At 36.7% G+C, this 288,358-nt stretch overlaps 1 protein-coding gene across 4 annotated transcripts; it reads right to left on the reverse strand.

Annotated features, from left to right (window-relative positions):
- Nucleotides 1–41,034: 41,034 nt before the first annotated feature.
- CDH8 (cadherin 8) lies at nucleotides 41,035–171,924 on the reverse strand. 4 transcript variants are annotated; one of them, XM_065641274.1, is made up of 12 exons: nucleotides 171,662–171,913; nucleotides 133,174–133,468; nucleotides 116,104–116,223; nucleotides 102,968–103,135; nucleotides 98,910–99,097; nucleotides 95,826–96,079; nucleotides 88,909–89,045; nucleotides 77,322–77,366; nucleotides 72,328–72,449; nucleotides 66,686–66,803; nucleotides 42,677–42,928; nucleotides 41,035–41,528 (listed from the first exon to the last, which is right to left on the reverse strand). In XM_065641274.1, exons 1-12 carry the CDS (start codon nucleotides 171,911–171,913, stop codon nucleotides 41,035–41,037), a joined length of 2,445 nt encoding a protein of 814 aa, XP_065497346.1. The 4 variants fall into 4 exon arrangements, with proteins under 4 accessions (XP_065497346.1, XP_065497345.1, XP_065497347.1 ...); XM_065641273.1 differs by lacking the exon at nucleotides 77,322–77,366 and having other exon boundaries at nucleotides 171,662–171,924; XM_065641275.1 differs by lacking the exon at nucleotides 77,322–77,366 and having other exon boundaries at nucleotides 41,035–41,549.
- Between the last annotated feature and the right edge of the window lie 116,434 nt (nucleotides 171,925–288,358).

Consider the following 288,358-nt stretch of genomic DNA (forward strand, 5'->3'; position numbering starts at 1 on the left):
GTGTACCCATATTCACAACAGGGCTGCAAATGTTTTAGATGTCAAGGTTTCCCCCCACTCCCAGCCTTTTTTTGGGGTTTGTTTGTAGAAGTGTTCTTGGAGTCTAAAAAGTATGCTAGGAAACAGCTGAACTGGTATTGAAAAAATGCTACAAACATATTCAGAATTCAAACTATTTCTACACTACATATAATAAATACTGTAGAAGCTTTAAGTTGCTCTTGTTTCAGTTAACTTTTTTTGCTGCTTTCAGTAAAAAGCCTGATGCAAATCACGGAGGATGACTGGAGATTCTGAAAGGAATGTTGCTATGAGATACTCAGCCAAACTCTCCCATCATCAGAGAAGCGGATTTTTCGGATAAACACAAAGAAACTGATGTTATAATTTGAAGTTTCAAATATTAAAAAAGGCAAGTTGTCTCATTATGTTTTCTGTCAGTGTACTACAGTGGAACATAGCACACAAGGATATGATGACCCTCATATTTAAAACATTTTCAAATAAAAATTGAACCCTAGATCCAAGGTGATAATTGCCATATTCTAGTTTCGTTTCCTACTATCAGTTACTCAATTTATATCTTATACTCTCCCAAGATGCTTGCTATAGCCGACATTGTTTCATACACTGTTTTCAAAAACTAGCAGGTTTTCTTTTTTTCTAGTGCTTGCTTAGAAAAATCCCAAGAAAGCAGATCGAGGCAATTTGCAAAGCAAGATAGTCCAGGTTTTTTTGTTTGTTTTTTTGTTTTTAAATCTTAGATAGCATTGACAATCAATTTTTTACCCTTCAGGAAAAAGACTGTTGCCTTAGTAACAGAAAGCAAATGACAAACTAACCAACAAATATGTTTTGGTGAACTATTTATTTTAAAACAAAAGTTTGGGGTTTTTTTGATCTATATTTCTGTTACTGCAGAATATAAAACCACTAAATGCATGCTGAATGGTTATGCATATAGCAGGAAGAATCTTTCCTAGGCAGAAACTGCTGAACTGTGAACTCTAATCTTAAGTTTCATGGACGTCTAAGGTAGTACGACTGAAAAGTTTCTCTTGTGTACAAGTGTAGATCTGAATACACCATGATTTTAAGATTTCTGTCCTTGTCTGTAACCTCAACTTGCAGTCTTAAATTACAATAAGAATCGTATTACCAGGAAGTTATCCATATTTTACAAAGCATCCAAACTTCAGAAATGCATGGTATTTGTTACATATAGCTTTAAATATTGCTATGCATCCCTACAAAAATAGACATAGTAACATGAAATTCACCCAGACATCCAAATATCACAGAAGAACCCATGAAATAGACTCCTTTACAACATTTGAATTGTGGTACCGCAGTTTTCCATGGCTTCCTACACCACTAAGATCTTTTAAGGGACTAATGTTAACAAAGCTGTGAAGACTCCAAGGAAAAAGTACACATTTTATAAATTCAGGTGGATTTTTGTTCATTTTCTACTTCAACAGGGTTTTCTTTTTCCTGTCAATGGAGACAATGGCATAATACTTTTAGAAATGCCCAGGAAAAAATCATTAGTTATTTAATATTACATAAGAAACTTATCAGCTTTGTTTTACCCCTACATGAAAATGTGTGGAAGGATCATGGAGGGATTCAGAGAGATTAAGATAAAGGTAGAAATGTGATTCTTATATTAAATTGAAAAAAAATATTACAACAAACTAGTAAGCTAAGAAAAAACTATGTCAAAAAAAAGTCAATGAAGGAAGCATGGACCATACAGAAGGTTCCTCCTCACACCCATTACAACTCTCTTTCCTTCCACAATAACATCGTAAAGTATCTAAAACTGAGAAAAGTCTGTTTTTCTGTAACAGTTTATATTACATAGAGCTGCAAAAAGAGGAGTAACTTGATTAGAAGTAAGAATCTAGCATATAGGATAGTTAAACACAAACCATTTCAAATACATAAATGTGGGCAATACTTTTGTCCTGCAGATGCGTTACATGAGATTGCTGTGCAAAGGGAAGAATTCTCAAGACATCTTCTGATGTGGGCAAACACCAAACAGGGAGCAAGGATACACAGAAGAGGTTCTCCAGGACTTTTCATGGAAGAAAAATAATGCTCGGCTGTATTGGGGCTTTTGTGTCATTTCTAGGTTTGGGTTTTGCTCAGAAGCCAGATAACTCCCAAGAATCTCAACTTCCTTTCCTTTACATGCTTCTGTGCATAAACCCCTTTACTACAGTGCTCACTTCTGATGACTGCATCCCGCCAATAATCCATACCTACTAATAAAACATCAGGCACAGTATAAGAAGAACTATAAGTTGTTTTGGTAGGGCACTTCTTTCTCTACCAGCACACATTTTTCAATGTACGAAACAAAATAGAGTACAACATACTTGACTGCCAGTATTTTTGTCCAGACTACATATTTATAACTTTCAAAATTACTGTACTATTCATTGGATGCTTGACTGTGCCAAACTACAGTAAAAGCGATCTTAACTAAGCAGCAGCATTACTAATGTATAACATTTAAACTTCTTTTTTTTTTTTTTTTTAAATCAGGTTGATGTACAGTACCTTCTAACTGTTCAGTAAATTATTACCTGAATAATTTATTTATGGGCAACAAAAATTTGTGTCTGCCTGTCTGAGAGCTGTTTGTAAGGCTGTAGAGCTTTCTTCATCTTTCAGTGTAGCAAATATGTAGCTAATTAGAGTGAGAACATCACATATTTAGGGGAAGATATTTTAGCCTAGTCTAGTACAGAAAGAAGGCTTAAAACAAAATAACGAATAAAACAAAACTCCCCCCCACACCCCACACCTCACTCCCCTCTTCCTCTCAATCACTTCTTAATTTATAGGCTGCTGTTTTTTCGTGTTTTGGTTTGGTTGGTCGGGTTTTGGTTTTGAGATGGTAGGCTCAAATAAACGATAGTCATGAGGTTTCGCAGAAAATAGGATAGGCTGACAGATTATTAAAGCCCTTTTTAAGGGACAAAAGGATACAAGAAAACTTACATAACAGAGCCCACAAGAAAAGCTTCTATACAAGGGTGTTTATAATAACCTATCTGGCAATTCTGCTAGACAAACCCTTACAGCTCTTCTAGTATTAGAGTCTGCAGGATCATTTGCAAGTATTCTTACCTTCATTACAAGAATTCAGTAACGTAAGTGCTGAGTATATTAAAAGAAATGGATAGATGTGTTTTGATATGCAGCTTGACTTAGGGTTATAAAAATATAAATTTAGTGGTAAGTATAGCCTGGGAAAAGGACTGATGTTTACACTGGTAATACTCCAGGAGTAAGTTTGAGGCTTAGAATTTAGATTTCAATAAAATTCTCTTTTTATTGCCCTCCTCTGGGAAATTAAATATGCTTTCATGCTTTAGAAGCTTCAGTAACAATTGGCTAAAGCAAACACTGAGAGCTGCGTCAACTGACTTTACCATTGAAGCTCCGTAGTCTACCTACAACCGGTTACATCTTCACTGTCAGCCTTGGACAGACACTAAGTAGGCATGAATTTGTGCTAAGGTCAGGCAGTTTGTCTGCCACCACAGGGACTGTGACTACCCAAATTACCTTACCTCCTGTGCCATTCATCAGCTCACCAAGCTAAAACTAGATGTGGCAATAAAATTGCCCAGTGACCATGGTTACCATTAATTTATGACAATTTTGTTTTGCAAACATAAACCTTATACAGGTGGTAGATACCCAGTGCATCAACCATGTCTCACACATCAGACCTGAATGATAGCTCTACTTGGAATACTTTTCCTCTGAATAAAAACAATAGAGGGGAAAAAAAACACAACCCCAAACAAAAAACCAACAACAAATCTCAAAGTGAAACAAAAGAGTTGTTCCACTCCAACCCCTCAAAAATCCAATGATGCCTTTGCAGAAAGCTCTCTAATCGTGGTACTGAAATTAATCATCTCTAAGACTACACTTGCCAGAAATCCATTGAACAAGTTGAAAGTGAGAACCTGCCTCCATAATCCAAGTTGCATTAGGTCCGTGCTGAGTCCCAAAGGGGATAATTAGGTTTGCAAGTCTAATCATCCACTCTAATAGAACAGCCTTTGTTCTCACCAAGCAGGCCTTGTTTCAGTTCACCATCTGAGAAACGGGAACATCTGATGTCAATAATCAATTGACCTAAAGAAAACATTTTGCATTTCAAGAACTTCAGAAGTTTTGAAAACAAGTTCTCCTCCCTTCCCCCTGCACCAAATACAGATATTTGTGAAGAATATTTAGAGACTGGCTTTTTGAATCCTAATAATTCAAATGCATCACACAACCAATTACGGATAGAAAGTGTAGACCACAGTCTGATTTTACATAATATGTAAATAGAATTGAACATGGCTAGATCTGCTGTAAAATTTAATTTAAACTGTGTATAAATTCTAGTCTACAGTTCTCAGGTGTCAAAAACGAAAGTGTATAAATGCTTATGCTACCACCCTTGATATCTCACAGTCTGATCAGATGTAGTTGGAATGCCAGTAAAAAACAGAAAAACCTTTTAATCAAACACAAGATTTCTCTCTTGGCACAGACTCCCATACTTCTGCAGCAGAACATCTGCTGGACAGGAACACGTGCATATGCACTTTGCTTGATGCGGATATTTGATACACAAGTTATCTGTACATAAACATTAAGTCCAACATGTCCCATGCATGTTGTTTCACAGCGTGCACAATAGATCTCGTGAATTCAGGAAGTATAGAGTTCTTATGCTCAGTCCAAAGATGACAACTGGGTTCCTGAATGTCTATCAGTTCAGCTATAAATACTCTCTATACAAATACCTGAAAACTGTAGATACTCCTTAAACAACAGATCTGTAAGGAAAACATCTGCTGCTTGTGGAATTCATTCACAGTATCAATGGGGACAAGAATTTTTTAAAATACTACATGATGTGGGCATTTTTTTAATCTTTAAATTACTCAAATCTTAACAGTCATGAATACTGTTCCCTAAATGAACCAAATTATTTTCTAATGAATCTGGTCCACAAAATCTATAGCAAAAAGCCCAAGCTGGAAGTAGCTGTTGCTCAAAGTTGTTTTACTTAAATTGTTTCCCTATTTCTTCAAGAACGTTGTTCACCGATGTAAGAAACATACTGTATATTGATTTTACAGGAATTCTTTGAAGCCAATGCATTCTTAAAAGTACTAAGAATATATCTGCCACAAAAATATTTCTCTCACAAAATGAAAATTTAAAAACAAATTAAAAAGAATGTTTGTAATGCATTATGCGACTCCTAAATTTCTGCTCTTGGACTACAACAATGGATTTTATACTATATCCCCAAAAAGAGGGGAACCCACACATGATGTGCAGAAGAGGCCTTCAATGAAGAGCAGGAAAGCTATGCCCTTAAGTTTTAGGAGGGTCATCTTCTGAATTCTTAACAGTACCTTTTCTCCCAAAAGACCAGTGTCAACACAGCTACTACTCATCAATGTGACACAGTTATCATGCTATCAACAGTCACTAGTATATATTATTAGTCAGTTCAGGTTTCGCACGGTAAAAGAAATTTCTTCAACTTGTATTGTGGTGATGAACATTATTATAGAAAAGACCCATTTTAATTTTAAGACACCAGAGAATTGGTGCTTTTTAATTTACAGAACAACAAAAGTCAGCACTCTCCCTACCAGTAAAAAAAAAAAAATACATCAAGACAGATCTGCCTCCATGTTTGAAGTCTCTGCATTCTAGACCTTTTTCCTGAGAAACATGATGTTTAACCAGACGGATTTTCTTGCAACAAAGGGTGTAATTCACAAAGAGAAATCCAGAGCTAAATCTAAAAGCATCAAAATAGATGAATTTGGAAACAGACCATAGTTCACACTGCAAATTCTAGATCTGATACTCAAATCTGCATCATTCAGGCATCTGGCTCTGCTACTTTTTTTTAATTGCATCATCTTGAAAATTGGGCAGAAGTTTTGATTTTCTTACCAATTCAGAAGATTTTTTTATCCCAATGAACGGAAGACATTTCCATTGAATAGAAAGGTAAAGTGAGAGGCACGTCCTAGGGCCCATCACTAGCAATTATACAAGCTGCTATCTGGTTTTCCACTAAGATGTCTTTTGCCTACTTATGCTATTTTAGACTGTTAATAACATTGAAAGTTGATTGTAGCAAATAACTGCTACATCATCAAACCAAACCCAAAATAATCCATGAAAATATTTAGAAATTCCCTGCTTTTCCTGAACAACTTGACATACTCTAAGTCATTACTTCTCAGCCTGAGGAAAAAAACCCCACATACCCAGTAGATCCTAATCCTACCTTCAGCTACCTGTCCTTGTTTTGTTAAAAAAAAAAAAAAAAAAAAAATCAGTTTCTCTTTTAGTGAATTTTCCTCTCAGCTAAGTTCTTCTAAGTGCCTTCTAAGTAACTGCATATTTTTCTCAGACATCGTGCTCGGTGCTGATGAGATGACCAACAGAATGCTGAAGAAGCTCATGTTTAGATTTATTGCTGTAACAACTAAGAACTGATAAGATTCCGCCACAAGAGGGGTGTGTTTGAGGAGGGGCGGACAGAACAGGTGACTAAAACTGACCAACTGAGCATTCCATCCCATAATTGTCATACACCCGATATAAGAAGGAGATCACGAGGGTCTTGCTCTCCTCTTCAACCGTGGCCGGCATCTAGAGAGGACCATGGCTGTCTGCCTGCGATCTATATGCCTCAGGTCCTGCGTCCCTGAAATCCAGTTTCAGGTTTGCTGTGAAGTTCTGCCCGTGACATCCGGGTGCTGGCCCTGCAGCTGCGGGAGCCACGCCAGCTGCCGGCTCCACCGCTGGAGTGACACCAACTCCATATTGGGCATTCAAGATTGGTTTTGTATATTTTGTATATTTTCTCTGTTTATTAGCAGCATTAGTAAAGCCTTTTAAAACTTTTTCAACTTTCTAACTTAAAGATTCTCTTCCTTATCTTTCTATCACCTTTTATGGTGGGAGGGATTAACAGAGAGCATTTGCCATGGTTTGTTGTCACCTTGCTTTAAACCCTGACACTACCTTTAACCCACAAGTCCAACAGTACTTCCCAGTTCTTCAGTGAATGTGCATGTCTGGCTGACTTTATGTGCCAGCGTATTTTCTTTATAACCTGGTGTCCCTGAGGTAGGAGATGGCACATACAGACCAGAATAAGTCATGACACGTCCATAAATTAGACAAGAAGGGAATGAAAAAAAAAAAATAGTGAACATTACACAACACACCTTCCCTATACTTTAAATAAGATAGCACTGCAGTGAAGTGCAGTCTCAAGAGAGCACTAAAAAAAAGGAATCATAAATCATAATTGAAATGATATGTAAATTGTGTAGTTACTAAATCAGATTCCTTTACCAAAACGTATCACCTCATCACTGTCGTTTCACTTTCCCAAACTATGTCAGTCACAAAGTTACTATGCAAAATTAAAGTAAACTTACAACTTAGACACTAAGATCAGATTGCTAAACTGAAGAATTCTGAAAAGTAGCCATACTGCAGACAAGAAACCAAACCTTTGTTTCTCAGATTAGGATGTTTCCAAAACAACATGAAGGTAATCAACATTTTCTTATAAATCAGTTTCAACAGCTGGATAGCCATCAACTTCTTCCATTGACTTTCTCAACAGCAAAAGTAGGCACGAAATACACAAACACGTTACATGACTTTCAAACCAAGCTTGCACATCAGCTTGCATATCTTCTGTTTTTTCATTGCTAGGAACGTGAACTCTGCAATGCGTTCATGCAACATGGAATTTAGTTTTAGGTACTAAAATCCATTTTGAAACTGGGATTAGGTCAAACTAGGCAGCATCTCCTAGCCAATACCAGACTCCCTTACAAATTATACATATCAGTACATCTACCACAGTATTTCAGAAACAATGAAAACACTTCTCAAAAACTCCAATGAAAACAATAAAGTTTTCAAATTCCACTGCATTTACTCAGAATCACTCCTACCTCAACCTAAAAAGGATTACTTCTGCCAACAAGGATATTCCTCTCAATCAGAAAACATTTTTTTAAAAGCCAGAATTTTTCAGCACAGCATTTGTTACACCACCACTCTCTAAAATTCAAATGCCAGCTCCTCCCCATTTTACTAAACTCTTAATCAAAAGCAAGCTTTTTGTCAGAGCGTACGAGAGAGCCTACACTGTAGAAATGTAAAACATGCTAACACAGCTACCATTAAAATAATTGGCACATGAAAAATAAATATTTTTGGATCCTTCATTCTAAGAGCTGAATATACTTAATTTGGCCTACCAAATGCCTTCAGGTGAAGATAAACAACTACTACACTGTGCAGTTCATTGTTTGGGGTGGGGGGAAGGGATGAATCATACTTGCCAGTGGACTTACCAGAAAAAGTCACTTGACTCTGGAGTCTCAGATAGCTTTCCAAGATGAGCCTAGAAACTAAAATTGGTAATTTGGATACCAAAACCATTGACTCAACAGAAAGGACAGTGAAGCTTCCAGACCAGCTTCATAAAATTGTGAAGTGAATGTGACTGTAACCTATTTTAGCTAGTAAATTAATATTATTTATTTTTCCTTACCTACTGCATCCTTCCAGGTAGGTGCCCACTTCCTGGGTTCGCGATGCTGATTCAGTGACTTCCTCAACTGCAGCGAGCTTTGTCCATCACCCTCTGGCTCCACAGGAGGTTCCTCTTGAACTGTCTTTGGCCCAGCCGGCCAGCTCTGTGTCTGCACCCCAAGCTCCAAGGGCGCCGCTTCCACACTGCCCTGCAGCCTCTCTAGGCTTCCATTTCTTGAGAGTACCTGTTCTGCAGCTCCCTCAGCAGACAAACTCTCTTTTCCTTCAGGAGGTTCTTGTAAGCAGTCACTTCAAAAGGACGTAGTCTAACACAGAGCAAAAGAAAAATTAAACAAAACCCAAATATTTCTGTCACAATCTTTCACTTTTTTTAAGCACTTTTTCTTAGGGCTTTAAAAAAGCAAAATTGTTCCATTGCTTCCAACACCTTACAAAAATTTTGTTGGGAAGAACACAAGAGAAATAGGAAAACACATGAAAAATATGTTCAAATAATATTTTTTCAGAACATATAAAAACATTTTTCATCCAGTTCAAACATTTAAGATTACTGAAGTGGTAAGGCTTCACAGCATACCACTTGGATTCCTTCTCAGATTCCTAGAGGCTGGGAACATTACTGAACAGATGAAAGAATCCCATGTTCGAGCTCACTCCGGCCACTCTCTGTCTGATAGAAGGGGGGAAGCTATTAAATGAAAGTTTGTTTTGTTTTGTTTTCTTTTCTTTTCTCAATGCACACATTCTGCATTATCTGTTTGACCTCACATCTATCTCTTCCCTTTAGGAAAAGAGAAAAAAATGCAGTGTAGGACATAGAAGGTCATACTTTAGAATACAGTCATTCACTTCAGCAGGTCCTGAAATGAAATTTGCATTTTTCCACAGACAAAGCAGTGCACAAGTTAACAATGTCTTTAGATTCACTCTTCATGGAAAATGTAGCAAGACTGATGAAAATTAAACCTCCGAGGCCATCCTGAACACTGCTTATCAGTAAAACTTGCAAATTTCGAGCAGTTTGGGTAGCCTGAGGACACTACTGAAATGCATGCCTTGATGTAACCCCAGGTTATTTCCAAGCCACATACACACCCCTGCAAGTGATCCCTAGTAATAATATAAACTAGAACTATCATTGATTGTCTGTTCCATTTGCTGTTCTTTCTAAATGTCATGAAAATCTAATCTTACTTGAAAAGCATTACTATAGTTAGTTCAATATTCCATGTTCTTGACCCTTCATGAAAAAGAACCTTGTTTTGGCACTTGCATTTAACATAGCATTTCATTTATTTATCTTCTAATACATAATAATGCCCCCTACCACCCCCCCCCCAAAAAAAAAAAAAAAAAAAGTAATGAAGCATTGCCTTCCTTCCACAAAATAAATGCTAGGGCTGACCCACTATATAAGTTTCACCTGTTAAACATGAAGGCGGCACATACACAGCAGGTAACATCTGGGACATGTATCTTGGGGAGGAAAAAAATAAAGCAGAATTTTATGAGAAGTTAGAAATAAACAAAATTTCACAGCTGATTCCCTAGAAAGGGATAGGCCTCACTTCCCTAGCATAAAAAATAAACATACTGGGAGTTGCACAGCATTGAAATATTTAATGCTGTTGAACTGAAATGAGAAAGATACTGCTTTCAAGTATTTAATCTTCTATAATAACTTTCCTTTTTCTATATTTTAAAAAGAAAGAGCTTCTTCAATGTTTTAATAAGCAGAAAATATTAATAGAAAACAAAGACTCTATGTTTCAATACCTTTTTAAAAAAGAGGTTAAAAAGTAGCAATTCTCTTTTAAGGATTAATTTAAAAAAAAAGTTTCCAAGGCTAAGAAAGAAAAATATAGCCACCTCTACCCTTTCCACCTAAACAAATGTATTTTAGACAGTTGAAACTGTTTCAAAATAAAAACAAGTCACAATGTGTATTAATGCAATTACTCTGTAAATGTTCACTAACAAGAAGCTAAATTCCAAACACCTTGGTCCTACCACTCAGTAGTTACTTAAATTAACATCCCCAGTGAAGCGGATGGGCCACTTTCATCAACTGCCATCAACCGTTTTTCTCTATTAGTGAATGACCTGAACTCCAAGGTAGTCAGTTTTGGCCAAACTCTACACTCCTTGAATTGCCAGCTGTAACACTGAAATAAGAAACAACCTGTTACCTTTAGAAAAAAAGGAAGCAGCAGAAAATATTAGAAAACAGATGCTGGGCGGAGTTAAGGAAATCTATTTGAATATTGAAGCTATTGATTTACTTTTTGCTGTGACACCTCCATCTATGGTTTTATCAGTTTACCCTGCTTCAAATTAAACTGACAGCACGGTGCTGAAAATGAGTCATTGAAAGTGGTAAAACTTGGACATCATAAATCTCAAATGAGGACGACAGGCTGCATGCTTGGTAGAATCAACTGTGTAAATTTTGGTATGAGCGGGCTTTTAATTACAAAATTACTGTCTAGACAGAGCATCTCAATGTGCAAAAGCCTGCTTAAACTTCAAGGAATTTATCACAATGGTGGCCAATCCACATGTTCTGGTGGCTGAAGACAGAGCCCAGCGCACAATGAGGAGCACAGATGCCTTTAAGTCATTCAGAAAGTTGTAATTCATCCTACATTAAATCCATCCATAAACATGAAACCAGTGGAGGCAGGCTGGAAGTCCAGTAGAGAGCTGCCAAACAGCCCTCTATCTAAAATGCTGTGCAATAGGGATTGCACCCACTGAACCCCCTGAACACGGCTTATAGTCTTGTACAAACCCGGACACTTGGCGTATCTTTGAGCTTATACAAAGAGCTTGTTTAAATATTCTTAAAACTGGAAAGTCAAGCACCAGTTAGAACACAGAAATTAAGCTGGTCTCACACACGTTCATTTTGTGAACCTACATGAATAGAGATGAATAGCGCCTGCATTTATATGTTCGAATTGTATTTCCTTCAGTCTGCCAAAATGTAACAATCCCTTTGAGAAAACATTCCTCTCATGCACTCAATCACGTTGTTAGAGTCAAGGAGGACAAACAATTAAACCTCATTTCTTCAGGAAACCAAGGTACAATTAGTTGGTGACCACGCAATTAGGCGCTTGGGAGTTAAACACTAACACTCTTCACTGTTAAGCACTTTGTTTTGTAATCTTAAAAAGGAATTAGTAAACTTTGTATCTTTTCCCCTTAGAAAGAGATGAACCCCATCAGTTTCTTGCCAGTTTCGCTACTATGTGATACACACAGGGATCAGCAACCAAGCTGGGCAGGTAGAGCCCCAGTGCAGCACCCACCCTGCACCCGCCAACGCCAGCTGAGGGTCCCACCGGCCGGCAACCAGCATTGGAAAAGGAGTTAACGAACACACCACCAGAGCACGGCCACACCAAGGAAACTAAAACTGTGGCAACTGCAGTTCTCACCTTTTTGCAGGTAAACTTCACAGGAGCCATCTCCCCACAGCAGCAGTTACGCAAGGGGGCCAAGGCGCCTTGAGAAGCCAGAGCATCCACTGCCCGCACAGCACGAACGACCGCTGGCTGCGTCCTCTCCAGACCTTCCAGAACACTCTAGGTTGCTAGGCTGACTGACGTCACAAATACTCGCAGCCCCCACAGCGTTCAGCCAATCCCGTTCGGGTTAGGGGCAGTGGTTTTTTTTGATTGGTGCATTCCTGCACCATTGGTGTTCCCGCCCAAGGGGGTGACACAAAGGGCTGTCCCTGCTCCACATCCTTCGAGATGAGACAGAGGAAGGGACAGAGGAAGGGGCTGCAGGCGTGTGCGAGATGGAGGGGTGTAAGCCCCCTGCAGTGCTGCTCTACAGGAGAAGCCGAGTGTGGAGCAGGGACAGCCCTTTGTGTCACCCCATTGTGCGGGAACACAGTGCTGCAGAAGCGTGCACCCAACCAGCTGCCATGAAGCACTTCTGTTTTTTCCTCCCTGGCTTTTCTTTGTGGTATTTTTGGGGCAAAGAATTTTTAATTTAGGAAAATTCACACAAATGTTAAGATTCCAATTTTATCTCCAAGACAAGAAAGGAGAAAATATCCAGTCCATGTGTAAGAAAGTTAGAACTTTCAAAGGAGAAGATTGCTTTTTGTCCCTCAACACGGGCAAAAGCAGGAGCCCACTTCAGGAGCTGCTTGATAAACCTTTTGTCCTGTCTTGTCTCCAACTTTTCTCTGGTTCCCAAAATCAGATAGAAACATCCAAGCTGGAAACCTTTTAACTTAGGTAATTGAAACTTGCAAAAGTCAAAACCAAATATAAGTAGAGAACAGTGTCAGAAAGCTTTAATGAGAGGTGACTGTGTCTTTCCCTGAGTAGATTTCATCCTGCTGAAAGACCTAGGAGCAATAACAAGTGACCAATTCCCTTAAAGGTGTAAAACTATTACTTGAATCCTTGAGGAAAAAAAGTTGAGAGAAGAATAGAGAAGCCAGAGAAAAATCAGCAGTTGTTAGGGTTAAAGTACATATCACTTGAGGGGATTGTAACTACTTGACCTCTAAGTGAAACTTAAAGGAATTTCCAGGGGATTGGTCCCAGTTTTGTATTTGCCACTAGACGTCAGCTCGATAGACTGTGAAGAAAGGAAGCAGAGAGACTGCCCACCTGCTTTTTCTATCAGAACATGAGTGCTGATAAAAAAAAAATCAGTGCAGCTTTGTGTGGAAACATAGAATTTATGAAACCAGAGGAATTTCACACCTTAAGTGAAGTGAATAATTTTGTCAAATATGCCAGTGCAGAAGATATTAAAAGGTAGGGCTTGATCAGGCAATGTGCCGCTCAAGGATGAGGACATGGCCAGGCCACTTCGTGGCTGCTGCTCAGTATTCAAGAGGACCAGAAAGCAGACAGCTACTGCCAGTTAAGTCAGCCTTCAGACAAACATGAAGTCTGATTTCCATCATTCTACAGCTCGAGGGGTTCACTCTGGCCTGTCCTTTTATATTTATATCTCTATCGTTGAATAGTTTAGAGCCATAGAAAAGAGCTCGGTGTAGAGCCATAAGAACAGGCTCAGTTTCACAGGTAGACTTTTCCTGGAAATTAACAGGGCTTAAGCAATACTAATAGATAGGTAATTGTGTAGTTACAATGGAATCAGCTAATTAAAGTGATGCCAAATGGGAAATATCCACTATTCTGTTTTGGCAGGCAACACAGAAAAAATTACCCACTGCTTGTATGCATCCCTGAGCCATTTATATCTCTAATTCCAGACCTTTTCTCTGTCAGAGTTAAGGATTAAAATCTCTTATGAAAACAGTGTTAACAGGAGAAAAGCAAACAGACAAGCTTATTTTTGAGATGGTAGTTACATTCTGAAATTACACTCTGGCAAGTGGTATCCTCCCATCCTGACCAAATTCGATCTCTACAGTTCTTCAGCACATACTTGTTTATGGCAAAGCCAAAGTTTCTTTTCACCAGTGAAAGCAGAAACCAAATCAGAATAAATTAATATAGAATAGGTTTTATGGTGTTAGCCTTCTAAAACAAGAATGAAGGAGCAAATGGGATTCTGTCCCATTTTCAGACTCAGTATCAAACATTTACTGAATCAGAGCTGCACAGTCTGTTGAAGATTACTGAAGATGCAAAAAAAGAAAAAAATATAAATGTATCTTGTCCTTTTGTTACTTAGGGAATATTTGTGACAAGCATGGTGCCATCCAACTTTCATAGAAAACAAGAAATGGTTTGGCTGGATAACAGCTCCATCTCTGAGCTGTCTATCCTGCTCACCTCCACTGGTGTGAAAGATGAAGCAAAGATAGAAAGACAGATGAGAAAGTAAAAAAGTAAAGAAATTTATTCAGTAAGTTCACAGAATCATAGAACCATAGAATGTCCTGAGTTGGAAGGGACCCACAAGGATCATTCAGTTCTACTCCTGTCCCTGCATATGACAACCCCACAGATCACACCATGTGTCCGAGAGTGTTGTCCAATTGCTTCTTGAAAACTGTCAGGCTTGGGGCCGTGACACCTCCCTGGGAAGGTAGTCTCAGGGAGGCAGAGTTCATTCATTTTTATGAAATGCTGTAGGTTTTACGAAAGTATGTGGTGTTATGCATTTTTGTTTTGCAACAAATACGAAGTATAATTTTTTCTTCACTCATATGAAGGGGAAAGGGAGTGATCACTATCTGTTTTAACCTGTAGAGAGAGCCTTTAGCAGCAAGAACGGTCTCTAGAAATAATGGGTTGAAATAATAATAATTTTAAAAGATATTTTAGTGGAAGCAGAAGGTATAGGGATAATGTTGAAGAAATACTGGAAATCCATTTTCTCAAACTTTTTAAAGGTAGCCAGACAAGCCATTAGTAAAACTAATGTTAGGCATAATTCTACAATAGCAAAAATGACTTAATGCATCTTTTCCATTTTTCTGTCTCCCACAATTCTTTTGATAATCTTATTGTGTAACCATCACAAGCAGCATCACCAGAAGTAATGGTTAGCTATTCTCAGACCACTTTTAAATTATTCACAGCAGCTATGTTTCCATTTCTGTGACTCATTCTTTTAGAAATAACAGGAAGTAGAAAACATAGAAATGGAAGAGTTATGACATTACATTTTTAGAAAAACAGAAAGCTAAAAATTATCCAGTCTATTATTTCTTTTCTCAGCAATGCAAGAAACATTGTCATCTTACTGAACATTTACTGAACAATGACCCACTGAAGCACTAAAAAAAACCCACCAGAACTTCCTCAATGCTGGGCAGATCCAAAGGTTCTTTTCTGCTACTCTTACAGGAAAAAGGACACAAAGATGAAACTTTGGTAGGACAGGAACTTTTTTTTTTTTTTTTTTAAAATTTTAATGTTAATGAACCTCTATGGTAAGAGTAGCCCCAAAAGGACAATCTTGGCAGGCACCTTTCAGTGCATCTTTCACAGAAGGAATGCTTTAAAATGTCACAACCCTCCCACCCAACCCAAATACTTCAGTACTACTCTCTGTTTTTTTTTAAAATAAAAAAGTTATCAAAAAAAAGAAGAATAATTTCAACCATCTAACATCTAGAAACTGGGCAGGTTTAAAAAGAGAACAAGTTCTCTACAATGCATTTACTTGTCCTCATTGTCCTCAGTTTAAATTCTTTTTGATAATATTATAAAACAAGACTATAAAAAGTAAGTAAGCTGGTATTTCTAGCAGGTGTAAGAGAGGGAGAAGACAACAAACATGGAAAGAGGTTAGTCTCTGTCTACAAACATGGAAAAGGGTTGAGTATTCCCCTCTGTTGGAAGAACTCCTCTAAAGATCTTCTAAGCTGGCTTCAGGGCTGCTCTCCCTTACAGAAATATAGAAAAATACAGAGGAAAAAAGCTTATAAAAGGATGACCTGGCTCAAGGTCTGTATAGTAATAAACTATTGGACAGAATGTCTTACACAATCTTCCAAAAGCAATTCAAAATGACTTGGAAACAAGCCAGCTGGACTGGGAGTGGGCTGAAGAACTGCAAACAAATGGTGATGTTACACAGTAATGTATTATATCAAGTTGTCTGCTCAGACACCAGAAAGAGCAGTGTTCTGTCAGGTCTTATTTAAAGCATTGCTCTGCTCTGGAAAGCGACAAGATAAAATGGCACCTTCTTTCTCAACAAATCTGATCTATATATGTATCCAGTCATATCTAATTAGTAACAAAAGTTTACTCCTATTACTTCTGCAGAGCCAAAATAGTTTAGAGTTAACTGAAGGGTATTGCTGCCAGTACATCATTGAAATAGTTTGGGAGGTTTGCGTCAGTTATAGCTGTACAACAGGGGTTACAGAGCTGCCACTGTGGGCTTAATTCAGCAAATGTACACTTTATTACCTGTAGTAATGCTTGAAATGGGGAAAAAAAAAAAATACCCAAACACTTGTCTGACTCTTTGACCACAGCCAGAGTTTTCCAGGCTGGCAGCCAGATCCCTCTTCTTGAGCGAGAAGTACATTCAGTAAAGACTCATCAGTGCAGGACAACCACGGATCCCTGTAATACTACATTTACCAATAAACTTTTTACAGTGAACTGACATAGGGTGAGTGCCATGAGGATGGAGCCAGGCTCTTCTCGGTGACAACCGATTACAAGACAAGGGGCAATGGGTGCAAACTGGAACATAGGTGGTTCCACTTAAATATGAGAAGAAACTTCTTCACAGGGAGGGATAGAGAACACTGGAACAGGCTGCCCGGGGAAGTTGTGGAGTCTCCTTCTCTGGAGACATTCAAAACCCACCTGGACTCATTCCTGTGTAACCTCATCTGGGTGTTCCAGCTCTGGCAGGGGGATTGGACTGGATGATCTTTCGAGGTCCCTTCCAATCCCTGACATTCTCTGGTTCTGTCATAGTGAGCTTGTTTGTGATTTAAAAGTGGCAAGCCGTGGGAGGTCATCCCCTGTGCTAATGAAAAAATGCAAAATGATGACCAAAAAAGGAAAGTTAAAAAACCTTGATACGTTTAATGTATAGCAGATAAATTGGCCTTCAAGTATCATTTCAGAATTTCAGTAATTCTACCCTTGAATCCTCTTAAAGTGCTTTTAATCTTCAATTTCTTAAAGTGTACATAAGCTGCTTTAACTGGAATTAAGTGATAAAAAAAAATACACATTGTGATTGGGCACTCACTTTCTTAGCCACAATGCTAGTGAATGTTTTGGAAACAGTAGGTGGTATCGATCTATCTTAAAATAAACTAAGTTAAATAATAAAAGAGTCTAAGCCAAACACATACAATATACTACAACATTAAAGTCTGTCGTATACCACATGGAATGGATTTCTTGTGGTTCGTGAGTAAGCGTCAACTATTGATTGCACATAATAGACTCTAGCACAAATTAGAGGTGGACTGGAGTCTCATCAGACTCCAAATTTCCAAAAAGTAAACCAGAAACTTCCTTACAAAAGAATGAAATAAAAAGAAGTGAGAAATGAAGAAGTTAGACTGCTTTCTGGTAGATTTTGATATAATGACTAGTACATCCTCATTAATCAGCAGAAGACTGAACCACCCCATTCTGGAAGGTATCTTCCCACTTCATATAAGAATACTGTTTCTAGCAAATACCCAGGAAACATGAATGCAGCCTAGATTATTTTTCCCTCATGCTGCCACACACACTACTGCAGAGTCACATGGAATCCTTTGCAAAATATGCCTGATATAAGGAAATGCTTAATGTTTGCACCTTGAGATGCACATTTACCAGGAGAAGGCCTTACGGATGGTTTCTGTCCTATGGCCAACATGAAGAGAACTTGCCATTTACCCTTTTTTTGTCCTTACACTCCCCAAATGTGAAACAAACTGTTTCTACAGCAGCCAAAGACTAGAACACAAAACCAAAAAAACCACTCAAAACCAAACCCAAACATCCCCTCCTTATCCATATGAAAACTTAACAATACAACCAAGTTGTTTCCCATGCTGCAGGATGTTTTAGTAAAAAAAAAAAGTACTATCACTGTTCATCGCACCAAAGAAACTCTGAATGCAAACTTCATTGTTTCTTGCAGAAAAGAACTGCTGTTAAATTTCAGCATTTTTTTGTACATTTTGCCATGTTCATACTACTACAAACTTTGGAATTAATTCCATTTTTCATTGTGATCTGCAAAATGAGACTGAGTCCTAAAGGCTACTACCATGCTGGATTATAAGAGGCTCAATAGCAACATCAGCAATTCAAGTAAAGATATTATTTCTTCCAGCAGATTTTGATTCTCTCACATTCTAGCACCATGTGGCTGAAATTTGCATTTTAAGTACAGTGACATGCTTGCTTCTATTACTTCAAAATTAGTCCCAAAATCAAGATCTCCTTTCAGGAAATCAAAAGACACTGTCAACTTACTCTAAAGAACACTAATTTTCTTGATTATAGCTGAAGCCCTGTAAACTTCACCTTATTCTCTCACTTTGTTGTTTGTCAGTGCCCATGGCAAGAACAGCACGGTATAAAAACAACTTGTTGTCACTGAAAATCAGTAAATGTGACTAAACAAACAGATAAAATAGGTAAAGAAACTGCAATTTTTATAACTACCTGTCAAGTGAAATCACACTTTGGAACACCTCATAGTGAGGTTTTAAATATCTCTACAAATACGTACTTCCATTGCCTAATTTTTCTCATTGTTAAGGATTTTTTCCACTAATGTCTGATTTAAATGTTTTCTTTTATGCAGTAATTTCATGCTATTGCTCCTTATTATGCCATTTTCAGCCACTATCAATAACACAACAGGGATTCTTGCTGCTCAATTATTTGTAGACATTTACGTCCCTATCATAGTCCCCCTTTGACTCCTTTTCTCCTGGTTGTGCATATCAAAGTGTGGTTCTGTCTGCAAAGTGTAAAGTGTATATAATGGGTTATGGTATTTATCATCCATCATTTGCCTTTGTACCAAAATGATACAAAATTTGCATGTCAAAAGCCTTTCTCCCACTTCTCCAACTGCTGGAGCAGCAAACTCAGTCTGGGATCTGAAAGTCAAGCTGTGTTCCTTCTGCTTCATACATCATATTTCTAATAAAAGTTCTACAGTGAGACCCAGCTGCAATTCTGCTGATGACGCATGCAACAAAATGCATACCAGCTTGTAGCATCATTGGCTCAACAGACAGAACAGAAGACTAGATGCCACTCAAGTGATTGTCAGTGACTTGAATTAATCACCTGGAACAGAGTGATGTCAGTAGCTTATGTCTATTATCTAGTAGAAGTCTTTCATTTAGATGTAATTTCTGGAGCTTAGTTTTGTGTACAAAATATTATCATTCTAGAATGGGAAGTACCAAATCTTAAAATATTTTCGCAGATTTAAAGTAGTCATTCATATTTTGCTATTTTCTAGTGAGTTGTTTTCCCAATGTCCTAAACTGTCATTAAATGTAGTTCCTTCTTTAACGTGAATTCTCACTGCAGGATTTAGACAATGTTCTTCTGACATGTGAGAGGGGGAGAAAGAAAATGAAAAGCTAATCATGAGTTTTAACTGAATAACAGCTTGTTTAATCTAATCCATTTGGGAGCTATCCAGAATTAAAGCCTACAGTATAGAACATGTCTTTGCATGATCTTTCTGCCAGGGTGAAAGTTGCCAGCAGCCATCCACAGCTACAGTTCAGCCCATGGCAAAATGGTGTTTCTGTTCTGTAGGTCTTAGGGCCCTATGTTACCTCCCAAATTTTCCCTTGCATATTAGCGTATTAAAGAACTAGACCCTCTATCCATTCCATGAGAAACTGTCCTGGACACGATTGGGAACATGGCAATTTTTGCAATTGTCTAGTCCATGCTAAATATATCAGAAGGCAGGTAGAGAATATACCCTTCTTGCAGTGAAAACCGCATGTTCTCCTTGCCTTCTTGCCAGTTTGAACTTAGATTCACCTTTTCATGGAAGGCCAGAAAAAAAGTCATAACCTTTGTAGAGCCACTACCCTGACAAAAGCTCTGTCTGCAGATAAGTTGGCCTACATCCATGCTGTGCAATGAATTAGAATTGTTTTATGTAACATTGTATGTCCTGCAGGGCATGTTTTGTATGTTTACCGTGAGCTTAAGCATAAGGTCAGCATGTAGGCCTGATGTTGGTAGTGTTAGTAGTTACAGAGTCAGACTTCTCAAAAATCATTGGTTTTGATTAGATTTGTGGCGTTAACCTGATATTGATAAAGGTCATGAAGGAAGTAAGTTACCTAAGGTTTGCTGACTTGATTGGACTATCACACAGATAGTTAAATGCCAATTTCACAAATTACATGTAATTCTTATGCAAAGTGAGCATTGTTTCGCTTGAACTTAGAGTACCAGGGTTGACTCTCTCTAACTCACAACTGTCTAGCAATATAGACTAAATATTAAAGTGTGAAAAAGTTTGTGGGGTTTTGTGTTTGTTTTGTTTTTAAGTAAGAACCTGACTGTGAATTCTCTTTTTTTCTTTCCCAGAAACAGATGACTACGAGAGTTCAGAAATCCTGGAAGCAGCTTTCTCTTTCTCTGCCTATCCATATGCAGTGTAAACAAAAGGCAGAACAAAGCACAGTGAGTAACAGAAAAAGTTTTTCTTTGGAGTTGTTTTAATACAAATGTTTCTCAGGCAAGAATGAGTTATTCAAACAAGGGAAAATGCTAAACTGGGAGTGGACTATGTTTCTTTCATAAAGGATGATATTGAAAAGGAATTCACAAAAGTGAGGTAAGCTGAAACACACAATGAAGCAATGACTTAGACTTCTGAAAGCAGTAAGCAATTTGAGTCAAAATAGAACAGTTAATAGACTTTGTATGAGAAGACTAATACTTAAGACTGAACTATTTGAAAATATTAAAGCAGAAACGGCAAAACATATAAAATGAAGAGTCCCTGTGATAATAACTAAAGTGCTTGTATACATAAGTTAGTGCAAAACAGCATCTCCAGGCATGTTAGGAATCTGTTCTACCTGCTCTTTCAGAACATTGGACATACGATGTCACAGTGTATTTCTTTATTACATCACATCATGCTCAGGCTGACAGGTTATTTGAAACCATACTACCATTTTCAAAATGCAGACATGGAAACCTTTCCTAAAGCTATCTTCTTGGAATATTGCTTTTAAAATATATTTAATAAAAATGGTTAGTTAGTGGAGAATGTAAATGCACTACTGAGCTACTCTCTATTTGTGGTATTTTAAATTTGATTGAAAACAATTAGCAGATGAGAGAGATGCCTGTGAGCATTCATTAAAATGAGGCTTGTGGATTGTGACTGCTGAATTTCACTGTGCATCTGGAGCTGTTTACACTGATGGCACAGTTTTCCGTCATAATAAAAAAGGGACTGTTCCCTATAAAGGTTATGCTGGCAAAAAAGAAAGTGTATTAAATTTTTCCAAAACTTCCCATTGAAAAAGCAGCAGCTTGTTAACCAAGGGGAATTTCTATATTGGATGACGATGGCTCATGGACAATTTAATTTGTTGTTTAGTTTAACAGCTTGTAAATCCCTCTCCTATAAATAACGTGCAGTTGTAAAAGCTGACTGCTAATGAGATGATTGACCCTAAAGGTCATACTGGCAGAATCCCCCATTGTTTGCTTAAGGATATCATTTTCATTTCATCTCACTGAAATCTGACATTCAAGCATAATGCAACGAGAAATTAAACAAAAATATTGCATTACTGAAAGAAATATGCTATTGTTTTATCTTCGAGAAAAAAATTGTTAGCTTGGGCTGAAATGCTACTAATTTTGTTTTTCATTAAAACCAAGTTCAAATCCAAAATTCATTTCAAAGCAAGGTGAGTGAAGTAAAGAGGTGGTTTTATTAAGGTTTTGCTTGTTTTATATTAGAAATTTTTGTTGCTGCCTGCATTTTTAAAATTGAATGGATAGAAGAATCTTATGCAACATTGAAACTTAATGCACAAGAGGACAAATAATATGGACAAGGGTCCTAACTTAAAAATGGATAATATAGTAAAAATCTGTAGACTTGCTTTACTGATTCTGTGTACCCAGCAGTCTGACAAAAGCACAAGATTAAGTACAAGGCTGCCGTGTTACCTTATACTTTCTCAGTATCTACCATAGGAGATGTACTTACATTTCATTCTTCTGCACTCAGAGTGAAATTCATGCAAAAGAACTCCAGCCGTGCAGCATCTCCAACATTGCTTGTTTGATTTCAACTACACAAAACTAAACAGCTGGAGTTGTGAAGAATCAAATAAGAATACTAACAAAGTTAGCTCTTGAGGCAAGATCGAGATCCCTCTTTGACTTAGATTAGCCGTACAAAACTACTTAGAGAAGTCTGGAATGTAACTTATTTGCTCAGACTCATCGTAAGTTCTCATACAGTTTAATTACCATTACATATAGGGAACATTTTGGGCTTTTGTGTCAATGTGCATCTTGAATCATGAATGATTTGGTTAATATCTAAGAGTACACCTAAAAGTAAAATATTTAACAAATACAGCAAAGAACATGCATTACTCATCTGAGTTAATCCAGTAAGACTAAATAATGTAAATGAAGTGTGAAATACATTATAATTTTCAGCATATTAATTTTGGATAATTGTTGTGATTACATAAGCAGCTATCTGATCAAGACACACATGAAGAGATCTTTAATAATACCTCAGATACATCAAATATATTGCCAGATATCTCAGTACTTTTGTAAACTTCTGATATCTACTAGGGAAAGCATCTCCACGAGAAATAGCATTCATGTATTGTTCTTATCAAAACAGTTATATCAAAAGCTCAAAATAATAGACCACTTGGCAAAAGTGTACTCATTTTACACAAGGTAACTTTGTGCATTACTCCAGCTAATGGGCGCACATTTGAAAATTCAAGGTACTTTAAAAAGGGCAATCTCTGCCATTTAGTTCATAGCAACTGTAACGTATATCAAGAAAAAGACTAAAATTAGCACTAATACTCACAAATCAGTCTGAAGAAAATTATAGGCTATATGTAGGTAGGTGATACCTCAGTTTTGTGTTTATGCATATTCAAAACTTAATAAGAGCTGTGTGCACTGCATGTACCATTTACATCTCTAAAGGTTCAACAATAGGGTATTCAAGAATTCCAAGGTCTCCATGGCAATGATGTGGGTTGAGCATCTGTTCCCTCCGAACAAAAAGTGATGACCATATTTTTATTCTACTTGGCTTTGGTTATCTCTGAGTATAGTCACAGCTCAGCTCTTTATAACATCTTCAGATTTCATAATATTTTTCCCATGCTTAGAGAAGAAGTTGAGAGGTCATATGAAATGATAGGAAGAAAAAGCAAAGTTTGCTTGCTGGATGGAAGAGTGAAGATTTCAACAGTCTTTGGAAAAAAAATCTGGTTATACTCTTGAGTTTCTAGTTAAAAATTAAATATTCAAATATCAGTTTCTTTTGAATTTGGAATCATACCATGACAGACGAGCAGTCTCAGCAAGAACGAGTCATCTTCTGCTTAATGTCCCATTCTTAAACTATTATATATTTTCAAAAGAAGTGCCAGTTTTGCTACTCCGAAGATATCAACCTAATATTCAATAATTTAGTTTTCAGTGTGTATCAGGGCATTTACTATAGCATCACCTGGTTGTACTCTCCTGTAAGATCCATGTTCTTTTTAGCCTACAGCACAGACTTGTACCAACATAGATTCAAATAACACAATTTTCTAGTGTAGGAAAGCTGTGAAGAAATAATGAGATAAACATCATTTATCCACTGTAGACCCTACTCTTTTTCAGTTTAATGAAATGGAGATTTTTTTTCAAATAAATCAAAGGTAAGTTTTGTGATTTAAAAAAAAAAAATCCCCAAAGAAGAAGTTAAATCCTAAGCATCAAACACCCAGCCCTAGAAAAAGCGATAAAGCACTTCAATGGGAGTTCCAGTCACAAATGCTTCAGGATTTTCCAGATTCCTGTATACAAATATAGTGATTAGAGATTACCCATCTAGAATCCCTCCATTTTTTTGTCTATTGATCAGCAGCAGGTCTGCTTATTTCCTCTAGTATGTTTGCCATATTGGCATTTTGTTTAGAAAGTCTGTAGAGACACCTTGAATAGTCATAAGGCTGTTATATGAAATGTAATTCCCAGACGCTATTAACAGTTTGTTTCTAAGCTTCCTGATGTCATGCACAGCCAAAATCACTCATTGTTGTCCTTCTGTTAGGGTGTTACAGTTCCCTCTCTGATGACTGCTGCTTATAATTAGCTAGCTAGCGCTGGAACATCCATTGGTGTTTACTACTAAAAAGGCTAAATTTTTATTCCCTATCTCAATCACCAAAAGAAGCCACAATCCAAAAGCTGTATCTTGGTCTTTGCATGGACAAAGGCTTCACTGCAATGTTTTCAACAGCCAGCTTCAGTACCAGAAAGATGTCATGCTGTCCACAAACCAAAGCTGAAGCTAAATGATAGGCCCCATCACCCAAGCAACACTTCACATTACCACTTGATACATCCAGCCTTTATATACTATTACTTTGATGGAACAAGAGGTTAAATATTGTCCTTCCATCCTCTTTTTCTTTCTCCTTAATAAATTAAAAGCTTTCTTGTTCAACCATTAAAAAAAAAAAAAAAAAAAAAAAGGATGACAAGGAGTTGAGGAGGTTAAGTGGCATGAAACTTGTATTTTGCAGCATAAAACTGCTGAAAAAAGGCATTAAATATTTTTTATTTCCTTAGAATTTGTCACAGTTAACACTGCAGAAACATGGCAACAAAGTTTTGTCGACTTTTGTTTTGGGGAGAAGAATTAAAGAGCAGCAGGTGAAAGTGTCGGAGGCAAACATAGAGGTCTTCACAAAAGGGTAAAATCTGTCCCTTCTTCCTCACTGCATTTGACTTCCAAAATGCTTTGTGCTTTCTATCAAAAAGCTAAAAGACTTCAACTTTGATGAAGTTTATGAGTTTTAATGAAACACTGATAGTAGTTTCCATCACTCTACTATTGTGAATATACTGTATATGTGCCATTTTTCATTCGTTAACCACTTAATTACCTGCATCTGTGTTTGTAGTGATGAACATAGATAATTGCGTTTATGCTGTTACAGGAAACCATACATACTACGGGTTTTTACACAATCTAGGAAACCACAAACTTCTGTGCATTATGTTTACAGCAGAGACTTATGATTCAATGAAGTCCCTGCAAACGATACTTAAATATCTTAAATAAAGAGCAATTGAAATCTTTACATGACAAGAATTAATTGTTTAATGTTACTGGAGAGCCCAGAAGAATTAGCAGCTCATTGTGTAGAACTAATTGTTTAATAGATAGGAGAGATGGCAAGGTTCAATAAGAAAGAATTGAACACTGGATTAGTATGACATATTGCCCTTATGATTCCTTGCAGTAGCAAAAATTTAAATGAAATTCCAAGGCACCAGAGTTTCCCTTTATGCTCCAAAATGGAAAGTAACTCACCTTAAAGTTCTCTGTCCAATATGTATCCCAAGTTGCTCCCATGTCCTAATCATACCAGCTTCTTCCCAGCAAATATTGCACCTCAGCAGTTTCGTATGGCAGTACTTGTAGATATGAGTATATGAAAAGAAGTACAATAGAAATTTCACTGCATCGCAACCATACAAATACGATTTGCTTGTGTAAGTGCAAGTCAGGTCAAGGTGGAGGTCATATGCCAGTTTTGTAGGCACATTGACAGGAGGTAGAAGATTCATTTAGTCACTCAGTTCCTACCAGTTGAAGACACCGCTTTGGCTTATAAGAACTCAGCAGAAGGGGCAATTTTAGACACTGATATGCAACATAGTTGTGGAAACACTGGGAACTGTGCACAGAGCTGTTCTTCTGAAGGAAAAGTGTCAGTTAAATCATACCAGCTGTGGTCATTTGGGAGCAAAAGCTGCCCGGCTGTTAGCACTTTTTAGAGTACAAACTGTTAACTGCTTGTTCCCTGTTGGGGAATACATGATCATTCTCAGGTCAGAGCTTGGATTTCTAGATCAGAATTGAATACTGAGAAACCTGGAAGAACACAATAAAGGCAGTTAAGGCTCGAGTATTGTGTATCAACGAGAAAATATGAGCCTGTGGCTAGAATAATTTTGCTTTATTCATAGGCTGGCAACCCATGGTAATAGTCTGTCTGAAAGAATTGCACAAAGGATTTTATTGGACTAATCAGAGCCCCTGGTGAACATACCTAATTACTAAACTGCCATGGAAACATCAGCACAGTTCTAGGTGATTGATAACTTTTGTTATTTCCAAAGCAAAGACAAAAGAGAGAAGGAAATATTTAGATAACAAATAATGCATAAATGTGAGGGGAAATGTCATACCTTTAAAGTATGTTGCTCTTTTATGGAACTACTGTTATCTCATCCTTTTATCTATAATCATCATAAAAAGAAAAACAGATGTCATTTGCAGGTATTCTCTTCAGGCCTACTGTTTTTCCTTAAAACATTGAAGGAAAAAATGCCTAGGACCTCTTATCATATAGGACAAATAAAATAGCAAACAAGATGAAAGCAAAATTGCTAACAGGCATTGTTACACAGATCTTACCAGGGATCAATGTCCATACGCAGAGATCATTACTCTAGTAGAAATCGAGCAGCAGGATATTAGGCAAACCCAGTGATGTCAGTTGGTTCTGGATTACAACTTCATTTCACTGAAATTACTGCAGATTCACATTGGTGTAAGAAATTATTAGTGATCTGGATGGTTTACGGAATGCCATTACCTAAAGCCTTCTGGATTTTAACTGTTACCAAAAAAAGCTCATCTGTCTAGAAAGCCACTCTGTTTATTTATTTGACAGCCCGACACATTATGTTGTAATAAAAAGGAAGAGTGATGGGGTTGTCAAGCATATTGCATTTCAAGAATTTGAATGAGAAATCTGCAAACTTTCTTCCAGTTATTTCCTTACACAAGATGCACCCTTCCATTTTTCCCCAAGATAAGGACCCCTGTATTTCTTCCTTGCAGCCCAGCTGAGAACAGACAATAATGGCCATTTCTCCATGGTTGCTCATTCAGAAGAGCAGCGCCTTGCTGCTACTCAAGGATACACCACACTCACAGAGTGTGCAGTGAAGGGCTAAGTTAAACTTCACTGATGTTTAGAATCCTCTCCTCTTGTCCCAGCTCCCTCAGGAACATGAACGACTAACCCATCATAAGCACATTTATTCCCTAGCTTGCGGACAGCACATTCCGGATTCAGGGCATGCTCAAATCACTACTTATCTCTGTCTGCTTAGATCTAGAAATACAAACATATCATTGAAATGTAAAATTTCTGAGCATGGGAACAGCAGCCCATGCCATATGATCTCCACTGAGATTGCTGTAGAGTGAATAAAAGCCAAATTCAAACTAATGTCAGAAAGAAATAATTTTAAACAGAGCAACCTTCATCTTCATTTCATCTCACTGATGTGATACAGAAAAGGTCTTTTATGAGGGAGGGATGATTCTAAAATTTTTGAAGGTTCATTTCAAAAGCTTTTTGAATGATTATCCAAAGCATCCCTTTGGTATAAAAAGCAGGCAGGAGTAATTTTTTCATCTCTTGACACTGCCATCCCCATTTGGACTACTCAGAAATGTCTTTCCCACATAGTAGTTCCATTCCATTCATAGGTACCTCACAGCAGCACGGAGACATACAAATTAATTTACAGACCGAAAAATATCAGGATTTTGAACTGACTAAGAAATTACTGATTGGTTCATTTAAACTTACTAAGGAATGAGGCAGCTCACTCATCTGCATGTTGAGAAACCATTAATTAATCAGTTGGTCACACTGACATTAGACTCAACGGAAGGTTCTTGATCACTTCAAGAAGCTGAACAACTTCATGGCTATGTTGAAAGAAGAGACTGTAATCAAACAATAGAAACATGAAATTTTGTCTTTTCTATTACACTTTCTTCAGCTATAGTGTATTCTGTTAACTTGTTCAAGCTGCTGTGTAGTCTGCTTTAATACCAAGATGAAAGGAGGCTATTTTGGTCTTACAAGTCATGTATGGGGTTTAGGTTAAGGTTCCTGGTTTTTTACATTTTCTGTGTGGCCCTACAGAAGTCCTTTACTTTAGTCCTTTAGTGTCTCGGTTTCAGTTCATTTATTTGTGCAAGGTGGTTAATACCACGTTGTTACAACATAGAGGTATTGTGCAGGTAACTGTTAAAAAAGCAAGGCATTCAGCTACTACAGTAATGGAAACTAATAATGTATATTAAAGAGACAGAAGTATAGACTTCCCCTTCAATTCTCTTAGGCTTTTGATGGAATCAATCTCTCAAGAGAAATTCTTACAGTATCTTGAAATCCTAAAGTCTCTGAAGTCTGGCTATTAATTAAACTGTTAATGTGTTCTTTCTCTGCTTCACTATGGAGACAAATAACTGGGCTAATGCTTTAGGAAACTCCTGTGAATAACAGCAATTTTTTTTTAATCTCCATTATAACTTTTTCTCTCACCAATCCAGTATCATTTGCTCTGTTTTTCCTTCTTTTCTACCTTTCCACTACGCTTAAGGCAATATAAGGGCAAATTGTTCATGTTCTTTATTTACTGAAGAGGTAGCCTTCAGAAATCCTCTAACTTGAATGTCACATTTTTATTTTTTTCAGAGATTGTATCATTTAAAACAAGTTTGTCTTCCGTTCTTTTCACACAGGTATGCATAAACACACTACCAGTTCCTGAAACGGCACTATTTTGGCACATAACACATCCTTCTAAATGAACTAAGTTATGGTTAAAAATCACTGCTTACCCAGAACTCAAATATATTTCAAAGCATATGATGAACATACAATTTATCTGCACTATACTAAAGCGGTTATAACTAAATAATTTTTTTAAAAGTGACTAAATGGTATTCATCTTGGTAAAATACATCTACCTTCTTGTCAGAAAACACAGTAGAGGTGGGAGGAGAGGAGAGGAGAGGACAGGACTGGCAGGAGGGTTGATTTTTTTGTTTCTGGCTACCCTACATTAAATAAAAAGTTTGGCCTGCGACACATTCCACAGGAACATCATCAGCAAAGCACACAGACATAAGCCAGGAATATTTTTTAAGAGAACTGCACATAAAATAAGACAGGCACAGAGTAAAGAGTAATGAGAAATTGACCATTGTTCTGAAATATCTGCTTGGGAACTATATAAATCCTCTTTATTGATCCATGTATTACAATGACAATTCCTACTCAAAAATTCTAGTTATTTATAGTATCATATAACTTCTTTAAGCTTATTGCATATTTTTACAAAACAAAGGCCTTATTTCTTAACTCTCAAGTGCAATTAATCTTGTAGGCAGCTAAATATTTTATTTCTAATCTTTGCCTTTTGTGGTTTTGATTCTAATGCCTTTCTTTATTCACACTTAGTAATATGATCAGTATTAGTGTGAGAGAGCAAAAAAGTCATACTCTGGTGCCCTGATGAGACAGAGTAACACTTTCTGATAAACCTAAACTCATTTAGGCTACATCTAAATACATAGTCCTAGGAATGCATCCAAGGCTCAGCATCCTACCTCCATGTACCGTCCTTCCTCAGACACTGGTTCTCATGGAAAGATATTCCAGACTCACAGGGAGAAGGAAGCCACTACAAATTTCGAACTTGAACCAGCAGGGGAGCAGATCTCTAGATACTTCTCAGAATCTTTCATTACCTCTCCCCACATTTATTTACGATGCAGTCTTAGACTTCTCAATGAATTGATTCTTGCTTTGTTTTTTAATTACCTGAATAATAACAGACATAGCCTACTGATCCAGAAACATTTTGGTTTTTTTGTTGGAGGTTGTTTGGTTGTTGTTGTGGGTTTTGTTGTTTGTTTGCTTGTTTTGGTTATTTTTGTTTGTTTGTGGGTGGGTTTTTTTTTTTGTTTATTTTTGTGGGGTTTTAACCCAGGTTAAAGAAAAGAATATGCTAAATGCTGAAATAATCCTGTGGTTTAAATCATTGAAACTTTCATGGACTTCATCTTAGTATATTGGTTTATGCCAGCATCCACCTCAGAGTCTTAACCACTTCTGTTGTCAAGATTCTTTCCTTCTGTCCGCCCAGAATTGCCTTTGTTGCAAGTTGTGGTCATTGACTATCTTTTTTTACTATCGCCCTTTAGGTATTTGAAGACTGCCACTAGGTTCCCCATTACCCTTCTCTTTTCTAGCCTAAAACAGTCCTTTTCATTCTCCAGCATGGTGTTTAGGCTTGTGACTTTTCACAGACAAGCATAATAATTTTTCAGTTATATGTAACTCAAAAGTATGTGTAGAGGGTTAGGTGTGTAGAGGGTTAGGTGTGCAGAGAGGGTAGGGAATTTCCATCCTTAGATACTTTCAAAATTTAATTTATGAAGACCTGAGCAACACTGTATAATTTTGAAGTTAGGGCTTTGAGAAGAAGGTTGGACTAGAGGCCTCAAGAAGGCTCTCTGTTTTTCTACACAAATAGGAGAATGCTCTCTGGCATCATGCTGCTGTGATGTTCACTGCCTGCTAGACAGATGTGGAGTGTGTATCACACTGAAGGATTCATTTGCAATTGAATTCAGGCTTAAACCTGTGACATCAAGAAAAACTTCGAGTTATCCTGTTCTTTTTTCTAGCATCAATATTAAACATCATCAGGATCATTGTAGTTCTCTCCCCAATACATGTACAAATTAGTGGTGGTGGGGAAGTCCATCTGCTCTGGAAAACAGCCTTTCAATTAAAAAAAAAAATCACTGTGTTCCTCTGTTGCTGTGAAATTCTACTGAATTGGAAGAAGAAAATTTCTTTACCCAATACTGTTTCTCTGGAAGTGACTAGTAAGGATGGTTCTTTTTTCTTTGAAAAAAGATGACCTCATGTATCTTTCCTTCAGTTTGCAACAGGCGAAGGAGCTGTATAAATATCATCAAATCAAATAGATGAAATACTGCAACATCAGAAATAAATACTGTAAGATATCTGATTGTCTTTCACCTTTGGGTGAACGGCAATCTGAAATATGAAGTTCTATTTAAGGCATAGTGAGATGATCAGACATATATTGCTCAGATCATGTGACTCTGATCATGATTTCTTTTATAACAAGAAAAAATAAAGTTGCTTGTGCTGCAGATAAGAGCAGTGAAGAAAATAACCTGAGTAGATGTATAAGTTTTCTAATAGTTATCTCACTAGAATTGAAACACTTGAGAACTGTATAAAATGGGCTAACAATCCTTTTTTATAAAGACTCAATGTCAGGGTGTTAAATGTCCATATTTGCAGAATCTTTTTCAAAATTTTGTTAATTTCTTTGTCGTTTTCTCTCATACTCCACACAGATACTTTGTCTCATATTTACAATGTATTTGGGAGAAAGAAATTCCAGTTTTTTCTTCTCATTTATATAGCTTTCTGCTCTGCTAGTCATCCCAGAAATCACTACATTCCCAATCTGATTTGGGGTTTACTGCGTACACACTAAAAACAATTACACTCAGACTCAGATTGCAACACAGTGATTTGATTATAAGTGACACCTTATGTTTTAGCTGCTCATTCACTTTCAACTCCTGTACATTATTTGAATTCTTACCAGCTGACTGGTACAATTTTGAACATTTTCAGCTTACACTGCACTACAGAATAGTAAAGCCATTGGGTACAGGCATGAAAGTTACAATGATGTATGAGACTGCCAACATAATGGCAATAGCCGGCAAGTTTGAGGCTTATTCTCTACGTTTGTGTCCTCAGAGAAAATCACTGCAGTGCTGAGGGCCATATTTTGTGGGTTTAAGTGTTAATTAAGTGGTGCATAGGTCTCACTCTGGTTCCCTGCACAGGGGAAGCTCATAGCCTTTGAGCTAGGTGAACTATTCACAGCAATAGTTTTTTTTCTTTTCTTTTTCTTCAGCTATACCCCTTCTTCATCATTAGCCCTTCACAAATTCTAGTAACTTCTTTGAATGCTTTACGTAAAGAGCTATAAATACAAACAACATTCTAGAAGCACTTGCAAGTATTCCTATTTCATATTTCAGCTTTCAAATAAAAACGTTTGGCTTCCTAAGACAAATATAAAAAGTATTGCTACACACTTAGCTGATCAGGGATTAGGTTAGATCGGGTTGTCTTGTATTACATCTGACTTAATGCCTCTGTTTCTGCTGATATTTTGTGCTTCACCTTCCACCTAAAAGCAATCAGAAAGAAACGCCAGCACAGGAGTAGGCAATTAGCCCTTCTCAGTCTGCAGCTTCTCACCTGGTGCAGCAGGCACTTGCTAGGACTGAGCAGTTTGTTACCCTTTACTCAGCAGTGCATTCCTTACTTGTCAAAATCTCTGTGATAACATATGATGCTGCATGGAGCCCTACACACCTCCTCCTCTACCTGAGGCTATTATACGCCCAAAGGGTTGCTTGCTTCCACCCAAAGTTTGTATGACTATATCCATGCCCTAAAATGCTTATTCAGCCTATAGTTTTCTAGTCACATATGAAAGAAGAATCAGGATGAGGAAGCATTTAACAGCAGAACACTGGAGCACAAGCTGTGTCTTCCCAACAATGTTTCTTACGCTGCGTAAACCTTCTGTTCACTCTGAAGTTCTCACATTTTTTTACCTGTCATGACTTCCAACAATTGAATGTATCCAAGCTCTCCATGAGAAACACAGCTTCCATAATTTCTTGTTGAAGACTAAAGTTTCATGATCCACATGAAAGGACCACTTGCAGCAATAATATGTGTTCTTTTAAAAGAAATAATTTTCCTATGACTGTCAGTGTATATATTTGTTTCCACAAAGCACACTGAAAATATTACTGAAACAAAATGCTGTAGCCACTGCTCAGTTTTTCATAAGGAGAAACAGTAGATTTCAGTCTGCAAAAGAGTTGTGTGTATATTGGTACTTACAATCAGGCTTGGGTGATGTAGGAGGAGCCCAAGAGTGCTCAGCAGTGGAGACACGGTTTTCAATGTAAAATGTAACTTGCTATTCAAAAAGACTTACCCAGACTCTCATTGTATCATCTCCCGAGTGGAGAATAAGGATTTTATCTGTTTGCTCTGTTCCACAATGTAAACATGTGGTGTAGCATTTCTTGGGGCTAAATCCCCCCCAGCTTTGTCATGCAAAGCTAGCTAGCAGACATTGATTTCAGTGAAAGTGCCTTTTGGGATTACTAGAATCCATATATGGGAAAAGAAAATTTAAAATTAACTGAATCATTCTGAAAATTTAGGAAAAGATAGTTTTTTTAATAAAAATATTTTAAATGTATTTATTTTTCTTTCTATTCTCAACTAGAAGTTGGATTGTGATAAGAGAATTCTTCACATCATTATGTGCTCATTTGACTATTCTCATAACATAAGGGGAAATAAACTATCAAAATTAACAGATTGTTTGTGTCACTTTAGGGTTGCAGAAAATCCCACTCACCTGGTTCTTTTGTGCATCTTTATGTGATAAAATATATTCATAAGCTGTGGAAAAACTTGAAAAACAGTTATTAAGGCAATCACATGTTCATAAGATAATACTTTTCTTCCCTATCTGATAGTAGCACAGTGCCTGGAAGCAAAGGGTTCTTACTAGAATCTGAGTCAAAAAGCTCTCTAACAGGCTGCCATGTGGACACCGCCAGACACCATACTAAATGTAATTAATTAATTAATTTAAAAAGCCAAAACCATTCATGAGGATGGGACAGAAAGATGAGAGTAAAGTAGTCTTCTGAACTGGTTAGATATTAGGCTGAAAATTCCCTGTTTATTTTGTAAATTGTAGAATAGAAGCAGCAGACATTATGGAATTCTAAATAAAACCCCTTTATCATCAAATGTTACTTTTATTTAAGGAAGAAATGTTGTATACAATAAAATAAATGGCCACTGTTTCATGTGAAATAAGAGGGTTGGAAAATATCCATTAAAAACCTACAGCGTTTGATGATTCATACTTGACCTTTTTCTGCAAGGATTAATTGTATCTCCTGCTCTATATTGCAATGACATTTTACCTAACAATCCCCTGCCTTTATTTGGTATAACAGGTTATACCAGGTTACTGCAGCTTGGAACAGTTAAGACCTGAAACTGCAGAAACTGCAAGGAAGCTAATGCTGACTGGAAGGCTGTAAAAGCTGTCAGTGCAAAGACTATAAAGCCGTATCTACCCCTCTGTAGAAGACAGGCTCTTGGCCACCTCCACCACTTTGCCATGGAACTTACCTGGCAGGAAACTGAGATAATCCCCTGCCTCACAGAACCTACAAAATAACCATGTCCTTGATGGTTGCAACAAGACCCCTTAGTCGAGTGAGGGAGGGAGGGCATGTGTATTGTATAAATAATCTGTCCCTTCAATCAGCTCTTCACTTGCCTGTCTTTCACAGCTGAGACACTGCATCAGAACTATGAAGCCACTCTGGATTCTACTTTTGCATGTGGTTTTGAGTATAAAAACCTATTATTTCCTTGTCCATAGGGTTAAGTCAAGACATACTTTTTTTTTTTTTTTTTTGGTAAAATGTAGGAAACTTATTCTTCAACAATGTCTAAAGAGACTGAGGTATTCCCTTGCATAGGAAACTCATACCAACTGCATGTGAATACAGGTATACCAGTGTATTTGAAAATTAGTCCAAAAGTGATCACATCTGTGGCTGGAACTGTGGGACTGTTGGAGTTTAAAGGTGATTCAACTGTTTTTGCATTGCTTACAATTACATAAATCACATTTCAGTTAAATAATGCAGAGCTTTTATTTTCAAATTAATTGTTAAAAACTGCCAGCTTGTGAAATTTGGCAACGTGAACTGTGTCAATGTTGCCATGACTGAAAGTTCCATTAACAAAAACAGAAATGACAAAATACTCTGCCTCCCCAGCACCCAAACATAAGACCTGTTTTGTAATTCAAAAAGCAAGCTGTTACGTCGAGCAGGGAAACGACTTTTTTTTTTGCTATTAAAAAAATATTTCGAAGGTAAAAAAAAAAAGGCTAGACTTAGACAACGAAAACACCCAAGTGAAATATAAAATGACGACCCGTTCCAGAATCAGCCATGTTTTACTGTCAGTTATCTGTGCTACCTGCCTTCTGCCAGTAGGCTGTGTATTCCGAACGTGACAAATCAGAAGCTTTCTACATCAGTAAAGAAACAAATCTACGTGTTCATAAGCACCAGGGAGTTTGTATATAGGTATCTACCACAAAACAGCTGGCCTGTGTTCGTTTCAAGAATAGCAATTTGAGGTGCCAGTATTGGACTTCTGAGTAGTTTGTTGGTAGTACATAGAAAAATAACAGTTCTATTCTTTATACATGGGGGAGGATCTTTCCCTGGGTATATGTGGCGTGATGAGAACTCCTTAGACAAACATCTGCAAGATTTTTATTTTGACAGAACTTTGAGGAGAGGGTACTATTGCCCTCATACCATAAATGCTTTCTCCATTCATTTAATGAAACAGGTAACCTCTACTCATCCTTCTATCTGCCTGTCATCATCACACAGACTTCACTCAAGCAAGCATCTGAAATAGTGGAAGGAGAAGAAAGGGAATTTTGTAAATTATTACATAGCCCCTCTGAATAGAATGCTGAAATTTTAATTTTGTTCATTTCACTGGTTTAATTTTTGCACTGGGGGGTGGGCAGGAAGTAGGGAAGAAAAAAAGAAGAAATAGTTGTGTTGCAATGCTAATGAGCACATTGACAAGGCTCTGCCAGAAATTCTGTGCTTCAGCTTGCTTTTATTAGCCATTTTGGAAGATGTCTTAGTTGCAGTTGCACATAAAAACATTGTCAGGGCTTTTATATTTTCTCATTTAGAATACTACGACATTATTTGGAGAGGAACTAGTTCTGCAGCACATAAGCCAGTATCAGTATTGTATAATACAGCAGCTAGACTCATTTCACAGTGTGATTACAAACCCCATCACAGTGAATTATACAGCAAGTTAAATTGGTTTCTACCTTTTGCAAAGCCAGAATATTATCTCACACAAATATTGTACAAATGTAGAAATAATACGAGTCCAACTTATCTGAACGATAGACTACAGAAAGTTTCCATTGCTCATTCCATCAATACAGTCTGCTGATAATGACACCTGCTACGTTCTGAAAGCAAACTCTAATAGTGGTGAATACTCCTATTTTTTTTTTCTTTCTTTCTTTTACGAAGCATTAATTTACTAGGACATCCTGCCACTGCTAAAAACTTTCCAAATCTGAAAAATATTTTTTTGAGTAACCTCTGTTCACTTTTCTTGATCAGAAATACTTGTGAATGTGTTGCTACTGAACATTTTTCTATTAATAAAAAGCACCATCATTGTCTTTAGATTTTTAGCACAGTCAAAAATACAGAGGCAGTCTTTTGGTATAAGGAATCCAGACTCTTCACTGTAAGTCTTCCTATGGTAGGTTTTTCTGTTGCTTCTAGTCATGGTTTTTATTTTTTTTTATGCAGCACTTGAACTCGTTGAAGTAACAATACAGTCTGCTGACTACCTTGGAAAAGTAATCCACTTGCATACAGTTGTTGTGGTTTGTTTTCTTTTTAAACATAAATAGGATAATAAGAGAGAAGGAAGAAAGCTTGGTGAACTTAACTATCTTGGCCAAACTGTTTGTTTCCAGTTGCTGAACACACCAGCTGAAACCAGCTGAAGAAGAGCTATGTGGTCTTGATGAACTTACTCCCTAATATTATATTCACAGTATTACAGCTCAGGATGGGGGAACTGGTGGAGAGAGGGGCAGGGAAAAGGAGAGAAACAGTCAAATAGCTCAATTAAGGCTGAAATTCTATCCCAAGAAAATCCAACACGAAACTAGCCTACCTGCCAGGGTTTCCTCCAGCTGGACAGACCTTGGAGAAGCTTTCTAAGCTCGTTTATCCACTTCTAGAATTCAATGACCATGCAGCCTGTTGACAAAATTTCCACACACATACGTAGGTACATGCAACTGCAAGGATATAACATAGTTGATTTATTTTTCTCCATATATCAATATCAGCAGATCCATCTCTAGCAGAGCAGTACAAATAAAGTTATTATTTTGCAGACATTCTGTCTCTTCTCCAGGTTGAGAATTGTTACTGCTGGACTGCGACATAGTTGATGGTATTTGGAGTTGCCATAGTGTTAAATGTTTCTCCTGTGATCAGCAACGGCTGATTTAAATGAAAATCTTCAGCCATTTTCTCTCCTGTATATTTCACAGTCATTTCAAATTCATCATAGACAAAAAGGTATAAATGATACTAGGTGAAAAATGTATTGTGTCTAAATGAGCTTTCCATGATCTGATTTCGAGGTCACAGCAGACAAATATTATAGCATATGCTTTCAGCTACCATAAAGAACAGGACATGGTGAAGACCTTCAGTCACGTGAGTTTTCCTTAGTAGACACGTACACACATTCAGTTCACAGTACTTGCATGTTGAAACGCCTGAGCTGAATTTTGTGTCTGGACAGTGTCAAGGCCAAAAACTTAGAACTCCAACTTTTACATGTGGGATGATTTACTTCAGCAGTTCTGACAAATGAGACACAGCTAGGTGAAGGCAAGCCAGAATCAATGGGACTTGAAGGCACTCGGCACTTGTAAAAGATTTTGAGAATTTAATTATCAAATTTATCAGTATTAATAATTCTAATTTAATGCATTTTCCTAGTCAGTTACAATGAGCCAATTGCTAATTAAATGTTGTTGAGAAAGATGAATTACCATTTTACATGCTTAAAAAGAATGTCACCAATATGTCTAAATCTAGATGTGAAATGTAGAATGATTTGATTCTAATCCCCTTAAATACTGTTCTTATCCAAAATGGTTTTATACTGAATTAATTTCATTTCTCAAAAAACAAGTACTGGAAAACTGAATGATCAACATTTAACCCTCTAACATATGTTGGTATAAATTTTATATTCAAATTACACAGAACTAGTTTGCAGAATGAATCATTTCCCTTTGGTGGGGTAGCAATGACTTCAAGAAATAGCACATTGTTACTGACAGATCACAAATTCATTATCTTTTCTCTCCCCTTTCCATTGTAGATATTCACATTTAAAACCTGTATAAACACACAATTTACTGCTATGCCCACCAGTAGTAGCTACCATCTCTGTTTGACCGACAGTGATGAGATTTCTGTCATGCTTTGCCTCTCCTACAGTGCCCGTGATGGAGTTTTTTCATGAAAATCTTATTACTGAATGTGCTGTTGTGGTCTCCGATGGAGCTTTCAATCAGAAAGGCAATCAGAAGGTTATCCATTTGTAAGTTTTCCTACAAAAGAGCTTTGCAAAACTCTACAGTATATACTGTAACTCACAGTCAGAGCTACCTGCCCTAAACGCTTATGTGGCTACAGAAAATAACGTGATCTGTATCTTACAGCACCTTCCTTTGCTCCCAGGGGTGGGATGTAGACTAGAAATTGGCTCAGCCTAACTTTTGAATCAGACTTTAGCATTTACACTACTATTAGATTTGGCCTGGCAATTGAGAACATCCTGGCACTTGGTGCAAGTGATTAGTAAGAATATTTGGCTGTTATTCCGGTCTGTTACATAAATACGTTTGATTTCATTGAAATCTTCATGACTGCTTCTTTTCCATCTTTAGATGACTTCACTGTTTAGTTTATAGTATTACCAAAACGGCTAGATAAAGTTATTCAGAGGCACTTTTTCAATATAGTGTAACTTAAATGGATACTAATTTCAATAAAATCTTTATAATACATATAAATGTGGTGTTAGCATATTAGTTGTCTACAAACTACAGTCATTAAAACCAGCTACACCACAGCTAAAGCAAAGTAAATGTTTCCATTTTGAAACACAGGCAAAATAGGGGAGGTTATGCACTAAGACATTTTTTTTGCGTAACAAACATTAATGAGGAGCTTAAAGAGAAGGGATTGTTTTTACTAGCCATACTTAAACAAAAAATGTATGAGGCTATTTTTCAGCATGGTGCAGTGAATTAGACACACATAACTCCCGTGGTCACAGGCTGCTGCATATCTAATTCAGCAAACGCTGTCAGAAATTGCTTCAAATATTATCCTTTTGTATTTTGACTGTATTCAACTAACAAATGATTTTGAAGGAGCTACATTCCTCAGCAAACTCTGAAGTCAGTCAGGCAGACTCCTTTCTGCAGTGTACAGGTAAAACTGAAAGAAAAGCAATAACAAGAAAAGTATTTATAAAAATATATTTCACAAAGTAGGAAACAATACAGGAGTTTCTCTGAATACAATACATGGAGTAAATCAACAATAATATAGCTTCAAAACAAAGTAGAAAATTAAAATGATTTGCATGTAATACGTAGTTTTATTATACAATTGCTACTTCTAAATGGCAAGTTTGCATTACAAATTGAGTATGCTTGCAGCTTCTAGTGTTGTTCTTTCTCTGTGTGCAAGAGCCCTGGTGCATCACTATGAATATTATAGAAAAGAAATGCTAATAACATAAGCAGTAAAATTATGTACACACTGGTTCCTGCTCTAATACAGTGGAGAACTATAAGCATGTTTTTTACTGTACTGTGTTATGTGTGGATTTCTAAAAGTCTATAGTTTAAATATTCACATGAACCAGTTTACTTCCAGCTGTTTGTGCTTGTATTAAAAACACCACATACTAGATTTATGAAGAAGATATAAAACTGTCAAAAATTTTCTCTGGGAAAGTTTTATTCCTGACAGCATTCTCTTAAAATTCAGCTGCAAATGGATTAGGTTACTCCTTTAACCTGCAACAATATGTCATTCTTCTTCTTTTTTAAAATGTATATGTATTAAACATTCATTATATATAGAAAAAAAATCTAACTGAGATAATTTCATTTTCTTCATAATCTTACCCTATAGATTATCAGTCTTAATAAATAAAATCAGTAATGGACATCAATAAAATATTTATTTTAAAGATTAAACAAATAAATTCGATCTTTACCAATAAAATCAGCAATTCTTTCATATATGTTAAGTCCATCCCTTTTCACAGTTTTTTCTTTCCTTTCAAAAGACGAAGCACAGGATTGATCCTTCTATAAAAAAGATCCTTTTGTAAAGCAAGGTTTTGTAGCCCTGCCTCTGAATCTCTGCACATTAGTAGAATTTATTACCCATCACTGGAATGGATTAAGAACATGTGAATATTTTAAGGCTTGACACAATATTTAAAGATGATATTCAGTCTGTGGTTACGTGGCCAACAATTACTGTATGTACAATGTATGGTCACTGCACAGTAGAAGCCAGTAGGAATTTACAATGCTATTTCTATCCAGCATTGCTAAGAAGACCAAGATATTGCTTTTAACATTTCTGTGCCAGGATCTTTGTTGGCAATGCAGAAACAAACCATTAGCTTTACGCATACTGGCAGAGGCTACTGTTCAATAGCAAAGTCCCTGCAAGTCCGTTTTCTAAGAAAGCACCAATTTCTTTTAATTCGCTGAAGATAATCAAAGATCCAAATCTCCATCTTCAGAGTGGCCAAGTGAATATCAAATATCCAAAGACTTCTAGACACTCCACATACTTTACTTCACACTCCACAAGACTTAACCTCCTAACATATACTTTTTTTTTTGGTTCAACATTACAATGTAGTTGATTTTATAGATGACTGGCGCTAAACTTGCCTCTAAAACAAAAAGCCACATTAGTTTTAACTAACAGCAGTGGCCCTAGAATATTACATGATCATTAAGTCAACAATGAAAAGTTTGTAATCCACTGTCAAGTTTCTTTGTCACTTTCTCCAACGGAATAAAGTTCTCCAAGTCTTTTAAAGCGGGGACCCCATTCACTGAGGTAGTCAAAATTCTGATCTGAGTCTGATGTAGAGGACTCCAATGAGCTCAGGGAACCAGCCGCTGACCCTCTTCCTTCATAGCCATAAATCTGGATAGAGTCATATGGTGGAGCTGTGGGATCATTATCAGCTTCATGAAGCCTTACATTAATAAATTCGTCAACATCAACACCATTAGGAACAGGTGCAAGACCCTGCCTGGGCATAAACTGAAGATCAGGCTTAATATCCTTACGAGGCAAAAATCCATTAATTCCATCTGGATTTTGCAAAGTTGCAATATCAAAAGCTTCTGTATCTTCTTCTCCACCTCCTTCATCATCATAGCGAATAATATTTTCCCTCACATCTTCATCATCTTTGATGATTAGAGGCTCATTCTTGTGTCTTCTTAGTGTTACAAACAGCACCACAATGACTGCAAAGAAAGCATCACAGGCTGATAAGTTTAAAGTTTTCCAATCAAAGCACTACATGTTACGCACAGTTGTGAAAGGTGATAGGTTGCTTTTTGTGAAAATAAGAATAATATGGGTGGTGAAAAACTGAGAGACCCATAACTTCAACTTCATTCAAGTAATGAAAATTTGATTGGAAGCTCTGGTTAGTCCTTCAGTTTTCTATTGTCAGCTCATACTTAGATCTGAAGCTAAATTTTATGTAAGGCATAAGATTTTGCATACTTCAATTTTTGAGCCTTGAATTTAGAAAACAACTTTTCCCCTTGGAAAAGTCACAAGCTTGGGTGAAGTCAGGCCATCACTATTCACTGAACACAGTCTGTAATGATCTACATAATGGATGGAGTCTTCCATAATTAGAGGGTGTTTTTTTGAAAACATAGCCCTGATTATAGAAGAAAATTGGTGTATTCTTTTTACGTGTTGCAACAGACTCACACTATATAACTGAAAAGAGAATGAGACAGTGAGGGAGAAAGAAACAGCTTAGATACATCAGTTTCAGAATCTTGGAGAGCTGCATTTAAAGCTCTAAATCGGTTACACTTGTTTTTGCAGCTTAATGCTGAAATCTCAGTTACTGATGTAAATCTCGGTTACAAAATGAAGCTGCAAACAGCAGAAATAGGTCTCTTCCTTCACTGTTCTCTCCCTCACTTGCTTGATGTCATATACAAATTTTGTATGTTTTATTAAAATACACAGTGCTTCTTATCTTGTAGAACTGATGCCATTGTCTCTTGTCTCTGATGCCATTATAATCCGGAGTAAACTCATACAAGTCTTAGAAGATACAACAAATTCATTTTCCCTCATGTGCAGCATATACTGTGTTCACCTTGCTACTTAACGTACCTGATTTGATTTTTGGTTTCTTATTCCATACCTGTTCATTATGTAACTTGTGTGTAAGACTGGGACTTTGCTCTGTATGCTTTTGTTCAGTTCTTAGTACAGCAGGGCTGCAGTCCTGAGACGTCTCTCAGTTCTGCCGCGCATTACATTGTATTAGATTGTGCGTCCTTCTCTGTGACTTCTGTGCTTACTTACAGCCACCCAGGAACCAGAACAGTTTTGAACACCAGGCTGTGAAATGAATACCTACCTAGCAGCAGAACGATGCATGCCAGGATGGCAATTAGGGCTCCCATACTGAGCCCAATGGGCAGTACGTATGCTTCAGCATTACAGGACTGGACGATCCCGTCACTGCTGCAACCACAGACCCGGATGGTGAGAGTGCTAGTGCTGCTCATGGGAGGATTCCCACTATCGCTTATTATGATTGGCAGTAGATATACCTCTTGCTTCTGCCGGCTGAATCCGCTATGCTTTGCCAATATGCTGAGAGTATTATCTGAAAATGGGAAAATTTGCATTGTTTCATCACATAGAGTAACTGCTAAAACCACAGCTTTTTCTTAATGCATTCAGAAAACCTCTACACAAACACATGTGCACTGTATTATACTCGTTATACCAGCAGCATGTGACACAGAAATCCTTCCCCTTTCTGTCTGGCTGTTCATGCCTCAAACGAATGAGTGCAATATATGCATTTTCTTGTGTCATATGGTATAATCATAATGGCAGCCCCTCAATTTCTTCTCTGCATACATCCCTATAGATATCTTCCCATCACGACATCGCTACTTCTCAAGTCACACAGTCATGAAAATTCAGCCAGTACAACAAAGAGAGAAATGAAATGTTAAAGTAAGTCAGACTTAATAATGCACATTCATCAATTAAAATTAATGTTCCATGCATTTTTAGCACATATTGCACAATATTTAGCCCTGCTATGAAAGATTCTTCTCTTTCTCTCTCTTTTTTTTTTTTTTTATTAGTTAATGAGCAATATAAAGACAAACAAAGGGAAAGGTAAATGTATTAAAAGTTTTAGGCCTAATTTTAGGCAGTCTAAACATTGATTTGGCCTGAATGATGAAAACAGAACAAACCAAACCAGAATGTATCTTCTATGAAGGCAGCCAGAAGAGATGAGGCTAGGACATTCTTACCTCTGCACACATATGCAGATACCTAGTTTTAGAAACACAGAGGTGTCTGTCTGCCTAGCATCCTATTCAGACATAAAGTTACACAGTTAAATCCCTCATAGTCACTCTGTTCTCAGTTCATCATCAAAACAATTACAAGCTGATTTTACTTAGGGTAATCCTATAGATTCTATTCTGTACAGTTGTAAGAATTATAGATTCTAGCCATTTAACAACATGCTACTATCAAATATCAATTATCTTGTATGTGCCAGAATGGTCAGGCATAAACCATGATTAGTGAGCATGTCAAAGATGCAAAACACTTAGATTTATTTACATACTTATATATTCAGTGTAGCTTTTAACTGCTTTGTTCTGTGGAATTAAAAAAAAAAAAATTCATCATTATGAGTTATGTACTACCAGAGTACACGTTGACTTGTACTACTTTGTTTTGTGTGTTCTTTCATCAAAAATAACACCACAAATTAATAAAAAGATTCCGACGCATGCAGAATATGAATACATGTGTGTGTTACTGAGGAATGCAATGACAATTTTAAAATAAAGCAGCACATAATATTTGGGAGAAGGAGCTTGTTGCTCCTTTCATTAACCTCTCTTCCCCTGTGCTACCAAAGTTAATTTTCCTGAAGTATCATGAACAGAAGTAAGCCCCCTGATACTTTATGCTATACAATGGGCACATATAATCACTAAATGCCATTTAATGGAAGGAAAGCAATCACTGAGAGCTATGTGACAGGCATAAGTAAGCAAAGACTTAGAAGACAGACAGTGTTCACATGACAGATAAAATAAAGACCTGATTCTTGAGTTCCAACCAAAAAAGTACCTGAAGAGCATGACAAAACGTGTATGGATATACATGTAGAGACTGTAAGAGAGCTTTGTATCTACTTTGATCTTGGCACTGGTCAGGTACTCACTTGAAAACACGCAGTAATTTAGAAATGTTTAATTTGTACCGACTGTGATCACCAGGAATGTTTCTGACAGCCCATGGTATTTGGGCAGCAGGTATCACTGCCCCAACATAAAACACACACGTATGCTTGAAATAGCCGGCAGTCAATGAAGTACCAAAGCCAGAGAAGGAAGAAGGGAAAACATTCACAAAGCAAATACTGTAAAGACATTTTTCACATCCAAAAAAATAAATTCAAAAGTCAGTATTCTTGAAACCCTTCTTAGCAAGGAGTCATATTAATATGGAATAAAGGTAGTTACAGAACATAATAATTACAGAATGAGACATTACTAAACTTTATCACGTCCTGAAACTATATCAAGATATCAATCAGTAGATAACGTTTATAGTTAATTCATTAGGGCCATAAAACAAAAGATGAAGAAAGATGATTCGATATCTAAGCACATGACGTAATTGTCTCATACAAGAGAAGAAAGCAGACTTGTTTTCCCTTTCAGTGACTAAGAAGCTGAACTTCAAGTAGGCCCCTTCTGCAGTTCAGAGTCTTTGATTTTGCAGTCTTACTGTATCACTTCCAGGGTGGAACCACCTACCAATCACACTCTTGCAGCCTAGAGATGTTCTTACTATAATTTATGTTGCAGGTTATGTAATCATTTCAGCATTTGTCACAGCATTTAGAGTACACAACACAGAAAGATCAACCCAAAATTAACTAATTTGCAAAGCAGTGTTAAGTGTGGTCACTTTATAATACCTTTGCAGAACAAAAAGGGTTCCTAATGATTTTTCTTTCCAGGAATCCTGAGTTTTTATCTATTCAAGCTGGAAACAGTCACATCAAAACTGATGGCACCCTGGAGCTAGATAAATAGTCTAGTCTTTCCTTGTGCCCTTTTTAAAATTAAAGGAAGCATATGTGTTCACTGAAGATAAATTTCAGAAATAAGCTCTTAAGAATTCTGACAACTCAAATAGGACCAAACTCCTTGATGATATGCAGTGTTATATATGCCACTACGATGCAGTGGAAAAGTCAAGTATGTTTTAAGTCAACAATTAACACCCATTTAGAATTAAGTGAAAAACTGGACAACTCCTCCTTGGCTGAATGTGTCAGCACGTGTGCAAGTCACACCACTTCCAGTGTCATACTTGCTCTCTAGCTGAACTGCAAGGAACAAAGGGAAATTGTATGTTAGTAAAATAATACCGTAGCTAAGTTTTCCTGAATATTAGTATGTATAGCTTTACCAAAGTAAGAATGACTACCACACCTATTTTGATGTCTTCAAGTACATTTTTTTTTTTTTATTGGACAGCATTCTTTTCCTCCTCCCACCCCTTTTAAATACTGAAAAATAAATTTATCTGTCCATTTGACTTTCTCTTGAAAAATTAAAAATATCTCGGCATAAGTTGCACCCCTAATCCTTTTGTTTTAACCTTTCAAAGGAGAAAAACTATGTGGGGCTCAATTTCCAGCTCTTTCTGTCTTTAAGACAAATCCCACTCAGAAGTATCACATTTGTAGTCATTTATTCAGAACTCCAGAGACTTCAGTTACATTACACATGGATTTCTTCTACTCTAGAAATCTGTACTGATACAGCCTGTTCCTTCCTCTAAGCCTGGCACAGGCCTCCTCAGTCCAGGCTGGAGGAAAGGCCTGAGACGCTGAGCCCTCGCAGCCCTGCCCTTCACAGGTACGCAAAAGAAGTGAGGCACCTGCTTGAGGAAGAAATGAAAAAAAGAAACTGCTTTTGTTGGTGGCAGCTTCAGATCCCTTCCATCTTTCTGACACACTGCTACACCACCTGGTTCAGAAAATTCTAGTAAGTCAGAATCAGAGGTTAAAACAAAGTAAAAAAAGGAAGAATATTATAAAGAGACAGATTGAAGAGGGCAGGAAAAATGAGAGGAAGGAGGAGAGGTGGAGAAAATAAAGTGTCTATTTCTGCATTCTGTGAAGCTATGCTGAGTATAAGGAACTACCTAGTACCAGTAATGGTTATCAGTTCGAGTTGAAAAGAGATCAGATAAAGTGAAAGATAGGCGAGTTATTTGGGACATTTAGCTGAACTATTTAAGTGTAAAAGAAGTTGTAATGGCTGAATAGTTAGCAGTATGTAAGAAGAGGTGCAAGGCAAGGAGAGGATAGAATAACCTTTCTTATTTTACAGAGATACGGGTTGGTTTTTTTTTGGTTGTTAAAAACTGCTATGTTAGACTGAAGTTGAATTTGTTGTGCCCAGAAAGAAACTGGCAAACAGAAGTAGTCAACAGGAAAAACAAAATGAAATGACTGAGATGTTTTGCCAATGGATGGCAAGTACTCAATTTTGCCTTGGGAATTTTGTTTAACAACAAATTCCTTCCCCTTCTTTGCTCTGTCCTGAAATACATATACCTTGGTGTTGCTGGAGATGTGACTCTTGAGTGAAGAACAATGACTCTCTAATTGACATTTTAGTTGGTTCCTAGAACTTGAAAATAATTCCTAGCAGCTGATTAGCAATAAACTCAATTTATCTGATTTGCTTTCTCCTCTCTGTGGACATTCTGCTTACCCGTAGCTGACAAAACAGCAGGAATCTCCTCCAGGAACAACCTCCAGCACGGCTGCATGAATTAACTTGGCAGCAGGTGCTCAGCAGGAGAGGGGACAATCACCTTCCACTCATCTTTCCAATTAACCCACTGATCCTTCATTATAGCACTGCTTAGGTTATTTATTTATCCATGTTACTTTTAGCAAAACAAGGAAAATTACATGCAGAAAAAAAAAAAAATCTCTCTGTTTATAAAGTTCTGAGGGAACCTGCCACAGGCGAAGAGACACACTAAGTCTGTACCTTCAGTCAGTGAGGGATATTCAGGAGCTCCTTTGACATTCTCAGTCAAAGCAAGCCTCCCTGAATTCTGTACCCATCTATATCGGGAAGGGATTGAAGAAGTTCATTGAAATGCCAGAGTCCTATTAAATGCCATTTCACTGATGACGTACCGACTACACAGGATGGACTAGGAGCTATATTCTGTCCTGCAGGCTTGAGGAATGCTGTAAGATAAGTGATGTGAATGATTTTCTTAGCTCATCAAAATTTTTTGCATCACTGTGAGGTCAGAGCAACACAGCTCCAGGAATATAGAACTACAATTTAGATCTGGAGCTCATATTTACGCTTTTTTTAAACATAAAACCAAATCAGTCATCTAGATCACCAGATGACTCCCAGTTTCTGGAGTTCACAAGCAGATTTGCAAAACAACCATGAAACAGACTGGTATTGCAATATCTCCCTCACAGCTGGAACAAAGAATGACAATGCAGAAGGTCTTAACAAGATGTCCAATGTGATTTCTAGACAAAATTTCTAGACTAGTTTGAATAACCACAACCGAGGACTTGCCTACCACTGGGCCAAGTGCCTGCACCAGATTCCCGACTGTTCTCAAGGACGTCTGATCTCTTTTGAGGTTCTTGGATGAAAGATTTTGAGAAAAAGCATATGTAATAATTTTAATACAAAACTACTTTTGTGTTTTCTGGTCATGAGTGTCTTCAATGGCATTGACATCAACCTGGACGTGAAATCAGAAGGCAGGAGTCAACTTCTTCATCTTCCACTTTGTACAAGGGCGCATGTTGCAATTTTAAGTCAGACAATAAAATGACACAACCGAAGTAAAGACCCGAAGCAGTCAGTTTACATCCAAGTGTCATTTTCTCTGCACACATTACTGCAGTTCTTTAATTCCCCCCGGTCTCTTTAATATTTTGAGATCAGTGGACTTCCCTGCTGTGTAACCTTACACCTACATAGCTCTTTTTCCATCTTTTTCTATCCCTTTTATTATGTTCTCAGAAAGATCAAATCATTAATGGTATTAAGGACTTCATGGTAGAAATTGCTATCTATACTGAATATGTTACTTATGTGAAGAAAGACTAAATTGGAAATGTTACAGCTGGAAACACTACAACAGAAATATATTTCTTCGTGTTTATTAGAGCTATCTTTTTGTGTACATTTTTTTTAGTCTAAAACAGACCCTCTATAATACAGAGTCCTTTGACACAAGTAGAAGAGTAGCAAGAATAACCTTATTGTGATACTCCTGCTTTTCTTGATAATGAAAAGACAAGGGTAGTGCCTTTATTTTCCTTCTCAGTTCATAAATGGCAGCTATTCTCACATAAAGACTTTCAAAAACTGGGTAATTAAGTTATTATCATAAAGGTTTCAATGAAACTACTGAAGTACAGGCAGAAAAAACCAAAATATACAACTTTCTAAGAAATGTTAGGTACATAATATTTAGCAGTCATCTGCAAATGCACCAGAACATTCAAGAGGATGCCATCAGTGCCATCAGTAATACCTACTACTCAGTACTGCAGACCTTACAAGATTAAACACAGATTTTCAAAAGATCTGTAGTAATACTGGTATTTTTAGTTTTCTTCAAAATTCAAACGTAACAACAGAGAAATAGGGAAATATCGGGAAGATTCCAAACCCCATTTTAGAGACTGGGAACTAATAAAGTTGTCCAAAGATGCAGAGGTCTCTCAAAAAGTCTATCTATACACTCCATGAGCTATAAGCCACACCTGAATCATTATTCTTTTAGGAATTTTATCAACAGTACATACCTTTCTATGAAAGGATTTACAAATAAAACATACTTAGATTAGTAGCATCACACTGCAGAAACAAGACGGATGAATGCAGAACCAACAATTCACTATTCATAGCCCCACATGTGATATCTCTCTGTCAACTCAACTATTTTGAAATCTTTTTTTATTCTCATAATTATAAAAGCAGCAGAAAAGAATACTCAGGACCTGCTTTCTGATCTAGCACAAAAGCCAGAAGAGGCAACTCAGAGCATCCTCTCAGCAGCATTCACCTTGTAAAAGAAAACTCTTCATAGGTGGGCCCTGAGCTGTAAAACCGAGTTGTTTGTTTCAGAATACACTTAAGTACAAGTTAGAAGCATCACTTCTTGCTTCCAAAAGAATTAAATTAAAATGCTCTGAGAGATAAACCCGCGTCTATGTGAGATTTTTTTGCTTGTTCGTTTCTGCCTTAGTCTGCAACACTTTTTAAAGGAATACCTGATTAAAAGGGGACAATTTTGAGTTTGCATGTTATAAATTTGACAATCATTAGTAGATGAAAAACCAATTTATTTGTTGAATAGTACAATCATTTTGTTTCATGATTAAACTTAGTATTTATCATGGATGTATTTATATGCACTAAACACATTTATTTAAGAACTCACATATATATCTCTTAATATATATACACGACTGTGTTGTGTAATATTTTACATATGTACTGGAAGATCTTCCTTGATGACTGTCTCTAACAAAATCCTGTTGAACAGCAGTTAACAAGGAAGATGACCCTTTGCCTAATCTGCATGGTAAAGGCATAAATGTTCTATTCAAGTAGAAGCCTTATAAAATAATCTGCAAATAAAAAGATGCCATTTTTATAGTACATTTTGTCTGATTTATGATAGCCAAAACATATGGGCACTGAAACATTCTCAGGTATTTCAAACTGACTTGCTTTTCATGAATGTCAAAATTTTGTGATGTCTTCAAAAAAGCAGATTGATGACTGCTATCAAATTTGATAGCAGACATCAGGTTCAAAAGAAAAAAAGATTTTGTGCTATAAAAATCCAGCTGACTGATCAAACAGTGTCCCCTGCACCATAGTAAGTCACAGGCCATAGTGACACATATAATGGCAATTCGCGAAACATTCCCATGACACATTGGCAAACATCTGAATGAATTTCTTTTTCTAGAGACCTGGACTTTCCGGAATCCCATAAAACAATAAGAACACAGGAAGAAAAAAAAAAAAAAGTATTTCATGGCACGATATATACTGATGAGGAAAAGAATTGGAAAATGTCACTTTTTTTGTATCTTTGATTATTTTTATTCTTACCAATTGGCCTAAATAACAATAGCTTATGCCAGAATTGAACTGCTGAAACAAACAATGAATAAAAAACCTAAACACATTTCCATGTGTTTCCATGACAAAGGTCATGTATTCCTTTGCAGAAACAAAAAGTGCTGTTAGGCATTTTCAATCATGAGCAAAGTAATATTTCACCATGTATAAGAATACATCACTCTCATATGTTAAAATTTCTTGGAAATGGGAATAATCATGTTAATACTACTGTGATGCAGAACTTGCAGGAAATAAATTCTTGACAGAACAATAATAAAAAACCCCAGACAAATTAACAGCAAAGTGATGGAATAAGCATTTCCTCCTACCTTTTTCCTTTGAAAAATGTGAACTTTAGATAATAGTCTGTATAATTTCTAGTTCTATTCCTTTGGAAAAGTCTGAACTTTAGATAATTGTCTCTTAAGTATTCTAAAACTTTCCTTTGACCTTTAGTCCAGCAGAGCTATAATCAAACATATCTATATGGTCACTTGCAGTTTAGCAGCAACTCATATTTTGTGCCTTGGGTTTTTAACCCATTGAAGGAAGGACAGAAAATCCCTGCTGATGAAATAATGATGTAGAAGCATGTCTTGAGCCTGAAGCAATAAGAGTTTTATTGTTAATGGAGTAGAGAAATAATCAGGACATAGTACATCTCTTTTCAGTTTACAGATACTTATGGCAAGTCAAACCAGGAAACTCTGGACTCTGGGTCTGTTTAAGCTACACAGCTAACACAGCTGTCTGAACTGTATCCAACACACCTGATTTCAGTCTCACCCACTCTGATGTTATGCCCATTTATCTCTTCTGAATCCCCTGGTGCAAGTTATGATTGACACACCCATTATCTGAAGCAAATTCAGGCCAGTGAAGATGTAAGATATGCTAGAACAGCACTGGCTTTTGCCTCTTGTTTTTTTCTGTACTCAACAAGCCAGCCACTAACTTGTTTACTAATAATCACATTGCTTTGACATGCTTTACTTTATTCGTATCACATCACTACATGGCATGTGCATTGAATGTTACATCTGTAAAGTGTAAGAATTAATGCAGGTTGCCAAGCTCTACTTTAGAAAGAGAGATGAAATGGCTGTCAAATGTGCTTAGCATTAAAAATACATTATTAACACAGCAATTTGCATAGACTGATGGATCATTTTTGAAATCTACATATTCTAGTTAATTCTATTATCTTGTTATTTTAACCAAAAAGTTTCAGAAAGTAATACTATGTTTTATAATGCTTTGATACAATAATGGCTATATTTTGCATTTGAACCAAGAATTTCCATTACCATATTATCAAATTGCAACAAAATGCTGCAAAGATAAATCAAAAAGCCAAAACATCCCAAGGCTTTGCCATGTGTATTTCTCTTTGGGGATAACGGATTCTTATTCTTTCTACGAATGTTTACTTACAAGTGCGGTCTAGGAGGTGAAACTACTGACAGACAGGTATCTGAGCCCCTTAGGTCACTGTGAGATTTACAGTTTCACATGTTATGTTGATTTGGGGTCCTCTTATGTGTAAGGCTGAATCTCAAGCATATTCAATGAAATTCATAGTACTTTTGGTAGGTGATGGAAGAGTTCCAAGCATTGTATCCTATGTTCTTCACCTTTCTCACTTGACAAACATCCTTCAATTCTTACTTCAGTGACTTATTTCTAGGCTCTGGAAAAGTTGAGCCTTTATGAAGACAATCACAGGCGTCTGAAGTGAATTTTTCTTTCTAGAACATAAACTACGAATATTGTACTGAGAAAAATAAATCTTAAGCAGGAAAATCTTGTTTTTTAAATGTGTTGTGTTCTTGGCATTTGAGTTTCACACTAAGCAACTTAACATCCATGTCTCCATGCCGTGATGATTGTCTTTTCTGTTCCAATACCATATGAAGCATATACATGCACACAGTAAGAATTTTTTAAAAATTATCAGTAGTTTGTAAAACAGTCCTTTAAAACTGAATCTGGAATCGGACGTATTAACAATATTGAAGTTTTGTTACAACAGTCAGAGAGCCAAATTCAAGCCATACCACTGTATTTCTATTATGCTATTACTTTTTTTATAATGTTTACTTTGAAATACAGTGGCAGAAAGCAACTACCAGACTATAAAAAGAACGACCAGCGTTATTGAATTGCCGCCTATTTGTACTGGTGTAATACAGGTCTTTTCAGCACTTCCATTACAAAACGCCAGTTTTCAGGGGTTTATAACTCTGACATAACAACTTACTATGAGAAGAAATTTAGAATGTGTACTCTCTGCCAAAGAGCTTTGAAAGTTAAATACAACTTACACTGGCTGAGGCATTTTAAGTCAGAAAAGAAATTTTAAAAAAATTTTTTGACTTAACATTTTCTTGAGCTGGTGTCACTTAAAAAAAATGTGGCTTTGATTTTAAGAAGTGGCAGATTCTGCAGTTCTTATATACACAGAACTCTCTCTAACTTCACTGAGAATAATTTCTGTGAGAGAAATGAAAGGAGTGCCATTATACATTTTTGTAAATGTCATCAAGAGTTGTATTAGCTTTTTGCAATTTGAAAAACTGAAATGCTACGGTATAAGATTGCCCCTGGGCACACAGGCAGCATGATAATGACTTTTTGAAGATATTCTCATATGCAGATTACATATAACAATAACAATTTGTTATCATGAGACCATTAATGGCAGTAATTTATACCAGAAGTTCCAAACTAGCATACACAGGTTGCTGAGAATCAAAGCAGGTCAACAAGAACACATATGCATATGCATTTAAATTTCAAGAGTAGGACATACTGCAAGACCCTACCTTTGCTATGTATGTTGTGTGACACGACACATAACATGGAAAAAAGGAGGAGCCAGGGAAAGATGTCGGCATTTGAATTCTGCCTCACCACTGTAGAGATATTACAAAGTCATTGCTCAGACTGGTAAATATCTCCAAGCTATAACATCAGATGTTCTAGAGCAGGTGTCCCATGGCATAAGGTGTTCTACAGTTTTCATAGAATCCCAGAATTGTTGAGGTTGGAAGGGCCCTCTGGAAGTCACCTGGTCTACCCTCCTGCTCAAGCACAGCTACCTACAGCCATGGACCATGTCCAGGCAGCTTTGGAATATCTCCGAGGATGGACATTCCGTATATAGTAAAACATTTGTTAGTCACCATTAAAATACGTGTGCAACAAAACAGAAGACATGTTGTTCATTCATTCTCTTCATATCAAGCTGAGAAGCTAGAAGGTACGTCTCTATGGTAAGAGGACAGCTTGCATATCACAGTTAAATTGTTCCCTGTTGTCTTCTAATTAATGATGAAGAGTCTGCAAAGTACAGATGGAGCATATAGGCAGAAGCTGCAATAAAAATATGAAGTAGGATCAAGTAAAAGTATTACAAGAGACTAGGCAATTATCCTGGCAAAGGAGGTCTTAATATGCAAAAAAACCCCTCCATGATCATGAATGAAAGCTTAAAGACTCATAAAGGAGAGCAGAAAAAACCCAACAGATACTCGAGAAAGAAACATGTTTCCTTTCTGAGAAAAAGAAAGAAAAAATATTAAGAAAAACATTTTTAATATAGAAAAAGCTAAGTTATTTATAAAAAGTTTTAAAGCAAGTGGTTCAGCTAGACAGAGTGCATTAGAACTCTAAAGTTTTTAGCAAATACATCTTTTGGTCTTGCACGTTAGCAGAAGACAAACACAAAATAAGAGAAAGTTGATTTGTTACAAAAAATTATTTCTCTCATTTAAAAATAGAAAACAGTAGTACAAAGACAGAAGTTGCAATGTTGTGGCATAGATTAAGATGTTATAGAAAGAGACATATGGTGTAGAATTGAGTCTAAACTACCTTTCTCTGTATGCAGTATTGCAGCTAAGCTTTAGCTACAGCTGTCATTAGACTGGGTTCCATCATTTCCTTCCCTGAACTTCAGAATAACTTGTACGTGTTTTCTGACTGGGAGTTTCAGAAGAACCAAAGAGACACCATAATGCACTCTTGAAAATCTCAGTCTTTACCAATCCATAGGGAGCTGATAATAGCTGCCATCAATGTCATATATGAGTATCAGATGAATGTTTTAAAAGAACGTCTGCAGTGCGTGCATGGCACAATGACAGGCACAGCGATTAAATTACTTGTCCAAAATTACACAGGAAACCTGTAACCAAGCTATACAAAACAATTCTGACCTCCAGAATGGTTCCTTAACTAAAAAACCATCACCCCTATAGAGTGCTCTTAGATCACAACGGTCTAATCTTTATTGGGATGAACATTGTATAATTTACAGAAGGGTCATACATAATGGATGACAATGTTATAGAAAGTGACATGACAGATTTAAGCAAGGTTAGAGAGTGACAGGTTCAAAAAGGCTACATGAGATATTTTTATCTTATTCCTTATTATTTCCTATAACTTAGATTTTAGCTTTAATTTTAGGTTAGACTGAATGAAAGTTTCCCAACAAAACAAAAGCAAAACCAAAGAGTTCTATGTGTTTATATTAATGTGAAACTGTTAAGTCATTTATTACATTCTAAACATTAAAGAGAAGAAAAAAAGTCAGTGTTCACATTCAGGACAGTCCAACATTCTACAGAATACAGCAGAGTACTTTCATCAAAATTCAGTTATTATTATTGATGCTCCTTTTAAGCTTTACAACTGCAATAGCTAACTCCAGTCAAAACTCCATAGGTACGACTTTATTCCTGACTTATCTCTCATTATAGAATCAGATGTATGAAAAAAAATGTTACTATAGTGTTACAGTTACTGCTCAAGAACATACATAGCCCTTAGCCTATAGCAAAAGTGAGGTTTACTTACTTGAACCCACAGTTAGTTTAGGCCAAACGTGGGTGATCTGCCTTTGCTATCTTAATATGGGCAGAGAGCGACCGCTGCCTGGCTGACAAACTGTGACCTGGCTGTGCATCCGTCCGTGTCACCATGGAAGGGCTCCACTAGCTCTCCCTCTTCAACACCATCAAGCAGACATCTGCTCCTTTTCTTCAAGTTCTTTTATTCATCTCTCCCTAACAAGCTGGCTTATTATCTCACTTCAAACAGGGGCCCATCTTCACTCCCTCTATAATCAGCACTGATTACCAAGTATGCACATCCTATCATTTTAGGATATGCAAACTCTCTTGCCAGACTAGACAGGTCAACTTACGCATCACATTTACTTTCTGCATTTGTCTCAGTATGGAAGATCTTTGCATTCAGTAAAATCATGTACTCTACCTCTTTTCTGGCCTCTGAATGGATTGCCTTCTAGGCATATTTATTACATAAATATTAAATGCTAATAATTACATAAATATATCACTAATTACTGGATGCTTGCCAAACAGAACACATCCTAATTAGACAGAATTAAATGAAGACCAACAAAGTGACTCATTTTACAGCAAGGCCACCCATACAAATTACAAAATTAGAAGTTGATGGGAAAATATCGTAAGTGGTACAAAAACCCCCCAAGCAACAGAATAAAGCATTTTCTCTCTTATTCTTTAAAGCTTGATATAAGAAGTTCTGGTCAAAATGATTTTAAAAAATCAGATTTCCTACATTTTGTCACTGCTGTATTTGCTTTTGCCAGAGAAATACAGTCCTCCTTAAGAGGAGTAAGACAGAAATTAAAGGGCATGGAATAAATGTGACCACATCAGGCAGATTCAGGAGAATGTATAGACATAGAGTTCACATAATAATCAATGTAATGGTCACCTTGTAGGAAGAATGACTGTGATTCCAATAATAATGACTTCCTTCCTATACACCACTTGTGTAACGGGTTCAAAACAAGACGCAAATTGGAACATGGTCTTTGTCTCTTTAATTCACATTATAATGTTAGTTGTGCAATAGTTTTTCAGACAAGCCTTGAGGCTAAATGTGAAAAATTAATACCTTCTATTTTAATGGAAGATCCATGTGCAAATAGCCTGTATATATCTGTTGTAATGACACAAGGAGATTTTTACTAATCAAAGGAAAATTTAACAGCTAAACAGTGATGATTCCTGCCTATCGTTTTCATTTTTAGCCTGTTTAGATTCTTCCTCTAGCACAAGAGTATTGGGGTTCTTCTAAACTTTACTACAACTGAAACTTTAAAATGGGACTCCTATCTACTTTCTCATTAATTGACAAAAGTACAATTAGAGCAACTACTAAATTAATTGTTATTCCTCCTTGACCGGCTGTATTTAGAACATGATAAAACAAAGAAACATTCCATAATGAGAGCAACCAATACATTTACAAGGTGCAGAAGAAGGAAGAAAAAAGGTCTTGTGCCATATTTACCAATTAGGTACTTAGAATGAAAATCCAAATATTCAAAATGAAACCTCTCAATGAGGTGAAAACAAAGGGGGAGTTCTGAAGATGCCCTGTGTGCCTGTCAGCCAATATACTGAGGTGGTGAAGGGGTAGAGGCCTTACCAGAACCTTCAGCTCTAGGACATCATTCATTCTACTCAATAAATTAAACCCATTTACAAGAAATTAAACGTAGTCAGTGCATTGTCTGTGAACACTACCACTACAGGAACAGTTTCTTTCAGAAAACCTGGAAGAATTAGATCCACCCATGAAACCAGAAGTGGTAATTTGGCAGAAATCTCGCAACATATTTTCAGAAGATAGCTGATTAACAATCTTGAAAGTTATCTCCAAATATTCTGTATTCAGTTATAAATACAACTATGAAATACATTTGAAGTCTTAGAATGCTGTTAGCTTTCATGGAGTTAATGTTTTTAAAACACTTAGGGAACCTTTGAAAATTAAAGAGCTATTGGAGCAATGTTTCATTGGAAAACAAATTCCAGAGATTTGATCCTGCGGATTCTACTGTTGTCCTGATAACACTTAGTTGAGTCATTAAGAACAACGCCTTTCTGTCTGCTAAGCAGTTCAGCTTTGAGGCCCTGATTTAATGTTTTTTTTCCCCATTATGTGTCTGAAATTAAGTCACACTGAAGATGCAATTTGTTCTTATCTTTGTTGTTTCTTTCATCCGTGTTCCATATTGTTAGTAAAATAGATTTATTTTCATGCTAATTTGCTGACCAAGTTCTTTTCTAATTTTTTTCATGACGTTTTATCCCTTGCTTAGTCTTTTAAAGTCATGGCAGTGTTGCTCACTTTTCTTGAGTTTTATTATGAAATTAAAGAAATAAACTGGAAAAAGTTAAGTATGTTACACTATCTGAGCATGATGAAAGTCCTACAGGAAAAAAATTCACAGCTGTCCAATGCATCTCCTCATCATGAACAAGCACTGTCGTACATATGGTGCACAACGCCGACCTCAGATCTTTTTCACTCAGATTGCATCTGGTTCTTAATTAGTTTGATTTATAAAATGAAACATAATTGACGCCTTGGCAACATTATGTTGCTAGCAGCACAAATAATAAATCAAGAACAAGTGAAATAAAAGTCTCTTTGGTCATGTATGCATAATGTCATGCTGCATATGTACAGCATTATCCTGTATTTCATCACACACATTTTATACTGTTTTGGGCTGGGTCATGTTTACATAAACGTCCTGAAATAGCTATGTAATTGTGATTGATTCATATGATAAAAAGGTCCTCTCTGCAAGGATGTGATGCAGTGGAAATTAGTCTTATTTTCCAATGTGCATATACAACTCTTCTGTCTGAAAGTTTCTATACGTGAGGCTTCGAAAGACATTGTCATCACAGAGCTAAGCTAAAACAGGATTGAAAGATTAAACAGCATTTGGAACAGAAGTGCTCCCAGAGAAACACTTTGCCAGCTACAAAACTATAAAAAGTACAGACGTGCTGTGTGACACAGCAGACCTGACGAAGAGCCTAAAGATGCCTAAAAGAGGACAATCGGCTTACCAGATGGCCCCCTCCTTGTTGGTTCATTCATCAGGTTGGCCTGTCCAGTTGAATGAAGACTTGAAGGATCACATCTGGCTTAGGGCGGAGGAGAGAGGGAATCTGTCTGGAGCCCTGCATCCTGAATACAGGAGAGGAGTGAATAAGGTTTCAGATGGACAGAATAGACAGTGGTCAATGTGTGGAGAAGCTTAGTAGCTGAGTTAGCTTTTGAAGAGTTGATTCTATTTTTCTGACATTCAGTTTCAGCTAGAGCAGCTACGTGCACCAAGAAGGATTCATCTCTTTAGCCTATTGAAGTGGTGAAAAGCATATAACCATTGTAAGAAGGTGTAAATCATCCAGATAGGGCTAAAAAGTATGTTTGCAGAGGAACTGTACTTAGTCTTCACTTGTTCAGTGGTTCTAATTAGAAAGAAATCCAGGAAGAGCAGTGATCTGCATGCAAGAAAGATGGAAAGACAGCAGAAGCAGGTGTCAGTGAAGGAAGTGGCACAGAAAGGATTGGAGTGGAAAAATGCTGGTTTCCCGTCTACATTAATGTAATCTTCACTTCCGAAAATAATATCACAACCTTCTACGCCAGGGAAGTTGTTTCAAATCACATTCAATTGATATTCAACATCAAGGAAAAACAGAACATCAGGGAGTAACAGAACATAGTCAATAGTGATGATAATAAAGAAAGAAGGGGGAAAGGAAGCAGAAAGCTATCAGGTATGAAAGATACATACTGAGAAGATTTTCACCAGCATTCTCAGACTAGATGGGACTAACACTACTTTACCATGGAAAAGTATAACCTTACTAGGACCACAAAATGGTGTAGTAGAAGGAGTTGAATATATTCAACTGCTATGTGAAATCATACAATGGAAATGGAAATGCATTCAGTGCCTGGCAAGCAGAATTTCTGAGTACTACTGGAATGTATTGGAGTCCCTCAGTAATATTAACATTAACTTGAAATTCTACCAGTCTTCTAGAATTTGAGAGTAGTCTAAAGATCTGTAGTATCTCTTTCCACTTCATGTTGCTTATCACTTTTTCACTAGCAAAAAGGGCTCATCTTTTTGAGCCTTTAGACACAGTCTGTTACTTCACAGGATAACATTACATCTTAGAATTCTGTCAGATATGTAAATATGAAAATCGATTACTATTCCAACAAAGAACAATCTAACATAGTTTCTGATCCAAAACAGTTTCAATCAGGTCAATTGTCTAAGGACTAAGGATGACAGAACCTGAGTACAATAAATGAGTAACTGTATTTCCCCTGTTATAAAAAAATATATATTTCAGGGACTCAACACTTGCCACCTAATGCACAAAAACTCACTACAGGAAAAGTATTTGCACTGGCTGAATACCTTTCTTTTTGCATATTAATAGCGTGGAAGCTGGAATCTGTCCTTGCCTTTTTCAGGCCGTGATATCCCTGTCTGCCTGCTCCAATAGTGACAGAGGTGCAGTAGCACAATGTTCTCTTATCACCGCACAGCCGGATCATAATTCTTTTGCACTTTCCAGCACACAGACCAAAACACACTTGAGATGTCATTCTTGGAAATGGACTTGGACCCATCTGTGTAGTATAACTTGCAGATCATGCATAGAATGTGGTAGCTTAGGTCTGTAAACCACGTTTTGTTTTTAACTAAGAAAGGTAAGTATGCATCCGAAATATAATTAAGAGTTTTCGAAAATATGATTTCATGTCAGAATAGTCTAAATCCACAGAACTAAAATGTTTCATGGATCTTAGCTCCCTTAACTATCACATGATTCGCTTTGATAAAATGTAGACCTTTTACTCAGCAAAATACTAACATCTTCATACTTTCCTGTTTTAACTTCTATAACTTACAATTCATAACATTAGCAAAAAATAACTTATTGGAGAAAATCTTTCAACCACAGTAAAAAGGAAATATTTCAACAACTTTATATTAACAATTTCATTATTAACTACATCATTCCTAGAAAAATCAATAATCTGAGGTTGTTCTGGAATCCTCAGTTTATAAAAATGTTGAACTTTGCTATTTAAACAGCTCCAGTTTTAATGCCATGCTGGAAAAAGATTGATAGTATGATATTTATAATAATTTTTTTCACACTATGAACACTCCTTGAGAAACACGACATGTGCCTGTGGATGGCAGATCCTAGCACCAAAGTGCCAGATGATAGGTTAGTTTGTGTTCATTGGTTTTAATACATTGGAATAACGTATTTTTAACTCCAGTACTTTCATACTTGCTATGCAAGTATTCCTTGTGATTTCTGGTGATAAAACTATGCCTATTAAGAGAGATACTGATCAATGCTGTTTCCTAGATTATACGGCATATTCTTTTACAACTTTTGATGCAGTCTTCTATATGTTATTGCATACCACTAATATCGACATACACAATAGAAATAGGATGCAAGACACGTCTCTGTATTACTTTTCAAGAAAATCACTAACAAGGATGTGATTTGGTATGTTTTAGAATTGTACTTTGAAAGTCTAATTATTGACATATAAAGGAAATGAGGATGTTAATTAAGCACATTAGAAGTATATAAGCATGTGCTTTCCCTTGAGAATTGCCGTTGTGAAACACCCTCTGGCATAGATGGCAGCTGGGCCATGTTTCCCAAGGCTCTTGAAAAATTGCATTGAAACTGCAAAAATATATGAGGTTTTACTGCTCATATCCAAGAGACCATACGGGTGCTGTTATTCTAGATGTTCATTGTACATCCATCAAGAAATGATGGGTTTAATGATGTCCTTGCTAAGGCAATTTGTATCTGAGGTCAATGGGTTAACTTTGAAGTCGGGCAAAGTGGAAGGAGGGCAATGAAATAGCCGTGCCACCTCTTAGGCCTCTGAGGTATATATTTGGAAAGAAAAGTCAATCAAAAACACAGGAGGAGCTTTAGCTGGCAGCTGAGACAATGGCAGAGACACTTAGTGGGAAATGCAAAAGGAAACTGATTCATGGAAAGAAACTCATCTTAACACATGAGTTACTCTTGGGGGAACAAAAGACTCACCCTCCAGGTATGCGTTTGACAGATGCTGCTAAAAATATTTTCAGGAAAAAAGATGTGGCAGAAATCTAGGTTTTATTACATTAAAAACACAGTGACACAGGAGTACTTTCAAAAATGAAGTACCGCTGATCATTTGTTTTTATTATTTGGGATATCTAAAAGAGAGGTTGTCTGTAATTGTCTTCTCTAGCTATTTCTAAAGAGTTTAGAAATCATTTTTTACTAATGATAAAGAGGTGATAAGAAATAGCAAGTATTTTAAAATAAGATGTGCAATAGTATACAAAGGCATGCAAGTCAGTTAGTAATTGAAGTGATTATACCAGGCTATTTCCTTTTAAATACATGACACATTGCACATATTTTCGAGGCAGCACAATGAGAACAGAAGTGACAGATTAAACTCGCTAGATTGAAAGAACAATAGAAATGGACATTTAAACATGAACATTCTTGGAGCTATTTAGGTATCATAGGTATAATAGACTAAGCATGGCTGAGAAAAAAATTTAAGTTTGTTATAGAGAACCAACAGAACAGTTCATTACTGAAGGATATATAATGCTTCAATTTAAAATGAAAAAAACCCCTCTTCACTATGCACTCACTAAAATGAGTTTGGCCCAAATTCAGAGCTCAAAATCGCCAGACGGACACTGCATATTTTGGGGAGAAGGGAGGCTGATTACTTATAAAGCTATTTGGCTTCTGCAGGAATACGAGCGCATGCAATGAAGATGGTTCTCTTTGGCCAAAGAGAAGGCCTGCCCATGTTCCAAGCAACCCCGTGATAGTTTCTACTACATCAGCCCTAGCAGAGGCATGTAATATCACTGGTATACAATGGAGATGCAACATTTCTTCTGTAACAGGAGTTAACTGCATCCAAAGGCACTCTAGAACATTTGATTTGGGGTTTATTCCATTAGGAAACAGAATTTGGCACACAAAAAATAGAATAGCAATGGAAACAGCTTTTGGGAAAAAAAACCTACATCTCTTTACCTTATAACAGAGATGTATTTGCTAGTTTTTGAAAGTAAAAATTGCATTGGCAGCATATAAAAATGCTTACATCTGTGAAAACGCTTTTATCACAAAATTCTGTTCTCACTTGAACAACCTGAAGAAACCATAAGAACATTAGGAATTCAGTGCTGAAAACAGGTATTGCTGTGAGATCATTGTTTGGGATGCAGGAGACGATCCATATACTACCATTAGATTTTAGGTGACACTTTGTGAAGACCACTCACCTGAAAAAAGACTGTCAACAAATGCTAATTCCAGTTCCAGAGGTCTCATTTCAATTTACTGATGCCATGACAGTACAAAATCCTTATCAGTTGTCTAAATTCCTGACAGTTTTTGCCATTTATTGTGATCTTACAGCTTTTTTTGGAAGAGTTAATTCCATTTAGCTAAGGAATCTACAACATATTGCTAGTGCGTTTCAACACCTGCCTTAACATAAAATCTTCTCATTTGAAGGTTTAGGTATTGTTCTGGCTTGAAGTTTGTCAGAAACGCTACATGAAACATTGGTTTTCATTTTTCCCATTTCTGCTCCTATGCAGAAATCCTGCCCAGAAACGTGAAAAGTCAGTGACCAGTCAATCAGTTTGAGTTTATGCAGTCAAGGATTTGTAATGTCATGGAGTCACTTTTAGTCACCAGGACTAACACAGAAAACAATACATGATTTTCATGTTTCATTAACTTCTTATATTTTTATTACATCATTTTACTATTTCTCTTATGAATGGATAAAGGTTTCTGGATGTGGCATTCTAAATGGTCAGTGTTTCTTGTGTTATGAGAGAGTAGAAGTGCTTTACTTCAAATTATCACTACGTGCCTGTTTAGCCAAGGTACAAAGCCTAAGAAAAACTGCTTGGTAACAGACATTTGAGCTCAGAAAAGAACAGAAAGAACAGGTCAGAAGATATGAAAAATAAAGATTGCTAAGAGATGATCTACAGCCATTCAGTGAAATGCATGATGACATTCTAAATGTACATTTTTACACTACTTACGTCAGAAAGGCACTATGGCCCATACAGTTTTGGGCATCGTGTCTAAAGAAGGGGTTGTAAATATGCAAATTTAACAGACAAAACAAATAAAGGATACCAGTTTATTATTTCGAGGAACAGATTCTGCTATGATCACAGGATAATTTCTATAAAGTATAATATAATCTTAGGAGAAGTGGGGTTTTTTGTGGATTCTGATGAACATACAGTGTTGTGTCACTCAGTTAAACGTTTAGCAATAACAACGTAACCAATCATAATATTTGTAGCATATTTGGGCAGCACAGTTAATTACAGAAGTATCATGTGATCTTGCCTTAGGGCAATCTGTAAAGTTTAAACAATAGAATTAGCTTGTAGGCAACAAACTACATTAATTAATGGTTATGTTGATGTTCCATATAGCAAGAGAAAATTCCAAAATGCATGCATATTATATATTTGTTAGTATGAGGGACAGAAACAGAACACCACAGCTTTCTTCCCATGGCAGATGCCAAACTGCATTGATTTGCATACTAGTGCCACCAGATCAGAGAATGACATTACTTCGTGAAGTAGAGAAGTAATTGCCAAATGCCACAATGTTATCTAAAGAAAAAGAAAAGAATCCAAAAGCGTAATATCATTTCACATCGCTCTTGAGGAGGGGCACTTTTGTTTATCTCTGCACTTGAGAGAATTTTGGAGAAAGGCAAGATATGAAAAAGAATTTAAAGAAAGGAAAAAAAAAAGCAGTTCTAGCAAATAGAAGAGTGGGCTTCTATATTAGGTTTCCTGAGAAAAGGAAATCCATTTATAATATCCGTAAGAGGACAGCATTTCTTCAGTAGCCATTAAGTCAGTCTCTGATGCCTTGAAGAATTTGGCAGGGCCAAGAATGCGGGAGGAAGTTGAGGCCAAGGTCGTAGTCAGGAAGATGTCAAGGCTTTTGCGCACTAGTGTGAGGAAATATTTTTCTGTTCCAGGCCTCAGTAGGTTGTGCACTGATCTGATCCTCAGAAACACAATTCTCCAGAAATTAGAGTCAGCTTTATTATAGGTGTTTTCTTACACTGCTTCTAACAAACGATACCAAACTGGCTTTTGGACAGCCCAAACTCTACGGAGAAATTGTTGTGAGGGTTCAGGTTTTTTAGGAATACTGGAGTTTTTTCAACAGGAATAATCACTCATGCTTATCTAGCAGATATGTGCAAGACCAAGTCATGGCCAAGTTCATTGTTTAAGTGGCACAACTAAATAAAGACTTAAAGATTTATGATGTTTAAATGACATGAAATCTCACCTCAACTAAATTATACCCTGACTTTGCTTTTACAGGAATATTTGCTTCCTATGGGAGATCATGTTCTAGCATCAACCATGGACTGCATCCCTGGCTCAGCAATCTTGATAGAGAAGGTTGGCATGCAGGGCTGGAATTTTATTCTTGGATGCTGAAAGATTAAATCAGAAAAGTCTCCTCAAGTGGATTTTTAATTTCAAAATATTTCAATTCGTTATTTTAAGAGGATTTACACATTTAACTGATGCAAATGCATTAAAAAACTGTGTAAGACTGAGTGGTAATGTTGTAACAAAGCTGGACTTATTTTTTCTGAGCCATGTTAAACTGAAAGGTTCCTACTCCCACTCAGATCAGGAGTCATTTTGCCATTGGCTGTCACTAGGAGCAAAAGTGGGTCTTAAATGGGTAACAGATTGGAAGAACATGGGTAATTAGTGATGTGAGCTAAGTATTTAAACACAAAGAGAAATGCGAAACACTAAGACCTTTTTTACTTTGTCACGCTGTGCAAAGCAAACCACCTCACATTTAGGATGCTTAATTCAATTTGTGTTGTACTACTGATGATTATGAAATGCATTTTGAAGATGTTTGTTTTATCTTCTCCTCTAAGTGCAGACAACATACAGAGACTTATTTCCTAGATGAAAGTACAAATATAAGTAGAGAGACACTTCGTGAATACTATACGAAAAAAAACTTATCTAATGAAAATTAAAATTCAGGATGTAGTTAAGCAGATTTAAGAATTTAGGTCTTTCTAGTATAATTTAACAAAAGGGAGGCATCATTCTTCTTAGTTGGAGCAGGTAGAATAAAAAATAAAAATGGCATTCTCTCTTTATTTGAAATTTCATGTATTTTACACTCACGCACATATACCTCACACATATGTCTTCGTATTAGTAGATGACTAAATAGGGATTTCCGTCATCATTATTTCAAATAAGAGAAAGAAGAGACTGAATTTGACTAAAACTCCTGACAGGGCAGTGTTTTATTAAAAAACAAAACAAAACAAAACCAACAGAAAAAAGCCAAAATGGAAAAACTTTGCTGAATATTCAAGTAAGTACAAATACATAAAGCACTATTCATAGCATTCTTGTGATCATTCCTAGCTCTTTCTCACAATGACCTTCAAATATATCTCTTTGCCAAAGAAAAGGATCAGTGTAAATTTATTGCTCAGCAATATTAAATGGGTCTTTTTTTCTATCATGCATGAAATTCCACTTCTATAGTACTACAAAATGACATTGTGCCCTTCCAGAAGGGCTCTAAAGCACAGTGATGCAAAGTGCCCTTCTGGGTTTTGCTGACCTAGAAGATTTATCTTTCTACTAAAAGTGCCTAACTGAAATACTCTGGAACATCTATATGCACAGCAAACAGGCTTAAAAGGTGTTTCCTTTGGGGGATTTAGTAGATACTAAATTTTATGCTCCCATCTACATCCAGTTGATGTAGGATCGACATTTATTTATCAACATAGTTTCAGATTTTCATCTTACTGCATATCTCTGGATATGCCAAATTCATTTAAAAAAAAAACCACACCACACCCCCCCCCCAAACAAAAAAAACAAAGAGAAAAAACCCCCAACCAGTAAATCTTTAATTTTATTTAAGCCAGTGAACTGTCCTCTGGATCTAAATTTAGTATTCATTTTACTTTCTTATCTACTGTAAAGATATTGGAAATAGCTTAAGAGATATAATGAAGGTACAGTTAAACAGATTATCTACATTGTAATTACCCAAGAGACAAACTGGTAAAGTAACTAGAAGTCAACAAAGCAATTCAAAACAAAGTTGTTCAGATACACATTACATATATTTTATATTTACCTTCATTTTTCTTGATGGTGAAATTTGGATTGTTGACCATTTCAGGAAGAAGACTGTACAGGAAATAATGCCCATTTTTAGGATCATCTTTGTCAATGGCACTGACAATCTGAATTACCTACAAGAGAAAACACTCTCATTAAATATTCACGCTCCTGATAAACATACAGTATTGAAAATACCATTCCATTCTATCAGACATGTCCTCATTTGTCTACATGCCAGATTAAAAATGCTGATTTATAATCTTGCAAGGCTTTTACAGACTTTTACCACTAGAGAAAGGACTATCAACCTGTATATGTTACAAATATAATAGTCAATATCCTATTCCTTCTTCTATGTTCTTCAAGAGTCAAAGAAAGAATAAAATCTTACTAAATAACCACAAAGGGCAACATCAAAACATAAATATTTGAAATTATATATGTAAAAATATGTTTGAGCAGGTATTGATATAGGCACACATAATTTGTAAGACACCCTAGGAAGGAATTTGAGACAATTAATTCCTTGCCAAATCATATTCTGGATAGGTCAGATTTATTATAAAAGATCTACTGGAAAAAGTTTAAATTGTTTAAATACCACATAAATCAATTTTTTTTTTGGATAATTGCAACTGCCAAGGTGGAAACTTTGGTATGATTTCAAACACATTAGAAGAGATGGCCAAAAAAAGGCCTAACATAGCTTTAGTTTAAAGAAGTAGGTCTCCAATTTAACAGCGGCATAATGGATCCTAGAGAGTTAAGCAGTGTGAAAAATATAAACACCTGAAAAATATATAAGCAGATGCTGTCTGTCCCACTGCAGAGAGGGACCCATTTACAGAGGTGGGACATTCTGAACTTTCTCTTTGCAGAGCTGTAAGGCACTAAACTATCCACATGCGTCAGGTGCAGGGCTGGACTAGGTACCAGTAATTCTGCGCAACAGGTAAGTGTAATTCAGAATGGAGTCCCAAACAATCTTTAGACAGATATATTTTATGATTGTTCCATTTTTCAAACACTGCTATTATGGAAAAGCAACGGGAAAAAGGATAATGGTACAGTGAAGTCTGGAAGATCAAATGCACATAATAGGCGCAGTTTATCAGACGGTTATGCAATTTTATCTCTACTGGCTACGTAACTATTAATTCTTTCCAGCATTATGTAAGACACCTGACTGTAAAAAATCACTTCATTGTCTCCAGTGTTTCAATTAATATACCTGAAAGCCAGCAGCCAAGAGCACTAGTAGTATGGGTTTTCAGCTCATGGAAATTTTATGAAATAAGCTTAGAATATCATCTAGATTGGAAAATTTAAAGACAAAAACTAGGCATATTCATGGCTGTTGGTTTTTTTTTTTTCTTTCCAGGAACTATAGATACCTCTTTATATCTTATAGAATCCTCTCTTATATTTCATTTCTTTCCATCCATTCCCTTCATTGTTTACCAAATAATTCTTTCTCTGAAAATGCAGCAAAAATTACATGCAAAAGAGAGGGTTAGTGGAATACTACATTTGTTGTGTTACATGCACACATCAAGGAATTAAGAGTTAGTGTTCCCATAGCAACCTTATTTCTTTGTGCGTTTGCATTAAAATAAGCTCTTAAAAAAAAAAAAAGGCATATATACAGTGATACAAAGCTGCTGTATCTTTTACTTCGTAGGGGTGAGAAACATCCAGTAATTCTCATTACTACATTTTTATTAGTATGCTGATGAGCATACTCTATTTCTCGGTGTTATGTGATCGTGTAATGAAACACTACTCAAGTAATTCTCCAACTCTTAATTCCTGGTTCATAACATGGTAGAGAATCTTCCAGGACTGAGCTGCCTTACCTATCACTAACGATGTTTTTTCTTTCCCAGCAATAACATGCATCACAAAGGTGTTGCATATAACCAACTTGGTCAATATTAATAATAAAGAAATCAAGAACTGCTTTGTTTCACTATGTATCCATCAGCACTAGAATGAAAGTTAATAACCCGTCGGCTGTTCAGTCTTGAAAATTCTGAAATTCTTCCATCTAAAATTTCAACTTTGATACTGTATTAAAAAATCATGCATATATTTGATTCTGTACATACATTTAGTAGAAACACAGCAAAACAGCATACGTTGCTTAACAGGCAGCTCTGGTTTGAAATAAGTAGTTAAATGAACCCCTAGGACAGGTCAATATTATAGTCTGCAGGTTTGTATTGCATTTCTACAAGGCCACATATGTCTGAAATAATATTTATAAAATATTACCAGTATAATCATAATGAATGATGGAGAAGGATAAATGGAAAAACAAAGTTCTTATCAAAGTATCATATCTATCTATGTGTGAGTTTAACGTATGATACTGTTTGAAAGTCTTTACCTGCAATCCAACTGAATCTGACTTAGAATGGCTCCTTGTCATTAGTAAACTGTTCCCCACTTTTATTAAAACTGTTCTTCCAACTCTGAAAAAACTTCTGTGGTTACCTTGGTGTTCATGGTTATTTCTGAATTACCTTGCAGACTCATAGTACCATCAGCCGGAGACCCATCACAGCACAATTTTAACTTTGCCTTTTCAGCTAGAGCCAGCCCTTTACTGCTAGAAACTGCATTTTGCCATTTGAAGGAGCTTTGACTCTTCAGAGATACAAAGATCTACTGAAGATTCTTTCCATTAGAAAAAGACAATTTTATTAAGAGAACTGAATAAAATAGAGTCAAACTGCAAGAGACTGATGAAACATTGTACTCAGTTTTATATTGCTCTAGTTTACATACTGGCTTGAGCACTGATACATCATCGCCTGCACTACTTAAATTTTGAAAATTTTGTAGCTTTGTTTTGAGCAAACAGCACTTCACTGGATGTCATCCAGTCTGGGTGTGGACTGGGGAACAGTGGGTGAGGCACTTTTCTTACTCAACAACACAGATGTTCTGTTCTAGCAGTATAGGACAATAATGTATAATAGCAGGGCTGCAGAAGAATCAACTGTACAGCCAGAGCCAGCAAAACCATGAATGCTCTGGCTTTAGTAAGTGGAATTACACAAAAAGAGGAATAATAGCAAAAGGCATGAGACGGTTTTTGTTTTTCCTACAGCTACTGTAACAGTACATTCAAATCTTCCTGCTCTCCCTCCCCCCAAAAAACCCAACCAAACAAAAAAAACCCCATAAAAAACCCAACAAACTGATGAAAAAAATATTCCTGGTAACTTTCTGCTGTGTGTAAAAATGTGGAAGGAGCACATAAATATGTGTACGGACAAATACAGTTCCTCCTCCTCTCTTTCCTCTCCTACTAGCTGTAGTATTTCTGTTGTTAGAGGTAGGTTAAAGCAAAGAAAATGCATCTGGCAATGTTATACATCAACAGTTTTTAATACATTCTGTCACATCACCAGCAGCTGCACTTGCCACTTGCAATTATATCAGAACCCAAAATAGAACACTTAGAAACTGAACTGGCATAGATGGTTCAATATATTTAGAGGCTGCAAATAAGTTTTCATAAAAGGTTCAAATGTAATCTCCCTTACGGTAATTCAAATTTGATTTAAACTTAGATTTAAGTTGAGCTGCAACTGTAAATAGATTAGAATACCATAACACGATTGTGCCTTTCCTGCACATGTAACATTCCAGTTTAAACTTTGGAGAACTATCCCAATTAGGCTTTTGCTGCTATGTAAGAGAGTAGTGTCTTTCTCATCTTAGCTATTTCATAGCTAAGGTGTTTAATATTTCGAATTCTGCATCTTGACTGATGAATATGATTTCTTTCAAAATTTGAATGTAGAATAATCAGCATGAGGGAAAAAAACCAGGTGCTGTAGATACTAAAATCTGTACAGGAGCTGATAATTTTTGAATGACGACTTAAATTTAGAAACTAACCTTGGTGATTATTTAGGATTGGTTACTGTTCCAATAATATTATTTGTTTAAAACACAGAATAAATTGCAGGATCAGTGCCACCTCATCCATGCTGGCAGCCAAATATTTAATAACCATCTGTAAAGTTCACAAAAGGATTCATGCTCAAGAGTGACATCTGCCATCAGATCAAGAGTGTAGATGGTAAGTTGAAAAATATCATGGTTTAATGAAAGTTTTCTGTAAGTGCTTAAACAAAAGCCTCTTTTACCAGCTGACTCTTAATCATCTCATTTATTGTTTTATTCCAAAATGAAACGCGAACATTTTTCACCATCTCTTAAACCACTTGAGATTTGATAGGAATACCTAAATATATTCAGAAAACACTGTGCAACACAGCCTTCTGATGTCAGGGAAGCTTACTGAGCCCTGGATCAAGGTATGCTCATTAGAATTTAATATATCCTAGAAAACATAACTACTCAGAATCTGAAATCCACCATGAGCTAAACAGAAATCCACTCTGAGCTAGAAGAACTTAAATACCAACAGTAACATAACTGTCTGCCCATAAGGGTACATTTCAATAATCTGCTTTTCAGTGGTTAGAGAGATTTCTCATTTCTTAAATTACACATTTTGACACCTTTCTAATAAACAAAAAGAGGTGCTAGAAGTCAAATCATCCTCTGTAACAATCCAGTCTTGGCAGAGGTAGGTTGTCATATACTACTACATAGGTTGTCATTTAATACTACTAAAAGAAAATAATTTCTAACTCTACTGTCAGGTAACCTTCTTTGGAGAATAGTGAATTTAATGCCTAACACCCACATGAGACACAGGAATAGTTGGATTAACAAGACTAGTGTCATGCTATCAGCTGCTGTTTATTTAAACAAAATGTCACAATCTAGAAATAAATTAGTTTAAAAACAGTGAATTGTTGTAACATACAGTGTTTCTCAAGCTGGACAAAAGATAAATCTCATTTGCATCGCTCTACTTTCTAAAAGTCTGTACATTTTCTTGAATCTTCACCTTCTCATTTATGTGGCATTTGAGATTTTTTTTCCCTATTTCTGTACATTTGTCCTTCAAAATAGATGCCTTTTAAGAAATCAGTTTCCTTTTCTTCGAAAAGGGCTATACAGGTTAAATCTTGCTTCTGATATCTTGCTGTGTTTATTTCATCTCATGTTGCGTAAATTGCCAACCCTTTTATTTCATTAAATCAAGAAGGAAATACCCCCACTTCCTCAACACCATATCCCTCTTTAGATACTTTAAACACAGTTACGATTTTCTTGACTTTCCATCAAGTTCTGTTTTGCTTTCTTGTTTTTTCCTGATTGTCATAGAAAAGTGACCTGGGACCAGTTGCAATATTCCAATAACTGAACGGGAATTCAGGTTGGATTATACTTTTACCTGTTAACAAACATGAACCTAGGAAGTGATGAGCTCCCTCAGACAGAGTGGAAACAGTGGGAACGTAAAGACATTCAGCATTTTTTCTGGATATTGTGCAAAGATACCTACCTTTAATTTAAAACCTAAACTTTAAAAAATACCATGGATGTCCATATATAGGGATGTACCACAGAATACAATTATAGGTTTATCTTAAATGAATGTTAAGAGGTGTTATCGTGAACACACAGGCACAGACTTTGGGAACAAAGATAAGATCACAGGAAGAAACTGCACCCCATTCCCACACATCCCAGTACATAACATGAAAACATGGAGATACTTACTTGTCCAGGCTTCCCATTTTCACATAAAAAGGCTTCATGCTCTGATGCAAACTCAGGGGCATTGTCATTTACATCAAGAACTTTGATAGCAACAGGCACTCGGGACACTTGACTGTGGTTCCCTAAGAAAAGAAATCAAAGAATAAAAGGTAAACATATTTAATTTGGGACTAAAATATAAATGCTTACATAGTAACCATAATCTTCCTATCTTCTGTTCTTGCTTAATTGCATTGTCTTATCTGTAATGGATCATGGGAGTTGGAGCATGAGATAAAGAAGGATGGTCAGTATTTTATGGTTGAAAAGAATAAACAAATCCCTATTGCAAACAGCATTTGTCAGAGATTAGCTCAATGAAGACCTTTCTTGGACTAAATTGGTAAGATTTTTCTTTGATGAAGTTTGTATTGTTTTATTGATAAAGTCCATTACACATGGAAAAGGGAAGGCTGTAAACAACATAGATTTATTTCCTTGTTTATCTTTCACAGAGCAAAGAGCATTTTACTCTATTAGTTGTTCTGACTGCACATCTATTATTTCTTCATTATAAATACAATTAATGTGAAGACCCACAAGATAGATGGTAGATAGATGGTAGATTTACACAGGCAAAACTAGATAGTACTTAGGACTATTAAAGCACTTTGATTCATCTGCCACTGACCAGAAACATGACCCATGGACTTCTTTCTTCACCTCATTATTTATAATATAGATCTATTTTGCATAAAAGTGTCCATCACTATAAGAAGTAGAATAACCTTGTTAAGCTGTAAGGAAAGCAAAGCTAAACCAACAGTTCACATTCTACTTCGAACAGATTTCACTGTCAGTTTCTGGTGTCCTTCCTTCAACTCAGTATAGCTAATTTATTTTAATAGACTATTTCTAAATATTCTAGATTGTTTTTCCCCAAAGAGCAAAAACACGAGTTCACTTTAAACTGACAAGAGCAGCTGATCTGAAGATTTTGAATCACTGTCCTATAGCACATTTAGACGCTACAAGTAGCTCAGTACTAGTTTCAAGAACTCTTAGTATTATTTTACAACCACAGTATTTTAGCTTGTTTATATCATCAACAATTTGAAAAACTGCACACTGTATGAATTAAACTCTGGGTCTGACTTGTCTTGAACTGCATGGTTTTGCCTAAATTATTACTGCAGGCAAAAAGCTGCTACCATAAGTCAGGGTATCAACCTACAGTTGTTGTGAGAACTTACAAGACATCAGATTTAAAAGCTTCCCATTTGAAGGAGTCAGAAGTTTTAGTTCAGAAAGAAACATGTTACAGAAGAAAAAGAAATCCCCACCAAAACATTGTAAGAGTAATATTTATGTCCATTTTGCATCCTATGATCTTATTTACTATCAGATGAAGTGAACACTTATGCCATGAAACAATAATGTATTTGAAATCAAATAAAATTTAATATGCAAATAATGAATCCCCAACATTTTAAACACATTTTTTTACCTTAACTTGATAAGAATATAGACAATGAATCTTGAGCTTATCAGAATTCTCAGCACTAGTGTCATATTTAAACACTAAAGATTTACTTTTATCTAAATTAATGAAATGGTGGCAGTTCAAATTTTAAAGACATTACAGAGAAATGTAATTAATTAGATAAGCTTCTAAAGAAATTATTCATGTCCCTTGTGACTGCCCCCCAAATGTTTGTCTTTCATCAGCAATACAAATATTAAATTTAAATATATTATAATTAGAAACTTGATGAGAATTAATTTTAAAAAATTAATTTACTAAACATAAGTGAGACTCAGCTGGTTTGGAAACCTCCAAAGAAGGGGATATCCACCTCCTATTTAGGGTTCTTGTGACCATGATGAAATTTATTGTTGAGAAAGTGAGACGAGAGATGGAGAGGGAATTTTATCTACTGCTTGTACTGACCAGCACACTGAATACATTGCATTATTTTGTCATTGCAAACCTTTCAATGAGATTTCACTTTATGCTCAGTGTTTTCCCTGTAAAGAAGAATCACCCTAAGCACGCCTATTCAAACAAATTAATGAATTCTTACTAAGCAAATCCCGATTTCACTCATGGATGGAAACACTGTCAAGAGGAAATAATTTCATCTGCCCATTTTCATACTTCCAATGTCTGCAGACTTCTGGTAAGACATGTACGCAGAGGATGCCCCTCTCAAGTCCAGGGCTGTTAGCAATGCCCAATGTCCTTGAACTAAAAGTAGAAAATGATTGAAGCAGATCCACTCTGATCCACAGTGCGCAAACCGGTACATTTGCGTGGGTGACTCCCCTTCGTACAGTTGGCCTTCACACTGATCAGTATGCACTGTTCAGAACTTTTCTGCAGTTGTATGAATGGTCAGTCAGTTTGTTCTAAACTACTGACAAAACTGAGTTTTGATTACTGGATTTCACACGCGCACTCCCAAAATGAACCACCCAATCAATAGAACTAAGGGAGACGGAGTCTTCCTGCATGTAGCAGGTAGATACAGTAAGACTGATTAAGTTCCAACCATTATTTTATGCAAAAACATAAAAGAGTGTAAAGTTAGAGACACTCTCTCTAAGGAACTAACTGAATTTGTAGAAGCTTCATCGCCTGTAATTATTGTGATGCATGGTTTAGGACTATCACTTTAGAAGCAAAGGCTTGGTTTGAAAACTTAGCGTGTTGAGGTGCAAGATTAAAAAAAAAAAGAGAATATTTAGTCTAGTTTACCAAAACTCTTTGCGCAGTAAGGCTGCACAGCACTTAGTGTTTAATTTCAAACACATTCAATTGGTCATCTGCAGACACCACTGCCGCAGCACAGCATGTAGCTGTAAGAAACTCCTATGCAAATTGTGTACATAATTTCCTAGAAGTGCAGCTCTTTTATGTCTCTGCTGAAATCTCAATTACTGCCCACAGTTGTAAGATCCAGTAATCTGCAGCAGATGAGCACAACACACACACAAAGAAAGGAACATCTAGACAGATATAAGGAAAAGATGACTCAAAGTAAAAATAACTAGTGCAATTTACTAGCGGCAATAAATAAATTTTCCAAAATAATAACAAGTCCAGCTGAGTTTAGAAGTACATATAGAAAGGTTTACAGAAATGATAAGCACCTAGACAGTGCTTATGTTTTGTCCTCAGTTCTCAAGATTCTATTGGAACATTAAATACGTGAAATACACACCTTGCTGTTACCCATCTATGATTAACATATCTGTTTAAACTTACTCAGGATTAAAAAAAAAGGCTACAGAATTTGATACAAAAATGAAGAGGCAGAAGAGATAATAATAATAATAATAAAATCCCATTATGAAGCCAATTAGTGTCTCCAAACCTGAACTTTCAGAGGCTACAGACGGTATTTCATATTGCAATCAACACAATTCTCCTTTCCTGCAAAAACCCTTCCCATCCAAGATGTGTGTGTATCATTGGAAATTTGTAATGTGAAGCATGACGTGTTGTTAACATTGTTAATGCATGCAGCAAGTAATACTAGGGGTAACTGGAGCTCGTCAATGAAATTTTTGGTCTTGTGCCATAACTAACAGAACATAATGCAGCCATTCAACTCCCCAAACCACTTAAACACTTCATAAACATGCTTAAAACAATTCTCCACTGTCTTTCCTTGACACATAAATGTACAAGTGGTCTCAAAGAGCAGTTGTCTTTAAGGGAGAGAATTACTGGTTGCACAGAACAAAGTTGTTCATTTGTTTAACCCAAAGAAATACAGTTTAATCTGGTTTTCCTTTATTTAACTAAATCATCCAAAAATCACTTCAAGTTCCTCTGTCTTGCATTTTAACTAAAATTAATTCACCTGAATTTAAAATAGACTTCTAGAAATTAACACAACTTTTATTATAATTGTCATCACCACATGGCTTGGAAATGGCTATTTCATGCTTCTCTCATTCAGTGAAATTTCTACTATAATAATATTTTAAATTAGAAGTAGAGGAAGTCTTAGTTCTAACAAGGAAACCAAAATAAAAACTGAATCACTGACCTAATAAAATCAACAGCACTTGTTTTACATCCCTTACATTTAAAACTTATTAGGTTGTTCCATATAAAACTGACAAACCTAACATCAAGAATCCTGAGAAAAGGAGATGCTATCGTGAAACTGAAATTTTATTTATGTTGAAGTTTAGCTAGTGAATACTGTGTTCATTTGTCTGTTATGTAATGATCTGATTCAAGAGAAAATGAGCACCTGAAACTCACTTGGAATTTGTCAAGAAAAGACATAAGTAATTGGCAATATTTCTGTTAAAAATAACAGAACATATGCTACTTCTGAATTAGGATAAAATTCAAGCAACCAAATAAAAAAAAAAACCCAACTAAACAGGAATGGTCATCATGAAGGTTTGGATCCTCCCTGAACCCCTTGTATTTTTAAAGCATGAGAAAATACTAAGAGTTGTGGAATATGACAGAAACATATCAGTGCACAGCAGAAATGCTTCTGTACAAGTTGCTAAGACAAGAAACAAACACTGCTTCAAAATTAATGTTCCATTTATATTTACTTCGGCACACTGGAACATATTACAGGAGTACAGATTGTGGTGAGCCTCTGCATGTGCATGTGTGTGGGAGGGAGGCAGAAAGAAAAAGATGTGAAACATATTTCTTGGGTTTGTTCCTTAAGTTATTCTCTGGGAGAAAAATAATAATGGAGTTGAAAAGTTTTGTCTCCTTTCAGTATATCACTCGGTTTATTTTATTATGGTCTCCAGAAGAAAGATGAACAAGTCAAGAACAAAACTGTGTTACATTCTATTTTTACTTCCTCACTGATAGACTGTCACACGTTTAACCAAGGACTTGCTCAATATCTTCCACCTCCTTAATTTTTGTCCATTTTTCTACATCTCATTGCCATGAAAAAGATGTCAGAGTCTTGCAAAACACATGTTTCCACGGGCATGGACAAACGCAGAGGAACCATACATACCTGCTGACCAGCTGGAGCGTGAGGACTGTATTTCAACTGCGTATCCTGGAAAGGACAAGAAGGGGAGCCTGAGGACAGACTACATTTTCTAGTCCTTCACTTCAAAGCTGAATTTGTAGTTGAGGTTTCCAAAGTTCACCAACTCCATCTGTAAATAAGTGACTAAGAGAGGCCACACACCTACCTTCAATCAATATATAAGGGCAGACTATACTTTCAGGTTGCTGATAATAGCAAAGGAAAAAAGGAGTAAAATTTCTGTGACAGATGCACAAGCCATGCCAGAAAATGTTAATTAAATAAAGCCATATTCTTCAGGCCCTGTTGAGACAAATTTTCACTCACTTTCATTTTCTGGTTTTGTTTTGTTCTGTTTTTTTTCACATTAGCGCATGCAAGAAATATAAATCAATTAATATAGCCCAGAACTGATATAAATTTTGAATCTATCACATACAAATTTGTAGAAGAATGAAACATGCCTGCAAAAAGCCCAAATGGATCATTTTTTTCTTAATCGGAGAATCATTTAGGTTGGAAAAGACCCCTCAGATCATTGAGTCCAACTGAATCAGTGACATTCCACCTAATCCTGCACGGAGTTCTTTGCTTACCATTGTAGTAGCAAAGTCATGTAAACAGACTGTATTGGTATGAAGTTTTCCCTTTCACTTCAAGGCTTGATTCAGCTGTTGCTGGAGTTAGTCAAATTTCTTCTATTCCAGAAGTTTAATCGAGTCCTTGTACTTAAATATTACATTATCTGTTTTCTCTATTTAAAATAATTTAAGATTTTAAATTTAAATATAATTTAAATTAAAACAGGAACTTAGACTGGGTGTTTTGTTAACTTCGAAGTATCAATATTCATTTATAAAACTTGATAATCAAACTATATATTTTAAAAGTTAGTGTATTCTTTTCCTACAGATACAACACATTTCAATGGAATCAGTTCCCATTTTGCTTATCTGAGGGCAGGCTATAATTTGACATTCAAATGCGACCTCTTTGTTATTTTTCATACCATTCAGCTGCACAGTTATTCAGCAGCCTAACAAATAGTTACTCTGTAATTACCTCTGATCCTCTGAGAGTTGAAAGATCCATTTGCAAAACGGGGAAATGTTTGTATTTTTTTTCAGAATTATCATATTTTGTTTGGTGTATGAGCATGATATCATCTTGTCTGAATGCACAGATAGATCAAAAGGACCTGGAAAGGCAAAACTACACTGGTAAAGCAAAACATCCCCTCAGAGGTAGTTTAAAGCTGTGAAGACGGTCTCTTCTACCATAACCCTCAGTTATAAGGGAAAATCAAAATACACTGTTCTGTTTAAGTTTAGCCATGCACGATAAGAGTGGAAAAGTATCCGCTGCTGCGATGTGAAAAAAAACCAAGGGCCACAGTAAGCAAGCTGTAGTTTTGTCCTTGAGAGAGCAAAGGACGCTGAAAGTAATTCATATTCATGTTAGAGCTGGAGGGGAATGGGGAGCAGCGCCGGCAGCCCCCGTTCCTCACGCCACCCTCCCAAAAACCCAACCACCCAGAAACTCAGGGGTTTCTGGTTAGTATAAATCTCTCTGAATGTCAGTCTCCCTTCAATCATGATGTTTGTGTTTTGGAAAATCCACCTTAGTTTCGCCACTTCCTATTCATTTTCATGGACTCCAAAAAGGAAATCCTAAAAGATACAGTAGATGCTACATGCACTAGGTCACACCTGAGTGTTCATTATATGTAAGCTACATGTCATGTAAGAGTGGTAAGACAGCATGGGATACGTGCTGGGAGAGAGAAAGGGGGATATTAAACTAGGGGAACGAAGGGATGGGATGAGACTTGAAAAGAGTTAGAAAGGACATCCTAATCAGAAACTGTAGCACCTTTCCTATATTTGAGTGGCAATTACGGGTACTTGTCTCTTGTCAGAAGCTCTGGATGCAAACAGCGTGTCCTTAGAGACTGTTCTGCATATCTAATTTTGACAATGAGCTTTGTATTCATAGTGACACATAATCAAGATATATGTGACACATCAATATGAGTAAACAAATGCATAATTCAAAATAAATTATTACCATAGCCGCTTAAGTGACTTGTACTGGAAGGTGCTATAGTCATGTCAGGTTTATGACAATGAAAACAATTCTGTTTTATTCACAGATCCTCAGTAAATCCTTAAGGGAAAAAATAATAAAAATAATTAAAAAAAAATGTACACTGCCAACATCCTTCCACCCACACATCTATCCAGAGACCCAACTGAAACAAATGCTGGCAGAAAACAACCTGTATTTCTGATACAGTAAGGTGTTATTGAGTCTTATGTGTCTCCAACAAGGACCCAAGTCAGGACATAGTTTGCAGTTCTGCCGCTTTCAGTAAGTGAACCATGCTACGTATTGCAGTGGTGAATTGTTATTAGTGCAAAAATGAAAAATGTGGTTTATGTTTTAGCAACTATTAGCAGTGGACTTATAAACTATAAAGGCAAGTTAGAAATGTTTGAAGTTATACAGTTACTTTTTTTTTTTTTTTCAAAAATCAATGCTAAATAGAATTAAAAAAAAGATTATACCTAACTACAAGAAGAAGCAATAGTAAAATAGCATTTCTAATGTCTGGAAGCACCTGCAACTATTCTACAGATGCATCATTTTAACAAAAGTTCGAGTCTACTAAAAGCTTTTGAAAAGAGTTTTTTCCATTTCCTTGTGGCAGCTACCAATAAGAAGGAAAAAAAGTGTCAGGGAACAGGGAACCACAGAAAAGCAATAATAGCAGTGTGATGAAATGCTACTGGACTTTTACTTCTTCTGGATCACAACACCACAAGCCTAATTATGATTCTAGATTTTCTGAAGCGGTTCAATGCCTTAACTGCTGTGAGGAAGTAACAGCTTTTAATTTCTACGTATAACAATTAGACAGCATTTCCAGAAAATAATCTGGTGCCGTTAAGTGACATAAAAGGTTTTGCCTTAAAAAAATAAATCAGTGAACAGGCAGGAAGAAAACTGATTGAAGAAAAGTGTTAAGACACAACAAATGGACCAGGGCGTGAGTTGCTGCTGTGTTGTTCAGTTCTAGCTTAATCGAGGGAGCTGCGCTAATGTGAAACAGGCAGGAATCTGGCCCACACTTTAGAGCAATTATATTATTAATATGCTAATACATCATGCATATTAAAATGTTATAAAATATTGACTTAGATATGAAAGGTCTTATTGTCAGTTATAGTTAGCTATGAAATTTTATAATGACTAGCAGCAATAATAATAACAATAAGCAGACTGATTGAGGACAAGTTTTCCGGAATATTTTGACTATTTAAAATGGTATGGTTGAAGCAAAACAATTAATACCTCAAATCAAATCTCTCCCTTACTGATAGACAAAATATCAAAATATCAAAATAATAAAAAAAATTAAACAATAATTTATTATAGAAATATTTAAAGTCCTTATTTTTAGAGCTCATCTTCCTTTCTGGGACGGATTTTTTTAACAGTGCATTTTAATTACTCTTATGTTTCCTCCACTGATAAAATACTGCTAGAAATGCTGGATTTGACTCAGGTTCTAGTAGTTTAGCAGAAACCGCTCTTACTTGCATACCTTCAGCAATAACCAAAAAGATCTCCCCAGCACATCAGCATGTACCTTTAAAAAATCCTCTCCTCTGTTTCTCAGCCAGAAAATACTGTCATTCCTTGCTATCCAGAAACTTTAGCAGAAGCTCAAAGCATGCTACTCTCAGTGGAGTCTTTATTCTAGAAAGAAATGTGTATAAAGATGATGATATTCAGTTACAAAACTGTAGAGCCTGACCTACTATCATGCTTCAGCCTTAGAGAAAAAACTGTGGAGATTTTAGATAGTCACATTCTGCTTAGAAGTAGATGAATTCAGCTCATCAAGCTAGATGAATACTACACACTATTTTTAAGATTAATCATAATTTCTTCAGAAATTCTAATTCAAATGTTCAAAGTGCAGATAGCCAATTGTTAGTTGTTCAGTTTAACAATGTACTGATTTTGCTAATATAATATGTATATTGTCAGTTTAACCGTGCCTCCAGTTTTCTCAAAGTAATTAATAAACATACTTCACATGAATTAGTCAAGTACGTTTTCACTAATGACTCCCGTATTCCTTACTTGAATCCTTATCTGTTTTGTGCCCCAGAAAGCCTTATTCCCTTCTAAAACACCACCTAGTATCCTAACCTTTTGTGTTTTAAGCTTTGAAGAGTGTTGTCAATTCCAGTATGTTTCTGAAATCAGCATTTGCAAATCTAGGTTTAAGATGTCTAGCCTGGCTTTATAATGCCCTGAAATGAGAAATTAAAAAAAACATTAAGACTGTTCATGCAACTCTCTCTCCTTTTCCTTGCCATAATTATGCTTATTACCTCCTCTGATTTTTTTTATTTTTTTTTGTACTGAATTACTCAGGTGCTTTCTTCACAGCTGCTTTACATGATTTCATCCAAAATCAAAGGTTGCTAACTTCTATTCAGCATCCCATACCTGAATTCTAGTGCTTGCTCCTGAACTGAGACTATCTTAGTTAGAGATGGTTTCATAAGTATACTCTATTCCCATTCATATTTTCTCATAATATGGCCACTCAAATGCTATTGTCCATGAGGATCACCTCTCCTGCTATTCTCGAGCTGTGAAAAACCCTAATGGGAAAGTTTGTGATATGTCTGAATGCACTTTTGTAGCTGAGAACTGCAAACCAGCTTTAGGTGACACACCAGCCCTCCACTGACCAATGGCAAATGTTCCACAACCCATTCGAATCTATGGAGTTCTGTGTAACCCTGTATTTATGTGCAAATGAATAAAAACTACCTTACTAAGTTCTGTCTTTCTGTGCAAAAATGATGGATTATCTAGTTTGAGTTCCACTAAGCCAGAGAAAAAAGGGTCAAGCGAAAAAGGTTAATATTCTTCAGCTTCTCGTGTTTAAACCTCCATAAAGCCTTATTTCCTTCTCTTTCTGAAATGTACTGAAATTTACTCAGCCCTAAATTAGAGGTAATTATATGATGCACCAAAGCAACTTCCTAAAGTGTTAGAATTATTGCTAATAATGCTTATAGTCATTTTTACAATAAAAGGCTAAATAAAATTAAATAAATGAAAGCATGAGGAAAGGTATTCATGGCATTAAAAAGCACATTGTAGCTGAAGGCTTATTCTGAGGAGTAATTATGTCTCTCTTCCTTTTTAATTAGTGTCCTTGTATTTTTTAAGGGAATATACAATATAGATAACTTTAGTAGAGCATGTGCCAGGTGATGATTCAATTATTGTATTTATGTTCTTGGTAAACCATAAAGAGTCTTTCTGGCTTTATGCCCTTTCCCATTAGGTGATAAAATTGCCTCATACTTCTTCATTTCTAAAGAACGCAGTTGGTATGGGTAATTACCTTTGTCAGATAGAGCCCACAGCTTTGTCCTTGAGATTCCTGTGCTCTATGCCTGGAAAATATATCTTGTGGTCAAATCACCATTTCCATTTCAAGTTCTTGTCTGTATTTTCATCTATTGCTTTGACTACCAATGCATGAGAATTTCTACTAGTTGTGGCAGTTCTGGTACTTTGCCAAGTACTTGGGCAGGGGGCTCAGCTAACCACTGGTATGCTTTTTGTTTGGCAAGTGAAGCTGAATACTAAGACTCATTTGATAAAGCAGTCAATTGAAATCAAAATAATAGCTCCATGACTGCAGTGCCTGGAGAATAAGGAAAACAGAAATTCCATTAAAACCCTTCATTCGGAGATTTATACCTTGGCTAAAAGCACTGCTGTAGGCTAAAAGAAATCTCCTCTCCCAGGCAGTTCTGCACTGGCATTGGAATTCCCCAGCGGACTGGGTTTTTTGCATGTCTGTGCATGTGATGCTGCACAGAATGTGAGAAGAGGGGGAGATTTTAGGGGAGACTTTTTGTAACCTAACTCAAGAGAGCAAACGGATGCGCACTTCATTGCTGTATTTCCAGTATGTCTGAAAATGCTTGAGTCTACAGTAATTATAAAAGAACCTATGTTTGAATGTGCTCAGGGTAATACCTCACAATGGGAACTGAGATTTAACCTGAACACAGTCGGAGGAATCCAGTGTCTGCACGTGGTCATGGGAAGGGTAGGAAGAAAATATAAACCTTGAGCAGCCACTTAGTGTTATGTCAGGTGAAAGAAAGCTTGGGACTTTTAAGAGATCATAATTTAGTTGAAAGCTTATGAGCCATGGTTTCTGTTACTTGTTGGTGTGTTTTTCACAAATCTCAGAGGCTGCCAATTGGAAGATGTTCAGAAGATTTTTCTTGTTGAAATCTATAGTATCATGCAATGAATTTCTGCTACGTAATACACGTTCTTGAGAAAAGGATTACCTCACTTTTAAAAATAAGATAATTCCAGATAAGCATTGCTAATAGTGAATGCATTATTGTATACTTTTTGTTTTCAAAGAATTTGCTAGAATCTTGTATCTCAAGCAGATCTCAGCTACAGTTTAGAAGGGATGAGTATGCAAGTATCAGGATATTCATATTTAAATTGGAGAAATATTGTACAGTTAAATTATGCTACTAATGCACTTCTTTCTTGCCTAAGTTAAAGCAGCTTCTCTGAGGTAATTCTTTGCTTTGGTTTCAAACTACGTTAGTTCTCCATTTATCACTGCTTTTGTTATATCGATCAATCAGCAATGACTGAAGTATATGGCATTTCCTTAGTATGTGTGGGACACACAGTGAGGATGCCAGGGAAAAATCTGCAACGTGGCTGTTCCAGCCATTAGAAGATAGAAACAGAAATCCATGGAGCTGGAGGCAGAAAGAAGACAGAGTTTAATTATTCTATGCCTTATACATGTACAATAATCTGATAGCTTGAATGACCAGTGATTCTGAACTCCATTCAGAATCTGTGCAAACTGTTGCAAAAATGTACTAATAAATAAATCACAGCTATTTGATTTTCTTTCAGTAGCTGAGTAGCACTGACAACGCATAACTCAGTACGCACTGCAAAACCTGTTCAAGAAACTGAGAGAATACTGAGGAGGTTAGCCCAGCCTGAACTCTGCTCTGCTTCACTGCCCAGCAAAATTACTAACCAGTTAACGCAAGCAACCCAAGCATTTCAATGTGAACAGTAGTTATAGCTGTAATTGCAACTTATACAAACTAAAAAATGTATTTCTGTGTTTAGATGAATGCCACCACGTATGACTATTAGGATCCTGACTTTGCTAGATTTTACTGAGTGACATAAAATTCCATTTCAAGGAAATACCAAAGAACCCAAGATGTGATGAGCCTTTGTACATACAAAAAAGATACAGCAGAAGAAATCTTAATAATTTGTTCTTACTGCACTGCAATTCAGGCTCTCAGAGAATATGTGCATAGGCCCCCAGATTCCTTTCCTATTCAGGGCATAGCTCCAGAGAGCCCAAACATACCAGCAGCACAATCAGCCTCAACTTACCAAGCAAGGCTATATCCATCCCTGTTCTCTCCAGCATCTAGCTAAACTAAACCTCCCAATCTCAGCATACAACTTTAAGCTCACATAACTCTCAACTGCACAACAAAACAGTGGGAAATCTCCTTAGTCCACTATTTGAGTCCAGAGTCAGTGACAGAAAACAAAGTTCACCTTTTATATCCACACACCAAAAGATACGTTCTCAGGGAAAGGTCATTTTGCTGCTGAGCCTGCGTGCTCTATCTTGTAATCACCTGCTCCTGACTCATTCAGCAGAGTAAACTTGGCAACGTATGGCAATGTAGAAAGAAAATTTAAGAATCAATTCACAGACACAATAACTTCCAGTATCTTTTTGCCATGAGTGTTAATACATATATTTCCTTTGTGAATCCCAAGCCTGTATTTCAGAATGATCTTTCGAAGAGGTCAAAGTTCTTTATAATATTATCTTCTCTTGAAATTCCACATGACAAATCATCAACACAGAGGAGCCACCACATGACCAGAGAGGAAAAGTTGAACAACAAAGAAGCAAAAATTAATTTGACAATACAAGAAAGTAGTATAAGAAATCGTACAATAGAAACAAACGTGCAAAAGGAATGGAACATACAAGAGCAGACAGATTTGAGCGTAGTAGGTGAGAGGATCAAAGTTGCAGAAGGAATTTATCTACCAGTTTTTCAGTAAATTAATAGAAATTGTATAAACAAATCTGAAATCCTGAAACTGTCACATAAATACCACCTGTACCACTCTTTTTCACTGATGAATCTTTGCCTTGTTTCATCTTAAGTAACCGAAAAAAGATTCAGATGGATGAGATATTTGAAGAATTATCTCTAGGAGCCATACAACCAGTACGCAGCATAGTTACAGTGGTTTAAACAGGAGGCATAAAACTATGAGTAACTTGTCTCCATATTTTGAGAACCAGATTGTAAAGGCAATACAAAAGCTTGGGCAGCTGTCTGAGGGAGAGCCACTCAAGGCTACTGTTCCTTAGTCTGTCTGGCTCGTTTAACCACCCAAAAAGAAGGGCTGCAGGCAGCTAGAAACCCTCACAGAGGCTGGAAGGAGTCTGCTAGCAATGGGCAAGAGAAAGGAGCGAAATATCACCCTCCAAAATGTCTCACTTTGCACAGGTCTCAGAATATGATAATACTGTTTGTCACCAATAGGATGAATTTGTTCTGAATTAGAACTAGCTAGACACTTGCCTATGAATAGGAACATAAAATGTTGTTCTAAACAAAACCAAACTGGTCTTTTGCCTGTTAAGGACTTACAGAAAAGTGTCACAGTCCCCACTGGCTCATGCTTTTGTGTTTCTACTCCTAGTTTTGCTACACATGAAAGGGTTAAGTTCACATTTTGAGGCACTCAGATTAAAAAGAAGTAGCATGCTTAAAATCGTCCACACACTTTCTAAATCTGATTGCTTTCAAAGAGACCAGCCGTTCTGAATCTAAAAATCTTCATCCTCAAGCCAGGTGAAAACACAGAGGTAGTTCTGCTCAATTCAGCCAGACCAGCCTTGTCTTGGGAGGTTCCTACCTGAGACACTGGCTGAGGGATGATACCAAAGAGTAAAAAAACTGCCAAAATTTACCTGTGCTTAAAGCACAAATTCAGCTGCAGGTAACTTAACATCACGGAGTTCTGAAATAGTGATTTATGTTCTGGCAAAACTTGGTGTTTAGCTATGAAAGTGTTGATAAATCAGGGTATATTTAGGATCTACCATGCTAAGAATCAAGAAGAGAAAACAATACCATGGCTTATGATTAGCAAGCAAGTGTAATGGCAATGAAATAGCCTGATGATCGCCCCACAGGGAGAGAGGTGAGCCCTGAACAACCTGGAAAGCAGCGAGCCTGGGAAGAGAAAATCCTCCTGTACAAATGATGCCAACGTATTTATTTTTATGGAAAAGATCAGCGGTCCATTAATATTACTGTCAGTGAAAGCATCAGAGTGACACACTTTGTATTTTTATTTGCTGCTTCTGTCTGCCTTCAACAGATTTCTGTTATTTTATAACACAGATTTTGCTCATTATTGTGTTGGAAAAAAAAAATCTTAAAATGCCCACTTTACCCTGCTTGACAGGTCTATGAACAATTTCATTTTCTGCATGAGTTTAAAAATAATTTCTCTTAAATAAGCAAAGATAGTAGTCTATGAAATTAAGCTCTTGTTTTATGTAGATGTCAAATAATTATATTAGAAATGCGAAAATAAGCCATCAGCAGGAACAAAAATGCTTAGAACAAGATTGGTATTATTATTTTCATAGCCAGTCTGATAACAGGCAATTTTACAACAGTGGTAGATGCTGATGCTCCCAGGAAGTCTAATGACAAGCCCGATTTCTTACAAAATTCTTGAATATAATTATGTTTTAAAAATCTGAAGATGCCGCAGGGAGACAAGATTCCGATGTGGCTTACTCAAGTACACTTCTGTTAGCTTTGCTCTGACACACATGTATAAGTGAGATCAAAAAATGAATTGGGGGAATTTGTTGATTTTTTTTGTTTATTTTGTTCTTTTTTGACTTTTTTGGAGGAAATAAAAGGTAAAACTACTTAACATCTTAGTCTTCCAATGTCTGAAAACTTTGGATCATAAACTAATAATTCACCTTTCCATGCCATTGGTAAATCTCAGGATCTGACATTCCTCATGTCTTGAGAAAATTGATACGGAAATTTTATCTTTCTCCTTTAAAAACATGACAATTATTAACTGGTTTGATATTAACCTGGGCAAAATATGCCCTATGAAACCACAGCTTGCTTGCTTTCATCATGTAGTTTGATTCCCTGTGTTGGCTTGGCTTTCTTGCAAGCAGAAAGTATTCTTGCTATAATAATTTATCAAAGTAGTGTTTGCCTGCAAGATTTAACAGTAATTAACAGGACACCATTGGCACTACTGGCAATGAAATACACAAATTATTATGGTAGGTTATAGGAATAAGGTTTACAGAGGTTGTAAGTTGGGAGCTTAGTTTATACTCAGACCTGTCTCTCATTTATGTATGCCATTTCAGCCACCTGTCACAGATTCCTAACATGCTTGTTTTTGAAACCAAGTACCACAGAAAAATATTAGATAACAAAAATGGGCCAAATAATTATATTTGATCCTCCCAGTCATTATGGTCATAGCTACAGTATCGTGAAACTGAGCATTAAAAGTTCTGTGTCATAATATTATACTCTTTAAAAAAGATACTCTGGGGAGAAAAGCAAGCACTAACATCACCCTATTTTCTACATGCAAGAATTAGCAGCACTGATCATCAGGCTCTGAAGACAAATATTCTTACAACATGTCAAGTGTGTCTGCACATATGGGAATTATGCATATATGTTGCAGAATAGATGCGTCAGCAGAAACATTTTCATAGTTTGTGTTTCAGTTAAGATGACATGGGATGACAAACCTACGTTCTGAATCACTTCTTTTGCTGCAGTATGTTTATTTCAAATGTATAGTGTAAAATACAGGGCTACTATGAATAATAAATTATAGTAATGCATGACCCTGTCAGCAGCGCTTACAATTCCAAATTAATCAAGAATTCTTCTTTATTAAAATCTAGAACCCACATTCTCAGGTACTCCTGGCACCCACTGACTTAAGTGTACAGATCAGTCACAATAGTTTTGCGGATCTGAACAATCCATGTTCTTGTCTATAGCTGTATATGAGCAAATTTATTCATATGGATCAAATAGGACTACTTTCACGCAACATTACCCATGTGCTTAATCATTTATAGTACTGAAACATAGTATCACTCAGCATTAAGAACTTCTGTGTTGAGTCTGCAATTGACTTCTACAATAGCAAAACTTTATTTTTTCTGTCTTAGTATAACTAAAATAAATGGAACTTCAGCAGAAATTAAGTTTTCTTTCAAAAATTCTGTAATTTAAAAATTCAATGTGCTTTACTTTTTACTTAATTATATCGTTTCCACTGTACACACTGTTAAAATTAGTTACGAAACCAACAGAACTAAAAGTTAGTATACACAAATACTTACTAGTTTCAGTAGCTACAATAGTTATGTTGTGCCACATATTTGTTTCTCTGTCCAGTGGTGTTGCCAAAGTTATTTTCCCATCTTCTGCGTTAATGTTGAACTGTCTCTCAAGGTCAGTATGCCGATCAATGGAAAACCTACAAAACAGACATCCCTGTAATCTACTTAATGAAGTTGGTGTAATCCATACAATCACGAGACAATTTAGGGAGCCCTCTGAGAGCTGCAGTTTTATAGCCAAATGGATTGAGACGCTCAATAGTATAATAATTTATCAGACAAAATGACAAACTGAGACTGAAAAAAACCTTAATAATTATTGCCCAAGGAGTAATTAGCTGTATACCCAGTGTGAAGGTTATAAAATGTCCTCAGGTTCACTGGGTAACATCCTTGAAAAACGGTGCTGATCAAGAGTTAATTACACAATTCATCACATTTATTAGACAGTTTCTATGGTATTTCACAGTAACTGATGATAATTTCCACAGTAATGTATTAAGCGCACAAAAATGGCGGGCTTCATGGTTATTTTAAAAAGGGTTGAATAACATTATTTTACCAATACATTTCAGTTTAATGAAGCATGAACTTTTCACCAAGCATATTATTTGGTTATGGTTCAAGCAGCTCCATGGGCGGAATGCAGTTAGTGAATCACCGTTTTCCTACAAAACACTTCAAACACTGAAGGACTCATTGGTTTATGGACTGACATCACTGATTTTTAACACAACAAGATTCATCTGACAGGTAGTCAGAGTTTGCAGCTGTGAATGTCCAGGTAAATGATGGGGCCTAACCAGAGCCAGCCCGACAGCAGAGAGAGCTGCAGCGGATCGCTCCAACGGTGCATTAAGCAGGATGATGTTCTAAAGCTCAGAACAGGATCGCAGGAAAGCTTTTATGTTTGTACATTTTCACAGAGTTATTTTATTAATGTATTATTCGCAAAAAGAAACTAAATCGCAAAATGAAGCCTTCCTGGTTTTTGACAGAAAAGGTATGAAATGACAGAGTTTAGTGATAAACTATTGATACAGTTCAACAAAAATTGCCTTCAAGGGGTTTTACTGATCCTAATTGTGGATTTATATAAAAGCCTTTTAAGCCTTTGTATCACAGAACCTAACAGCATGCACTGACAATTTTTACATCTGTTCTGCATTATATCTAGGCATAAAAGGGTGAGTTAGGATACAGTATCAGACTGGATTACATTACATAGTGGTCAGAAAAGTGACTCCGACCGTCAGTTTCTCATCACATTTCTACTTTTTGCCAATATCCTGTTAAACTCACTGATAAAAGAACAAGAGTATATTTCGCTACAGTGATAATGGCGCAGTTATCTGAAAATCAGTTATTCCATTCTGGTTTATGCTTTATCATAACCAATTTCAAAAAACATTCTGATTCGGAAGTTCCCTCGTATGCTACAATAAACATATTTAGATGAACTTAAATTCATTCCAGTGTAACACAATTGATATTGATGGACATAGTGTTAGGATCTGATTTCAAAGCTTAGGATTAATGCAACCATCTTTTTCAATTTCAGTGTCAGATATTGTCATATTTAGAATGAAAGATACATTGCAATTAGATTACATTCAGTAAGATAGAATTCGCTTTCAAAAAATTAGTTCTAAATTATGAAAACGTACCGAAATCTGGAAGTCTAGATATTTAAAGACTGTATTACTAAAAATCAAGCCTAGCCTGATCAGACCGGTAAGGTACTTAACAACTAATGGACCTAAGAATGAAAACCCCCATTTAACTAGGAAATGGCATTTTTTAGACAGTTAAGTTTTCTGTTCTTAAACACTGAGAAGAAATAGTTTTCTCATTTAAAAACTACTAGTTTGGCTAAGAAGAGTACCATAAAAAATATGAAGTAAAAGGCACATGCATCTATATTTGGACATTTAAGTAAACTGCTTTTCTAGTGAGCTCCATATACTCAGTTCTCAATGGTTTAATGGTAATTGTAGAATACCATCCTCAGCATTTCTGAAAATCAGGTCACTTGTGTGGAAGAATAAAGCTGTAGGTGCCTAACTTCAGGCAATCATTTTTGAAAATGTATCTTAACCTTATTTTGATGTCTCCGTAGTTCCAATTAAAGCGTTAGAAGTAAAATTCTAGCACTAGTGAAGGTAGTAAAAAGTACTTTACAGGTTTTCACAGGTTCAAGATTTCACTCAAGAAAATATAAGAAGGACAGCCACAAGGATAACTTTTTAAAGATGTCATCACTTAAAGCTATCTTTCAATTCTTGATGTTCCTGTGATGATGCAGAAAGAACTCTTCTGATAGTAAACATTTACAAAATTTTTACAGGCCACAAATGAAATAAAATACGAAATGTTTATATGCTATTTTATGTTCAGTTGACCTGGGCTTGACATTAATTCCATGGAGATAAGACACATTTTTTTTCTAAGGATCAATCCTTTTCTAAACTTCCATTCACAGTCTTCCTGCAGTACATTTTTTGAAGTTATAAAACTGGGAGCATAACATCTGTGAGTTTATTATATTGCATTTCATCTCATCCCAACAGTATTTATTCACAATGCAAAACCAGCAATCAAAATGAAACATTTTTAACATAAGTTACATGTCTTTGCCAGACTACAAAGAAGTAATACCTTCTCCTGATTTTAATTCAACAAATATTTGGTACAAAAGAAAAAATAAAATCTGCAGTGTCATAAACCTGAGAAAACTAATAGTACATTTGCAGTTTTGTTTTCATGATAATGATATTGTAACTCTTTTTAATGGGAATGCATTGTCAGATCCATAAGCTATACATAAAACATACATTTCTCTAAAAATGAGAAATTAATATATTGGGAAAAAACACCTTTTGAAATTGCCATAAAGCCAGCCCAGGTTATTGGGAAGTTTTGGTTAGTTTATGGGTCTGCTATGGCAATTATAAGAACAACCCCATAGTGGTTTAAGAGAAGACTTGAAATGATTCGCAGTCCTGCTCCTGCACTATCGATATTGCTGTTATGACTTAGTTTGATCTATTCTTTATTTGCACCAATGTAAACAAGAGCAGAAATCCTTTTTTTGCTGCACCTGCTGAGATTTGAATCATAGTACTGATACCTCATCAGTGGTAAATCACCATTGTTTATTAATGCCAGGCGGATTGGACATGCTACTTAGGGACAGATAAACAGCTGTACCATTAGGGAGGCAGAAATATATTGTATCTAGGTTTTTAAGGCCTGCTGTGAATTAAGAACATGATCCACTGCTGCCAAAGATGAAATCTCTGTTGATATGAACAGGGAAAACCTGCCATAGTGAAGCTTATCTCTCCACAGAGAAAGACACTGAAGGGCACTGATTTATGGGAGGGCAGTATAGGAAGAAAGATTGTTACTCATGCTTTTTTCTGCGCACCTGGATCATGTTTTTTGCAAGATAATTTTCTGCAGATAAATAGACCATAGTTGTAAAATAACAACAGAAACATGAAATAAGTACCACTGGAACCAATAGATCTATGTGCTAACAGATAATGATCTTTCAAGCCTAATTATACTATAAGACAGAATGTACCACCCTTACGAAAGAAACTGCGGTAAAGCTTTACAAGTAGCTCAGCTGAACTCACTGGGCCCCTTTCCCAAGAGAGATGCAGACGGTCTGTGTGTGGCGAGCCGTGAACTCCCGCTGCATGCTTCCCAAATGACTAGGCTACAGTCAGGCAGACTTCCGACCGTGCTTGCAATTATAAACCAAATTTGTAAATCCTTTTCACCATCAGGCTTAGAAGTGAACCAAGCACTTAAGCAACATGCACAGCAGAATAGCAAAGAGAAGAGAAATTTTGCTGTTTATTTTAACAATATTTGGTTATGAAAGATACACTATAGTCAGACTAACCTAACAACCAGTATGAAGAGAGAGTTCATATTCATTGGTGAAACAGATAATGAAAGCATAATTCAGCTGAATATCGCATCATCACTTAGCTGTTCAAAGATGCATTTGCTGATCCACAATTAGCGCTCAACATCAACAATAAGAAAAGGCCCATAGAACATATGCATCCTTTAGTCCCATCTATCTAAAGGTGTCTAAATTTTCTTGGCTGGTACAGAGATGTCAGACTAATAACCACTGCCGAAACTCTGCATTTGCCACGAGACATTGCTAAATAACCCTCCTCAGGTGTTTCCATAAGGTGAGCACATCATTCAGAACCAGACTGACAACCCGTTTATGCACCTGGTTGTAAATCCGTGATAGGCTTCATGCCTTTTAGATCAAGTGATGGAAAGCTCAGAGAATATATTTCATCTCTTCTAAGCAAGCATAAAAACAAAGTACTCTTGTATTGGGTAGAAACGAGGATGAACTTTTTTTAAAACAAACAACCAAACAAAACACCCCCAAAGACACAAACAAAACACCATAGGAGAAGCTTCTTTCCAGGCTGTTTTCTATAATAATTTTTCTAAATTCTTTAATGTTTTGTCTCGTGATTCAATTATCAGACTATTTCCATGTTCAGAGATATCTATGTTATGCAATACTCTAAGTATGCAGCAGATGTGATAATGTTAGGACAGAAGGTGATTCATATTTCTATTCGTGTTGCTAGGGTTTTTATAACAAATGTACACAAAAAGCTCTGTCTAACCAAAATATTGGTAGAACAGTTATCTATTGAAAAAAAAGCATTTCTGCTCCCTTCTTTTCTCTGATGAATATTTTTGCTCCAATAGGAGAACTGCTAACTTGAAATCTCTTTTTCTTCTGCCTTAAAATATTTTTTCATGGAAGAAAAAAAAAAAGCAAATAAAAAAGGAATTTGGACTTTCCAGAGCTCTCCAAAATAAAGTTAAATTAATCAGGTGAGGAAACAAATAAAAAACCCAACCAAACAAAAAAACCCACACACCACAAAAAAGAACAAAAAAACCCCAACAACCCCCCAAAAAACAAAGAAAAACCAACCAAAAAAGCAAAAAAATCATTGCATAGAAAACTGAGTTTTGTATATTCCTTTATTAACTATCAAGCTAGTACCATAGATAAATTAAGTCTTATAAAGTAGTACATATAATATTTTTAAAGAAGATAGAAGTCACACAAATTAATTACCTTTTAGTTCAAATGTAATGAATTTTGGCCAACTCTATTTCATGTATACCAATTATTTCCATATGATTTGATAATAACTTTCTAATTCAGTTTGCACATGTAAAATATTTTTGCTTTTAAAAAAGTTTGAAAATATCTCGATCTATAAAATGAAGAAAAAATGGAAATGAAGCAAATGTTTTACTCAGTTCATTTTTTCAGGCTTGGACAGAGCAGAAGCTCAATTTTAGGACAGAAGTAGGCTTGTAGCTGCTCTTACTTATTAGGAGTTTGAGGCAAGACTAGAAAAGAATTCCAGGAAACAGAGCAAGACTGGAAAAAAAAGCCAAGGTTAAACTGGAGGAGAGTTGAAGCCAGGCTGAGATGAGTAACAAAGGAGAATAAACTAAGAGCTGGAATACACGAAAGAAAACCATGGCTGGTTTCACACGCCTTTCAGAAGACCCTGTCCTTGTAGCAGCAGTGCAAGCCCTTTTTTTACAGATGCCAGTAGACGACAATAATAAAATTATGGGGGGAGCCACTGCTTAAATTGTGCTAGGTCAAACTCTGTGAATTCTATATTACTGTTTTTTCTTTTACATAACTTTTTCCTAACCTGGCTAACTATTTCCTATTTCTATGATCAGATTACCACCTTTGATCATCCCAAGAGCTTCTCTGGTAAGAAAATAAATTTGTTGCCTACTAATGCTGTCTAGATTGTGTGCTGTAGTAGAAAACATGTTAATTAATTAGTACAGAAATTGGTGGTAGTTGATGCTATGTTTAGCTAGTTTTGAAAGGATTATTTAGAAATGAGAGATTGCAACGTACTCTTCAACATCTTCATATGCAAGTTCTAATACATCTCAACATGTGGGAAACACTGCATTCCTAATTCTGAAAATACAAAAATATGATATGCATCATGTAGGCCCCCTAAATAAAGGTTTAAAGTTTGGCTCTGCAAGAAACCTGATGTAAATGATGATGATTAGAAAATGGTCTTAAGTGATAGATTATGACAATTAGCATCATCCTCAGAATGCTGAAGACTGCTTATGTAGCAGCAGTCCCTAAGACAGTAATGTACAGTGATTTTTATTATGAAATAGACTCTCTCCAAATATACCTTTACTATGAATTTGAGATTTTGGTGTTTATTTTCATAACGCTTTTAGCATGCAGTACTACACATAGGAAATGTGCTTTGGGAACACTTGCATCATACCATACTAACCCTTACAATGTGGGGAGAGGTGATGTGTGCTCAACAAAACGAGACAGAAAACACTGATATGATGAAACCGGAATAACAGTTTTTGTTCAAGTTAGATCAAAAAGGGAAAATATTATAAATTGAAGATGCAAAAGTCATATGGGCATAATAATCTCTGACTATCTTTAAACCAGGAATGGGTTTAACCAAAGGAATACAAAATATTTTTTTACTACCTTACAACTACATGGAAGAAACCCAGTATTTAGCGCAGATGCTAATGGATTATTTTAAAAAACTGCAGAGGTACACACGGATGATTCAACCCCATCTGATCTCATACATCCCATTTCTTATTTTCCTTGTATTCTTACTGCTTCGTAAGACTACTCATGTGGCAAGGAACAATTTTGTGATTTTGAAAATGATCTGCAGTGATAAATCTAATATCATTAAACAGATCCTATAGAAGTATTTTCATAGAAATAAAGCAGAATGAGAACAGTGTCATACAATGTATGGGAAATTAGTATTCTGCCAGCAGTTTTTTCAAAGAGAACTTGAGAGCAGCACTACCTGATAGGGCTGGAAGACACATCGGGGTCATGGGCAGTCACCTGGCCAATCACAGAGTTAATAGCAGCATTTTCATGCACTTCTAGTAGGTAAGTAGGTGATGAAAAGACTGGTGGCTCATCAGCATCCTCTACTACAATTTTTACTGTTGCTGTATCCTTGAATGGTCCTCCACTGATGAAGCGAGGATCAATATGGACATTGGCTGCTTCTACCTTCAGAGTATAGGATTTTTTGGTCTCAAAGTCCAGTGGCTGTAAGAATGACAAAGATAAATGTTTTTTACTAATGGCCACAGAGAAAGAACAAGTGAATACAATCCTGATGGAAGAAAATTATGTGCATTTAAGCACATTCAGTGACTTTTAATGCAATCACTTACCACTCCCAGAAATCCAACCTGCAAGTTTTCTAGCCATACATTGATATCTGTTTATTAACCAGCCTCAGAAAAATCACGACTCTCTCGTTTTCTTGCTTTTCACAAGAAATTTGTGAAAATATTCTTGGTCATGTATTATACCATTACAATTACATATCAGATAAACACTACAAATTTGTTGGTGCTGACATGACTTGCATTCTAATCCCACATTTAATCAGTGGTTTGTTAGTTGCAGATAAGAAAAAAATTACACTAGTTCCACAAAGAATAAATATTTTATTACTTCCAGAACAATGTGAAAAGTGCAAAGAACTAGCAAATATTATTTGCTGGACAGGAGAGGCATTATCTGGAAAAACATAGAGCTAATCATATAAGAAAGTGTTTCAATATTATTGCGCTTCAGCTAACTCTGCATTTCTCTTTACAGGAGTAAATGAGGTAGACATCTCTCAGGAATTTCTTAAAACTGTAGCAATTCCTCTTTCTGTATCTTTTATTTTTTCAGAGAGAGAAACACGAAACCGATTACTTTATTCTATCAATATCCCTGCCATGTTACCATTGTTCCTACTATTTTAGAGTTCCATATTAAAACATAAAAGATGAAAACACAGTGGATTGAAAGGAATGAAATAACAAATAAAACCCAAATCTGTGACACTTTCGAATATTAGAATTTTTCATTATAGGAGATTCAAGTTTGCGTCTTGAAGCACATCAGTATATTCACTATATAATTCTCTTGTGTCTCACCATGATTCAAATTTCAAAGATGCAAATTGCAAAGCACTGGAAAGATATTAAGATTTGCATTAAAATGTCCCAGAGATAAAAAGAAAAGGACATAGAAACTCTGAATCTGCAATGCAAATACCAGCAAGAGCACAAATAGGAACCTTCAAGAAGCATGTCAAAGCCTTCAATACGGATACTTTCAAATTTTGTTGATTTTTTTTCAGGTGTGAATCAAGCTCTAGTGGGATTTGCTTTTTCTCACAAATTCTAGTAAACATGAGAAAACCTTGCTTCTTTAACAACTCTTAAATTAGTAAGCTTTTGTAATTATGAATGGTGGTTTATAAATCAGCATATTCACAATTTGCCAATCATAGCTCCTGTATAATTTTTTTCAATTGCTTTTCATATGCTTTACAGAAATGACAGCACCCCAATACATCTAGTCGTGCTTAACCAGAATATTATATTGAAAATTTACTCTGCATTGTCTAACACCCATGAACTCATGCTGGAGAAAATCTATTGGCAAAGAGTACCTACCCTCCATACATCATCTAGTGTAGTAGAACGAAAATGATTATTGCTGTCAAAATGAATATATGAAACTACATTATGTTAAAGACTCAGTTATGAAATAAAGCCAAGGGAACTGGGGCAAAAGGCTAATTGCCTTAGTTTACAAAAGAGGCCATAGCATACAATAAATAACAGTAAGGAAGATCAGGCATGTATATCATAATTTTCTCTTTAGGAAAACAGTTCTAAATTTAGATAAATATACATCGTTTTGTTATACGTCTACAGTGCTGACCTACTCACTGAGAAACAGAAAACATAAACTTTCAACAGCTACTCTGCCTGACCTCTTTAATTACAGGTACAAGTTGAATATTAATTACCTATACTCATTGGATTATTTTTCACAATATCATAGGTGTGTGATTTTGGTGTGGTTTTTTTCTTTTTTTTTAAGCCCAAAGATTCATTTAGAGTGCTCTGTGCTACATATTTAAAGCCCTCTAAGGCAGCGTCATAACTTATATTCATATCCCTTTTCAGAACACAGCATGAGAATCAGCTCTCCTCTCCTTCCCCAGAAAATAATGAAAATCAAATCTGCAATTAACGTTTCATTGACTTTACTAGCCAAGTTTTGTTCTAGACATGCTGTTTCTCCCCATATTTCTGTATATAATTAGGTGGTCTTTCTGTTGTGTACATGCAAATACCTCATCTTGCATACATCAAGACTGTAAAAGCACAGAAAAGGTGACAGAATTGTAGCCTTCTTTAGGGCCCACAACTTGGCATTTCTCATGTGAAACAGGACAGATCTCCTTGATAAGGTTCACTGAAATCACTATTCATTAAGCAAAGAGAGTTAAACATGAGGAAAGGTAGAAGATTAAGCCTCTCTTACATCATGTAATTTAAATAATATGCTTTTTTTTTTTTCTTTTTACTTGGAACAGTATTTGACCAGCTTTATAGCAAATCAAATAATGGAGAAAAGGTATTTGATGAATACTCAGCCAAGATTTTATGGAAGTTTATACCACCACCAAAGCAAATTCTAATCTATTCTTCTCCTTTGGAACCAAGGAAGTAAAACTTGTATGATTTAGAATCATAGAATAGTTTGGGTTGGAAGGGACCTTCGAAGGTCATCTAGTCCAACCCCCCTGCAATGAGTAATTTGACCACATGGAAGCCAAGATAAGATTAACACATGCCCAACACGGAAAATAGTCCTATGGATGCCTCCCCAGTTGTCACTTAAATGGCAATTTTGGGGGACATGGCTAATACATCTCTTTTTTATCACTTCACTGGCTTGACACTGCATACATAGATAAAAGAATGCTTGGACATCCAGCGTCTTCTCACAGAGTACAGCCTAGCTGGGTAGTTGTAAGTACAATAAACATTTTTTTTTTTTTAACAGAGATATCATTTACCTTTCTCACTCTAATAATGCCGTCCTGAGTTTGGGCATCTGTAGTAATTTCGAATATATCCATTCCATCTCCTTCAATAATATCATAGGATGATTTAGCATTTTCTCCAATATCCAGGTCATTTGCTTTCACCCTTCCTATTGGTTCACCAAGAGCAACATCCTCCATTACTGAGAAGTGATACAGACCTTACAAATAAAAGGAAAAGACTAAACATTACACCTGATTCCAGTATGCCGTGTGCTCATTTGTTTCTACTTCCCCAGTGCAAACTCTTGAGATGTACAACTGATACAAACTACATTTACACAAGTTATTTACTGAAAGCAGCAAAACATGTTCCTTATATAGGAATATTCAGTTTACTGTATGTGAATGTTCTGTTTATTATAGTAGTTTCCTATTTCTTCTTTACAGGAATGCTTGGTGTTGGCAAACATAAGTATTAAGCTACTTTAAACATTGTAAGTATGCAACATTCTCTATTGCAGACACTGTTGAACTTACCATGTTATTTACAGACATGTAGTTATATTTTTTATAGAATTCAACTATGAAACTTTGACTTTTACTCTGTAGAAAACTAGTCTAATATTTTAAAGATACCTTACACAAGTTCAGATCTTTACTACTTTGATACTTTTAAGTTGATTTGTTCATATTTTTTTAGCCACCTCCATCTCCCTTTTCTGTTAAGAAGTGAATTAAGAAACATTCAAGGAACCTCCCAAAATTTACGTTTTAAAGGAAACAATAACTTTTCATAGTGATCATTAATTTATTTACTGTTTCCTTGTAGGGTTAGACTAAAATCCACTAGAAAGTGCTATTCAAATTGTCAGCATTTTTATTTTTTGTAATACTTGCATCGAACCTTCTGACCCAAGTGTCAAAAATCTATTTAGATCTTGTAACATTTTTTTTACGTAAGCATTTATTAAAAGAAAAATCAAAATAACCATTTTACTATTATATCTCCCTGTTCTTAACAATTCTCTGAAAAAATCAGAAGAAACATGCATCCTTTAGATCAAAAATTCTTTATGGAGTTACTGTTTTTTTACCTTTTGGTAATTTTTACTTATCAAAGGTATGGTTAATACATAATGTAAACAACTGCAGTGCTACTTGGTAATCAAAACAGTCAAAAAGGAATTCAAGGTTAGCAGATGAGATCATTAAAATTGTTTTTAACAAAAGGTTCTGGACTTGTTCTTTTCTGTCCTCACAGTTGTCCTAAGATGTGCAATTTTTACTGTTATGTTCAGATAGTAGTTTTCTAAAAACAAAATGTTCTGGAGTTCTTGCTATACTTGCAGGCTAATTGCAGCAGCAACAGTTGAAAGCAGGAAGGAAACTGTTAGGAATTCACAAATACGTATATTAGCTATACAAATAGTCTGTCTCAAAGTTCTTTAATGCTTCTAGGCTAAATTATTAGAGATAATTTGGAGGTCATCAAGATTCCTCAAGAATATTCAGAATGGCTCACAAACAATGAGCAGCCAAAGCAATCAAGTGCCTCAGGAGACTGAGTTATGTGTTCATAATTCATACTGCTGTCCACACTTTGTGGTTTGAATCTCCAGACACAGTTGATTGCATTTTTAAGTTGGCATTTTTCTCTCAGATTTATTAAGATAGTTTACACAATATTGTAAAAGAATAATTATTATGATGCAGCTGACTCTTTTACACAAATTGCTCTCGAGAATTACGAATTGTCCTGTCAATATGTGATAGGGCAGAGCTGACCAAAAATCCACATTCTGCATCTTTGGAAACGGTTGGTTTTCACAGCAGCACACAGTTCTCAGTACAATCCTATGGTAAATTGCCAGGTTAAAAGCTTCTGTGACTTATAAAATGCCTCTAAAATTATTTCGAAGAGATCATAAAAGTAGTGAAAGTTCATCTTTTTCATTTCTAAAACCCAGGAGGCTAACACTCTTTGAAATCAAACCATAAATATACATTTCTGTCCTGCCTGGAAACAATAAAGTGATAAAACACACTGCTTTCTGAGTTCATTACAATTTATTGTGAAAGCAGCATGTATTACAACTTAGGGATTTCTATTTCATTCTGGTTAGGTTCTATTATAAGTTTGATCCTTTCTTATTTTCCTTTCCAGCCAGATATGAATTGTGCTTCAATGGTGTAAAAAAACGTTGAAGACTTGATCAGCTCTTGTATAAGGCCAGAGCCATGACTAACCTGTAATGCTAGGCAGCATGCTGTGAATACTTAGTTTTAAAAGGCAGAATTTGTAATAGCATCCAGGGACAAAAATTGCTATTGCTCATCGTCATTAAATGTAATAGATACAGAATACAAAGTACATGCAGGTTTTTTTGTAATGAAGTTGCGTAATGATCAGTGTTATAACAGGGGGTTTATTCCCAGACAGTCGCTTGAATTCCGCACTGGAATGCACTAGCTGCAACTCACTCTTTGTTAAAGGAAAACTCATCTACGTTTCCCACATAGAAACTCCATTTCAGAGATGTGTGCTGCAGTGTTCCTGGTGCTGCCCCACCAGTGTGTCACAGTGCGCCAAACAGGAGCACAGACGGGAGGGAACTGCATGGGGCAGGGACAGGTTCATCTCCGCAGGCGTTCACTCCTGTGCTTCCTGCCGAGACCTCCAGCAAATGCACCACTTAAGTAGCAGTTGTGTTGCTGATTTTCTGATCAGCTTTTTTTCACACTGGCAGGCAAAGGCATTTTGAGACAGAAAGTGCTGATACAAACGTAAAAGCCAGGTAAGCTGGCAAAAGCAGGTCTGTGATCACAGAGTTAGCTGTAGGTATAAAAGAAACGTCCCTCTGCATTCTGGTGATACAGTTCAGCCAGAAGTCTCATCTATAGGTGTTTACATTATTAAGGCAATTTTCATCACGTTGGAAACCGCTACTATACGAGTGCAAGAAATGCAATGTGATGCGATGTAAAAATCATTGCATTTCTTATTTTATAATGACAGAAAACCTTTTATTGTGCACAGAGTGCTTATCTGTTAAAAACCACTAAGATGAGGTAATAAAATATGTATTTTGCAAATAAGTTATTATCTCTGCTTTTTTATTTTATACTGTTCGCTCTATCTGTACGTGCATTTTCTACATTATAGGAGTTTGTTGATCACATGCTGAGTACTAGGACAAACCCATTTCATTCTTTGTGTCTTCGGAATAGGGCAGAAGTGGACTTCGAGTCATATGTATTTGGAAAAGAATTAATTTTACAGTGGGTACATAAGTACCTTATTAGAAACACATGCTTCTAATAGAGTAAAAATGACGCAAAGTCTAGATCTGAACCTTCCCTAGGCTTTTAATACCACACAACTTTAGTTTTTCAGAACAAGCTCGATAAAAAGGTAAGTTTATAGCAGTGCATTAGATTGTACCTGTTCCAAATAAAATTGATCCAGTCATTATGCTCTTCCCTCTTCTTTTTTTCTTTTTGTCTTCATCTTTGAAATAGACTACAAAGCTTGTAGAGAATCTCAGCAGGATGCCAAATCATTTTAACCTAGCCCAGCAAGATATCCATTGGAACCACAGTAGTAAATATAGATTTTGATTTAAAGATCAGCAATTATCTAGACTTAGACTCATTTTCTTTGTTTTCTTCACTATTACCTAATTAGTCAAAGCTTTATTTCTTTTATCAGTTATATATGTCTTTTACTGGTGGTGTCTGCATGAGACAGAAGCACATCTAACAGCAACTAAAACTAGCACTTAGAAACAACTGCGCTGAAAGCAAATAAATATATGAAAAAAAAAGCTCCCAAGCCCTTATGTGTGGATGTAAGAGGGGTAACAAGTGGACAGAGAGCCGTGTACACTGTTGTGGACATGATTCCCTCTTTCCTAAGCTCTTAATCAGCCAGAGGACTATTAATCTTTTTCTAGTAGTGTCTAAAAATTTTTAAATTACACTACAAACCCAGGCAATACTATGATAAAAATAAGAGCTTGATATTAAAAAAGAAAAAGCCCTATATTACTTTCTTATATAGGAGAACACATACACATAATGGCACTTACTCTGTGCAAACTTAGGAGGATTGTCATTAACATCAGTGAGAGTAATTGTCACTGTTGTAGTTCCAGAGAGTCCACCCATATGTCCTCCCATGTCCTTTGCTTGGATGACCACGAAGTATTCTTCTTTGGCTTCTCTGTCCATGTTGGGAAGAGCTGTTTTAATTATAGCTACAATAATAGGAGGGGGAAAAAGTCAGGTACAGACCCAAATTCAGTTTTGCAGATATTTTTATGGATATGTGTAGATATTGGTATAAAAATTGAACTGCTAAAGGTCCAGTTAAGTTGCCTGTGGGTACCAAAGATAAAGAAGAACTTGAGATTTTTTAAAAAGTATATTAGAGTTCACCTACCTTGATTTAATTAAAAGTGTGATGAAATTGTGGTCCAAAACCCAAGAATGAATCATACCTGTGGACCATACTAATTTTTACAGTTTCTTCCTTATAAACTTTTTGGTTTCTGTCCTATATCCCACAGAAATCCATCGTTTCCCCGGAGAATTCACAAACAGAAGACAACCACACAGCAAACTCCATGCGTAAACACTGTCAGATTAATTATTTCAAATATTTAAAACAAAAAACATTATTTAATCTGCTCCTGTATATAAGGTGGGCTACAGCTGTTCCCTTAAATCTTAAATCAAATGCCTAAACTTCCACTGTGCAATGGTGGAATGTCTTCTGGTATGTTTTTCAGCATGATCACCGGTACTGCAAATCCCCAAAGCCACTCCACTGTCCCTACTCCAGGAGAGCCACTTGTTGGACAAGTAAGCTGCTATCACCTATTTCATTAGAAGTTTTTAAAGACAAGTAAAATGATCCATAGTATATAAAAAGCACTGTGGCTCGTATATGCCTGTTACTGGGTCTGATCATACATTTCATTAGCTCTCAGACTATTTTTTTTACTTGTTTTTTGTTAAGTATTGTCAGGAGTTTTTAGCTGTCAATCAATACTTATTGCAAATCTGCTAGTTTTGTTTTCTCTGTTGGGACCTAGCATAGCTGTGGAGACTTCAAGCAGCTCTTTTTCTTTCACATGGGATAGTTTCTATTAAACAAGGTTCTCAGAAATGACACTCTGGCTGGAAGGCCAACATTATCTATTCATGTATTTATGGTGAATAAAGAAATGTTCCTGGTCTTCATCATTAATAGAGATGCATTCCCATAAATTCTAGAATCTATTTATCTTTAATATTGTAATACTCAGAATCTGATTGGACTTTCTTTTCTCGGCCGAGTACAGGACCAAGCTAAGAGCATGGGAGTGTAAGGCACGTGGAATAAAACAAATAGGCTTGCTACATAAATCACCAAGGATAACATAATAGCAGTCTGGTAACCTACACTTCTGTAATGATTTCCATAAACTATTTTGGGTTGTTGTCTTACATATTTTATAATATAATTCTGGATGAAAATGAAACCTCTATATTATGTCTGTAACTGCCAAGCCTGAGTAATCTCTTGTTCCCAAGGACCTCGGTATGTGATCAGTGATTTTTCATTCCAACAAGTGGTAAGAGGGGTTCAAAGCAGCACGGCCAACTGTAGTGCAGTTAAGGGTGAGCTGGGAGCAGAGTGTGGGAACAAGGCAGGCAGGAGCCAGGACACCCCCGACAAGGAGCTGGGAATGAAGGGTGGCAAGTCAGGGTCCCCCTGGGATCCAGAGGCAGTGGCCAGGCTGAGCCCCAGCAACAAGGCAGGTCTGAGGCCAGGCCAGGAAACCCAGCTGGAGGGTCTGAGTCAGAACCCAGAAAACATGAGACCGGGCGGAGATGTAGCACAGCTGGGGCCAGCAGCAGAGCCTCAGCCTGGAAGCAGCTCCCACAGAGAAGGAGGGGCAGCCCCTGCACGAAGCTTTCTTCAGCACAGCTCCTGCCTGCAAAGGAGCTGACCTTGCACGCAGCCAGCTACGCCTCTCAACATCACCAACGCAGCTCCTGGCAGCAGGTTGTGCTCAGGACCCTGACAAATGCAGTGTCATCCAGTGCTTGTAAAACCAATTAAGTGGTCTTAAAGTACACCATTCATGTAATTTAACTATTCTACACAATCTATAGGAGGAGACATAAGTTATTCTGCAAAACATTGAAGAATATGCTCCTACTAATTTTTTTGAATGAAAACCAGGGAACAGTAAAACCCATTTATCAGATATGAAAGGTGCAAAATGCATTCAGTAAAAGAGTAGGGCCATTTCCTTGATAGCAGCTTGGGTAAGGAGAATAAACTATTTATTTCTAAAAGCACTTGACAGTTGTGACTGGTTTGGACGGATTGGTTTACTATTTAGCAATAAGAATGCTGCATTCAGCAAATAATTCTATTGTGAAAAATGAGATGATTCATTAAAAGGATGCTAATGCAAACTTAAGGGTATCAGAATTTGTTCCATATTGATTTTTTTCACTAATAGAGCTGATCCAAAGTTCAGTGAAAACTTTTTTCAACGCCTTTGTATTAAGCCTACTACAATTTCTTCTCCACTATTATTTTTTTGGCAGAGTTTCCTTTTTTTTAAAAAAAAAAAAAATCCAACAAACAAAACCAAAACCTAATTTACATAGTTAAATCTAGCCTACAGATGACTTGTATAAGATGCCACGTTTTGTATTCTGCAGTTTCCTCTAAGACAAGTTAATTATTTCAATAAAGTGATGATTTTTCCTAGACATGTATTTTAATTTGTCTCTTAATGTACGGAAGAGTCTAGCCCTTGTCTATGGTTTGAAAGATATCAAGAAGATTAAATACCTTAAAAAGAGCCTAAACCGGAGTTACAGTTTTTGACTTGTAAGATATAAAAATTGGGTTTTTTTCTGTATAAAGCTACTAACACAACCTGTTATTTCCATAGTTTTATACATATTTCTATCTCCTGCTTCAGACCGTTAACCATTTGCCAGAAGCTAAGAGTCAAAGTCAAGTTTCAATTTCAAACACAATAAAAAGCCAAAAAGTTTACTGTTTGAATTAAGTAATGTGATAAAGACAAAGAGAGTTATGCTTAGAGAATTTCAAGGATATTTATTTGTTCTTTTGCTTTATTCACAGTTCTCAGGCTGGGCTGACAGGAAGTACCGAAACTCTCTATTTTCAGAGAACAATTCAGGCTTACCAAATACCAATATGCATACAGCACACAGAACATTAACTCATTGGGCATTCAACCAGCTCTACTTCAATTCAACCCAGAAACAAATCACGAATAAAAACGTAATCACTTTCAGCATGCTGTGATGGATGAAAATGATATGTGCCAAACGGGAGTGTAGTTTAAAAGCAAGGGCTGAGAATTACCGCAAACTAATGTAAGGCAGGTAGACGTCTGTTGGAAGATTGCATTCAGAACAGTTATCGATGGCTTACTGTCACAGTGGAGAGATGGATGAAGTGGTTCATAGGGTTTGTTCTGTTCTAGCATCATTCCATATTTCCTGAATGATGGAAGACAGGAAGAACTTATCAAGTTCACACAAAGCTGGGAGCCATTGCAAGTACTGGAAGAACAGGATTAGAGGTCAAAACAATTTTGACAAATTGGATAGTCTAAAACAGCAGGGTGCAACTCAATTTGGCAAGTAAAAAGTATTTTGTGTGGGTAAAACAATTAACTTCACAATTACAATAGAGCAGATGACTCGCAAGACAGAAAAGAATGTGGAGTCAAACTGAGCTGAATATGAGTCAACAGCACTTTGCTGATAAAAGTGCTCAAACATTTCCTGGTATATTAGCTGGTTATGGTATATGGAAGAGCTGTGGAATAAGCCTTCCACGTCACTCAGACTGGCAAGGCTGCAGCTGGAATGATGTGTCCAGTTTTGGAAAAAAAATGGTTCCTATAGTTAGGGAAGTACAAGGAAAGACTTTACAGCCAAATATGTAAAAACTACTGGGAGCTACTGTCCTATTCGGCTGGGTATAAGAGAAGAAATTACGGGCCTAAAATATAAACCACAAAAGGAGTTTTAATTGCAGCAAGAGAGGCTTCAGTTAAACATTAGGGGAACACTTTCTAAAAGAGAAGATAAGTACAGACAGAAGGCTGCCTGTAAAATTCGTAGTATTTCCATAACTGAAAGATGTTAAGAACCTATCAGACAAACATCTGTTGAGAGTGGATAAACCTGACCTTTTTGGGGGGCCAAAGGCACTCCCTGCATTCTCACTTGAGGTCCCTTCCTTCCCTACTGTCTAAGATAAGGCTTTGTCTCTATGTACTCTAAAATATTTTACAAATCTTCATCCTCTGAAAACACTGGATGGATTTGTGGTACAACCACTGAATACACACTTGCATCATAATTCGGCTATGGATCCTCTGACGAGAGCTGGAAACACCAGGAAGCCGGTTGGAAGGTAAAGAAATCAAGAAGTAATCTGTTTATTCAAACAATGAAAAAACACTTTCAATATTGGAAGTACTTTTTTTTGGCTGAGTTGCTTTTCCTAAACAGCTATCGGTGTCACACTGCTCAATAGCAAATAAAACAGCTGCAGAATGGGATTTACTTTTACAGTGGTCCTAAGTGCACACACTGAGCAATTTGCACAATCTGCCTCACAACTCGAATCGGTTAAAAAGCACCCCTGTGGACTACTTTCGAAAACCTATTTGGAAGAATATATACTGTCTCACACTGAAAAAGATCAGGGGAACAGAAGCAATGTGTCAGAGCTGATGAAGAAAAAGAAAAGTAGCAAAAGGAAGAATAGAAATAAGGATCTGCTTTTCACTTTTCACTTTCTTCTCTATTTTTTTAAGGATCTCTTTATGTTAACTCTATAAAGCTACACATAATAATAATTGAGAACATGGAACAAAACCAAGCAAGCACTATGCAAAATTGGAACCTGGCCCTGAAAAGCCTTTCTTAAGCATCTCATTCATCTCACACATTTTGATGAAGACTTCCTGCTATTTCAACTTGCATACTTTGGAACTTTCCCTTCTTCATTTTGGAAGAGCTAAGTAATTGCTTTGATCTTCTTTCCATGCTAAAACCTTGGTGGAGAGTCTTATTAAATATAACCGTCACTTAGGACCCAAACTCCTGAGAAATCAGTCTGGTAATTTCTTCAGAGAGCTGTGAGATGCTTTCTTTGTATTCCCATGAAGCACACTGACATCAGTGACGTTTTAGCAGTCCATAAAAAGGTTCGCTTGAAGATCTGTGGAAAACCTGTACCATATTTCCTAAAAAATGAATAGATCACAACTAACTTTCTTGAAAATTAAAAAAATTCTAGTACCTTTATGATGTGATATAGCCATATTGATCCACTATTTTTAATTCATTTTACCCTTCATAAAAATAGTATTTTCAATAAAAATTATAATCAAATATTCTCATTTCTTATTTATTTCTAATGACTTAGTTTTATTATAGCTAGATGAGAAAATTACCTGCAGTCTCCAGCAAAGTTGGCTAAATTTCTAGAAAAATTATGAATTACAAGAGTTGTCTGAACTACATTCAGATGTAGATGTATTTCAAATTGAATACATTAGCCACAGTAAAAACTATCACTAGGTGAGGAATTGAATACTGTATTATACCATTTTATGTGGATTGATTCTGTGCCATATTTGTAATTTTAAGAGAGAAGCTAACAGTGTACATATTGTATTACCATGTTTATATTTTGAAATTGTATGGGGAAGATAGCACTGCTTGCCTTTCTGTTAAACTGCAAGATGAAGGTTGAAAATACCATTATTAATTATCTTGTTTCTTATGTGACCTACAATCTATTGTATTTTCTTTTTCAGCCCATATTACTTCAATATTTGTGTTTTCTAATCTTGCTTTCATCCTGAAGTAGACCTTGCAAGTTTGCCACTAGGTGTAAATTAACACTACCTACCTTTCACTATATGCATTCTGATTGAAGAATATCATATGGGATATGACTGGATAACACCTATTATGATACTGTCTTTTTAATTCAGAGGAACTTGTATCTGGGTTTCACAGTATGGGTAAAAAGCTGCCATCTCTACTTACTAGCCCTTACCTTTTCCCTGGGACAAAGTTTCACTGGCATAATGAAAGCATCTTCCTCTCACCAACCGAGAATGAATGTAGTAAATAAACATATGCACTGCATTTATGACCTTGCTTCCTTAAGATTTCATTTGTAATGATCCTCTAACACCTATAATTATACTAGACACTTTACAGAAAGCAGCCTTGGATTCTTTTTCGGCTGCTTTCCAACTCTAGCTGTGTAGTTCAAATTCCTCTCTCTAATTCAGTCACTCGAAGCACAATATTATTTAGATATGTAGCTCCTGTATTCCTGCTCAGCATGAGGAAAATGGTTAAGTCCTAACTATTTCGCTAGCTTTCTAAAATGATAGAGATATTGTTCTGAAATACAAGAAATATGTGTGGTATCAGCTTTTTTGTTGCTACTATTAAACTCTAGAAGCAGAAAGCACTTTTTTTCAAAAGCCGATCTGTCTTGATCTTAAGCCACTCATCTTTACCAGCTACAGACCATCACAACTGTTTTCAAACATCTCCGCAGTGATTTATATTTCCTTTATTAATCAGAAAAGACAGATCTTGCTGCTACTGAAGGACCCGATCCTACATACCTTATTCATAATAGTTGCACTTTATACTTCTAAGTACAAAGCAAGAACTGCAGGACTGACCCTCAGGTCTGCTGCACTAGCGGTTTGTCAGTACAACTCTCTCTTCTAATGGGCTGTCACCAAGACAACTCTCAGAATTACCAAAGAATCTCTGTACAAACACCTTAACGCAACTCCTAAGGCCGCACGGTATACTTAGTACACAATGACAAGAAAAGGCTTATACTAGCTTGAAAATATACTTTATTCCCAGCACTGTGCCTAAGCGCATCAAACGCTGTCAAGACAGAGCTGAAGGTGCTGGAACAGAAGAGACCACGTATAAACTCCAGAAATCCCGGCAGGGGCTGGAGCCAGTTGTGCTGCCGGGCCTGCGGGCCCTGCCTGCCGGAGGCTGCTGCACACACCTGCCTGCTCCGCTGGGAAAGGAGCTCCTGCACCTCACTCACTCAGAACAGCAGCAGCCCAGCCCAGTTCAGGCCTCTTAAAATCGTTTCAGTGAAAAGATTAGTTAACTCTCAATAAATCTGTAGTAATTGGCGAAGATATCACAGCCGCACTAGTTAATAAAATGAGCTAGAAAGCAGCAGTTCAATCCAGGCTCTGACTAATGTTGAACAAGTTCTTTCTCTACACTAATCCCTTGAGGGTTTAAATCTAAACTATTTAAAAACTGAACTATTTAGAAAGGCTCTGTTGAACACGAGCTAGTTCTGTTCCTAGCAGCTCATTACTTTCCCGTTACAGTTGCAGATTACTTCCTGTATCAAAACTGTTTCTCCATCTCTCTCTAGTTTAAAAATGCTACCTTGTCATTTTGTCATGAGTAATTACAGAAACAGTCCCTGTGCCTCTCTTTTATTAACACCTTTCAAATATTTGTGCAGTGGTTTCATATCCTCTTTTAATCACTTCTTATCCAGTTTATACAAATTAAGTTCAGTCAATCTTTCATTATAAGTAATATTCTTCTCACATTACCTACCCTGCTTTGAACTTTCTTCAGTATTTCAGTAGTCTTTTTTATCATGATGGGTCTCATCAGTAGTACATGCAATATTCTGAGGGCAGCTTGTGCTATCACTGATAGGCGCCATTACTAATAAACTGGACATTAACAACCAGATAGAAGAAATAGCCTGTAACATCACAAAAATATCTGTAACTCAAAAGTTGCTGTCATTTATCCACTCACTACCTTACTTGTTTTATTCTGCTGGACTGTATTTCAAGGTCTCGACGGAGGAAGATAAACGAAGACTGCAAATTAAAAGATTCAGACCTGTCTTCTGCTGAATGCTGTTTTCATTCCTCCAAGACCTACTCATTTCTGTTCTGATTTCAGAACCAGAGGCCGTCACAGGTTCAACACTGTGGTCCAGAGAGGGCTATATGCTCAATCATTAAAAGTTCTGTTGAATAAAGCATAGAATCACATAATCATAGAATTATTTTGGTTGGAAAAGACCTTTAAGATCATTGAGTCCAACCATTAACACCACACTGCCAAGTCCACCTCTAAACCATGTCCCTAAGCACAACATCTACACACACATCTTCTAAACACCTCCAGGGATGGTGACTCAACCACTTCCCTGGGCAGCCTGTTCCAGTGCCTGACAACCCTTTCTGGGAAGAAACTTTTCCTGATACCCAATCTAAACCTCTCCTGGCACAACTTGAAGCATCTGTACTTTCACCTGGAAGCTAAAGCTAGGTATAGAAAAAAAAAAATCAAATATTCACTCTCCGACAGCTCCCTGCCCCCTTAGGAAAGTCTTTAGTTTTCTAGGTCTCCTGACTCTTCTATTCATCTCAGTTTTACTAACTTGAGCTTTGGCTTTGTAAGAAATGACCATAAAAACATAGGGTGCAGTAGAGTGTTTGGTGTAATTTGCCTATATTTCAGGTATGTGTAGAAGTGACATTATTTAAGTTCATGTGAAATGTAAATAAGTCAGACACAGCCAAAAATGTATTTTTTCTGCCATTCCTATATTGTAGAACACAGTGTCATTTCATATTATGTTCCATTATGATAATCTTATTGAAAGTTGACAGTCATGATTTAATATCCTTGAAAAAGCTTAAAGGTGAGAAGTATACTTTAGCTACTTTTAACAGCCTTAAGGAACCCTCTTCCCCAGCATTTTGACTGACATTATTTGGATTATGAGAGAATATGTACAGCTTGTATACCTTTATAAAGAATACATACTAGTCAGGAAACCTGACATCAGTTAGTCAGGTGTAATGATAGCAATTTATGGAATATACTTTAGTTCAGCATGAGTTTCATTGCTAATCTGATCTCATCACATTGTAGGTTTAGCCTCTCATAGAAAATCTGAATCTGTGTCTTTCTAATGTATTATTTATGTTTATTCTCTATCCAATAAACCAGTGGTCATATTAAAATTCACCTATGAAAAATGAAAAATATTCAGAACAAGCCATCAAAAAAGCATTTACCCTAAGCCATATTCAGAGCACTGAATGAAAAATAACTTCTGAATTACCTTCTTTCATGTGTCTATAACTCATACAGAAGAATTCGCAGACTAGAACTGCAGAAGCATATGCATTTTTCATCTAAGGTAATGGAAAATTATTGTTTTATGGGTCACTTACCAGTACTTATTTCTGTGCACCCAGCATTATAGAATTGTTTCAGCAAGAAGGTTGAGAGTACTGTCAGAGTTTCAACTAAGAGTGTGATTCAAATAAGGACTACACCTAGTTAATGTCAAGTTAGTAGGAACAAAAAAGCAGAAGAGTAAGCAAGTGTTTTCTTCGGGTTTACCCTGAGGTGCAGCAACGCTTTCTACCCTAGGCATGAAGCCATACCCTACACCTTTGCTCCTTCTTTTTGTTCAGAATGCTACAAGAAGGGAATTGTGAGACATTGGGATCATTCCTGATGGTCATCTCTCAACATACCACTAAAACAAAGCAGCAAGGTCAGACAATCTTTAGTCTGAGCCAGGAAATGAAAAAAAATTATAGGCAGTACAGCCTATCCATGGCTGCGGCACAGATCTAAATCTAGTCTCAATTTCTAATAAACAAAGCTAACAAAAGACCAGTCGGATAGAAAAATAGTAAGTAGATCAGCTCTAAGTGGCTATACTTTTGCTAACATTTTATACACTCCCTTGAATGACAGAAAGTATTTACATTCTGAAGTGGATCACTTCAACACAGTCTCTTTCTTAAAAGTGATTCCATTTTGGGAAAGACACAATTCTAGACACAATATCTGTGTTCAGACACAATTCTATTTCAAATGAATTGGAAATGCTTTGAACTTAGCAGGGGCACTAATGAAATGTAACCACCAAGAAAATGTAGCTACACACACAACCCCATCTCCTCCCGCTCCCCCACTCCACCAAAAAAAACCCCCAAACCAAACCAAAACCAACCAACGAACAAAAACCAAAACACCAATCCCCTCTCCAAACAAACAAACCACAAACCCTAAAACATCTACCACACTTAGAGGATCACCTTCAGGTTTGATTTGTTTTGGATAAGACATTACTATAGCTGGCTATTCTGTTGTAATTTGTACACTGTCACAATAGCATCCAAGCATCTTCTCCCACAAAAGCTTTCACTGAGGTTCCTGAGTATTACACACAAATGTGGAAGATAACTTGTTCTCCTGGCATAGTTACTAAAATGAAGTAAATACTAGTTGTGATGGTTCACATTGCTAAGGTTGGATAAATATAAATATAAATATAAATAGACAGCTACATACTTTCTATTTGCTTTGGACATTTTCTTTCTGTTAAAATGCACCTTCCGCTCTGACCATGGTAACAGCACTACTGTCCAAATTATACAGCTGCTAAACCAGTGTGCACGTTTTATGCACCACTGCCTCTAAAAGGTGAAATACAGTGTCACAAGGTACTGCAAAATTGTAGCCGTCTTGCCATAATACTTTTGGCACTTTGAGACTGCATGTAACAACCCATAAAGCTCTCTCTGGTATGCAATAAATCCTGGTATTACCAAGAAAATCTGCTGCATAGTTCCTTATGTATTCTGAAATCAACACTTCTCTTCAGAAGAACCATAACTGTAAAGCTGCTGGGTTTTAGAGCATTCTTTTTCACCCTGTATAACATACGGCCACAGTTTTTACATGACCACCTGCATCTGGTTTGTTCAATGACCAGACTTTTATGTATATTTATTGTTTACATATTCTAAACAAAGGCATGCTGGAGGGCGCTACACAATTTGACAGAGTGGCTAAGATTTCTTCGTGTGAATAAAGACACATCTTGGACATAAGAACAAATTCTGCAAGTTTTGAAACATCGCAAGAAATGGACAGGTCCATCTAACATCACAGAAACAACTGCATACTCTCCAGATTTCACAAACTCTTTGGTGGGTGGCTATAAGAGTAGTACAGAGTAGTATAAGAGAGTTACACTACAGATGGAGAGACACAGAGATAACAAAGAAACAGAGGAGCACTCAGTACATAAACTCATTCAGTTGTTATGGTTTAGAGAAGAACACAATTTTTGTCCTCCATAGATCTAGAAAAGTGAGGAATCTGAAACCAGTTATTCATTCAGAAGCAGCTCCATAATACGAAGACACTTGTTCAGGGACGGTGGAAAAGCCACAGTTAAATTCTGTATTATTAAATTCCCTTTAGAAACTACATGCCATTTTCATGGTAACTGAACTGCTACTCAAAGCAGTGTTTATAACTGGAAACAAAGGTAGGAGGGGGAATTTAACGCGAATGAAACAGGAGAAAAGTAATAATTTTCAGGTTCACCAAAAAGCTTTGGAGTTTTCTCTAGCTTTTGTAATAATGGAAATCACTTTCCTAGTTGATTAATAGTTACTTCATTGGATTAAGCATAAGGTTTTAATGCAATACAAATAATAAATCTGAGTAAAATTAAACAATTTTTTATATTTGAAATATTTTCTTTCAGGCTATTATTTGTGAAAGAAGTGAAAAATCCTCTGTGTAGATGGAGAATACACTTCTCAGCTCTTCTGTGAAAGCCAATGTGCTCCCCTGCAAAAGCACTAACTTTCTCTAGTAGAAACTGAGCAAGAGCCGACAGTTAAGCCCCCTCTAATCAGGACAGCTAACTGAAGTCATTACTGCATGCAATAATTTACAGTATTAAGGAAATTAAATCATATATGGTTGGGGTCTGTTCAGAATTATACTTCCACATGGCTTGTGACAAATCACCCAGCAAGAACTAAAGGGCTTCACTAACAACACTCCCTTGACAGCCTTGTTTTTGAAACAAGCTACTGGTTTTCCATTGTGCTGTACTGGAGTTATTCTTTGTAAAACTCTCCTTTACATGCAGTAAAATACTGAATCACATTCCAGAGATTGTTTTCACAATTAGTATAGCTGTCCTTCAACCAGAAGAAAATACTTTAATGGATCAATCCATTAAACTATGAATATTTATTCACCTACACTATTTAACTAAAGCCCCTGCAAGTTAGGACATTTCTAGGAGAAGGAAACAATATTTTGCATGCAGTCTCACCTAAGAGACTTAAAAAACTTCCAGACTTTAAAGAGTCTAAGAGTACTCTGTTTAATGTTGGTGAGAAAACTTAGCACACTTGATCTACCAAAAGCATCCTTTAATAATTTCTCCTAGCATTTATTTCATAATTTTAATTTAATCTGCATGAGGACAAGATTTTTTACTCCTGCTTTACTCTTTTATGGTCATATAAACCCACGTGGCTTTTTGTATGTTTTAAAATGAGTTATACTTCTCTTCTCCTTAGGAGATCACAGCTGCTTGACTCACAGTGATTAAAAATAATTTCAAGTAACAGCTGAAAGAATGTAAGAAATAATATCAAATCACTTAAAAAAACCACTTCTCAAGACATAACTAAATGAACTTGCTGTAAGTATGATGTATGTACAGGAAACAAGAAGGAATTAATTTATTGATACTTTCAGATTACTTTCAAGACTTTAAAAACACAGAGAAATAAAATCATCCTAAATGCATGCTAGTAAAACTTCACACCAACATTCAGTATCATGTTCTTTCTGTTCTCCAATCCATCCGATCAAGAAAAATAGTTTTTAATGAAAACACACAACATATTCACTAAAATTCCCAATCTAAGCTGTACTTTAACTGGAAATACTCATATTGAAAATTACATTATGCTCATTAAATTCTTCAGGCCAAGTCTTTCAGTCCCTAATTATAAGTCACACAGTACTTCCACTACCTTCGGTTTTGCTTCTGTAACTTCTGCAATATTAGCATCACCATTGCTAACATTATCAGTAATACAGATTTTTCTTTGTCTTTTCACATGATCAAACTCCGATGGAGCAGAAATGGGACATGTGTTACAACTCGGTAATACTGACGGACATCTGTTTACGCTCCCTGTTTAAGTATGATATACGAAGTACGTAGGAGGCATGGTCACTTGTGTAAATATAACCCAGGGATCCATGTCCAGTCACTCACCTGTATGTGGCTCAATAGAAAAGTAAGGCTGTCCTTCCAGAATGCTATAAACCAGCTTGGCACTGTTCCCATAAACTGGATCATCGGCATCTGTAGCTGTGACTTTAGTAACAAAGGTACCTAAATAAAAATAACATATACAATTAAAGTTTACATTCTTTCCAGAAATTTGCATAAGTTGTTCAAAAATAATTTAAAATCAATATTAGCTTCCTTGAAACTCTAAAGAAATTTGTGAGGTGTATGACAATAAAAGGAAGAAAAAACCTCAGTAACAACTTAAAACATTACTTGTGGAACGTAAAACATTTTCCTTCAAGATGATATATGCCAGCAGACTGAATTTCTGGGCAAAGGAAAAACCTTTTCAGTAGCTGTATTATTTAAGGTTCCTTTGTAGAATGCATTTAAAGCTACCTGATAGATCTGTGTAGACTTCAAGCATTTGCAAAAGAATCATATCAAAGGGATATGGAATACAAGGTTAATAATACAATATAATATGTTGCATTTAAGATTTGCAAAATCACATTTGAAAGGACCTTGCCAAGTTACAATGACTGCACAGAAAAGCAGTAATAAAAAGGGTTCTTTTTTCTTCTCTTGGCTTATAGCCATACTAATGGTTTGATGTGGCCACAGTGACAGAGTCAGGACAACATCTATTGTCTCTGAAATGAGTCTCTGCCACTGAGGGGGCCACTGTCCAGCAAGAGTTATAAATTCCATACTCTGTCCAAAAAAAAAAAAAAAGAAGAAAAAATTAAGGAAATTGCTCTTTTCATTTCTTAGCCAACATAGTACTTTTGATCTCTGTGAAAAGAAAAATCAAATGAAATTCAGTAGGTTGCATTAAGATTGCTGAAAAGGCTTTTTATAATGATTGAAAAATATAATGATGACATTGATTAGGCTAACAATAAAGACAATATCTACAGAGGGTGAAACAGTAAGAGTAAGAGAGAGGCTAAGGCCTGAATTATGTTTCTTATGTTCAGAAAGGAAAAGAATTATAGCACCCACCAAAACCCTCCCCTTTCTGGATATGCCAATAAAAATAGACTCCTCTTTCCTCTTGTACTTTGTGTGCTGCTGAATCCAAATTACACGACACTTGGGGACAGGAACAGTAAACTAAGGCGGGAGGAGATCCCTTTGGCATGTCCTTTCATTGCGCTCTCTTCTTTCTCTGTATGGCACATTGCTGTCATGGCTTTAGGCACTTGTGTGTGTTACAGTACATGTAAATAATGTAGAAGAATATTTACATATTTAGCGATATTTTGCATGTCACCCAATAGCTTCCATTTCAGGCTTTCCCACTTGGCCACTTTGAGCATCAGAGCAAGAGATGGGGCTAGGGGGATTTGGGAGTGTCTAGAGGGATGGATGACACCTTGCTCAGGGAGTCCAAGTTCTGCAGTGCTTGAAGTTGCGGAGGGTTTTCTGAATGGGAATAATTGGATAATTCCCAGGGAAAGAAATACGTGTTGCAGAAATAGATCTCACTAGAGAAAAAAATGCCTGTGGCTTGTACTGGTCATTTATTTTGGGTACTGGTGTAAATTTATCCATTCTTACAGGGAGAGAACATCAACGAAGGGAAGGCTCAGCTGGCGGTTGTGCAAGCTCTACCATGGCCCCATTTGGCAGGGAAGTGCCTCACCAGCATCTCTCCTGCTCCTCAGCAGGGTCCAGAAGAATTCACATGGCCTGCAGCTGGTGTGTACCACATGGAAAAGGGATACAATCCTGATAAATATTATGTTGCATCTATCTTTGACAGATGCTTGCCAAACTTGTTCTTAGAAACCACGTAAACTGTATAAGTTTCGAAGCTTAAGTGTTTTTGATGTTGAAAAGTGATCTTATACCTAACCTTTAATACAATAAACCTTTGGCCTGCCATTTGGCACAAGAAATAGACTTTACTCTCAACTTGATGGTTGGATTCTAAGGAATTAACATCAGAAATTTGTTGTCTGAGCAATTATAAATTTTGCTATATACCCAGACACTAACAGAAAATGTCTGGTAGCTGTAAGTGAAAATGATAAAGGGGATAAGATGACACAAATGTGGTCCCCAGCCTTGTAGCAAGTACAGCAGCCTCAGCCTATAGATGATATCCCGGATAACCTCCTTCACATACAGGAGAATAAAAACAGTAACAGGCAGCAATCATGAGGCACACTCAAAGTCATAGCATAGGCTACAGAAAATAAATGCAATAGGGAACAATGAGAAGGAAGCACGAAGAAAGTTTGAGTTTGGATGCTGCAAGACCAGAGGAACTGAAGGACCCTTTGTGGCTCGTCCACAGTAGTTACAAAGCATGAAAAGATATAGTTATTAGAATGGTCTTACATATTTAAGTTTTGTTGTCTCGCCTTCTGTAACTCATACACCAGTTCCAAGTTCTCTATTTTGTTGTTCCTTTGGTGAGCTGTACCTCCCTCCTCACAGAATTCCAGCTCTAGCCCCGCCATCCCAGCAGGACATTCCCCGCAGTTCACAACTGCTGTCTCACGTGTGGTATCAAATATGAGTGTAGAGGTCAGTGCTTTCTGAACTGGATCCAAACTGACATTGCGGGTGATGTACCCAGTTTCTGTGGAAGCGGGTACTGCTATAAAACTTTTGGTTTGTAACCTTCTAAGACAGAAGAGGTTTGTGCAGAACGTCGTATAATGCAACAGGGCTGGAATCAGACAAGGCTCATCAGAACAGTGAAAATTTTTGTAAGAGTATCTTATCTAGGCTGTTCCATTTTGTTTCCATGGTATACTTTATACACAAAGGAAAATAAAGAACTGAAGCTGTTGACTTCTTTGAGACTGTGTTTGATTTGCCTAGCTGGCTCTCAATTCAAAGGACTTCACAAATAATTACACTGCTTGTTTAGAAAGATTTGATATATAACATCTATTCTTTTCTTATTTCACTTGAGAATTCCTGAAGAGTTTTATAGATATTTATTTCAAGATTTCAACTTAAATGCATATGCTGATTCTTTGATAAACGCATCCTTTATCCCAAGCGTTCATTAGACATTAAAGTTGAATACGCCTTAATACAACAGGCAGTGTCTAACATTGCTTCCAATCCTGATGCTCAGCTCTCAAGATTTTTTTCATGTTATATAAAATAATTTAATCAGTTATTGACGCCCCAAGTTTATTTGAAATTTATACATCCATTAAAAACACATACGTAATAGTCATTATTCCTGTTCACTGTTTATATAAGAAGAGGAAAAATGGCATACATTTCTTTCCCTTACAGGTCAACTGAAGTGCAACTGTAATCTCACCTAATAAAACTAATGAAAGGAACGGAAAAATAAAATACTCTTCCCACTCCTATAAATCAGTTTCTTACACTGCCAGTCTCTGCCACTCAGCACTTCATTTCCGACCATCATACATAGTTCTGAGAAGGTGTCTCAAATTCAGTAATTTGCTTCCAACATCTTATTGATGAAAATTGTTTATGAAAGATGTAAGCAATCATGAAACAGAAATTAAAGAAATTACTTTCACTATTGAAATTAGTTAAGCTTTTACGTACTTATCACCTTTAATTTGAATTTTTTTGTTTTATGCCATGAGCCAAATCTTCTGCAGGTGTGAAACCTGCTGCAGTAATATGCTCCCACTGGCAGTTTATAAAGGAGCAAACTCTATCCCCTCTGCAGCTGCAGAGGATGTTGCTACATCAGTGCTGCTCTGGTTCCACTGCCAGATGCTGAGGGCCAACAAGAAGGAGCAACCTATCCCAGTCCCATAAGTGACAGAACCCTTTTCAACTAAGCATGAACAGAAGACTTGGGGAACTGAGAGATTCCCGAGGCTGAAAACGAATGCAGAAAAAAGGAGCTCATGGCCACCATGGCTGTTATTTAGGCAATCTCCTGAACATAGCAGAACTCTCTGTGCTTTGGTCCAGAGCTTTGGATTATCAATATTTAAGTAGGATTTTACTCCACTACAGACACTGCAGTTATAAACTACACATACATAAATATTTTTACATGCATAATGTGCTTAAAGTTTTAAAGATTAAAAAAAAATTGTATTGAAAAAGCAGTAAGAATGCAGGAAAGAGCATTTATTAAGTAAATGCTCTTTGAAAAACAACATTCTGGGATCTACCTAGTAAATAAACAGCTACGGTTCCTGTTGTGTTTAATTTTGACTATATTTGGCTTATGTTTGTTTCTTTGTCAATGCTAAAACAGACTCATTTAGCTAGAGATTAAAAATTTGAAATAGTGCCATTTTTACAAGAAAGCCACCTATTATAGTCCAAGTCACTGTTGTCCTAATTACAATAATATAGCAGTTCTATATAATATGGCCCAACAATATAATCACTGTTTCTTTTTTTCTTTATGTACCTAATATTGCCTTATGTGAAACAAAACCATTTTTTCAATAGATGAGGCAAATTTTAAGATGCTCAATTAAAAAACTTACTGCATTTTTTTCTGAGGTACGCTTTTGCAATACTAATGACCCTGTGATTAAATATGGACTGCAAAGAGATTCAACAGATCTTATTTAATGAACGCTTCTAATGTGATTTGGTCATTAACCATTGCCGATTGTTTTACTCTGTTAGTGTCGGGTTTCATAGTTTCTCTTTGCAACAGGCCAGCAATCAGAGATGCAATTAACAATAAAAGTGTTTTTATATGGCTAGGTAAGAAAGCCTGTATTTACTGGCAAACTAAGATTAAAAGCCATCATAAAAATAAGATGTGTGTGCTCAGCTAGTTCTCTTCTGTTGTTTTGGTTGTGTTTTTATGTGCAAGTCAGGGTACAGATTCTGCACATTAATCAGAAAGAAAAATGCATATGCTGCCATAGGGAGTACGAAAGCAAATTTTTTGGTGTGGCAGTGAAATGTGCGTACTGAAAAAAATAAAAATCAAACTTGCATGTTCTAGAGGAGGTAACGCACAGACAGCACCAGAAATTTACATGAATACATATTCAATGAAGCAACCATTTTGTTGAAAGATCGTAATGGCTGCTAGAAATAAAAAATGTGACCATAATGCAATCTAGTGGGACCGTGTTTTCTCATTTTCCCAGGGACTTGTTTGTTTTGGTTTTTCTTCCCTTTTCTGATGCCCTTTTTGGTCTCCTTCACCCTTTCTCTCCTACTCTCCCCAAATCCTGACAGGCTGGAATCTCCATTTCATTCAGAAGATCTGATTTCCAATCTGACAGGACACTAAGAGTATATTTGCATGAAAAAGACCTACCATCATTGACCAACTGTTTTGTTTTTCAAAGAGGGTCACTGTACTTCAAAATCTCTAGCTAGATTTTGAGTTTGGCTGATAGTAGCCATACAGTCAGCAGCGGTCAAAGCAAAGCATTGTTTGTATTCAGCAGGTCAGATAAGCATTCTTTCCAAAATGAAGCCTTTTCTTTGCTGTCCTTCTTTGCTATAATCTCACAGGTAGCATGACAGTTGTTGTCATGGCAACTATTTTTATTGAATAAAACTGCAATAATCTCATAAAAACCTGTATAACTTCTTGACATGTAAATTATTACTGCCTCAAAACTGAAGAAACTTCCTCTTGTTTTTCATTGTTGCTGATTTTTTTTAATACAAAACCATAGTTTTAAGCCTTATCATCCTATACTCTTCTATATGAGACCAGTTCTAAACACAAAATCTAAGAATCAGAGATTGCACTAGCCAAATAAAGAAAACATATATGGAATAGAAATCTGTGCAATGCACTTTAGAACTTCTTAACATATGCAAAATACTCACAAAATATTATCATTGGTATTTTAAATTGTGTACCTTGATGTACATGCATATATACACTCATATGTATGTGGGTGTGTTGTATGAGTGTTTTAGGGTTCTTTTGCAGATCATACATTACTTCTCTCCTGCCTTCTACATCAGTACTTGAATGTGTTTTTAGCAGTAGTAGTAGTAGTTATTTTATTGCCAAAGCGCAGAAATCCCAATACGCTGATCAGGTCTCACAACGCAAGAAATTCCTCTCCTCAAAGACTCCAAGAGCCGAGTACCAGGAAAGACAAATGCAGACAGAGCCCAGAGGAGAGCCAAGGAGATGAGAGGAAGATGTAAATCGCCCTGGGCAGTGGCAGCAGCGCACAGGGGTGCTGCTCCCTGACCTGTCTGCTGCCAGGTCCGCACAACAAGCCCACAGTGCTATGGCACGCGGGCAGCACGGAAGAGTTTTAAGGACTGCTTTGAGAAGAGATGACAGAGGCTTGTGTGGGTTTTTCAGGAGATCTTCCCACACTTAAAGGAAAGCATGTGAAAAATAGAGGAGTATTAGCTTTTTAAGTGTCCGGTGGACCACTTTCAGTGCCAAAAAGTTAATGCAAGTAGAAGATGACATCCTAAGCAGTGGTAAGGGGTAGAGATACAGGCCAGAATGGTCCACTAAAGGAAAAATGGGCTTGACATATGCTTGACACGCTAGAGAGACAGGAAGGCCAGAATGCGTTCAACTATATCTGCAGCAGAATCCTGTATACAACCGCTCCTAGAGGAAGAAATGAGAAAGAAAATTCGTGTACTTTACAGATGTAATACTGATGTGTGGGTGATGAGAATCATGGAAATACATAGATACAAGACTTCACTTAACCTTCTGCAAAGAGAAAAACAACAATAAAAGCTTCCTTACAATGAGATATTGTACAAGGAGGAATAGCTCCCCAAGGGAAATAACAGAATCCTACTCACTGAAGAGTTCACAGGATACTAGATAATGTATTCTAAGGGAAAACCCTAGAAAGACAGGAAGATTAACTAATAGGGTAATTTGTCTTTCCCAGCTGTAATTTATTTGACTCTAAGTAGTGAAATACTGTGATGCTGTCATGATCTTGTTTATGATGATTAAGCTAAGGAAGAAGAAAAAGAGGGTTATTTATACAACTTGGTTTTAGGCTCAACTGGCTAAATTAGGTGCCTAGTTGAACTAGCTTTCTGCTCTAAGGGAGGAAAACAGAATCATCCTCTCACGGGATCCTTCTTTCTTGGTTGACAAGATAGGAATCCAAATTAAATTAACCAGCTAATACGAATGTCTAAAATTTCAATCATATGACTATTCTCTTATGTGTATGTACTCAAAATAAACCATACTGATCTGTAACACTAACTTCCAGGAACTTCAGCCATGTCAGCTGACACACCAAAATATAGGACAAGTACAAATCTTGCAAGACTTTTGTTTTCATTTACATTATTTCCCATATGTATACATAAACACCTATGTGCATTTACATACTCATATAGACAATTAAACGCACTTTCCAAAATAAACTGCAACTGATATATTTCACATTCAGTTTTTTAAAAACTGATCTAAAAGAGCAACAAACCGTTACTTGTTTGTTTTTTCTAGTTTTGTTTACATAAGTAGTGCTATGTAATTTCACTAAAATGCACAGAAAAATGAGCTGGCACTGTGCCCCTGCAACCCAGAAAGCCAACCGTATCCTAGGCTGCATCAAAAGCAGCGTGGCCAGCAGGTCAAGGGAGGCGATTCTTTGGTCTTGTGAGACCCCACCCACAGTGCTTCATCCAGCTCAGGGACCACCAACATAAGAAAGACACGGACCTGTTGGAGTGAGTCCAGAGGAGGCCACGAAGATGATCAGTGGGCTGGAGTACCTCTCCTGTGAAGACAGGCTGAGAGAGTTGGGCTTGTTCAGCCTGGAGAAGGCTCCAGGAAGACCTCGTAGCAGCCTTCCAGTACCTAAAGAGGACCTACAAGAAAGCTGGAGAAGGACTTTTTACAAGGGCATGTAGTGATAGGACAAGGGGTAATGGCTTTAGATTGAAAGAGGATATATTTAGATTAGATACAAGAAAGAAATTCTTCCCCATGAGGGTAGTGAGGCACTGGCACAGGCTGCCCAGAGAAGCTGTGGATGTCCCAATCCTGGGAGTGTTCAAGGCCAGGTTAGACAGGGCTTTGAGCAACCTGGTCTAGTGGAAGGTGTCACTGCCCATGGCAGAGGAGCTGCAACTGGAATCTTAAAGGTCCCTTCCAACCCAAACCATTCTATGATTCTATGATTCAAAAAGCTTTGAGAACACAGTACTCTACAGACCTACAGGGAATGGCAGATGCTGCCCCAAAGAACTGATAGCCAAAACCAAAAGTTTTAACACCTGAAAAATGTGGTGTAATAAAGAGATCTGTAAGAATCAAACAGGAGCAGGTTGGTCAACAGTAGGAAATAACCAGTGCAATGATTATGAAGTACCATGCAGGAAAATGCAAGAAACTGCTTCCAACAAGAAAATAATCTTTCCGTAGACTTCTGGTAGACTAAATCAGGTTTAGCTCCACAAGCAGAAAAAGAATCTGAGTTGTTTCTTCCAGGTGTTACTTATTTCTTAATGCAGTTTTTAGAGTAGATAGTTTAAAAAGTTAATGAAATCTTAAAAAATGTTAATATCATGCAGTATGTGTATGAGTCAAAAATCTCTGCACAACTGAATATCCTACCACATGTAACACAACAATGTTCTTAGATTGCTCATATGTCATTTTAAGGACTTTTTATCATGTGAAGGAAATAGGAAAAATATATTGTATGCAAATGTGTAATTGCAGCAGTATGAAAGGTGCTTGCTATGCATAGGAGAAAAATGCCTTCTGTTCAGCCCACAGACAATGGAGCAAGCTGGCAGCCTTCAGCATTTTACCACAGTATAATGAGGACTGTAGGAAGCACGGCCGTGAAATCTAATGAATTGTATATTTTACTCTTCCTTTGTGCATAAACTAATTGTTTTAGAACTCTGATGCTGTCTTTTTAACATGATCTTTTGGAAACAAAAATGTTTTACAACAGAAATATATGTTTAGATCTAGTGATACAGGTAACCCTTTGGCAATTATCCTTGCACGTTACCTACAGCTTGGATTTAGCTTGTGTGAATCTAATAAGAAAGGACACTACCTTTTCAGTTTTAAGGTTGGCAGTTCTTTCTTGCTACAACTTATAAGATGGTGCCATTAGAGAGCCTGCAGGTATTCCTTTATAAATCCTCCTGGGTGACTGTTTGTTAAGATTAGAATAGAGTCTGTAACATCACAGGCACTGATAGAAGGGTAAAACATATTTTGTGTTTGGCTTAAGGAATAATGTTTTCATGTTATTTTTTAATTTTCCCTTTAGATATTCCCCTCACTATAGAATATTAATTGATATTTGTGAGAGTTATGGGAAATAGCTATTCTTTTGTTCAGGACTTTTTGAAAGACTTCTTATCTTTAATCAATTGACTATTCCATCATTCTGCGAGGTCCCCAGGCAAAGACAGTAAAATTGGATGATCACTGTACACTATATTTTGAAGCAAGGAAAAAAAAAGTACCATATGGCTTGTTGATTTTGATGGAAGTTTCAGGTTATGCTCAGATGTATTGTATAAAAATATAAATAAATAATAAAGTAGGCCTGGCTGTTTACTGCAGAAATTCTTTCATTTACAACTTTCTGTTGTGAAAACAGAAAATGGCTGCTATAATCTTGCAGCTTTGATGTTTTGCTTGCTTTGTTTGGTAGAGTGAAGCCTATAAAGCCAGCAACTGTAATCCAGGTTGCAAAAGCAGACTCTGAAATATTGCTCCCTCAGGCCACCGTGGAGCCAACATATGGCAGCAGAGCCCATTTGGGCCCCAGGGAAAGGGCACAGTTGAATCAGCTGCCCAGCAGTGCTCTGCCGGCTGATTCATGAGAAAGCCGTATTGACATCAGCTCCACAGGCAATTGCTTATCTGTATTCATGAAGAAACATTAAGTGCTGCAGATTCAGCAACTAAACAAAGAGAGAGGTACCAATTCAGGGCAGGGTGGGGAATGACCAATGCCAGAAAAAAAAAAAAAAAGGATTCTGAATTGGATCTGAATCTCATTTCCCAAATGTCAGATGTGTCCATCAAAGAGACGTCTAACACGGGCCATCTGAATTAACAGTTTGAGGAGTACTGGTCCCCAGTGTTTTAAAGATAAATCTTTTGTGTTAGCAGAGTGATGTAAGTTATACCAATACAAGTTTCTGTGAAAATATTACTGCAATGAATATATTTTCAAACCTAGAACTTTCTGCCTCATGACTAGAACTTGTCTACGTTTCCAACAATTGTAAAAATAGAATATGTTCCTGCCCAATTCTGTGGCACTTCACAGAGCCTCAGTCTGGCAGAAATCTGTACTGCTCTGTCTCGCCTCAGGTCTCTCTTCCACTTAGGCACCATCCACTGGCCAGCACATGGGCTCATGTCACAAGCATAGCTGTTTGGAAAAATGAAATGGCCTGCTTTTATACTCAACGAAAAAAAACAAACCCTACCACTGTTTTAAACTTTTATTTCTTCGACATTTTAAATTGGGGAAAATTGTTAAAAATCCTTGCTCGGAGCAGATTTAAACTTGTAACCGAAAGAGAATCTATCGGAAACCTGAGTCAAAGACTTATTTTCCTGTAGTCACAGAACAGAAATATGATATGCTTGATATGTACAAATGAATGCAACAACAGATAATTTCAGAAGCAGAATATCTGCAAAAAGAGCAAGATGTTTGTGACTGAGACAAGAATCATCTGGAAAAATGACAGTAGGGCAGGTTCTTGTAGATTACATAGGAGGAAAGAAGCACGCACCTAAGACTGCCAAAATTTTCTATGCTCTGCCCTCATATGATCAACATATCTGTCTGTCCGTCCTCATCCTGTGAAACAGTAGCATCATATGAAGATCTATTGCTCTATATGTAATTCCATATGGAACTATGACTTCAATTCTGATCCAAAAGGCTTTATCCTGAGGAGTTTATCTTCACTATGTGTCATGTGCACAACATTCCTTTGCACAAAGAGAATGAATGCATGTGTGCCAAAAATGGAAAATTTATGACAAATTAGTGATAGCTAATGAAGAAGAAAAAAAGGCAGAGTTTTTTTGGTTTTGTTATTTCTAAGACACCACTACACATCAATAGCTCCACACTTTGCACAGGTAATTCAGGGGTCATTTCTAAGAATCAATGACTTCAGAACCTGAACATTTAAGTACTTCCTGCCATTGGTACGAAGTATTTTGAGCAATCCCTCTGATTGTAGAGATTTTGTATAAAGTCAATGAACTATTATAGCTTAGTACACTCAGAACAATTTAGGTCAGTGCAACTAAAGGGTCAGACTAAAGAGCAATATCATAACTTTGTCCATGGTTGTGGAGCTCATAATGGTCATTAAAGAACAATAAAAAAGATAACGACATTTTCAATCAGAACTCATGACAAATGGAAAGTACAAAAATAATAGCATGTACTCAAAAATATGTTTTTAAAAGGTTCAATAACAAGTCAAATTAAGGAGAAAACTATCTTGCCGTTGAATATATCCTAACCAATTACTTAAAGTTGCTTATGAATGTACAGACTATTTTAAACACATGCACACTCACTAAATAAATCTCTCATGTAAAATGCTCTTCGGTTCCACAACTAGTGCATTTGATTATGCACAAAATGAACAAGTAGAGGAACAAGACAACATGAAGATATACATTTTCTAACAGCTGTTACATTGTTGCCATATTTTACAACATCTGCTGGTTTTTTCCTTGGCTTTTGCACTCCCTTTGCATTTACCCTTTGGGCTAATTTGTAGTTGACCCCGGTAATATAGTCCTTTTACTCTACAATTTTGTGACAAACTATCATTGATTTAACAGTCATGCTCAGTGCCTTAAAATCAATGAATACATGGGGAAAAAAATCAGTAAGACAGTATGGTTGATCTTGATAACATTTCAGGTCAGGTTTTCATCACAACTTTCTAATTTATGAAGTTATTTCACCACTATTTATATCAGACATTGCATGTTGATTTTGTATTAATCAGATTTGTCCTTTTGCAAACAATTTTAACTGGAAGGGAATTACTATCTTTGGGAGAGCTGGAGAGAAAAGCTTTTACTATACATGGCTATACTAAATAACTCTATTCTGCTTTAAAAAAAAAAAAAAAAAGAATGATTTCTTGTTTACAGTGGTGTAATCAAGGGCAAACTTTGATCCAAAGGAAAACATTGCTAAGTAGATGTGCTTGTGCCAAAATTAGAAATTGATATTCTGACTCAACTGAAAGTCTAAATCCTTTCCAATAAAGACCATTTTCCCCCCAGTAAACAGTTTTCATGGAAGCATTTAAGGACAGAAATATTATTCTACGCTTTTTCACATTGTTAATATTTTCAATTGTTAAAGGTGAAAGCATTTCTAGAGCAATGACAGACTGAATTCCACTGTATGTATTTTAAGACGGGAGTTTTTATGACTGTCAGGGAAATTTTTAATATTCGGAGATTATTAAAGTTTGCCTGTTTACCTTAATTCAGGCAAACTATGAGAGAATTCTCTTCCCTCGTGGCTTTTGTTCTTTTTCCATCTGTGTCCTTTTTATTTCATCAACACATTTGTCACTCTACTTCTGTCATCTTCTGTCTTTCAACATGACACTAGCTGTCTAAACACTCTTGGCTTTGCTAAGAATGAAATCAAGAAATTTCATTCCTCAGTTCTCTCCTGAAAACAAGGATCCTGAAACTTTACTCTTGGGAGACAATATCGCCTTTTGCTCCCATTATCACCTCTACAGTGTGCTTTCAGGGAACTTATGAATCTCTGCATAGCTGAGAAGGCAACAGAGGAACAGAACATCCTCAGGATAGGGATGGTGGGGGATTTTGGTGGGGTTTTATTATTGTTGTTTTGTTTTGCTTTTCTTCCATAAGCTACAGGACAAGTTCCAGTTACCCTTGTGGATCTTCTAAGATTGCTCATTCATTTCGATAATATGCTATCTTCATTGCAGGCACATATACAGAACTTATAGACAAATGGAGAAAAAGAAAGTCACGGGGTTCTTCCTCACAGAAGCTTAGCTGCATCTCTTTTTAAAAGGTTTTAGCTGGGTTTTATTCCCAGTGTGTCCCTTTACATCTAAAAGTGATTAAACAAGATTTACAGACAAATTAAATTATTTCCTATTTGTGAAATGCCATACTGCTACAATGAAGTGATTCCACAGATTTCACTTTTTGACCTTTAATTTCTTTAAAAAATTAGTATCAAAATTAAAATATTAAAACACTCAGTTTCATCAAAGAACATATTCTCCATATACATTATTAGCTTTCACAAGCAAATTCATCATTTTGGAGTTCGGGAACAGGGCTTACTATGGTAGATTATATAGGAAATATGTTAAAAAAATTTTTTAAAAAAAGAAAAGAACACAAGGATGAACTAAGGAAAAATTCAATTTAGTTCTCAAAACTTTTTCTGGAATGTGTTTCTCTCTTTCCTCAAAGAGAGAAATAAATTATTTCAAAATAACTCTGAGCACAGTGACGATACACACCACTCAGTACGTGTGTGGGTGTGTGTTCTGTGAAGACAGCTGAAAAGTGAGCATCATTCCTACCGGAGATAACACAGTGTAATACTAATTGTCTTTGCACCAAGTAGTGGGAGGAAAGCCATGCACATCCTTTTCTTTTGTTTTAGTAGAGAAGCAGGGGTTTCCAGGTATCTCTGATATATAACGAAAATCAACACACTACATTGTGGCCACATCCATGTCATAATCTCATCTATTGGCATACACACACATTCATACATATGACATATGGAAAGTTTGCACACACATTGCAATTTTCACATCCCCATATTGTATCATTCGTGTTCTAGTTAGGCAAAAATACCACTGACATACATCTCTTCTAAGAAAGAATATGAGACCAGTATCTAATACACCTATTAGAAAAACTGCATTGTGTAAGAACCTCAATATTACGTTACAGAATAATGAAAGGTTAAAGCGTTCATCTGTATTTTATGCATTGCTTTCCACAGAGGTCCAAAAATAAAATGCCTCGTACTGCAACATCATTACATAAGTACTATATATATAGCATATGAGTTCCTCTTCTGTTTCAGAACAGTCAGAATTAGTATAAGCATTTTGAGGAAAGAAGAGGTTTAGAAGAACTTCATTTTATCCTGAGTAAGAACATGGCCTAGTAATGACTGTGTTGTAGAAATGTCAAGGCTGAAATTAGCTGTGGGTGGAGATCTCTTTAAGGGGAATTAAGTAAGTGGATAATGGAAGTGAAATACTCTTAGTGTGGGGAAAAAACATTTTAAAAAAATTTCCTTGAACTCTGAAAGGTGACAGTTTTCTTATAAACATTATAGAGGAGTTAAAGTAATTTTAAGAGGACTAACAAACTTAAAATCCAGATCATAATTTACTACAGTTCTTGATGTTGCTGCCTGTGGGTTAGAAAAGGAAGGCAGAAGGAAATAGTAACAGCAACACTGGTGAAAGGGTAACATTTTAATCATCAGCTTTCCAGCCTTGAAATTTGTTTCCATCAGACATTAAGACGCAGATTTGACTGCATATGCTGCATAGATTTTACAGTCATTGTAATGTCGTGTAATGTAATGGCAAATAGACTCTGAGTCTTGAAGTGGCAGCTGAGAATTAGATTTTGTTTTCCAACAAAAGAGCAGGAATGTATGTTTGTGCTTCTTTAGAGAAATAGCTTGAAAACATTCACTCCTAGCGATGTCACATAAACATGCAAGGTTCAGGGATCATAAAGGATAAATGTACAAAACTTGCGCAGTTTCAATAATAAAGGTAATAAATGGTAGACCTTGGAGATAATCTATGACAAATCTCTACCTATATTTGTGTTGCTAGAATAAACTCGTTTTGGACCAAACTCTTCCATGCAGCCTAAGAATACATACAAATGTGGATCTACATGATTTCAGAAGCAGATCAGTGAAGAACTGTTTCTCTTTCCCCCACCGTGCTGGGCGAAACATCCCCCAAAAGCCAGAGCCTTTCACAGTTCCCTAAACTGACATCTGCCTCCAGGCATTGGTAATTTCTTCCACAATCTGCTACTATAAAGTTTTCCCAGAGAAAGTTTTATCTGTTAACTCACCTCTTATGACCTTCCTTTACATTTTTCCCTCCCTGTCCACCTTAACACTTTTCTCAGTTGTTTCACTCTCCCTCTCTTTTGTTAATGTTTTACCTTTTACTCTCATGCTCTTACTGTACTTTTACCATCTTTTAAGCCTCATATTAAACAATTCACTGGATTTTTATTCATCTGATCTTCTGACTGGTTTTGTGTTCAAGTTTTTGGCGGGTTTTTTTGTGTTTTTTTCTGGTGGTGGTGGTTGGAGTTTTGTTTGTTTTTGTTTTCCCCCTTCATCTTCTTTACAGTGAATACTCCTTGGATAGGGGCCGTGTCTTTACTAAGAATTATAAATATTGCTGATATGCACAGATATAAATTTTTTTGATAGTAGCCTTTGTGATCAGAAACCATATTTTCTTCTCTGTGTGTATGTTTTCTTTTTTTTCCTAAAATACCAAACAATTCCCATTCATACGAGCATTAACTGCCTTCAACTTCCCTTCCTTCTTCTTCTACTCCCTCCTTCTCCTTCCTTTTTCTTTCTTTTTTTTTTTTTTTTTTTTTAATTTGTTTTACTTAATTAAGCCATTTTCTTGCCTAGAGCTTGGCAAAATATCTTCTGAAAGCAGGTCCATATTATGTTTGTGCTGCTGTATAATTAAAAGTAACTTAACAAATGAAACCTCTGCTTTGGTAAAAGAATTGACATGCAGGCTTGAAAATTCACGTATCAGTTTCGGCTAAAGCAATTCAATGCAACTGCGATATGAAAATCTGTTGGAGAAGTGTTGATAAAAGAATGAAGCCTCGGGTATCAGTGTCTAGTCAGCTCCATGCTTACATTTGAAAACAACCTGGTACAACTCATTGTACTGAATGCGAGTGAGAGGATGGTTCTGGCTCCTCACATTCCTCCTCTTTTTAAATAGATAAGACAGAATGGTGGTTTTGAAACTTTTTGATAGGGTGCTGCTCTGTTTTACAAAGTACCTTGGCACTCCTTCAATTATCTTGCTTTGACAGATGTTGACAAATTGCTGAAAGCCCATTATCCTCAACCTAATACCAGAAAACATTAGAATTTACTCTGTGTTTCATAGCCAGATTTGATGTCTTTGCTTATACAGAATTCTTATATTACCCTGAAATTGACTCTTTTGGTTGGATGGGTTTACTTCCCTTTTGCCTTACTGACAGCTAAAGATCACCTCCACTAGGTATGTACCTATCAGTAGGAACTCAGGACCCGAGTAAATAAATATGCACATGCTTATACATTTGCAAATACAGAACAATGGACGAACTATGAAAAAAAATCTAATACATTAATCCATGAGGAAATAGATTCACACTAATCCGACAAAATGAATAAACATAAGTAAAATGTATTAAGAAGATTATTTCCTACTCCTTTTTTTTTCTCCCCTTTCACACAATTAATTTCCCTTTTTAGCACCTTTTTCCACAGCTTTTTCTGTTTTTCCCCTTCCATCTTCTGTGCAAATCCTATGGCTAATTCGTTAAGTCCACTCTAGAGTCTAACCATCAATTCCCAGACACAGGATCTTTCATTTCAATGTTTTTGGCTGATGAGAGTTGCACTTAGAGGAAAACAAATAAGTATGTATCAACATACTGCAAGTATGAAAATACACAAACAGATAATTAAACATCAACAAAATATCAATAGGACTAGAGTGTCACATTGAAACAAATCTTGATAAATCCTTCTCAACAACAATACTCTGAATATAACGTCATAAGGGGAATATAAATTTAGCCCATTAAAGTGTTGTTGGACAAAGAAAGACATTAATACATCGGTTAGTCATTTTCTTACTACTAAGGGACTCTATTACTTATTGTGCTGCAGATGAAAGCTTTGGCCAGGAAGAGATTCGAAAATATGCAAATTAATGCTAACAACATAATAAATATCTTATTATTCATCAACAACTCAATAGCATACTGGCACAGTTTAAACTGTGAGTAATCAAAGTTCGTCAGTGTTTAGACATACATACCTACAACAGACATTTCTGGAACCGTGGCATGATACGGACCATCGACAAACTCTGGTGCATTGTCATTGATGTCTTGAACTTTAATAATGAATTCTGAAGGAGGCTCCAGAGGTTTGTTTGTGTCCCTGTCGACTGCTTGAGCTGTTAGAGTGTATTCAGCTTTTTCCTCACGGTCAAGCCTTTTCATTGCATGAATGTCTCCAGTCTTGTCATTGATCACAAAGATTGTTCCAGCTCCATCTCCTGACAGAATATACTTGATTTTGCTGCTGCCAGGATCCAGGTCTGTGTGTAACTAAAATGAAAAAAAAAGGCATTTAAGAGACAAAAATTACACTCAGATATTTTTTACATTGGTTGAACCATACGTTTTGTCAAGCTATTCTTTTGTATTTTAATCTTAGCACCAGTGATCTGTATCTCAGCTTGAACACACAAGGAGAGTAGGAATTTGTATGCATATTAATCAAAAGTGAATGTAATCATAAGCATAATGAGACTTCCTATTTAAAAGGTAGCTGTTATATATATTTTAAATCCCTGTTCTAAAATGTAAATGTCTTCGTAATTATTATCAGCCAAACTGAACAAGCACAAAATGTCCTAACCTATTAGATGCAAGGGTGAATGAAGGATTAACAATAATGTATATTTTAATCAATTTTCTTATTTTTAGTTGTTATTTTCAACTTATTTTCAGATGATTGAAAATATCTGAACACTGGCATCTATGTAAATGTTGTAACGGACAGCAATCACAGAAATTTAGAACTGTATCATAACTCAGCTGTTAGCAGAACTTAAAAGGTTCCAAGATCTTTATTCTAGAAGTATTAATATTTCCCCTGAGATAAAGCTTTGTTAAAGCAAGTTTGAGAAATATTAAAAACCCTTAAACAAATTTTCCCATTCTCCTTAATGCCTCATTAGAAAAAATAATAGTTAGGTTGTACCTGGCTTTTCAAAAAACAAGATAGAACTATAATAATCTGAAATAGAATGGGAAAAATAAGTTTTCTTTTCCTTTTTTTTTTTTTTTTTAATAATTAAAAGCCAGAACTGAAGAACACTGGAGACAAAGGGCTTCATTGATTTTTTTGTAGGCTCAGAGCCAAGTGCTAAATATCATATTATCTCCACTAATTTTTCATTTGCAAGGGCAAGCACACCAATCGGTGGACCATATGTATTAGTGTCAACACATTCAAAAATACAGCATAATAACTTAACTATACTGTAATAGTACTTTACATTCTATTTACTATTAAAGCTAACACACTCCATATGAAGAGTAAGAAGTGAATAACATAATTAAAAAAGTAACTTTCATTTATTGTCATTTATCTCTGCCTCACAAAAGACAGTCTGAAGGAAATCTGTACAGCCTGCTTAGGATAGCTGCAATGACTTGCAACAACTACCACTAGTCGTGTTTCTCTGCTTATTTTTGTGCAGACAGTTAAACAGAAAATATTGCTGGTTATGCATTTTACTCTTCAATTGATAGCAGTGGTTGCTAGGGCTGGACAGTATTGTCATTTGATATAAGAACCTGTATTAGAATATGAAAATAAGTGTGGAAAAAAGCTTTGTAACACTGGCTACGACCAAGCCACAACTAGATTTTTATGCCATACCACAAGTAAGCTCTGCAGGTTCTTCAGTAGGTAATTGGTCACATACAGTTATATCTGCAAATTAGCTGTTCAGGAATAAGAGCTTAGAAAACTCGCTAACACCACCCTACAAAAAGGAATCTCAAACTGTTGCAATGAGCACAGCGGTCAATGGCAGTCAGGTCTGATTTTCCAGTTGATCTGGTTTATTAGACACACAAAAACCTGGGCCACCAGTGTATTCTCTGCTCTGCAATAATAGCAGAACTCCCACTGACTACAAGAGGTGTAACTTCATTTTCTGTGTTTTGCTGGACAACACGTTATTACCACACCAGCTATTACGACACCATCATTTTAACAACTATTTAAAAGCACTTTGACTGTCTGTGAATATGAATGACCCAATCCACTTCAGTCTTCCTGCCCAACCCACATGAACATACACACAGACTGCAAGTGACAACTGAGTCCTTTTTCGAAAATTTCATTCTATTGAGAACACTCAGCATAATTTACGCTACATTAACGTAAGTTAACAACAGTGTCCTGTTGGTTGGTACTGCAGTTTTGTCTGCTCAGCAAGACATGTTAATACAACTTTTTTTTTTGTCTTAAAGATTATTTTCCTTATGAGCATGATTGTATTCAATCTAGGTGTCAGCAATATAAAAAAAAATTACTTGCAGGGTCCCAGAGCTTGTCAAGATCAATCCAGAATCTGTTTGTGTTTTAAACAGATTGTTTATACTTGAAGCATCTGTTTGATCCCTGAATAAAATCTATATGTTCTAAAAATTGCATATGAAGGTTTAGCAGAATATTCATAGCTGAATTACAGTGATGTCATATCATGACATCTGGACACACACAACTCAGCAAAGCATTTGGGAACATCTCGGTTCACCCAACTACACAGAGCCTAAAGTCAAAAACTATAATCTGAATTTCTAAGGCAGCACTGGCTGGATAAACTAGATATCCCACATGGATATTTGAAAATGCTCAAAGATTCTCCAGTTTGCTATTTGTTAATAAGTAGGAGAGGCTGTAAATATAATCTCTCGTGTAAGTGCTATCCCTGATATTCAACAGAAGTTGTGGTCCATAAATCAGTTCTGGTATAAATTAATGTAGAGCTTTGCAGTGCTAGTAAGATACCAACAGTTAAAATGAAAAAAAAAAAAATTCTATGATTACTATTAATTGTTTCTTCTAATAAGTTAAAGTACTTTGTATCAAAAGAAAGAAATAGATATTGCCATTTGAAACACTATAAAATGAGGGGTTAAACATTAAACACAAAGTGGAAGAACTAGAAGCACTTTATAATCTTAAAATTGAAATTGTGTCTGATTAGTGGAAGATCAGGTTTTTTCCCCAAAGATTAGTAGTGACAAAAATGATAGTAAATTTGTTTTAGTTATTTAATAAAAAGCAAGTCATAAATACAGCATTTACTGAAATCATATGTACTTTTTATGGTGAGCTTCCAGGCTGATATATTAAAATATCTTTTCTAGGTTTTGAAGTTCTTACACTCTAATACTAAAATATTGTAATAAATGACCTATGAAAGAGACATTTTTCCAAAATCATTTCATTGTTTGGATTGAGAATCAAGACATCATCATCTACTTACAAAGTTAAATAACAGAAGTGAAGTGAAATTCCAAGCCAGAAAGCACAGTATTTTTTTTCCAAGTACTCTTTCCTCTATTCTACCACATGTGAATGATAATTTACAGCAATCATCAAGCTTCAGCAAGCTGTGTTCATGTGAAGGTTAAAGATCATTAAACACATAATTATATAGGGTCTAGGTGACTGATAGAGAGGTATAATGAATATGATAAATGAATATCAGTTTCTGCTGAAAAAGCCTCACAAATGTTGTAAATGTAAAACTGCTTTCCATACCTGTAGCTTTATTTGTGCTTGAAAGCTGACCTCTTATTTTTCAGACAATATCAAGAAATGTAACAAGAATTTCTATTTAGAAAAGGAGACAAGACATCTATAACTAGGTCTTATGTCCCAATACTAGACAGCATCCCAAAACAAACAAAAGCATGTTTACTGGAAAACTTAATCAGGTTCAGAGTCAAACTCACTTCCTTTATGTGAGATTCAGTTAATTAGACTTTGAAGGAAGAGAAATCTTCCTCTATCGCTTTCCTACCTGTAGGACTAGAAATTCAAACACCTCTCTCCCTTCAAGTAGGATGTGCAACCCCATCACCCAATTCGTGCCTGGATTTATGGCAACGGGAGAGGTTTTGGATCCTCTCCTAGTTTTAATGGCACTGCAGATGCCCTGTATTAATCCCCGACCAATGGCTCCCATATAGCCTCAGCACAGGTCCTTTCCTAAAAAATGAGCTTCGTTCAAAATGAACCCTCTGAACACCGCGGTTTCTAATAATTCTTAATTCCTTTGCTAATACATGTTATAATACAGATGATAATCAATGAAGCCAGTATAATGGTAACTGCACACGGTGTACTTTCACAAAACTAATGTTATTTTCACTAATAATGAGTGCATATCTAGAAGTATTGCCAAGACACTATTCAGATCTATAAAGTATATTTAGTCTCCCACATACATATGTTACAAACATTCATAATTACAATCCATGCAAGAGAAATTGCTGAGATGAAACATTCAAAGAGCCTCTGTATTCTGTAGATGCAAAAGTACTACTCTGCAGTAAAAAACAAATACATGAGCATGTTACTGATGTTAAATTTTCCTGTTCCAAGTGTTCATCGTATTTTTAATGACATTTTCTTAACAAACACTTGGTTTGAAACTATATATGCAGCCAAGGACTTAATGTATGGACGAAGGCTGCAGAAGCTCCAAGCTAGGTTTTTTGAAGTTCTTTTGTAATTCTGAGTAGACGGAGAGATGAGTCTCTTATGCAGATGGAAACTGTCTCACCTGCTCTCAGTCAGCTACCTGGGAGTCAAAGCGACAGCTTGCTCAGCACAATGCATTTCATGTTCAAGCCATGTGTTCACCATCAGGAAAGTACACAAAGTGCTTGGGTCTGGCCCATGCCCAGAATGAGCAGAAAGCTGCTGACTGGCCTTTGCAGGAAGACGGGGCACTTTGAGCCCTCTCCAGGTGCGCTGGTGATGCACAACTTGATACAGACAAGCTCATAATGAGGTGCGCCAAAGGGAAGATTTGTAACCCTGACTCCCTCATATTAGCAAAAAAGCATAAATATATAAATAATTCACAAGAGGGGGGAAATCTACATACTATGAAGATGCTGCTGGACATTTTTAATTAAGAAAAGAGAAGGTGGCATTACATAGTCAAGTTTTTATTTGAGTTTGTTAGAAAGTAATTAATTCATCCTTGTGTAATTACAAGGGAATTACCACTTACTTTGTTTCAAGGGAAAAGGCATAATCTGATCTTAAATCTTAATTTTAAAATCTGCATCATTCTTGTCCTTCCAAACTCTAGAATCTTTTTTAAGGGACTAACTAATGCATCAGCTTTTCACCTGACATTATACAGCTACACACATAACATATCCACACTATGCTACTGCTTTAGGTTCTTCTATTTTTTTACCTATGCCTTGCAACAAAATCCCTCATTTATGAGGCAGACCTCATTTAACGAACTCAGAGAGAGAATTTTCAGCTTTTATGACTCTTTTCCAAAACTGCTGGGTTCTAAGAAGCTCTAGCTCATTCTGTGAAAGTACGGAACGATTTTAGTGACCTTAACAGTCATTTTTTTATATATATATATATATATATATAAACAAATGTTTTGAAAAATTGTAATGCACCTTACTCATCAGGTGTTTCTTTCTGTATGTAACTTTGCAGGATTTTTTTTCCAAAAATATGAACATCATTAGGTGTTACAGAATATTTTTGTGTGTATTGTTGATGTGCTCTGACATAAAATGGACAATAAGTGTGTTTATTGATGACACACATTTTTAAAAAGTCATTAATAATTAAACTATTATACAAAGATTCAATTCATTTGCATACAACACCGAATTAATAAAGTTAATGTAATTTCATTTTCTCCATGGACAGGCTGATCCCATCTTTAGTAACGGGAATTATAAGCTGCACAATGGGGAAGAGGAAAACCAAATATCTACCATTATTATTCAGGGTAATGACAAATAGGGGCACACACTTGATGTACCTGATAATGTCAGTCCTTGGAACACTTTCAGAAAGGAAACAGACAAGTACGTGGATGACAAAGGTTTCATTTAAGATATGAGAATCATGTAACTCGAAGCCTCTAGAGTAACTGTCAAAAGACATTACTGCTCACACTTCTCACCTGCAGTTTCATAACCATATTCAAAGAGAATTAAAGCAATAATATCCCTAACACTTTCATTTAAGAGTGTAATCTCTGCTTTTGTCTGCCTCAGTTTCCTAGCATGTCATCTGAGTATCTTTGATTCCAGATGGCTTCTTTTATGTTTCTGTTTATTCTTTGCTACTGCTTTTTTGTTCTATTTGATTTGCTAATTTTGTCTCTGTTTATATTCATACTGCAACTGTGCACAAACTGCTTTTTATTGCTTACCTTTTGGTATCATCTTATAATACACTAGAGTGAACTGTTGTTTAAAAACTGGAGACAAGATTGGGATCTAACAATCTGTTTGTTCTAATTCACTGATTATGACCAACTGATGCAAGAAAAGAGCTCAGGAATGTGACTGAATCTTGATCTAAATCCTTCCTGGTTAGAAGGACATTGGTCCTTTCTGTATGTGTCACGTGTCACCTTCCTCATCAGGCTGAATTAATGATTTTTAATATCTATTTTAGCTCAATGTCTTGTGGGAAAAAAGATAGCTATACTTGTTTTTACGGATGGAAGGAACAGAGGAAGAGATAAACCTACATTTGATCTCATAAAGATCCATATTAGGAAAAAACACCCAGACTGTATGCCTACCCAAGCCATTCCTAAGCAGCTCTACACATTTATCTCCAGTTAAACACAGTATTATTATTTTGTAATTAGAACTTTTATGCACTGCCAGTGCTGTTTCAAAGAAATTGTTCCCCCTGCCAAGGGAACTCCCTAAAAAGGAGGAAACCATGTCCCCAGATAAAAGTCTTCCCCAAATCCACAATCACATGTTCATCATCAGTGGCTGTGATGGCAACAAAGACAAGGTAATTTTTTCTACTCTTTGCTGTCTTCATTCCAAAGCATGGTCTCAGGTCAATTTTTCTGTATATATTTCTTACATACCTTGCTTCTTCTGAATCCTTATGTTAAGCCAGATGACAGCTAAAGCTTTCTGTTTTCCTAGTTCTGGCCTTGGCCCTTCCCATTTGGGAATACCATCTGTCTTCCCTTCTGTCCTGAGAACACCGCCACCACATATGACCTGCGTCCCACCACAGCTTGGACTGCCGCCTGTAGTAACTGCTTTCTGCAGCTATTTAACGCCCAAGTGTCCTGTGTCAAGCGGCCTCAGATGGCTGGCACCTTTTTGTAGTTGGATTTCTGCCTAGCTTGGAGTTCACGTAACTATTTCTGAACCCAGACTGCTGTTCCTTTCTTGTGTTCCAGCAGACATCACTCCTGTATAAAGGTCTTGATTTTTTTAACCCAACTGTTCCTGATACTTGGAAACACGCGATGAAATTGTGTCATATTGCCAAAGAGGAATCCTTTCCCATCTCATTTACTTCTCTATTATTTCATCTATAGTATACTGCGGTTCACCACGGGAGATCTGAAAGCTGGGTATAGAGAGCCTCAAAAATCACACGCGGTTTTAGTCTTGTGAAACATATTCCCTCTTCTGTGTCTTTATGGGGAAAAAAAGTATCTGTCTGTCATCTCCTACTGTTTGGGGTCAAGCACTTACATTAACAATTCCAGCGCTTCAGGCATTATAATTAACAGTATCTCCTGCGCTTGTCACTCTTTTCCCAACTCACTGAAATAGCAGTAAAGCCATTTACTCCCTCCTCCATCTTGTCAGTCTTGGACACAAACCATGCTGTAGTTTCTACTACCTATAAAACTGTGAAATCTCCGAACACAACTTCAGAAGAGTCTTCCCTTTCGGCTGTCACTTTCTGCTGCCAGCAGAGTCCCTCTTGCCGCTCCTTCCTCAGTGCAGACAAAAGATGGTAAAGGCTGTAAAAAAACGTAAGCCATGGGAATTTCCCATTCAATGTGCTAGCCAGAAGATCGGCAATTCCCATATACCAAGTCCTTCTCTTTTGCTCCTTTAATCATCATCATCTTATTCACACTGTTCCAAGCTTTTCTTCTATGTTGTTTGAGATGTATTTTTTTTCTCTCCTCTCTAAAAGCTTATTATAACGTGCTAGGCTTCATTCTCAGGCACAGAGTACATTGCACTTGAGCGTCAAGACCTCTTTGTGTTTTTTCAAATGATTTTCTCAAGTGAATGTCAGAGCAATATCTTATAAAGCATACTCTTAGGATTGCAGAAGAGGAATAAAAAAAGTTAATCACTACTTACCTGCAGCAGTAATTTGAAGGCTGCTTACAAAATCTGTCAAACTAGACATGCTACATCCTAGGTCAGCGAAGGCAGAAAAAAAGTACAATAGGCCAGCATGGTCAAAGGTGACAGGATATTTCTATTTATTTAAACATATTTAAGTTTTCATGATTTTATAGTCTTTCAAGGCTCTGCTTTCAGCTGCTTTCACTAGCCTGAATTCTGAACATGCTTTGCTCACAATGACTATGAGGATCTCAGTGATATTTAACTTGTCTTCCTTCTTGATAAAAGAGTTTCAAATCCATGCAGAATGCATTCGGTTATTTAATGCCGCCTTTTATTTAATAATTTTAATAAAACAGACCTAAAAGCATTAAAATGCCTTTTTTGAAGGTGATTTTTCAAACTTAAGATGATTGCTTAGCGTACTTCGGTGTCTGAACATGAGTAAGCACTGTCTAAAACCACATAATGTGTAAAGCTGGCAGTGCAAATAGGAAGCTCTTTTCTAGCAATCGGCTGTCAAACACATCTACAGTGCAGAAATATAAACATCAGCGATGCAGCCAGCTTCGAGCCAAAATTGAAAACTGTTGAGAAGGTAACTGAGTGAAATAAAGGGAACTGAAAAATTACATTCTGAGTACTTACATATTGATTATCTTATAAACTACCTGCTTACTTGTGATAATATATCTTATTCTAGTGTACTTCCACTAACCTGTGAACTGTGCAGATGGTTATAGTATAATTTCTTCTTACTAAAAACATTTTTCATGTTACTTGGAATGTGAAAATAAACATAGCTAGGAAATGCTACAATTTCCTTGCATGATGTCAAACAAAACATTAGTTCTTCAGAGTTACAGTGTTTGCAGTTACATAGTGATATCAGAGTGTCATACATCAGAATAAACAGATATAACATGAGGATAATTTGAATTATTTTCCCTATTTTCTTGCAGTTAGATGTTTATTAGGGATAACTCATGCAGAATTGTAAGTTATTCAGAACAATCTGGTTGAAACTAGTTATTTCAATTCCATGCAGCTTCACAAGAAATTATTTGCCACATCACTTGTGTGGTTTTCAAAGCTTCCTAATGTAATTTCCCATACATTTCCACTAAGTCATGCGCTCCTGTGAATTTCTTACAAACTGACTTGCAAAGGTTACGTCTCTCATAATGTGATCAATTTGCAATACCATTAAATTTGAACTATTTTTTACACCTCTAGCGATAGCTCATAGCTTCTGCCTTTGTTAATGCTTTTCTAGAAAAATTGAAAGAGGTGAGGAGAACACAAACCATTACACACAGACAATATTAAATATGCAGAAATAAAGAACTGTGCCCACTCCAGCACTATTTGATATTTAGTAGTGCGTTATCTCTGATTCTCTAGCAACTCGTGTTGAGTCCTGCAGTCCCCTTCTCAGTACATATGGAGACTAAAATCTCAGTGACAATTATCACTTTTTTTTGGCACATCGGATAACCTGACCTGTTTCCAAGGGGGAAAAAATAGCAGTTCTATGACTGTAAGTGTGGGCACTGTTTGGAGTATTTATGTCATTGGCTGTAAACACCTGACCTACCTGTCATTCAAAACATCCAAAATTTGGGGTCAACATTCCATCAAAGAAGAAACTCTGACTCAGTGTGAATACAGACAAATTGCATACAAATCAGTACCACAAAAGCTGTAAGTGTGTAACATATGTCAATCTCAAACCAGCCAGACTTAGCAATGACTTAGTCTAGACCTTTATCCGAATCATCTGAGCTCATGGTGAAGACTACTGTGGGAGGCTGCAGGAGACATCTGGACTAATTTAATGTGATTGAATCACTGTTGGTTTTCTCTACCCACACAAGCTTGGTAGTGCTCATGTCACAGACCAGCCAAAACCCCATACAGTCCCTTTCCCCATTCAGCTGTTCTTTGCATTCCTCTAATGGGACATTTTTCCTAGAAAGCACAGGTGATCAGCCATCCTGCATTGATATCTTTTGGGGTTCTGAGTAGTAGAGAAGCTGCACAATACACACGTGACTGAAGTTAAGAGGCAAAGAAACATAACCATGATTTCTCAGGACCTCTTTTCAAATGATATGTGTATTCCCCCCTCCTTCAAAGAACTGATTATTAGGTTGCCCACTAAAGAATGTAATGGCCATGACAGGAACAGCAAAGGAGGTAAAGAGCTGCATAAGGGAGATCCTTGAAGATCTCCAAGGTCTCTGCTGAGGTTTCTCTAATAAAATGAGTTCAGGTATCTATTAGAAGGGCTCAGGAAAAATAAAAAATAAAATAATAATTAAAAAAGAACAACAACAACAAAAAAGAAAAAAAGAAAAAATATTTTAAAATATGAGAGAGAGATATAATATTGAGAACTGAAGTTTTAAAATTATCCAAATGATATCTTATATACAAGAATGATGAAATCCAAATATCTTATGTACATTCCTGCTATATATCTGAAAGAAATCTGCTGAGAGAGCCAAATGACAGCTGGTCAGCTGACAACTGCAGAGTTGGTACTCATCTATAAATAATGGTTATTAATTACTTGTATTACAATAACACATAGAGGTCCTTGTTGACACCAAGGCTCTGTTATACTGTGTGCTAGAATCTTCACTGACCTTAATTAACTGTCTTCTGCTTATGGTGAAATATCAATTTTTTAAAAATTTTTTTTATCCTTCCCTTTTGCTGAAAAAAGAGACAAGGAAGAATGAACCCAGAACACATACCCCAAAATTTGAAGTCCAAAGAAATTCAGAATTTACCACTAGCCTACATATTTTTTGTAGTTTTCTGATAACTAAAAGATCGGATGTAACTGACTCATACAAACTAAATAAATAATGAGATTAATAATTACTGACTATGGCATAAAGTGTTGAAAATGGCAAGACCCTGAAGTAAAATATTTGAGATTATTTATCAAGTCAGTAAAGCTGCCTTTTCACATTTACTCAGGATATAGGAGATGGAATATTTTGTTTGCCTATGGAGATGGGACCACTGGGTATGTAAATGGACATTGATGGCAAGGTTAACTGAAAAGATAATCTGCTGTATGATGTTCTTCAACAAAATATTAGCAGTATAAATGTACTGTTGCTCAGCTCTGCTATGGATATTCTGACACAAAAACTTATACAGCTAACAAATGTATCTTGGTTTATCAAATGTTAACTCTTTTTTGACACAAAGAAGGATCATGGCCAGTCAAAATCATAATCATAGCATGATTAAGCCAAACTTTTTTTTCCCCACCCATATTGAAAATTGAAAGCCATATTAAATATATCACTACTGACCACAATTTGTTTGAGTTTGTATATGTTTATCAGCTGGACCGTAGTTCTCTGTCTCAGCTGTGCCAACTTCACCAATAGGTAGGTTTTTCAGAAAAAGACAGAAGCCGACAGGACAAGAATGCTTGGAGTAACAATTTTCTCCAGTCTGGTGCATAAATGCTTCTGATTATGCAACATCAACGTTGGCAAAGTAGCTAAACAGGGAGACCCCATGAGTTCTCTAGTCTCCTTTCTATATGAGCTATGAGAAAGTACAACACAGCGGTAGAACAGGCTCAAGCACTACTTTCAGGAAAAAATAATTAGCCTGAATATAACCAGCACAAAACCCAAGCAATTTCAACTTGCCAAAGAAAACACACAGTAATTTTATGGGACTGCACCACTTACATTTCCTATAATAGGAGAGGAATTCGCATGAAAAGCAGACTCCCTGAGCAAGCTACATATTGTGCTTTTGTTTCGTGTATTATTGATGTGCAGGTTTAACAAACAGTTCCAATTCTTTGAAAGAATTCAGAAAGACTGAAAAATTATTATGTTTGTAAATTGCTATGACTAGGTCACGAGCAGTCCCTTACAGATGAGTCACATTCAAGGAGACTGCAGTATGCATAAGAATTGCTAGAAATCATCATTTAAAGATTCAGTTCCACTTCTTGATCTGGGAATACCATGGATTTCTTGCAGTTAACCTGTAATTTTAAACCTTTGTAGAACATTTGCCAGTAAGGTCAGTCTCAGTCCAATTCTAACCGTTTAGATGAATACTACATTGATTCCAGCTATTCTGTAGACCTGAACAAAATGTATATTTGTAACACAGAATGAAAGATAGTAGTGAAGTTGTCTTATATACAGTATCCTTACTTTTTATACCTTAAAAAAAAACTTCAAAATAAGAGTTAAATAGTCTGGCATCTCTCCTCTACCAATAAAAAGGAGTGAGATTATACAGATTAGGTGACAGATAATAGAGAAAGTGTGAAAAGACTGTGAAAACCCCTCCATCTGAGTATGCTATATTGTCATAAGAAAAAAAAAAATCCTCATATTTCAACTTTATTCTATCTGCTGAGATATAGTTCCAAAGGGATGGAGGTAGTGGGGGAAAAAAAAAAAAAAAAAAAAAAAAAATCAAACATCAGCCAGTTTGGAGGATGAAAACAAACAAGAAAAAGAAATATCTAGAGTAAACAAACAGGAAAGCAGGAAGAAACAAAAGGAAGTAAACACCAAGCATATGGCTCTGAAAAAACACACAGAAAAAAGTTACATAAATGTTAGGCAATTTAAATCTTGCTACAGAAAATGAAGCTGAGAATATTTAACTTCCAGATGCTAGTTTATTGATTATAAAGATGGTTGGGGTTTTTGTTTCTTATAAAAGACATGCCATAGGCTTACAAATACCTTAAAAAAGAGGAAAAAGCCCCCAACAACCTATGTATGCTTGTGATAATATTCACTTTAAGCGTTACCTAGATAGTTTTACATTCGATATATGCTTTTTATTTCTTCTTCCTGCTCTTTTTTACAAGAGATTTGACAGTAACTGAATTTTTAAGCCCATGTGGAGAAACACTGGAGAAGCAGTTCCTCACCATCAAAGGGATGGGGGAGTTGCTTGATGGGAAGCAACTCTTCCAAGAAATCTGTATGAGAAAAAAATCAGAATAGCAGCTATTTGAAAACAAGAATATAGGGAATTACATTCCTGAAAGGTAGGCCACAAGTTGTTTGCAAACATAAGAGATTTCAATACCTTCTTTGACTGCAGATGATAGCTAATGAATGGATACAGAATATGAGATCAAGAGAAAGCCTCTGAGGGCTTTTTTTGTTTGTTTTGTTGTGTTTTTCAATATGTTTTTTCAATGTATTTTTCCCCCCCGCCTCCCTGAGAAGTAATACCTGATTTGGATTTCATTATGTTCAATAGTGAGTGTATTTCTTCGCTAAGAATACTCCCAAATCTTATTTATTCTACCTGGAATCTTACAGCCAAGCTCATTTCTTCTCCCTCCCTGTGGCTAGAAGCTTTCTTCTGTCCTGATTCTCTTCTAGAAGCGACACTGTGTACTGATAGCCCAAGCAAAGATTCACCATCCAACTGGCCATGGTGTTCAGCCCCAGGTGCAACGCTGAGAGTGATCACACAGCCCGAATACCAGCGATTCACCCAGAGATTTGCACAAACCAGAAATAACCTTTTACTTGTCTTCCTGCAATCAAGTTAAAGTTATAGTCATCTAACTATTAACACATGGGCATTATGTACATTACTCCACAATCTGAATTTATCACCACAGTAACTGAATGAGCATCACCACACCTCTGCAAAGCAAAAAACAATTTCTCTTCCCATTCACCTGGTGGGGAAACAGAGCTGCAGTAACACAGAGGTCCCACAATCAGCACAAACAGAGCAGCTGTGGAGAGCACCAAGAAACCACAGCCCAAATACCAAGAATAATGATTCGGTGACTGCATATTACTGAGAAGTTGATTTAGGAAACAAAGACATATTTGGGAAAAAAGCAACGTAGTATTTTTTCTTAATATTTCCTGCCCAGAGTGCTTCAATGTTATTTTACATTCAAAAGCTTCTTATGCCCCTGTATGCATTAAATTCACTCTTTTAAAGTATTTTAACTTTTTAATGTGTTCAAAATGTAACCAAAATGTTTCCTTTTAAATTAGTTTCATTTGTCATCATGTTAAGGGTTTTTCTTTCATATAATAGAAATACTAGCCTGAAACATTTTTTGATATTTGAAAAATCTGTATTCAGAATGACACAGAAGTATCTTTTCTTCCCAACTTCTCAAAACTGCACATGAAATGAAAATCTGTTACTCATCTCAGAATAAGCACTTGAGTTCTAGGAGAATTAAATTTTTATTTGCTTTAAAAGCAAAATACCATTTCTGCTGCCTACACAAATCCTCCAATTAAACCTTTACTTCCAACAAAAATAAAGCCATTTCATTCCCTTTGTTTATCATAATTTAATTATTTTCCTTATTAGAATCAGCTTTGTTTTAATGTTGTAGTGTTTTCATTCTATGACTCATTCTGTAGATATTAGAACAGCTTTCTGCCATGCCTTTCCTTCTGCAGCATCACAAACATAATTAAAACATATTTGCTGTGATTATATTTCAGCATATACAGATCAGCATATATTTTGCTCTTAGGTATAGAATCCCTATTGTTCATGTAATTGCTATGAAGAACTAATGCAAATGAGCCTGCTGGAGACAATTATTGGACTTTCTTTTTAACTTTATAATGTTATAAACAAGAATCGTCATTCCACTCGGGTGGACAGCAAATGCTCATTTTATTGAATGCTTTAAAGACTTCAAATTAACAGAAGCTAAGCGAGCACTGTAATCATTCATCTAGCACATATTAATATCTCTAAATTCAGATTTTAGATGGTGCTCTAGAATTACACAGAACAAGAGATCTCTGACTAGTATATCTTAATGAACAAAATTTAAGTATTGTGCTTCTGTGACAAAGGACATCACATGGACTTGGCACCTGCCTGCACAATCACAGCAGGACAAGTTAAGACTGGAGTAAAATCCACATTTGTAGTACTTCCTGAAAGCAATTCTTAACTTCTGTAGGATTTAGAAAGACCTTTAAATTACTTAAATTTTTTTTGTAGTTTGTAATGAAAGCCACTGAACCATATGACAGGATGATAAACATCCACATACTGTGGTCTCCTAAACCAGTTTCCTCTCTTTCCCAGAGACACATTTCCCTTCCCGTTACTCAGAGATCCACAATCAATACAAAGAAATCTCACCTGTGAAGACAATAGTTTCCCCCACTAAACAATCTCTATTAATCGCATCCACATGTTGTCATGATCCAAAAAAACTTGGGGCACAAGGCACATCTGCCTCTGAAAAGGATGGGCAGGGTCCCCTCCTGCCACTAAGCACGACTGGCAGTATTCAGAGACAGGGTCATCCCTCAGTGTCAAAGCCTCAGATGTTCCATCAAACCAATCTCACAATGTTTGCTTTTTCCCCTCCCTTTTTCCTCTCTCTTTTTCCTAGTGTGCTTTTTCTTGACATTATTTGGGGTACTGTGCATAAAGGAATATCCCGCTGGTCTAATACTCATGTAAAATTTTTGTGGAGTACTCTGCTGACTAGGATGTGCAAACCATCTGCAGCAAAGGAAAAGATGACAGAGGCCGTTCGAGGTGAATGATCCCTTAGACAGGGTCACTGCTGGTGCCATCCGACCGACCTATAGGGCGCCACAGGCAGACCCCTGCACTTGGTCTCCTCTGCTCTCATCTGCCCAGGCTGAATCCACAAATACTACCAGGGATCCAACAGCTCATTTTTTCCAGGGACTAGAAAATGATATTTTCAAAACATACTGTCATCTTATATAGGGTATGATTATGAGGAATGTCAAGTTTTCATAAACAGCAAATATCAATAGGTGCCTGATAAACTTAACCTAAGGTGAAAGGTCAACATATAAGGATGCCTGAAAGCGGATGGACTGAGCTTGGGGCAAGGAAAAGACATTATTAAACCTGATGTAATCTTAGTTCTTCAACAGTCTCTTCCTAAAAATAATTTCTTCCTGTTTATCTTTCACAGACCCTAACTTGGCCAACAGATTTTGGAATACAAGTATGGACGTGCAAACCCAATCATTCCCATGCACAGCCCTTTCTGTTATTGCTTTGAATATATTTTACTAGCAAATGAATTAGGCTGAGTTTGCTCTGGATTTTTGAAATCTCCAGTCCTATTTCTTGAGCCTTTTTCTGAAAAGACATATTTTTGGTATGGATCAAATTTTTGCCCTTTCAAAAAGTGCAATCAAAAGAAAGGATACCAACTGTCCTCTGAATGTGCCACAATGTCCAGCTGAAGTTCAAACTATTAAAAATGGAGACAAAACCAAACCAAAAACGTCCTGGTTTTGGCAGGGATAGAGTTTATTTTCTTCCTAGTAGCTGGTATACTGCTGTGTTTTGGATTTAGTATGAGAATAACGTTGGTAACACACTGATGTTTTGAATGTTGTTAAGCAGTCAAGGGCTTTTTGGGTCTCCTACTGGCCTGCCAGAAAAAGGTGGGGAGGGCACAAGAAGTTGTGATGAGACACAGCTGACCCCAACTAACCAAAGGGATGTTCCACACCATATGATGTCATGCTCAGCATATAAAGGTAGGGTAAGAAGAAAAAATGGGGGATGTTCAGAGTGATGACGTTTGTCTTCCCAAGTAACCGTTATGTGTGACAGAGCCCGGCTGTCCTGGAGATGGCTGAACACCTGCCTGCACTGGGAAGTGCTGAATAAATCCTTTGTTTGGCTTTGCTGGTGTGCGCAGCTTTTGCTTTACCTACTAAACTGCGTTTATCTCAACCCACAAGTTTTCTCACTTTTGCTCTTCTGATTCTCTCCCCCATCTCACCAAGGCAGGGAGAAAGCAAGTGGCTGCGTGGTGCTCAGCTGCCAGCTGGGGTTAAAGCATGACAAAAACCCAAAGTAAAAAAATAAATTTGTTTTTATCTATGCTGCATTAGTAGGCTCTCCCATCATTTCAAATGCAGAAAATGTACTTGGATAACTCATTATGCCATATAGTAGCAATTTTTTTGTCCGTCCCTATACTGAACAGAAATCCAATGTTATAATTACTCCAACATTCTAAGAATCTCCCTAAATGCCTGTATTGACGAAGTTTTATTTGATACTACATTTTGATTTACATTTTAGTGATTTCTTTATTTTAAGCAAGGAAACGGGGGAAGAATTCAAATTATATTTGTTCACGTGGAAAGAAAAAACAGTTTTGAGAAAACTACAATTAAACTTCAAGAGCTTTGATACATTTCATTTTTTGGTGTCTGCTTGTATTATAAAAATGGAAAGGAATTTTTACTTGATGCATAGTTAAACTCCCTCAAGTTCTGTAGTGCCTCAGTTTGAATTAAGTTAGCATTATTTTCAAAAGGCTAAGAAATGCAACCATAGTTTAGCTCTGTTCAACCAAGCAGTGTCTGTGCTTTGAACTGTCAGAAGCCTTTAAGTGCAGGAGGTGAGATGAGCTGATAAAGATGAAACCAGCTGCATCTGTAGTTACTTAGATCCAATTCAGTCCAGCCCTATCACACCACAAATCTCTCACATTCTTGCACATTTTAAACCAGTATTACTGTGGGGTAGTAAATAATAAGCTTGCACAGATAATGAGATCTCAGACAAAAAAAAAAAAAAGTTATTTCCTGGCTCCTGCTCCCCCAGAATATAAATTGTTATCACTGCAATAAATTCATTATTGTGAATTAAAAATCTCAAAGAAATTTAATTGAGTTATTAATTGGAGGCTTCCCCTTTAACATGGAAAGAGCTTTCCATTCCCAACTGGAATTTAGATAAAACCAAAGAGCATCATATTTTATATGTTACCTTTTTGTTACATTTGCAGTTGGCTAACATTGACAAGTCTGGCTGACTTGCACTGTACATAGAGGAAAAAGAGCAACAGTAGAACTACCCTTCATTCAGTCCTCCCTATACCAGGAATTCAGATGACAGACCAATGTGGGCTAGTACAAACTATAGTATACTTTTCAGGGAAAACAAACACAAACAAAACCCCACAAATAAACAACCACCACCAACAACAAACCAGATTGTTGGGTCCTGTACTCCCACTGATTTTGAAGGTCCTTAGAATTAAAAACACTGGTCAGATACCTTCTTTTTAGAGAATGAAAAAACTTTCTGCACATAATGCCGGAAAATAAGTGGAATGGGAAATGCTACATCTGTGACACATGGGGATTCCCAAATACCAGGGCAATCAGGACAGAAATGAATCCATACCACCGTACTGGCCTGTGGTGTCCACATCAGCCAAGTAAATCTACTTTACCCAGCGTAACATCTATCTGGCCAGCATAACATCGTCCAGCTGCATTTTACCCTCCTTGTGCTCACAAATGAACAACAGAAACTCCAGATGTAATTGGCCCTGCCGTGACCTTAGCAAAGTCAATGCCACTCTGCAGTGCTAGCAAGTTTTGTAACAGCTTTTAATTTCAACAAACAAACAATATGAATAACACGTAAATTAAAAAACAAAACCAAAAAACCCCAAACATTCAGGTAATTCCATGTTGATTACACTATTTTCTATGTGGCCACCAAAAGCACACAGGCAATTTAGTATTTTAAACTGATTTTGCAAATAGATTAGCTGTTAATGTAAAATTGTTAAGCAAATCATTTCAGCAGAAAACCATTCTGGGATGCAGTTACGGGAAGAAGTCACATATGCAAAACTACGCTTTGCCCAATTGATTTCTAATTATAAAATCAGAAGCTCTAGAGTTTGTGGTTAATAGTCCTTCCCCTTAGCCTCCACAAATAAACTTACAGCATGCACTCACACACAAATACACACAAAACTCTTCCCATTGTTTTAGTAACCAAGTATGTGTCCTGGCACTGCTCAGCAAAGAGTGAATCAGACAACGCCTCACTGAAGGCCATCTATGGAATTAAGTCTACAATGCCTCACTGATGACCAGCTGTGATACAGCAAATTGTTCCTTATAATAAAGCTACAATAATGTCTGTTTGGGGGAAAGAAAAGAAAAAAAAAAAAAGAAAGAGCCACACGCAGATTCTACAAGGGCTGAATAAATTTAAATACCAATATTGTATAATTACATAATTTTATGTTTTCCTTTCTAAAAAGATAGTGGCTAAAAATGTCATGTATTTAATTAATTCATTCTTCAGCACCAAGTGTAGACTGTCAGGACATCTGAGTCTCTTGTCTCCTCCTTTTGTCTTTGCATGAAATTGGACAATTCTTGGGATGAAAGCAAGCCAAATTGTACAGTTCTACTTATTAAGTGTGCTCCACATAAGGGTGCTTTCTGAGTACATTCTGACCCTTCATCATAGACTAAAGTGGCATGAAGGTGAGTATACTTTGTCTATAATAGAAACAAATTAGAAAAAATCTTTAACATAAGATGCGCAAAAGCATCTGATCCATGGGACAGGTATACCTGTCTATTTTACAGAACAGCTGCATTCAGGGTATGTGCATGGGCTTTAGAAATTGATGACTTCTGAGTTTATAACCTTATAATGATACATTCATAAACATTGTGAATCTTTTCTTGGGGAATCTAAATTCCGTGCTGTGCTGCGTGATTACTCAAATAATAAATTACTACTCATGACGAGAAGAATTGTGATCTACATAACTTGTCATCTCCGTCACTGATATTTACAAATGAATACATGTAATGATTTGGCTGCTAGAAATTTCATCCCGTAATATTTGCTGAAATTTAGTCATCTTCATTATTTTTCTCTCTAAAGTTGTAAAAAAAAAAAAAAAAAAAAAAATTACAAGAAAATTGCTTTTAAAAAAGAAAAATATTTTCTTAATAAATTATTATTTTCTGTTCTGGGTTGATTTTCTGCTGCATTATTCCACTTGTACATCTATGAGAGTCAGCAGAGCAGAGATGACATTTCTTGAACAAACAGGTCTTCCCTGCTCTGCTCCAGTTCCCTTCCCATCTATTCGAAGTTATACAAAGTAATCTGGAAAACAGTACCACAATTCAGTTGCATATGTCCGAGTAACAGGTTTTTAATCATGTATTGCTAGCAGACCAGCTTGCAAGCCAGCAGTCAAATTTTGTGGTGGCATCACCCACAGATGTTTCACAGAAAGTGAGACACAGGGAGTTGTCAGCCCACTGTGAATCAATTTATTCATTCTCACCAACTCTTCAGACAATTTCGTCCTTCAAGGTGCAAATTAGAAATACAGATGTATTCTGTGAAAAGCTTTCCAGGTTCAGTTTTTAAAAGCAAGTTAAGAGCCTGTTGGCTCTCATCCAGAGTAGTATCAGTTTAACACTGGAGGAATACAGGGAGCAGGGAGCCACATCCCCAGCTTTGAAGTGAACTTTATAAACACACATTTATATCAGTTATTATGTCTCTGCAGACCTAAAAGTCCCAAGAACATCAGAGCCACAGTCAAGACCTGGCAGAACGACTTCTGACTTTCAGCCACTTCTAACACGTCATCTAAACTACACGTTTGACTTTGTTAGTGCTGGGGACCAGAACTTGGAGGACAGCAGCTACCCAAGACTCCTGCATGAATGAGAAGGAACTTTAGCACTTTTAAGCTATGTATAACAGTGAGATATCTTGCACTAGTTCAAGATATTCCATCTGAAATTACTCAAAATAGAAGGTAGAAGGAAACTGGAAAAAACATATTAAGTCATTACAGGTCTGTGATATAATGAGATGAAGAGCAACAAAGGATAAACAAGGGTATGTTACAGGCATTTCATATGTTCTAAACACTGCTGAGTGGAACAGTGCTCTGGTAATTCGTTTATATTTGCTGCAAGAACTTGCACCAGTCTACAGATAAATAAAACAATAAAAGTCTGTCAGGTTTGCTACTACCCCTATACTGAAAGCTTTTTTCCTAACCTTGCAGAAAGATATTAATAACAGCACAGAGTATTTGTTTGACTGATAGAAAGCACATCAAATTTATTTGCTTAATTATGCCTCACTTCGACCTAACTGTAAATGCTATGAAGAACAGGCAACCAATCCCGGTAGGCTGCTCTGCTGTTCTGGGTTATCAGTTGCAACATTGCTTTCTCTTGATAATATATTTGAGAGGATGAAAGCAGAAAACTCTGTAGGTAAGAAACAGCAAAGAAAATATTTCATTCACAATTTACTTGCTACCCTTTTTTATTTAGCTAAGACTGCTTGGAGCAAAATAGTTCAATCTAGCTCAAAGATACTGCTAAAATTTTTATTAATATGAATTGTTCTTTCTTTTTAAACCTTACAAAATTGAATCTAAAATACTGCTACTCTGGATTCTGAAATACGATTATAGCTGAGAAAGTAAGATTTTTCTACCAGCCACAATGGCAATGCTGTCTGTCTCCTTAGTTTCATATTTACCCTTTATTTTAACATGCAGATAATAATGATCCATAGCTACATAAATGTAAATATCAGAGAATCCATTTTAATCAGAACCCATGGAAAAAAAAAAAAATATAGAAGTATAGAGACAAAGCCAGAAAAGTCAGAAGTCATACACGTATAACAGTTTATATGTCTATTATTGCCAGTGAATTCTTGACTTGCTCTTGCAGATAGCCATAAGATGGTGACTCAACCAGGGTGAACAGCAGCTGAATCCAAGCATAAGAGGAAAAACTGCGTACATTTTTCATTTTGGTTATGGCACAAGAATGAACAGTCTACTCTAAAGCAAGACTCTTCAAGTAGAAAGAGCTACAAAGGCTTTAGGGTGCTCCAGGAATGTTTCCTTTTGAGCTACAGAAAAGCTTGTAATGGACACACTGTCTCTAGGGTAACTTTTAAAGCCTAAACAGAATTTCAATAGTATTTTGCAGCTAGTATGAAATTGTTGCTATAAACCTAACTGCAGATGCGTAGGTTATATTTAAGCCATATTTTGAGAACAAAGAAGTCAAAAAATCAGTTTTGAAGGGACAAGGTTTTATCCAAATTAATAGGGCAGCGCATGCAGCTGGTTGACTTACAGCTAATGTGGTACTTTTCAGAGCTTTTAACACACTTTGCTGATTGTTTGTTCAAGGCATATGGTTTGAATGAGCTGGGCAGCGCACAGTACAGCTGGCAGATTAGATATAAAAATCTGGCAATAAGCCTTAGAGTTATGTGTGACTAGGTATCAAATTTGCCTGAATTTTTGTGTTCTGATTTCTACTGTATCAGTGTAAATTTGAAGTTACTTCAGATTCTACGACAGTAGAAGCCATTGCTTCCAATCTTGCAGCAATGAGATGTAGCTGACCCATGTTGTGGAGAATAAAAGAGCAAAAGGGGCTTTTAGGGTGAAATAATTACCAAAAGCTTTAATTAAACAATCTCAGTATTTTAAAAATGGGCAAGTATCATTTTCTCTAGTACACAGACTGGGAAACTGTGACAGGTGCTGTTCCAAACACACATTAATTTCAATCAAGCAAAGAATGAGAAGGTTTTGGCAGCTTGTCCTGTTTTCACTATCACTTCCCATAACCTAAGTCAATGGTTTCAGCCTCAGCTCTGACATTCAGGAAGGTCTTAGAAGACTCTCCAGCAGTATCTGAATACAATTTTTGTATTAATTTAATAAATGAAGCATCATTTTCAGACTCTCAGCATAATAAAATCTCATTTGCACTGAGTAGATTCATAAATTCCTGCTGTTAAAAACTGTTTTCATCAGAAATGGGCCAGCTTCCCATGGTGTCCATTCATATTCCAGTTCTGAACTGCAGGAGGGTGTTTGTCAGTCACAAGTGTTCCGTTATTATTACAGGGTTTCCTTTATTGCTACTTGAAAAGACAATATAGATACTAAAAGTGACTCTCTCATCTCAGGGTACATACAACTGTATTTCTGAGTATATATTCACAGTTTTTCAGTGAAGTGCATCACATTTTTATGCCGCACGAGCTCAATGTAATGAATTAAGATTAATATTAAGAGAAAGAGAAGCAGCAAGTTCCCTACTACAGACCTGCATGGCTATGTAATAGTACTATGTAATGAAAGGTGTGTTGTAATTCAAACGCTTCACTAAACTCAAAGAGCATAAGAACAATGGACCTTTTCAAGCAAAATAAATAATTACTCATCTCAAACATTATTCACTTTAGAAAGAAATTAATTTTCAGGAATTATTATTTCCAACAGTAGAAATCTCATAAATTTGTGACGTTGACTAGTGTTTTAAATAACAATGAATAGCTCAAAAATGTTGTGGAAATATTTTTCAGTAAAAATAAAAATGAATTCCTTTGCAATCTTCCTTTTTGCTATTCCCACAAACCTTTCTTCACACTCCCTAATCGGTCCTAATTAAAATAATACTGAACATGGAGTCAGCACAGATATGCTATATTTGACTAACTGAAAGTAAACAGTAAAGGATTTTTTTTTAAATTTTTTTTTTTTTACATCTCTCAAGCTTAAGTTTTCTTATCGACATAAAGGAATATAGAGAGGGAGAAAAATAAGCATGAGGAAAAAAGGTTGCATGTTCTTATAGCAGAGGTACTGCCACTAAGTTCTTGAACCTTATTGAAGATGACCCTGTGAATAATATGTGCAAAGGCCACTTTTACAGGACAAAAAGATCCAAACAATAAAAATGTCAAATATATTGAAGTGAAGTTTATGGAAATTCATTTCAGTAGGAGTGAAGCAATATACAGCTGGAAAAGATGTACAGTACCGTTTCTATATCAGCAAATAATACAATATGCTGGCACAAGTTCATGGAGAAGCTCTTTAGAAAGATGGCAAGGCACGTGTCCTGCCACGTGTAAGTGAGCACGGCACCTCTGACTTTACTTCTGGGGCCTTCAGAGTGTCTGTACTCCAGGGTTGGTTTTCCATTATTTTTAAATTTTGTTTTTAAAACTGAATACGTTATCCAGCCCCAAGACTTGACAAAATGTACAAATAAGCATTCCTTTACCTGCAGGGCCTGATTTACAAACATGCTTGAAGTACATGTAGGCTTCACAAGAGCAACTGAAACATTGAATAATATTTAAAGCAGCTATATACAAAATAGGCTGAAGTATAGTTCAAACAACGTTGAGAGAAAAGTAAGGAATGTTTGAGGTCATCTCACCTACAAAGCAGTAGTGTCAGCAGAGGATTACAAAATTTTATTTCCTAAGCAACTCTCAGGTCAATTAGCTCCCAGGTCCAGTTCAGGTCAATTATCTAGCATGAATATGGCCCTTAGCAGATGGCTTCTTAGATTCACAGCGACTTAGAAATCCACCAGCAGCTCTAGGCAACTGTAACTAAAGTCTCTCTCTAGCTCTGAAAGAACTAAATGCCTTTTTCCAGGTTTGCGCAAAAGCCGACAGCCGTCAGTTTGCATCTATTTCAGCCTTCCACGTCACTTGGATGTAAAAATAGACACACCCTCTCACAGAATGCCTGATTTACAGAATCAGGCAGCCGACTTCCAGAGAACACAGGAAGCATGCTGACAATTTCCTCATCCCACATTTTACTCTCATAATTAGGCAGGTATTTGAAAACCTTCTCCCCCAAGACCAGAACTCTCAGCTTTCACCCCTCTTATTTCCCTTCCCCTAGGTTATACCATTTCTCTTTATCCTTATTATTTTGCTCATTGATATTTAATATTTTGTGCAGTGGGAAGAATTTTAAGAACAGACCCATTTCAAACTATTGGGACCCTTTGAATGAAGGGCCTCTCTCTTCTGGAGGAGGAATAGTGGCCCGAGCTATGAGCCTAGCGCAGGGATGGATCCACACTGACTCCAGGTCAGGGGCCCTTTCTGCCTGGGCTGAAATTCCAAGCAGAGCCATGTGATCCGAGTTTGTTCTATCACTACATAAACTCGACAGATTATCAAAACCATTAGCCAAGCTAACTCATCTCCATTGCTGTTTTAACTCAGGTTAAAAAAATGTAACTTTTTTATTGAGGTCTTTACAAACAACTCACTAAGCAAATGATCTTACAATTGGAATAACTCAGTAGATATTTTCATGGTAAGGCAAAATAGAAAAATCTTGGCACAAGGACATAAAAAAACCAAATTCAGACATCAATTACCAGGCTTTACATTTGACAGCCATGGAATAATCTGGCCACCTGAAAATGAAATTTAATAGTAATCCAAAATTTGGTCTTGGAGAATAAGCATATTCACAGCGCAAAATTCTTAATTACCAACATAAGCCTACTATTGCATTTAAATATGCAAATAATGTCAAGTCTAACTTTTAAAATAGAACAGGAAAAAGAATGTCTTCACTGAGAGATCTAGCGTCTCCTTTAAAATAAGCGTTGCGAAAATGACAGGTATCTTGCTGGGTTATACACTCTCAGAATCCTGGTAAATTGTTTACAGCTGGAGAGTCATATCAGCTTTCAGTATCATCTTTCTCTGGGTTCTGTATTCACAAGAGCCCTTGATGCAAAAATGAGTGAAAATAGAAATAAGAATGTTCAATTCCACAACAAAAATAGAGACTGAAAGGTTTCATTGTAGGCCTACCATACAGTAGCCTTAAAAGTGTCTGCTCTGCCTGAAACCAGTCCTTAGCTTTGTATCTGTGATTCTGTATGGCTTTCGTTGTCTCTCACTTCAGCATGATTTATGTCAGAAGGTCTAGAATAAATTAACTGTTCTACAGTGTATTGCAACAAAGATGATTCTAAAGACATGCTGATTTCTTTTCATTCTCTCCCCGCCCCCCAATTCATTTTGCTCAACCTCATAAGCTAAAACCTGTATCAAGATGTGGGTTTGAGTCTTAAGTGGGAAAAAATTAGAATTATTTCAAAAGACAGTAAAGTCCTGCCATAAGACGGTGGTTAAGTAATATGTTAGACATATCTATACATATACACACACCAAGACACATATACATACACTTAGACTAATATACATATTCTCCTGCAGTTCTGGATTAATCAAATGGAATACCCTGTAGGAGAAATACAGTACTAATAACTCAAAATAGCACTTCTATTCGAGTTGCCTTCTACAAACTTATTTGAGTTCTAACTGTGTGCTGAAATTCTCTCTTTTAATGCCTAGGTCTATTTGAAGGTTAGCTTTTGGTCCCATGGAGATAAAGGAAAATGTGCCAACATTTGAGATATTTGATTACCTGTATAAAATTACGCTTGCTCATTTTTCCTAGGCAAGATACTCTTGGGTAAAGTTATATTAAAGAGGGAATAGAAATAGTGTACATCCAAAGAAAATATTTTCCAATTATGCTTCACAAGATGCAGAAAATATTACTTGTGATAGAGGATTATGAATGAGATAATTACTGAGAGCCTAATGTACCTAAAGCTACAATAAAGGAGAGAGAAAAACATTAATAAGTGGTTATTGACTGTTCTTCCTGCTCTTTGTAATAAAAGGCCAGAACAGTACCAAGGACAAACCCTTCCACAGTTTTGCTGTGGTACATTATATACGAGAATACCTTTCCTACTTACATGGCCCATGATTAATTCCTATAAATGAAACCATATCAGCTTTTATTTAAGACCCCAAAGACTTTATGCCTCTCAAAAAAGGCTTAATAAGAAGTTTTTCATATTAAGAGTCAATTGAAAATAGAGATTTAGAAATACGTATGATGTTTACTCTATACAATTATTTAATTTCACTTATTCCTAATGAGCAAGCTGCACTTCTGAAAGAATTCAGACCAATGTTAGGTTGGTAAGGTACAGAATGAGAAAAGATTCCGACTTTTAGAAATTAAATTATGTGTCACTATCACTTTTTGATTCTTCAGCGAAACAAATGATAACTCAATTATTTCTGAGAAGCTCTAGCAAAGACTATTTGAGCTTCCACATGCAGTATTTCAATACAGGTGTGATCAATAGAAAAGATTATATGAAATGGATTTTAAGTAGCTGCAGCTCTTTTCCTGCTGCAAAACAGAACTTGGCACACCATGCAAAATTACCTTTGCTGCATTTAAAAAAAAAATTTGGCTCACAACACTGCTGCATCAAGTGTGAAGGCACAGCCACTACAGATAAGGTTACCAGTATTTCTAAAAGAATGACAATGGACATGAACATTACAAGGGTCAATCTACATGGAGAGGAAGCTGTGCAAATGCTGTGACTTTCTTATGCTCCTGTACTTAATTGCAGAAAGGGTAACAGTTTCACTAATGAAACACTTGCCCTACCAATCACTGTGGTCCCCTCCTCTAAACAGGAATCTTTTAATATTCTCTTAGATACACGTACCAGTCTGTGCATACGTGCAACACGCACACCGGTTTTCATCTCAGTGTAGTAATTGTTTTTCCCTTCATGTTCCTGCCTCCACCAGACACTGCATAAACTGTATGTAAGGATTTACATTAGGTACATTAAGACAGACTCAATATCAAATTTGGAATGCACTTGACCTATTGAATCCGAAGCAATTCCCAGTATCTGGAAGGCTGGAACCCTCAAAAATATTTTTGTCAACTAAAAGCGCTACTGCAAAGCACACACCTTCACAAAGCAGAAATTCAGGCTCGGTAACAGAACATATCACAGGACATAATAAGGACAAGTGATTTATAAATCAAGTGGCTGAGAAAAAAATAAATTAAGGATTAACTATAACTGGATTATTGGTTTCCCTGAGAATTTTCAAACAAACCATCCTGAGAGGGTTTTTTTTTATAGTGTCTCATGGGGACAATGCTACACATGAGTGCTTGATGACTGTATCATGTTTATTAGAGCAGGAAGGTCACCAAGAAAAGAGACTCCTGAGGTCAGTACTTTGTCCTACACCAGCTGAGATCCTCTGGTGCTGCAGAGGTTCTCAGAGCTAAATACAAAGTAGACTGGCAGGTGAGTCGATATTTGTATTCTTCCAGGCTGACAACCTGCCTTCCTCAAGTGACATCAGAGCTTTCCTCTTGCAAAGAAACTATGCTTGGAAACTGCACTTTAAGACAAAACAGCTCCACATTTGCCTGTTTTCAAGTGGAGAAAGTACCTCTTATTTTTTCTAGTCTTTTCGCAATTGGCAGAATTTAAAAGCGTATTCCTGATTCTATATAGACGTCAGCTGGAATAAATACTGATTCAGTCGTACTATTGGGTTTTTCTACTTTACAAGTATGAAACACATTTCATAGCATTCAAAGTACTGCAGTGAACCTATTGCCTCAGAGTTGGTCTCCAGCATGACTAGAGCAAAATTTTGCTTTACTATCCATCAGACTTTGTTCCATTGTCTCTTACAGTATTTGTTCAGAATGCATTTGATTTAGATATAAACATTTACTCACAAAAAGTTCCCTTAAAATTCAAATATTTATTTACGCATATACAGTACACAATTCCTAGCATTCCTTTGCTTATCAGTAATTTGCAGTAACTAGCAGGTGGTCTTCTGAAGTGACAGAATTTAGACCAATTACAAAATGATTCCTTCATGGGATCATCAGTGCGGTTGCCTTCTACATAGAGTAAGAAGCCTAACTCTGCCTAATGATTTTTATTTATTTTTGAGGTATGGTAACTCCCACTCTGTCAGTAAGCCTTATGTTCAACACATATTTAAGGGTACATATATTTGTTATTATATCACATTTAAGTTGTTGATAAATTGCATAGGACACATCTCTTGCAGCATGTCCCACACACTTGAAAAGCAATCACGTGGCTTCTTAAACTTCCTGATAATATTCTGTCTTTACACCTTGTAATACCATCACTGGTTAGCAGGAGACAGCACTGGCTGCGCAAAGTACCTGAGAATCAGAAAGCTTGTCCTCTGGTGGTGCCATGGACTAGAGGCATCATTGTGGACATTGAAAATTAACGTCTGCCCATGCCATCTTTCTGCATTTATGTTTTCTTCCTCAGTTACAGTCCACTTATCCTCTTTAGACAATAGCTGATTTGAGGTGGGAATTGTCTCCTACTCAACAACATGGAAAAAAAAATTTAGCTAAGGCTTCTTAATATAAACGACCATATTACCAGCTTTCACATTTACTGTTACTTGGTGGACCATTCCTCATTTGCTGTAGTTTGGTTTATAAAAATGCCCTCCATGAGTGTTTTGTGGGTATGCAGAATGTTTCAATAATTTGCACAAGAAACAAGTCCATTCTGAGGCCCCTTTAAAGGTATCCAGGGATTAAATGTCAATTTGGTCTGTAAATCTTTTTATGCCAAGTAAAATCCTGGTATATGCTTTAAATTATTTAAGTAACTTCTGTTTATTCATATAAAAACTGAACAAAAAGTCCTTTTATATTTAGATCAGCACCTGCTCTCAGTTAATCAAATATTCTAAACAAGTATGTGGGTTATCCAACAAAATAATCAAGACCCATTAATTAGCAGAAAAAAAACCCCTGAAATATTGTGTTGGCATTAAGTCTTGTTTCAGATGATTTTGAATGAAGGAAGAAACACAAACATTTGCCTCTGGACATTGTATTTTCTTGTCCGTATGACAATAGGAATTGCAAAGTGTGCCAGTGGTCTACATTAAATGCTTCAGACTGCATAGTAATTAGAGAATAGGTTGCCTGCAAACTGGCAATTTCAAAAAAAAAAAAAAAAAAAAAAGAGAGAAGGGAATAGCAAGTATGTCAGTAATTGTATTTAGAAAACTTATTCTGTAAAAATATGGTAGATTTTCATTAAGCTATTTGAGTTGAGTAATATCAGATTCTGAGCATTCTGCACCATGCTTTAACATAAAGAATTATGTTGTGTCAATTATTTTACCAATTAACCCCAATTAATTTAAAAATAAGGAGGTTTTTTTCATTCACTTTAATATCCTGACTACTTACGTTGGATATATAACATGTCATAGCTCTTAATGATGCTTGTAGCTTGATGACCTTAGAAAATAGTTTGACAGAAGAACTATGGTTTGTTTCGATTCCTCTGTGTACTTCATGTCTGGATGCCCACCACCAGTACTGTATATATTGAAAATCACCTTTTCTCACTTGGTAACAATCCCCCTATTATATGTAAGCAGTTAGCTCAGCAAGGGAAAAGAAAATTAGATCATATGGTTTCTGGATTTAAACCAGCATACAACTGGGCTGAACTGCTAAGAAATGTCTGTTGCTGGTTCTGCCTACAGCTGAGCTCCTTGCCTCCAGTGATCCTCTGAGTCAGTCTTATTTCAGTGCATTCCCCCTCATTGGGACCATCTAACAGCAACACGCAGCACAGCCAGTTAACACACAAACCCTCAGCTTTGCTTCTATTCACCAGGGGCTGGGTGCGTAACAGTTATCGAGCTCAGACCCTGAGACAAGAAAAGGGATTTCTTATGTTGCCCCTAATGATTCCTCTGGTTAATTCAGGAATGGGACTGATATTCTCCAGGGACAGCTACACTTTTTCTTAGCCGCTGGCATGACTGCTGGAAAATAAAGGCTTTGAAAGAAATTACCAAAGGGGGATCTTTACACTAACAGAGATTTCTCAGCAAAAAGTTATATATTACTCTATATCACTACAAGTGTTTTCCTGCAGGTATCACCAAGAGGCTACTCAGATACCTAAATATTTGCTTAAATACCTTTAGGAAAATTATCCACATTTATTTTCAATGCCACATACCCTACACATGGTTTTCAAATAATAGTTACCTGTAGACACTGCCTAAAATAATTATTGCAGCGAATTATTTCTGTAGTGAAGCTGACTGCTTCACATCCAGATTAAATTGCACAGTATCAACATCGCTGGCTTTGTCCAAAAATCCCCATCAAAAAATAAAGACCCTCAAGCTGTGAAGTCATTGGTCTGTTGCACAACACACGTTCTTCTTTTACTTTACCAGAATAGGAAGAAAAACAAAAACAAAACCACACTTTCAAAACAGAACTTTCGAGAAACAAAATGTATGCAAACTCTTCCCTATCATTTTTAAATGCAAAATAATTTTTCTTGTGGTTACTGTGAATGGGTATTTGTTACATCCTAAAGATACAGTGGTGTCCAGCAGGTAAAAGACAGTCTTTCTCAGCTGTAATTCAGTTCTTTAGGTATCACCCACTTCAGCGCCAGAGCTCTTACTGGAAGCCTGCAGACACTAAAGGAGTTAGTGCCAAAGCATTTCTCATTTTAATGCAAAATTATTTTTAAGGTTTTCATTACATGAATCCTTGGCAAATTGAGAAATATCACATCAGGACTTGAAAACAATAAATATACCCTTTCACTTTACTGGTTGAAAGGCAATTTGTTCTGTCACTTTTGGGAAGTCACTACTCTCCGATAGCTTTTCAGTGGCCTATAGGAAATTTGTTTGTCAAGTTCAGAAAGGACAAACTTTTAGCAAAAAAACCGCCATCACAACTGGCACTAATTGGTAGTTAAATTGACAACTGGAACTGAAGCATCCTGACAGCACCAGAGGTGGGCCCTACAGGTAGAAATTGAAAACCATTTACTAAAGCAATGTTGGAAAGAGTAAACGATCATAGGGCATCTGCGCAATATCATGTGGAAGGCTCTACTTAATTTTTCATCCTGTCACTTCAGCATTTTGCATTCATACTTGGAAAACATTTCAATTCATTGTGAGAAAGATAAAGTGTTTAGATCAATATATTGAACAAAAGTACACGAGCTTCTAATTCTTCACAAACAAAAGAAATTCGCTATGTTAGCTACTTTTTTTTTTCAGAAGATTAGAAATCCTTCTGGCTTTATAAAAATATGACAAGGAAATTAAAGAGAATGATGTTAAAGTAACATCAGGGGATCCAAATGCCTAAGCACACACTGTGTAATCATGTCCACCATGTATACAATGTAAAAAATAAACCAAAACACACACAAAAAACCAACACAACAAACAGAAACAAAAAAAAAGCCAACCCAACTCTTTGAAGTTATTCTCTACTTATTGTCTATGAAGTCTAAAACTTAAGATGCAAACCACATCACAAAGGTGTTCCTACTTCAGTGAAGAAAATCCGGATGGCTCAGAAAGCGTCTGGTGTTTTGCAGGCTGACCCTGCACGAGTATCTTGACATTACAATGCATTCCTTTAAATGCTTTCCATAGTAACGGCCCATACTGGTATGCGCCACTTTTTTACTCTATTAATAGATGAAAGGCCTCTGAATTTATTACCAGTCCAGTGGTATTAGCTGTCATACAAGTGTTGGGACTCTACTTGAATTTTGTTTATATCATGCCCCAGACTGGAGATGAGGGAGCACGAAGCATTCAGCCTTACTTAGTGATACTCCCAGAAATATATAGAAATGAGATCTTACGGTCTAAAGATGTAGCGCGTCTGTTAACTCAAAGAGAAATCAGTACAATTATTTTTACACTGTATTAGAAAATGTAGACACGGCTCACTTACTTCAAACTGCCCTCATCTAAATTTATATGTTCCAAGAAGAAATTTCTTGGAACTTCTACTTAGTTGAAAAGAAACAAATGAAATTTGTGCAGACTCGGGAATATTTGTTTAAAAACCACTACTTTTATCAGGATTCTGTAAAATGTATACTATATTTATTGTCTTTGCAGCAAAATTTAATTAAGAAGAGTTTTCCTCAGAGCTACTTATACTCCTGCTTACTAAGCTGCTTTAGACCATGTAAACTGGAGCATTCTATGAAGTATACAGTCAGCTCCTTCAGAAGCACACAAAAGTCTGGGGGAATTAATATTTTCCATAAAGAACACAGTAGCAAAATACATGATACATTTCAGCTTCTGGGAGTTTATTAAACATAAGTAGGAAAATTAGTGTATAATTATGGCTGCAAAACAACAACAAAAATCTAAGGCTCAGAAAGCAATGTTGACTTAGCAACATTTCAGATATTGAATATTTTATGGCATGCATTTAAATCACAGACAGCAAAACATACAAGTGTATATTAGAAGAAAAAGAGGAGAATCTATATAATATGGTGTTCTGATGTCTGTTGTTTTAACTGTGGAAACTTTAACAAAGCATTAATGTAGGACCATGTAATACCCTACGTAGCCTATGCCGGGGGTATACTACATGTATATTTCACAATAATTTCTTCCATTCAGGGAAACAGCATGTAATTCATCTCCAAAGTAATAAGAGCCTAAGCTACATATATTTCTAGTTTGTATCGCTTGAGTACAACGGTATTTTCAGGCAGTCATTATAATCACAAGTTCAACACAGGAATAAAAATGAAAACATATGGAAAGAACTTGTTTAATTAAAACCTTGTTTACTTTGCATATATGTATCACTTGTACTTCAACAGAACTATTTATAATTTTAAACAAGTAAGATTTTACCATTTCCTTGTTAAGAGAGAAAATGTACATTGGCAATGAAATCAAAGATTGCATAAAGCATGTATAATGTAGAACATACAGCTTGAAGCTATTTATAAGTGCTCTCTGCATTTCCAGGTTCGGTTTTTACAGTAGCGCAGCCTGAAGCACTTAACTGTGAAAACATGATGCCTCTCTACTGCTCCTCCTACAGGAAAATTATGTCTCCTCTAAAGGCCTGAACCTAAGCCCATACATCAAGGGAAAAATCTCTGTTCCTCTAAAAAGCAAAAGTTTTCTAGCTCCTCATTCTACCAGCCATACACAAAAACTTCCGCATTTAAGAGTGGACATACCGTGTAAGCCAGAAGCAAGGACGAAAAACTCCACAGTCACAAAGTGTCTACCTGAAACTGCACTGCTGAAGAGCTGACCCGGCCATGATCTTTCTGAGCCTCGGTAACTGTCTGGTTCTTCCCCTCTTGCGGCTTTTCGGAGCAACTCCTCACGAGCCAGCACAGCTGTTCCACCAACGGCACGCCACAGCTGGGACACCGCAGCTGACACAGGCACTGCTCTTCCCTGCCCAGCTCATTTTACACATCTCTCATCACAGAGACTGTGTGCAAAATATGCAATGTATTACTTTGGGACTGGACATAAGTAAATTTTTAAAAGTCTGAGGGAGGTTCTGGGAGAAACCTGGGAGTACTGCCAGAGGAGTGTTATCACAGAAACAGCACTGATCTGACTGATATTTAGTGTTTGTGTCTGAACTTTGCTGCTAACTCAGTTAGTGCTAAGTCAGAGAATATTTAAAACAAACAAACACATACCAAAAAACAAACCAAAACCAACACAACCAAACCCAAAACTTTTATCACCTTCGTTCTCTCTTTCGTTCTTTCCATGCATTGTACTTAGAAACAGCTGTTAACACATTAACTAGCCCAAGTTTTTGCCTAAAAACCTCTCTTAAACAGGTCCTCTCCCATTTAAAACATCACAAGTAACACGTTACCTAAAAGAGGAGGTACAATTATATACCCCAAACCTAGTTTCCCAATGATTTTTAACTCTATTATCTATTTCATCGTGAATTCGGCGGCTGTCTCCTGTGAAAGAACAGTGGCATTTGCTACACCACAGCTTTCACAGCACATCTGCCATGGTGCTGTAAATGCATGCAGGGGAGACCGAGAAAATGCAGCCATGTATATCAAGTAAAAGTTCTGTCTAACTAATCAAGTCCCCAGGGGCCACATGCAGCGTCACAAGACATAGCACTCCACACTCGAATGAGGCTGCCAGGCACTGGGAGGCCACAAAACTGCTGACAGCAACATCCAGTATGTGGAGTCTTCTAAAGTAGAAGCAGTAGCTTTGTAAAGCACGTACCTGTTTCTATGGATGAAAAAAAAAAAAAAAAATTGAAGTAGATCACAAGAACAAAGTTACTTAAGTTTCTCAAAAATGCATATATACCTTTCTACATGTACAGATAAAAACAATATGGAATTTATTACAATACCATGTGTCAAAATAAATGCATTAATATAGATAAAAAAGAAAAACTAAAATGTTCATATCATTTTATAGAGAAATCTCAAATTCAGAAATCACCCTAAGAGATGAGTATTCATATATTTTTTTACAGATGTGTTAACTGAAGTAGAGCTGTTTAGGTTTGAGCTTGATCCTACTGAATACAATGATGAAAACTGACATTAGAAGTACATATTGTTCAAACTCATTGTAAGAGATTCATGAATAAAAGCAAAATATTTTCTCCTGTGCTTTACTCGAGTCATTGAAGTAAACCACCATGCTTTAAGAAAGAAGTCACATTAAATCCTCTTATTAGTCTCACCCCAGATTATTTCATTTATTAAAGCAAATATATTGGGAATGCATTTATTAATACACATGCATGCAGAACAGCAATGAATAAGTACCTTTGAAAAGCGTGCAGTTGTATCGCTACACTCTGAAAAGGGTCTTTACACCTAGAAGCTATTTCTCCTGGAAAAACAGAGCAGCCTAAAAAAATGATATTACGTATCTCTGTAAATCCTGTCTTGCCCAACTTTGCCTGTACCTCGGAAACTTTGGGATGAGATCTCTTTAACTAACAGAATGAATGCACCGGCTCTATATTCAGGCTTTTATTTAGAAGGTTATTTGTATTCTGTTTATATATATTCTAATTAATTTCAATTTTCTGTTTTATTTTGCTGATATACATTTCAATTCCATTAGAATTAAATACTTCTACTCCGTGCCTTTCCACTCACTGACATGAAAAACCTTCTTTAAGTGTCAATATTATTCTGAGCAGTTCTTAAGAGCTGAATTTTCAGTGGGCTTTGAGAAGATATATCAAATTCTGCTTGTGTGTGTTACTTCAGTAAATGCAAAGATAAGTTTTTGCACAAACGATCTAGAGCACCTAATTACATGTTTGTAGAAATCATATATGACTATGAAAAGTACCATCTACACTCAACAATATTGTAGAAAAACAAAAACTGCAACCGAAACCTATGCAATTAGATTTGGTTCAAGAATATTCCCTCTAAAGTGATTAACTGTCAAGTAATAAATTTGTTTGGAGATTATACTAGTACTTTGAGCATATACAAAGCACATACAAGCAACACTTCTTTATACCAGCACAAAAGCACATCTGTGTCCAGAAAATACAGCAAATAGGTGGCACACATGTTTGGTATCATTTGCTGCACAATATTAAGCCTCTCTACGTTAATTTGCTTTTACAGAGTGCCCTTCATTCGAAGTCTGGGGATAAAAACCAAAACAAACACAAAAAAAGCCAAACAAAAAACCCCACCCACCCAACAACAACAAATCAAACAAACAAAAAACCACAAAGAAAATCAAGCTAAATCATAGGGCATAAATAAAGTTGATAAAGTCACAGAATGAAGGAGACGCCCCAAGCATGTAAATCCTTTGGTAGGGGGCAAAATTGAAAGGTTGGAGGAAGTATAAAAGTAGAAAAGAGATGAGGAGGAACTAGGTAAGTGCAAATCTATTGTGAGTTCTGAAAAGGAGGTTGCTTTTAAATTGCAATGGATAAGAAACCAATGAGGGTGACAGAGGGCAATCCATAGCCCAGCTTCATGGAGGATGAGAGAATTTTGTTTGTGACGTTCTGTACACCTTCAAGTTTTGGGAAGAAGGATTGCCAAGAACTACGATTGAGGGATTTGCTGCTTTATAGTCAGAAAGGATTAAGAGCAGCTCTGAAAGATGTGGAGTACCTCTGTTCCCACTGACTACGGCAGAGTTTGAAGGTGCCCATAGTACTCGTAAACCTTAGGAGAGAAAAAAAAGTCAGAAGTACGGATGATTTTTCTAGAGAGAAGGGAAAAAATACAGACAAGAATTACAAGAATATTTTAAGCCATTTTCATGAATAAACCGATGTTTTGTCCCTATGGGAACACATTTCACTTTTTGCTTGTTTCCATCTATATCATACAGTGTTTTTATTATACAGTAGTCTCAACAAATAGATTATCACACCATTTTAAAGTAGCTAATGCTATTCAAAACACCAGCAGAAGATGGGATAATGTTTTTTATTGGTTTGGCTTAGTTTAAGCCACCCACTTCTATTCACTAATGATTTGAACAATTCTAAATATTATATCCACCAAAAAAACTACACCCTGAAAATCAAAGTACTTCCAAGTACAAACTCAGGATTCTCCTCAGCTACTCAAAAGCAACTCAAAACCATTTTAAAAGCTTGACCGTAATATTCTGAAAAGAATGGGTTGGATAAAATATTTTAAGATCTGAAATCAGCATATTGCTATCTGTCTGAAATTAAGATACATTGCTAACCACAGAAAATCAAATGAGAACAGATATATAATACCCAATATAAACGTATATTAACACAGCGCTCAGAAGTTACTGGATATAAAGCTCATTACATTTTATGACCCTAAGTTTTGACTGGAAAGGGGCTACACTAGGGAAAATTTAGGAATGCACTTGTTCTGTGTTCTTTTCAATAATAGATACATCTATTGCCAGTCCTTATATTATACTATATGCTATTCATTTACCCAGAGAATTAAAAAAAAAAAGGAAAAAAAAAAGAAATTTACTGATATCCGTAATTTTTGTTCTCCAGATGTTTTATTGCCATATTACCTGGCTACTGAAATTGAGTAATGTATCTGCTTATTTAAAGAGAACTGAACTTTAGTGATAAACAATCGAGGTATTTATAACTGCTCACTATAGGCCAAACATGCATTTAAGAATAGATAATTATTTCCAAGAATAATTCTAAAGATAATTCATTCCTGATGAATGCAGATGGCCCAAGATCTCTTTTTAGAGAAACCGCAAGGCTGATTCACTGACTGGGGATAATTCACTGAGCTACAGAATAAACTACTGCATGGCAGCAATCAAAGCTTTAAGGCAACAGGCAAGCTAGGACACACAGAAAAACATGATAATTTTCCTTTTGTTATCTTCTTAACTTTGAAAGTAAATTACCAAATCTGTGGCAATAACGTTATTACATATTTGTGCAAATCATGACCTGCCTACAAATTAGTGCCTTGTAATTTGCTGTATATACCACACTTCCCTTTTTGTTCGTGTTTTTAAAAATTCTCAGACCATAAATAACTTCTGTGTAATCAGGCAGGAGATAGGTCATTTTCTATAGGTGTAACAACCTTTTTGAATGTATGAAACATATTTTAAATGACTAAGAACATATTACAAAAAGCTGCTTTGGTGAAAATGTCCAGCAGACAGAGGTGAAGATTGGGGACTAACAGTATGAAAAAAAGGATGTGTACATGCTTGTGTACTTTTGTCATATTGAATATGTATAATTATGTTGTAAACAGCAGATTAGCTAACCAGGAAACCATATCCTTAAAATGAGGTACGTTAAAAAGCACAAATGTATGAATATTAGAGAAGAACATAAGAATAACAGAGCACCTCAAATTTGAATTTCTTAGAAGAGTCCAAATGACTGAAGACCTTCACACACTATACATTTACACACTCAAAGAGAGAAAAAAAAAAATCTTGCCTTACCCGGCCAACTAGTATTGGTTCAGGTCCAGAAAATTCTTCTAATACAAACATTTGATTCCAAACCCAGCCTCTCTTGTAACGGTTCAAAACTCTTTGTTCTTCAGTTAGCCTTTTTAGTCCTGTACTGGATCCAATTGGTAGTACTTGAGATTGATTCATTGGAGCCATATAAATGGAAGGAAGGACAGTAATCCATAATATTATTAATGGAGTCCATGTATCCATAAGCATTTCCGTTAGTCTTTCTGGCATTGTACCACAAGCTACGCAAATCACCACAGAAATGAAATTATTATTTTGCTTTCCTCCAGACTGTAGCAATCCAATTCATCATGCAGTACAGAACATTTACTTACAGCTCCTCCATGTGTTTACAGCACAGTGAATGTAAAAATAGCTTGGATTACAAAAACATGATCCATTGAGTTTTCCAGTCATTAAAGATGCCTGGTGAGGAGGGGAAAGAAAAAAAACAAAAAGTCAAATCAGTGACTAAAGAGCTTAGGAAAGCATTCTGAAAGATCTTATTTACTTTTACATCATAAACAAGCCATATTAGGTTTTGAATTTGTAGTATAGAATACTAGTGCATATTAAATGGGTTAAAAAAAAAATAAAAGCAATTCTGTGAATTCCTTTATTTCCTGAAGTAGTAGCAAGAGAAGACTCAGGTAAATGATTACACACACTCAGGAAAACGTTTTACTTGCAGTTTGTCATAGGGTCTGAAGAAGCTTCTGGCCTTCTTGCTAGCCTGTACTTTTTATGTAGTCAACTATAAACACTTAGCATGTAAAATAATAAAAGTCAACGAAAATAACGTTCGTGTGTACAGACTTACTCTCCTCCAAAAAAAAAAAAATTACTTCTCATGAGTGTACAAGGCTCCAGCAGAACATTCTCACCTTAGTAATCACCCAGCTGCAGCAGCACACAGCTGCGCAAAACCTTCACAGCCCAGCAGAGGAACAGGACTGGTAAGTCCACTGCGAAACCCACGATCCCCAAACCAAACCACTACCAGAACCTAAGCAAGCTCGTTTATTCACATCTGTACTGCAAAACCCTCCGTGTCTCTCTCTCACTTCCAGAGAAAACACAAAGTCAGATTTTATTTCAAAGACATTTTCTTTGATAGACTCTTGGGAGAACTTGGTCTTTCTTTCCCCACCCACCCTTTCATGTATTAGGAGACCACATCAGGTTTCATCTCTGTAAATATTCACTGAAATGGCCAAAGAAGTTCACATAGGCTTGCTCACGGCACAGTGACTGACAAAATCTGAAATGCAGCCGCGGATCACTTACAAAGATATATGGGCATGGCTCAGGGAGAAGGGCTGCATTACAGCTACTCTAATGAGGTTGGAGTTAAGTAAAAAGATTACTGACACGTTTTCTTTGACTGATTGATATCCAAATAATCTCATGAGAAACCACTATATGCAAGACTGGTAGAAATGTCTACTCTTAAGCTTACATTGTGTCCTGGGCTGGTTTTTTTTTTCCCCACTTTAAAATAAGTTCCTAGTGTTGTTTTTGTTTTGGTTTTTTTTAGGTTCATACACAGTCATGGAAGAAAATATCTGAAAACATGAAAAACATCAGTAAAAGTCAGCTGTTATTTTAAAAGCAAATAATATAAAAAGTATTTTTTTTAAACTCCAGTAATTGCCAAAGCAACTGTGAAATCTGTTGCACAAAAATCTGAAACTGAGAAACTTGTCTTGTTAAATGAAAAGAAGAGCTGTGATCAAATTAAAACTCAATACCTCAAGTAGCATGGAAGAATGGTAAGCTAATAGTGCAGTGCTTTGACAACACATCAAGAATGAGGTGAATATCCGTTACAGATGTAACTGTGTGGCTTAGACACGTCATTTAGGCCCCATTGCCAACTGAGATGGAAAGAAAGAAATCAGAGAGTACAGTAAGCTCTTGCGATGAATTTTTTGGAAAAGTGTGAGGGAAGAAAGAGAGACCTTCAGGCTTTTGGCATTCTCTTAGTCTCAGAAAAGGGAAAAGGACAAGGAGCAAACACTAACTCTGTGATGGGAAGCATCTGTCAAGTCGTGCTCTGAAAACCTTCTTTGGTCTAGGGAATTAAACGGAGGTTGTTGCTGCTGCTTTCTGGTATGTGTTTAAAAGCAGATTTGGTGGTAGAAGGTACCAAAAGAAAGAAACAGACAAACTTGTCAATGAAGTGGTTAAGTTCATTTGTATGGGATCCTTCTGTGTATGCAAGTGGACCTGCGAGTACATGTATCTGGCAGGGGACAGATTTTTCCCATTTCTTCAATGGAGCAAGAACTGAAACACAGGAGAAATAGAATAACTGTAAAACCGAAAATCCAACTTGAGAGTCGTTTTCTGAGGCTGAGTTTTCAGTTTTTATACACAAAGTGATTTTTTGACCCAGAAATAGAGGGCCACCAGAAACAGAACAGTATGTTACACATTTGTCCAAGAACCCAAGTGAGCCATTACTGATTTTCTTACTCTTCCAGCACAAATTGGTAGAGTTCTTTTTACTCACAGGACCTAATAATAAGGTAAAGCACTTCTTTTCATATGCAAGAAGCCTTTTGAAAACAATTCCTAATTAATCTACACAGGCTGCCTTCTAAAAGAGATTAAATAAATGAGATAAAACAATATGACGCTCACAGAAAAATTTCTGTTTGAAGAAAGAACAGGATATTTGTTTTTCAGACTGCTGCTCTGACTCCTTGACAAGTATTAAGTTCATTGCAGTGGATCCCTCTTCAGTTCCACCCCCAGACCTCCTTCACCTCCTCCAGTCAAAATCGGGTCCTCTCCACTAGCACTAATGCACAAGCTTCACTGTGACTGGACCATCCTCACAGTAGCTCCCTATTCAGCAATACCTGAAGGCAAACAAGTCAAAACCACACCAAAAATACTAGGAATGCATATATCATGTCATTAAACCTAATTCAATGAAATAACCCATCGAAGAGTACAGTTACACAAGCTCAATGAACACAAAACCGTGAGATTCTCAAGCACTTACAGGAAAGTTCAGCAAGCGTTAGACTGTGCAGCGTAAAGAAAAAATGTGATAAGGCTTCTGCATGTACGAGTGTACTGCAGGGGAATATGATCTGTGTCTAACATTTGAGCTGGATACGTTTCTCTACAGTTCAACCTAGACTGCTGGAGCCTTTTGAGATTAATTTGAGAAAGAGACTCTCGTTTGGGATTCACTGCTCTACCAGTGAATTGTGGCATTTACTTCGTGCAATGCACGGAGATTGTACTGTCCTCAAATTTCTTTATCAAATTTGGAAGTTAATTTTCTCCATTCCTGGGAGCAGAACACCACGTATGTGGTTGTGAGCTGATGGAAAGCATTATTAAATACTTGGCACTGCAATTTTCATATCGACTAACACAACAATCAGGAAATTCCTGGTAGTTAAATTATAATCCTCTGGACTGCATGTATAGGAAAATCTGATATAGCTACTGAATCAGCCTACTACAATAATATTAGAAAACCCCATGTAAAGGGAGATCTGGCAACTGGGGAAGACTAGGAGGTGTGGCATAGTACCATTTTCTCTTACATTATGCCGTGGTCTAAAGGATGAAATGACAGCAAAATTATTCCAGTGAATCCAGAACTACCTTTTGCTACACAACTAAAAGAGGACAAGCATGTGGACCTTGAAGACTGTAGTTTTACTCTCATGAAAACTTTGTTGGTGTTGATAAAAGCTTAATTTTTTCTTTGAATTTCCGTGTTTACTAAAGGAAACAGCCCAGGGCCATTTGAAAAACTTCACTGTTCTTCGAAGTAGTTTGCCTGTATAGTGTATGATATATGCAACTATAGGTACAACTCTTATCCAGCAAAACTTTTTACAGGACAGCTTCTGTTCTTCATTCATCCCTGAGAGGGCAACGTGACATTTAAAATATAAGGAATTTCTTGAACATAGCTAAATAGATTAAATAAAACGTGACACTTTGACAGGCAGCAGAGATTCAGGTAACAGTTTCATGTTTCAAAACCGTTAAGACTGTGTTCATAAATTTGGTTCTCCATACAAAACCTATATAGACACACAGATAAAGCTGAGTGGTTTGTTTTGTGCTTACTGTATGTACTGACACAGTTTTAGAAAAATAGTTTTCTATTAACAGGAACATGCATCTTATAGCACTACTCATACAACTCAGGACCACAGAGTGCAGTTTTATACACGTACAACACAAAAAGTGATTACAATGAAGGAGAAGCTTATAACCTAACACCAGAACATCACTAGCGTACCAGCTTCAGAAATTAATTTAATATACATTGCAAACTCTTTTAAAAATCTGTGTAGGTTACTTGTGTAAGTTAATTGCCTGCATTAAATTAGAGTCAAGTATGACAGTAAATGGTTATAGCAGATATACTAACTAATGACAGTCCTCATTTTGTCTGAGTGGTGGAAACCTTTATGATGGCTGGCATCTCTGATGGAACTAATTCCACCACAATTATTTTAGAATAATCTTGTAGCTTTGAAATGTGAACAGTGTAAGTAGATTAGTTAAAAAGATTAATAAAGTTAATAAAAGTAGTTTAATATATAAACTTCTTATTGAAAAAGCAGCAAAGAAAGATCATAAAAAGCTCTAAAAAAATCAATTTATTTTTAAGTTTCAAAGCACAGAATATCTATCTGATCAAGTAAACCACTTTATTACAATGCTAGTGCATTGATTTACACCATGATCTAATTTTAAAGATTTTAGAGCCACTCCAGTGATTCCTCACATAAGAGGCACAGAGGGTTGTCTTAAGAATTGCAACAAAGTTTTTTTCTTTATTTCATTCTGCATTTACTTTATCATTTATAGTGATGATATGCAACGCGTAAGCCCTTTGACCTCACTGTTTCATTAGGGTGGATTTTATAAATTCTTAATTAACAACTGTTATTAAGGTTAAAAAAAAAGATCTTAAGTACTGTTTTATTTAAATAAGTTACACTAGAGGTGCCAGACAAAAGCTGGTGATCTCCACTAAAGCAGTTTTATTTGGTAGAATTTTTAGAATCTTTTCTATTTTGTACATTAAATGACCCCTTCAGCATGCCTTCAGAAGACTGATATCAAACTGCCACAACATGAGGAAGTAAACAATACATAGAGCCAATGGTAAAAACAAAAAGTTTTAAATATTTTTATGCATAATCTCTACCTTTGATACTAATTCAATACAAGCAAATCCAGGTAACAATAGAAGCCTCAAATAATTCATGAGAGGCATTCATTTACTGATCACTGAGAGTTCCAGCCAACACGGTGTGACAGCAGCCAGCCTGTGCATTGTGCATGTTTCCTTCAGAACCTCGAAATTCCATCCAACCCATGCAAGCTTTACTGTCCAGAGAATGAATTTAATTTAATTTCAGCCAGAAATAAGGATCCTTATTCCTGAAAAACAGAGCTGTGTGTCATAGTTTTAACACAGGTTAGGAGACTAAAATAGGAAGGTTAATCACGTGTCCTTGACAAAAATTTACATCGAGTGACTTCCTTTATCTGAAATTAATTAAGCAACGAGTTTCTCTTTACAGTATCACACATTTTCCACAGCTCGTGATCAGGTATTGTATTTCCCCTGTCAATAGGTCTGCAAACTTGGGATCCATTTTGACATTTTTTCCCCACACAGGTATTGGTATTTTCTAGCTTTTAGTGTTTCGTTTGTTAATACCCAAGCAAATTCCTTGTTATTGTTCAAATTACTATTTTTTGTTTTTATCTCTGGTCATTTCCTTCCTTCCTGGTTCATGTTTTTTTTTTTTTTTTTTTTGGTGTGTGGTGGTGGTTTTTTTGGCCCAACAGTAACTAGAGTTTTACTACTGCAGGTATTGGCTATGCTACCACTTATGCTTCCTAGTCCCACTTCAAGGATTCAGACAAGGTACTTTTTTGTCAATGGCAGTAACACCATGCAAAGCCGTCCCACCAGGGGAAGCACAATTATCTTTCCTTCATTGACCCTCTCGGTAGCATAATAGAGCCTGAAGTTTTCAATAGTAAAAATATAAGTCCTTAGCACTCCAGTCTCACACTTATAGGAATAATTCTTATGAGTAAGAGAACTGCGTTGAGGATTTTAATTCGCCATTAAAGCAGAATAAAACCAAAGTCCATCAGAATAGAAATATCAAGACACCATAACCAACAAATAATCGTGTCATCCTTGACCACATAACTTTGTTACATACTCATCCTGATTCCAGTACATACTCCTTATATTGTTTCTGAACTTCATTTTAAATAACTTTAGAGAAGACAGCATTCTTATGTTTCCATTGCAAAGAAATGAGTACTCCTTACCATAAAAACATCTCTTTATTCTTCAGTGCTTTACTCATTTGTGTAGAGATTACTTACACACACACTCCCCGAAAAAATTAAAAAGCAATTCTTCACCTTACTGCAAGATGAAGAGGGACTAAGGCTGTACCCAGACATACTACTATGGCAGTAGCAAAGAGGATGCTTACAGTGCCCATTGCAAAGTGTCGCTTGCATGCCCTGGCTAGACTTTACTGCATCTCTGATCTGCCAGCATAACTGTATGTGTAGTTGCTCCCTAACCCAGTTCTGTCAAAATGATCTTGTTAACTTAAACGCTTTTAATAGTAAGGTGTTTTTTAAACCAAATCATTTTGACAGAGCTGGGTTAGACCATTGCTCATACTATTCTTCCACCAAGAGCAATTTTAATTTCTTGCCCCCACTGCACTCTCCCCAACATGCCTGCTGCATGTTTCCAATAATCCTTCACCATTCCCACTCCTTTCTTCACTGCATTTTACTATCCCTGCAACTGTGTTATTTGTAAGCCAGATCAGTGAAATGGGGGGTTTGGGGGGGGGGGGCGGGGAGCGGAAAGAGAGAGAGAGACCTGCAACAAAATCCTGTTTCAAGAAGTCTTTTTCTTCAACTTCATAACCCAGATCATTGAACTGATCTCATTTACAGCATGGCTGCACAGCAGTTGCATCAGCACACCTAAAGAGCCCATAAACTACAGGACAACAACAGAAAGTTTTGGAAACAGGTGTGCTGCCGAAGGGCATATGAAGTTTGACTATATGCTTTAGAGAATAGACTCATAGTTGAATCAACAAAACTGAGTAGAGAATAACTTCTGGAAAAGAGGAGAGAACAAGCAACAGTGAAACTACTTAAATAAAACTTTGATGGGCTCCTAGTATATAACCATGACAAGCTGATGCAGCTCCATTCATTGGTGCTGGCAGATTTTAGGGATGGGAACCTCTCCCATCGTGTGAACTGCAGCCAGGCTGCGCTGAGATGTGCTGAGAATGGTCTCTGTCCAGAGGAGAGCTCCCAGAGACCCCGATCATAACCAGCACACACCGCTATCACACAGCAGAGAGGGGCTGGGAACAGCAGTGAGCCAGCAGCCGGGTTCTGGGCCATGCGTGTTCTAGGCATGGCCTCAAATCATAATTATACTTTGTAGCTGCTCCAAATTTCACCGACTAACAGTGATTTTAATGGACTGCTATGTCACCTGGAGTTAACTGTAACATAGAAAAGCATTATCCACACATCCTTTACTTTGGCCAAGCACCTGAAATTTCAAAGGAAGGAAAATGAGATGGGAAATGTTATGCTAACTCTGCTATAGAAGCAAGGCGACATGGACTTGAAGTATACTGTGTGCTGTCAGAGATGTGCAGGAGAGGATCCTGCCAATACAAGTGCAAATCAATTCTCCAAATTTATTTTGATACATTATGTGTGGCAGTTTGCTTATGGCTGCTTGGAGAATCAAAGGCAGTTATCTAAAGGATTACTTATTTCAGCAACAATGGTAACAGATGCTATCTCCCTCCTTTAGGTCTTAGATGTTCTGTCCTACACACACACACACACAAAGAGTAATTCAGTGTGCAAAGATATGTCACCTTATTTTTTTACACTTAGTCATGCAGTGCTGCTCTTTATAGTTAAAGACATCTCAGCAGTCCTTTAGGTTATTAAGCGAGTTATTAAGCTTGTGTCAAATGTGAAGGGACCATTTTAAGCACAGCGTTCATCAGTCTTTGCACTGGGTATACAAGATGATGGAATCCATACACTCGCACTAAGGTAACATAGACATGCAGAAATATATATGCCAGTACAGAAATACAACAGTTTCTTCAGTATTTGGATGTCTCATATTTATTGGGGGATTTATTAATCTATCTACAAGATAATTATTATCAAAAGCAGGTTACTTCAGTTTTAGGGTTCTGTTTCAGATGCCAAGGAAAGGAAGGGTTAGAAAAGCTTTTCTAAGATAAATTCCTCTTCCTTAGTTTCCTTACTCCTTTGCTTGAACTAGGAAAACCCATAACTGTTCTTCGGAAGTAGAGATGAGGCTGCTACAGGATGTAGGTCATTACGCAACTTGACTAATGCTTTGGGATAAAGAGAAAATGATATGTACATCACATTGAAATACATCTTCTTTAATCAAAGTTGTATGTTGTAACAAATTGTCCGTTATTCTTTGATTGCTTAACATGACACTATCATATCTATGCAGTCTATTTTATGTTAGTGACTACCTAACTATTTTCTACACTCTTTGGCAAATACACACTTTCAGGAAACGCTTTTTTTTTTAAAAAAAAATAAATAAATAAGAAAGGGTATCCTAGCCCTGTCATGCCATGCTTATTGTTTCACGTCTACTGGAATCAACATAATTTCTCATTAGGGATATTTTTATTATTTTTCAATAGTAAAATCAACATGGGCCAACTTGAAAGCTGTCAAGGCTCTGATACTTTGTATGTAAAGCTGCCAATCCTTTCAGAACTGTTAGCTGCTTTAGAGAACCAAAATGCACTTAAACTTCAACTATGTTGTCAGCACTTCCAAACAATTTTTTTCTACTTTATTTTATTATTACTTGCCATTGTGTAGCACTCAGGAACTCGAGTCATGAATCTAACTGTGCTAGATGCTGTACGGATATAGGACAAAGGCAGGATGTGCCCCACGGTTTGCAATTGCATTGATATGACTTGTTTGATTGCATTTCTTCTCCAGTGCAAATAGTATCTACAGCATTTTTAGTGGGGTTTGGTGTCTTTTTTTTTTTTTTAAATTTTCCTTACAGCTGATAGGCATTAAAGAATAGGTATTAAAATGACAATCTAGCTATTTTAGATCAACTGTAGAACAAAACATGTTTGTAAACTCCCTTTCAACCTCCTATACTTAGGGGAAAAAAAAAAAAGAAAAAAGAAAAAAAAATAAATATTTGGGCTTGGGTTTACAGGGGTCAGATACTCCACTGATGTGTGTCAAAACATCAGTTCATCTCACACCATTGTGCTGAGAAGCCCATAATACAGGCTCAAAATGGAAAGGGAGGAAAGTAAAAATCTGTTTGAACAAAGAAGGTGGTCCAGAAACTTAAACATGACAAACATAGTTGTATCTGCATTGTTTTTCATCCTATGGTAAGAGAAAGAAAAGAACTGAAGTAATTTTTATTCTCTACAGTCCACTGATTAAAGTGATTTTCCTTTGACTAAAATAGAACCGTATTACATATAGATTTAATAGCTTCAGCTCATGCCAACTTCATCTCTCAAACCGATGCTCATTTTTATGAGGCTGTATTACATAATTTGGAGACCTACATCACTTTTAAAGGAGAGAGGGGAAAAAAGGCAAGTTGTGCACAACAGGAAAAGAGCTCATAAAAAGGGAAACAGATTGGCCTGCGACTGAGAATTAGGTGTTAACCATGCTCTGCCTAGGGCATCGTTTATCATGCGAGTTTCAGCAGCTGAGATGTGCTTATCCTGTACTTGCTGAAAAATGTTTAAATATTAATGGAAGACATAAATATCTTGCTTTCTGGGGCTCCTTTTTCAGTCTTTTTTTGATATACAACAAACCGTTCATTTTCATTGGTTTTCTTTAAGGAATACTAGGCATTCTCTGCATAATTAAACAAAACATAATAATTAAGGAGAAGCTCAAAAGTTTTTCTGACATGTCTTCCATTTAAACTAAGAATATAAAACTGAGACTGCTCATCATGATTTAGTGAAAGGTATATAAACTTTCCATCCATATGCATAGAAGTGTGTGTACATTAAAAAAAATTCTTTAAAAAGTAAAAATGTGAACATAACTGGACTCTTCTAACTACAGACAGCACTTCTGCAGTAAATCTACTCAAATCTTTTTTGCTGAAACATATGAAATTAGAAGTGAAGGTCTTTAATTTTGCATCATTGAATTTGATGGCAGTTTTACCATCAACTTAAATGACTTGTTTGGAAAGAGTTAGGGTCCTCCAACACGAAACTCATTTCTTTTGCAGTTGCCAGGTTGAGGGGTTTGTTTCAGTGGCTTCTTTTCATTTGTTTGTTTTAATCTAACTTTTGGAAATGCAGAAAAAAATAAAGCCCACAGACTAGAATACAGAACTCAATCCAAACCTCAGCAGCATTAAGAAATAAGTTCTGATGATCTGTTACTTAGAATGCAATCATAGCTGTTACATTTAATCCATAAGAGAGGTTCACATCTGAAGTGTTGCTCAATTGCAAAACTCAACTAATGAATTGCGCTACCTCTGAATGCACACAGTCCATTTGCATTAGTGTTTAAGGGCTTCAATATAATGATTTTTATGTGTATATGTATGTATATTAAAATCCCATAAAAATATAAAATATACACATGTATATGATTATCAGTGACTGCAGTAAGTGGATTTAAATGGTTATCCGAGTTCCTCAATTAGGCTCAGCATTGCTTCCCAGGAGTAAGCTACTTCGACCAAACATATACCAAATTAGAAAGCTGAAGCTGGGAACTAATGACTGCCAAGACCAACGGCTTTCATAACGTTTTGAACTCTCACATCCAGTTGCAAAGACCTGAGTGAGACACACTGAGAAACCCCTTTCTGAGCTTGTCTATGACTTAGGCGCTGCAGGGTACAGCACACACTTCTCATGGAAGGTTTCACCTGTTCAGATCTAGGACTGGTTGACATGACTAATTTCAAATCCAAGCCACGGTGCTGTTCATTCTCAATTTAAATGATTTGCACAAGACACATCATGCTCAACACCTTGGAAAAATCAATTCTGCAAGTATTATCACTGCAACTCCTGGAAAAAGGCTACTCCCATGACTAAGGCAGGTTGAAATCAGTCTCTTGCCTGGAGTCAGATGCTTTAAACTCTATCTGTTGGTAACTGAACTGGTTCAGAATCATCTTTCCTTTTCAGCTTGCACTTCAGATATCATCAGTACCTAATGTTTTTTGGGAACAAAATTTTATTAATACAGTTGAAATGTCACTGTGTTGATGTTATTTACTTGGGTAACATAATGAGAAATGTGCTGAACAGATTCCAGAACAAAGAGGTCTATCTGAGGAGAGGGGGGAGGAAACATATATATATATATACACACACACACACACATTTGAAATCTCAATTTGGACTTTATTTTGTTCTATTTCTATCTACTGCTTAAATAGCTATGTTCAGAAAGCTATGAAGTGAGCCACCTTTTCTATGGCAACAACACTAAGAAAGACGTTGAGTTTCCATCATCTAATTTAATTCTATTGATGCGATATTATGGTAGTGATGATGCTTAAAATGTTCCAAGCTCAAAATGCCTTAGCATTTCCCTCCCACTGAAAGAATTTAGTTTGTATTATTTTAAACTCATAGTTGAAAGACTTATGATACAACTATAGCATGTACTGTAAGCATACAATTGTCATTATTAATAGTATATCCAAAAGGTCAGGCTCTAATAATATCAAAATGGAAAACAGAATAGAGAAAGAATACTGCTAAGATATACAGTATCTTATAGTAATTGGATATGCTATAAAAATACCTGTTTATACTATCTAGCATGAGCAGTTGCTTTCTGTTACAGAGTATGCATAATCATCACTTAGAGATATGCAGCACCAAGAGCTTATAGTACGCATTCACATCTTCTTCTTGTTCATAAACTTAGAGGTCAGTATCTTTTTCACCTTGAAAGTCTCTCAAGGTTTGGAAATTAAATTATGTAAGAAGGATCAAGCGGGTGGGTTTCAGGCCCCCAATTTCAATAAGTGGCAGAAAAAAGTCCCAGCTAAAGTCTGCGGCGCACCAGGGTCTTCTGAAATTAAGATTTTAAAAGATGAAACCTGCAACTATGTGAGAATAAATAGAAAAAAAATTTAGGAAGTACTTCAAGGGGTAATAGACGTAAATCCATATCCATTGCTGATTGAGTGTTGTTACTTGTAACAGTTTATATTCTGAAGAGGGGAATACAAGTATATTTTTTCTAGAGAGGACGATGCAGCATATGTTAATGGTGATACAATTAACATGTCCAGGAATCAATTAATTTATTTGGTAAAGGTGCAACATTGCTGGAAAAATTCTGAAGATTACGAATGACAAAGATAGTAAATTTAAATCCGATTATGGGAGTACTTCCCCCTTTACAACTGTTTCGGACTTCAGTAGCAGGAGCTGATGATGGGAATGACTAAAGTATATTAAAAAAAAAGCACTAAGCAACCTCATCTAAGGAAGATTCTGCTTCATCTCACAAAGATGAAAATTTTCTTTTTTTTTTTAAATGAAACGCATAAAAATAGTAGATGTCCTATACAGAGGTACGTATTAAAACCAGCTGCATTTGTTAAGCGGGCACACATACTCCTGATTTTAATATGGAAGAAAATGTCCAAAGTTAGTTTCTTGGCTAGTGGCCTGCTCAGTTAACAAATTGCTCACCTGTATATCTTAAGAGCCAACTTTCATGAAATACTTCAATCTCTGAGGACAATGAAGGCCCTCGGCTTACGACTATGCATGAAAATAAAGTTCTTTACAGCCAGGATGCAGGTTTTAAAGAATGGAGAGTTAGCAAATAGCAAGCCTAGGAAGAAGCTAGCAGAAAGCTGTGCACATTCTGTATGCAGTAAGGTAGAATGATAAGGCTCAAGAAATGAAAACCTTAGATTAGAATACTGCATAATAACAACTTCCTTCCCTAGGGTTTTTCTATTGCAAACATTCATACAATTAGGGTAGGAGGTGACACTACAGACAGCTATTGTGTTTTGATGTTATGACATTTAATGTGTATGAAATCTGATAATTTCACAAGTATGCAAAATACTAACTTCTACCTGCTTATTTTATTTAAGATAGGTAAAACATATACTAATTTCTCAGTCTTCTAAATGTACGTATTATTTACTGAGAAGCTTCTTATTCATAACAGTCTGGTACTGAATGTAGAGGAGGAATATCATTCATACAAAAGTACTATATATTTCTCTTTATCCTTATCGCAGAGAAACTCTTGAAGAATTTCCAAAAGAGGATGAGCGAAGTTAAGAGGATTCTTTTTCTATAGCTCCAGTAGTTATCAGCTCCATTCTTTAATTGAAACTGAAGTGAGCAGCTGTTAGCTTACCTCCTATTAAGCAGTAACATGGTAGATTTGAAACAATAAACAGTTAATGCTATTTGATCTCTTAAAATCAGCAGCCCCAAAAAACACCTGTCTGCGATACCCAGAGACACAAATGGTGAGCCGTTTATGCAGTCAAGTTGGCTGTTTAGAAGTACCAGCCTTTATGAAAGTTGTAGGAGTATTTATTCCTGCTTTCAGAAGATAGAATAATTCGCATCAAACAGAGCATGAGTGTTTGTGCCTGTCTGGAAGAGGAGGGAGGGAGAAGAGAGGGTATAGAGTTTGATACCTGTTGGCAACACCAGCAGGTTTGTGTGTAACACCGTTATGTGCCAGGTTGGATTGATTCCACTCTATTTAGTCTGGTACTAAATGCAAACTGTTTGAAATGAGACAGATTCAAGACATGACTGAGCAGCAACGAACCACGAAGGAATTCCTGCCTATGTTAAGTGGTGTCACCTTCATGGCGGTAGGCAGTGTCTAAATAAGGATTTGAATTAATCTCTTCTATAATATCCACACAGAAACTGCCACAGGCTTTCTCTGCTGAAGCTTTGCAGTGCCTCCCAGGCTCCCCAGCCAAGCTCCGTACACAGGTCTGATACTGTCTAGCAGGGATGCTGTCTGACAGCTCGGGGCTCCCGATTGGGATGCTGCTACCCAGGAGATATTGTAGCCAAGCAGAATATAAGGATATGTTACTCCTCTGCCTTCCTCAAAGAGAAGATGAAGTGTTTAGCAGAACAGCTGGCTTCAGGGGTCACAGACTCCTGCATTTCTTCTCTGGGAGCCTTGGCAGCGATGCAACTAATGAGCGACCGGAGCTAAGGGGCTTTATTCCTCTCCAAAGTTTCAGCTGGGTGCATTATCTGTTTAGTCAACCAGAGAAAGGGAAGGAAAACAACTTGTGGGACAGGGATGACTCCCGGCTAGTTATGGCTAAAGATTCATGCCTGTCTAAGCTATTAAGAGGAAGAGCAATATTTCTGGGATGCTCTCCTCTCTGAAAGTAGAGAAGGAAGCTATCGTACCACTCCTATTTATCTAGGGGGTGCAAAGCTTTGGGGGGAAGGAAGGTGGTGATAAATCAGGGGGATTTCCCCCCCTCATGGTTCTTTGAGCCTCCTCCTCCCTCATTTACATATCTGGCTGGTGGGTGATTTTTATTCTCAGCACGAAAATGGCAATCTATTTCAATGGATGAATGCAGCCCTGCATCTACTCAACACAGTGAAATAGCCTAGAGATTTATTGTATTAAATAAGAAAACAAGGAGAAGAAACCAGTTCTCCAGCCTTGGTAGCAATCTTCTGTGATCCAAAGTCCTCCTGATCACTCAAAGGGGTGGGGGGAAAGAAAGAAGGGGGGGCGGGGAGGAAAACAAAACAACACCCAAAACCCAACCCAAACATAAAATCACCACCCCAAACAAATACCAATTGCCCCCCCCCCAAAAAAAAAAAAAAAAAAAAAAAAAAAAAAAAAAAAGGAGGAGAAATAGCCACACCAACACCACCACTCCTCCCCACAAGGGAATTAAAAAAATCCTAACTAGCATCCCATGACATTTCCATCATCAGGAATTCAAAACCATCTGACTTAATGAGCCACTACAGTGCAGCCTAATACTGTACCTATTAACAAGGAAGGCACTCGCACAGCGCACCTTGCAAGAACACAAACACTAAGTCAAAAAGAAATCTGCAGAGAGACAGCCCTCTGCCACCGAGACATACATAATATCAATAAAATGAATACTCACTCTTTCAAGGACCAAGGAAACCGCTTGCTGACAGCCACTTCATGCACGGATTGAAAGGGTGAGGTAAAAAACATTAGCCAGTCCCTGGGAACAGGCAGGATTCTCCAGATTTTCTTTTCATGCTTTTTGAAGCTGCTGATGCTGGAGGAGATGCTGGCTACTTAGCTTCTCGGGTTTCTGTGCCTGCATGCTAAAGTGCAGTTATTAATTTCTCCCTTTGCACAAGCCAGTGGCAGCAGCAAGGCTCCAGGAAAGCAGGGATATTCCAAATAAATCCACTAATTCCGGGTCTGAGCGCTCCAACGTGCCTGCCTGCCAAATGTAACTGTGAAGTGATGTGGAAAAGTGAGCTAGGAGCCTCCCCTGACAGCTCTTATTGGGCTGATCTCGGAGGCAGGTCTAGCGCTTGGAAATTCATGTAAGCAGTTTTGGGTGGTGGTTTTTCCCCCCTCCCTCTCCTTCGCACTCCCCCACCCCGCCTTTAACCCGGTAAGCACACAACTTTTCAACAAACCGAGGAGCCACTCGTTCCCAGGAGCCGCGGCAGATGCCCGCACCGCCAACTCCGACCCGGGGCATTTCCCTCAGGCCGGGCGGGGAGGGCACGGGGGCGGGCGCCGAGGCGGCACCCGCCGAGGGAGGGGGAGGCCGGGCCACCGGGGAGGCGCCCGCCGGGGCCGGGGCGGCGGAGCCGGGACGTGATCGGAGCGCCGGGAGGGAGGACGAGCGGCGGTGAAGCGCTGCAGGGCAGAGGGCGCAGGAGGCGGCGGGGGGACAAGGAGCTCCCTGTCCTCCGAGGCGATGCCCGCCACGAAGGGGAGACCGGGGCCGCCGGGAGACGGGCAGCGGCCGCGCTGCGGACACCGCGGGTCGCGACGGCGGGATGCGGCGCGGAGAGGGCGGCGGGAGGAGGCAGGAGCCCGGAGGGGTAAGGAGCCGGCAGGAGAGGCGAGAGGCAGCTGTTCCTCTCCCCTCTCCGTGACAGACGCTCCGGGGACGGGGTGGGCATCCTTACAAACCCTTTCCCAAACAAACCCCAAAGAAGTGCAGGTATTTCAATTTTCTCCTGTACTGTTGTAAAGCCAAGGGTGGCAATCAAATTATAGGGCAGGAGCCTGAACCAGCCTAAACGCAGAACAGAGCCAAGACCTCCACACAGCAAGAGATCGCTGAAGGGCACAACCGCGGTACAGTAAGTTATTGACCGTCACCCAGTTCCCAAATCCTCTCCGTGACTGACAGTGCTGGTGTCCTGCAGAGCCTCAGCTGGCAAAGTGCTGGAAAGAGGTGAAGGGACTCTAAGCATTGAGTATCCTGAGCTGCCTTCGACTTTAAAGAGCTGAAGGTTGCTTATCCCTCCCAAGGGCTCAGCACAGGCCCAGCAGCAAAGTGTCCCTGGGGAGAGCAGGGGAACATCGGGGCCAATGCTGTGCAAGAGCTGAAAGCCACCCTTTTGCCCACCTTATCAATTGAGTTTATGACTTTTCCTTTTTATGCTGCATGTATTACCTATTAGCAGATTAAATATTCCATTTAATAACTACATACATCATAGCTCTAAATGTTACCACCGCCTGTATTGTTTTTCCCCAAGTTAAATGTTCACCAATAGAGATGGGGTCAGTATCATGCCAGGAGCACAAGGTATAGCCGTGGTCAGGTACAGACTGGAACTCTTAAAATGGAGGACTGATTCAACACTTAAGTAGTATTATTGTGGAAGCTTAAGTGCACTCAGTTCCATCTTCTTTCTCCAACTTCCCTTGGCCAGTATTATGCAGTGTTGTGTGATTCTGTATTATTAAAGCTGGTTCATTGCTCGATTTCATTTTTAAAGAACTGGTCGTCTTCAACTCAATCTGAAAACCTTTTAAATTTAAGCAAAAAATAAGATGATAGTATTGTTGAAGATCTAAGATTACAGAAACTGGACCCTAGTATTCCACTATATAGTAAGAAAATAATATAATTTAGTTTCAAGATTGTTAATCTGAATTTTCATGCTGATATTAAGTGTGCATGCAAGACAGTGAACAAGAGACCAACCTGCATTTAGAGATCTTATGTGCTTCACTTCATTTTAATTAAATGCAAGTTATTGCAGATAAGATGCATTTCTTGCACAAATATTCATTCTGAAAAGTCTTAAATTCATTAGAACGTAGCAAAGTGTACCCAGAATTTAACATTTTTCAAGGGCAATGAAGAAACATCTAACTATTTCTTTATATCCCTCAGCCCAAATGTTTACTTTCCAAGCTGTAAGCCTGGAATGATTCCTTGGAAAAGAATGGATATAAAATACACAACACTCACTTGAAGCAGGCAGAGAGCCTTGAGAGAAACACAGAACACTCCACAGTGCAACAGATCACACCAGAAATGTGTCTTCCCTTTACCTGGGCTTCCACTGAGGCAAAAGGCATTTTTCTCCCTCATCCTTTCACCAACTGAACACCACAGTGAGAATATAGATGCTGTCACAAGGAAGCATTAGGATGTTTAGCCTGTCTGTATTCCTGGTAATTAATGACAGTCTCCAAACTTTTTTTCTTTTAAGGTTTTAGTTAGAGTAGTTGCAAACCTTGTTTTCATTTCTAATAAAAATACCTGATGGAAGCAAACAAGAGTAAAAAATTTTCACTAGTAGGAATGGGTTAGATCCATTGTGTCTGTGCTTTAAACTGGTAGCACAATTGCGTGTGGGAAGAAAGCTAATGGTTGAGGTTGTACCTTTTGAGTACAGCTTAGAGGTTTAGTTTGTTTTGATTTCAACCTTTGACTTTTGACATTTGTTCTATGTGACCCTTCCTGTAGTTGTAAATTACTGGGGCAAATGCTATGCTCTTTCATCTGCAACTAGTTGGAGGTGAGGGTGGTGTCTTGTTAAAATGGATTATGTCATCTATGGATTCCCCTGCTGGAGCACATTTCAGGTGATGGACTAAGTCTTGACAGGAAATGTATGGATTCATATTTAACTTAAAAATAATCTTGGAATAGCAAAGGAATACTTACAGCTTTCTGCATCCTATCCAAATTAAATGATACACACACACACAATATTACATAGCACTGATAAGTATGCTGGCTTAAAATTGTTTCCTCTTAAATATCTTAAATATATATTACAAAAAAAATAGTTCCTCTGTCTCCTAAATGGTCATTTCACTTTAAGCAAAAAGCAGCTCTGACTCCAATTGAAATGAGATCAAGATTCTTAGTTCAATAAATGTAGTGAAGAAAAAAAAAATCTGCAAAATGTATGTGACTGAATACATCCTGGATCAAAGTGGAATTCAATTTTTAATGCATCTTTCTATCAGGAAAAAAATATAAAGAAGTTTCACAAAATGCATTGGTTTGTGGTATAAGGGGTTGGTTTTGATTTTTTTGTGTGTCCTTTTTTCCTGATTGATTCTGACCAATAAAGAGGAGGGAAATGACCCTCTACTTTGAAGAGAACCTGGAGATTTTCTTCCATATTACTTCACTTTTGTGAATAAGAAGGATTAAAACCCTTATGTGACTTCTCATTCATATACAGACAGGAAATATCTGTCTATCATCTAAAAATGTGTGGTATAATGGAATACAAGAATCTTTTCAACCTTTTATGTTCTTGTGAAAATAGTTGTTGATCATCACATAATTCTTTGTTCCTCAGCGTTGCAAAGCAGTGCAATAAACTATTTTCTGAAGACAGAATTTAGACCTTAGTGCTTAAAAACATACAATAGAAGTGACTTGAAATGAGCTCTTAAGGGGCAACTCAATCACAACAGAGCCTTACACGGGCTGCTGCTGATGTAAATGTTCAGCGTCATCTCATTTAAATAACAATGCAAAAGTCAGGAACTTGAAAGGGGCGGGGAGCAGAGAGAAAGGAAGCATGCCTGGAAAAGAAACCACTGTGTTCATTCCTCATATTCAGATTTCATTCCATCAGATCACCTGGTAATGAGATATTTCTCTCAAAATATCAGCGGCTGATTTCAGTTTTTAATACAAAATATAGGGCCTGATCCAAAATCACCTGAGGTTAATGAGTCCAGTATGAATTACTTGATTAAGATAAATGACTTGATTGCAAGCAACTTTTGCTTACAGGGATCACCGCTAGCATGTCGCTTCAAAGTAATACTAATATAATATAAAAATATTAACTGATCTGAAAGTTACTAAAGCAAGTTTACAGAATACTGGTTACCATTATTCTATCAAACCTTTAAATAAATTCATTGCTGTCTTCTCAGACAATATCCAAATGCTCTACCTAGTTTGTATCTTTTACTCAAGTTATGTGAGGGATTATTCCTAAATTTAACTTGCTTTGAAAGGCTAGAATTCATATTCCATAAACTAAGGAGAAATAAGTCCAGAATGTTTCTGAATAAAATATGTGCTTTTATCAGTTCACTATGCCAGTAAAGAGACATAATTACTTTTAGAACTTAGCTCAGCTAAGAATTTAGCTTCTTGACACCATCTTGCAACCTTTAAAACCTGCTTTTATACAGTTATCACAAGTTGGTTATCATGAAAAGTAATGATCCCCTGTGCTGGGAAAGTCACCGAAGAGATCTGTAATTTGAAAAAGTTCCATCGTATGGTGCTTACAACTGATACTATAGATTAAAGTAGGTGAAATGATACAAATGGCCCATGAGATAAAGGTATATGGTTTGGGGTAGGTGTGTTGTTTTTTTTTTTCCTGACAAAATTTCATAGTCCCATTTTAACAGAAAAAGCTAGAAAATCTGAGAACTTATGATAGGAATTTGCAAAGGAATGCCAGGTCTTTATAGAGATCTAAAATGGTTAAAATTCAATATCTAACACTGGAACAGAAAGCTTCAAAAACCCCACTGAAGAACAAACAGACTATAAAGCAGAGGCATCCATAAGTGACAAAAATTATTCTCAATCATCTTAAAATACTTGTTTTCCAGTCTGGTCTCCTATCAGACATGCAATCAAAAGTCCACTCCCTTGTTCCTTAATACACAAGAAGAAATAAATGCATTGATTTTGACTAAGTTACTTTAACCTCGATTGGACAAACTCTTATAACCAAGCAAATGCCACTTCCAGCCCATGGACTGTCAAACAGAAACAAAGGTTTAACCCAACAGCAGCACTGGGGCTTTTGGGCCCCGAGGAAATGCTTTTCACATCCCAAAATTACTCCATTTAGTAAAATAAAACATAACTAGTTCTGAGGCCAATTCAAATATAAAAACCCAACTACTAATTTGTGTACCATATGCACCAGTGATATCATGGAATGCATAAAAATAACACATTATCAAGTTTCATTATTCCTTGGGTACTGTTTGCAATTTTGATTAGTTGCTGTCAGGTTGACTATCAGAAAAACAAATGTTTGCTTTGTACATCAAACACTAAAATAAAGACAAAAGAAAATTATATCAAGCAAGGCAATCAACCGTTTTTTGTACATTAATGCTCTGGATACAATTTGGAAAGTTAATCTTTTGCTTTTAGTTTTCAATATGCCTTGTGAATAGAGATGACTGGATCAGTTTCAGTAGCTGTGCAAATATTTTTTGCTCTACCTCAAGTGCCCTCTAGTGTGCAGTAACTAAGCAGGTTAATTTTTTTTTTTTCTCCTTTTTCTTAACAGCCACTCTTCTAAATCCCAAAGTAACACCTAACACTGCTTTTCTTCTCTGAGGAAAGAGAAATTCAGTGTTCACTGCATTGTGTGGATATAAATGAATTATCTCTTCTATGTAGAATCAAATCACTCCCTTTGCTGCCAAGTTTTTATTCTCAGAAGTATTAGTTAAAATAAAGCCCAATAATTCTTCCGGACATTGTGCAAATGCTGTTGGGATACAAACAGTTTTCAGTGTTAGCAAAATCAAAACAACAGCTCTATCTGAAAAAGGAAATCAACATACTCATCAGCAAAACACGACCTCAGAACAAGATTTAACAACAAAAACCTTAACTATGCATCTAGAGTTTCATTGTTTATTTTTTTAAAATATATTCCTCTTAAAGTGCTGGACACCACTGATAATCCTAGTTTTGAAAGGTATTTTTAGCTGTTCTAGGCAAACACAAATACCCTGTAAAAATACACACTAATTTGTGAAAAATTGAAGTACTCTTATATAGATGCATATATCCCATTCTTTGCCAGCAAAGGATTGAATAAGGCCATAACAGAAGTACTTTTGGTCACTAGTTTAAAAAAATAAGTAATCTGACATGGATATAAATTAAAAAATTACTGGGGCACACATGTAACAAGTTCTGTGTGTTCTCATACATCCTTAGCAGCAGGATTAATCTGTCCTTCCGTTACACTGATGGGCTTGATCAAAACCCTGACATGGCTTGGCTGGCACGTTGTCTGGTCTGTCAGCGCTGGAAGTTGTGTGCAAGGCTGCTGGCTGCAGGAGGCAGCACACACAGCCAGGCAGCTTCAGCTGGTGAACCGTCACACCAGCAGGACAGATGACGGCTGCCCGACAACAAATACAGAAGAAAAGGAGGACGGGAAGAGAGAAGACATTGGGAGCTAACAGCCTGAAGAGGTAAAATTACCAGGTGCAGCTCCGAGAACAAAGAATGAAAAATATCAGTAAATGTACATGCAAGAGATAGTTGTTTAACTTCTTTAATCGTATTTCTAAGGGGATCTGCTATATTTAAAAAGCAGATTTAACACTTGAGTTACCCACCTGATTTTCTCCACTGCACAAATGAGTTAATTTTGGGGGAACCATTGAAGACTCTCTCCCATTCCTCATTTCATTGTGGTCTAACTTCAGAGCCAAGTATTCACTTTCAAGCAGGATTTACCACAAAATTCCATTAGAATAGCAGGCTCAAGTCTACTCTAAATAAAACAGATTTTTAATGGACTTCTAAGTGACAGCTGATGTAAGAGGGATGGGTGGATCCCAGAAGAGATGAAATGCCTGCATATACTAGGGATATGCTACAAAGTGAGAGAACTGCATCTTTTAGAGGTTTTAAAATCAGTAGCACTGCCTATGGATGGCAAGAGTCATCATCCCTGCCTCTGAGCTAGGGCTGTAGTTGTAGGGTTGTGGTTTCCAAGTGAGGTGCTGAGAGAAGCCAACTGGATTATTTCCTGTTTGCTCGCTTAGACTCTTCCCTGCTTAGCATGTTGGCTCTTTTGAATGTTTTTTTTTGTAACTTAACTATTCCTCATGCTTTCCATCAAGAATACAGTTTTCTAACGCAGTTTTAGCATACATGAGGCTAACAGAACAGAAAACTAATCATCACAGTATACCAATCCACAATTTTTTAACGCTTACTTTAATCTGTCTCAATACCTTATTTTAATCTGTCTTAATAGCCACACTGTACCCAGGCAACATGACTACAGTAATGCAACAACTAGATTTATTCCAGAACAATACCAGAAAAGACACCTTCATACTTCAGAGCAAGTACAGAACTAATGTACATGTTAGTAGGGCCTAGACAGGTCTTGGTGGTGATTGAGGAAAATAAACTGCATTCATTACCAACAGATTTGAGTAAGCTTATCAAGACTGTGTTCAACTCTCATCATTACAATGCAGTGATATGGGTGAACTGCTATTGCAGCTGTAGCAAAATATATAATACCTGCTAGTATACCATAATGAAAGGAATAAAGCCATTCAGTGGCAAGGATATGTCCTTGCCATAAAATGGATAACTTAAAAATTGACAGTATTCTGTTACCTCTGTTCTGAGCAAGAAACCTCTTAAGTTTAGATCAGCTCTTTATGAAGGTGCCTTCCTTAACTGAAGCAGAAATAGCATGCCTTGGGTCCATGTGAAGGTGACAATGATAGCAAGTAAACAAACTAAAGGTAGCTGTTCACTAACAGAAGCGAAAGGAAAAGTAGCACAAGCCTCAGGTTTCGGTATATAACACCTGAAAAAACTCCTAGAAGGCAGTTTTGCATACCCATAACCCAAATCTAATAGCAACAGAGGCTGAAATTTAACTGCTAGTCCAAATCATATCTGTTTTGCCATTCTGAACGCAGTGACAGATTTAGGAGTACGTGCTTATTTCAAAGTACTTTTCTCTAGAGATTCCTGTTTTGTTTCTTTATTTAAGAAGGTAACTCAACATATTGCCCATAAAGTAGCTTTCTTCAGCAACTGCTGACATCATAGTTTGGCAGAAGAATCTTAAAAAAAAAAAAGAAAAAAGAAAAAAAAGAGGTAAAGCTGTGGTAAAATAAAACATCCATTTCCCCTAAAAAAAATATTTTCTAGTTCATATGTAACAAATATCGCTAGTGAAGGAGCATATAAATCATTCAAATCCCCAGGACTTCAATGCTGAAGTACTTTTTTCAGTAGCTAAAAAAAAGCAGATTTAAGAGCTTTGGTAGGTGGTGGTTATTGATAAATCATAGCAAAATCTAGCATATACGTATCTGAGACTGACGTGCTGGAAATAATGCCACCCCCACAGTAAACAACATGAAAATTATGTGGCTAATAGTTCTGTTATTTGTTGATCCTCAACTTCTTTGCGAGCCCTTTGAAGTAAAGAGACAGTAGTAAAAGGCAGTGTTCTTCGTGAGTTGAGTCATATAAGCCAATTGTGGCATAACTGAAGGAACAGTAGGGCCTGATTCACTATTGTGCTAGTTTCCCTAATTCCAGCTTAACACTGGAGTAACACTGTGGTAAGACGACCCATATTTTTACTTAAATTAAAAGTCTCTAATATTCAAATATTTATAAGAATATATAACAAATAATTGTGGCAAACATTGCATAATAAAGATGTAAGGGAAATTAACCTTGTAAATTTTTAAGCTGAAGAATAAGGACCATTACATTAATAAGACTTAATTATATCATTAAATATTTAAAATTATGTTCTCTAATAAAAAAGAAATATGTTAAATAAAAACATTTATCTATTACTTTAGTAAAATGCCTTTAAGATATGAACAAAAACCCAGCAGAGCTCTTCTTTTTTTGATAGCCCTGCAATTACAGAGAGAGTGAGAAGGGAGCCACATGTTACCTCATCAACTCAAGGTCAGCTTTCAGGACAGAATAATCTGTATTTCCACAAGCCTCAACTTCCTGCCTGGATGGGCTGGTGAGGGGCTGTGTCTTTACTACACATTTTTCTTCAATTATTCTTTTATTTTTCTGGGACTAGCTTGGGTCTGTCCATGCTAATGAACTAAGTTAAGCTAGCACAAATTAAGCTTATTGCCATAAATGTTTCTAGCATTCCATTTAACATATAACCCTATTAAAAAGGGTATAGAGGGCAGTGTGTTGAAAGATCAGCTTCTACCCTGCACTGATGAGTCCTCCTCTTGCTATCGCTGCCAGAACACGAGTGTAAAAGCAACAGTTAGAAATTATCAGGAGATCTTGAGGGAAGTCAGCACCTTGCAAACACGAGAAAGGGTCAGTTTGCTTGCAAAGGACTGGAGGGTACAAGCTTTGCAAGGAATGACCCACCCCATCATCCCTGTGTCAGTGTCACAAATCCTTTTCCTTAATTTGTGTCAGCTTATTCTTTTTTAGACTTCTACTATTATTCTACAAAGAGAAATTCAACGAAGAGTTACAGCAAAAACCTTTGAATCAAACTAAATGCCAGGCAACAGTGCAACCCACAACAAGGTTACAGTCCTACCAAGAAGAAAACTTCTCCAGCACCTCTCCAAAACTTTTAATGTCTCCCTGTAATTATGGTACTTCAAAGTAACATTTGTGTCTCTTCAGAATACTCCAGGTGTTCTTGCCTGGGCCGTACACATAAGCCACAGACCCAGTTAGCCTGCATGGCTCAGCTTTCCACTGGAAAACTATGCATCACATGTACTTGCAGAAACACTGATTAAAATCAAATGGCAAACACTAACAAATCAAATCTAACTCATCAGCATTTCAGATTTATCAGCAGCTACAATTTAATGATGCTTTAGTGGAAATTCTCTTCATTTACAAGCACACAATACAAAGCTTTACCAGTTTAGCTACTGTGCTTTTTCCAGTTAAGTCATTTCTTCAGTTTACCACAGTAATATTTTTTCTGATTTAATTCCTGCAAATTCTCATTTATTTTTTGTAATATACTTTTTACTTGTCGCCTGTAGATTGTGTGTTCTGTTGCTATGATTGTCTTACAACTATCCCTCACCATTTCCCACTCATCTATCCGTCATCACCCATACTGTAATTACAGAAATGTTATTTGCCTTCAGACAGCTGCACAGGGTTGCTGGCAGCAGTACTACCATTACGCAGTGCAAATACTGTGCGGAATATTACAGAATAGTATGAATCAAGTCTTCGTGAAAGAGTATTCTTGAAAGTTATCAAAAAGATTGAACGAAGTCTGGTTTGATTGTTTACACATTGGACAACTCATCTAAAACTAGGTAATGTTTATCGATATTTGGCAGCTAAGAACACATTGGAGATAGTCTTCTAATTAATATGCATGATGCTGAAAACAAACAGGGATAATCACATATTCCATTAAGTATAGTTGCCAGTCACATTGTTACAGTGTTCTTTTCAGTACACAAGACAGACAATGCTACAAAGCAAACAAGCTTTCAGTTCAGTACCTGCTGAATAAACAATCTCCTAGAAATAAGGTATGACATTATTTGGAATAGTTACTGAAAAAAAGCAAATTTGCCAGCAGTGTCTGTCCTACCACTTCATTTAACTAAGGCTCAAGAGGCAGCAGAAATAACGATAGTTGAAGCTCACTTGTTATGTTTTACTTTACCTTGAAGTTTCCACAAATAAGGGATCTGTTTCTAACTGACAAGGTTCAGAAGAGCAAAGAGTGATACCGTGCTTACAAATAAAAAGCTTAATCTGTAGAACATATAAGGAATAAAATATATCACATGGGTCAAATATATCACCATTGAAACACGAGGTAAAGCAGTAGGTATGTGTATCAAGCAGCACAGTTAAGTGAATGTCAAAAATTCCCTGACAACGGCTTATCAGCTGTGTCACCACTAAAATTTCACTGGAGTGCACATCTCAGTGATATCCAGTAGCACATGTAGTCTAAAAGGGTCCACTGCCGCATCTTCCTTCTATGTTGGTTAGATTGACAGAGAAAATTTGAAGATGCTGCCAGCAGAGACAGGAATGCTGGAACCACCAAACCAAAGATGCTTTCCAATGGTAATTTTGCTTTTACTTTTCACTTCAGCATAAGCTGATGATTCTCAGCAACATGGCCCAACTGCTCTTCCCTCCCAAGCGCTGCCCCCCTCACCAGTACACGTGTGCACATACTGGGGTAAACGTGCACATGAGCTTATGCCATAGAGATTCATGAATGCTCAGTACGTTGCAAGATCTCCTCTGAAAAGCCAGTGACTGCTGTCATTGAGACTAAGACAGGATTTATTATTTGTTTTATAGTTCAAGCCCAGACATGTTTGGAAGCCTGTACGGTTTTCAAAGCTCTCTGTTAAAGTGTCTTCAGACAGACTTTTAGTCTCCACACCACAGTTCACTGAACACCCTTACCCTGAGTTGCCTCATATATAATTTAAATATTTAATGCAAAGTAAACCTAATGTTAACAACACATATTTTTGAAGACTGACAGTATAATGCTTTATTTCCTAAAGGAATAACTGGAGTGATCCATAGGCAAATATCAACTCAAGTAACACTATCTGACCAGGTATAAACTGTGCTCGTCCCTGAGAAATCTTAAGAGTGCATGCTTCCTTTCCTCCTTTTCAACTAGGCAAAGTGTGATTTACTGTGTGGTTTTCTTTTGGATGGGGTATTAAAAGCTGCAATGCACTCTACTCTGTATTGGTATTAATGATACCTTTGAAACTGTGATGTCTTTGATGTGTATTGTGTGCTGCTGACTGATGGCTCTTTCCAGCCCAGAAAGGTGCTTTGTCTTAGCAGGTTTGCATGGACTGACAGCAGAGGCCACAGGAATATTTTGAAGTTGAGGATTTTAAACTAATATGAAGTATTATATCATTAAAATTGAGATAGTAATACCCTCTAAAGTCACCATAACCTTTTTTGTACATGCAGGAAATTATTAGATATTATCCTATCTTGCTTCTGGATATTCTTTATTGCTATTCATTCTCAGAGTCAGTGGATGAGAACTCACACGAGCAAGGGCGGGGACAGCAGAACCATCCTCTTTGTGCACATTCTCTTGTGTACTGGCTTGCGAGGGCCCCCAAATTCTTTTATAAATGCTCAGAAGCAGCAATTCCAGTAATTGTATGACTAATATCTTCATTATCAGAAAGCAGTATCTTTCACATACAGCAAATGGAGATGATAGTAACATCAACACTGAAAAAAGGATTTAGGAAAGGGGAATTATTTATCAAATGGAAAAAGAATAACCTAAAAGATGAACTTGTTGCAAATCTTTTTAACCTGTGTAATAATAACCTGCTGTCTATAGTAAACATATACTAAATAAAAAACAACTAGCAAACTGATTTCACATTTTCCTGTCTATTTCTTTTACCATACTAATAATACTTTAAATAATTTTGCAGAAGACTCACATTCTACTACAAGATTTTAATTACGACGTTTGAAGTGTGAGCAGTGGTTAAGAGCACAAAAGGTTGGAGACAGAAAAAAAAAAATTGACCAGGGTAGGAAATCAGGTGGTTGTTAGGAACTGAAAGTGGTGAACAACTCAGTTGGTTAGTGATCAGTGCAATTTCTAGTAGAGAGCTGTTCACTCTGCAGAACCATTTCTGCACTAGCATTGCACATCAGGCATCTCGGCAGCCTGGGAGAGGAGGATTCTGGACCTGCTGGCTGAGCTCCCTGCTCTCAGGAGCAGCCTCTTGAGGTCAAACTTGAGAAACACCAGCAGCGAAACGTGGGAAACAATCAGTGCTGCTGCCCACACAGAACCTGTTCTATGAACAGACAACTTTGTTCTCGAGGCTTGTCAATCTGTCACCAAGGAAAAAAGAATAGAAAGGAAAATTAAAAGGTTATGATGTTATTTTCTCCAAAAATAGGATTTCAGTCTTCCTGGAAGAGTGCTGTGCTTAGATGTTTTCACTAAGGCTCTGCAGTCTGCTGGCATCTCCCTGCTGTCACCAGGACTGAGCCTCGTTTTGGTACTTCTAGAGGTCACAGAGCACTGGGGGGGTCGGAAGGATCCCTCTACTTAAATGACCACAACAAAATGTCTCCCAGACTTATGTGAAGTAGAAAGAATTGAAAATATTTTTACATTTCTCTTCGCTATTGTTGACAATAATAATACAGTAGCGCCTTATGTTATTCAGCATTGGCTTAAGTCTCTCCAAGACCCAAGGTTAGTTCCTAAAAAAGGAATGACTGAGCCAGTCATTCAGGTTACATGGTTTCTTATCTTTCTGAGCAAAGGATCACAGATTGCAAGAGCAGAAAAACACTGTGGAAAACAATCTAAGGAAAAGAAAAACAACCAGTAAGTCTCAAATATCACCTGAAAGAACGAAGAGAAATTAGTGAATGCCACTATCCACTCTACTTGGAAAGACAGAATTCAATGGCATCAATATCAATTGGAAGAAAATCCTCTCGTATGAAAGCGAAGTAGGAGACTAATTCAGTTCTCAGGGCAAAGCAGAGGATAGTAGTGTCAAGTGTGACCCTGAAAGGTGCGGAATGCCACATGGTAGCCTACGAGCATGGAGTGCTCAGCACTTCTGAGGGTCAAGCCTTTGGCACTCTGACATTTGAGATTCAGTTTCTCTATAGATTAGGATTGATCTCCCCTGCCTCTGGATAAGAAAAATAAACAAACTGTAACCTTGAAACTGTCATCCAAACCTGGAGTCCAGCCAAAACAGCAGACAGAGAATCCCCTTGAGAAGCAGAACAGCAGCCCCAGAGGTCAGTATTGATGCATCAGATAAAAACAGTGGATTTTGATATAGCAAGGACTTACATAATTTTATTCAAAAATTAAAAGTGTAATCATATTTCCCCCCCCATGCAGAATTGCATCTGTCTCCATTTAACAGATACTCAGAGAATATCTTAACATCCTTTTGGAATTGAAAATACACAAATACATGTTTGATAGCAGCGCGGTTATAGAAGACAATATTGTCACTCTAAGGCAACAGGACAGTGGTTTGCTACCTCCTTTGTTGTTTTTGTGAACGGGAGTTGCCAGCAGCTTCAAAGCTGTACAGAGGATGCAAGCCACATGCAAGCTAGGAATGTCACTGGTTAGCTCTCCAGAAGGGCTAATAAATGGTCAAGCTTTTATGATCCATTTCAAAACAAACGAGTTTGGATTTTTTTTTTCATTTTGGTGAGGCAATATTCTGAGTTCAAATGAATAAAGAACCCAGGCATGCTGTAGGTTCTGCCTCCTCAAAAGCCTAAAACTCTATTTCAGATTCACTGAAACTGCAGAAAGCGAAGACCACAGAATATTTCAAATGTTTATGCTTAAACACAGCTCATGGCAATGTGTTCAGTGTATTTTATTTCCTTACTTTTAATGGGGCAACACCCAGACAACAGACACCAAGCAAATGTGCAGCTGTACAGGAAAGATGCACCTTCAGCTCCCAGTAGTTAACCCAATCTGCAATTCCAGACATTTTATCTTCAGGAATTTGACTGCTCCATCAGTGACTATGTTCGTTTATACAGTACACCTACCAGGAATGCATTTTATTATCTAATATTAATCACTTTTGATGGTCACAGGTGTTCCTACTTCAAAAATATTTTAGCAAATGCCCCTAGCTGTGTGACATCTGGATACTGTCATCACACTAACAAGAGGTAACTTTTGCCACTAGGCTCCACTCTGGCAGGTGTGTTTTTACTGCCACTGTTCATTTCCTTCCCTGTTAAAATGCAACACATTAGCTTTCACTTAGAAATAGACGTAACCTGTTATTTTCTACACCATGAAGTTAGTCAGATCCTCATCTGTTATTAGTCCAACCATAACAAAGTACTAAATAGAAAAAAGTTTTACTTGCTAGAATACAGGCAGATTCTCAAGTAATATAAATTGAAGGACATGGAACTATTATGATTGACACTTTGTTATGTATCCTTAGCATATTTTTCATATTGTTGAAAGCATGTTTAATAAGGAAAACTCAGGAAGGAAACAAAGTTTTCTGTAAACCTGTAGAGAGAACAAGCTGCTTTGAGGTAAGGTAGAGTTGAGCTTAAAGTATTTTGCAGTAAACATTTGAAAAAAAAAAACCAAACAACAAAAAACCACACACACAAAAAAAACCTTTGACAACTCTTTGTTTCTGGAACCCTATGTGTAGCTGAGTAAAATAAACAAATTGTTAAGTCCCAGAGAATATTGGTTTCCTTCAGCTGCCCAGGCACTGCAAAGGGCCTGTGGGGATGTGCCCTGGGGACCTCATGTCTTCCCTTGGACAGGAAGGTCCCTTCACCAGTTGGCTTTTTATGACAGGACTAATTGGTCCTGTGCCAGAGTCCTCATCATTTCATTAGGGATTTCATCTCCACAATAATCTAACACCGGTCCCTGACCTCAGCCCCCAGCACCTCGTGGTCAGCCGTCTGCCGAACACCGGGGATCCAGGGGAGGGCACTCAGCCCACAGCCAGGAAACACGATGCTTGCTAGGGTTCAGGGAGTTCCCTAAAGAAACTGTATGGTTTTGCAGGATTGCCTGGTTGCTGGAAAGCTTTTTCCTGATGAAATCAGATTTTTGGGGGATGAGAATATGATGGAAGATACAAAAAAAGATTTTTTTCAGGAGGGTTTTTACCAACTTGTATGTTGTAATTATCCCTTGCAAAGGAAAACAGTACAAACAGAACTCAAAAAACTACGCCAAAAATACGCTTAGCTATACAATATGTATCCACATTAAATGACTGTCCCATTGATAACATGTCTTATGTTTCACTGCTAACCAGCAGAAAAAGACAACAGAATCAACAAGTCTATGATTCATGCACAACCCACCAGAGAGATCTCAACAATCCAGGGTAAAGAGCAGGAGTGTTATGAAGTCAGAAGAAAATTATAGGACAATGTTTAACTAAACAAAATACTACAGTTTGTATATTATTAAAGATGGACATAAAATTGCATCGACATTTTTGAAAGCATGAACATCAAGGATTCAACAAAATACCACATGCCTAGGAAAATCCCAGTGTTATATAATGTATTAATATCAATCTATATCAGACCAGACAACTTATACTGACAGGGATGTAAGTTTATTCTCTGATTTGAGGGGTTTTCTGCATATTAAATTATATAAAGCATTTCACACTTATGCCAAATTCTGTAGGAAATTAAAACCTATTATTATCAGTTGCCTAACAGCATCAATGTTATAAATTAAAGACTTTGAATATTGGCCAGCATGTGCCTCAGCCATATTTAAACTTTTAGAAAATAATCAATTTTTGGCAGAACATCTGACAAGTTCACAACTTTTGATCAAGGCTTACATTATGTGTCATCAGTATTCTTTTGTTCATCTTATACCTATCAGTTTTGTTCATCAAAACCTAGGGCTGTTTAAAATGTGGAAGAAGTCTGGCATGTTATGGGGGTCATTTATGGAAATCAAGAACATGATTTAACATTAATATACATAAAAAAGTGACTAGAAATTATGCACCACAAATCCAGATCAGTTTAAGGCTTTTTAAACTCCCTCGTATAATACAAAGCATTTTCTCAGTGAGGGACAGAAAAATTCACGTGGAAAAAATATAATTACAAAGTGGAAATCCAGCTTAGTTGAAGCTATGTAGTATATTAATGTTATTCTCATCACAGCAGGATATTGGTAAATAAGAGTTACATCTATGAATATTAATTTTTAAAAGCAAAACCTAGCACCTCTACTCCAAATGCAAACTAACTCCTGTGTCTGAGTTACAGTAAAATTTACTGCAGAACTATAGCACCACCATGCAAGGGATTAGTCTTGCTTTTAGAGAAAGTGAAGCAAAAAGCATTCGTTGTGTTAACGGAAAATAAATGCCAACACTATAGAAAGTTGTTTTCATTATTTGGAAACAGCTGGAAAAGATATTTGGAACACAAGTGTCTCACTGTAGTGAGGGCTATCACTGTCTCTCTATCAGAAGGTGGAGCTCGGCAGAGAAAGTGGCTGTTTTGAGACACTGAACAGCACTGTAACATGGGAGAGCCAAAAACTGTTCTTTTTTCTTGTCACTTTGAGTTTTGGAGGAAGAACCCATTGAGCATTCAGTACATTAAGGTCAACAGTTGATCTCTTTTAGAACAAATCCATACTTTGGAGCAAGGGGCGGGGTGTTTCTGCTTTTTATAGCACATATATATCTTTTACATTCAAATTCAGATGTACCCATGCTACCTGTAGTTGCATAGCTCAAATGTAAGCCTGTCCTATCCTTTAGCGCAGCATTTGCTACTGTCCTAGCCAGAGTTTCCCCATTTTATGATCCAGTTGGCTCTAGACTGGAGCCAGAACAGAAACCAAGATATAAAAAGAATGCATCAGAGCACAGGCTTGGCTGTGTGGCATGATAGGGTAGACTAGCCAAGAGATTCCTAATTATTAGGGTTTAGTGCTGTGCTGTCTTCTGCCACCACTGATTTATCATAGCTATTTCTGCAGAACCATTTGCAGAGATTTTATTCCATGACTAAAATGCAACAACGCCAACAATGAACCATCTATTTATTCCTTGTGTGTAACCTGCACTAGCTTTACTGTGCTTCTCTTTTGCATCATCGTCACAAAGGCAACCTCCATAATGACAAAATGAATGCCTTGTAAAGGCACCATTAAATAGGTCAAAACACTTCATTGTGTGAAACACACCTGGGAAGTTGCAAACCACATGCTGGTGCAAGGCAGCTGCAGCAGGGCCTGCGGCAACACCAAACAAGTCACCTGTCCCAATGCTCAGGCACCAGTTACCCAATTGCTCACTAAATTGCAGAGCATGACTGAACATAAATTCCCAAGCTTCTGCATAGTGTTTTGCAGATTTCAGATATGGGTCTTCTCTGCAGAGACCTATTGCTCAAATACTGCGCGAGCAATATGTAACTGGGTTTTACAGACCCTCGTGCCATCTGCACTGCTTGGCCCTGATCGCCTCGCTCCTCAGCATGAGTAACATGCAATGCCATATTCCTGGACATATCAACATCTGACTATACCTCACTCACTCCAATTGGGGACTGACAGCCAGCACCATGGCAAAAAAACCCCAAACACAACAACAAAACCAACAACAAAAACCAGCACTTGGATCTTGGCTGAACAGTGCCACAGCCCAGCCTACTGGCACTTATGCCTTGGCTGCTTAAATAAAAAAATGCCTCTCACTTCCCAGGTTTGCATTAGAAGTTTAGCTCAAACATTATCGTTATCCAAAAAGGATCTCTGCTGTAGCTAAGCAGGGAATTAGCCAAAAAAGTCCTTGCAACACCACTGTTACCCAAGTGCTGCCAAAGAGAGTCCAGGCCTTGCCACAGACTCACAAACACACTTGCAACTAAAAGGTGACACACAGCATTTTAACCACAGTTGCAGGCAGTACCAGCCTTGCAATTGCTAGGGTGTCGCTTTAATTAATTTAACTTACATTTGTGCTGAAACAAGACAAATGTACACTTCGGAATGAAACTGCGCTTCCACAGTATCAGCTGTTCTGACCCTGAGGGGCATGGAGATCGTCCTGTCCCCTCGAGGGTGGGAGCCTGCAAAACCCTCACCGCCTGCAAGCCAAGGACATGCCCGCTGAGCCCTGTTTGCCATCAAGGAGTCCCTGATTTCTTGCTGAGTGGGTTGTGCAAAGTTAGAACAGCTCAATCAGTAGTGCTTCTGCTGTTTGGTTCTACTCCCTCAAGTGCTTTTTTGCTCTGTTGGACAGATATATCTCCCATTTTCCTTGGCATCGGAGCTTGTCTACAAACACAAGGCTAAATTCAGATAAAACTGTAAAGACTTCTGTAATCCTGCTAATGTTAACATCAAAAGCTTTGTCATTAACATCACTGTTAATGAAATCAGTACACCTAAATAACTTCTACTGAAAATACATTTCCTCAGTCGCACCTGATGCAGTGATTCAGATCTGATAATCCACGCATATAGAGTATGCCCTACATCCTCTTTACACAACGCCTCAGTTTCACAGGCCAGTTCTGATTACAGGAACTTATTGCCCCATATAATAGAAGAAAAAACAGGATAAAACTCTTTCAAGAGAGTGTAACAAGATTCTAGCAACATATTTTCTGCTCCTTCCCTTGACTTAGCTTTTATTTTCCTCTTTCTTGATATAGAACAACTCCAACACTGATTCTCTAAGGCTCAGAAGACTAAATTCAGAACTGATGTGTAGAAGATAAGTAACCTATCTTTAAATAGCTATTGAAGTTAGTTTTATCTTCATAACCAAGTATGCGTTAATTACAATCTAAGTAAATATGCTTTGGAGTGTGTTCTTCCAAGTTAGGTATTGGAGTTCTTTTTTTAAAAGATAAAGAATGTTTTACATTGCTGGAAAGAGTGTTGCACTTTCAGTCTTCCTAAAGAATGCAAAGAACATGCAAATCCCATTATAAATACTGAAGAAAATCAACAACAAAAAAACCCCTGAAATATTTAAATAAAAGTTATTAAAAAAAAAGGAAAATATCTGTAGATGATTTTCTTGGATATTATTTTGCTGTATTTGAAAAAAATACTATAATTTTAATAAGATACTAAATCACACATTTAAAAAAAGCAATTTTCCTCAAAGAACAGATATTGTTGGAATTTTCCTTAAATGGTGGTTGTGTGGGGATAGAGAAAAAGAACAAAACCACCATGAATGCTCACCATCTCCTCCAAATTTGATATACTAGAGTTTATGGAGTCACAAACATGAGAAATTGCTATTTCTTTACAAAAGCTATGGAGTTTTATTCTGAATTCACTACTGTTCATAAATGTTCTCTGATCTGGGCTACATAATACGTAAAATTCACCTCCTTCAACATGAACGACTCAGAAAGTGGAAGAAATGAATAATAAAACTATAACTATGTTTTTTATCTTGTTTTGTAACAGCAACATGCATTAGCAAGAAATAATCCTGCAGTCTGCTATACTGGATCTCTTATCTGTTTTTGTTTAGGTTTTGTTGAAATCAACACCTTCTTTCAGGGTAGGAATTTCTGTTTCATTTGTTTGCTCATTAATAACAAGAAAGTGCATAATCCAAAAAGGCTTGATGTACAGATGAAGCTGCCAAGAGTAATATGAATTCTAACAGAGTAGTTTCTGAAATGTGATAATTACTATTTATTTTATAGGCTTACACATGACATCCCATTATTAAAGTAACTCCCACTCCAGCCTTTACTATTAACCACACATTTCAATCTCTTATCGACCCCAAGCAAAACTGTATTTTTCTGCACAGCAACAACAAAAAGCTAACACTCAGTGCTTACTTCGCCAGGAGTTATTCTCAAAGCTATTTCCACATTTTAAAAGGTGCCTCATTTGAAAATACCGATGGCGTCTATTAGAGGTCGAAATTGTCCTTTAGAATAGACTGGATAAATCGAAGTGTAGGGAAAACCAGCAGGACTTTCAGAAGCATTTGGAGCTAGTCCAGCTGAGCTCCCATACAGATCAATTGGGGTTTTAACGCCAATTTAAAGGACAGTGGCAATCCGACAAGAGCAGCCACGTAGCTGCTTCATGCAGAATTCTGTGCCATTACACTGGATAATTATGTGGACTCCACAGACCTCCTAAAAATCTGTACCTATGGTTTCATTCAGAAACACAGTAAATAATCTCTTTGTCAGTGCTTCATACAAGCAGATTGCAGTCTGTCATAGGTCCCTACTCAGTATGTTTTGGCTGCAGATCCTCTTTCCAGTCATTGATTGTTACTACCTCCTTTATTATTTCTTCTTCCATGAATATGAAGTGATGACCTGTCACAATTTTAGTTTAAGCCATTGTTCTTCTGAATAGAGTTGACTGCTGCATGTGGAGGCAATACAAATGTACCACCATGTACAAGCTGGAAGCACACAGACACCAAACTACTTCAAGCCACCAGGAGTAAATGTCACTCTTTCCCATGCCCATGTGAAGTGATCTGTCACATAGAGCTTTGGCAGGGGAGCAGTGGGCAGAAGGGAGGGAATGAAATCAAGAGACAAAATTGGCAAATTCAGAATACATTAAAAAGCCAATAACCACAAGACTAAGAAGAATCTCTTGTAGGAAAGAAGGAAGGAGAAGAAATTAAAATCTCATGAACTGACAGAGTAAGAATAATCATTAAAAGGACCAGTAATAGTTAATAGCAGGAGCAGAACATAAGAGGACATACTGGATTGTGTCCAGTGGAAAGTGCAAGGAAAGAGTTCAAAAAGAACACAAATTCAAATAAACTAGTCCAGACACCACACTTGAGATTTGTAAAAAGGAAGGGAGATGAGAACAGAGAGTCTTACAGACTTTGAGGTTGTAGCTGGCCTGTGAAATAAGTGTTCTTTCTCAATGGTTTTATATGTATTTTTGTTGCATGGATGGTAGATTTTTTTGATCATATATGCTTTCAGAGATGCAGTGCTGTGGCAAAGCACACTGGCAAATAACACAATAAGTTCGGCAGAAAGCACAGGATTTTAGGGATTTTCACTGAACATCTTCAAAAAAGCACAGCTGATGGAAAACACCACTGAGATCCATTAGAGATCTTATTAATAAGACAGCACATATATACCGCACCACTAAACCTAAGATTTAGACAGGTTGCATTCTCCTGACAAACACTTGGCTTCTTCATTAAAAGGACAGCATCAGTTGTGAGGATCCCACTGTTTTCCCCGCACATGTCAAACAGCACACACAAATGCACAGTCGCACACTGTTGCCATGGTCCTTCAAACCTACAGTTTTGATAAATGTCCCAGTATTTGCGTATGTTCAGATTTTCCCATAATGGTGAAGTTCCTGAACAAAAGAGCAGTAATGAATATTGAAAAACCTGCATACTAGGTTAAAAACAGCAGAATATCCTGCAATATTTTGCTACAAAAATATGGGCGCTAACATGTTCAGTTACTGCCAGTAACAGGGGAGATGGCCAACACTCGGCCACTGATGTTTATATGACTTTAGTTCATTTCCATGTTTTTATGGATTTCTCTACTGCACTTTTTTTGATTTGCTTTTAGTCTAGTCAATTCTGCTGCTTTTTTCAGTAATTGAAAGTCATACTAGAATTTTTAACAATGTTAATTTTTGTGAAATAACACTTCCTTGTCTGAATTACTATAATTACATTCAATGCACCCCTTATTGCAGTCTATTGTCCAGACGGCTCTGCTGAAGAAACAGAAAAGCTAATATAATATAAAAAGATGAAAATTACCGGTAGATCTGATAGTATTTAAGAGACTGAAGACTCCCCCCTCCTCTCCCCCTGATAAAATGCAGATTCCTCAAAACTAGCACCCATATTCTCTGATATGGAAGAAAGCAGAGATTTGTAAACCCTTAAGAAGCACCTTTGATGTTTAGGTTTTTATATTCCTTTGATCAGAGATTAGTTACTAAAAATGCAGAAGAGGATCACTTGCTGATACACAAGGAACTTTAAGAACTAATGTAGAAAAAAGCCCCCAAAATATCAGATTTATTGGCCACCACAGCTAAAATAGAACTCAATTTTAAGCATGAAGAAGTAGAACACTAATCTACAATTTCACCTAAAACACTTCCTAAATTATTTTTTTATTTAACTAAAGGGAATATGATAAACAGGTCTCAAATGAGCATTGACATGTTCTACTATGAATTTCATTATACCATTGAATTCTAATGTTTTCTCACATAGAACTTAATTAACATCCACCAAAAGCTGCAACTGTAAAAAAAAAAAATCAAAATGGGATGTAACACCCATCTTCTACTGCATTTGTCAGATTGCATTGTCAGACATGCTAGAGAATGAAAAGTAACACAGAAAAAGCAAGAAGATATCACTTTCAGTCTTAATTCTCCATTTCTTAGTTGATTTTAAAAGTATTTAGGTTTTTTTAAGCAAGACATCCTAAGATGAAATCACCACAGCAACAAAAATGGTAGCCACTGCAGGACACAGAAATGGGATGTAACTTCCTAAGATTCAGTTTAAAGGGAATATTGGATTGACACTTGGTAATTTTTTTCCTGTGCAAGAATAAAATTATCTCCATGTATAGAAGTCATTATACCACACTTATACTGTATAGCGCATATTTAAACATATCAAGGAATTGTGAAGTCCACTGATTGAAGGCTGGGTTATATTGATTTTTCAGAATTTTTTCTACCCTATTTTGTATGATTATCCTATGCATTCAGTAAGGATACATATGCATCTCTCATAAAGGTATTCTATATATTCATTTAGAGCTACATCATGAGATACATGAACACAGATAAAGAACTGAAAACATACATAGTGGAAAAAATTTGTCTCTCTTCAGAGGGTTTGACTTTGCCATTTTGGCTACATCATTTTTTCTCACAGCAAGAAGGGAATTAGTTATATCCCTTCCTTACTTCACAACTATGTTATGTGGCTTACTTTATTATGGCTGGTAAAGCACTTTAATTTCTCAGATGAAAGCTGCTAAATAGTGTAAATAATTTATATTTTTAAAATAATTTCAACCTGAGAGTTATATTTCAAAAATCTCAAACCTCTTATCGCCATCATGTGAAATATGAAGGATTAAGAACTGGGATTTACATATGCTATGTAAAGGACAATTTGAGGTTCTGACTCAATTAGTGCCGAGAGTGTCAAAACCAAGCACAGATTTTACTCAGTTCGGTAATTGTTTAAGTACAGAATCCTTAACCACACTGATGACAACATCAAGGACAGGGCCTAAAGACTCTTAACCCAGTGATCTTTCTCCTGTGACACACCATACCGCTTTCAATTTTTTCCTCATTCTTTTACTGGCATGAAAATAAGTCAGACTAGTTTGAGCAAGACAGAGAAGGAAACAATCTGACAGTTCTGAAAATCCAGTTCTCCCCCAGCCTGTATCCTCTGTTCAGGTATGAAGAGATTGAAGCTGAACTGTAAGCCTTTAGCTCCCCAGATCAGCTCTGGCATGGGGAATGACATAGACAGTAGGAGAGGCTGTCACTAGTTTTTGTTTTTCCTCCTGTCTTTCCAGATTCACTGTGAACTACTTCAATACACCAGCAGCTGCAGCCATGTTTCCAGTACACACAGACAACAGTTATTGATGATTATTCAATTTGACAAGTCTACCAGCAAAACAGCTGAGAAGAAAGTGGACTTCAAAACCAAAAATCACTTTTCAACTGATACATTTCCTTCCCCAAGTTAATAGAACATGAAGCAGGCAGTGATGGGTAGCCATGGAGTAGTGCAGGACCAGTACGCAAGAGTCCAACCTGATACTAAGGGAAACATTAAGGAAAAAAAGTAAATCATTTGATCTTCGACATGGGTCTGTAAAGTGGGTTAGCTACAGTGTTTACATTTCACTAATTATGTTATTTTGTCAAGTGGATCTCACCCAGTCTGAACTGAGGGATGTTGCCCCCCACACATCATCCTGCTAGCTTGATATCCAACTTCATACAGCATGACAAGGGAACAGTTTTATGAACAAGTCTAGTGTCTGTGATCTGCCTTCATATGAAATTAGTTTCTTCCCAAACGCCTGTTATTCCAGTTGTTAAATTACTTTAAGTCATGCTCCAAGGCATGTATAGTATACTACAATCAAATGGGAACAACACTTTGCATATCATTAAATGCCAAATTCTTTCTGCCACTCTGGAAGCAGAACTGCAGCCAGAAATGTGTGCTTTCTATGCTTCTTTGCAATTCCAATTGCCAAGTGAACACAGGCTGGGGAAGCAGTTCTGCCAAGCGTCAGTGCTGCGTTAATATTGTTATTATTCTCTGGGAGCAAAGTATATAATGCTATTTTCTCCAAAGGCATTATTGATACCAAGGATTAGCATTACAATTTGTGTAATTATTGCAGTGCCCACAGGACTTCATGTCATCAAATATTTATACAACTCAGAATAGTTGAGTGCAAATGATTTTAGATGTCTTGCTGGACCTTTGGAAGAAACAAGTGATCAGATCAGGTAGCTAATTCAAAGGAAAAGCAGAACACAGTATTGCCACAGGATGCTTGAGAGAGATTTGGGCTCAGGACAACCTTGAAGTCTCTTCACACTACTTTTCTTAATCAAGGGTCTCACTTCACCTTTTTTTTGGGGGGGGGGCGGGGGGGGGAGGAGATGGGTGGGTGGGAGGGTGGCCTGTGTATTTTTCCCCCCAAATGTATTTAATTTTAAGCATCCGGTGTCCCCTTAGCACTTCACATGACCTGTCCCTCCAGTATCCAGGACAGAGCCAACCACATAGAACATAATACAAGGGCCTTACAAATGCAAATCAACACTTGCTTTTGCTGAAAGGTTGGACCAGATGATCCTTGAGATCCCTTTCAGCCTGGTATGCTATGATTTCTATTGTACCAGTATGGAAATGGGTCCATTAAAAGAAGGGATGATTTTCTGTTTGGGTGTCTAGAAGGTCTCCCAAAATAACGACCATGAGGAGGCACCTAAAGCTGACCCAAACAGGAGTGAATGACATGTCCTCTGGTGGAAGAACAGTCCAAGAACTCTGGGTCGTCTTTGTACCACCTCACACAGAGTTGAGATACAGACACCTCAAGGCCATCCTTGCCCAGTCGACTTCTCTCTTGAAATTCCCCTCTCAACTGCCCCTCTTGCCCTTCTTGATCATAAACTCCTCTGACCCCCTCACTCTGCTTTCTGTCCTACAACTGTTCACCTTCAAGCCTCTGCCAACCCCGAGCTCCCTCTGCAAAAGAAACAACTTCTCTTTCCTTTCTCCTCCACATTGCGTAGATTTCCCAGCCACTGGAAAAAAAAAAAAAAAAAGCTAAAAAGTTTAAAGTCTTCTCTTACTTCAGGAAATAAAAGACTTCAGAAGAAAGATGTACAACCAGAGCAGCAGTCCCAAAAGATTGTATTTTCCCAATTTGTAACTGTGGTCAAGGCAACAGCTGAAGCTTGAAAGGAGTCACAAGAGCAGGGAAAGAAGCTGAGCTGGAAGCAGTCTACTCCAGCCTCCTCAGACATCAAATTGATTTGTCTTTCCACCCTAGACTACAACTTTGCTTATGCCTTGAGTGTGTTCTGCATAACGCCTGCTTCACTTGTTCTGTACCAAGCAATGTCATTTCTGAGACTCTACTAGTTCCTAATGATGTGGAATATAATGTGTTACTGCTGAATGCAGTTAAGAAATATGCAAAAGAGAAAATGCTTAACTTTGAAAGAAAATCCTGTTTTAGCATACTATTAGACTAATCGTGAAAATGTTTATTTGCTATAAAGTCGCAGTTATTAAACAAATTGGTCCATTCTGCAGTGCCACAGTATTCACATGGTGTTGTAAGATTTCTTTAAAATTATGTTCAAAAAGATACATTCAGCTAATGAAATTAATGAGCTTTAATACTCCCTTGAAGTACAGGTTTTCAGCTCAAATTTGCTTCATTATCACAGCTCTATAAGCCTTGTAATCCATAATGGTCACTGATCCTACTTGAAACACAGTGAAACATGGCAAAAGTTTAATTGTACATGCACCTACATTTTAAAGCAAATAAGGCAGTCTCCAAGGCTATTAAAATAACAGACGCCTTTTATAATTAAAGGGATAATGTCCAAAGATTAGCTGGAAAGTATTTTAATTAAAGTTAGTAAATTACTGTTGAAGTCATCATTACATGCAAGCTCAATGAAAATTAGATGTTTAATTTTGCATCAGTACAGCAACAAGGTTTCCAACATTTGTATCACATGCAGAAACCCACCTCACATCCTGAAACACTGGATTTGGTACAAGTTTCCCTAATTTGCTAAACACACATTTTATTCTAAGGAAAACAACCATGTCTAGCACACTGTAACAAGCACTTTTTCTCCCTGCTGTTCTTAAGTTGAAGACGTCTTAAAATGTCATCCAAGAAGAGGAACACCCATATAAAAAGTAATTTTAACGAGTCTATAAAAATATATTAATATAAAAATACAGTATTAGCACTAGAAAACACTTTCTATGGACACCATCTTAATGAATGAATAAAGAGGCACAGGACTCAACTTTTCTTGAATGCATTGTCAGTACAAATACAAATCCACTACAGGGAGTTTATCTGAAAGTGTATTTCAATAGCTCAATTTAGTAAAGGTTTACAAGGTCTTTGGATTGTACAAAGTGACTCTGGCAAGTAGTTAACATAACTAATTATAAGAACACATTTTTCGTCTAGACAGAGAAAGGATTAAGCTCATCTATTCTCTTCTATATTGAACTGAGAAAGAACACTTTTTGCCTACCTTGTCAAGTTTTAAATTATTCAGTGCAGTAATATGTGACAGACTGCATTTCTACAATTTACTGTCTGTGTCACTAATGTATCTATTCCGTACTCTCCAGGCCATTTAGACTCGAAAAGGTCAGTGAAAAAAACCAAAGTTTAAGAAAACAAGTTACACAGCTATAGCCTTTAGAGCACTACAGTGAAATCCCTGAATGAACAGTAACAGTTCTTATGCCCATTGTTCACCAGAAACCTGAAATTAGATTTGTAGGTGGTACCCCTCGGGAAGCAGTAAATGCCCATGTTTTTGTGCTATTAGTCAGGATAAGTGACAAGAAAGGGTTTAGTGCAGTAATGACATGCATGCACAGCTGTAGTAGAGGAGCTGGGAAACCTAGACATGAAGATATTTTTCTTTGCTGGCTAGACATCTCCAAGGTAAGAAGGTAAATTTAAAAGGAGGCCAAGACACCAAAGTTGCATAGAAGACATTTGGTGCCAAGGCTGATTTGGGGTGAAGAGAGGGGGAAAAGCCAAAGAGTTGAGTACCTCCTGTCAAGAAAATGCTGCTGCTAAGAGCAAAAGTTCAAAAACTTATTTTCCTCCAGTCATGAATTTTACATGCTCTACCCAAGTTCCACCATGTCCTCCTCATATGTCAGTTGTTCCCTTTCTCTCCAGAGAGGGCTAGCCTGGTATTACAAGTATAAAGTGTCAAATGATACAAAAGAAATTTTCTTGTATGAATGTGGAATTACAGTGGTTATTTGCAACCAGCTGTATATGTAACTTTCAAAACCAGAACGAACTATTTGTGAGAACTATTTTTTCTATTACTGCAGTAACAGCACACAGCACCACATACTTCAAATGTATCCTATTTGGTCTGGTACTAGTGAATCTGTTATCAGCACATGGATTCTGTCCAGACTGGAAAAAACCCACTATGTTTGTGAATACTTCCCTTTTACTAACACGGTCACCTTTACACTTGCACTAGATATACTGCACTGAATTGCACCAAAGAGCCCAAACCAGAGTGACCCTCAATCTGTTGGAAAGGTCATCCATGATGGCTCTCATGACATGGGGGTGCTGCACAGTTCCCAGGTGTCCTCCCTTCACAGTTTCATTAAGAAGGTATCCCTTATCAGGCTCAATTCATTTGAACAATTATGTGGATTGTATGTGGGAGATATCTTCTGAACTCCAGTAACAGCAAGGAGTATTTTGATTACTTGCTCTGTTAACTCACAATGAGTCAGCAGACAAAGTTTAATTCCGTTAACTCAGCAGGAAAAGCATTCTGGTGTGTATGCTACTGGTCAGACAAATGGCATTTTCCATATGAGCCCATAATTGCTACAATGTGGATAGCAATTTGAAATGTGTGTTTTAAGAATAAATTGATGCGCTACTTAGCACTTTACCTTTCTAAATTAAAATTACTGTTCCTGCAATGATGGCCAGAGCAAAGGTTAGACTGTCAAAGCTGGCTGACAAATGCAATTCATTTCCAGACACCAGAGTTTACTGCATGACTTGCACCTCCACAGCACAAATACCTCCTATTGAGTCAAAAGCTGAGCTATACCACAGAGTTGAGTATATATCTAAATACAGTGTCTGAAGTGTTATTGATTTTTATAGCCAGTCAGAATACATTCAACAAAATTGCTGTTTTTACTGGTTTTGACCAGCTCTGTTGACTCCATTTACAAGAGTGTCTTTGCATTTCAAAAGTGTGTTTAGTGGGGAGACAAGCAGGAATCCATCAGAAAACAGCATACATTAAAACTGCTGCAATCAAGAAAACAGCATTGATAGCACTGACAATGCTGAAATTGCCTTTCTAGTTTGTTTGCTCCAGTCTTAAAACTGGCCCTCTCCACCAACTCAGTACTGTGTATATTTTATTTTTGTAACTGGACTTGCATGGAAAATTCTTACAAGCATTTTTAATTTTTGCTACTGAGACTTCTGCCCATACTTTTAGTCATACCATTCTCAGTTACTCAATAACTTCAGAATTTCTATGAGTTTCAACACATCTCATAATATATTTCCTGTGTTTTCAATAACAGGATACTAATTAGTACTTAATATTTACTTAATATACTCAATTACAGCAAAGTTATTTAGGATCTTTATTATCCTGAACAGAAAAATTGTATTATCTATTCAATCACTGAGTATATTCACTGCATTTGTATTGTGTTGGCTTTCTTAGGATTCTACTATATTTTCCTCACACTGGGATAATGAATCTCCTAAATTGCTATCTGCAATAAATTTCTTGTGAAATGCTTCAGTTTCCTTTTTCCACTCCTCCATTTTCTGCTCTGAATAGAGAACCCTATAGTGAGAGAGAGATTGCAAAGAAAAACAATTCAGAGAACACAAATCACTAGAGAGTTTGGAAAAGGATAAAACCAACAGGCTCAGGGATTACAAATACACCAACTGATTATTTTAGTTATATTCACACCAAGTCTTATTCCAAAATACATTTGATAAGTTGGTCAATAATGTCACTGTCTTTCATATGTTTTATTCTTTTGTTTCTCTCCAGGTCCGAATCTGACAGCTACATCCTATTGATGCCTTTTGTCAGCAGCACGTTACCCATTCTATGACAATGACCCAACTCTCCTCTATCAAGACTCTTGTTTACTCTCCACCTCACACTTTTTTTTTTCCCCCCCCTTTTGGAGAAAAGCACTACACCTCCTGGGTCCTTCAAAGCAGGGCCATTTTCTTGCATCTTTGGCAGTTAGCTCCTCCTCAAAGTCATAAAGCAAATGAACATAGGTTTTACTTCAGCAAATTGGCTTTTTTTTGCCCTGTAAGAGATTTCTCAAGGAATACAAGGTATGGTGCAGAACTCCTTTGGAGGAAGAAATTAGAAGACTTCTAAAGCCTTCCCTTCCACAGCTAGGTGATGACAAGATCAACAAGATAGTGGGGAGAGAGATTAACTGGAATTCCTGTACATATCTATTTAAAAGCCTGATATTAAATGAAACATTGCTCTGACAAAGACTGAGCAGAAAAGGAAGCTTCCTCTATTTTGCTTTAAATATGTAGAAGGTCCATGCTCTAAATCTAGTCTACTCATGAAAGTGATGATCTGCATTAGCTGACTGCAAGTAATTTTCACTTGCCACTCTTACCTCAGGTGGTTCAGTCACACCCCTTTTCCATTTTTAATGCAGTATTTTCCTTTTTATCCCCAATCTCAACTGTTGTAGTTTTGAAGCAGATGTGTGACATACTAAATATCTGCACCAGCTGCATAGTACCACAGCACCTCAAGACTCCAATGCAGACACATTTTCTTAGTATGAGTCACATCATGTGAGAAGGTTAAGATACTACTCACATGGTATTTGTGCAGTGTTTTCTTTCAATTTGTTTCTCCCATACTTTTCTAATAACAAGAAGAAAAAGGTTTAAAAAATTAGCAAATATATACCACATATTTATAAAACTAGTCATAAACCTTGGAGCCACTAGAGTCTCAACTCAAACAAAGAAGAGTTGTCTGAAGGCTTCTGATCCTTTGTGTTTGCTTAAGAGAGCCGTATGTCACCATCAATATTGTTATCCTCTGAAGTATACTGTCCCATTATTTTCATCATGAAGGAAGAAGGTGCAACCTCTCTCCCCTTCAGCAACAGGCGAGTTTCTAAATAAATTATTTCAGAATGCTGTTTCTGTACTTGTACATCTAATTAACTATTCCCCTCTAGTTAATGACAGCACTTCAGATAACAGTAAACATATGCCACAGAATTGCTGGTATAGAGAACGAGTTATCCAACACTATGAATCCAATTGTCTTCCGCCCATCCCCTCCTGGAAGTTCAGCTAATAAGTAGTGTTTAGCTTTGTTCACATGATCAAATAGACTTAAATACAAAATCGTTTGTGATAAAAGGCAAAAACGATTGATCCTTAATCATCTTTCTCACACTATTGTCTTTTTTTGAAGATAGTTACCAGTAAAAACCCGTTTGGTGATGTTTATTTTAGTAATATAACTTACTGTCTCAACCAATACAAATACTGTTTAAGAAAAGCTTTTTTTTTCCTCTTGTGTAAGCTTTTATAAATGACATTTTCCCACAGTTTTACTATTAAAATACAATGCAAAAAATACAGTGGAATATCCCAATATATTATTTTCTGTATAAAAATGCTACCGCCAGATTCAAGTAATGAAAGTCCATCTTTTCTTCAGAAAGATGTTAACTTGGACACAAGAAAATCTTTGAAGATATGGAGATTCCAAAATATCGTTTGCAAATATGCAAATCAATTTAATGAAGCTTCTATGAATTTTACCAATACTAATAATCAGGTTTACCATCGTTAACTATTGCTTTTGGAGGATAAAAATCCAATAGTAAAAAACCAAACCAACCAAACAACAACCCAACAAACAAACACACCCCCCCAAAAAATTAGACAATCCATTTAAGAGCAATTTTGAGAACTCCAGTATCTCAACCACAGAGAGGCTGATCACAGAAGCACTGCAGTGTGATTTTGGAGCAGGATACCTAAGCTTCACCTACATCTTTTAAGCTTCTAGCCCTTTCCCTGCCGCTATATAATTTATAATACTGAAGTAATTTTAAGCTTTATAACCCAAACTGTGACTGTTCTCCCCTCTTGAGCCACAGTATGTAGAGACAATCTCTCAAGGATTTAATTCCCTCCATCATACAAACCCTCTATAAACTTACGTAGTTCTTTTATGCTAATGGAGTTCAACAATATCAGAGTAAGGAGGGAGAAGAATGAGGAACTCATTGACTTAGGACAATATCAAAATATATTTGATGTAGATATATTCAAGTAACTCCTCCTTCCTTACCTTTTGCATTTGGGTCAAGAGACAAAAAGACATTGTTAAAGGACAACAGTTCTGAGAATACACCAAGAAACACCCTTACATACAACTACTAATTCACTGATGGTTTTGTGCTTTTTTTATGCCTATCAAGAAGTAATTTGTAGAGTTTCTCTGGTTTAAAATATTGTATTGATAAGTAAGGTTATAAATAAACAGCACGTTTCAATAAAGTTTAGTTCTAAAGTAAAATGACTAAAATTTATCTCATCTTACTTTCTTAAAGGACTAGTAGAATTGGATTAGATACTTGATTACATTTTCTAGTAGTAGAATGATTTCCTCCCCTCATCTCCCCCCAAAAAAACCCGATAAAATTAAGAAGTCTGTACAATCTGAGTAAGCACACTAGATCATTAAAAGAATTCAACATATCAGGCCATGTTTCTTATTCCATGTTAATTTTTACTTGCTTCAAGTACAGTATTCTGCTAATTTTTTTTTCCTTCAGATTCATCATCATTTGGCTCTCTGCCTTCTTTTTGTTTGTGCTTTTGCTGAGCTACAGAATCAATATCTGTGTAAGTCAATTTTTAATTAAACAAGCTGATCCTATACAGACATTTTCTGGTTTTAATATTTATATATATTTACAAAAAAATAAATATGTAATTATCCGCTATAAGCCATATTCAAAGCTTTCTGAAATAAATGGAAAGACTTTTGCTTTCCTTAAACTTCTGAATTAAGTCCTAGAAGCAAACATCACCAGAGATATTATTCAGCTAAGCAGAAGAAAGAGATCAATGTTCATCTTTTCTCCTTTGGCTGATCTTGCCCTGACTGCAACAGAAAGAAAATCAAATTCTAAAGTACCGGATGCTCTGATTTATCCAATGAGTGCTGTAGAAAATTACCTGACCAAAGTTTTAAATTCAGAGTGAGTTAAGACTAAAGATTAAGAAAGAAAGAATATACTTTTACGAGATTTTGTTTTTAAGAGTCTCAAAGATACAAAATATTAGAATTTAAGATGTGGTATCTGACAGAAAGCAGAAGACAGAGTACAGAGGAAGTGAAACAAGACTGCCAAATCCAGTTAAAAACAAACATACCTTTCCCCCTCAAGTTTAATTTACTCTCCTCTTTTAATACCACACTGAATGAACTGGTTCAAAATTTGGGGTCCAATAAGATGGAATTTTGTACTAGTATGCAAGACCATTACTGAATTGATGTACTTTAAGAGATGTCTCTACAAGAGCACTGCTTGAAGAACAATTACATTCCTGAATGACCACCAGGTTCTTCTACTCAGGCATTGAGTTACAAATATTCATGTAGAATATTAACAACAAACTAGGCAATCACACTGAGGAAGACCCAGCAGAAGAACAAGAAGTACAAGTGTTACAGTTACCTTCAAGATTAATATGTGCTGTAAGCACTGCAGTCATACCACTTTCCAAAATAAGTACAGAAGAACAATGACAGTTCAAATGAACTGTAGTATCACTGAACAATATTGGCATGATAATCTTATCACTAGCTGATACTGTAGAAAGCCCAGACTGTCCCACAGGCTCAAAGGCAGAAAAATATTTCCAAACTGTTTGTCAAGAAAATAAGCAGTGCCACAGAAAAAAAACCAAAACCCTACCATTATCTCCTTTTCTTCTTGCAGTGTCTTCTGTCACACTGATCTCAGTAGTTAGATCCTTACCTCAGGTCTGTTTTCTGCCACAGAAGGTTTAAACCCATCTGCTTTGGTCTTACTCTCAAAGCTACCAGCTGATCTCTCAGGCTGCGGAGAGTAAAACACTGAGAACAAACATCTAAAATTCCACCTCTGCACAAAGGATTTAAGGTAGGTTTTGAGTTGTGTATGCAGCTTCGGTGCCTCCAAGGGTTAAGCACGAAGTGATTCTCCAAGCACTGAAAGTTTTGTCTTGGGCAAAACCACAGTTTCTGGTTTATGTTTCATGTTTCTATAGAAAATTCTATAGAAAAATTCTATAGAAAAATCTTCTGCATCATGTTTCTATAGAAAAATCCAATGGCAGGGAACAGCTCCGCATGGCATTCTGCAAAGGTGCTCAAATCAGAGTCTACTATGCAGAATTTAAAACTCTCTTTTTATCAAATTTTCTCCTTAATACATACTGTGTAATGGAAGGGAAATAGTTTTGCATCAATATACATAAGATTCAATAAAAGCAAATTAAAAAGTTGTTTCCTATTAAAATCTACACAATTTTTCTATTATCATGAGTATTATTAGCTAGATATATATGCCAGATCTCCTTTTAATTATAGGCATATAGCTTACACAAAAAGAAGTCATGTCTTCCAAGTAATTACAAGCAGCTCTAAAGTATATTATTGTATTATTAAATGAAAACATTCACTAGTGGAAAGATCAGAAATTAAATATAGAATCATTCACCATTCAAAGAGATAGTAGGCATAGACAGAAGTGAAATAAGCTAAATTATTCAGATTTAAAATACGATTTTAACCCTGAAAAGAATTATATGCAGCAGTGTCTTGCTGCCATTTTTTTTAAAATCAGATGTAGCTACCTGCAAACTATGCATCTCTCAGTAAAATGAGCAAAAAAGTAAACCCAATTTATCCTGAAGACCAGTCAACGAACATTATTTTCCCCAGTGAAATAATTTCCAGAAAGATCCCCTATGTCTAGTAAGATGAGGAAAATGAACAATAGGATCATACAATCAGAACATGATGCATTAAGCAATATTGTCTAGCCTCAGTTCTTCAGAGCTTATACATATCTATTTGATTTACACTCTTCTTTTCAAGCTAACAACTCAGAATCCCTTCTACTGTCCAAAGGTAGCAAGACAAATCTTGAAGAAAAAGGCACAGGCCCCACTCCAGATGGATTAAACAGGTCTGTGAAGTCCTCATTATTAAGACAGCGACAATCCAAGTCTGAATATTTTATCCACATCTTTGGTCAGCTGTCAGGAGACAAATCTGGCTGTGTAATGACCACAGAAGAATAACTGCTCCCTGAAGTCATGCTTCTTCATTTACTTTAGTCTAAACTACCCTATAAATTGTACTATCCAGTAATAAACCAGTTCAGCAAGGCTCACCTTGAATTAATGATGAACCTTAATAAGATGGAAAATAGTACAGATTTAAAAGGATCATAATACATAAAACTGCATTCTGAGCTCGAGCTGGATATAGACTTTAAGCTAGCTGTTACATATTTTACAGTAGATTTAGAGCAGGATGTGCAGGAAGCATTTTTAAAGCTAGGTCTAAGAGCCTTCACAATGTGACCATGGAGAGGCAAACAAGTTAGGTAAAATAAGTGCCTCTACTAGACACATATCTAAAGCATACATCTATTCTGCCTAAAACAAATATTTAAGGTTCAAAATATTGAAATGTTGTGTCTTTTTTCCACTAATGGTTTCCAGTAGCAAACAGAACCACAACTGCCAAAACATTGCAAAATGGATTATATTTTAATCAGATTTCCCTTCTGGTTTTGTAAGCTCAAGAGGTCTAGAAATTTGTGATAAGTTCTGAGCTTCTGGATTCTTATCTAAGCTGAAATCAAAGCAAACCCTTTTGAAATCTGCCCTACTATACTTGTGTTCCAGTAAGATCACAAATTGCTTCAGAGGCAAAGCCAAAGTCCAGCTACAAACGTGAAGTGCTGAAGGTCTGCCTTAAGGTTCTGCAGCTTGCATGGATGCCTCTTAACTTTGGATCTTTAGAAACCATTGCCACTGGTGAGTTTTGTCAGGATGCTGTAATTATTGCCTTTTTCTTATATTTGTTTCCTTGTTAACGTAGACAGCACTCCTATAAAATTAAGTACAACATTTTCTTTCCCTACATGTCAACAGCACATATGAATGCTTCTTTTGTTGTCTTTTTCCCAATCATCTCTACACAGCAGAGTAAAAACTCCATACTAAAACACCCAAGAGGTTATTCAGTCTTAAACCACATGAAAACCTTTACAATTTAAAACAGCTATCAACTACATTCATAGCAAGATTAAAAAGAAGTTTTATTAGTAACCTTAGCAAGTACCTGCAAATATAAAGGCTGTTAAATTTTATAAGGCAGTTAACACTCTAGAAAGTGCTTGAAATGTCTGTTCACCCTCACAATGACTAGCTGCCTTTGGCTGCACCTCAGCGGGGAAGTACACAACACATATTAGTTGGACTACCTAAAACAAAGAGCGTGCTGGTTTCAAACTCTTACTGCACAAGCATTTTTATTCTGGCTAATTCAAAGTGTCATCAGACCGGATCAAAAAGAGAAGGAAAGAGAAAGAGCGAGGGAGAGAAGGTAAATTAATTCCTCCACACCAGAAAGCCGACTTTCAGTCAGCTTTTCCCTGGATGTTTGTATCTGCAAGCCTACTGAGGATTCCAGCAGAAGAAAGTCTATTAATTTTCCATGCACTTGTTGACGAAAAAGCTATCAGGATTATGGGTTGAATATTTCTAGAGTAGGGAAAGTAAGGGATGCAATTAATCTCTGTGAACTAAAATATACCTCTTTTCATTAATCTTTTATTGTAAATGAGCAAAGTAATTGAACCAGTACCACACTGTCAGAATAAATGCAATGCCAGTGGGATATGCATGAGAGAGCACATACTGATTGAGTATTAAATATCTAACGGCAATAATTTATGGTTCATTACCTCTTTTTGGAGTTCCTTAGTTGCAGAGTGCTTGAATTTTAAGTAGACAGACTTTCAGCAGAAACTGCTTTCAAATGCTGAACATCGCAAATGTGCAAAACCCTCAGCAATCTACTTAAAGAGTTTTGTACTTAGGTGAGGCGACCTCTGTACCGCCAGAAACATGCATGTTATTTGCAACTTGGATTAATGCAATTAAAAATGTCGTGATTAACACTTCAAGGGTCATATGCAAAATGAAAATTAGAGATTATGAACAGAATATTGTATATAAGCAGACATGTAAAAATGGTCCAATACCTTTTTGTATGTTTTTATATAAGGAGACTTCAAAAAGTCTAAATTCTAGAAATAGGAGCAAAGCACAGCCACTTAAATAACCATGTTACACAGTATAGTTTAGTTATCAAATAGAGTAATTACTCCAACTGTTCAAGGGAAAGTCAGACATCCACCTGTATAATTTTATGTATAAATAAAGTTCTCTCTCTATTATGACTTCAGTATTCCTGATAGCATCAGTTTTACGGAGAATTGTGGCAATGCTAAGAACTAGTAAGAATTTGGCCCCTTGCCTCCCTACCCTATCTCAGGCTCCTGGCAGATTCACTTGCAGGGGTAAGATCTCACTCCTGCTAAATTGAAACACCATGACCTTTTTCACCAACAGGCCTCCTGACAGATTCAAGCTGTCCTGCTTTGACAAAACCTTTCAGGGATCAAAGAAAAGATCAAACTGAAAGCAGAAATAAACGCTCCCATGTTTTTCTACCCTCTTCATATTGACTTCGCATGAGTATAACTGACTAAATCAGAGGCAAAACAGACAGGAATCAGTCTGAACACACAGATTTTAATCCTCTCTGAATTTTACTCTTTCTGTTGCCTACTGGAATTGGTCCTAGAATGCATTAAGAGATTTGTGGACTCCTGAGCTGATCTGTTGATGGTGAACTCTGCTCATCTGTTGAAAATTAAACTGTCCTATTCAGGTATTGCTCACTTGGCAACAGACTGCTCCGTGTTTACTGTTTATTGATTTTTGTTAACTGGGACTATAGAGAAGAAGCATTTCAGTTTCAAAGTCGTCCCAGAGGACACTGGCAGGTTACAATCACTTATACTGTAAAAAAGCTTCATGTTAATTGACTCTATATTTACATATTATGAATGCATATTTTAATCTGTTTTACATGAATAAGTCCTCCACAATGAAGATTTCATTTCCTTTTTTAAAACAACATAGCTACTTTCCTTATTTGAAGAGAGAAAGATCTTCTAAATTGTTTTGACCTTTCCTAGTGTCCTTTCTTAAAGTGGAAGTTGTATCTGCCTTCTCAGTTCAGGAATTTCTTATCTTAAAAGCAAAGGAATGAACTCAACTTCAAACTGAAACCATTCCATTGTGCTCTTTCTAGTTTGGCAAGTCACCCTCTATCTGTCTATATTTGAAACAGCCAAATTCTTGACTAGCTCAACTAAATTATTTTTAGGCACAATAGGCAAAAGGCTGAGAATAGACCAACTTCAACAATACACTGGAAAAAGTCTTTGGTCAAACCAGAAAGACATGGAGATATCCTAGGCTAACAAAATAGGAAGGTCAGGACATTAATCTTGTCTAGAGCAGAACTGACTGAATGTGGCACTCCTGCATCTCAGCAGAGGCACCCTTGGCTTCCGAGTATCCTGCTATTGCTGTGCAATATTTTGTCCTCAACCTTGGCAAAGTTTTGTTCTGCTCCTGTGCAAATCTTTTGTCTGAAACTTCCAAAGACAATCTGCATTACAATGAAACTCCTTTTTATCCAGCTCTAATTTCATCATCATCAGATCAGGTCTCAGTCAAGACAAAACTGAGACTTCCGTAAAATACTGCCCACTTATTCAGAACAGTCTCTGGCCTCAATTTTTAGACACAGGAAGTTTTTAGTAGTAGTCATCACCATCCTCATCCCCCTAATATTTATGTATGCTCTGCTGTTTTCCAAGACCACAGTAAATATTAAAATCCAGCTGTGCTAGGTTCTGAAAACAGAGCAAGACAAAGCTTTCCTCAAAGTATCTGACTTCCTTGGCATAGTATCCATGCATTTTCATAAATGAGTATCTCATACAGAACTCATACAGTAACTTCTCCATTGCTACTAGCAAAGATAAATGCCTCCATCTTAAGGATTTAGGTGAAACCCTAAGAAGCATCTTATAAATTTCTATTTGTCACGTACTACATTTAAGGCATTGCAAAAAACCCCAATTCAGCATATTCACAGATACGAGCACTGCAGCCCTGAGTGTTATTATTCCATTTCTTCATTCTCAAATCACCCTAATATACCTCTAGTAAATATGTATACTTTAGGGGCTTATCTGTAACTATTCTACGACTTTGCAGCCCCTTTGTAGCAATGTTCTTTTGTGTTCTGAATTATACCCTGCAGAAATTGCTTCCTGCCACTGAGACAGACCAATTCATTTCATGACTACAAATCTGTATTAATGTCTTTTCTATAATATTTAATGATGCAAGTCCTTCCACTTGTTACTCTTAAGCATATCCAGGCCTGTATTTCTAGAGACAGTAGTACATGCAAAGTCCATGCAGTTTTTACTGCAATTAGAAACTACTTGATGTTCCCATGATCGATACAGCGAAAATTTATGTGCATTAAGTAGTTAAATAAAGGCAATAGAACAAAAAAACCCAAACAAACAAAAAAACCAAAACACACCACAGTGATAAGCAAATGTAATGGAACAGTTAAAGAAACAGTTTATATTTTTCTTGTAAAAAGGCATTCTAACATCACAGCAGCATCGGAATGGAATGTAGTAGCAGAGTGCATATGGAATTTAATTTTGAATGATACTGAAAGGTCAGTACAGAATTGCTCAGCTCATATTTTTGTGAAGATAACACATGTGAACTAGTTATTTCCTCCTTTTAACATATAATGACCTTGTCTATTGATTTAATGAGAAAATTATACATGCTGCACTCAGATTTAACAAACTCTTCAGAATTAAAGATATACCAAAGGAAGAAGGAAAAAAAAAAAAAGGGAACGAGATTGAGACCTCACACTTGCTACTCAGCCATCTGGCAGAAGAAAGCCCAGAGAGACCAACACATTGACCTGCAGAGCCTTCGTTATGACACATGCTAGAAAGGAGAGTGGGGAAAAAGCTGTGCAAAAGCTCATTCTACCTCAGGTGCACTGACCTTATTAACGTGATATAATATGAACAATGCATCCAGTTAAACTGGCAAGTCACATATGTGCTGCTGATAGCAAGGAATGGAAAAAAGACAACCCTGTTTAGAACCCTGAACTGTAATTACAACTTGAGAAGACTTCTATAACCTTAATTGCACTAACACAGGTTAAGCTTAACCTATGTTAGGGCCATATGTCTCAATTCTAAAGGTTCCAGTAGTATCTCACATCACAAAGGAACATTCTTTTTTATTACAATTCTTATTTAAATTTCTAATGAATTTTAGCATTTAAACTGATCTCCTCAATGCCTATACCAAATGTTGAGACCTGACACCATTAAAGAATATCTTCTAATACTTACAAGCAGAGTAAGAACTCCTAATTCTCTTTCTAGCTCTGTTATAGCCACTGTATAACTCTATGTTTCTTTTATACTTTATGCCTCTAGACATCTGCAAATTGCCAGCATTCAAAAGTTTTGAAATTTGTGTGATTAGCATCTCTAGGCCCTGTAAGATGGAAATAAATAACGTTACAATGTAATGATCTGCACTTCCAAGTTGCTGCTAAAGAAATCAGGTTTGAGATACGGTAGTTTAAGTAGACTGACAATTGCTTGAGCATTACTTTTCTTGCTGATAAGATAAATCAGCAGTTTAGACATGCAATAGGGCTGCTCCCAGATTCAAAAAGGCAGTAAACTAATTACAGTGCCCTCATTAAAGGGTACATTTCAAAAGTTTGGTCTTTTTGATTTATTTTGGATCAGATGTGATCAGGCTTCCTCACCTACTAGCCACGTACCAAAAAACGTCCTCATGTGGCAAAAACGCTCTGTGTATTATAGGCCTGAATCAAACGACATCTGCAGTCAAGCAACACAGGCTATGGTACCCGTGGCTGATCCCACCGTGCCAAGGCAGAACAGGGCCAAGCAGGGCACGCAGCTGTGTCAGGGACACACCGAAGTACCGCCTTGGGACAGCACTGGCCTGGTTCCCAGCCCAAATGCTGTGTAATGGGCACAGGCTGACCGCTCTCCGACTTGAGCCACAGACACTGAAACCACTGTTTTAAAGCTTCATCTTTATCTTTCCACCCCAGCTTAGTTCTTTGGTTATGTGCAGGTGGAGAGACAGATGAAATCAGAAAGGGACTTCTAAAGAGGAAGAGCTCTACAGGGATCTCCTAAGGAAATCCATTAGAAGCCCTAATGGCAGATGCATTTCTGAACAATGAACTTTAATATGATCTAATATTAAAGAATTCTTAAATACACAGGTTACATCTGGAGCATGACAAAAACAACTGGATATTGAAATCTATTTTGCTTTGGGAAAAACTGAAAGCAAGAACAAACTGAAGACTACTATATTTATGTTGGTTCTTGTTCTGAAATAAGCAGAGGGGAATATCACAAGTTACTCACAAGAACATGAAAATGTCCCAAAGATAAGTCCTGGACTCAATGAAACATGAAAGAAAAACAGAGGAGACAGTCATGCTGATAGTCTTCATAGGTTGGTATCAGCTTTATGCAAACCTGTCTCATATGAATAAGATATTACAAAGACCAAAGCTCTGTACTGTTGTTTTAGGGGTCCACAGATGAGCTTCTTGCTCATGATCTATCTTCCAAATAACCACAATGTGGCAGTGTGGCATTCCAACTGCAAATGCGTATTTATTTCCCTGGAGCCAGATGACAGCTAATGAAAAAAAAAAGAAAGGAAAAAAGCACATATGGTTGGATGACAGGTCCTCTAAAACAACTATTTTGTTCTGTAGCTCTGCTTCCATCAGTCTACATCACTTGCAATCATAGACATGGTCAGACATCCATTCTAGAGTCTCCTGGGGTCCCATTTTGCATGAATGCTTGTGAAAGCAAAGGTGCAATACTGACTGCTGGGTTACTGACAGGAGCCACTGAGCTCTGTGTGTTGGGATTGGGGAAAGGGTGGAAAGGGAATAGAGATGGCTTTTTTAGCTCTGAAGAAATCCATCCTAGTGCTAACATTTTATATTTAGTAAGAGACTTCTGACAAACCAATTTTTTCTATCAGGAAAAAAAAACCTAAACCGAAGTAAAATATAAAAAAAGTTCCAACTCTAAACATCCACATGACAGGAAAAAATCCTGCCCTGATCCTATGAATATTTCTGTACCAAATGCAAAACATTTCACAAGGGGGCCTTTAATGCTGGAGCAAATTTATACTTGAAGGTCATGGGATGAAACAAAACAACCACCATAACATTCATGAAGTAGTTTAAAAAAATATTTTGGCCAGTAAGAGTGCAAGAAATTGTTTAGTTATATAAAGCATTACACAAGTTTTATTGACTTGTGTGTTAGCAAACCTTCCAAAGTTGTGGGTTTTTTTCTTGTCCTTCCTCCTCCCCCTCCCCATCTTAAAAGAATAAAAGATCATAAAAAGCTGCAGCAGCTCAGTCCCTCTCTCTAAAGGTGCCATGAATTGTCATTATGCTGTCGTGGGCCCTGCCACCAGCCCCACTTCATGCATCTCATGGCTTTCAATTGAAATACTGATCAAGTCCAGCCCTGTTGAATTTTTACGATTAAAGTTTCAAGGTGATACGATATGGCATAACATTAAGCAGAAATTTCATTTGTCCTTCATGAATAATCAACCTTACAGTCAAATATCCATTAACATGAACTGCATAATAAAATCAACAACAATTTCAAATTAATTCCCATATGAACAAAACATTTCAAATGCTTAATATTTCACACTCTTCTTTCACCGGATACAGTTCAGTAGCACTCTAGGTCTTTGAAATCATCTTAATGCTTTTTATCTTTTGAAATGAAACATCTTCCTTAGACTTTCATATCATCCTTATTACTTTACATCAGTGCCAAGTCAATTCCCTTTCCGGATTACATCTATCCTCTCCTATCTCCTCTACCATTTAGCAAACAAAATCCTTCCTCTGGATCTTCTCTGGGTAGTTACTCACAAAAAAAGGCACTGTTCTCAACAAAATTAGCAGAACTAGATACTAAGGCAGCCTTCCTCTGCTTCATAGTCTGACAGATACAATAAGTAGAAATTCGGAGATAAACATGCATAAAACAATCAAAATTAACATTTGGCTTGCTAAACACAAATTGACTTGGCAATGTCATCCTTTTAGTGTACCCATTGGTGTATTGAATTAGTACAAAAATAATAGTTCAAAAATGTAAATTTATGTATTTTTCACTGTCCTTTATATGTGGCTTTTTTTTAAGCAAGAAGAATTTGATCTGGTATGCACATATTACTTGGTGCTATTCCGTTGAGAAACATTGATGTTAAGCTCTAAAGAAAAAAAATTCTCAGCCATTATCATTATTAATAAAGGAAATTTTGCCAATTGTGACTGGAACCTCTCAAGATCTCAGATTTAACTACTTTCATGGATGTGAACAGCCTGATTGCCTATATTCTGCAGAGTAGAGGTGACTTTGTCATGCACAAAATCTGTGCTTTTTGATGTTAACTAACTTCCTATAAAATCCTGTGAATGAAAGATAAGGAGGCTTTTACCTGCGAGCAGCTAAGTCTGATAAGTGAGGTGTTTGATTAAGCTCAGCTAAGATTAGGAGAAAGTTATTGATGCCTTATCTCAAAAGGACTATACAGCTAGACAGCTATCTCAGTAAGAAGCCGTCCTTTTTCTCAGCTTCAGACAAAGCCAGAATCTAACCATTTTTAATCCAATCCACTTACAGAATTCAGACAATACTATTCGTTTACTATAGTACAGGTTGCAACATTTCTATGGCAGATTAGAGACAATATTTATGACAAGATCCAGAAAAGTATGTATGGAATTCCCAAATGTTAAATATTTTAGAAAATAAGCATATACTAACATTTCTCCATCTTGAGATGAAAGCATGTGATTTCTAAAGTCCTGCTTCTAGTCCTCCTCTGAATATAATGCAGAGCAATTGCCCAGTGCTTTATGAAATCCAGTTCTTTAGGCTACCATTTACATCCTAGGAATCACAGTGCCATATCGAGCATTTGCATTGAGATCATTAATATTTGAAGTGGAACACAGAACTTAAGCAATTGAAAGATCTGCAATCATAATTCACATACACCCCCATTTTGCAGTGGAAGTAGTTATGCACCTCCTTCTCCTTGATGTTGGTTTTGGCACTGGTGGTTGTTTTTTATTTCAATTTTGAAAGTGTCTTGTTGCCTAGACAGCACAAGCAATACCTGGAGATAAAAGTCCTGGATGCTAGGACTGTTCCATGAAAATATGGACAGTGTTTGGAACAAAGAATGAAACAAAACTCCTTAACCCCTATGTTCTATGACCAAAATGCCTCCTCTCCTCCCTGCAGCCCATGGTGCCCTGAAAATGCACCTGAGAAGTGCTCTGCACACCTCCGTTCTCAGCATTCCTTCCTCACCACATCCCTGCCCCTCCAGCTCCCAGTTCAGAGTTTCTCCTCGTTGCATATCTCACACCAGTGTGTTCTTGATTGCAGGATTTAGAATGTGTTTCAGTGCCCCCAAACTTCCAGAGAACTTGATTTATACTTGTTGGACTGATGTGAGATCACTCTTGGACTTGTACTGAACTTGACCTTCTCTCTCTCCTTCTGTAAATTGCCTGACACATTGCTGTAAGTATGCAGTCTTAGTCAAGAAATTGTGATTATCAAAATGCATTAAACTGGAGATACGATTTGCAGTTGTTCATCACACTATTTAATTTCCATACCATTGTATTTTTTTTCTTATTTTAATTGAGTTACTATGCTGCAAATTAGAGCTACATAGCATTCCTGCTTTGCTGTTCTTGCTTAAAGGATCATCTGTGAGGTATCCCACTGAAACAGCTGAATTCTTGCTTTAAGGGATATTTAACTTTCTTGCTAATCCCAACCGCATTAGCTAATTTAACAAAGGTTTAGTATTAGTTCTGAATTATTTTCCAGACCATGCCTACTTCCAAACATGCAAAACTGAATGTTAAAAAACCCAACCAAACAAACAACAAAAAACCCCACCCAAACACTAATATTGTAGCTCTGTGTTCTGAATAGACTTCTGAGATCACAATGGCCCATATAAAAATAAAGATGAGATCTCTGAAAGTTGTGCAGGTAAGTAAACTAAATAAAGCTAGGTAGTGCTGTATTTATCTAACACAAATACATATGTTCCTCAAATATAAAAAGGAAGTATTGATTTACTACTGTTATAAGATCCGTTTCCTCCAAGCACAACTGGCTTAAAGCCCTTTCTGGAGTATACTACTGTTGATCAAATACTGCACAATCCTACATCAGCAGTGTAGGAGGCAAGATTATTCCTCTGAGAATTACTGTATTCAAGAGGCAAGTGATAAAATCATCACAAAATAGACAAGTTACATCCAAAATGAAATAAAATAATGTGCCAGAGGCTTCTGCACCTACTAATGCTTTTTTTATTTCCCAAACTTCTACCAGATCAGGCAGAGCAGTGTTTTAGTTCCATGAATTTTTAATTTGACTTTATCAAAACTGTGGTGAATTCTTCCTGTCTCTTTCCTGTGCAGACTTAAAAACAGCATGCTGAATTGGTACAGTTGTACTGACAAAAGGAGACTTAAAACTCCAGATGAAAGCATCTACTTTACCTGTCAGTAAATAAGCATGCTTTGCTTAGAGCTCATGTATTGGCAAGTGAGAAAATTCACTTGTTCGTAAATTTTGTTCACTTGTTTCATTCATTTCATAAGAGCCTGTAGGACTCACATTCCAGTAACTTTATGCCTTGAAGAAAGAAACGAAAAAAAAGTAACTCACAAACCACTTTACTAAAAATCTGTACTACATCCAGGTCATTAACTTCACATGTAGTATTAGAGTTGGACATCTAGGTATTCTCCAAGAAACAGACATTGTGAACAGCATATTACCCAGTCTTCTGCACTGAGCTGACTTTGTTTTGCGATGCAAAACTTATCTAAAGCAACCATTCTTTTGCCAGAATCGTTCTGGTGACAGTTTCCACTGTGAGAACTACCAGAACTTTAAGTTTCTACACAGTGCAGGCTGGTACTAAATACTGTAAAGAATGCAAGAAATTTCCGTACTGCTTATCTGATGAATGCAGTCTAGGCTTAATTTCTCCATCCATTCTTTTCTCATAGTGAAGAGAGAAGTTAATTTGTTCTGCGTGCAAACAGTAACCATTTTGGTTAGCATGAAGAAACTATTTTGGAGTGTCAACACGCATCTAGGGGAGCCTCGAGATAGAATGGAAGACAAATGGACCAAACATTGATTTATAACAACAGTCAGCCAAAGAAGACAGAAACGTGAAAACAGTGCAAGCTGAGTGTAAAACAAAAACCTGAACTGTCAGGGAACTGAAAGAACAACCAGGTGCTTTCTGCAGTGACATAAATTGAAGCAGAAGTCACCAGACAGAGATATAAGCAATGCTACTACAACGACACGTAAATAATCTGACTTACTCTAAAAGAGTTGTTCTGTGGAGCTGAAACCAACTGCTGGTTGCATAAATCACATCCACTCTCAGACACTAACAGGGCCGAACAGACTTTCTTCAAAGAATGGAAACTATGTAGCTAAGTTGGAGTGCTCTCTCCTGCTGGAAATGCAACATGGAACAAAGGAACTGTCATACTTAAGGTCTACGGCACTGCCCAGGGAGTAGATAGCAGCTGTCACTGGCACTAATCTTTCAAGTTATCCCAAAGTATCATATGAGCATTACTGTTAGCACTTGCTTTTTGCGCTAAGAGATGGAGAAATTGGTTATATACCAATTAGAGATCATTCAAACAAACGAGCAGGCTAAAAACTACAGAAACAATAAGTCTTTAGTGTACATAGCACGGCATTACGTGACACAATTTATTTTGAATTCCACAGACTACCTGTTGACTTACAGGAACAATAAAATTGTAGTAATCATTAACTGATAATCAGCTAAAAGAATCGTAGCCTTCTGTGCTTCAAAGCATATGCATAGAATACATCAATTCTATATCATATTGCCATTTAATCTTTTTAATTGAAGTCTATATACAAGTACCTTATAAAGTTTATTCTGAAATAATGGTATCACTACTAAATACTCAAGACCAAAGCCTTCAAGTATGCAAACACTGATTTTAAAAAGCATAACTCCAAACGCCAAGATCGACACAAAACACTTCCAGGAGTCATCATACACTAATTCAGTCTATTTAACCTCACCAACAGTATTTTAAAAAGTTATTATCTTTAAGAAATTTATCTTTGATATTGTGCAAGTTTTAACATCTCAAGTGCACCTAAAAATATCATCTCAAAGGTCTTTATAGAGGATAGCATGTGTTAATTAACTGAATTAGTACCTGTGCGTTTCTGTAACAAAAAAAAAAGGCAAAAAAGAAAAACCTCACCCATTTTTCTCAAAAATGAAAGGCATTGGACTCTGCAAGGCGACATCTCTCAAAGCAAATACCAATTCAGACCACAAGAGAAAGGAGTAACATAAAACTTGGATATATCTGTTTCTTTTCCACTTGTTTACTTTGTTCATGCTCTAATGCAATAAATAAATGATACTTTCTTCATATGCCTTTTTCATATAAAAATACAAGTAAGTACAAAGTAGTATTAATATTAGAAAAAGAAAACATACTGCAATCTAAGTGTATTTCAACACTATAAAACACTTTTCACTTTCAAAAAATATACAGCCCACAGAAACATGAAGTGAGATGGGGGAAAAAGGTAACCATATTGAGGTGTGAGATAAAGGTCAGGAAACCACATAAGCGTTCTTGTGTCAAGATTGAGTCACAGGGTAGATTACACTGAGTCCTATACAATATCTACACAAGGTTGTTTAGAGATTCAAAACCTGTACAAACTAGTCTGCTGGAAGAGGGTGGAAATAAAAACTGTGAACTCAATCACTCCTAAGTAGATAATAACAAAAATCCCAACATAAAGCTTGAAAGCATTCACAAGTAGAAAAGAAAAAAGCACATGCTCATTTTGTCCATTTTCTATAAGCAGCCACTTAATATGCAGGAAACTTAGTGGAATATTTTCCACTGAATGGAAACTTTCCAGAACAATCATATAGAAACCAAAGGTGCTGTCTACCTCACCACCCCAAACTAAAAATAACTCCACCCACTTCTAACAGCTTTGCACTGTTTGTTGTATACCTTGTTGTCTTCTTGACTGCTTCAATTTTCCCATAGGGTTTGTTTTGGCAGGTAGATCCATTTATAACTTTGACAATAGTTTGTACTGTATTGTTCTCTTCCCCTTCTCAAATAGGTTGAAAGATTTGCCTTTAAAAAAAAGGCTTTAAGACATAAAATGGTGATCTTACTCTAACACTGAAAAAGGATGAAAGGCTAGTATGACAGGCCTTAACCTGAAATTTAGCACAGAAGAAAACAAAACCCCACACCACCACAAACACCACCACCCCCCCTCCCAAAAAACCCACCACAACAAACCAACCCACCCCTCACAAACACACACAAAACAACAAAAACCTCACACAAACAACCAAATATAAAGGTCAGGAGAAATTCAGGCATTTTGTCACTTTTTCTTCATCACCATTTTGCCTTTCATGTTCTATCTGAATCTGCTGGGAAATGGGAACACAAGGTTAAACCAGCTAGACTTAATGTACATTTCAAGACAAGACCAGGTAAAAAATGGTGTTGATTGATAAATCATATTTTCATTGTCCACATATGCATACAATCTGAATCATGAATATTTTTTGACAGATTGGCTGGGAAAACTTGCAACATTATTACATTTTTTCTAAGAATAGCTGAGCATCTGATGTTTCGAGAAACAACAGAACATACAAAGGCTAGAAAGATATTTCAATATTTTTATAAACTTTTTTAAAGGAGCAAGGATAACTTGAAACAATGCAAATAATAGATTTTCAGCTTCTGTTACTTTTAGAAGCACAAGACTTCGTTTTGTAGTATAAATGTGAGACAAGGGTAACTCCCTTGAGATATTTGTGACTTTGTCACTGTAGAAGAAAATGTCAGGATTTCAGATTCATGGCACTGTAAAAAACACACATAGTATAAAGGTGTATTTTGGAAAGTGGTTCAATACATAAGAGACAGTGGTCGAGGAGCAGGAATTTCTTAAGAAAGTGTATGAGAGTTTCATGCATGAATCCAAATACACAACTACATAAAATGGAAGAGTCAGCGATGCTTTCTACTTGATTCTGTTTCTTTTCCTGACCACTACAGCACACAAGCTATTACTCAGAAGTTTACCTCAAGAAATACAGAGTCCCATCAACACCTGTCCTTCATTTTTTTTTTTTTTGTTTCACCAATGAAATTACTTAAAAATGCAAAGATTGGTGGATCAAGCAATTGAAGAAGTGCCAGATCATACTGCACTGAAAAGCGCTTCGTGAACATGGATGACCTGCTTCACATCACCTCAGCTACAACAGCTGTCTATGTAAATGCCCTTAGTCTATATCAAGTAGGCAGTAAACCAGTTCAGCTTAGTTTGAAGTGAATGACAATCTACATTCAAGGTTTTCTTGCATTTGATACTGGCAGGCAAGTATCAAGCATGGCAGTGACAATTGTCTTTGGTCAACATGGTAGCTCTGTGCACTAGCTGTAACTCTTATTTCAAAGAAAGATATCAGAATCTAGAAGCCAAAGGTCTTTTCAAAAAAAGTAAGAGAAAACAGACTTTCCTTAATACTTTTCTTCAAATCTTGAGCAGCTTTCAAGGATACATGTAACTCTGCTAATGCAAAACTAAAAACCATCTTCCAACTTACTGAGAAAACACTTTCACTTGTACAGTTTTGTTTTTCTTTGCCTTGATATCAAAATGATTTTAATATAACTGAAAAAATATGTGAAGATGTTTTAGGCTTTTACATCAAGACCCAACCCATACTTCAGAACAACCTTCAGAAAACTCCTGGCTCTGTTTCATATTCTCTATAACACATGGCAAGAACTTGTTGTATTTCAGGCTTATTAAACATATACTTATTTTAGATGAAGAATAATATGATCAATTAGTTCAGTAAATAATCCTTTTGTCTTGAAAATATAATAAATGGATTATATGAAAAGAGGCAGGGGTTTTCTGTTCGTTTGCTTTTAATAACTTGTTCAGAATTATGATTAAATGATTATAGAAGTAGTTATTGAGCCCCGATTTTTGTTCTCCAGATGACAAGATCTGCCACTTAACTGAGAGGCGGAATATTGTTGGTGAACTTACAGAAAGTGTGAACTTTGTGCAAGGATAAACAACATGCATAACAATGAACAGATCTGTATGTGGAAAGAAGTGGATTTAAACAGTCTCCCACATTTCATTCAAGAAAAGAATGACTTCACAAAATCCCTTGCTGTTAATGGTTATAGAACTCACTGTAGAATGACTTATTCTAACTATGATTTTAATTACTTAGTCTTAACTGATCATCCAAATTAAAAGGCTGATGTTAATTTCACTCTTCTTTTTACCAGAAAATTATCATTGTTTATTCATCAGTTATTAATATATCAGTTCTATCAAAACACAATATTCACAAAAATAGGGTAAAGGGAAACACAGAGGATTCATTTTATAGAGTAGCTACAACATTCCTCTGCTTTTCTAAATACTAGTCTCTTTTAGTAGTTTCTGCACATTGATCACAACAAAATTCCTTGTGCCCCTATATGGGCCAATTAGTTCTTGCATTCTAATTAAAAATATCTCAAGTTTATACTTTTACCTGGCTTTACTGTTGTCAGCACTAATTTGTAGTCCTGTTGTACACAGCTAACTTTTCTCCATTCCTTTGACTTTTATCCAGGTTGTTCATGCAAGATTACAAAACAAGATTACAGACTTCATCTACAACACTGTATCTTAATCCATGGCCATCCTTCCAAAAAGGAGTTCAACTAGTCAGAACAGGTATTTCACAGTTTTCCCAAAGATACTGTAATTTCTTTTATTTCTTTCCTTTTCTCTTCAAACATGATACTGCTCAAACATGATAATTATATTTCACCAAGTAACATTAAGTACTACATCTTCTATTGTCACTTCAACAATTTTCTCACTTGGCATTAAAAAAAATATTTTAATGATCTAGCTTTTGGTACATAGCCACAATTTATACCAAGTAGATTCAGGTCATTTAAATTACATCACTTCACTCTGAAAAGTTATTTGGAAGTCCTACACAATCTTTTATTAAATTTCTAGTACTGAAATAATTAAAGTTGGGTCTGAAATGCTTTCACTAGTGTTGCTTTCTCATATTTATTCTTAGATTTACTATTCCTTTTTTTCTTCAGTACTTATAAACTTTAAAAAGTAACTTTTTTTCCTAATATCTAAATCACGCCCAGGAACAGATTCAAAACCACCTAAGTGAATCTTAACTACAAAATTTTAACACAGATCTCAAATTGTCTAGATTTCACTGCTGCTCCTCTTTGTTTAAAAGCAGGAAATCAGAAATGCAGTATATGTTCACATGCAACGGGGTTTTTCTTTTTAACCACTTCATTATATTAAATGAAAGAAAGCACCTGGATGAGTGTTAACAATGGAAGAATAATCTTGATCTCGGTTACTCAAAGCCTAAAAATAAACATTTTGCCTGAAGTCAATTATGTAAGATTACAAATAGATACACATTCAGAACCTTCTAACTGCAGCTAATCAAGGAAATTGGAAAGGTATGATGTTTCTCAACTAGTGAATTCAAAGCCCATAAAATAAAGATTGAAGCATAAAATCTCATAATGCAGCAGTTTTCATGATGTTCTGAGTTCTTACAGGCAAACAGTTCCGGACAGCAAGAGCAAGTCAGGCTGTGGGGCTTTACACACTGGAACCTTTTTATCAATAGGCTTTTGTTGCTTCATATATATATTTTTTGGTGATCTCAGGCAACAATGTTTTCTCCCAGAACGTGTTTGTTTTGGTTTGGTTTTTTTTCCCTGATATATGATGCTATCAGTCTTTCTTTGCCTTAGGGCATTGCCCCCTGTTGGTCTTTAAACAGAAAAACAGCCTGTCTCAGAACCCAGCATCCTACTTTGAATTGGGTCATCATTAGCAGAATCACCCTGGGAAAGCTGAATTAAATCAAGATAAAAAAAGAAAACCACTATTTCCCTTCACATGCATATCACTGATTTGTGAACCCATAAAGCTGTTGAAAATCCAGGCAGATAAAATCACATCTGAAGATTTTTGCCTAGATCACCTGTCTAAAAGAACCATGAATCTATTCCACAGACAAATGTCTGTATAAATAATTATAAGGATGCTAGGAGAGTCAAAAATATTTAATCCGTCACCCATCCAAAAAGTTAAAAATAAATTAACATATACAACAGTAGATGTCGTCATAACTTCTCTGTTATTCTTCAAACAGACAAATCTCCTTACCCTTGCTTATTCTGCAATTAAAGAAGTTGTGTGTTGTGAGTTCATTTTGTTTTATTTTGTTTGGTTTTTTCTTTTTTTTTTTTCTCATATTGGATCCAGGCTATTGGTCAAACAGCTTACATTTGGAAACCTAAACTTTGGTATTTAGGCTTAATTCTATTTAACAATGTAAAAAAAAAAATTAAGTACCCTGTGATTATCACAAATGCTCATCCTGCGTTATACCATGGAAAGGGCATCCTATACATCTGCATCATTAACCCCTTCAGCAACGCAGTCCCAGCCAACACACTCATACTCCCCGTTGCCCTTTTCTGCCATGAGCTTAGAATTGCTTCATAATCACACATTTTCAGAAACAGTGGTTCGGTGTACCCCAGCTGATTGCATATGGGGTCTATAGGTTAGAAAACAGACATTTGGATATCTTCAGTGTAAGGAATTAAAATTTAGCAGCAACAACATTGTTTAAGCAGCAAGCAGCCTAACTAGTACACATCGCAATTACATAGAGCACAGCATTACATTACACTGTGATTTAAGAAAGAAAATGGTGATGCTCAGTTCTTTCAGATGTTTTTCGGGCATTTACTTTTTAGGAGAAAAATACTCACTACAAGTCAAGTTTAGGCTTCAGCAGTGACAGAGTTGAGATTTTCTCCAGTTTTTAGCTAGCTCTGGGTTTTCTAATAAAGTTCAGCTTATGGATTGCTCTCCAGAAGCAACCAGATTCCCCTTCCCACGGTGAAGGAAGCAAGGCTCCTAACTCTACCCTGTGACTGCCACTTCACATAGCAACCATCAGAAAACTATTGGAATGCCCCTTTCCCCTAAGCTGAGCTCAGACATTTACGTGGGATTGGTGTCCTAATGGCCAACAGTTTTCTGAACTACAGCCTCCACAGTTAAGCACCAAACCCAGTTTATAGTTGTGTGAAGGTTTTACTTCTTTTGACATGCACAGAAGAGATACAGCATACTTTCCCCTTGGCATGCATTCACCTTTTTTTTTTACCGCTTCAAATAAAAACTATGAAAACTTAGAACAGTTGTTCACTGCAAAGCCTTACCAATTTCAGAAATCTAAATGCAATACTTGAAACAGCAGAATATTTTTTTTTTTTTATTTTAGCTAGAGGAAGAAAATAGGCTCTTAAGTCTTTTCTGTATCAGCACACAGTTAATTCTAACAAAGAATAAAATTTATCTCAGGCATAAAACCTTTTAACAAAAATAATAACACAACAATAAAACCTCAACAGGCTCAACTCTAGTTTCAGATAGAGGAATATAAACAAATAAAGTAACTTCACTAAAGACAATTGGATAAAAATAAAAACAGAAGCACATTCAAAATCTTCCCAATCAGTCTCTGTTATTAAGATTAGCATTCTGGTGTAACAGATCCATCACCTCTTCTTTATGTGACTTTCTAAAGAAATATTTATCTTATTCTTACTGACATTCTTATTTAATACTGAAAAGAAATATTAAATTAAGATCAAGATGTTATTGGAAGGTAACAAGCATTTGGTTTTGGATTATTAAAGCACAGCTATCAAGCCACCTTCTCCACATAGCCTTCCTGAAGAGCCCAAAGGTGCATTCTGATGAACCAGGACTCAAGAAAGTTTACGATAACCAAAACATATTTTAGTCATAAGCGTAGAGAAAGAAAAGCTACTTTGGGGAACTCTCCACTCATTGCTTACTTTTTCTAAGTAAAAAAACAGTTCCAAGTCAATAGTTATGAGCAACAGATTTTAAATTCAATAATCTAATTCTAATGAAGATTAATTTGCTTGTCACTTTTATGAGCTTTTTGGACACAAGTCTTGCTTCCAGTGGAAGCCAATTGCCAAGACAGTCACAAATTAGACAACTGAGAAGTAAGCAGCAAGTTTGTTAATTACTGGGATTAATTTAATGAACTTACTCTCATTAAGCTTTATGAGCCATGCTGTCTATAGGAGTATGTGAAAGTCCACAACAGTAACACACTGATGTCATGAGGCAATAAAGGACAAAATGAGAAATTTTGTAACCAGGAGTGGGATGGAGGGGAGGAGGAAAATAACAAGGCAAATGTTTTGCAGAAAACAGCATTATTAAAGAAAACTAAAAACACCTAATTGAAAGAATCAAAGATAATATCAGTCCCAACAAGCTATCAACAAAGTACATTCTCTTCAGAAGGCAGACAAGCTTCAGCCACAGAGACCCATGGCAGTTCCCACCATGCCTTGGATAAGAAATCAGGTAACAGGGTCTTCCCATACCTTAATGTACTGACCACAGAAACCCAGCTACCAGCCTTTCTTTGGGTATCAAAGCGAAATCACCATTTGTATAGAAATATTAATAGAAGAATACCATTTAATAAAACTCAACTATACAATGTGGCTTTTAAGCACTTCTTCATTTTAAAATAAGTGAATTTATAAAGTCATGAAGCACCACTTATAAAACAAACCGTACTTCCCCTAATTAATTAAATTTATACCAGGAAAGACCAGCATAAAGACAGATGGAAGTCACTACAATTACACAGGGCTGAAAGACAATTTGTTTCTCTCTTTACCCCACAAGTTACAACCACCAAAACCTCTAAGCTCCAGAAGACTGGATTTGATGTACCAGAAGAACTTTTGCTTCCCAAAAATACTTTGAGAAAGCTAATGTTTTCAGGAAAAATAACACTACCCTAGCCTCAAGCACATAATTGTTTTGAAAGCCAACAAGGATTATTTTGAACATACCTGTGCTCTGAAGGCAGCAGCAAGGCCATCCGATGTGCTCCCATGCCCGGCCTGGAGCCAAAGCCCACCCACCAGCTACTGTTTTCACCACCACCGCAGCAAAACCTCTGCAAACCCGTCCTAGCGCGGCTTTAGAGATGGGAGTGCATTAATCTACTCCAGCTGCGAGTCTGCCTTCAGCTGAAACACATAACCAATTAATACATAGACGCATGGGATTTGCAAGGCTTTGGTAGTGGGGAGCTGTGGGGTGGGCTCTGTGATGTCAGCTCTGTGAGGTCAGGGCTGCCCTGAGCTGGACGCAGCTGGTTCTGACTGGTTCCAGCTGGTTCCAGGATAGACCCATCACAGCTGAGCCAACTAGCAAAGGCAGTGGTGCCTCTGGAAAAAGGTGTTTTAGAAATGGTGAAACAGTACCCAGGCAGTGAGCAGAGAGTCTCGTGAGCACTGAGGTGAGGGAAGATGTGCTTCTAACACTGAATCAAAGATTTCTTTGTAATGAGGATTATCATAGAATCATTTTTGTGGGAGAAGACCTTTAAGATCATTGAGTCCAACCATGAACCTGACACTGCCAAGTCTACCACTAAGCCACAAAATCATTTCACTTGGAGGAGACCCTCAGGATCATCGAGTCCAACCATAACCTAACATGCCTCTAGCACTAAACCACGTCCCTAAGAACCTCATCTAAATGCCTTTTAAACACCTCCAGGGATGGTGACTCCACCACTTCCCTGGGCAGCCTGTTCCAATGCCTGACAACCCTTTCTGTGAAGGTTTTTTTCCTAATAACCAACCTAAACCTCTCGTTGGGCAACTTGGGGCCATTTCCTCTTGTCCCATCACTTGCTACTTGGGAGAAGAGACCAACACCCTCCATGCTACAACTTCCTTTCAGGTAGTTGTAGACAGCGATAAGGTCTCCCCTCTTCCTCCAGGCTAAACACCCCCAGGTCCCTCAGCTGCTCCTCATCAGACTTGTGCTCCAAACCCCTCACCAGCTTCATTGCTGTTCTCTGAATTCTCTTGAGCACCTCAACGTCTTTCTTGTAGCAAGAGGTCCAAAACTGAATATGGCATTCGAGATACAGCCTCACCAGTGCACGCCGCAGTGCTTCCCTGCAGTCCGTGGAAAGACTTGCTGGAGCAGATATCCACACTGCAGCCCATGGAGGACCCTGTGCCAGAACAAGTGGGTGTTTCCTGGAGGACCTGACGTCCCTGGAATGCCCATGCTGGAGCAGGGTTAGTTTGGAAGGACTGCAGTGCATAGAAGGATGCATGCTGGAGCATGGAAAAAGTGTGAGGAGGATGGAGTGGCCAAGAGTAGCTGTTCTGGAGTGAAGACATCCCCTATTACTCATCTCCCTGTGGCACTTGGTGGGGACTTGAGAAGCTGGGAGTGAAGGACTGAAATGGAGCCTGGGAAAAGTAGGAGGGGGAAGTGGTTTTGGTTTTGCCTCTTTTTCTCACCATCCCAATCTGGTTTAATTAGTAATAAACACGATGAATTATCCCTTAGTCTGTTTTGCCTGTGAAGGTAGCTGTAAGTGATCTCCCTGTCTTTAGCTTGACCTGCAGGCTTTTTTTGTCTTACGTTTTCCTTCTGTCTTGTTGAGGCGAGGGAGTTAAGAGCAGCTGGGTGGGCACCTGCTGCCTGCCAAGGCCAACCCACCACAATGTATAGTGACTTATGTACTAAGACAAAAGTGTGATATTCTTCCCTGCGTTGTATGCGATATGCCAACTGTATTGTGGCTTATGTATGTCGCTAATGGGCACACTCACCATAGCTTTAATAAAACAGGCAACTGTTCTAATACTGTGACTAATTAGCATTTGCAGTAGCAATTACTATGTGGAAATTATGCAAAATACCTATGTATTCCATGTCCTTGAAAAGCTGTCTCTTATTATTTACAAAGCTTTCAGAATCCTTTTCTTCTTCTAGGGAAAGTATTTAGACGGAATTGAAACTGTACCTTTTCTAACCCCTCCCTCTAAATAATTAAGGTTTGATATTAATATTTGGATACTTAAGGTTTGCTGTTCTCTTAACTAAGACATAGATATTCTATCTTGTATTGCTTTTTGAGAGCTTATGGTATGAGCATATTGATACTGAATAGGTTGAACACAGTAGGAAGAAGTAAGAAGTGTTTTTAGCATGAGTACAAGAAAATGAGTGGGTGGTGGAGAATAAATCTTTAAAATGTCTACCCATGGGGAAGAAATAGAAATACAGCAGCATTTTTCTGTTTGTCTAACATATGGTATAGATATCTGTCTGATGCTATTGGAGAAATTGCACTAATTCCCCATAGAAGAGTGCTATCTGTAGGTTTGATTAGTACACAAATATTCAGATATTAAATACTGACAAGAAAAAAATGGACATGACAAGTTCTACTTTTGATGTTATTTAAATACATAACTTCATGAAGTTAAATAATTTCAAATAAAAAGTGTTTTCCAATTTTACAGATAACTAGTAATTAGCTACTCAAATACATTTGGAGAGCATGGTATCTTCTCCCTTCTCCATAAATTATTCTATAGCTGTGTTGGATTCCAGTAGGGCTTTTAAAGTATCTTTTTTTAAAAAAAATGCAAATCTAATTTGCTTGCTGTTTTGAACTTCTGCTGGAGATGTGGGTGGAATTGAGGTGGACATATCCCAAAGAGCATTTTTTTTTTAAATATTAAAGTAACTATGTAAAAAAATAACCCTGAACATAAAAGTCTATCCCAGACTGTTTACCTGGTAAGTTTCGATTTTGCTGTGACTCAAAGAAAACACTTTTTAGACGATTATACAAGTTGAAATAGTACATTCATTTTAAAGGTCTAATGTCATAATTACTATGACAATCACATTTTTCTCTGATAAAAATACAAAAATAGCTGGGTACAGCACTTGAGGATAACACTAACAGCATATATTTCAAACAAGTAAGAAACATTAATGGAGTCTCTTTCAAACTAAAATTCCTCATGCTGTGTATTTTACCACAGCCAGCGTAGCTTAAAAAAGTGTGGACAGGCTCGAAGACATTTTGTTTGCTTCTCCCAGCACTGTCGCTGAGAATTGGAAGGAGATGAAATTTGTGCTGCTATTTGTTACACATCAGAACAAAATGTCTGGGTCTCTGATATCAGAGTAAAAGGTGGATTCTGGTTTTTCTTCTTTGATGTTACAGTGTGTTATACTATCAATTAATGAGGAAAAGCGTGCAAGTAAAAATAAAATGCAGGTTGGGACACTTATATTTCTGAAGTGAAATTCTGTAGCTCCTCAAATCTGATGTGGTTTCTGCCTGTGGGCCAGTGAAGCCATGAACCCTGTGATTTTCACTCCACATTTATTTCCTAATATGTTCGCATGCATGAGTAAATGCGTATAGACATATGTAAAATGAAGAAATACTATGGACTGGTTTCTCCCCTCTGTGCTCCTGAGAAGGATATTGGGTATTTATATCTCCACAACCAATATGAACAAGATGAAGAGGGATATGGGATGAAAACCCTGACAGTCATAGTTCAAAGCAATCCTTGGCACACCGGAAAGATGAACATGACCACATCTTCTCTAGTGATGCTGGGATGTTGAGAGACCAAAACAAGAGGAGGTCTGTGAATTTTGTATTAGTAACATGCTGCTAGAAATGAATAATGGCAGAAAAATGCCTTCTCTCATTTGAGATAAAACAGAAAATGACATTTTTTACCCAATCTGTAGTGAAAGAAGGAAGCTGGAAAACAAAAAGCTATCAGTCGATGTCTGTATGCTTTTCCTTATCTAGATACTTTTTAAAAAAATATTTTAAAATCGTGACATACACCATAGCTTTTGTACCAGTCATAGGTACACTCTGAGTCCATATATCCTGCTGCAATGTTATTCTTGATTTGTATGAAAATCCCCTGCCTCTAATAAAAAATAATTATCTCACATTATTTAATGAATCATGCCAATCCTGCTATTAGTCTCAGCAAAAGGTTAGCATGGTGATTTATTTCTCTTTTACTGCTACTCTGAAACTCAGGTGTATTGGAAGTATTTGACAGAAATGCTTCTTTCTGGAAATAATTAATGTGTGTGTACTTATATATATGTACATTTTTAAATTGTCAGAATTATAACAAAGGGCAATTTCTAAAGGTTTGATGGGTTTCTTCATGGCTGCATGCTGCACTTCCCATCTTACTAGCAGATGTCACACTACCTTGTAGGAATTTCTACATCACGATTAATGCAATGATTTTTTGTGTGAGGAAAATTTGCTGTTATTTGTTGTTGCTCCAAAATAGTTACAAAATAAAATGAAATGGTGGGAGATATTGCTTGTTTGTTTGCATATGTTAAGTATCACACATCTTTACAAAAAGTAGTTTAAATCCAAAATAAAAGTGTCTCATCAAACAGAAGTTACTTTGAGGACTGCTAATATAATTACAATTTAAAAAGTTCTAGTAAGAAAAAACACAATCTTATTTTGTTAGGGGAAAACCACCATTGATCTAACATTTTGCAGTAGTTTACATGGGCATAAGTATAAAAAAAATTAAGACTGTAGTAGAACTAATGGGAAAACAGGTAATAGGTACAGAAAAGAAGTAGCACAATGTATATATTTTAGAAGTACCAAAAAAACATTTGAAGTGTTCCTGCTCAAATGTTAAACAGAAAAGATTATTACTCTAAGATCAACCACAGGTGGTGGTTGTTGTTTGGTTTGTGGGTTTTTTGCCGTTGCTTGTTTGTTTTAATTATTGCTCTGCCTCTCTAAGGAAGTTTTTTGACAAATTGTTTAACGGTGGAAAAAAATAGTTATTGAGTGCTGTAGTGCTCTTTCACAAGATGGGACAGAACTGTCACAAATGAAATTTATGTTGTCTGTCAGTACAGTATGGGAATAAAAACTTCCAATAAGACAAAAAAGGAAAAGTAAACTGCATCAGAGAGTGGACTAGCCAAGTAAAGATAAAACAAGTTAATCTGGGAACAACGAATGACAAATCAACAGTAATCTTCCATTGTATTCTTTATGTTTGGATTTACTAAGACAATGACACTGAATACTTCTGGAAGTGATCATCTTTAAATAGGTACTAGAACCATAATTCTACCTTTCGTTATGTGTGTGTAAGTATTGATGGCTCAAAATTATAAAAAGTATTTAGGAATAAAGAAGGTTGGTGCTGCTACATTTTGTCTTCCAGAAGAATGTTTCATTTTTTACTTTGGTCTATTTTTTAATCTATTTATTACTCTTAGCTCCCTTACCACAATAACATAAACAGTACTTCCCACAGAAGTGTAATGATGTTTATTTGTGTAAAAAGTTCATAATAAAACTAATTAAAGATTAACAACCAGAAAAATCGATACTCACATGAGATCTATTTTGCTTTTCTGAAAGTGTTTTGTTACTTATATTGTAGTGCAACAAACATAACTCATGTAATGGCTTTTCAACTATAAAGCATGTAGGATCCTTGGTTTCGAATCACACCTTTCAAACCTTGCCCTGTCTTAGAAGGATATAATAGTTCAAAACTAAAAGTTATATTCTTTATGAGCTAAACTGGCAATTATGGCAGAGAATAAAAAAAAGCCCATTACATTCACGAGAAGTCTTTTTGTCTTTTTACATTTCCAGGGAGCTTTTGCAGGCTTACAAATTTAGGTTACTTTTTGCACTGTCACCTGAACTTTTTTAGGCTTCTCTCAACTCAAACATCAAATCTTTCAACATTAATTCATTAATAACCAGCATGCCTCTGACAACCTCTTCTCCAGTATTGTTGGTGTTACTGTCCTGCCCTTTGTATTGACCATCCTGCCTTGGATTTGTTTCCTCAGCATATTTATTTGCCTAACTATGCATTTCTTCTTCCAAATTATTTATAACATAAATCAGCCAATACATCTGAAAGCAGGTTAGGAACCTGATCTTTTGTGCACCTGCATTTATATGTCTAATTCCCAAAGTCTTGTCATTCATATTTGCCCTCTGTCACTGAGATCTAATCAAGTTCTGCATCTATTTGAGCTGCTCATAATTTGTAAGTTACTGATCTTGCTGATTAGTCTTTTGTATTTTTAGATTGATTTAGGTAGATTAGTATTTAGAATATTTTCACCATATATATAAAATGATCTCTTAAATGCCCCAGTAAATTGCAGCTAGGTATTTCTCACTCAACATTTTTCAAAAGAAGAATTTATAAAATGTGTTGCAGTGATTTCTCTGTGATAAATGTATCCAGATGATCCATAATCAAATAATAACTCTCCATAGGCTTTCTTACCATAATATCTGGTAAACCTTTCTATTTCGTATTGTGTTCAAACTTAAATCTTTCTTTTCTGGTCCTTTTATACATAAAAAAGGAACGCTCGCCTTATTTTTCCTCACAGTTTCTGAAGTGAAATTTTATAGCTCCTCTTACTTGTATCTGGACCTAGGAACAAATTTTGCATCATTAATTTCTATGGCAATGCAAACTTCTACCAATTCTTGAAAGGGTGAAGTGATTGGGATAGGAGAACTAGATTAAAAAGAGAAGGTAATTCTGACAATTAATTTTTCTTATAATAGGATATGCATTTTCTTTAGTTAATGAAAACCTGCACCTTGTTCTGAGACACTACCATTAGAAATGACATCTAATTCCTGTTCACGCTAAGCAAGTAACATGACATTTTGTTATGGTTGTTCCCTGTCACATGAAGCCTTGTTATTGTCAGCATTCCCCAGTCTTCTGGGGGATTGCCTAGGAATGCAAAGCATCTTTCAAATGACTGCATTTTTAGCTCTTTGCTGCCTGTTCATCATTCTCATCCAAAATGCCTGACCTCATACAGGATGATCTCCTGACACCTACTGAACTATAAGATTAGAGTAGCATTCCAAGGGCGATTTTGCTCAGGGCACTACCAACTTTGTGCCACCAACTGTAAATAACAATCTTGCACTTAGGATGAACAATTTGTGACAGGTAACACAGCAGTCATATTAATCTGCCAACCCAGTATTCAAAGCAATCTTGACTCAGTGGCCCATCAAAAAATGGATTGTAAAGTTGATAATCTTTTATAACAACGACTGTGACCAGAATGGGTCTGTTTTTATTGCCGCTATATGTGCTCTGCACATAATGTAAATGTGAAAAATGTAAAGATAAAATTCCACAAAAAATAAAGTATTGCAACAGGAATCTAACTATGCATTTGGTCTCTTATTAGTTATATAGGTTCGCTTGCCTTGAACATGGAGCTAGACCAGATAACCCACGGAGGTTCCTTCAGAATTAAATAATTCTACTGGAAAGTCATAGCCTTCATTCTGAAGATGGTGGGAAAAACTGTCACTAAAACAATAAAAGAAAGCTTACAAGACAACCAGAACGCTGCTGACTCCATTATTGCCTTCTTCCTTATTACGAAAATATGCTAATACTAGTAATATTAACTCACTTCAAGTGAAGAGAGAAAAAAGAACATAGAATTACCTAAACAATTTGTATTTTCTCACAGTTCCTTACATTTTAAAATAACACATGCTTCCCTTCTGGACCTTTCAAACCATTTTTTAGCACAGCTCAAATATTCCAGACCAACAAATATAAATTTCACCCTGGAAACCAGAACTTAGGCTCTTCTTTCTTGTCTACCCAGTCTGTTTAAAATTAAATAAACAAACAGAGACAAACAAAAACCCAAACAAAAAAACTGGTGGAGTTTAATACAGGCAAAAATAAACATTGTTAATATTAATGACATTTTTATTGCATATATTTAATAACCTTCTAGTTACTTAATTGATGGATTCTATCCTGCAAACTGTGAGGGCACAGAGCATCATCTGAAATGGGAGGGAATACAAGTGTACACACGTCACAAGTTGCCCAATATTTGTGAAGCTAAAATCACATTATAACTGTCCAGAAAAAAATTCACCTAATTCAGAGAGTGCCATCATAATGTCAGTAACACTTGATAATTATACAAAGGTCACTCAACAGCAAGTTTAAAATCAAACTTACAATATCCTTTCCTGAAGAATGTGCCATCTGGAGAAAAAAGAAAAGATGGAAACTAGAACTGAAAGAATCAACACACTAAACCACTGAGAGACCTGTTACAACAACAGGAAATTTCTGGTTTCACTCAGCATAAGCCACACACGTACTCCATCAGTTCTACTTTCTCTCCAATCTTTCTACCTTTTTTTTTTTTAATTTTTCTTCCCAATCAAACATGACAATCACTTAAAAAAAAAAAATCTGATTATTATATCTACTACTGCCTGTTTACATTTTCTAATCAATACTACTTCTTTCATCATGCTAAACTTTAATTCGCCCATGACTGCTGCTGTTGTGTCACTAGCACAACCGAAGTCATCCATTCAGTTTGGACATCAGGATAAATCAGAAAATTATTTACTATCTGCTATCTAGTCTGTGTAATTCCCTGAATGAATACCTGTCCTCCATTGTTAACATGATTAATTTTTTTTTCAAAATACTCTCATATTTCCAAAATCATTGATTGCACAGCACCTCAAAGATTCTCACTGAAAGTCTGTACGACCATTTTAGGAAAACCTTTCTGACTCTCTCTAGCTGACCATTTTTTGCAGTTGAATAGTATCATTGCAAAAGTCATTCCAGTTTGCTAGAGAATGAACATCAGAGAGAGCTTAATCCTTTAGCAGACAGATACCTCACTCTTCTCAATGATTCCTATGTCCTTTTGTCCTTCATAAAATATCTGAGAATGTATATATAACCGTGATTTTTCTCATGCCCAGTTCTTTCCAGTACATTTATTTTTCACTGAGCTAGCACCAATGTCCATTTTTATTGCAATTTCAGCCACTATTACCTGTCTGTTTTCAAGTACCAAATATTCAAATCCACACATATTGAGTTTCAACAAAACTGCCCTATGCAATCCTTGTCCTCTTGGACTCCTTTACATACAACTATGTGCTTTCTCCTTTCCCCGGATAGTATGACAATGCTTAATTCATGTCCATAAGTTTGACTCCAAAACAATAAACTTGAGTTAAATTACTTTCTTTAATATTGAATTTCTTAAGCCAAATTCTCCTGAGAAACAGCTCTTTCTGCTTTTGGAGTCTATTTCTGTTCCACCCTAGAAAAAGGATAAGCCTATTCTTAAACCAGTGCTCAGATAAGTTCTGACATATTTTATCCATCACTGATCAAGCACTTCATCTAATTAGCTCTCTAATGAACTACTCAATTGCAGAGCTACAGGTATGCTAAACTCCTCAATAGGAAACCTTTCAAAAATATACCACACAAGTAAAAAGAATCCTTTTTTCTTTTTTTTTTTTTTTAATTTTCTTTTCCTTTTCCTTACCCCTCTTCTACTGTCTATAGGGATGGGGGCAAACCAATGTGTATCACTTCAGGTTTAGTTGACCCTCTCTCTTCTTACAAAAACCCCTGTATGTGTAGTAACATTTCTCAAGTGTCTAGCTGTATTTCTGAACAGCCTCTATCTACGAAAAAGGGGCAGACAGAGAATAGAAGTTATAAATTGGATTGAAGTAGGTAAGAGAAACAGCAGGGTTCTTCACTTGCTGTTGAACTGGGGAAATGAAATGTTACGTGTGATCATTCAAAGTTGGCATTTTATGTGCTTCGTGTATAGCTCTGTGAAGGACTTGATTCCTCAGCTTCTTCAGTAACCACTTCTTTTTGTTGTGACTTTATATCAAACCTTCAGACCAGTGACAATAAAGACTAGAGATAAGATCTCTGAACTCCACACTTCCATGGAAGCCCATTAAACTGTAGCACACTGGTAGACTTTACCGTTTCATGCAAATCAAGTGTTACAAAACACATCTGGCTTGCACAACCACCAGCTCACCCAGCGAGTTGTGGCGGGCTGTGAGCTGACCTGCAAGGAGCCAGCCAAGCTGTCCTCGGTGGATCTGACCTGCTGTGGCTGCCAGCTGCAGTATCCATCGGGCTGTGCAGACTTCTCTGCCTGTGCTGCTTGACACTCAAAGGCAACAGGTCTTCTGCAGAACAGCTACAGTCAAACAACTTTTCTAATAAGAAAAAATGTGAGCATGACCAGTTGCTATAAAGTTGAAAAGTACTCAGAATTTGTGAGGAGCAGGCTATTATTTAAAATTCTAAACATGAATTTCAGAATCTGGCTTCTGACTCCTTTTTACAGACCTGATTTTTTAGATTACCAGTAGAAAAAAATGACCAAAACATTCAGAATGTAGGAATATTATTTACGTGACTAATACCATGGAATAGTGCAAAAAGCCAGTCAAAGGCAGCTATAAAGCACACGACGTGCTTAACAAGAAGCCACAGGCAAGCTTTGAGCGCAAATCTCCTAATCCTATTGATCCTGCTTCTGAAAAAAAAGTGAAGCTCTTCTGTGGCTCGGAAGGGTGACAATATACAGTAAGCGCACAGGGCAGGCGATGCATGCTGCAGGAAACCTGATCACGTAACCTTCTTCATTACCTGAAAAATCACTTCTGTCAATACTCAAGCCACATCCTCACTGACTGCTGCTGTTTAAGATGCTGTCAATCTCCTCACATGATTTTGTGAACCAAATAAATTCCAAGTCATTTAAAGGTGTTATTATCTCTGCTGAAAACAGTACCACATTCAGGAGTTGCGGAAATAGGAAAATAAAACGTATTTCAATCCTTTTGTTCTGGCAGTTTCTCAGTCTCCTAACATAAAAACAAAAGGTTTCAACCTAGAATTGGAGACTAAGTATTTAAACATATTCTCATAGACATAAATCTGCTCATATCACTCAATCATAAGAAAAGGTTATTTATTTTTTTCTTTATAGATGCAATTATCTTTGAAAGCAGGCATTTCATTCATCCAGATTATCTGACATGCTAGAACAACCTGTTTGGTTAATTTTTCTGTAGACTCTACCACTTGGGTTTATACACATTTCCCAGAAGAATTTAAATTCTCCTCCCTCAAGCGATTATTATTATTCATGTCAGAGATTACTATTGCTTTACATGGTTTGATATATCACTCAAACCACAAAGTCAGAAAAAAGATTATTGTTGATTCTGATTTGATTAAAAATGTGTTCAAAAACTTCTCCCTTTGCGAAAAGAGTTTTATCAAAAGCTTTTTTCCACCTATACAATGCTGGTTTCATTTTTCAGAACTTGAGCAATACAGAATGCTTATCAAAATGGACGCTGAAATTACTGTGTTGATGGCAGTTTCAAGTTTGGAAGCTGTCAGCAATAATCTAGATTCCTAAGTGGCTGTTTCAGAAAAGATTTTTAGTTTACAGCAGAAATCTAGGGAAGAGATTGTAAATACATTCTGGCTCTTGAATATGAGGCAACAATTATCTTGTGTTGTCATAACAGCAAGGAAGCAATGAAATGTGATTTTGATAATCATAAAATATCCTTAGCTCCTTAACTCTCGGAGAGCATAATTTGCCCTTATGTTTCATATTCTTTCTGTCAAAATCAAGATGGGTGTAAAAAATAGAAGGAAAAAAAAATCTCTTCCCTTTCATGTCTCTCTATGACAAAGAGCACACACATTAAATAAAGTAAAAAAAATATGCAGAAATTATGAGATACTTTTTTCTGCCAGGTACACTGTGAGTAACTATTTGAACATAGAGCAAAGCAATTGAGCAATTAACTATTCCCACTTACTGTCCTGGAAAGAACAGAGAATCATAAAAAATAAGGAGATAAAATGGAGATGTTTCTTGACTCAATACACAATCAACGAGTGGCAACCAACAATATAAAATATGCATAAGCAACATGACTAAAATTGTTGCTTGTCATGTTGCTGCATGCTCTTTTTTACCTTGCATTAATTTTAACTATAATTTAAATAAATATAAAATGCAGTAAAAGTATCTGCCTGATACAATGGAAAGATACAAGTTCAGTTGCAGGAATGGCAAAGAAACTTCAGTCTGCAAAAGAAACATCTTGTATGTATGGTTTTTGCACACTGAGAGGAATGGATGGAGCCAGGATCAACTCTCTTGGGTGAAAGATGCTGTCATCAGAGATTGGTGGAAAACCAGGCTACAGAAACACCACTATGTTTCCAGAAGATAGAGCATTATCAAAGAAAACACCAAGTGGCAATCTTCTACGACACCTCACTATTCTCTGGAACAGGTATTCATCATCCTTCACTGGAAGATCTGATTTGCAGTAGTCAGATCTACAGACACAAAATTCCATTAGTAATTTCGATCTATTCTAAAAAGGCACCAGCAGCTTGCGTCAGTAAATCTCGCATAGTCCCAGCGTTCACCTACTTTGCTGGTAATAAAGATGCGTTAATACTTGAAAGATAGAAATCCAAAATGCAAAGGCAAAGGATCACGAATGTTCAACAGCACTAGAAAGCAGAAAGTCTTGGAGGTACCATTCCCATCCTTTTCATTTTGCACGTGAATAAAATATGTTGCCATTTTTTTCTACATTTCCTTATTTCTATACTTCTCATATAATCATACTGATGGTTAGTCAGCATGTAAAATTGGGTTACAATGCCCTTGAGCAACTGAGAACCTTCATTCACCACCACCACACTGCCTCCTCCAGAGTGGAACATAACAACTGTTTGCATGACAGAAAACATCATGTAAAATAAATGCTAGAGAAATTCTAGATAAGTAGACAACTTCTAGAGCTGGTGGATAATTAGTAAGAAATAATCATATAGGCAAATTTAACCTATTTTCAAGAATAATATTTTACACTGGTTTGCAACAATTGTGGTTTTTTTTTTTTTTTTTGCAAAGCTGCAAATTACACCAGAAGATACACTGCAGATAGAAGTTAACTCTTACAAAACATTAAAGTTTGACATTTAACTGGCATTCTAATAAAGTTTGAGATCAAGGATGCTTCTAGAGATTTATTCAAAAAGGTCATAAAAACCAGTCATAAATTTGCTTTGAAATTTAAATAAAAACTCACAGCTTTATTTTTGCACTGTTCAGTCACTGTTAGTCCTGATGATCACTTGACATGAAATTTGGCTACAACATTAAGGCTAACAGTTTGCCTTTTAGAAGAAGAATTCAATGAAAATTCCAGTTCCTACAAGTGGTTATTGTCCTATATAGCACCTCCATTGCCCTCTAATGCCAGGGTAAGACACTCTCTTCAGAGTTAAAAATGACACCTATTGAACTACCATTACTATTTGCTATGGTCTATTTAATGACTATTCCCTGCACAGATTTCTCTTCTGCTTGGCAATGATGCATCAAGTGTCTTAGAAATGCTCTGTGCCCTTCTATACCTCACAGAAATTCAGCGCGTAGTAGAGCTCTACATGGAGAAGCAGGCTGGAGCTGAGATGGGCCAGGAGAAGTCGACTGGGTCAGTAAGACCAAAGGAATCATCTCCATCATCTCATTTTGGTCCTGCATTCTTTTGTGGCATGCTTCTTCCTTTCCTTTCCTTTCCTTTTCCTTTTCCTTTTCCTTTTCCTATGTTATTTTTTTATTCTGATAACAGACTGTCTCAGGGGAGTTAGATGTTTCTGTAACCATTTCAGAGCACTTGGTAAAGCTGCTCATTGGAGCTGAGGCTGGTTTCTAAGCATACAGTATTCCAGTATCAGCATGGAAATGTTTTTGAAAACTCTGCAAGTCCTTTATACTAAAATTAAAGCAACCATACTAAGGTAAAGGAAACAAAATCAGAAAACAGCAGTTCACCAGAAAATGCACGGATTTCAGGTTTCTTTTATTTGCCACCCTATTTCATTTTCAAATGATCACTCCCTGAGTTAGTCTTTCTAAACCAAGCTTTAGCTCGAGTGGAATTTCCAGAGGAGTTATAAACCCCTGAAAAATGGGGTTTATAACAGAAATGTTGACAGCTGGCTCTTAACAGTAGCAGAGTTACCTGCTTCTGCTATAATATAGTAGTCTCTAACTACTCTAATTCTCATGAAAAGTTACTGTAATGTGACTCCCTATCTATACTAGGCCACATAATTTTTCTTCTTTATGGCCCTCATTATGGTAAGGAAAATGCATGACTCCCTAGAGAAAGCTGGTAAAAGAAGATCTAAGTACTTAAAAGATATGTTTCTTTTAAATCAGTGCCTGAATATAAGGCTAGAAAATCTAATGTGCTTACCATAATGAGAAACATTATCAACACTCCTCAGAAAATGCAGACTTAAATGTGGTACAAAATTCTAACAAAAGTTAATCTATAGTGCCTTTTATCTTGAAGGATTCCTATGCTAGGTGTTTTAATGAATAATGTGTCTGGGCAACATTCACTCATCCCCAAAAACACAGCTGCCTGTGGGATGGACAGAGCATCCTCTCTTCACCTTCAGTGCTGTAAGTCTCTTCATGCTCACAGAGGAGGGAAACAGAAAATAGATTCTCAGTTGAACACAGAGCTTTACATAGAATATAATCCTAAAATTAACTACCAAGTGGGAGGCACAACAGTTTTGCATCAAATGGTCTCTAGATACTTCCTATAGGTACATCAAATAATTCTTTATAGTGAGCCAACTGCGTATTTATTTTTATTAGAAAACCAAATTCCTAGTGTTTATTTTATTATTCTTGTTATGGAACAGCACTACAGTCACGCAACACCTCTGTTCTAACTGTGCAGTTGCACTTGTAATTTTTTGTGCTACCAGGGAGAAAAAAGAAGAAAGGATGCAAGTATTATTTTGCAAAATTTAAAATTAAAAACAATATTTTACATGAACATTTCCAATACATTTAAGTACTCTTTCTTCACACTTTTATTTTCCAGTACTAAATTAGTGATCTTTTACTCAATGTTTGTGTTCACAAATACTATGTGTTGTATGTGTGCTAGAGGGAGGGAGAATTTATGCACATAAACTGTCATTTCAAGGTCAGATTGTGAAATGCAATTGCTATTAATGACAGTAAACAACACAGGTGGATAAATATGGGTAGCTTTTAGCAGATGAGCAGCTTAGACCATTGCTTAATATTTTTTAGAACACACAAAAGTTTTTGATATGCAGTAGAAAACAGCAGCAAAGACAGAGCAAAGTCAAAGCTATAATCAGAATGTACTGTTATTAAAAAAGAATAAATCAGATGGATATAGGAGATTATGACCATCTGTATATTTTTGCCTCACACGTCACTCCCACCCTTGGTAAAGGCCCCCCAAAATTTCATCCCCAACATATTTGCCTAGGAATACATCCCATTTCAGCCTTGTGGGGTAACTTCTATTCAACAAAACATGCAGCTTCAGAAAAGGTTAATCAATATTAATAGCTAGTCGAAAAAGGAATTACGAGGAGGAGATGGAAGGTGAATTTTTTCTACAGGACATCACCTTGCAAAATCCCCTTTCACATGAGTTGAAACTTCCCTTAATGTGACTTATCTGATAGCATATCTGTAACTTGCTGGCCTGGCCTGGTCCAACACATGTGACAGTAATTGGTAAATACTCAGACATCGGTATCTAACACGGAACATGGTAACTACCTGTACAATTCAAACAGAGTGAGATGTAAGCACGACATTAATTGCATTTGTTCAGAAAACACATTAGTTATCCATTCTGGCCTAGAACCAAATTTTTGCCCATAGTAAAGCAAACACAACTCTTTTATTTTATTTTGTCTTGCTCTTAAAATGGAGCTAAAAGTGACTTAACTCTGTCTTTCCATCCACTTGATGGTGCTGTTTCCAAAATACACACTACAGAGTGAAAGTGAAAATGAATACAGGAAATCCATAACTCATTTTACTCATTTGAAATATGGTGAATAACAAACCAATTTTCTTAGTCTGCTTTAGATACAAAAGCTACAACATTTTATCTTTCCAGTGTTTCCTGTATTTTCAAATAAATGCAGAAATTTTTTCACCTTCTCCCAACGTATGACCAAATCTTTTAATCTTTTCTTAAATCACATAGCCATGTGACACTGTCAGTAAGGTCACTTGCATAATTAGGATGACTCATCTAACAAAGTTTGGCAGATCAGCATTTTGAATGGAAAATTTGAATTTTTGCCAGAAAAGGGACTGCATATTTAGATGCTGATCTTCAACAACCGAAAATCTTGAGAAGTGTCATATGCACCCTCTCCTGATGCAAAGGATCAAACCATGCATATTTGGGTTGCATATACTTTTGGGAAAGTATCACTGGCCAGCTAAAGGTATTAAGGGTATAAGACCACATAATGTCAGCAGGGCACATTAATGGTGCAGTCAAATAGATTACCTAAGTAGGATGCATTATGCAGCAGAATCAGGAGGCTTATATTGGAAACCATGCTGTAATAAAACACATGTAAGGAGCTAGAATTAATACAATGTAATGTACGCATGCACAGTCTAATAAGATCTTGCAGAGATCAAAAAAAAAATGAACTATTTGTTGTGATTCCTAGCAATAGAATTACTACCCACAGATTTTTCTATAGCAAGAGTAAAAAACTCAGGTACTTAAATTACTTAAAACTTGGTATGAAGGTCTGCATAAAATATTGTTGTTTTTAAAGAAAATAATGCAAAAAAATTTTTAGATCTTGGGTACTTTGCATTTATTAATAAATGTTTTATGAAGTTCCACCACAGATGCTATTTAAACATGTGATAAGCCTGAATAATTAGTCTACAGCACATACCACGAATAAAACAGATTACTTGGAAAAAAGCAAAAAAGCCGGGCTTGCCTAAGACACAAAATGAGGATCTGAGATGGGGCACTGAGATGACATTAACCTTGATTAAGGTTACTGCCTAAAACTGATTGTCTACACAGGATCTTTCAGTGCATTACTCTTATTCCTGCTCTTATATTTAATCTTAATCTGAATGAAATGTTAATATACTTCTAAAAAACGCATAAATAATTACATGGAAAAAGAAAGTGTCAGAATCAAATATAAATTCTTTACATGGTAATTTTTTCTTCACATTACTCTCCCCTCTGCAGTGGCTTTATTCCATTAAAGCAGGGCTTGTCCATAACTGTCAGGCTACGTACAACAATTTCAGCAAGAGTTTTTTGGGTCACTCAGCTTTGACCATCTTGGATCTTGTTGTTTTGTGTGAGAGCTGGGTATCTGACAGGCTGACATGATTACTGCTGTGTTTTCTTCTGCCTTTTTAAAGCTTATCTGCAAGATACACTGGCTCTAAGACCCTGCCCTGCTAACATCAGCCTGACAAAACCCATCCTGTTAGTGAGTGATTACCCTCGCTGCCAGGCTGAAATGATCAATGAGTGGATGGACTTGTCAGACAGTTCTTTAGAGATCTCTGTGGCAGGGTCTGCAGCAAGTGTAACAGTGGAAAGAAAAACAGTCTAGGGACTCGCTCCTTCTCTTCTAACCTGCATGTGTGGTCTTCTACTATGCTAGAGCCAATGGCTTTCCAACCTGTCTGGAGAAGTGGCTTTAGATCTTCGTGGTTTAGAATGCAAAGTTTATGCACTAACTTTGTAAATGCACATAAATCCTACACTTAAATGTGTTAAAAATCTGCCTAGCAACCAGACAGTGCAAGTCCATACGTTCATCACTCTGTGCAACTGCATTAGCTCTTTAGTTTTCATCAGGACTACACTTTTGAAGCCCATCTCCCAGGAGTCTACATTTACTAGGGGCCATGGGAGCAGTCATGGAGAGGTCAAACTTCATTCTTTTCCGTTGTAATCTGGGACTGCATTAGATGCAACCACTAATGAATATTTAGTCCACGGGACCAAATGAAAACTAGTCTGAAATAAGCCTGCTTGAAATTCCCATAATGTGGACCAAGCTCTTAGCACCAACTCTTTGGCTTCACAGACATGGTTCTGCTGTGTCACTCGACTTGCTAATGTAGCTATAGATACTGTGTGGCTACTGCTGTGCAGCAAAAAAGGAAAGAAAAACTGAAAGCAGGTGTAAAAGAATTGAAAAAGCAAAAAGGGATATAATAACAGATGTAACATTATGTTACGTCAAAGTAATTTTCAAGCAATGAACACTGAGGGGAAAAAAGCAATAAATATATTACTAAAGATTTTTTTTATGTAACAGCCAAGGATTTTAACACTTTTGTTGACGTTGATGGATAATATCGTAATGAGTAGGATCATCTATGACTTTAAACTATATTAGCTCTTATAAATATGCAAATCATTAAGTGTCTGAGCAACCACACAGTTGCTACACATACACTACAAATAAGTTTCCTGACAGCTAACAAATTGCAAAGTTATATTGCAGACTTAGAAATGGAACTATTTTATTGTTGTTGTATTGTATTTTGTTAGAACCTCAAGACCATAAACAAATGAAGGCCTTGAAATGTAAACAGAGAAGAGACAAGACTACTTAAGAAATACCACGTAATCCCCATTCTACAGGGTACTTGAGGCACAAAGAAATTTATTAACGTGCCTGAGTGTGCATAGCCAGTTCAAAATAGTGAAGAATCATGGAGAGTTCCAGGTCAACTCATTGCAAGTCACAAATCTGAATTCACACTGGGGGTCTGGTACTGATGTGACATAGACATGTTCTAAGTGTAAAAAAAGAATACACATGCCAATCTGTATCTCAGCCAGTGCGTTATCCTTCTCAGAGATAAAGTGCAATTGTGGTTTAACTGTGACCAAATTTTAAGGTTAAAGATGTTGAGAATTATGCCTTTGAATCCTGAATACAAAATAATAATTGGTAACCAGATGGTGAAAATGTGAACTTTTTATAAGGCAACCATGGAAAAATACTAGCTTTGTTTTTCAACAAATATTGCATTATAGTGTTAATATTATCCAGTTTTGTATTTACATTGTAAACCTCACAGACCATTTCAAAGAGTACCAAGTACCAGCACAGCACATCAGTTTTGCACCCGCAGATGGTGAAGCAGGAGCTCCAGTTGGAGATGCCGATGCCAAACAAGTGGTACAGATTCCTCAGCGGGAAGAACTGTATTGAAGCCAAATAAGAACAAAAGGAAAGTGTTGCAGTAAAGAAGCATTACTCTATTTCTATATCCAGAGTTGTCACCTAGATATGCTTAAAGTACTTCACTGTAAATGTTTGCAGAACTATAGTACCACAAAAGCTATACGCTTGCCAGGTGTTGATAAAAAGGAAGACATGTAAGAATAGGACTAAGGACATGTTAATTGTAGTACTAGTGAAGAAATCAGGCAGTGAAAAAATTGGATTTGACTTTGTGATGAATAGTGAAATCTTAAACACTGGCAGAATTGCAAAAATAGTACAGTAAATTTGGCATATTATTAGAAAACATAAGGCTTTATCTGTAAGGATAACTGACGGTATATGTTTTTCTTTTATGAACAAAGTGTAAAAGCTATTAGAAAAATAAAAAAGTATTTTGAAAACAGAAAGGAAAAAAGGATATAACCTTGTGTCTGCAAGTAGTTCTTCTGGAAACATCTTCAAACACTTATAATACATGGATATTAAAATATCCTGTTTTTCTCTTGTGCTATTCTGCTGGAAGAGACTCATACCTTTGCTAATGGCTTTCACAAAAACTTAGGCATCATTTAAATCCTTCTTCAGCCTTGAAAATAGAACATAAGTAGAATAGTCACTTCGCTGGTCCTCCACACAGAAATTAATTTAATCCAATTTATTTTTTTTTCCTTAATCTTAAAGGAAAGGAAGATAATTAGTACTTAACTTGAACAAACTGAACAAATACTGTAATCAACAAATTTGGTCTTGTTTTTCTCTCAGAAGTTCTTGAATAGATCATAGATTTATTCTTTAAAGCATCTTGATGACATATTTCAACATAAGCATTTGGTTTGTGGCTTGCTAGTCTTGTTTTGGTTTTAGAATTTTGAGATTTATTGCTTAGATGTGATTATCCATTATCTCTGGCCTATAGAAGAGCATAGTGGTTGAGACAGTGAAAATTAAGCTGTATGCAGTAATATGAAGCAACAGATCCCAAACTGGGCAAAAAAAAAAAAAAATAGGACCTCTTGTTTTCTGTTGTTCATTGTTATTTTGGTTTAGAATTTTAATGTTTTTTGTTTGTTTGCTTTTTAATTCCTAGTCTTTCAGCTTATGCTTCTAGAACTGTTCGGTGTTTGTTAGTGTGCCAGAGACACTAGTATCGCTGGCAAGAAACCCTGCAGTATCACAGAATCACAGAATCACAGAATGTTAGGGATTGGAAGGGACCTCAAAAGATCATCTAGTCCAATCCCCCTGCCAGAGCAGGAACACCTAGGTGAGGTTACACAGGAAGGCGTCCAGGCGGGTTTTGAATGTCTCCAGAGAAGGAGAATCCACAACCTCCCTGGGCAGCCTGTTCCAGTGTTCCGTCACCCTCACTGAGAAGAAGTTTCTTCTCAAATTTAAGTGGAACCTCTTGTGTTCCAGCTTGAACCCATTACTCCTTGTCTTACTGTTGGTTGTCACCGAGAAGAGCCTGGCTCCATCCTCGTGACACCCACCCTTTATATATTTATAAACATTGATGAGGTCACCCCTCAGTCTCCTCTTCTCCAAGCTAAAGAGACCCAGCTCCCTCAGCCTTTCCTCATAAGGGAGATGCTCCACTCCCTTAATCATCTTTGTGGCCCTGCGCTGGACTCTCTCCAGCAGTTCCCTGTCCTTCTTGAACTGAGGGGCCCAGAACTGGACACAATATTCCAGATGAGGTCTCACCAGGGCAGAGTAGAGGGGAAGGAGAACCTCTCTCGACCTACTAAGCACCCCCCTTCTAATACACCCCAGGATGCCATTGGCCTTCTTGGCCACAAGGGCACAGTGCTGGCTCATGGTCATCCTGCTGTCCACCAGGACCCCCAGGTCCCTTTCCCCTACACTGCTCTCTAATAGGTCATTCCCCAACCTATACTGGAACCTGGGGTTGTTCCTGCCCAGATGCAAGACTCTACATTTTCCCTTGTTATATTTCATTAAATTTTTCCCCCCCAACTCTCTAGCCTGTCCAGATCTCGCTGAATGGCAGCACAGCCCTCTGGCATGTCAGCCACTCCTCCCAGCTTGGTGTCATCAGCAAACTTGCTGATAGTACACTCAATTCCCTCATCCAAGTCATTGATGAATATATTGAATAGTACTGGTCCCAGAACTGACCCTTGAGGCACTCCACTAGATACAGGCCTCCAACCAGACTCCGCCCCATTGACCACGACTCTCTGGCTTCTTTCCTTCAGCCAGTTTGCGGTCCACCTCACTACCCAATCATCCAGTCCACACTTCCTCAGTTTTGCCGTGAGGATGCTGTGGGAGACAGTGTCAAATGCTTTGCTGATGGTCAGTATGGTCAGTACAAGGATGCTCTGGAACTCTCTGACTACCCGTAGCATCTTTGGGACATCCTAAGAATACTTCAGGTTCAATACCAAGGGTAAAAACTCAGGATCTGGTAGAAGAGTCTGAAGAAGGTTTCAATGAAGCAATCCTCCAGTGTAACACATTTTCTGTCACCATAAGGGAAGACAGATATCATCAGAAAGAGAAGACTTGAGAGGAATTCACTGACCTTTCAAGTAGGTATAGAGTCCTTTCTACATCTGAATTTGAGTGGCATCTTACAGTATGTTATGAAACCTACTTGAGACCTACCAAAAAGTAGTCTTGAAAAGGAAGAAATGTCCTTCATTGCTTCTGGGATAATTCTGGGCCCCTCATCATCACATGATGAGAAGGAACAGAACATCAATTCATCTATTTCTAGATTATCCAAACTTCAGTACTTGAAAGTGAGGGTAATTGTTCTACAGACCCATTTCTCCTCCAGGAGCATTCAGTTTCCTAGGCATCTTAAATGTTATCATTGAGGATGGAGGTTGATCTCATCAAGCTGGGAATGTCAACATGAGAACATCTGTGAGCCTCTGCTCCTTAAACATCACTGAGGACAGTCCAGGCTACTGGCAAAGGAGGAGCTTCCAAAACACACTGGTAGTCAATATAGCCAGTACTCTGACAATATGGGTAGCTCACCCATGGAAAATGGAGATGCCTACAGCATAACAGGATGATGTCTTATAGCATTATAAGGTTCCTTTTGAGGACCACTGGGTAAAACTGTGTCCCGTCAATGGCTCTGGCACAACTGGCACTAGTTATATTCAGAATACAATTAAAATGTCATTACAGATGAATGAATCAGACGATCTATAAACTCACAAACTAGCTACATGACAACAGCTGCAATGCAACAACAGTCAATGCCAGACTGCTTTTGCCACAGATTTATGGGAGTCTGCCAAGCCCTTTGACTGCTGGGTTAGGATGGGAGCCTGGAAACAAGAATCCAATATCTCCTGGTCCCATGAGTGAAGAGTCTGAGATGAAACAACAGGATGGTACAGATCAATGTCTGGGTATTTTATTTTGTGTGGTTTAAAATGACATAGCAGTTCCATAGTTAAACGCACTCAGTCTGTCAAGACTACTCCAAGTTCACTTTTTTCTTCATGACTGTAAAAAGATCTCATTTCCACTATGAAGTCTGGAAAATTATATCAACTACCAGGGTAGAATTATACCTGATAGAAGCTTGGTGATCTTAAAGAATACAAGATATATCCACCTTTCATTGTAAGAAGATTTTAGCTTTCCACTGGGGTTACTAATTTTTGCACTCCTATTGTACTGTATTCTATTTTTTAAAAAATAACACTAATGAAAGACCTTTATTGCAAATACATGCATACATGTTTATTTCTCGACTCATTGTTGCATTTATTTTTAGCTTTCTGATGAATTTAGGTTTTTTATAAAATGTACAGGGAAATAAAGGACAGGAAAATCCACAGTACCTTCTATAGAGGTAAAGTGAAGAGTAAATACATTCATTGCTTTCCTCAAAAGAAATGTATTGTGCAGCTCCTGAGGAATACAATATTGAGATGAAAATGAAGCTGCAATGGAAATGGAATGAAGAATAGGTATTTGCTTCTGCGTGAACACAACAAACCTATCGGCTACAAAGTTGAAAAGCAGCAGCCACATCACACCAATTTCTGATGACTAAATGAACTACAGGTAAAAGAATAGGGGAATAAGACAGAAAGAAAGAAGGGAAATGAAACTGCCAAATGAAAGAGAAGTGTTTCTGCAAAGGTCAGAAAGCGATAAGATTAGTTTGGAGTAAGCCAATACTACAGTGTAATTTGCAATATTTTCAAACACTTCAGAATAAGCATTCCTTGCTATTTTTAATACAAGCTTCGAGCCATTACTATCTAAATAGACAGAGTAGGCATTAGAAGTTCATAGGGCTTGATATTGCCTGTAAAGAAGGAGCCACTATAGAATTTTATTTTGTTACTAACCTTTATTAGCCTTGTAGCCAGTGCTGATTAAAGTGTTGTGGCATATCTGTCAGCATGCATGAATGCATGGGGATTATTAGCAACTGCATTTAAAAGTCTGAGAGCCAAGAGTTAGACTCACAAGCCTGGAATACTAATGCCTATTTTATTCAGTGTAAACAGTCAAAGGATGGATAACAGCTTACTTGTCTCCTTTAATTGTCATGTTTATCTATGCTTTTGCTCTTTTCTCTCAGCATGTAACTAAGACAACAGAAAATAATACAAAATATGAGGTACCTACAATATGGGTCAAATCGATTTCCATGCAGAATATCCAAATTTGGCTGGACAAAAATAACCACTTCCAGCCCCTATAAGCTAGCAACCTCATTGGAATATCTCCACTCAAGCTGCTCACAGGCAGATTTGGATGAAATATTAATGGAAAATATATATTCAGAAAAGGCAGAGACCTTTACTGAAGTATTTTGTCGATTGTGTGACTTATCTTTTGTAGACATAACTTCTAACCCAGTAGAATCAAATTTCTTCACTGAGAATATTCAAAATTCACAATTTGAATGGAGCTGTATGAGTAGTTGCTTGAGTAACACTGCATTCTTTTGCCTTGGGAATTAAACTTAATAAATTACTTAGTAATTTAAGAAATTTAACCCCATACTCAAACAAAACAAATTCAAAACAATTTGTTTGCCATGACTGTGTTTTAGTTACAGCAAAAGCCTGTTTTGGTTAACGTTCAAATTAACTTAATTTTATTTGCATGAATCCAAACAAAATGAGAATAAGAAAGTTTAAAATCTGGTTTGAAGTTAAATTCCACTTGGAAATGGCTAAATGTTTCTGAATAATATCTTCAATATTTATGATGCTCCATTCAATGCTACAGTTCAGAAAATCCTGATACAAGTTAGGCAAAGTTAGACAGAGCTCTACTGATGATTTAGGAAAACTATCTGAGTAGAGTTCAAGTAATAGAATCTCAATGAAAAATCTTGGAAAGATTCCTCTTTCCTCCCTAGGACAGGAAAACTCTTCTGTCTGGCACAGAACTAAAAGCAGATTATCATAAACAACTGCTGAGCATTAATTTTAATGAACAAAGAGGTGGCGTCTGCCCAAGACAAGCCAGTTACTCAAATGTGAATCACAACGGTAACTAGAGATCACAAATGATGCTTTTGCATTTTTTTGCTAGAAAACATTTTGAGGAGTCTGAGCATGATAGTCTGGTAAAAGGATCTCGAAGTTTTAAATAAGTAATCTCTCATGTCCTCTTTTAAAATAACATAGAGAAATAGGTATAATTGTAACACTGTTTGTGGACTGTAAATATGTACTATGTAATCTTAATTAATTAAACCAATTAATCAAGACAATATGCTGATTTAACAACAGTACAGATTAAAATTTTAATACTCATAATAGAAAATAGTCTCTGAAGGTAATTAAAAAAATCAAGTGTTGTCTACCGAAGTGTTAGCGTAAATGTCTCACTATTCTGTTTCTGAAAATGTCATGTAATTTAAACTGTTTGACAATCTTTTTCAGTTTAAAATCTGTATGAAATGAACGTATTTGCCTCTAAGTATTTTTAGTAAGCCTTGGCAAATTAAAATGCTTCTCTTCTTTTTCAATTAATGATTTTAATATGTCTGTTCATAATACTTGCAATTCTAATGCAAAGTTGTATTTCACCATCTTTTTGTAAAGATTTTTTGTTGTTGTTATCTGTATTGTAAGAGCCTCTAAAGACTCTAGCTATACTGTAAACATATGAGGTCTGATCAACGCCTGTTACCATCTCAGTGATCCCTGGGATCCAGCCAATAAACACAGTGGTAAACATGGTGCTAGACCTGAATAGGCTACCCAAACAATACTCATGGTAGTATCTAGATACTGAATCTCACTTCCTAAACCTTAAGCCTCCTAGTATGTCAAAGGAATTAATATAATGAATCACTATTATTTCTCTACTGAAGAAAAAACTAGTTGAATTAAATTTCCCCAGTGTTTTCCAATCCTCTGTAGCATCTGTATTATGCTCTCTAATAAGGATTACTGTGATTTTTCTGCTCTCTCTAAAAAGAGTCATCTGTATTACATTTTTTCATCTGCTCCTTCCCTTTATGTTGCACTATTTAGAGAACCTCCCCTTGTCAGCTCTTCATGAGAGTTACTGTAAAGCACAGATTTACAGTTATTGTGATTCACATTTTCAAGTGTGTGAGGCCCTGAATATTTAAGTAAATTATATCCCACTCTCTGACTAATAATCTAATACTTGTAATGATATTGTCTTATCACAAAGCATGAAGAGTTTGTTTCATGGTTTTATTTTGTTGCTGTGGTTTGCAGTTCTACTGCTTTTGTTTCTCTATTTTAATTCTTTTGGACCCCTCTCTTCATGGCCTTGCCACCTGGTCCGACCCCGATAATCTGACAGTATATGCTTTAAATGTTGGTCTAAGATTAACTTTTCCTAAGGCAGATACACCTGCTTTGTTCAGTTGGTCAATGCTGCTTTCATAAATATTATGTATTTAAACTGTTGCAGAACTACAGTTGTCAAAAAATAAATGAGTGAATCTATATGAAGATGAATACTCAAGCAGAAGTTTAAGCAGATTTTCATTAATACATGTTGATTCACCAGCCTGGTAACCATTTCAGTTTGGGTATAATAACTAGGAATTTAGAGGAAGCATTGATGTAGCATAGCCTGCAAAACTCAAAGTCACAAAATATTTTCTGTATTGCAAAAACTCATGTTAGTCTATTAGCTTTGTCAGAAAAAAAACCACCTGAAATTCTGAATCCATTTCAGTGCACAGAACAATCACAGAATCGTGTCTATTCTCCTCTCCATACCAGCTGACAGAGGTTTTATCTACCTGCTTTAAGTTCACCTAGTCATTGCTTTTTAACTAAGATTTTCTGGTAAAGTTTGCTTAGTCTGTAAAAAAAATCTTTAGTCTTCTGAGAAACAGAACTTTCATTTACTTAAAAAGAGAAAAAACTATCATTTTGCTAAGCCCAAGCCTCCAGAAGGGCATATTTTACAGAGGACAGAGAAAATTTTCCAACAGTGGCTTACTCTCTAAATCCCATAACAAAACTTTCACTTACATTTAAATAAAACAATCCATGAAGTTACCTTTGATAACATTTGGAGAAGGAGGTCTGTCTTTGGCTGAGTGGTAAACAAGGAGTTCCTTCTTCCACAGTTGTGAAACCAGAGCTGAATCTATACTCAATGCTGTTCTAACTGGGTCCCTTTAAAGCACTTTTCTCACTTTTAAATGCCTTTTCCATGAATAATTACATTTGCTACATTGCCAGCATGCAAGTACTAATGATCGTAAGCACTGTCCTTCCATCACAAAGCTTTTCTGAGCTTTCACTATAGCCAAAGAAAGCAAAACCTGAATTTCAACTCTTCCGTGAATTTAGAAATTTAGAAACATAACACTGCAATGGTTTTAGTGTGCTTCAGTTCTCAGCTTTTTCTTTAGTTGAGTGAATAAAAAAGTAAAAGTATAAACTTCTGCAACTCTTCCTCTGTCTACTAAGCTTCTGAAAGTCAGGTCCATTCCTTTGCTCAGTTAAGCAATTTTGGTGGCTTCCTAGGTTGCAACAAACTCCATGTGTTTCCTTACCAGCTCTTAGAAGTCTTCTTCTGTGTCAGAGGCCTGGGCTCTGTATCAAACTCCTGTTCTTTTTAGCCACCATCACTGCCCACATTCTCCTGCTCCTCTGCCTTCACTCCAGAGGCTTCTTCCATTGAGCATGCTGCTCATACCAGGGAAGACCAACCTCACCCTCCCTCCACTGAGATACAGCAGCAAGGACCAGGTAACCACGCAGCATCTCTCTCCATGACCTCACTATAGCTTATTTCACAGAATATGAAGTCCCCAGATAGTGGCCTGTAAAACAACAAAGAAAGAATACCACCATCTGTCAGTGCTCTGAACAGGTTTCAGCAAAAGACTTGATTCTTGCTGAACCTGATGAAGCTGTTGTTCTGACTAAGCACACCCTAGGCCATGTTCTGTCCCTGGTCACTTCAGTGTAACTGCACTGACAGACAGTTAGACCCACATGGAAAACAACACGTCTTGGGTGTCTTTCTCCTGATCCTCCAAGGCTTTGGCTGTCGAATGGTAACGTTATCTTGACAAGACTGTCAGGGAGAGCTTTTAGGTGTTCGTGAAGATCTTGAGCATGAGGTTAAAGCTGAAATGGCTCCTAGAGGCATTAAGAAGGGAAATAAATTAATTTTGTTTCTCCTAGTGCCATGTTGCGAGAAAATCCTAGCTCAGTTAACATCCAAAATGTATGACTTTGCTATGTGGTAAATTACTTAATGAAGGCCTGAATCTACAGGGGACAAGAATGAAGTCTCTGCATGCCAGAATATTCATCACTGCAGCTGTAATGTACCTTGGAATACATGCACACATACATATACATTTATAATGGCAACAAATCTAGGTACAATCTACCTTCTATAATACCTCAGAGTAGAATGTCTCTACTTTGTTAACTGGGGAAAAACAGACGAGGGAAAATATGATTGGTTTTCAAATATACTGAAATCTAAAACAAGCTTTCATCATTACTTTCCTACTAAATGGTAAAATTGGCAACAAGATACTTATCATCAATGGCTATATTAAAACCTGTCAAAATCTGAGGTTACTTTTTTACCTCAGAGATTATCAATTTCAAATGTAGAAGAAAGTGGACCTGCTTAAATGATGGTCTAAATTAATAATCTGCAGTAAGTCCACAACCGAAGAAAATACAACTAAGGGTGTATCATTCTGAGATTCCAACTCACTGCCAACATTTGCTAAATTTATTAAATTTTTATATTAATAGTTAACTGCTTTTGATATTGAGTAGGGCTTTCATGTTCAAACTGCAGTTTTGTCCGAGAATTGCATAGAAACTACATAGACTGTATCACTACCTCCCTTCTTCACAATATCAGGAAAAATGTGTTTGCGCTTTGCTGAGGTTTCTTATCACAGCACATGCAGATGCAGAATCTATAAGAATTCCACATAAGAATTTCAGAGACTCTTAGCTTTTAAATATTTCATGAAAACAGAAGGTTTTCTTCCATTAGTTTGGATTCCATATTATATAAGGGATATTTCAACTATAATATTTAGACTCTTATATAGAGTTATAATTTGTTCAGCATTTATACAGTGCAATTCCTACTACACTATAGTTAGCCCTAGTGATATTTGTGTATGGAATGTAAATTTACATATCTAAAGAGAAACATAAATTGAATCATGTATTAAAAATGGATTAAAAATAGAAATATAATTATACTAGCACATCCTTGAAGATGATTGCTACTATTCATTTTAAAAACACATGACATGACAACATAATGTGCACTTTATTTGGCTGTTATGAGAACAGCTGTCATTTAAGAGACCTAAGAAGAACATATATGAAAGAAGTTTGTGAGGGGTTTTTTGTTGTGGGTTTTTTTTGTTCCTTTTTCTTTTTTTTTTTCCTCAGAGTAGCTCAAGTGTATATGATTAATTTTGAATTTTTTTTCCCTGTTATTTATACAATCAGAAAATAGTTTGAGTTGGAAGGGACCTTCAAAGCTCATCTAGTCCAACCACCCTGCAGTGAGCAGGGACATCTTCACCTGGCTCAGGTTGCTCAGAGCCCTGTCCAGCCTGGCCTGGGATGTCTTCAGGGATGGGGCATCTCCCACCTCTCTGGGCAACCCAGGCCAGTGTTGCACCACCCTCACTGTAAAAATATTCTTCCTCATGTCTAACCTAAATCTCCGCCTTTTAGTTTAAAACCATTTCCCCTTATCCTGTTTTAACAGGCCCTGCTAAAAAGTCTGCCCTCATCTTTATTATAGGCCCCTTTTAAGTACTGTTCTTCTCAACCTTAAGCAGATACTAAAATTAGGTTGTATTGCTACTGTGACATCAAATCTGAGATGTACTGATGTAATTCTTGTGTCACAGTTTTATCAGTAGCTTCGGTACTTCCATCTTCTGCATTTGTTAAACACTTCTCATATTGATAGCTGCATGTTAACAAGGAACTGTGACTTAGTTTGGAATGATGCATTTGTTAACATCAGAGTTAATCTGTCACACTGTGCTCTTTAGCATGGTTAAGGCCTCTTGATATGCTTTCCTGGACAACATAAACCTAAATAGATTTGTTTCCTGTTCAGCTACCTCTCCATGTGATACATCGACATTGCTTTAAACTGGAACATAATCTCAGTATTAAGCTGCTTGTTCCGTGAGGTTCTACTCAGTTATTTGCTTTAAGGCATGGACTGAATGCACATCACGTTTGGGTACCTGATGTCACATCTGCTTTTATTAGAAAAGACACAACTGAGAAGTTGTAATTCTGGAACATTTATAGCTGAACACTTTTTTTTTTTCAATTAACAAAATAAAGATTATGCTAAACAGACAGCTTTAACCTTTTTATTGGAAAACTGGATTCAGAAGACAAATACCTATTACTGTTTTATCCACAAAACCCAATGAGCCAGAAATGAAAAACTGCTAGCACTGCTGCATGATGTGTTTTACCAGGTAAGGTAGTTTTAATTCAGTGTCTTAACGTACTGTCAAGGAACACAGAAGCTGCAGAAGCTGAAGTGGACACGCAGGACAGGGCGACTATTTGAAAAATACACCAGAATTGTGCAGTCCTCTGCAAAGAAAAGACTCCATACTATAATTTTTTAATTGTATATTTTATATAGTCGTATATACAAGTGTATATATGCAGCGTATCACAACCCTCAGCCAAAATTCTCCAATCAGCTCTAACTCATGTTAGATTTCCGTATTATAAGCATAGTTGTTGCCCTCTCTCCAAGGGCTTCTTGTCAAACAGACAAGTTTTTCTCTGAAGTACAATAGGAATTTGTCTCGATAGTAAGTCAGCATTTGAAAATGTTGCACAGAATACATTTGAGTATCGAGAGATTCCTCACACTTCACATAACTTATAGGACAAGTGACATTTTCCAACCATGAAGCTTAGATCCAATGTCTAGTTATCTGAATTAAGGAAAATACACATTTTGGGTACCTTCCTGACTTCTACAATGACTTGTTTGATCCTTAAGTCTTCAAGTCTAGGTCCTACCACCAGATAGAATCACAGAATCATTTTGGTTGGAAGAGACCCTCAGGATCATCAAGTCCAACCATAACCTTACTCTGGCACTAAACCATGCCACTAAGAACCTCATCTACATGCCTTTTGAACACCCCCGAGGATGGTGACTTCACCACTTCCCTGGGCAGCCTGTTCAACTGTTTCACAACCCTCTCCGTGAAGAATTTTTTCCTAATGTCCAATCTGAACCTTCCCTGGTGCAACTTGAGGCCATTTCCTCTCGTCCTATCACTTCCTACTTGGGAGAAGAGACCAACACCGTCCATGCTATATGGGTAAGCAAAGTTAGAGTTTCAGATTCTGAGATTTAGAAGTAAATTTTATATGCTCTGTAACTACTAAACATGTACATCTCATGACTCCTCATAACCTCAGATACCACGGAGGACTCCATAAGCCTCTGCAGTCAGTAAGTAGCTGAAAAACCCATCCATGCAGAAGTACTTCAACACTGCCAAGCGGCTGGCCTGCATTTGATTACAATCTACTACCGTTCACGGGCTCCTCACTATTACTCCAGCTGCTCGAGAAGCAAATGTCTATGCTGAATCATACAGAGCTTGGTAAGGTTGCCCGTTAAGACAATTTCTGCTTTGAAAGTAGAGAAAACTTTAACCCTAACATTCAGCTTTTCATTAATGGAATTACATTAAAAGAATTTTTCAAGTAAGTTTAATTTCAGCACTCTTGAACTCTTTCACTGTCTTTGTAACCTTAACTTTCTTCTAACATAGTGGATAGGGCTGTGTTTTCTACACGAAAACCAGTACTTCTAAAAACACTCCATCTTTCTTGTTTCTTGCATTGACACCTGCACAACCCAGGCCACTGTTTCTTATTTGCACGGGCCAATGCAAATTAAAGCACCACAGTGTTACACAGAAAGGGAAGCATCATTAATTTGTTCATTTAGGAGGTTTACAACAGCTGTGAACTGTACAAGCTTCGGGACATGTCATATCATGGGGTGAGGAGCAATGGGGCAGGAATAAAAAAATAGTTACCTCAGAAGTTAGCCTTTGGAAGGCAAGGCTGCAGAAAAGTTAAGCTGGTCCAGCCTTTGTACCCTATTTTCATCAAATACAGGGGTTTTTAGCTCAAAAAATATTAAGTCTAAAACTGGAAGTGGATTACAAAAATATTAATTCCCAGATCTCTTGTGCCAACAATTAATTATGTTTCAGGAAAATCCTAGTTTGAGCACAAATGGATTAATATCTATAATGGCATGGTCCTGTTCTAAAAACTTTAATATGGAAAGTGCTATACTAAGCCACAGTCTACTCAAAAATAGACATTATCATGAAAGATTTTCCGTTGTAGATTTACATTTCCAAAAATCTGTTTAATGCACTTGTTGCAGGGTTTCACAGTAAACAGCTGGTGATTTTATATCCCGTAAACACACTTGCCCTATTTTAAAAATGGTGTACGGATGAACTACTGTAACCACTATGTAAATAAATACCATAGTACACTTTTCCACTGCAAGGTAACACTGGTATCATGCTTTTAAACAGCCCTCACATTTACCCCTACAGCCTTATACTGATAACTTACATGGAATAGAAATAAATACTTATCTTCACACCAACTGACTAAGAGAACGAAAAGTCATTTTCTGAAAGACTAATTGATAATTTTCCGTCTTCTAAAGCAGACGATTTGGAATATTTCATTTTATTTTTAAAGTATGTGACTGAAGACACAGTCGACACATTGCCCTACGATTTGTCTAGAATAAATGGATGAGAACAGAGAGGATGCAGTATCAGTGTTGCTACAGTGCATATATTTATGCAAGGTAAGGCAGAGTTTTAGAGAATAAAAGTGTTTAAATAATTTCCTGATAGGTTTGATATAAAATGTGCCTAAGCCTTGAAACAATAAATAAGAATATACAGTCACAAATTAGGAAGTAGTAACATATCCATAGATAATATCAGAAGTCCAGGAACTGATTCTAATATTGATCAGTTATTTCTGAATAATTTGTTGTTCCATCAATAGTTATAAAAGAGGGCGAGAATTGATCAAATGCTGTACAATATGAGAATGTCTTGGGAAACATATATATACAAATCCATTTTCAATTTTAGAGATAGTGTAATCTATTTTTATGTCAGTATACAATATGTTGATGGAAGCTTGCAAGAAAAAAATGCTATTAGGATTACTTGTTCATACAATTTTCCTCAGTTAAATGAATTGATTTTCCTGCTTATTTGATTTGTGACTTTAGAGCTCTCTGTGGTTTGTTCAAGAATGTAATCTCCAAATTTCACAGAAAATTTGGCACTTGGAATGACAGTGAAAATAATTAAAAGCAACAAAACTTTTCTCAGCACAGTTTTGATAGATAACGTAATTACTTTGCCTTTTAGTATTTACTCGTATAAAGCCATTCTTAAACCTTGATTCAGTGTTCTCTTAAATGAATCTTCAAAAACAGAAGGACTAGGATTCCAATCCAAGTAATCTCTAGTTTTACCAACGTATTGGGTGATTACAACCACCATATCTGAGAGTTATAGGATCAGGCATAAAATCACAATTTCTGATTTATTATTATTGATCCTCTGGAATAATTTTCAAATTCTTCTCTTTAAGAATGTCCAAAATTTATTCACAAGGATGACTAAGGCTATAAATGTAACAAGAGAAAAAAAAAGGGGTTAAAAGTGAAGGAAGAATCAAGACAAAGTAGAGTACAAAACATTTTCAAGGCTGAGGCTTGTAACATCTGATCTTACAAGACAAACTGAACATGATCAAGAATGTAAAACAATAGAATCAAAAGCCTGAGACTTATAAAGGCGATTTATATAAATACTGTAAGTTAATGACGAACAACAGAAAATAAAAAGAGATAACATTATTAAAACTAAATCTTTTGTGAATTAACATAACTTTTGGGAAGGAAGGTAAAGTGAATCTTCTGAGGTAGTGCTGGGAGTCTGCTGCTGACAAAGGGATAATTTTTATATGCGCCTGTCTACTGCTAATATAGGAGTCTTTTTTTCCAACATAAACTTCAGAACAAGTGCTCCAATTTATATTATCATGTGTTTTTACATATAACTGCTGCCGAAGGTCTTCAGTGAGTGCTCACTTGAAGAACCTTGAAGATTACACACATATATTTTTGTTTAGGCAGTGGTGAGCACCATGTAGAACAGTTCAGAGAAAGAAAACCTCATGTAAAATTATCACACAAGATATCAGTTGTGCAGAGGAGTGTACAGAGGTAGCTTTCTATGTAAGGATGTGTACTACAAAAGCAAAATAACTGAGAAACAAAGAGAGCAAATTCTGTCTGTTACTAAAGACCACTAGGATTTGCACAGAGAGAATTCTTGAAATTTTCTGGTTGAAGGTGCAAGCTCTGTGAAACTTGTGTACCCAGCAATATCTGTGGATGAGCGTGAAAGTCTCTCTGAATTGACTGAATTTCCTGTCATATTTTATATGTGATGTGAATTTGTGAGAATGTAAAGGGCAGAAAAAGAAGGATTATTCCATGAAAAAGGTTGTATCAGGGCCCGAGAGATACAGAATTAAGTATTGCTCCAAGTTAAGCAAAGAAAAAAAAATATAACAGTGCAAGAACTATGGATGTTACGTAGTGAGGATGGGAAAGATATTAAAGTTAATACCTAGTCCGATAAACAGATAGGCTCTACCAGTTTAGAGCAGGAACAGAAAGGGAACAGTGTCACTAAAATGCATAAAGGTTCAGAAATTGAACTATATCAGAGACAAAAGGAAATTTTAAAGACCATGACACACAAATCAAAGTAAAGAAAGAATCTCGGTTCTCACATGAGACAGCTGATTCATGATGACAAAGTCCAGTTGCAAATTTATATACATTTACGCAGTAAATAAATTTACTTGCTATGGTAAAAGTAGAGAGTAGTAACATAACCAGTAAGATGTGGTTAAATATTTTTCTATTATTCTGATCTGAGTGGAATACAAAGCTTGCTAAAAAGTGAAGAGGAATAAAGGAGAGAATGGCTAAGGAGCAAAAATGATACAAAACTCAATGTCCTCAACTTCAGCCCTGTTAGAGAACCTCCCCCAGTTTGATAGGTATAGGAGCCCACTAGAATTTTTTTTTTTTCTCGTGACAGACTTTGGTATGCGTTAATTTTTAGCAGATTTCATTTCTCTAGAAAAATCTGAATTCACCTTACTATAATAACTCGATTGTAAAATTTTCCATAGCAATCCAAAAGTCTTAGGAAAACCAATTGCATTTATTACTGAGCAATAAACACTAGTTCTGAGTCTTCATTACTCCAATCATTGAGCAATCATTACTCTAAAAGCAGCAATTTGAAACTGGAAGTTAAAATAACTACTTTGAAGGAAATTATTTTTTTACCTCTGAAGAATAAAGCAAAATTACCTCTTGTGTACAATGTGCTATAAGAAAGCTTGAAAATGACTAAACCTGAAGCCAATAGTGTCATTTACACGTGAATGTTCTGATCATATTATATTAGGTACAACGGAATCCTCATTAGTGTCCTCAGCCATTGCTATCAGGGCTCTGAATAAGGTATAGAGATTGTGCAACAACTCCTCCCCAAGGGACTTTTAGCTGCCTTTCTTCAAGGCCAGCTCTGATATAATGCTGCTGTATCATCTCTGGTCGGACTTCTGTGAAAAAGCAAAACCACATGAGAAAAAGCTGTAAGAAGTCTTGCTGGGGGGCACAATTAATCTCAGGCTTCTGCCACAGTCCCTTGTCTGGGCTACAAGGGCAGTTTTTCTGTGCTTGGCCACACATGCTGCTGACCCTGGCATGGACCTGCTGACGTGATTTCAAAGCCACCTCGTGGCGACAGACACAGCTGGCAGTCACCGGACTGTCACACCATCTTGCCACACTGGCCTTTTTGGCACGGAGCCTCTTCGTGGTGACCACTGCCCCTGCCTGCCTTTGCCTCACTCGGCCCTGCAGAGCAGCCGGCCCCTCTGCGGCCCCCGACGCTGACCTGGTATCTTGCTGCCGAGCTACTTTGGTTGAACCACATTCTGCCCAAAGTGGGTCACTTCTTCACAGACAGTAGTGCTACACATTACACTGGTTTCTAGTTTCCAAACCGATAAGAACTGGAGAATATTAGTCTCTATTCACTGCTGTTTGAGGGGCAGAGGGGTGTTTGTTGCTCTTGCGTTTTTTAAGGCCTTGGTGCCACGCAAGTTTTACGCTCATAGCTGAGAGGTCAGTTTGTTTTGGAATGAGGAGCAGGAAACTGCAAATCAAGCTCCTACTCCAATTGCAGCTTATGGGGAAAATTTCTTGGACAAAACCTCTGAATGCTGTATAAATACTGAAACTGCTGAGCACAGTCAGCAAACACTTGGTTGTTCTGGACAGCACAGGAGTTCTTTGACGTCCTTCTTAAAGAGCAACATTTGGACAGCAAAGAAACAACACAGCCAGTCAGTACATCAACTCTGACACTCCATCTCAGCATGTCTGTGTGCATGTTTATCTGGAGAAGGGATGTGCAGAATAAGGGTGAGAATGAGGAGGACCTTACTATTTGAAGTCCAAGCAGTAAAATCTCTGTTATGAACCACTTCTTACAGAATTGCAGAAGAGAACTGATAAATTGGGGTGGGTGGTATCACCAAGACAAAAACACTAGCTGTGCATAAAGCTATTACCAAGTTGAAGTGAAACTGCAGATTTCCCCCACGTGGCTAATTTAAGTTAATGATTCTGTTATTTTTTGAACAGTCCTTGTGACTTTCTGTAGATTGCTATATGGTACTGAAATTGCCAAATTTGTTTGAGAAAGCAAACATTCCCTCCCCCAAACCAGAATCTCACAGTCTGAATACCAATAGTGATCTTATTTACACAATGTACACCTCAACTTATCTGCAGATTCCGAACACAAATTAATCAACTCTAATGGCACCCCTCTCCAATAATCATCTTATATTTTAAACACCTAGCGGTTACATAGTTTGTAAGCCACATACTGTAGAATAATAAAGTCTTTGATCTGAAAGTAGTCTCTTACAAAACAGGAACAAAGGAGGCTACCTCACTGAGGGGAAAAGAGTTAAGGTCATTTTGTTACTTTGTATTTTCATAATTTCTAACGTCTGAGTTACTTTTACAGAAAATCTGTATATGTTGCCATCTCTTTTTAATGGATGTCTTATAGCTCCTGCAAACTGTATTATCAAGCTTAACATTTTACTTTTCTTGGAGACACACGTTTGACACACAGGAGTAGAACTGCAAATTATTGTATTGATTTAAGAATTGCATTTAAGCATAAACCTGAGTTTATCCCTTAATCCAAACTTGTCAATGTTGGATACAAAACCATGCTGGTGAGTGGTTTGGGGCAAACACAGGAATCCTGGATGAAAGCTTGGATTTGTGCTGCCTTTTGGTGTGAGCGCCAATACACAGCCAGAGGGAACGTGAGCCATGACCACATGCCCATGTCACATGTTTGATATCTGGGGACCGACAGTTCCCAAAACTGAGAGACATTTCCTATAAAGGCTATCAACATATCTCACTTGTAATTGGGGCATATAACATTGTAACGCAAGTTCAGGATGTCCTTACAAACTGCAGATAACACTAACTCCCAGCATTTTCCATCCAGGAACAGTGACACAGAACAAGACTGCTGTTAGCTGAAGCTAAAATGCCATGTAGAGGTATGTGGAATACAAAATGCAGATTTCTACCTGTTGTAAAGCTTAGATATCTGGCATAAATTCAATTTGGACTTTCTCTAGCGCTTTTTTATCTTCACAGTAATAAACACACACTAACACAATGGGCAAGAAACAGGCATTGTGACCTTAGCAACCTCTGCTAGGTTGTGTTTGTAGTTCATTACTTTGGACTTCTGTAATTTATTAAGCCATGTCCAGAGAGATCTAGTGAGTTTTCACATAGCTAACACAATTAAATATTAAAGGAAAATATTATCTCATTCAGCTGAAACAGAAACAGTTATGTAAGTTAGCCTATTGATATACAAAATACATCTTAACATTTTACTTGCTATTTTTCAGTGAATAAAAAGTGACCTCTCTCTAACAGACAAATTTGTAAACTGGCGCCACATTCCAATAATGACAGAAATGAATCTGGAAAACAGTTTGTGAGTCAGTAAAATGTTATCGCTAGTTGTATAGACAATAATTTCTCTGCAGAAAGATTAATGGGAAAAGGAGAAAACTTGCTATAGACCTTAAGAGTGGAAAACGTTCATGAGGTAATGTAAAAAGCTCTTCTGAGATACCTTTGCATATATATCATCAAGAGGGAATTTTATTTAGATGTTCAATATAAGTGTCAAGGTCTGAGAAGCTATTTGGATCACAACAGCAGCAATTAACAAATATACTGTTGGCAGCCTAATTCATCCCACAGGGCATGAGTTCAGAAAAAGCACACATCTCTCAGCTGTTTTACGTTTCATTTTTAGTGACCTAATTTTTAAAAAATGCTTTGATATGTAGCTAGGTTTTTCTTTTTCACCTAAGAAACCCTCTGTACCAACTTTGGAAAGTGTAGATCTGCAAAATTTGTAAATCGCAACATCTTCATTTGTCCAACACTGCAGTTTTGGCAGGTCTCAATAGGTATCTTCTCTTAGGTCACATTAAGATCAATAATTGCATATTGGACTTAACTAGTGCTTCTACCTACATTAACTACTGGGACTTTTTATTGCCTAAAAACTACAGCGAAAGTATAAAGTTTTGCTGACATATCCCCCATAGCAAATACACAATAACTTTAAAAAGAACTGGTGTTACTGCAGTTAGGTGCCTGGTGTATGTTAAATGTTATAAGTAGTCAGTTTGCTCTCACAATTATCAATTCTATATTGTATGATACATCAATCTTAACTAATTAATTCTAGTTATTCTGTCATTTCAACTATGATGCCATAGGCAAATAAAGGTAAAAAAAATCATTTTTCTGTAGTTCACTATCAAAAAAGGCTTTTTTATTTGTAAGTAAATTAAAACAAAAAAAACAACATTAAGAAAATCCAAACTAGCGTTTCATTTAAAAGGATTTGTCATGGAGTGGTTCTGAGCATTTTTGTTTGCTCTTTAAAATTTAATCAGCAAAAACTCAAGCTTCAAAGGTTTATTTCAGCTCCTTCTTCTCCCTTCAACTAAAAGGAAGGAAGAGAGAAAATGATAAATTGTTTTAGTAACTTTCCAGTCATACTGCTGGAAAAAAAAAAATCAACACTCCTAAAAATTTTAAGTGAATTTTCCTCATATTGTTGTATATTCTGAAAAACCTTGCACACTGAGAGCAATTGGTAAAAGCAGTAAGTCTATTGTTTCAGAGTTTGTTTTCCCTCAGGCTTTGGTTTAGTTCCTTATAGTACTGATAGGAATGTTCTGTCTCTTAAGGAACACTGTGTTATGGTTCAGGCTTTGACTATAACAGTATTGATATGGCAAAGTCACATCCTGAGCCCTCCACAAACAATGCCCTGGACCTTTCTTGAGCTCCGACTGCCTGGTGTGCTGATCTGTGCCAAACTGTGATGATGGCTAGCAAAACTCATTAAAACAGCCCCACAGACACAGGACAAAACTGCAGCCTGTCTTTATCAAGGAGATGAGGAAATCCTTGTCAAGTAAAAGTGGAACAGGTATATTGACTATTTCAATGTGATTGTGCTTAATGAGTAAAGAAATTAAGGAATCCAATGTAACATTTAGTATGATAAATCAAGCCAACAGAATACAGAATTAACTCTCAGAGGAAGTTCTATGCAAGAGGTAGCAATGTCCCACTGGTATGGCAGGGAACAGCAATCAGAAAATTGACACTGGCAATTTTGTTTTTGCAAAAACAATCAGAAGAGTTGGTATGAAACAATGGCAAAATTTAAAAAGCTGCTGCTACATTTAAATATTCTCTGAACTTCTCCGCTGATAAAGGAGAGGAGGCTATTTGGACTCAAGACTATGATGAGATGTTTTGGAAGGAGAAAATACATTAATGGTACTAACATAAATTTGTTCATTTCTGAGGTTTGGAAGCTTTATGTTTGAAGAAATACTTTGTTCTGCCTCCTGGCATTACATTTTCTTTGGGCACTTTTTAACAACCTTATGTGACATGACACATCAAGAATAGAAATGAAAAGCTATGTGAATTAAATCAGTACAGCCAATTACGTCTCTTCTTAGAGTATAAATAATAAAATTGCTGGAAAAAAAAAAATTGTATTCTGCTAATGCTTTATTAGCAGGCTCAGGTCCTCGTAATTACCAGAATCACTCACCTAAAATATCTATGTTTATTCCTCCCACAAGTCTGAGAAAAAAAGTGAAGAAATAATAATATCTCCTGGAGTTGTCAATGGGACTTCTGCCCAGCAGTGGAAGAATAACTCCCTGCAAGGCTTCGTCTTTTCTAAAAACACATGACTCCTGCTCTTTTTGTCAGAACTGATGTTTACTCTGTCAGACTTCTTTTAACATTTCAGTGATAAATTAAAGGCCCTAATTATTGCTTTCCATTCTGTTCCTCAGATCAGGACTTTATGTACACCACTTCAAAAGACAATACTGAACTCTGTTGGGCATTCATATGTATTTGTTGCACCCTTCTACTGAGGCAGTAGTTGTACCTGCTGTTTCTTTGTGGCTATGACCTTTCAGCTATCCAAAATTAGTCTAGATAAGGCTGTGCCTCTGGCACAAACAGTACTTTGGCTAACCCCTTCGAAAAGGGCAGTGCTAAGGAAAGACACAGCCACGGCAAACTTGAAAGAAGCCACAAACAGAATAGGCTTTTTAAATCAGGCGAGAGCTGGATATATCTGGATTTGCGGTGACTATAGGAGAAACTGTTTTGCTGAGTGGTGTTTTAGGAAGTGAAAAGTTATGGGAAGTTCTTTAATGACACAAAGATAAATAATTTGCAAAATAATGGCCATTTTACATATTATTTGCTTTAATCCATGGTATCTTACATAACCAGTAATTAATTACCTTAATAAATAATAATTAAGTTAAACATGACCTCCCTCAATATGTTTTTTGCTTTTAATGTCAGGGCTCTAAATGTTGCAGTTCTCCTCACTAGAAAGGGTCTGTCCTTACCACTAGGAGCTGTTGTATTTAAATAATTTTCCTCTTGGGAGTTTTAGGAGAGCTGTACATCTGGTGCTTTACCCTAATAGTTCAGATTTTGTTTAACCTATTTATATTGCCTATTTTGCTTTCACAATTTGTTTTCATAACGGAATAAAATATTCTGAATGAAAAATAAAAACTTTTCGTTCCCAAAACCGGTGTTCTCCAAGTGCCACCTTTTTGCATGTCTTTGAAATACCGAAGGACAAATTAATGTAGTAAGACTTCTAGATTAAATACTGCCAAGGTGCTCTTGATGCCTGGTTGGGCTGCCAGAGGCCATGGAAAAGAACTCTGCAACTCAGTAATGCCTGAGTGTGTGTCCTTGAATGTCTCAGCACCTCAGGTACTTACCCATGGCTTGACTCTTCCTTAAACTAGAATTTATGCAGTTTAATGCTTCTACATTTAGTTCACTGGTTTTAATTTAAACTGGTATGTGGGAATTGTCCCATGCTGACTCAAACTACAATTGTAGAAGTTACATATTAAGGAGAAACTATTCTTATCTTGAGATGGTAGATTGCAAAAACAGCAGAAAATTTATGTTGATGAATACTCCAAGCACATGAAAAGCAATTGACAGGGATAGAAAGAGTGTGCGGTAGATGAAATATTTTAAGAAACTAAAGGGAAAAATTTTAAAAAACTAAAGTTTTTGTTTGTTTGTTTTGATGCTAATCTTATACTGTAAAGAGAACAGCTAACGTCAGTATTTATGCAATAGACAACTCCCAAACCACTTCACATAAAAAAAAATCTCACTGGAGAAACATGTACTCTGTGTCTCTGTTTACCTGACATACTGCAATGAGATGATAGCCTTCCGCTCCTCTCCAAGCTACACAACCACAGCTCCCTCCTCCTCCTCTCATCCATCACGTGCTTCAGCCCTCTAAACGCCTTTGTAGCCTTTTACTGGACCCGCTCCTACCCACATAGGCCCAAAACTAGATACAGAATTCAAGATGGTTCCCCAAAACTACTGATATAGGGGAATAATCTTTTCTCTAGAAGTCCTGCCTGTGAACTTGCTGCTAAGTGGGCAGCCTTCACTGCTGCAACAGAACACTGCTGACCCATGGGCACTCCTTGTTCCTCTCTGTGGATGGTGACCCACCTTGCTAGCACTACTTTTATAGTTCCATGGGCTTGTTCTGTCCCAGCAATTCCTCTCTAGATTATATTTTCCGAGACTTCCATGAGACTGCCAAGCCTGTATTTCCCCATGTCCCCATTCTTGCCTGGCATAATGTTTGCAATTTTCCAGTCATTAGGCACCCTCCCCAAATGCCAAAACCTTTCTGAAATGATGGACACTTGCAAGCTAAGGAAAAAAACATCTCTTAGAAATGCAAAGAATTTTACTAATACTAGTGCTGATCTGGAAGAATCGCCTTCCACTGTCTATTTTGCTCAATGCATGATATTAAACCCACATTGGCAGCTTAATGCAACTTTTTGACAAAATCTATCCACCTCATGCAGAACACATGAATTCACAGAGCCTTAAGTAAACAAACTAGCCTTGGAATTTAGGTTCCAGCTTTTCAGCATTCCCTCATCTAATGTTGAACATGCAGATTAATTTGTGTGTCAAAATGATGATGGTTTGTTGTGCATGGAAATTTTGTGCCTGATGTAACTGGGATCAAAATCCAAAATCTTTTGTTCTGGATAGGAATACAAAAGTAGAGCTGCCAGCTAGCAGCCTGAGTACTCTTCAGTGAATAATTCATTTAATGATGACAGTAGTGTCATAACTAATTTTCAGTACATTGTTGAGATTGAATCCTTCTGCATGTTTTGCTGGATTATTTCTTTTCTTCTTCTTACGGCAATATCCTTTAAAGTAGGCTTTTCAGATGTAGAGATGAGGATTTTCAAGATTGTGATTAAAGAAATAGATCAAAACCAAAGCTGGGGGGAGGGAAGAAGGATAAGGTCACATTTTCTAAAAAAGTTGTCTTCAGTTTTTGTTTTGAATACTTTCAAGTCTTTCAGTTCTTCTTTCTCACCTCTTAACCCCAGACTCCTTCCCATTACATATATGTGTATTTTGAAATTATATTAAGAGAAGATAAGAATCTTTACACCAAAAATGTTTCTTTCCTTTAAGAAAAAGATCTTTAGCACTAGTTCTGAAATACTAGTTACGTGAAGCTAGATGAAATCCACTGGTGCTGCTTCAAGAAAACTGGTTTAAGACTAGTCTGAAATGGTAAGGATTGAAGAAGATGGAGTATAATAAGCCATTTCCCTTCCTTCTATGAAGTCTTTTTTATGAATGATTGCAAAAATGAAAAAGATGATGATTTAATTATACTTCTGTACAGCTGAAATACAAGACAACACTTTCACCTTGGAAAAACAGTGTTGAAATATGTGAGTGAATATGTACCCACAGGTACACACATACACAATTATTGATTACAAAAATTCTCAAGTGACTAGTTGAGACAACTTAAATGCTAACACTCTTTCTTTTGGTTGTAAGTCATTAAAACATGCATGAATACATGCAACGCGTACATGTGTCCAAAATGGTGTTCATGCGTTATATCAACAAACAGAACAATAGGATGCGGGCTGTATGTTTAGAATAATGAACATGATAAAAGGTTAGGTCTTTTGTTAAATTTCTTCTGAAATATGCAATTTGTTGCAAGGTATATTGTCTGTGAAAAGAATCCCTACTGCAACTCTAAAGTGGTTTTTTGAGTATCACAAACATAAAAGCACATCAGAACACATCATGTGCAAACCATGGCATTAAACAGATTAGAAAACTAAATGTCATACTGTAACATGACCAGGTTTTTTGCAGTTAATTTACAAGAAAGGCAGAAGAGCTCTGCAGGAAGCACTTTCTCCAAATATGCACCCTGCAGCTAAAATATCTCATATACCTTATTGTTCTTACAAGAGGTAAAAAAAAAAAAAAAAGAAAAAAAAAAAAAAAAGGAGAAAAAACCCCTTGGCTAAAGTGCTAAATTTAAAGCTTATGTGGATTTTTAAGATGCCTAAATGAATTCCATGTGAGATTATGTATTGCAAGGAAATTTAAAAAAACACAGCGGACTTAGCTATAAAATATTTTTGTAATCTACCATCTGACTGTTTGCACTGCAGTTGTACTGAAATACTTGTAATTTTATGAATGCTTCAATTATCAGTAAACTTTTTATTTAATTCCTATTTAATTGTGTTTTCTTCTATACCCCTCTGTGACACTGCATTTCTGTTAGTGCACTTGAGAAAGCAGGCTCCTGTACAGTCCACTGTAGACACAAAGCTGCTGCTTATTTACTAAGAAACATGTTGGAATTTCAAATACGGTTTTCTACCAGATCTGGAGGAGTTAAACAGGACTCTGTATACTCTTGAAGAGACTTAAATAAAAGGCCATCAGTCTTCTTAATTAAGGCTTTTCATATAAGCACTGCCTGAAAGCACCTTAGCTGCCTTTTCAAAGTCTCACCTGATTCTAATTAAGCTCCTTGGAACATTAACCTGGCTTTTTCCTCATTATTCATCTCATTAGGAAAAAAAGGTAAATTACGTGCTTTTATATACTACTTTATATAGTGGCCTTCTACTGGAGTTGGTGAAATCCTTGAACAGTGACTTTAATAGAAGCAGGATTATTTCCTTGGAAAATAAGTGATCAACATGTTTAAGCAATTCCCTAATGAAAAAGAATATTCCCCTGCAGAAATTCACTGTATAATAACGGTGCCCACTCCATTTTACCTTTGGACAATTAACCATGTCAACAATTGAGATCGCTTTTCCAATACACTAATGGCCTGGTTGAGCAGTTATCAAAAAGTACACTGGAGTTCTAACTGAGGTACTTGAGACTTCCTGCAGAACACCTGTGTTCCCAATACAAAATCAAATATTTGGACCATATAGTAATCTGACCTGGAATACATGCTGCCTTAGTAGGCTAATATACAGCACACATTTGCATTTTGAGGAACAGTGTGGAAAAGCCTTCTCAAAGCTCAAAGGAATGGGAGCAACAAACTGTATTGTATCATGGAAATGAGATATGCTCATTTTTTCCTACTTCCTTCCTTGACTATCCAAACACTGGGAACAAATTAAACTCTCTATATATTCATATGTTGTTGTTTTTTTTTTTTTTAATTTCTTCCGTTAAAATTTTGCTTCCTTTAGAGACTTCTTGAACAATAACCATTTAGCCAGCTAAATGATAAAACATAATTACTTCCAGCTGTTGCAAAAGAAGAAACTGTAGTCAGTCTGAAGAAAAAAATTAAAGAAAACTTTTGGACCTTGTCAAAATACAATAATTTTCAGAGTTGCGTGAACACTACTCTTTACTTTGAAAACTGAACAAAAGGAACAAAAAGTAAATTAGTTGGGCCAATCCAAAATAAATCTTACCATCGGTAAATTTGTTTCAGGTCTAATGAACATGGTATTGGACTCAAAAGTGCGTGTTTTGTTTTCGTACAAGAAAAGAACTTTAAGATAAAAAGTATGCTGTAATAGTTTTCTTTCCCCATCACCAGTACAGAATATCTATTCTAACACGGGGTATGTGAATATACACCACCCATCTGAAAGTTCTGTTTTGAATCAGGGAAAGAGTAGATTGGAAGCAAAAGCCTTTCACCTTGTTCCCAGTTGTAAGGAAGTTGTCCTAACTACCAGGGGATGAAGCCATTGCATCACTTTGACAAATGATATCAGCAGAAAAGATGAGGAAAAATCTACCCAAAAGTATGTGACAGCATAATTAGCAGATAGTGAGGACATTCTGCAAAGGAAAAAAAGGTCCGTTCAAAAGACACAAGTGGAATTTCTTGCATCCGTTTGTGAGTTGGCAGATAAACAGAAAACTATCAAGCCATTTGGTGTGACACCTACTTTTACAAAAAAAATGAGTAGTCTTATATGTCCTACAATTCTGTTTATTGGGGATTAAATAGTTTGCCCCCTAGTCTTTGACAGGTTTACTAGCAAGAGAAAAAACTGTTTATTTTTCCATTGAAAAAGATGTAACAGATAAATCACCATTCGCAGACAAATCTATTAATGCCAGGGGTAGCTGCAATACAGCTGACAGAATTTTTATAAACTTA

This window comes from Caloenas nicobarica, chromosome 9 (assembly GCF_036013445.1).
Source record: "Caloenas nicobarica isolate bCalNic1 chromosome 9, bCalNic1.hap1, whole genome shotgun sequence".
Classification (NCBI taxonomy): Eukaryota; Metazoa; Chordata; class Aves; order Columbiformes; family Columbidae; genus Caloenas; species Caloenas nicobarica.

Bases quoted from the DNA above. Each gene is read 5' to 3' on its own strand.
- CDH8 (XM_065641274.1), bottom strand. From the start codon at position 171,913: ATGCCAGAAAGACTAACGGAAATGCTTATGGATACATGGACTCCATTA. The intron at 89,046-95,825 runs GTAGTGCTGCTC...TCTGTTTTGTAG, and splicing joins GTGTCTTCCAGCCCTATCAG to GTTTTCCATTGATCGGCATA. The intron at 41,529-42,676 runs GTAGGTATTCAT...CTTTCTTTGCAG, and splicing joins ATGCATCGTTCTGCTGCTAG to TCATTGTGGTGCTGTTTGTA.